The following is a 288,358-nucleotide window of genomic DNA, read 5'->3' as shown; positions in this document are numbered from 1 at the left end:
AAATCAAGCCATTCTCCAATTGATAAATGGTCAAAGGATATGAACAGACAATTTTCAGATGAAGAAATTGAAACTATTACCACTCACATGAAAGAGTGTTCCAAATCACTATTGATCAGAGAAATGTAAATTAAGACAACTCTGAGATATCACTACACACCTGTCAGATTGGCTAAGATGACAGGAAAAAATAATGATGAATGTTGGAGGGCATGCGGGAAAATGGGGACACTGATGCATTGCTGGTGGAGTTGTGAACGAATCCAGCCATTCTGGAGAGCAATCTGGAATTGTGCCCAAAAAGTTATCAAACTGTGCATACCCTTTGATCCAGCAGTGTTTCTATTGGGCTTATACCCCAAAGAGATACTAAAAAAGGGAAAGGGACCTGTATGTGCCAAAATGTTTGTAGCAGCCCTGTTTGTAGTGGCTAGAAACTGGAAAATGAATGGATGCCTATCAATTGGAGAATGGCTGGGTAAATTGTGGTATATGAATGTTATGGAATATTATTGCTCTGTAAGGAATGACCAGCAGGATGAATACAGAGAGGCTTGGAGAGACCTACATGGACTGATGCTAAGTGAGATGAGCAGAACCAGGAGATCATTATACACTTCGACAACGATATTGTATGAGGATGTATTCTGATGGAAGTGGATTTCTCTGACAAAGAGACTTAACTGAGTTTCATTGGATAAATGATGGACAGAAACAGCTACACCCAAAGAAGGAATACTGGGAAATGAATGTGAACTATTTGATTTTTGATTTTCTTCCCGAGTTATTTTTACCTTCTGAATCCAATTCTCCCTGTGCAGCAGGAGAACTGTTCGGTTCTGCAAATATGTATTGTATCTAGGATATACTGCAACATATTTAACATATATAGGACTGCTTGCCATCTTGGGGGGGGGGGAGGAGGGAGGGAGGGGGAAAAACGAAACATAAGTGATTGCAAGGGATAATGTCGTGTAAAAATTATCCTGGCATGGATTCTGTCAATACAAAGTTATTATTAAATAAAATTAAATTAAAAAAAAATGATTATCAGGATGATTTCAGAAAGGCCTGGAGAGACTTACATGAACTGATGCTGAGTGAAACGAGCAGGACCAGGAGATCATTATATACTTCAACAACAATACTATATGATGACCAGTTCTGATGGATGTAGCCATATTCAACAATGAGATGGACCAACTCAGTTCCAATAGAGCATCAATGAATTGAACCAGCTACACCCAGAGAAATAACTCTGGGAGATGACTATGAACTACTACATAGAATTCCCAATCCCTATATTTTTGTCTGCCTGAATTTTTGATTTCCTTCACAGGTTAATTATACACTATTCCAAAGTCTGATTCTTTTTGTACAGCAAAATAACTCTTTAGACATGTATACTTTTATTGTATTTAATTTATGCTTTAATATTTAACATGTCTTGGTCAACCTGCCATCTGGGGGAGGAGGTGGGAGGAAGAAGGGGAAAAATTGGAACAAAAGGTTTGGCAATTGTCAATGCTATAAAATTATCCATGCATATAACTTGTAAATAAAAAGCTATAGCAAAAAAAAAAATAATAAAGATATTAAATAATGAACTTAAAACAAATTACTTGGTTGTGGTTGTTTTGTCAAACTTTCCAATAAAGATGTTTTAATGCCATGATATCATGCAGTAGTAAAACTACTGACTTTGATTTTGTAGAACCTGTGTTTATATATAGTTATGCCACTTGTTACCTGTATAATCTTGGGGAAATCCCTGAACTTTTGGTTAAGGATTTTTGATCTCATAATACTTAACTTCTTTAGTTCATTTCATTTCTGATCCTATTTGTAAAATAAATTTATTCAGTATTCTATTTTCCCAAGTTACATGTAAAAATAATTTTTAACATTTGCTTTTAAATTTTTGATTTTTAAATTCTCTTCTGGACTTCCGCCAAGATGGTGGAGAGGAGGCACATAGCTGTGTAAGCTCCGCATTTTCTCTCACTATCCATTTCATTACAAGCCTCTGAATTAATGCTTGATTGAAAAAAAAAAAAAACCACAAATAGTTACAAAGAGAAGACATCCTTGAGATTTGCCAAGAAAGGTCTGTTTTTGCGTGGGGACGGTTTTAGATCAGGCACAGGCTGCAGGCAGGGAGCTGAAAGCATGGCAGGCAGCTCACAGCCAAGCAGATTGGAGTGAGGTGGGGTGCGATCACAGCAGTCTCTGCAGAGCGAGCTTTGATACAGGATTGGATACTTTGCCCTGGCAGCAAGCCAGCAGCCCAGCAGAGAAGCTAAAAACACCAGGGGGCAGGGGTGTGTGTGTGTGGGGGGTGTGGGTGAAGAATACCACCCCAAACAGCTGGAGTCTCTCGGGACCTGGACACCCCTCCCCCACAGTGTCTCAGCACGCTCTCAGAGTCTCAGAGCGCAGGTGCAACACAGTCCTACTAGTGCCTCTCTGCTGCCCCACACTCTGTAAAGGAAACTCAGTAACACCACCCAGCCCCTCTCCCCAAAAAAACAGAATCCATTTAGGGTTTTTTCTTTTTTTCTTTTTACTAGTTTGTCTTTGATTCTTCTCTGACAAAATGAGCAAAAAATTGAAGAGGACTTTAACCCTTGACAGCTTCTATACAGATAGAGAGCAGACTCTAAACCCTGAGGAGACTAAAAACAGACTGTCCCCAGGTGAATCCCCAAAGGAGGAGATGATTTGTTCCTCAGCACAGATGAACCTCATAGAAGTAAATAAAAAAGGCTCTCACAAGAGAGCTAGAAGAAAAATGGGAAAAGGAGAGGGAGGCTTGGCAAGAGAGTCTGGAGAAGTCATTCCACTCATTTAAAGACAGAGTGGAAAAAGAAATAAAATCTTTGAAAAATAGGATTAGTGAACTAGAAACAGAAAATAGCTCTCTAAAAAACAAAACTGGCGAAATGGAAAAATATCCCATAGAACAAAAGAACTCAATTGGACAATTAGAAAAAGATATTTAAAAAGTGAGTGAAGAAAATACTTCATTGAAAATCAGAATTGAACAATTGGAATTGAATGACTCAAGGAGACAAGAAGAATCAGTCAAGCAAATCCAAAAAAATCAAACAATGGAAAATAATGTGAAATACCTTCTGGGGAAAACAACAGACCTGGAAAACAGATCCAGGAGAGACAATCTGAGAATCATTGGACTCCCAGAAAAGTATGATGAAAAAAAGAGCCTGGACACTATTTTCCAGGAAATTATCAAAGAGAATTGCCCAGAAGTCATAGAAACAGAGGGTAAAATAGACATTGAAAGAATTCATTGATCACCTAATGAATGGGATCCTAAAATCAAAACACCAAGAAATATAGTGGCCAAATGCCAGAACACTCAGATTGAAGGAAAAAATACTGCAAGCGGCTAGAATAACCCAATTCAAGTATCAAGGAGCCACAATAAGGATCACCCAGGATCTAGCAGCATCCACATTAAAGGATCGAAGGGCCTGGAATATGATATTCCGAAAGGCTAAGGAATCTGGTATGCAACCAAAAATAACTTACCCAGCTAGAATGAGCATTTTTTCCAGGGACGAAGATGGACATTCAACAAAGTAAGCAAATTTCACCTATTTTTGATGAAAAAGCCAGAACTTAACAAAAAGTTTGATCTACAAATATAAAACTCAAGAGAAATCTAAAAAGGTAAAGATTAATCTTGGGAACTATATTTCTGACATAAAGATATATAAAGAATACATGTATACCTTGTTCTAGAAACTAGATGTGGAAAGGACATTTTACCAGAAAAAGGGTAAAGTGGGGGTACTACCTTTCATGAAGAGGCAAAGGAAACCTATTATATCCGAGAGAAAGAATGGAGGGGGATGAATATCGTGAGTATCTTACTGCCTTCAGAATTGGCGTTGAGAAAAATTTTTAGACATATTCAATTTATGGTGAAACTTCTCCCACTTCATTGAAAAGTGAGAAGAGAAAAGTGAAAAGGGAAGGAATAAGCTAAGTGGAAGGGAATATGGAAACTGGGAAGGAAAGAAGTAAGATAGGGGGAGGAAATCTAAGGCGGGGGGAGGGATACTAAAAAGGGAGTGCTGTGAGAAGCAAGTGGTGCTCACAAACTTAATACTGGGAAGGGGGGTTAGGGGAAAAGAAGGGAGAAAAGCAAAAACAGGGGTTAACAAGATGGCAAGTAATACAGAAATGGTCATTTTAACCATAAATGTGAACGGGGTAAACTCCCCCATAAAGAGGAAGCAGTTAGCAGAATGGATTAAAAGCCAGAATCCTACAATATGTTGTTTACAGGAAACACACCTGAAGCAGGGAGATACATGCAGGTTAAAGGTAAAAGGTTAGAACAAAATCTACTATGCTTCAGGTGAAGTTAAAAAAGTAGGGGTAGCCATCCTGATCTCAGATCAAGCTAAAGCAAAAATTGATCTAATTAAAAGAGATAAGGAAGGGCACTATATCTTGCTAAAGGGTAGCATGGATAATGAAGCACTATTTATATTAAACATATATGCACCAAGTGGGGTAGCATCTAAATTCTTAAAAGATAAATTAAGAGAGCTGCAAGAAGAAATAGACAGCAAAACTATAATAGTGGGAGATCTTAACCTTGCACTCTCAGAATTAGATAAATCAAACCACAAAATAAATAAGAAAGAAGTCAAAGAGATAAATAGAATACTAGAAAAATTAGATATGATACATCTCTGGAGAAAATGTAATGGAGACAGAAAGGAGTACACTTTCTTTTCAGCAGTTCATGGAACCTATACAAAAATTGACCATATATTAGGACATAAAAACCTCAAACTCAAATGCAATAAGGCAGAAATAGTAAATGCACCCATTTCAGACCACGATGCAATGAAAATTACATTCAACAAAAACCCAAGGGAAAGTAGACCAAAAAATAATTGGAAACTAAATAATCTCATACTAATGAATGATTGGGTGAAACAGCAAATCAGAGATACAATTAATAACTTCACCCAAGAAAACAATAATAATGAGACATCATACCAAAATGTATGGGATGCAGCCAAAGGTGTAATAAGAGGAAATTTCATATCTCTAGAGGCCTATTTGCATAAAATAGAGAAAGAGAAGGTCAATGATTTGGGCTTGCAACTAAAAATGCTAGAAAAGGAACAAATTAAAAAACCCCCAGTCAAATACTAAACTTGAAATTCTAAAAATAAAAGGAGAGATCAATAAAATTGAAAGTAATAAAAAAAAAAAACCTATTGAATTAATTAATTAATTAATAAAACTAAGAGTTGGTTCTATGAAAAAACCAACAAAATAGGCAAACCCTTAGTAAATCTGATTTAAAAAAGGAAAGAGGAAAATCAAATTGTTAGTCTTAAAAACGAAAATGGGAGAACTCGCCAGTAACAAAGAGGAAATTAGAGCAATAATTAGGAGTTACTTTGCCCAAATTTATGCCAATAAATTTGACAACTTAAATGAAATAAAAGAATACCTTAAAAAATATAGCTTCAAAAAAAAAACTAACAAAGGAAGAAGTAAATATCCTAAACAGTCCCATCTCAGAAAAAGAAATAGAACAAACTATCAACCAACTTCCTAAGAAAAAATCCCCAGGACCAGATGGATTTACATGTGAATTCTACCAAACATTTAAAGAACAATTAACTCGAATGCTAATTAAACTATTTGAAAAAATAGGGATTGAAGGAGTCCAACAAACTCCTTTTATCACACAGATATGGTACTGATACCTAAACCAGATAGGTTGAAAACAGAGAAAGAAAATTATAGACCAATCTCCCTAATGAATATTGATGCTAAAATCTTTTTTTTTTTAATATTTTATTTTATAATAACTTTATATTGACAGAATCCATGCCAGGGTAATTTTTTTACAACATTATCCCTTGCACTCGCTTCTGTTCCCGATTTTTCCCCTCCCTCCCTCCACCCACTCCCCTAGATGGCAAGCAGTCCTATATATGTTAGGATGCTAAAATCTTAAATAAAATATTAGCAAAAAGATTACAGAAAATCATCCCCAGGATAATACACTATGACCAAGTAGGATTTATACCAGGAATGCAGGGCTGGTTCAATATTAGGAAAACTATTAGCATAATTGACAATATCAAGAACCAACCAAACAAAAACCATATGATCATCTCAATAGATGCAGAAAAAGCATTGGATAAAATCCAACATCCATTCCTAATAAAAAACATTTGAGAGCAAAGGAATAAATGGACTTTTCCTTAAAATAGTCAGGAGCATATATTTAAAACCATCAGTAGACATCATATGCAATGGGGAAAAACTGGAACCTTTCCCAGTAAGATCTGGAGTGAAGCAAAGTTGCCCCTTATCACCATTATTATTCAATATTGTATTAGAAACACTAGCCTCTGCAATAAGAGTCGAGAAAGAGATTAAAGGAATTAGAGTAGGCAATGAGGAAACCAAACTATCACTCTTTGCAGATGATATGATGGTATACCTAGAGAACCCCAGAGATTCTACTAAAAAGATATTAGAAATAATTCATAATTTTAGCAAAGTAGCTGGCTACAAAATAAATCCCCATAAATGCTCAGCATTTTTATACATCACCAACAAAACCCAACAGCAAGAGATACAAAGAGAAATTCCATTCAGAATAACTGTTGATACCATAAAATATTTGGGAATCTATCTACCAAAGGAAAGTCAGGAATTATATGAGCAAAATTACAAAAAAGTTTCCACACAAATAAAGTCAGATTTAAATAATTGGAAAAATATTAAGTGCTCTTGGATAGGCCGAGAGAATATAATAAAGATGACAGTACTCCCTATACTAATCTATTTATTTAGTGCTATACCAATCAGACTTCCAAGAAAATATTTTAATGATCTAGAAAAAATAACAACAAAATTCATATGGAACAATAAATAGTTGAGAATCTCAAGGGAATTAATGAAAAAAAAAAATCACATGAAGGTGGCCTAGCTGTACCTGATCTAAAATTATATTATAAAGCAGCAGTCACCAAAACCATTTGGTATTGGTTAAGAAATAGATTAGTTGATCAGTGGAAAAGGTTAGGTTCACAAGACAGAATAGTCAACTATAGCAATCTAGTGTTTGACGAAGCCAAAGATCCTAACTTTTGGGATAAGAATTTATTATTTGACAAAAACTGCTGGGATAACTGGAAATTAGTATGGCAGAAATTAGGCATGAACCCACACTTAACACCATATATCAAGATAAGATCAAAATGGGTCCATGACCTAGGCATAAAGAATGAGATTATAAATAAATTAGAGGAACATAGAATAGTTTATCTCTCAGACTTGTGGAGGAGAAAGAAATTTGTGACCAAAGATGAACTAGAGTCCATTACTGATCACAAAATAGAAAATTTTGATTATATCAAATTAAAAAGCCTTTGTACAAACAAAACTAATGCAAACAAGATTAGAAGAGAAGCAACAAATTGGGAAAACATCTTCACAGTTAAAGGTTCTGATAAAGGCCTCATTTCCAAAATATATAGAGAACTGATTCAAATTTATAAGAAATCAAGCCATTCCTCAATTAATAAATGGTCAAAGGATATTAACAGACAATTTTCAGATGATGAAATTGAAACTATTACCATGCATATGAGTGTTCCAAATCATTATTGATCAGAGAAATGCAAATTAAGACAACTCTGAGATACCACTACACACCTGTCAGATTGGCTAAGATGACAGGGAAAAATAATGATGAATATTGGAGGGGATGCAGGGAAACTGGGACACTGATGCATTGTTGGTGGAGTTGTGAACGAATAACAACCATTCTGGAGAGCAATCTGGAATTATGCCCAAAAAGTTATCAAATTGTGCATACCCTTTCATCCAGCAGTGTTTCTATTGGGCTTATATCTCAAAGAAATACTAAAGAAGGGAAAGTGCCCTGTATGTGCCAAAATGTTTGTGGCAGACCTGTTTGTAGTGGCTAGAAACTGGAAATTGAATGGATGCCCATCAATTGGAGAATGGCTGGGTAAATTGTGGCATATGAATGTTATGGAATATTATTTTTCTGTAAGAAATGACCAGCAGGATGAATACACAGAGGCTTGGAGAGATTTGCATGAACTGATGCTAAGTGAAATGAGCAGCACCAGGAGATCATTATACACTTCGACAATGATATTATATGAGGATGTATTCTGATGGAAGTGGACTTCCTTGACAAAGAGACCTAACTGAGTTTCAATTGATATAATGATGGACAGAAGCAGCTACACCCAAAGAAAGAACACTGGGAAATGAATGTGAACTATTTGCATTTTTGTTTTTCTTCCCGGGTTATTTTTACCTTCTGAATCCAATTCTCCCTGTGCTACAAGAGAACTGTTCGGTTCTGCAAACATATATTGTATCTAGGATATACTGCAACATATCTAATATATATAGGACTGCTTGCCATCTAGGGGAGGGGGTGGAGGGAGGGAGGGGAAAAATCGAAACAGAAGCGAGGGCAAGGGATAATGTTGTAAAAAATTACCGTGGCATGGATTCTGTCAATATAAAGTTAATATAAAATAAAATAAAATATTAAATAAATAAATAAATAAAAATTTACTTAAAAAAAGATTCTCTTCTTTCCTTTCTGTCTATCTATCTCCCCTCCTCATTGAGAAGGTAATTCTATTCAGGTTATATATGGATAATAATGCAAAACATTTTCATAATAGTAACACTGTGAAAAGAAACAGACAAAAATATCTCAAAAAAAGCAAAGTAAACAAAAATAGGTTTCAATATGTATTCAGATACCATAATTTATTTTGCTGGGGATGAAAAAGATTTTAGTTCATTATATTTTTGAGAATAGCTACGTCATTCTCAACTGGTTGTCTTACAATATTATTGTACACAGTACAATTCACTTTTATTCAATTCATGTAAATCTTTACAGGTTTTTCTGAGAGCAACCTGCTCTTATTTCTTATTGTACAATAATATTTCATCATAATCACACACCACAATATGTTTGACCATTAGCCATTTAATGGTCATCTCCTCAATATCCAAATCATCTACCCTGAAAAGAATTGGTATAAATATTTCTGTACATAAAGATCCTTTTCATTAAAAAAAATGTCCTTTAGGATACAGAGCTAGTAGGTATAGCATGAAGTTAAAGGGAATGAATCATTATATAGACCTATGGGCATTCTTTCAAATTGCTCTATCGAGGTAGCTAATTGGCACTGTTGATGTAGCACTAGCCTTGAATTTAGGAAGACTGAGTTCAAATTTGGCCTGAGTTCAAATTTTCCCACTTACATTACCTTCTTGTGTGACCCTGGGCAAGTCACTTAATCTTGATTGCCTCAAATACCCACCCAACAAAAAAGAAGGAAAAAAATTGATCTTTGTAGAATGATTGAATTAATTTGCAATTACACCAAAAGTGTTTAAATGTCTCATTTCATCCACATTCCCACCACAATTTGTCTTTTTTTCTGTCCTATTAATCAGACTAATAAGTATGATTTAGTAACTTGGAATTATTTTAATTTCCATTTCTCCAAAATAGCAGGTTAGAAAATTTTCTGATGGAATCCTTACTAACTGCTAACTAATTAGAGTTGATCTAATCTTACAAGAAGATGTTTTGGGCAGAACCTGAAACAAGGTATTAAGTAGAACTAATTAATACAAGGCTTGTGTTCACACCTTTACTCATTGGAGTTCAATGAGTTCATACCTCCCTTGAAAGTCTTTGGGCCAGAGAGCACTATGGGAGAAAACCCATAATCCCTCTCTCTGGAAGGAGCATAAATAGGCCAATGGGCCAGTTGAAGAAGTTCTTCAGAGTGAAGAAGCTACAAGTCGAGATTTCGCCGGAATGACATGAAGAATAGAGCTGGCTGGAGGCTGAAGAAAGCAGAGGCAGAGGCTGAAGGACCAGACCTTTGGATTTAAAGACATTCGGAGAGAGCTCTTGGAACCAAGCAGAGAGATAGGCCTCTAAGCTAACCGGGCTATATTGGAGATAATAAAAGATCTGAACTTTTATCACCTGGCTGCGTTTTGAGAAGAAAAAGATCACCACATTTTGGCGCCCGAACAGGGACAAACAAAATCCTGATTCCAGGGAAGGCACCCAGAGAGAACTTTTATAATTTTTTATAGAGGAACAAAACCCCACATTTGAACTCCAACATTTTGGCGCCCTGAACGTGGGACTGACAGACCCCTCAGTGGATTTCAGTGGAAAAGCTCCGATCCTGATTCCAGTGGAAAAGACTCTTCAACCCAGAAATTAGGGTGAGTGCAACAAAGAAATTTTGTTAGAAGAGTTAAAGTAGAATTTCAGCTAAGATGGGACAGATATTTAGAAAACAGCCTGTTTCTGTTCAAGGAAAATGTTTAGAGAGCATTGTCAAAATTATGGAAAGCCAAGGTTTAATTATAAGTTTACAGCAAATCACTGAACTTTTACAAACTGTAAAGGACATATGTCCTTGTTTCTCTCTTGAAAAGGAATTAGATCTAAATGAATGGAAATTGGTTGGAGAGGATCTTTGTCAATTCTATGATAAAAATGGGCCTAACTCAATAATTAATACATATAATGTAATACAATTGGCTATAAGAAGTTATTTAAGTGATAGAATGATGAAAAGGAAAGTACAGGAGGAAGAAGTGCCAACTTTACTAGGTGAAAAGGAGGATGAATCAGATGAGAATGGAGTTAATTACAATTCTGAGTATGATACTTCACAGCAGGAGGAATTAGGTGAATCCACATCTCATGACCCTTCCCCCGCAATTAACCCTTCATGGGTGGAACAAGGGGGAGGGAGAGAGACAGAAACACAGTCAGCTTCTCCTGTAAAGCAGAATTTGACAAGATTAGAAAAAGCATTAATTAAAGCAAAAAATGAAGGAGCAGATATATCTGATTTTATAAATGCATATCCTGTGATTGAAGAGCTCAACTCCTCAGGTCAAAAAGAGAGAAAATACACTCCTTTTAATTTGGGAAAAATTAAAGATTTGAAAAAGGGTTGCACTCTTTATGGGGCTACATCATCTTATGTGAAGATGTTACTAGATAATTTGTCTTATGAAATCCTAACCCCGAATGATTGGAAATCCATCGCTAAAACATGTCTTGAACCAGGACAAAATTTATTGTGGCTTTCAGAGTTTCATGAATTATGTAGGATTCAAGCCCAACGCAATAGGCAAACAGGAGCTATTGTACAAATTGCTTTTGACCAACTAGCTGGAGAAGGTCAGCATGCAGAGAGTTCAGAACAGATTTATTATCCCATAACAGTGTATGAGCAAATTTCTAAGGCTGCAATAAAAGCTTGGAATTCTCTCCCTGGACAGAAAGATGGAAATAATGCTTTCACAAAAATAGAGCAAGGTCCCAACGAACCTTTTGCAGATTTTGTGGGACGTTTACAAACAGCTGTAATAAGAACCATTGGAGACAATGCAGCAACAGAAATAACGACTAAACATTTGGCTAAGGAAAATGCCAATGAGGTTTGCAAAAGAATTATATGGGGGCTAGACAAAGATGCTCCTTTAGAGGAAATCATAAGACGCTGTGCCACAGTAGGCACAAATGCTTATTATGCCCAGACTATGATGAACATGGAAAGACAAGGTCCTTCTTGGCAGAGGAATTCTAGAGAAACTCGTCGATGTTTTCAGTGCGGAAAAATTGGACATTTGAGAGCTCATTGTAGATATGGAGATAGAGTGAGAAGACAGGGTGAGAGAAAACCCAAAACCCCATGTCCAAAATGTAACCGAGGCTTTCATTGGGCCTCTAAATGTATATTGACCCAGAGGAAGGAGAGGCAAGGCTCAGCTCCAAAGTATCAATCAAAGGACAGGTGGGGCATGATAGCAGCTGAAGTTACATCCAGAGAGACTTTAGAAATTCAGAACTCTGATGTCATCAACCAACAGAAAAGCAATCAGGATTACACTTGGGAAGAATACAGGCTTTTTAAGACAACAAGACAATATCCAATGCAAACAGCTCCAATGTAATTACCAGATGATGAGGAGAAATCCCAAATTTGGTAAATAGAAGGGAATTAGGTTAATTGCTTGGGGAAGAGGATCTGCTTATATTTCCACAGGTGGAAAAGGCTAACAATGAGACTGTCAAAAGAACTTTAAAATCTTCAGCTTTCAGTTCCTGAAAAACCAGCAAGAATCATTGGGTTCCCTGAGATGAAAAATTGTTGATGAGACTTTTTGCAGTACTTCAGAGCTTACAGGAATTATTAGATTCCTGGCACATGAACTAATGGACAATGGATTGCTTATGGACTATTTCTAGGACTTATGGACATGTGTAAATTTTCAGGTTGATTTATGTTGTTACATTACTACTAGCCTGTGTTATATTGCTATGTGCTTATGTAAATTATGTATAATGCCTCCCATATTGATGGATTTATGTATACCATGTATATCGGTTACAAAGTTCTGGCCCATATTGATGGATTTATGTGTACCCTGTCAGAAATCCACTAATCTGATTAGATTTCCTATTTCCTTTGGTGTTTTCATCTAACAAAAGAAAGGGGGAGATGTTGGAATCCTTACTAACTGCTAACTAATTAGAGTTGATCTAATCTTACAAGAAGATGTTTTGGGCAGAACCTGAAACAAGGTACTAAGTAGAACTAATTAATACAAGGCTTGTGTTCACACCTTTACTCATTGGAGTTCAATGAGTTCATACCTCCCTTGAAAATCTTTGGGCCAGAGAGCACTATGGGAGAAAACCCATAATCCCTCTCTCTGGAAGGAGCATAAATAGGCCAATGGGCCAGTCGAAGAAGTTCTTCAGAGGAAGCCGCTACAAGTCGAGATTTCACCAGAATGACATGAAGAGTAGAGCTGGCTGGAGGCTGAAGAAAGCAGAGGCAGAGGCTGAAGGACCAGATCTTTGGATTTAAAGACATTCGGAGAGAGCTCTTGGAACCAAGCAGAGAGATAGGCCTCTAAGCTAACCGGGCTATATTGGAGATAAAAGATCTGAACTTTTATCACCTGGCTGCGTTTTGAGAAGAAAAAGATCACCACATTTTGGCGCCCGAACAGGGACAAACAAAATCCTGATTCCAGGGAAGGCACCCAGAGAGAACTTTTATAATATTTTATAGAAGAACAAGAACCCCACATTTGAACTCCAACAATTTTCCTTATATATATAGAAAGCTTTCATTACTTCATCTGAAAACTGTTCATATAAGCTGATCATTTTTTTTTTCAATTAGGGAATGGCTTGTATTTTTTATAAATTTCACCCAATTCTCTGTATTTTTGAAGAACTTCATCAGAGAAACTTGCTTCAATTTTTTTTTCCACAATTACTATTGCTAACTGCATTTCTTGCATCCTACCTCCCATTTTTAAAATTCCATCTCCTTCTTTTTACTCTATACTTTCTCAAAATATTTTGCTTCTGACTTCTCCCTCTACCAATCTGACTTCTCTTCTATCATCCTTCAACCTGGTCTTTTATCCCCTTCCCCTCCTACTTTCCTCTTAGGTAAGATAGATATGTGTACCAAATTGAGTAAGCATAGTATTCCCTCTTTGAGCCATTATGAAGAGAATAAAGTTCATTCATTAATTCTTATATTTCTTTTCATTACTTCCATCTTATAAGCTTTTTTTTTCCCTTGTCTCTCTCATGTAAGATAAGTTGCTTTATACTATCTCCCCTTTTTCCCTTTCTCCTAGTACATTCATCTCTTACTCCTTAATTTTATTTTTTTAATATCTCTACATATTCAATTCACACTCAGTTTTTCTGGGGAGGTGATTTTTTGTTGTAATACTAGCTATTTTGCCCTCTGGAATAATATATTCTAAGCTTTTATATAATTTAAAACAAAACCTATTAATCTGTGCTATTATGACTGTAGCTCTATCATAATTGAATTGTGTTTTTTCCCCCCTGGCTATTTGTAATATTTTCTCCTTGTTCTGAAAATGCTGGCTTTTGGATGTAATATTCTTGGGAGCTTTTATTTTGGAATCTCATTCAAAAGGCAATTTATAGATTCTTTGCATTTTTATTTTATACCTTGGTTATAGAATATAAAAGCAATAATCCTTGACTTTTTTTGTGTGTTCTTTTCTAGTAAATTTCTTTAATTTTAAAACATTAATTTATGCATCATTTTGGGAGAGAAATCAGAGCAAAAGGAAAAAAATTATGGAAGAGATCAAATAAACAAACAAAAAGGAAGTGAACACAGCATGTATTAATTTATATTCAATCTCCTTAATTCTTTTTTTGTGACTGTAAATGGCATTTTCTATCCACAGTCTATTGGAATTGCTTTGGATTACTGAATCACTGAAAAGAACCAAGTCTTTTATAGTTGATCATTGCACAGTCTTGCTGTTATTGTGTACAGTGTATCCCTGGTTCTCCTTGTTTCCCTCAGCATCAGTTCATGTAAATCTTTCTAGGCTTTTTAAGAATTAACTTGTGCATTTTTAAAGAATAATAGTATTCTATTATTTTTATATACCACAATCTGTTCAGTGATTCCCTGATTGATAGACATATACTCATTTTCCAATTCTTTGCTACTAGAACACATACACACAAAGTGCTATAAACTTATACATATGAGTCCTTTTGTTTGTTTTATGATTTCCTTGGGATACAGACCCAGTAATGGTATTGTTGGGTCAAAGTGTGTGCACAGTTTTATAGCTCTTTAGGAATAACTTGAGATTGCTCTCCAGAATGTTTGTATCATTTCACAACTCATAGAACAATGTATTAGTGTCCCAGTTTTCCAACATCCCTTCCAACATTTATCATAATTTCCTGTCATTTTAGTCAATCTTAGAGGTGTGAGGTGGTACTTCAAAGGTGTTTTAATTTGCATTTCTCTAATCAATAGTTATTTAAAACATTTTTTCATATAACTATAGATGGCTTTAATTTCATAATCTGAGAATTTTCTGTTTATACCAATGATCATTTATCAATTGGGGAATGGCTTGCATTCTTATAAACTTGACATAGTTCTTTATATATTTTAGAAATGAGAACTTTATTAGAAATATTGGCTATAAAGTTTTTTTGCCTAGCTTTGTACTTCCCATTTTAATTTTCTTATTGTTGGTTTTGTTTGTGCAAAACCTTTTTAATTTAATGTAATTGAAGTTGTCCATTTTGCCTTTCCTAATGTTCTCTAATTTTTTGGAAAAAAAACCAAAAAAACAAAAAAACCCTTCACTTTTCTAAAGATCTGATGAGTAAATTACCCCTTGCTCTCCTAATTTTTTAATAATATTATCCTTTATCCCCAAATTGTAATGTCCTGACTAGCTTTCTGGAAGTCTTGGGACCAGCCTTAGTTTCAGTAGAAAAATCACCATGAGAATAGTCAGGAATAAAGTCCAAAGCCTTTATTATCTCCTTCACAGTCTATCTCTTTTGCCTGGGGCTGGGCTAGCTTTCTGGGGGACCTTCAGACAGGCCTTGGTCTCAGTGGAGGAATGGAGACAGGAAAGCCACCATGAGGCTGGTCAAGTCTTCTCTTCTTGTAGATGAGTTTATCTCCAGGTTATATACTCTATTATAATTAAATCAATTAATCACACTGAGTAAAAACCAATCATTATATCACTAAGGAATCATTATTTGTTGTAACTTTAAATCAATAATACTAAACTAGAGATGCTAAACTAGATAGCCACATGGTCTCATCAATTCCACTGAGTTAACACCTTTCCCCAGAGTTCTGGCCCATTACACCAAATTATGTAACCATTTTGATCTTATTCTAGCATGGGGTATGAGATGTAGGTCTATGCCAAACATTCACATGTTTTCTAGTTTTCCCAGCAATTTTTGTCATATAGTGAGTTCTTATTCCAGAAGTTGTATTTTGAGGGTTTATCACATACTAGGGTTGCATAGGACATTATTGTTTTGTCATATGTATCTAATCTATTCCACTGACCCACCACTTTATTTGTTAGCCAGTAACAAATGGTTTTAATGACTACTCTATAATATAGTTTTAAGTTTGGTACTATTAAGCTGTAATTCTTTGTCCTTTTTTTTTTTTTTTAATTCCCTTGATATTCTTGATTTGTGCTTCCAGATAAACTTTGTTATTATTGATGGGTATGGCACTGAACAAGTGAAATAAAGAAATGCTGATGATTTGTGTGGGTTTATTTTATATCCTGCAACTTTGCTAAAGCTGTGAACTGTTTTGCGTAAGTTTTGGGATAATTTTCTAGGATTTTCTAAGTACATCATCATATCACCTTCAATAACTGATAGTTTCATTCCTTCATTGCCTATTGTAATTATTTTAATTTCATTTTCTTTTCTTATTGTTAAAGACAACATTTCTAGTACAATGTTGAATAATAGTTGTGATAACGAATATCCTTTTTTCACTCCTGAATACATTGGAAAGCATTCATCTTCTCTCCATTACAAATAATGCTTGCTGTAGATTTTACATAAATACTGCTTCTTATTTTAAGCTGACTTTATCCCTATGTTCTCTAGGGTTTTTAATAAGAATGGTGCTGTATTTTGTCAAAAGCTTTTTCTGCATCCATTGAGATTATTTTATCTCTGTTGGTATTGTTTTTGATAGGGTCAAATATAGCAATAGTTTTCCTCATATTGAACCAGCCCTACATTCCTGGTATAAATCCTATTTGGTCATAGTGTATTATTCTGCTGATAAATTGCTGTAATCTCTTTGTTCATATTTTATTTAACATTTTTGTCTCAATCTTCATTAGGAAGATTGGTCTGTAATTTTCTCCCACTGTTTTGGCTCTTCCTGGGTTACGTATCAATGCTCTCTCTCTCTATATATATATCATAGAAGGAATTTGTAGTACTAATACTTTTTTTCTGTTTGGTATATTATTTTATATTTACAAGATAAATGCATGGGTAGTTTTTTTGAGCATTGACAATTGCCAAACCTTTTGTTCCCATTTTTCCCCTCCTTCCCCCCACTCCCTCCCCCAGATGGCATATAGACCAATACATGTTAACTATGTTAAAGTATATATTAAATACAATATATGTATACATATCCATATAGTTATTTTGCTGCACAAAAAGAATCGGACTTTGAAATAATGTACAATTAACCTGTGAAGGAAATAAAAAATGCAAGCAGACAAAAACAGAGGGATTGGGAATGCTATGTAGTGGTTCATACTCATTTCCCAGAGTTTTTTTCCACTGGGTATAGCTGGTTTTATTAATTTTTGAACAAATGGAACTGATTTGGTTCATCTTATTGTTGAAGAGAGCTACATCCATCAGAATTGATCATCATATTGTGTTGTTGTTGAAGTATATAATGATATTCTGGTCCTACTCATTTAACTCATTATCAGTTCATGTAAGTGTCTCCAGGAGCCTTTCTGAAATCCTCCTGCTGGTCATTTCTTACAGAACAATAATATTCCATAACATTCATATACCACAATTTATTCAGTCATTCTCCAATTGATGGGCATCCACTCAGTTTCCACTTTTGAGCCACTACAAAGAGTGCTGCCACAAACATTCTTGCACATACAGATCTCTTTCCCTTCTTTAAGATCTCTTTAGGATATAAGCCCAGTATTAACACTGCTGGATCAAAGGGTATGCATAGTTTGGTAGCTTTTTGAGCATAGTCCCAAATAGCTCTTCAGAATGGCTGGATATTTTCACAATTCCACCAACAATGTATAATTGTCACAGTTTTCCCACATCCCCTCCAACATTTAGCATTACCTTTCCCTGTCATGCTAGCCAATCTGACAGGTGTGTAGCAGTATCTCAGAGTTGTCTTAACTTGCATTTCTCTGATTAATAATGATTTGGAGCATCTTTTTATGTGGTTAGAAATAATTTCAATTTTTTCATCTGAAAATTGTCTGTTCATATCCTTTGACCATTTATCAATTGGAGAATGGCTTGATGTAGCAGTAGTTCTTTACCTATTTTTCCAAATAGCTTGCATAGTATTGGAATTAATAGTCCTTTAAATATTTGGTAGAATTCACTTGTGAATCAATTTGAACCCAGGCATTTTTCTTAGGAAGTTCATTAATGACTTGTTCATTGTATTTTTTCTAAAATGGGAATATTTAAGTAATTCACGTTACCTTCTATTAAGCTGGGCAACTTATCTTTTTGTAAATATTCATCCATTTCAGTTAGATTGCCAAATTTGCTGCCATATCATTGGGGAAAAAATATCTCATAATTATTACTTTAATTTCTCTATCATTGATGGTAAGTTTACCCTTTGCATTTTTGATCCTGGTGATTTGGTTTTCTTCTTTATTTTTTTCTGGTTAAATTAAGCAAAAGTTTATATATTTTGTTGGTTGTTTCATGGGCCACTCTTAGTTTTATTTGTTAGTTAAATAGTTTTCTTTGTTTCTATTCTAATAATCTCTCCTTTGGGTTTCAGAATTTCTAATTTGGTATTTAATTGGGAACTTTAAAATCTGTTCTTTTTCTAGCTTTTATTTTTAATTGCATGCCTAATTCTTTGATCTCTTTTTTCTCAATTTTATTTATGTAGCTATTTAGAGATATAAAATTTTCCCTAAGGACAGCTTTGATTGCATCCCATAGGATTGATATATTGTCTCATTATTGCCATTCTCTTGGAGCAAATTATGGGTTATTTCTGTGTTTTGTTTGTTTGTTTGACCCAACGTTCTTTAGAAATATATTATTTAATTTTCAAATAGTTTTCAGTCTATCTTTCCATGGCCCTTTATGGAAATATATATATATATATATATATATATATATATTTGCCTTGTGGTATGAAAAAGTTAGTATTACTTTTGCCATTTTCCATTTGAGTGTGATTTTTTTTTAATGCCTTAATACATGGTCAAATTTTATGTAGGTGCAATGTATTCCCAAGAAAAAGGTGTAGTCCTTTCTGTCCCTATTTAGTTTTCTTCAGAGGTCTACATATTTAGGTTTTCTAGGATTCTATTAACCTCCCTAGTTTCTTTCTTGTGTATTTTATGCTTAGATTTGTCTGATTCTGTGAAAGGAAGTTTGAGGTTTCTCACTAGAACAGTTTTGCTATTTTTTTTTTCATTTCAACCATATACCACAACTTATTCAACCATTCCCCAATTGATGAGTATCTCTTCAATTTTCAATTCTTTGCAAACATAGAAAGAGCTGCTATAAATATTTTTGGATACAAAGAAGCAATTTTCATTTTTTAAAAATCTCTTTGGGATGAGGATCTAGTAGTGGTAATGCTAGGTCAAGATATGTACATTTCATAGGTCTTTTGGCATAGTTCCAAATTGTTCTCCAGAATAATTGAATAAGTTCACAATTTCACCACCAGTGCATTAGGATATCAATTTTCATATATGCCTCCAATATTTATCATTTTCCTTTTCTGTCATATTAGCCTCTGTGAAAAATGGGAAATGATACCTTAGAATTTAAGTTACATTTCTTTAATCAATGGTTATTGAAAGCATTTTTAATGTGACTAAAGATAGTTTTGATTTCTTCTTTTCATATAATTTGACCTTTTATCAATTGAAGGATGACTTCTATTCTTATAGACTTGGTTGAGCTCTCTATAGATTTGAAGAATGAGTTATTTATTATATACTTGCAAGTTTTTTCACCAAGTTTTCTGCATTCTCCTACTTTTGATTGTGTAGGTTTTGTTTATGCAAAAACTTATTTTACTGTATCAAAATTGTCCATTTTATATATAGTAATGTTCTTTATTCCTTTTTGGTCATAAATTCTTCTTTTATCCATAGATTTGATGGATAAACTATTTTATGTTGTAATCCTTATTAACTGCTAACTAATTAGAGTTGATCTAATCTTACAAGAAGATGTTTTGGCCAGAACCTGAAACAAGGTACTAAGTAGAACTAATTAAGACAAGGCTTGTGTTCCCACCTTTACTCATTGGAGTCCACAAGTATGCTAGCTTCACAAAGTACACTTTCTAACTTCAAGGGAGTCCACACCTCCCTTAAAGCTCATTGGGCCAGAGAGCACTATGGGAGAAAACCCATAATCCCATTCTCTCAGAAGAGTCAGATAAAAGGCCAGTGATGAGGGATCTATGGTAGAATACATTTTTTCCACTTGGCTGGCTGGTGGCGGACGAAGAGTTTTCAGAGGATAAAGCTACGAATGGAGAGTTCAGTGGACAACCAGATTCATCTTCATCTCACACCACTGTAGTTGGTGGCTGGGCTCCCCAGAAGGAGTCAAGAGAGACATTCCGTCTCTGTGTTGGTTGGAGACAGAAGAAAGCAGAGGCAGAGGCTGAAGGACAGAACCTTTGGATTTGAGACATCCGAAGGGCTCTAAGCCTCTAAATCGGCTGTGCTTTGAGAAGAACAAGAACTCCAGCATTTGAACTCATAACAATTTTATTCTCTTTAATTTGCTAATGAATTACCTCTCATGTCTAAATCATATTCACATTTTAAACTTTTTTTGATATACAGCATGAGATATTCAGCTGTACCTAGTTTCTGTTAAACACTTTCCTGTTTTCCCAGGAGTTTTTATTTTATTTTATTTTTCAAATACTGAGTTCTGGTCAAAGAATATTAGACTTGGGAGATTATCAAATACTAGATTACTATGATCACTTATTACTCTGTGTTGCATATGTAATCTAGTTTATTGCACTGATAAACTATCCCATTCCTTAGTTAATATTGAATTGTTTGATGATTATTACTTTGTTATTACAGTTTGATATATTGTTTGGCTAATCCAACTTCCTTTACTTTTTTTTTTTCATTTATTCATTTGATATCCTCAAATTTTGATTCTTCCAGATAAATTTTGTTATTTTTTTCTAACTCTATAATGTATTTTCGGTATTTTGTTAAGTATTGTGCAGAAAAAGTAAATTAATTTAGGTAGAATTGTTGTTTTCACTATATTAGCTCAACCTACGTATGAACAGTTAATATTTTTCCTATTTTTTTTTTTTTTAGATAAGCCTTTATATGTGTGAAAGGTGTTTTGTAATTGTGTTCACATAGTTCCTGGGTTTGACTTGGCAGGTAGACTTTCAAATGTTTTATATTGCTTTTGATTATTTAAGTGGAATTTCCCTAACTTGCTGAGAGGCTTTGTTTATCATATATAGAAAAGCTGATGATTTATGGGTGTTTTTATGTCTGTATGTTTGTAAAATTATTATTTCATTGAATCTTTAGTTGATACTCTACTTTTCTTTAAGTATGTCATCATTTAATGTAATATTCTGATTGGTTTTCTGGAGGTCTCTGGACCAGCCTTCCTTTCAGAAGATAAATCACTACAAGAATAACCAGGTATTGAAGTCCAAATTCTTAATTGTCTCCTTGCCTGGGGCCGTGGCTAGCTTGGTCTCAGTGGAGGAAATGCAGTGCTATGAGATGGAGTAAATCAAGTTTGTCCCAGCCTATATGCTCTATTATAATTATATTATCATAAATATGAATCTTGTAGAATAGGCGTCAATCTTGTAGAACTATATGAAATACTAAGTATATGTACTGAACTATGAATCACCATGCTAAACTAGATAACCATTGTCTTATCAATTCCACTGACTTACTACCTTGTAAGAATCCTTGTATCAAGCATAGAGTTCTGGCCCATAACAATTTAATCTTGAAAATGTGATAATTTTGTTTACTCCTTGCCTATTTTAATTTCTTTTCTTCTTTTATTATTATAGGATATAGTTAGAGTACAATATTAAATAAGAAGTGATAAAGGACATCCTTGTCCTAATCTTAGGAAAGTTTCTAGGTTATCCCCCTTACTGATAATGCATGGTGAAGGCTTATATAAATACTTATTATTTTAAGGAAAGCTCCATTCATTTCTATGTTCTCTGGTGTTTTTAAGAGGAATAGTGGGACAGCAGGATGGTACATTCAACAGAGCATCAGCATTGAAGCCAGGAGCTGAGTTCAACTTTGGCCTCAAACAGTTAGCACTTATTAGTTGTGTTACCCCGGAGAAGTCAATTAACTCCACTTGCCTCACAAGCAAATAAAATAAGAGTAATAGCTACTATATTTTGTCAAATTTATTTTTCTGTATCTATTGAAATTGATTTCTTCTGGGTTTGTTATTGATAGGGTCAGTTATGCTGATACTTTCCCCATGATAAATCACCTCTGCATTCCTAGAACAACCCTTTCTCATATTTATAGCATATATTCTCTGTAATACATTATTTTAATTTCTTCATTAGTATTTTCTTTGTATTAATCAGAAAACTATAGTTTTCTGTCTTTTTTTTTTTCTGTTTTAGATAACAATATTACATTTGTGCCATAAAAGTAATTTGATAGGGCTTCTTTGCATTTTCCCCAAATAGTTTGTATAATATTTGAATTAATTGTTCTCTAAATGTTTGGTAAAATCTATTTGTGAGTTCATCTTGTTCTAGGAATTTTTTTTCTTAGTTAATTGCTAGGTTGATAGAGTTATTTATATATTTCCTTTTGTGTTTATTTGGGAATTTAAATTTTTATAAATAATTTATCATTTTCAGTGTGATTGTTAACTGGACATATAATGGGACAAAATTACCTCTAATAATCATGAGTTCACCCTTTTCATTCTTCACATTGGTAATTTGATTTTCTTCTTTCTTCAAATCAAGTTAACCAATACTTTATTTTTTAAATAAAATCAGCTTGTGTTTTTATTAATTCAATGGTTTTCTTACTTTTAATTTTATTAATCTTTCTTTTAATTTTCAGGATTTTCAATTTGGTATTTCATTGGTGATTTCTAATATGTTTTTTCCCCTAGTTCTTCATTTAAAGTTGCCTGCCCAATTCATTGATCTGCTCTTTATATTATTGATATAGATATTTAGAAATATAAATTTTGCTTTAAATGCTGCTTTAATATATCTTATAAATTTGGGCATGTTGTCTTATTGTTGTCATTCTCTTTAATGAAATTATTGATTGCTTCTATGACTTGTTCTTTGACCCACTCATTCTTTAGGATTTGATTATTTGGTTCCCAATTAATTCATTTTGTGTTTCCTTAGCCCATTATTGAATATGTCTTTTATTGCATTACAATCTGAAAATGATGAATTTAATTTTTCTGCATTTGGTTTTGTGGATTTTATCCCTTAAGGCATGATCAGACCTATATATAGGTATATATATATAAGTATAGATACCAAGTAAAAATAAGAAAAAAAAAAAAAAAAACAAACACAAAACAACTTATAGTTGTTTCTGTTTCCATTCAATTTTTATCCAGAAGTCTATCATAGATAGAATTTCCCTAAAATTCTCTTCATCTCCACTCTTCCCCTCTTTATTTTTGGTTAAATTGACATGGACAGTTATGATTACTGTATATTTTGCTTTATCCTACTTTTTTGCTCACTTATCCTCTGTGTCTCTCTCATTGGCTCTGACTGTATTTCTATCTCTCGCTCTCTCTCTCCATATATTCCTTTTGAAAAGTTGTAACTTTAAGTGTTTGAGTTATATTGGTTTATATTGTCATAAATTGAAGTTGGAATATAATTTTATCAATACAGTGTTTACTTAGACATGAAAAGACCCTAAATATGCATTACATATATATAATTTTGTGGTTGTTATACCTTTACTCACTTTTTTTCCATCTTTTCCAAACTGATAAATAAATAATATCTATGGTAGAGGAAAATAAATTAAAATTGGTATGCAAAATAGAGAGGTGAAAACAAATTGATTTGTGAAGTCATATTTAATATTGTTATTATATTTAGAATGAATCAATTCTTTGTCTATGTCATATTCAAAAAAACAAATAATTCCATGATGACATGTTCATAAGTCTAATCAAATTTTATGTTTTCATGTCCAATTTTCTAAGACCATATTAATAATTTTACAAATAGATTTTTTAAAACTTTCCATTAGATTTTGACTGTTAATTATTGATTCTATTCATCATAAGTTAACATTCTAAGAAAGACATTTCATATAAATATAACGAATCTGTGCCTCATTTTGCACTAAAACAAATTCTCGGAAAAAAAGTTATCTATTTTCATGAAATTAATTTACTTTTTACCTTCACTCTTTTTAAAATCTTGGAATCTGATCTCCAAACCTTTCTACAAAGTCATTTAGATTTGTTTTTTTTTAAAATTTTATTCTTTAAATCCTAGATCCCTACAGAATATTTCATCTTCTTACCCTGCTATTTCTTCTGCATTGTAAGATTTTATTATTTCTTTATATCAAACAACCTTTTGGCAGTCTGTAAAATTTGTAAAATTTCTTATTGTCTTGTCTTGTAAATTGTAAAATTGTCTTGTAAAATTTGTGGATTCTTTATTTATTTGTGAATACTTAAAAAAAATCATAAGTGAAGAAAATGCTACTTTCAATTAGAGATTAATGAAATGGGGTGTATTTTTATGCATCTAAGTTACTGCCTATCCCATCCTCCCAAACTAATATATTCATGGTTGTAAAGCTAAGAACCCTTGTTTTAAACCTGCTCTATTTCCTCACCTTCTAGGATACAGCTCAGTAATTTCTTTTAATGCCTGTTTGAATATTTCTTTTTGATTTTTTCCACTGGCTCATAAAAGACAAAAATAATAAACTTTAACTGTTCAAATTACTTAGATAAACTTCAGGCAAGCCTGAAGACAACTCAGAATTAAATCTCCAATATCAACTCAAGTTTTACATCAAAATTTTCAACAGCAGTGCCTTGTGATTCCTGATGCCATTGAAAAATGGCCTCAATCAGAACTACGGAATTTGCATATGCATAATATAATTTGAGTACTAATGCATTTGACCACTGGGGAACTCTTGATATAATTATGTTAATTTTCAATATGCTTCCCAATGTTATTTCTATACCAATGATTGCTTACAGGAAAGTTAATTTATTTCATTTAAAATGAGGTACAAAAAATAAATAGATAAAGCAGGGTATTTGAAACAAGTTGTAGAGTATTAGAAAGCACATCAGCAAAATTCCTTGATGTGACAACTTTTGGAAGAATTAAATCCAATTGTCTATTTTTTTTGGTACAAATGGCTTTCAGAATAAAGTTGTATACCAAGATATGTCTTAAAAAGATATATAGGCTATGTCCACATGTACCAAGTGAACAGATTGCACTTTTTGTGTTCATTACAACCATCTTAACAATTGATGTGATGACTTTCTAATCAATTTGGCTGGAGCAACAGGAATTGATCATGCAGATGGATAAAATGAATGGATTGGCTTTCTACTATCTAGTGTAACTGCCAAGTTTAGTCATGACCATCATTAAACAATTTCTATTCTACTGAGAAATCATTAATAACTAATGATGCAGAGGGAACCTGAGTCTAAGAAAAATAACTAATTTAGAGAACTACACTTTGTAAGTTTCCAAGGTTAAAATACCTAAAATGCTTAAGTGTTTGTGACTGAGATAGCACAGAGATAGTTAAAAGAAAAAAGTATATTGACTCAGAGATTGAATTTTCTTTTCTTTCATAAGGTATAAAGCCTTTTCTTCCATTTCCCATCTGTAGGCTTTTATTGTAGACCTAAATAAAATAACTGGGAGTGGCATCCAGGGTTATAGACTTTTATTATGAACTCAACAAATATGTATAGAGCACTTAAGATAACATCTTAAAGGCACCACACCCACACACCTACCCCTCATGCCCTTCCCCGCCCCCACCCCAGAACAAAAACACTGTGGATATTTCTCTTTTTTTACTGTGTAGGTTTTTCTCTGTACTTTTATGTTGGGGTAGATAGAAAGAATGAGAGAGAATGACAGAAAAAAAGAGAAACAGAGAAACAGTGAGACAGACAGAGACAGAGACAGAGAGATAGAGAAATACATATAGAAATAGAGACATCACATGGAAGGAGCTATAGAAATCAAGAGGAAAAATAGAATATTCTCTTAAAAGAAACTTAAGGAAACTAGCTCTCTGTGTGCTCACACATTTTCGTTCACTCTCTACCTTTCATCTATGATTGTAGATTCAGTCTCATTATTTCCAGATACGATTAGCAAGTAAATGTACTTTATAAATCAATGAATGAATAAATGAGCAAGTGATCATTATGCCTGATATTCTGTGTAATCTTGCAGATAAAATATAAATTTTGACAGAGCTCCAAATACCCACGAGTTTAATAGAACTACAGAGTATATTATTTTCTGAACATTTTTATCATGACCTTGCTTAGCTATATAACACTCATTTTGTACTTTAATCATGCTACAGTAATTCATGCTCTGTTTTTACATATTTGAATAACTCTTAAATGTCCATGATTCAAAGACTAGAGAATAGCTTTTTTTTTTTTTCTAAATTTCCTCTCTAGACACTCTCAGAATAACAAAAGAATGGAAGTGTCAGCATCAGTAATGTTTTGATTTTTCCCCTAATGACCTAATTTTGATAATACATCAATTCAATATCTTTGAAAACATATCAGATTCATTTTCAGATTGGCCCAATTCTGTCAACAAACAGTCTCAGGACTCATCTTTCATTTGATCCCACTCCACTTTAGATTTGTGAATTTCAAGTTGTCACACAATGTCAGCCATCTATTAAAATGACAGCAATAGTATATGGACCTAATTCAGTTAAGCTAAATAATATGCAAAAAGGAGGCATAAAAAGTTAACTTGTGCTCTTAAACTCTGTTTAAACTCTCAAAGGTATCATTGTAAAGTAGAACTTAGTTTAATTATACTGAACACTAAAAATGTCAGTGAAGGGGAGGAGGTACGATAGAAAGCTTTTTGGAATTAGTTTAAAGTATAGATCTACTTAGATGGAACACTTACTCAATATGTACTAAAATGATCATCGAAAAGGTTAGAGTCAATGATACCAAGAGAATGAAGGAAACTTTTTGACTTATTTATTACCACAGAATCAAATAACTGACAAATTTTGTTAAATTCCTACTGTGTTTTAAAAAATTTAATAGATGCTTACAATGCAAATATAATGAATAATCCAAAAATATTAGATTCTAAGAGCAAAGATAATGTGTACATATACATATATGAGAAAAAGAAAGAGTAAAAAGAAAATTGTTAATTATGAATTTATTTGGAAATAAACATCACTAAAAATTGGCTGGGGATGATCAACCTCCAGAAATTGCTTCTAAATCATATATTTATTTAAAAAGTTTTAAAAAAAAAACATAATTGATGCAATCATATAAATGCCATCCTTCATGTATCAAGATTATGGAATTGACTCATTTCTATTAAGATATGCTTTGGATGTTTTGATGGATTAGCATAGATAAAGAGATGGGTAGGTGGACAAATTGATAGACAGATAGATAGATAGATGTTTTAAACTAAACTTCATTGTTTCACCAGTATTTTATTCATTGTCTCACTAATTTTATGCATTAATAAAATAAGATTTTTTAGAATGCAAAATTATAACTATTTTACATTGTCAAGAAATTAAATAGATTATGGAAAGAGAGAAAAACAGATACAGACACAGAGAGAGACAGAAGCAGCACAGAATGCTATTCCAAGGGGTAGCAATGGTTCCTCTGTAATCTCCTTCTTACCAGTTGTTAACAACTTTACTATATGTAGGTTGAAAGCCACAGCTTTAATCTCTAAGACTTGTTGATAGCTTGCTCACTTCAACCTATACTGGACTGACCTGTGCTCTACTGTTACCCCAATGAGACAAATATTTTCTGCTAGGAAATTGTTTCACCCTGGGTTTTTGTTGATTCTACCACTTCATAATTTATTTTGAGGTCTTATTTTAATCTTGTTCACATGGGAATTTGGGAGACTTAGGTGGAAACCTTGCCTTTTTCCTGCCATCATACTTTTCCCTCTCTCCTTGGAATTGATCTTTTCTTTCTTTCTTTCTTTCTTTCTTTCTTTCTTTCTTTCTTTCTTTCTTTCTTTCTTTTCCTTTCTTCCTTCCTTTCTTTCTTTTTTATTTAATTAAATCTTTTTATTTACAAAGCATATACATGGGTCATTTTTTCAACATTGACCTTTGCATAACCTTTTGTTTCAAATTTTCCCCTCCTTCCCCCAACCCCCTTCCCTAGCTGGCAGAAAGTCCAATACATGTTAAACACATTGAAATACATGTTAGATCCAATATATGTATACATATTTATACAGTTACCTTGTTGCAAAAGAAAAATCAGATCAAGAAGGAATAAAAAGAAAAACTGAAAAAGAAAACAAAATGCAAGCAAATAACAACAGAGGGAGTGAGACTGCTATGTTATGATCCATACTCTGTTCCCATGGGTCTCTCTCTGGGTGTAGATGGTTCTCTTCATCACTGAACAATTGAAACTGGTTTGAATCCTCTCATTGTTGAAGAGAGACATGTCCAACAGAATTGATCATCATATAATCTTGATGTTGCCATGTATGGTGATCTCCTGGTTATTTTAATTTCATTTAGCATTAGCTCATGTAGGTCTCTCCAAGCCTCTCTGAAATCATCCTGCTGGTCAGTTCTTACAGAATAATAATATTCCATAGCATTTCATATACCACAATTTATTCAGCCATTCTCCAATTGATGGGCATATACTCAGTTTCCAGTTTTTAGGCACTACGGAGAGGGCTGCTACAAACATTTTTGCACATGTAGGTCCCTTTCCCTCCTTTAGGATCTCTTTGGCATATATTCCTTGTAGAAACACTGCTAGATCAAAGGGCATCAATAATTTGATAACTTTTTGAGCATAGTTCTTAGGATTATTCTAATATATTTTTTTAAATTCTGTGATAATTCTTCTTTATTTATGAAGTTCAATTTAGCCTAATGTTTTGTTTTGCTTTTCATTAATAATCATATAATTTATCTGTTACTAGTTAACTCTTCTGATCAGAATAAAGTTCTTGAAAACAAACAAACAAACAAAAAAAAAAAAGAGTGAAATATGCAGATGTTCCAGCTATAATTATTCCTTCCAGTATTCTTGAACTTCTTTCCTATCCCTTTATTCCATCTGCTACTCATTCTGAAAACACATATCATAATCATAGGTCATAAAGAAAAACAAATAGACCCTGACTACCAAATTCTATTTGCATTTACTATTAAAAGCATACAGAATCAGTTAAATGAGAAATCAAAAAAAGAAATAGTTTTAATATTAGTCAAATTTTTAGCATTTTATTATGAACATATTTAAAAATGCCTTACAAAAGAAGAACCACATTTTTTTTAATTCAAGTATATTAGAAATATTCAAATTCCAAGTTATCATTGATATTTTTCTAAGTAATATGACAGATAAGGGGGGGGTTATTGAAGATTCTTTTCAATGTATTTATTTATTATTATATTCTTATTTCATGCTCTAAATTTCTAAGTTCCTCTTCTGCTTAATATATCTGACAATAAAGCTAAAGATACTATTTACTTTCATAGGAGAAGAGTCTTCTCTGTTTTTAAAACTGTGAATCAAAAATTAACCGAAAAATTATTTACACTTTTTTTGTTTTTTTTTTACTTTTTTTTTTTTTATCAATTCCATATGTGCACATTTAGCAAATTTTTAAACATGCTTTTGTACATATAATTTAAGTTATTACTACTGGAAGATATTTTGAATATTTTTCCCTATGAGCAATTGGTTATTTCTTCTTTATAGTTTATAAAACAGTTCAAAAAAGCAGTTTATAAAAAAGAAACCAAAGTTTTATATGTAAAGCATAACCATTTTCAATCTTAAATTTTAAAAAGCTTCAAGATTTTTGAAGGTGTTTCTGTTTTGTCAGAATTAAAAAAAAAAAAAAAACCCTGTTAAGAATAAAAAGAAAGATGTCCTCTCTTTAGGTTAAAATTCAATTCAATTGGATTTTTTTCTTTTTTTTTTCAAACAGTATGTTCCAGAAATCCATATTTATGCTAATTATTTTATCTTTGAACTTTAAATACAATTTTAGATGCATTTTGAATTATAAAAGTTTGCTTTATATTTCTACTAAATTAAACACTGAATTTTATTCACAAATCTGTGGGAAAATCATTTGCAGAATGTTTATAAGTAGAATTATAGATTTAAGTAAAAAATATATAATTTGTGTTGAAAGAGTATTAGACTAGAAAATAGAAACGAGAAATGACTTCTAGTTTTGGTTTGGTTAATTTTGTGACTTCAGGAAAGTAATTTTACCTGTCCAGTTATTATCAAATCATTCGGAAAAAGGGAAACTTGGAGTCACTTCTCCAAAAGCCTATGAATCTGGGAATTAAATGTAATTCAACAGAACAAATATTATTTCTAATGAAATTTCCAGAAGCATGATGTTAGTTGTGTAATAAATTACAATCATGCTAAAGTACAGTACATTCCAGAGCAAGATATTATTTATTAATAGCAATATGTAAACTGTTACCAAATCAGTCCTACCTCAGCAAATCAGTGACTTGGGCATGATTAATTTATTGGTAAGGATAGAATTACTGGTTAGGCAGGTAGGTGGCACAGTAGATAGAGTGAAGACTCTGGAGTCTGAAATACTTATTTTCTGGATTTCATATCTGGTTTAAGATGATTATGAGTTTTATTACTCTGTCCCAAGAAAATACCAAATGGAGTAATAGAGGCTCATTTATAACAGAAAAACAATGGAACAACAATAAGCAGTGCCCAAGAAATTGGACTGGATTAGTGGCTTTTCTCAAAGATCAAAGACTTATAATAAGGACCTTTGTTTCTTTCTTTCTTTCTTTCTTTCTTTCTTTCTTTCTTTCTTTCTTTCTTTCTTTCTTTCTTTCTTTTTTCTAATTGGCTTGACTATACATCTTTTAGATCTTCCCTTGCTTCATGAAACCCTAGCAGTCTCTAGCAATTTGAGCTAAAACCAAATCAAGACAAAACTCATTCACATTTTCCCTTTTTCTAATTTGGCCTCCTCCTTAGAAACTAAGTCATCTTTAACTTTGAAAGCAAAGACAAAAGGACTCCCTACTGAGGAAGGCCTCGACCAAGCAGGTTCTCTGTTTAAATTTGTAAGCTTGCAGATACCCTGGGGAGTAGAAATGAGCACATTCCTGCTGAGAGATTTTCCTAAGGTTTTTGACAAAATGGGAAAAATGATGGATTACAAAATAATATTAATTACCCAATGACAGCATAAAAAGTAATTTTCTTCTGTTTAAAATGACATTGTTGTAAAATATCAGATTTAAAATGAATTTAGAGTAGTTAATTACTTGAACTTCAATCTAAGGCTTTGTTTGTCTCAAGAATAACCATCTCAACTGAATGCCCACAGTGATAAAAAATTTTGCTTTTATAATGTGAAGTCTGTTGCATTGTTGTTGGACAGAGTTAGTGCACATATTGAACTAAATATTAAGCATTTGGATCAAACTTTTTTTTTTATTTTTAATGCATCTATATATAACAAAGATAAAACATAACAAAATTAATAAATGAATAGTCTTCTGGTGGGTTCCTCATCAGAATCACCAAATAATAAAGTCTCAGAGTTGAAAAGAGCCCCAAAGAAAATTAATAAAATCTGCAGCTGAAAAATTACACACACACTCACACACACACACACACACACACACACACACACATATGTATGTATGTATGTAGTATATGGTTATCTAGACATTGCTTGAAGATATCCAGTGAAGAGATATACTATTATGTAGCTCTAATTGTTAAGAGCTTCCTGACATCAAAAATATGACTCCAGATTAATTTCTAACTTTTTTTCCTGGTTCTATACCGTGGTGCAAAATGGAATAAAGTTGTCTTCCATAGGACAATACTTTAAATAATTGAAGGTTAACTATCTTGTCATTCCTAAATTTCCTTTCCTCTCAATTAAAAATCAAACATTTCTACAGCAACTACTTGTGAAGTTTTTGCATTTTACTCTTCTGGTTATTTTGTATTGAATAATCACCACAAAAGAATGGAGGCAAGATGGTGGAGAGTAGACAGGGCATTATTTGAGCTCTCCCCAGCTTCCCTCATAATCAACACTAGATTAAGGCTTTAAATGAATTTTCGAGTGACAGAACCAAAAATCATTCAGAGTGTAGTAATTTTCCAGTTTGAGACATATTAGGAAGACTTCAGGAAAGGTCTGTCTCAATTGAGTAAGGTGGAACACAGCCCATTGCAGGGGCTATGGGGAAGCCTGGCATGGGGAATCTATCAGAAGGCTTGATAAGGTCTAGATTTAGGGAAACAAAATGAGATTAGGGTTTCTGGTGGTCAGGGAGTTAAATGAAAAGGTCTAGTGGCAGGTTCGAGATTCAGGGAACCAAATGGAGAGGTTTGTCTCCCCTGCATCCCCTTGGGATTCTGTGCAAAGGTAGGGAGTTTTGGGGACTCCTTTGTGGTGGGGCAGAGATTCTCTGTAAAGGAATTTACAAACCCAAAAACCTAGATTGATAAAAGAGGGATTATAGGGATTTGGAAGTAAGGTTAGAAATCCTGACAAGGAGGCATAAAGTCTGGTTAGGGAAATAGATGAGGGTAAAGAGAGGGTGCCATTGGAAAAGAATATTCCAGTGGACAGAGGCCCTTGGCATAGCTGACTGTGTAGAACCTCTTCAAAGAGAGGATTTTAGATTGGTTCTTTTATAATACCGTGTTTCCCTGATAATAAGACCTATCCTGAAAATAAGCCTCCCCTTACTGTGTGAGATTCCTCTAAAATAAGCCCTCCCCCAAAAATAAGCCCTATTGAGATTGCTACTGTAGTGAAGGTGCAAAGCTGCAGCAGTGAGTGCGTCATCCTGTTCTTCCCCAGTGATTTGATTAAAATAAGCCCTCCCCTGAAAATAAGCCCTCTGGTGTTTTTTCTGTCCACAAAAATTAATAAGACAGTGTCTTATTATTGGGGAAACATGGTAGGAGTTTTAGCTACAAGCTGAAGGGAGCTAGTGGGTGGAGTTATACAATCTGGGATTCAGCTTGAGCTGAATTTGAATAGAATTCAATGAGTTTCTTCAATTCTATAGGATTGGAATTTCTTTGCTAGATAACACAATGGAATTGTCTTGTTTGCTTTAACCTCAGGGGCAACTTCTCTCACTGAGGCAGAGTTGAAGGAGATTTTCTCCTTCAAAGATTTTTAGAATTTCAGAGTCCCCTCTTCAGACCAAATATAGAGTAGCATTAGCTACCTTTTCCTGATTCAGAAGGCCAAATCAGCTGTGAGATCTTCCATGCAAGTGTAGAAGGCAAATTGTGAGCCTATGACTCCAGCCTAACATGCAGAACTAAACCAGGCCAATCCAGGGTAGTTGAAAATGCTGCAATACCTCCAGCTCTGATAACTCAATGAGAGGCCCTGTTCCTTGCAAAACAAGCTTGATATAGTCTTCCCTGTACCTAAGGAGCAGACCTCAACCTTTAAAAATTAGCAAAAAAAAAAAAAGAGCTTTGATCATAGAGGGGAAATATCAGAACACAAACCCAGCACAGGACAGCAAAGGTCAAAATGTCTTTAGGCAAAGCCTCAAATGGGGCATATGAACTGATCTCCAAACTCAAAAGGCTCTCTTGGAAGAGTTAAAAAAAGATTTTAAGAGACAGAAAAAAATTGGGAAAAGAAAAGAGAGGCATACAGGAGCACTATGAAATTTTTTGGGAAAAAAAAAGCAGCTTGGAAAAGGAAGCATAGAAATTGACTTTAAGAGAATGACTTCCTAAAAATGGAAACAAATACTAAAGAAAACAACTTAAAAAATTAATTTGTTGAAATGTATAAAGGAAACAACATTTTAAAAAAGTAGAAATTGCCAAATGGAAAAAAAAAATCCATTGTACAAAATAACTCTTTTAAAAGTACAATTGGCCAAATGCAAAAAAAAGTAAAAAAAGCTAACTGAAGAAAATTACTAAAAAATTAAAAATTGGACAAGTGGAAGTGAATGACTCAATGAGACATCAATAATTCAGCAAAAATGAAAAAAAGAATCTCATTGAATAATCACCATTGGATGAGAAAATGCATGAAATTACTAAAAAAAAAAAATGATTTTTTTTTCTGAAAAATAAGCAAAACTAATGTTTACATTGACATGACAATGAATATATGATCTCAAGAATATAGATACTCTATTCTAGTCTATACTCTCTATAGATCCCAATCCATTCATAACTATTGCTCATTTTGTAGCTATTGCCACATGATTTAAAACTATTTAATCTTTCATCATGATGTCTTCTAGTTTTCTTCTCATTTTGTAAACATCAGAGGAATAAATTATTCACTGGTTACATTTTAGGTTTGCTACATGACAAACAGTCTATTTTTATTTTCTGGTCATTCATATATATTTGTGACAAAAAGAAATGAGGATATTTTTAGAACTGAGTGCTGTCAATCAGAGAAAGAATTCCTGAAAAGGATTAATTTGATTTTAATATGCTTTTTTATAAGAGATACATTTTAATTAATTAATAAGTCAAGAAGTGGGTTTTTTTTTTTCATTCTTTCATCTTTCAGAATAGAAAAGGAGAGAGTAGAGTGGGTCAATATGTTGGGAAAAAATTATTTTTAACTCTTTATTTGACTGGTTATTCAAATTCATCCATGTTACTGAATTAGAGGAATACAGAATAGCAAAATTGGTCATTTCAATGTCCCCACAATATATGCATAACTCCCTAATCTTAGAGAATCATGGAATTTTAGACACTGGATAAAGGCAAAGGTCCCCACACATAAAATGTCTTTTTTGTTGGCTGAGATAATCAGCCATATCTACATTACGGCAGTTCAGCAGTTTACTAGTGCTAAGTGTAGGAATCTAATCATAGAGACAAGGAATTTTATGCTTGTGTGTGATTTATCAAAACAAATCCATTTGCTTGTGACAGAGGGCAGCAAGTTGGAAGTAGACAACTCTTTCATCAGAAAGTTTTAAACAAGGGTAATTGTATGAGTTAAACAAGAGAAGAAAGGACTTCCAATATCAGAAGTTGTAATTTAATAATTTGCCGCATGTTAATTACATAGCCACTTTATTTTAATTATAATCTAAGTCTGTACCTACATTCCCCATGTATTTCAGAGAGAATGTGCTCCAGGTTTCTGAGGGGAGTGTTTATATTTTATTATACTATATGTAGTATATGCTATACTATACTATATGTATATAAATTATGCATATACTATATACATATGCATATTTTGTCTATATACTATATACTATACAATATATGTATATATATACATATAGTATATAAATGTATACTATGTATATAAATTGTATATGTATATGTATATAAATGTATATGCATGTATATAAATTATGCATATACTATATACATATACATATTTTGTATATATAATATATACTATATGTTAATTGATTGATGTTTAATGGAAGCACACTAGTGGGAAGTGTGAGTTACATGTTCATATAAACCCATAGATTATCCCTAGAACAAAAATAGGAGTCATTGCTCACTGCATCCAACCCACAAGTATAAATATAACTTATAGGGAGCAGCCCCAGAAAATATGTTGCAACTCAACTGTTATTTCTTTATGAGATTTTTGTTTTATTTTAATTTTATTATGAAAATATATAACCCTAACAGCCAGATATCTTTAAAGGGAGAGGGAATACAGTTTTTTTCACTTTTAGTAGATGAAATAAAAATGTTGCTGTGTTTTAAATCTTCTTATTTTATTTTATTTTATTTTTTTTACAAATGTAAGTACTTTCTTTTTCACTCTTAGCTCATCAGAAACTTAGTCAGGGCCCTACCCAACCACAGAAACCCAACAATGGAGAATATCCTTGTAGCAGAAATCTTCTCCAGATGGCAGTTTCTCTATTAGCAGCAGGAGAGCAAGATTAACCACCCAGCCTGCCTCTGATCCAATACAAAGAAACTCTCAGAGAATATTCAAGTTGAATCATCAATTAGATTCACTCTGAGGGGCTATTAAGATATAATATATTGTCAATTTAGCCAAATTACACTCTAACAAAATTCACCTCATTTTTCTTCTCCTTTTAGCTCCCCCTGTTGGCAATATCATGCTGTGTATGAGCAAGCAGATGGAATGTAATATAGACACCAGGCAAGTAACTCATCATCTGCAAGGTCAAAACTGGTTTTTACTTTTATCCAGATGCTGATGATTTTCAAGCCATTTTATTATTTCTTACAACTGAAATACACAAACAATAAATAAATTAAAACTGACTCACCTCATTTGGCAAGCAGATATAAATTTAGTATCAATGTTCCACATTTTTTAGATCAGTCACTGCATAAATCTTCATGAAACATGTAAACCATATATTTCAGAATGTTAATGGAAAATTGACTTAAAATATCATATTAACAAGTTATTGTTTTGAAGCAAAGTAATTGATACATTCTTCAAAGTTTGAAGAAAAAACAAGTTTGGAGGAATCAATTAAAAGTATTTCTTCATGAATCATTTTTCATCTCTTTACCCTTCTACTAAGTTGACAAATTTGAAATTGAATCAATCCTATGATGAGTTTGGCACATCTCTAGGAAGAAGAAAAAACCATAGAATATTGTCTCTAAACTCCATAATCTGCCAACTAATCAATTATTCCAAGAAAAATAAACATTTTAAATGTTTTTTATGCTTTTAAATGTTTTTAAATACCAGTAGCTTGGACTCCAAATATATTATGGTTCCAGTTTAATAGCTGAATATTTTCACAATTTGAAATAACTTCAAGATACATTGTGCTTATAATTTCACTTGGGAGAACATCTCAGGATGGTGATGTCTTTTCATTGACAAACTTACTTTTGAATACTCATGAGATATATGATAAATGAAAGCAGAGAAACTTATGTTTTAATGATCTGCTTGTTTTTGAGAGAGGGTTCTAAAACAACACAATTTCAAATCTTAAAAAGAAAGAAATATTTTAAAATGTGTTTAGGTTTTTTTTTTTTATTGTTGTTGTATTTTTTTGGAACTGAGTACTGTGTGAATCAGAGAAAGAATTCCTGAAAAGAAGTAATTAGATTTTAATAGGAGACAGGTAGCTAGGGTGATTCACTAAATGATCTTTAAAGGCAGGGGATACTTCATTTTGGACTTTTCATACCCAGTACCACCTCAAAGTAGGCATTTACTAACTACATATCTGTCTCTCAGTATAGAACATCAATTTCATGATGGCATGCTTGTCTGGTTTCTGGACAAGGGACACTATTATCAAGCTTTCCACTCACCAATGGAGGGAAACAAGTTTGTGTGCTTGTTCCTATGCTTTTTAGAATGATATTCCCAGCAAACTCCTTAAATAAGGACAACTATGAAATCAAAGTCAGCTACTGCACTGATGGCAAATTCTTCAACTTGAAAAGGCTACGAACCAAAAATATAGGTTAGAAAGTGTTGGTTTTTAGTTTGCAGATGATTATGAATTCAATTCAGTCTCCAAAGGTGTGATGTGAGAAACTAAAGATTGATTCTTCCCTGCTTGTGCTAATTTTTATCTAACAATTAACACCAGGAAAACATAGATAATCCATCAGCCAATACCACACTATCCATATGTGGAACCATCAGTTACCATAAACGGTGAAGATTTGAATGCTGTGGATAAGCTGAATAAATGCTATCTCTCCCTTTTTATACACTTCTCTATTTTTATATTCAACTCTGAGTTAAATTCCAAGAACTTTTATACTGTCAGTACTCAAGAAGTCCTTAGAATTCATCTATTCTGAACTTAGCAATGAGACATAAAGAAATGAAGAACTAGAGAGGGTCTAGGTTACATTGTTAAGAAGAGCCAAAATTTTTAAACATATCTTCTGACTACAAGAGTAGTTTCTTTTAGCAGCTACACCCAAAGAAAGAACACTGGGAAATGAATATAAACTGTTTGCATGTTTGTTTTTTCTTCCCGGGTTATTTATACCTTCTGAATCCAATTCTCCCTGTGCAACAAGAAAACTGTTCAGCTCTACACACATATATTGTATCTAGGATATACTGTAACCTATTCAACATATAAAGGACTGCTTGCCCTCTGGGGGAGGGGGTGAAGGAAAGGAGGGGAAAAATCGGAACAGAAGTGAGTTCAAGGGATAATGGCATAAAAAGTTACCCTGGCATGGGTTCTGTCAATAAAAAGTTATTAAAAAAAAAAAAAAAAAAAAAAAAAAGAATAGTTTCTTTTGACTATACCATGCTCACTCACTAAATAAAATGATTTATAAATATCTATCTATTCAAAATCTAGTAAAATTCATGGTCCTACCAACCCTTTAATTAGTTTATCGTTTCTGTATCATGAATTCTAACATGATTTTTTCATGTGTTCCCCAAATTACAGTACTTTGAAAGTAAAAAAATATATATGTGTGTGTGTGTGTGTGTGTGTGTGTGTGTGTGTGTGTGTGTGTGTGTATTGTGTTTGAAGAAAAACTATATTATTTATTTTGGTTGAAAAAACATTTTGAATTTGGGGGCGGAGCCAAGATGGTGGAGAAGGCACACATGACTTTCTAAGTTCCTCTCATCCCCTCACAACCAACTATTAAATTCAGCCTCTAAAAGAGCACTTGACTGCTAAAATTCATGAAGATTAGAAGCACTACAACTTATCAGTGGAAGATAATTTGGAAGATCGCCAGAAAAGGTTTGTCCTGAGGGGCCAGGAACAGACCAGCACAGGCAGAGAGACTAGCATCCTGAGTAGACCAGGAGTGGGGGTGATCTCTGTGGCTAGAGAAGTTATGGAGATGACTCTGCTATAGGCTAACTGCTCTGCCATGATTACAAAGTAATAAACAAGCAGAGAAATTAAAGCCTAAAACAGAGGGAACTCTAAAAAACACCAGAACCTAACGAGATCTGGCTATAACCATTCAAACCCGGAAGTGACTCAAGCAGAACTGTAACACAGTCCTGCAATTTGGGGCTTTTGCGGGGTCAAGTACAAATCTGCACTGCAGGGGGACACAGCCCAGGGTAGCATCTAATCTGCACAGTGGTTGGCTCGGCCTGGGGCAATAGAACCTCCCAGTACTACTGTGCTTCAAGGGTAGAGACACTTACAGTCCCTGCAGGGCTCTTCACTGCTCCGCAACTAATATCCACAGCCCCAGGGCAGGATTTGACTTGGGGTAGTGAAACTTTCACTGCTCAGCAGTCTAGCCCCAGGGCAGTCATTATCTCACACAGCTAGGGTTCTTTGCAGGACACTTTCCAAACTTGGCCCTGCAGGCCTGAGTTACTTCCAGGTGGGGAACTCTTTTCCAGAGCACTCCTGTACCTTGCTGCTCTTTGTAGCTGGTTGGCAGGACAGCTACCCATCCATACATTTTTCACTGCTCTGCAGAGGAAGCTGGTAACTTCCTGGCCCTAAAGGCAGACCTTACAGGCTTTAACAAAATGAGTAAAAAAATCAAAAGGATGACCAATAGCTTCTATACAGAAAGAGAACAGCTTTTCAACCTTGAGGAGACTAATAGTAGACAGTCTCCAGACAATTGTTGCTCGCCAACACAAAAGGCTATCTTAGAAAAGACTATTAAAAACCTTAAAAGAGAACTAGAAGAAAAATGGGGAAAGGAAAAAGAAGTTATGAAAGAGACCAACAACTTCCTGAAATGTGAATTTGAAAAGGTAAAAAACTCCCAAGTGCAGGGACACAGAATTTGTGAATTGGAAAAAGAAAATAACTCACCAAAATAATAATAATAATAATAATAATAATGAAATGGAAAAAAAGAATTCCATAGAGCAAAACAACTTATTTAAAAACTTAAAAACTTAATTGGACATATACAAAAAGAAGTAAAAAAAGCTACTGAAGAAAATAACTCACTAAAAATCAGAACTGAACAAATAGAAATGATTGATTCATTGAGACATTAAGTATCAGTCAAGCAAAACCAAAAAAAAAAAAAAAAAAAAAAAAGACAGATTGGAAAAAAAAATGTCAAATATTTACTTGGAAAAACAACAGACCTAGAAAATAAATCTAAGAGAGATAACTTGAGGATCATTGGACTACCTGAAAATTTTGATGAAAAAAAGAACCTAGATACTATTTTACAGGAAATCATGAAACAGAACTGCCCAGAAGTAATAGAACTGGAAGATAAAATAAGTGTTGAAAAATTCATCAAACACCTTCTGAAAAAGACCCAAAAATAAAAACTCCAAGGAATATTGTGGCCAAATTTCAGAATTTTCAGACTAAAGAAAAAAAATATTACAAGCAGCCAGAAAAAAAAATTCAAATACCAAGGTGCCACAATAAAGGTCACTCAAGATCTGGCTGCCTCAACATTAAAGGTCCAAAGGGCCTGGAATCTGATATTCCAAAAGGCAAAAGAACTTGGATAGCAGGCAAGAATAAATTACCCAGCTAAGCTGAGCATTTTTTTTCATGGAAGAAGATGGACATTTAATGAAACAGAGGAATTCCATTTGTTTCTAAGGAAAAAGCCAGATTTAAACAAACAAACAAAAAAAATTGATCTCCAACCACAGGACTCAAGAGAAATAGAAAAAAGGTAAAAGGAACTCTTGAGAACTGTATTTCTCTTGTGGATATACATAAAAACCACATGTGTAATTTGATTTTACTGATATAACATAAAAAAGGGAAATAGAAATGGAAAGGGGACAGTGTCAGAAAATGGGAAAAGGGGAGATAAAAAGAGGGAAACTACATGCAACGATGAGGCAAAGGAAACCTCTCATATCTGGGGGAACTTCGAGAGGGGGAGGAACATTGTGTGAATCCTACTCTCATCAGGGTTGGCTCAAAGAATAAATAATTAACATATTTGTTTTACAGAGAATCTTCTCTTACCTCATTAAAAAAGTGGGAGAGGAAAAGGGAAACAGAAAAAAAATATTAAAAATATCCTTTAAAAAAAATAGGATTGTTTAAGTATTTTATTTCCTCTTCTGTTGATCTGGGTAACTAATATTTTTGTAAATATTCATCCATTTTGCTTATGTTGTCAGACTTGCTGCCATAGTATTTGGGAAAACAATTCTTAATGATTGCTTTAATTTCTTTATCAGTGGTGGAAGTTCACCTCTTTCATTTTTGATTGATTTTTTTTTCTTCTTTCCTTTTTCTGATCAAATTAACCAAAGATTTATCTATTTTGTTAATTTTTTTCTTATAAAACCAACTCTTGTTTTTGTTTAGTAGTTCAATAGTTTTCTCTTTTTTCTATTTTATTAATTTCTCCTTTGAATTTCAAAATATCTAATTTGTTATTTAATTGGGATTTTTTTATTTGTTCTTTTTCTAGCTTTTATGGTTACATGATTAATTCATTGATCTCATCTTTCTCTATTTCATTTATGTAACTATTCAGAAATACAAATTTTCCCCTAAGAACTATTTTGACTACATCCCATAGGTTTTGATATATTTTATCATTATTGTCTTTTTTTAGATGTAATTATAGATCATTTCTATGATTTGTTGTGTTTGACTCACTTTTTCTTTAGAATTAGATTATTTAATTTATAATTGGATTTTATTCTATCTTTCTATGGCCCTTTATTGAATGTAATTTTTGTTGCCTTGTGATTTGAAAAGAAAGCATTTACTACTTCTGCCTTTTTCCATTTAATTGTGAGGTTTTTACGTCTTAATACATGGTCAAGTTTTGTCTAGGTACCAAGTACTGCAGAGAAAAAGATGTATTCCTTTCTCTCCCTATTCAGTTTTCTCCAGAGATCTATCATGTCTACATTTTTTTGGGATCCTATTAATCTCCCTAACGTCTGTCTTGTTTATTTTGGGCTTAAATTTGTCTGATTCCGAGAGAGGAAAGTTGTGGTTCCCCTCTATAATAGTTTCTTCCTGTATTTCTTCCTGTAACTGGTTTAAAATATTCTTTTGAAATTTGCCTGCTCTACCACTTGGTGCAAACACATTTAGTATATAGTGCTTTATTATTTATGGTACTCTTTATCAAGATGTACGTTCCTACCTTATGTCTTTTAATATCTATTTTTACTTTTGCTTCATATGAGATCAGAATCTCTGCCTTTGCTTTTTTTTCTATTTCAGCTGAGGCATAATACTTTTTTGTCTTTTAAAGTATGCTATGAATATTTGCAAGAAACCTCTTTGGACTTGAGGCCATTTCATGTCACTTATTGAAATTTCCTCTGTGGACATTTTGTTATTTTGGTCTGCCCTGTCATCATAATACCTTTCTATGGTATTTTTACCTTTTTCTTGCTCATTTTCTTTCCTTTTCTTTTAGTATTTCATCTTTTATTTACTTTGTAAATTTCTGGTCTTTGCCCAAGATATTAATGTTTAATTTTTCTACATCCTATCTGACAACATCAAACTTACCTCTGTTTTTAGATCTAATATGGTCGAGCTCTACTCCTGTGGTTCTGTCCCAAACTCTTGTCCAGCTCTGAGCCTTGGCTTTGAGCACAGGCACCCCTTGTGTTTGCAAAAAGTAACTTTGCCTTCTCTGTTCAGGAAACTGGCTGGTTTCTCAGAATTTGCCTTCTGAGCTAAGACTGGAGCCTGCCCTAATGATTTGGTCCTCTACTAAGTCAGAATGTCTTTTTTGTTGCTAATTTGCTGTGATTATTACCTTCTTACTTGCTTACCCTGCACCTCTCTGAGCTGAGCTGAGCTGAGCATCCTTTTTACCCCAGAGATACTGACCTTTCTTGAACTTTTTCCAATCTATCTTGAGCTGGAGATTCATTTCATTCCATCAGATTCTATTCAAAGGGTTGGGTTTGTTTTTGTCATTTTTGAGAGAAAATGGGAGAGGTTGAACAGCTTCCTGGCTTTAATCTGCCATCTTGGACACACCCTTGGATGTCCCAAACTTTCCTTAATAAATTTGGACTTATACTAAAAACATATCTTTATTGACTCAAAAAAGAATATATATATATATATATATATATTCATTAAACCAAAATTTCCTTCTATCTTCCACTTTCATTTATAATGAGAATGTTGATTTTTATGATTCAGGTTTTGTAGATGTATGTCTTCTCATTTTTTTCACTGGATGATGACCTCATATTTAGAAAACCAAAAGACAACTTACATCTATAATTGTCCAAAACTCAGAATCTTTTGGTCACTTATGCAATATTTTTCACTGCCACTGTGAAATCAAATGAGGCATGAAATTTTACTCAGAAACACACACACACACACACACACACACACACACACACACGTTGACCCCTCCATTCCTTCATTGGTTGCTATGCCTTTGTAATTCATCAAATTCATAAGCAAATGATTAACCTCCCATAAAAATAGTTTTGATTCCTGTAAATTCAGTCAGTTCTAAGTCATCTTTGACTGCAAATAATATAAGCAATTTGATTTTGATATTAACCATCTGCTGATGTTGATGTGTGGATTCACTTTGTGGTTGGTAGAAAAAAGAGATATGATGGGGGGGGGGAAACAAAACAAAACAAAACAAAACAAAAAAACATGTTTTGCATGAAGAGAGAGGCATTTTGAAAAAAAAAACGTTTTATTCTTTCACTGCCCTGACTCCTTTATTCTCCAGGATTTAATTTGCCTTTTATTTCAATTGTTTTTTTTTGAGTTCCTACTTTAACATTCCATAACCCTATGATAAGTAGGACCTCTTATTCTGGTGTTATTTCTAGGTCTTCACCCAAGATATTAATGTTTAATTTTTCTATCTCCTAGTTGACCACATCAAACTTATCTTGGTTTTTAGATCTAATATGGCAGAGTCCTATGAAATGCTGATTCTCACCAGACACATATAAAGCTGAGCTTAATTTTGATTTTGGCTCAGTTGTATCATTAATACTATAACTATTTGAAGTTGTTCTCTGCTCTTCGCCAGTAGCATGTTGAACACCACCTAACCTTAAGGGCTTATATTTTGGTTTCATGTCTTTTATTATTTTCATTCTGCCTATGGGATTTCCTTGGCAAAGGTACTGGAGAAATTTGCCATTTTTTTCTCCAATGGATCAACTCTGAATTTGGCCCCAATCAATTTTAAAAACATTTCATTCTAATCATCTTTATTCTATGTTCTTGTCAAGCAAGGTGGTTAGTTGTTCCCCATCCAGGTATTTTCCCAACCTTTATAAGCATATGCCATCTTTTTTTGACTAAATTATACTTCCCTCATATTATTCTATTGAAATCTTTCATGTTTTGTAAGTTTACAGAATTCTCTTTTTTTTCCTGTTTTTTTTTTTAATTTCTTTTTTGATTCTCTTCAAATAAAATTAATCCTTCCACGTGTTCTGTATTTCCCTGGCCTATGTCCTTATCATATTTTTACTTATAGTCAATTGCGGATATATCCTACTCCCCTGAACATATAATGTAATAAATGAGTTATTTAGAATAGACATTAAATCATTCATTTATTGATTGCTAAGTTGAATTGATTGCATTGAAGCTTGGCAGTTACCTTTTATTCTTTTCAAGTTAATCACATGATTTTGAGAATTAGAAAAGGGGAATTAGTTATGTTCTACACATGAAAGTGACACCCACTACTGAATACTAACCAAAAAAAAATTTGATTATCCAGTTCTTCTTTATGATCTCTAGGGACCTGAGGTACCACCTCAAACTTCTTAGATTTATTAAGATGATAGGAAAAAATAACAACTATTGGATGGGGATATGGAGAAATTGGGATACATTCATTTTTGGTGCAGTTGTGAAATGATCCAACTATTCTGGAGAGCAATTTGGAACTATTCCTAAAGGGCCAAAAGGCTGTGCAAACTCTTTGACCTAACAGTGCTTCTACTAGGTGTATATCCCAAGAAAATCATAAAGGAGAGAAAAGAATCCACATGTGCACAAATATTTGTATCAGTTCTTTTTGTGGTAGCAAAGAATTGGAAAATGCATAAATGCCTATCAATTGTGGAATGGCTGAATAAATGCTGGGATGAGAAAGTAATAGAATATGATTGTTTTACAAAAAAATTTATTTTTAGAAAGCCCTGGAAAGACTTGCATGAACTGATGCTGAGCAAAACAAACAGAACCAGGAATATGTTGTGCACAGTAACAGCAAGAATGTGTGATGATTAACTATGAAAAACTTGTTTCTTCTCAATGGTTCAGTGATCTATGGAAATCTCAATAAACTTTAGATAGAAAATATCATCTGCATCCAGAAAAAGACTGATGGAGATTAGATGGGTTGATATGACATATTTTCTTTGTGAAAGTAATATGTTGTCGAATTGTACTTTAAAATTGTATATTTATCTCCAGTGAATTTTTTTTCTTAATAAGCTTTATTCAGTGTCGTAGTTTATCAAGATTGTTTTGGAGTCTTTAAAGTGTAATAACTATTCCTCCTTTCATAGTGCCATCAGGACACTTTGATCTTTATACAAGATTGACAAAAATGTAAAACATCACTGGACCAAAAACAGTTCCTTGAGGTCAGATTCAGGAGGTATGGCCCCTGTGCCCTTCTAGCACACAAAAAGCATTTTCTAGGCATTTTTGTGCAATACTAATGCTGAAAAAATGTAATTGCATTTCCCTTTAATTAACACAGCAAAATATTGCGTACATAAAGACTCAAATGTCCAAAATATATTTTGTCTAGACCCTTAATGATTCAGTTCTCTCAGTCATACTTTAAGACATACTACTGTACCTTAAAGAGTATTGAAAATATCTAATTGTGACACAGATGCTGCTGTGGAAATCAAAAGGGATTTTTTGATGAAGGATCCATCTAACTGTCTGAGGAGACTCAGCATGTAAGTAATTTTCAGAATAATGAGATGAAATAATCCAGGAGCTACAACTTCTAATCTACAGCTATGAAATTACAGATCCTAAACAAAACAAAACAAAACAAAACAAAACAAAACAAAAAAACTTTAATGATACAATTTACAAATATCATTCTTATACTCCAATTGAATAAATTCATGATGAAAAATGCTGAATTTGATAATATTTCATGAAGTCTAAGTTAATACATTAAATGACTACTTTCTTCATTGCTCTAGAATTTTTCTCTGCTCTTTATCTCTTTTGTATTCTTGAATCTGCTTTATTTTATGATAGGGAATATATAGGCCTTTGTAGAAAAATAAGGTTTAAATTATATTTTCTGGAATTGGAAAAATTAAAGAACTCCTCCTTTTTAGATTCCAATCAAAGTGGATAACTTCTCTAATAATTGTTAGGGAAACCCATCCATGATATCTTATTCCTCTGCCTGTTCATGTCCTTCTTTTGTCCAATGGCAGACAGTCAATAAAATTTTATTAAATACTTGGCATATATAAATGCTTGGGGAAGGGTAATGTGAGGGCTTCCGAGTCATGTTAAAAACCATTTTCTATCTTTGTATTCAACTACTTATTCAATTCTCACCTCCAGGTTTAAGAAGTTGTAGCATGTGAAGCAGTCACATTCCAATAAATTGTTTTGATAGATGAACTAAATCAAGTTTAGCATAATTAAAGGACCTCAAAGCCATCAGTGAGTTAGGAGGAGAGAAGGGATCTATCCCCAGCATGCAGTGACTTCTCATAGTGATATGTGTAGATGAGAAAAATTTGTTCCAACAACCATGAAATTGACAGAAACATCCTATGGAAGGCTGAAAGCAGAGCTGAGGAACATCCAGTCTGTGGGTTGTATGAGACACAAAAAAATAATTTGCTAAGGCAATTACAGGTGATGATGAGCTGAGGGATAGGTATAACCTCCCACTGATTGAGTTCTATAAGTTCATAATTTTGTATGGCCTGTGAATGCTGTTATAAATATCAAAATGAATTTTGGCAGAAAAAAAAGTTTCCTCAACATGGCTTAGAACTTTTAGACAACAAGGAAGCCAAGATCATCCACTGTACTATAATCTAGCATGAGACATCCTGACTATTATCTTGCCACAGGACTTCAAAGGTTCTGGAAAAGAAAGGCTGACAACTTTGTTCAAATATCTCTTGCATGTTCAATTTATACTTGTCAAAATGACATCAGTCATATCATTTCACTATGTTTACCTATCTCTCAAAGTCCTTTAGCAAGGATAAGCAATGAAGAAGCAAGAGTGAATAATGTGAATTGTAGTCACAACCCTATACCCTCAGGTGGCCCAGAGCATAATGTCTTCTTGATCCAAGCACTGGTTAAGTTCAACAACCCCCTAGGTATGTGAGCAGGCATTTTTTTTTTATGGATTGCATTACTTATTTCCTGATATCAAATGGGTAGAAAATGTGCCCTGAAACTTTGGTCTATCCAACCTATCCCTAACAGAAAGTAGGGATTCTAGCATGTGATCAAAACTCAAAAAACAACAACAACAACAACAACAACAACAACATCATAACTTTCAGAAAAGGAAATATGATGTACTGAGACAATGACAGGATGGTACCTCTCTTAGGCATTGCTGAAAGGATTTTTATTAGCATCCTCCTTACCAGGCAGATCCTTCACTTGAAAGATAGCCATCTATCTGAGAACCAGCATGACTTCAGAAAGGGCTAAGAAATAGTTAATATGAAATTTGCTGCCTAACAATTTCAGAAGAACACCAGGAATAGAACAGAAGTCTGCATGCAAAGTTTCTCAATTTGCCTAAGACCTTTGAGAGTGTCAGTCATGAGGGTATGTGAAAAATCCTGAAAAAATGTGTTTGTGCAGAGAAATTCTTCAGCAATATATGGTAGTTCCATGATGACATACTTCCATTGGTTCTAGATGTTGGATAATGTTCTTATATTTTTCCAGTATACAAGGGATTGAAGCCAAGTTGAGTGCTTACTTTCTTGTTTTTTTTTTTTTTTTTTTTTTTTGCATATTTTCATCCATGTCATAAGATGATTTCAGTGAGAATGAAAATGACTTCAAATACATCTATCACACTGTTGACAAAATATTTAACTTTAAAAGATTACAAGCCAAAAATAAAAGTAAAGAAGAATTAGCACACAAGTTTTGTTTGCATAAGATTGTGCACTCAATGGATTAGTTCTCTGTTGTTTCTGCTAATTTTGGCTAACTCTAAGTTATGGAGTAGATAAATTGTTCTTCTCCACCAGCACCACCTGATTCATATATGGAAGCATTGATTACATTAAATGAGAAATTTTGAATATTGTGAATAAGTTAACTTAAATTGGCCGTATACTGCCTTCACATAAATTTTAAGGTTGCTTTGTTCATTGTTAGAACTGACTCATTGTTTGAGAAACTCTGAAGGAAAGTATGGGAGAGGAGTACTAGGCTGCCTACCCTATTGAAGGTCTACAGAGTTGTTGTTGTTGACATCAGTACAGTATGCCAATTAAACCTGGACAGCATTCTAGTATAAATCGGACACTAGAATTGGCTCCATTTGAATTATCTTAGGATGATTTCAAAGATCACAAAGCAAAATAAGGTAATAGACCTTGAGATATTTTTCCTGAGCTGAAATGTGAAACATTCAAACTCTATTTCAAAAAACACAGCTCTGATGAGGCTACCTATATAGCTGAAATCCCAAACATTTACCTATAGACTATTTTATAGGGAACTTATTAAAAGTATTCTTTAAAACAAAAGTTATTAGAAACATTACAAAGATACTAAAGGTATCTCTGAAGATTTTGGAATCAATTGTGAGACAGGGGAAACACTGTTACAAGAATACCTGTCATAACATGTCAACATCAAAAAAGGTGCTGTGCTCTACAAGCATAGCAGAATTGTAGTAACTCAAAAGAAACATTAGATTCACAAATTTAAAGACATTTCCACTCTAAATGTCCATATAAAGAATTTGTACTTGACTTGAGGTAGAACCTTCTAAGCTTTATTTGTCTGATCATGCACAGTAAGACATACTGATCTTGACTCCAAAATATGATAACATTCTAATCCTCTTCAAGCAGGAAGGCAAAGAACCATTAAGCACATGATATATATCCAGCCCTATGTTGGGGAAGCAAAAAAATGACCCCAAATGCCCATTTTCAATGAGCTCACAATCTGATGAGGGAGACAACATACCCATTAATTATGTATAGACAAGTTATGCATAAGCTAAAAAAGAAATAATAGATGAAAGCATCAAAATAAAGAAGGATTGAAAAAGATTTCCTGAGGAAAGTGGGATTTTAGCTGAAATCTGAAAGAAGGCCAGGAGCTGACCATGAGAAGAGAGAAAATTTTAGGAGGAGAGCTGGTAAAAATGCTCAGAAACAGAAGATGGAAGGTCTTGTGTGAAGAACAGAAAAGAAACTACTGTTATTGAATAGAAGGACAAACAGTGAAATGTAATATGTAATCATAAATGGAGAAGTTAGAGAATGGAGTAGATAAATTGTTGAGCCTGGAATAAGGCAAACCTCAATTCAAATCTAGACCGAAATACTTCCTAGCTGTGTGGCCCTAGGCAGGTTACTTAACACTGTTTGTTCCAGCTTCTTCATCTGTAGAATAAGTTGGAAAAATAAATGACAAACCACTGTAATAGCTTTATCAAGACATACAACAGTTAGTAAAACAGGAAAGATACATGGAGATGAGTTTAATAGGGAATTTTAAATTTGTTTTCTAGATGATAAAAAGTCACTGGGGCTTTTGTATAGAGGGGTAATATGGCCAAACTTGCACTTAAAAATGTGTGTGTGTGTGTGTGTGTGTGTGTGTGTGTGTGTGTATGTAACAATTCAATGGACCTTAGACTAGACTAGCATAATACCACAGTTATAAAACTGGGTGATTACGAGGATTGAAGTGCCTTGAAGTTATAGACAAGATTAGAAAAAGGTTTTGGAGAAAAAGATAATGAATACAGATTTGTACATATTGAATTTAAGATGTTTATAGAACAAGATGGAAGGCAGTTGGAAATGTGAGCCCAGAATTCATTACAGGTTAGTGTTCTAATGCTAAGTATAAACAAAAGAAAACATATACAAATGGCTAATACAGATGTTTTGTGAAAAAAATAAATCATCTCTTTTGCTTGAAGTACTGGATTCAGGTCTACTGAGACTAAAATATAATTATTATGATTTGCTCTGCATAAAATCAGGAAAAATATACACTTTAATTTTGTATAAATATATATACAATATTGAGAAAATGTATTTATAATATGTATAAAATATATATTATTTTCTTTCCATATTTTTCTTTATTTTCATGGTAATGAAGAGTGTGTATATGGATAGATTGAAAAAAAAATTATTTCAGCTTGGAACTTTCTGAAATAAGCTAAGAGGACTTCCGGCCAAGATGGGAGAGGAGGCACACAGCTGTGTAAGCTCTGTGTTTTCTCTCAGAATCCATTTCATGGCAAGCCTCTGAATTAATGCTTGACTGAAAAAAAAAAAAAAAAAAAAACACAAATAGTTACCAAGAGACAACATCCTTGAAATTTGCCAGGAAAGGTCTGTTTTTGCCCGAGGGCGAGGCTGGTTTTAGATTGGGTGCAGGCGGAGGGCAGGCAGCGGCAGTGAGAGCCCAGCAGGCAGCTCACAGCCGAGCAGACCAGATTGGGGTGGGGTGTGATCTCAGCTGTCTCTGCGGGGAGAGATTGCTACAGGATTGGAGACTTTGCCCTGGCAGCAAGTCAGTAGTCCAGCAGAGAAGCTAAAAACACCAGGGGGTGAAGAATATAACCTGGAACAGCTGGAGTCTCTTGGGACCTGGCCACCCCTCCCCCACAGTATCTCAGCACGCTCTCAGAGTCTCAGAGCGCAGGCATAGCATAGCCATCGCTGTCCTGCTAGTGCCTCACTGTTGCCCCCAAAATCTGTAGAAGAAGCTTGGTAACACTACCCAGCCCCTCCGCCAAAACAGTAGATTCCATTTGGGTTTTTTCTTTTTTTCTTTGCTAGTTTGTCTTTGATTCTTCTCTGATAAAATAAGCAAAAAATTGAAAAGAACCTTAACCATTGACAGTGTCTATATGGAAAGAGAGCAGACTCTAAACCCTGAGGAGACTAAAAACAGATCGTTTCCAGGTGAATCCCCAAAGGAGGAGATGATCTGTTCCTCAGCACAGATGAATCTCATAGAAGAAATTAAAAAGGCTCTCACAAGAGAGCTAGAAGAAAAATGGGAAAAGGAGAGGGAGGCTTGGCAAAAGAGTTGGAGAAGTCATCCCACTCATTTAAAGACAGAGTGGATAAAGAAATCATATCCTTGAAAAAATAGGATTAGTGAACTGGAAACAGAAAATAGGTCTCTAAAAAATAAAATTGGCGAAATGGAAAAAAATTCCATAGAACAAAACAACTCAAATGGACAATTAGAAAAAGATATTAAAAAAGTGAGTGAAAAAAATACTTCATTGAAAATCAGAATTGAACAAATGGAATTGAATGACTCGAGGAGACAACAAGAATCAGTCAAGCAAAAAAGAAAATCAAACAATGGAAAAAAATGTGAAATACTTTCTTGGGAAAACAACAGACCTGGAAAATAGGTCCAGGAGAGACAATCTGAGAATTATTGGACTCCCAGAAAAATATAATGAAAAAAAGAGCCTGGACACTCTTTTCCAGGAAATTATCAAAGAGAATTGCCCAGAAGTCACAGAAACAGAGGGTAAAATAAACATTGAAAGAATTCATTGATCATCTACTGAAAGGGATCCTAAAATCAAAACACCAAGAAACATAGTGGCCAAATGCCAGAAACCTCAGACGAAGGAAAAAATACTGCAAGCGGCTAGAAAAACCCAATTCAAATATAGAGGAGCCACAATAAGGATTACACAGGATCTAGCGGCATCCACATTAAAAGATCAAAGGGCCTGGAATATGATATTCCAAAAGGCTAAGGAACTCGGTATGCCACCAAAAATAACTTACCCAGCCAGAATGAGCATCTTTTCCAGGGAGGAAGATGGTCATTCAATGAAATAAGCAAATTTCACCTATTTTTGATGAAAAAAAACAGAACTTAACAGTAAGTTTGAGCTACAAATATAGAACTCAAGAGAAACCTGAAAAGGTAAAAAGAAATCTTGGGAACTATATTTCTGCTATAAAGATGTATAAAGAATACATGTATACCTTGTTCTAGAAACTAGAGGTGGAAAGGACATTGTATCAGAAAAAGGGTAAAGTGGGGATACTACATCTCATGAAGAGGCAAAGGAAACCTATTATATCTGAGAGAAAGAATGGAGGGGGATGAATATAGTGGGTATTTTACTTCAATCAGAATTGGCTTTAAGAGAAAAAAATTTAGACATATTCAATTTATGGTGAAACTTCTCCCACCTCATTGAAAAGTGAGAAGGGAAAAGTGAAAAGGGAAGGAATAAGCTAAACAGAAGGGAATACGGAAACTGGGAGGGAAAGGGATAAGATAGGGGGGGAACTCTAAGGCGGGGGGAGAGACACTAAAAAGGGAGGGCTGTGAGAAGCAAGTGGTGCTCACAAGTTTAATATTGGGGAGGGAGGTAAGGGGGAAAGAAGAGAGAAAAGCATAAACAGGGGTTAGCAAGATGCCAAGTAATACAGAATTGGTAATTTTAACCATAAATGTGAACGGGGTAAACTCCCCCATAAAGAGGAAGCGGTTAGCAGAATGGATTAAAAGCCAGAATCCTACAGTATGTTGGAAACATACCTGAAGCAGGGAGATACATGCAGAGTAAAGGTAAAAGGTTGGAGCAAAATCTACTATGCTTCAGATGAAGTCAAAAAAGCAGGGGTAGCCATCCTGATCTCAGATCAAGCAAAAGCAAAATTTGATCTAATTAAGAGAGATAAGGAAGGAAGGGCACTATATCTTGCTAAAAGATAGCATAGATAAGGAAGCAATATCAATATTAAACATATGTGCACCAAGTGGTGTAGCATCTAAGTTCTTAAAAGAGAAATTAAGAGAGCTGCAAGAAGAAATAGACAGCAAAACTATAATAGTGGGAGATTTCAACCTTGCACTCTCAGAATTAGATAAATCAAACAACAATATAAATAAGAAAGAAGTCAAAGAGATAAATCGAATACTAGAAAAGTTAGATATGATAGTTCTCTGGAGAAAATGTAATGGAGACAGAAAGGAGTATACTTTCTTTTCAGCAGTTCATGGAACCTATACAAAAATTGACCATATATTAGGACATTAAAAACATCAAACTCAAATGCAGTAAAGCAGAAATAGTAAATGCATCCTTTTCAGACCACGATGCAATGAAAATCACATTCAACAAAAAGCTAGGGGAAAGTAGATCAAAAAATAATTGGAAACTAAATAATCTCATACTAAAGAATGATTGGGTGAAACAGCAAATCAGAGACATAATTAATAACTTCACCCAAGAAAATGACAATAATGAGACATCATACCAAAATGTGTTTGATGCAGCCAAAGCGGTAATAAGGGGAAATTTCATATTTCTAGAGGTCTACTTGCATAAAATAGAGAAAGAGAAGGTCAATGAATTGGGCTTGCAACTAAAAATGCTAGAAAAGGAACAAATTAAACTCCCCCCAGTCAAACACTAAACTTGAAATTCTAAAAATAAAAGAAGAGATCAATAAAATTGAAAGTAAAAACACTATTGAATGAATTAATAAAACAAAGAGTTGGTTCTATGAAAAAAGCCACAAAACCTTTAGTTGTAAATCTGATTAAACCCTTAGTAAATCTGATTTAAAAAAGGAAAGAGGAAAATCAAATTGTTAGTCTTAAAAATGAAAAGGGAAAACTTGGCACTAACGAAGAGGAAATTAGAGCAATAATTAGGAATTACTTTGCCCAACTTTATGCCAATAAATTCAACAACTTAAATGAAATGAAGAATACCTTCAAAAATATAGCTTGCCCAGATTAACAGAGGAAGAAATAATTATCCTAAACAGTCCCATCTTAGAAAAAGAAATAGAACAAGTTATTAACCAACTCCTTAAGAAAAAATCCTCAGGACCAGATGGATTTACATGTGAACTCTATCAAACATTTAAAGAATAATTAATTCCAATGCTATATAAACTATTTGAAAAAATAGGGATTGAAGGAGTCCTACCAAACTCCTTTTATGACACAAACATGGTACTGATACCTAAACCAGGTAGGCTGAAAACAGAGAAAGAAAATTATAGAACAATCTCCCTAATGAATATTGATGCTAAAATCTTAAATAAAATATTAGCAAAAAGATTACAGAAAATCATCCCCAGGATAATACACTATGACCAAGTAGGATTTATACCAGGAATGCAGGGCTGATTCAATATTAGGAAAACTATTAGCATAATCGACTATATCAATAACCAAACTAACAAAAATCATATGATCATCTCAATAGATGCAGAAAAAAACTTGATAAAATCCAACATTCATTCTTAATAAAAACACTTGAGAGTATAGGAATAAATGGACTTTTCCTTAAAATAGTCAGGAGCATATATTTAAAACCATCAGTAGGTATCATATGCAATGGGGAAAACCTGGAACCTTTCCCAGTAAGATCTGAAGTGAAGCAAGGTTGCCCACTATCACCATTATCATTCAATGTTGTATTAGAAACACTAGTCTCAACAATAAGAGTTGAAAAAGAGATTAAAGGAATTAGAGTAGGCAATGAGGAAACCAAACTATCACTCTTTGCAGATGATATGATGGTATACTTAGAGAACCCCAGAGATTCTACTGAAATAAGCTAAGAGAAGAAAATTGGAAAGGAAAAAGTAAAAGTAGGAAAATAAAGAAGATAAATGAGTAAGGAAACCTTAAAAGAAAGTGATGCAGAATAAAGTTTTATTACCTGAGTTCACATCTTGTCTCTTTCACAAAAGTTACCTATATCACCATTAGCAAGTCACATAACTTTTATGAGTTCTCTCAAGTGTAAAAAGAAGGTTTGGGAATTATATGGTTTCTGCTATCTTTAGGAAATTTACACCTACTATTTTAATAACAAATATAACTAGAAGCCTAAAGATGAAGAACAGGCAATAGAAGTAAGAAAGTGGCAAAGAAAAAACAATGTAAAAAGAAGAATAAAAGGGAAGGTAAATAATTATTGCCTGAAAACTGAAAACATTGTGAATATATTAACAAGAAAAAGAATAAGCAATCAGGAATGATAATAGAAGAAAAGCAGAATGAAAAATTATATATTGGAATTATGAAATTTGAATAGAAAAGACAACATGAATGAAAGCCACCAAAAAATGGCAAAGAAAGATGTAAGGAATCAATTGCACATGAAATGTAACTATTGTCAGTTATAGTTAGGAAAGATGTTTCATTTTAGACAGAAGGAAGTGAAAGTTTGATAGTATAAACCTGAATGACCCTAGCTAGGGCTTTTAAAAAAGTGAACATTTAAAAAAATGATTTATAATGTTTTTGAAAACATTGCCTTTAATGCTTTTCTAGTGCAATACGTTGAAAACAAATAGTTAATTTCTCAGGTAAATGTCCTGTAATTAAATTGTCTTCCATTTTGATAATTTTTAGAGAATTAATCTTTATTATGTAGCACATTATTTATTATGCTTTTGAATTTCTCATTTCATCTTAAATAAAATTGTTAGGATTCTTACAAGGTGCTAAGTCAGTGGAATTGATGAGATAATAATTCTCTAATTTACATGTACTCAATATTTACTATAATTCCACAAGATTCACACCTTTAAGAGAGCATATATAAGGAGGCTGTCAGGGTCAAGGAGGACAAGCCCACTAAAGAACACTACAGGACAAGCCCACTAGACAGAAGCCCTCTAGAAGCTCAGAGCCTCATCCAGGATTCAGTTGAGGAGATTCATGAGCCAGAGGAGGCAGCTTAAGCTCTTGGAACCAAGATGACAGAAGGCCTCCAGAAAACTAGCTGAGCTCCAAGTGAAGGAGACAAGACTTTAAAGAAGACAATAAAGGATTTACAGCCAGGATTTGAAGTTCAAATCCTTTATTTATAAAACCACTTAACACAGTGCCCAGAACAAAGTAGATTCTATTTAAATGCTTATTCTCCTTCACTTCTCCATTATTTATCACATGTTGATATGATCTAACATTTTTTTCTAGTACTGCGTGTACCACATCATCTGCAGAATGAAAATATGTTTTGAAAATATAGATACATGAATCCCCCCACAAAAGTCCTCCCCTTTCATATCAGTTTTGTCAATGTGAAATATATATATATTGTGTGAGTGTGTAGAGGAAGAGGGATATACCTATAGACATACGTAAATCTATACACATATATATGATGTTGTTTATATGTGTGTATATGTATTTATGTACACATATTGGTATTTAGGGGTAATATATACAGAAAGGAAGAAAGGGGGAGAGAGAGAGACAGAGTGAGGGAAAATGAGGGAAAAAAGGAGATATATACACATTTAATGGAAGTGAACATACAATAAAATCCAGTTTAACAAATAGTTAGTATGCATCTCCTAGGTACCATGATAGGACATATTAAGCAATCATCTTTGTCTAGCAAATGCTTAAGTTTTTCAAAATATCTGCATTCTTGTCTCTGAAAAGGGAAAAAAAAAGGTCTAGTTTATTACCTTGGTATTTTTGTGAAATGCAGAGAAAGCCCAAGAGTCTAAGAAGTCTCCAGATGACAAGTGTTGTACAGATCACAGACAAGAATCTCAACTATCTTGGGATGTTAAAAATGTGGTCATGCAATAAAGGAGTAAGGGATAACGCATTCTCAAATTTTTTCAAGTTATAGAATAACTCAAATTCCGTCATCCTGCAATATAGATATTTATTTTTTCCTATGACCCTCACTAAAATACTAAGGATTTGTTTTTTATATATTCCTACCACTAGATGTTTTCAGCATCAATTCCAATTGCTTGTGTTACCTCTTCTTAGCTCCCTGTATTTTTGTCTCTATTATACAATCAATTACACAAACAGTATATATAAATAAAAAAGAATAATAGCTAGTTTTACTTTTATTTCTTTAATGTTTTTAAAATGCTTTATGAATATTAACTCATTTTATTTTTGTAACAATTCTAGGAAAAGGGTCTATTGTTATTCTCATTGTGCACATAAGGAAACTGAGACTGACAGAGTTAAGTGATTTATTCAAGATTACATAGCTAGTACTTTTCTGACGTCATATTTGAATTCAGGTATTCTTGCCTCCATCCAGAATATGTAAGGACCCAGTATTCTGTCATTGTTTCATTTTTTTTTCTTTAGGATCTATCACAGTTCCTGCCTGAGTAGACAATTACTAAATATTCTCTTTTTTGATTGACTTATGTTATGCTCTCTCCTCTCTAGGGGAAATTGAGAAAAAACTAAAATGTCAAAATATACTTAAGGGCAACTTTGAAACAAAATGAATTTTTTTTTGAGCTATGCTTGAGAAATAGAGAGCTAAACTTCTTTAATGTTCTTTAGAATTCAGTGATAGATTCTATGAAATAATTCTTCATAAATATCCATTGGCTTGTTCATGCATTTTTCTTTTGTTGTCTAAGGGGATTGGGATACCAATAAGTAATTATCATGTAAAAGCAGTAAAAGCATGAAAAAAAAAAAAAACTATTACTATGAAAGACTTCTGCATTTCTAAATGTGGCACAGCATTTGCTAATTGTTTCCTATCTACATCAGTAGTAGATTGAAAGTGGGAGGGTTTGCAAAAATTTCAGGTTGTCTGAGATATAAAAATGTGTGAATTATTGCTTAGTTGTTAAGTTAAAAAATGTGTTTACAACATCCCCCGTAATATGTATATATGCATGAGCACATATTACAAATCCAAGTGCAATGCATAATAATATCTTTTTATTACTTATTTTTGATAACCAGTTGCTTTTTCTCATAAATATGTGAGAAGGGCCTGTATCTTAATCATCTTCATATTCCTCCAAAGTATCTTGTATATAATAGGTAATAAATATTTGTTAAATTAAGTCTTGGAGATTTTTCTGAATTCTCCCATTTATTAACTACCAGTACAGGAATGACCAAAGGAGACCAAAGCTCTGAAAGATTATAGAAAGAAAAAAAAATAACTGTAACCAAGGATGCTTCTAATAACTATGAATTAGCTAGTTTCAAGAAATGCAAAATCTAAATTCTGTTCATTATTTTATTTTTCTCTTCAACCATCATGTTCAATTTTCTCTTTTTTTAAGAGAAAAAGACACCACCAATGTGATTATTCTTACTGCAGCAAAGCAAATCTCCTCTATGTTCTTAATTTGCCTATCTTTATGTATTACAATGCATCACTTCACTTGAGTCACTCCATTTTCTCCATGCATGTTACTTTATCACTGTACATAAACAGATGGGAGCCGCTGTGTGAAATCTGCTCTGTTTTTGAATCAAATCTGTCTATTTGTTTGAAGAATTTGTAATACACATTGGAGTGACCAAATTTTTTGATGAAAAGAAAAGAAAGTCGCATCACTTGAAAAGACCATTCCTGAAATCTTTATAGTCTTTTTTAATCTTTATAGTGGAGAAGAGTTATGAATACATGACCTTCCCTATTACCCTCTATTCTAATTTTTTTCTAGCTTATATGAAAGAGAAAATGAGCATCCACAATGGGTCTGTATTTTTATTGCCATTGGCAGCAAGGAGAGATTCTTTTCAATAGTTTCTTCATACTATCTATGATTCTTTGATGGATCAAAATGGAGATCAGATTATATTTCACATAACCTGGGGCCCATATTCTATTAACCATATTTGAATGCTGCTTCAAAACAAGCTAGCTCTGGATTCTATGTCTCCTGTAGATTGTTGAGACTGCATGGAAGAAATCTGGATATCAGAAATTATTTTTCTAGAGAAGAGATATTATGATTATGGTTGTCTCACTCAATTGCTCATCTTTAGCATCTTGATCATAACCCAAAAACTTATACCTCATTAGTCTCTAGTTTATAGGTGATATAAGTACTTCAAATGCCAAATGTGAACTGATGAGCATGTCAGTTTCATGACTGCTATGAAACAGAATGAGCCAGGAAATACTTGTCACTGATTTTCATCCTGACAGTTTATCATGATTGAAACTAAATGTCTTCAGTTTATGAATTTTGAGCATGGATAAATTGTGTGTCCTTATGTTCTCCTTCAACTGATATTATGTTGCTGACCTCCCAAATTTGCTATCCATCAGAGAGTGAAGCTCCATTAACAAAGTTCATCACATTTGCCTTCACTGCTACATATTTGTCAAAAATGATTCCTTGAAGTCTATTGAGGTGATGTGTGAGTCTTTCTAAAAAGAGTGGCTGGATATATTTAGAACAATAAAGCTTTGTTTATGAAATGGATGCAGCATTGCCAGTACTTCATAGGTTTTATACAGTACATAGATGTAGGATATAGTATATTTATATATAGAAAATCTTGTTAAAATACTAATTTTTTTATCTCCCCCCTCCCCGCCCAGTACTTAAATCTCTTTTATCATGAAGTGGATACTATTTATGGATTTGTGGTCTTGAAAAAGCAAGAATCATTTGTCTTCATTATTCTTTTTTCTTTGGGGACTGTGGTATACCTTAATGAAAATTCATAGGCTAATTTCATCATCATATAAAATCTTATCATTTACATTTCATCAGAGTAATTGTTTACAAGAAAATCCTAGACTATCTGAGGGCAATGAACTATATCCATTGATAGCATCAAGCTATCTTGCATTTCTTCTGAGCTAATTCAATTTAGAGCACAACATCTGGAAGACACTAACCATTTTCTCTTAGAATCCTTAGTTTTTCTAAGGACATCAAGTATTACTTCTTACTGAATATCTTCCCTGTTTTCCATCATTATCAGTACTCTCTTCCTCTTCAAATTATTGCTTAATTGATCCATTATATATTTTATTATACAATAATACAAAATATTGAGAAATGTTAATAAAATCTTATTAATAAAAAATGTTAATAAAATCTAATAAAACTTTAACATATTGGTATGGCATATATTCCATTCTTAATGCTGACATTGACTTTTAATTTCTTAAATTAATTTCTTAACAATGGGACAGATATGCATTTAACCTAACAAGAAATTCAAAGGGTAAAACTTTTCTCTTGAGGGAATCCCACGGATAAGGGGGATGCATGGCTGGTTTTGGGGGAAAAAATCAGTTCAAGTCCCACATCCCACATTGATGCATATTAGCTTTGTAGATTAAGTCAATTGACCTTTCATGGCCACCAATAATGCTAAAGAATCTGAGGTAGATTTAAGTTGCTAGTCTGTATCATCTGTGAAGATAGTTACCATAACCATTATTTCCCTTTTTGCTTAGAATTATACCTTTAGGACAAAACAATGAAACAAACAAAAAAGGTCCTACTTTTTTAAAGAATCTGATTACCACAAGTTAGCCCTCTTTCTGTTAGTCCCAGATTTGATAGGAAACTATCAATTACATTTTTCAGCATTAGCTAAAAGGATGTTAAGAAGGGTTCTGATGACGTCAAAGGCTTCAACCACATCTAACATTTTGTAGTAATATGATACAGTAATCTATTAGATAAAAAACTCTTATTAACCAAGCTAAATAGGATCTATAGCATATTTTGAATAATGTTTTCATTGCAAAAAGAAAGCCAAAAATATCAATTTAGGGGGAAATGAATTTCTCTGCATATTTGTCACATGAAAAAGACTGTTGCTGTCATAAACAAACCTTTACTATCATGTATTGAGGTTTCCTTCTTCCTTGTGATTAGGCTTTTAAGATATGAGTTAGTTGATAACTGATCTGTTATTTTTCATTTTTATGAACATATTTTTAGTCCCTGATATTTTATCCTTGCCTTTTATTCTGTATCAAATATTGATTTTTTTTCTTCCCAAGTAATTTGAAAATGGAACATTTAAGCTTTAAGTAGCATCCCTGCACCTGATAGTGCATCTTCTTTATGAAGGTATTTAATTCCATAGTGCTCTTGTCAGAGCTAGCCTTGGATTGTAAGTCTGTCTGAATATAATACCTAATGAAACATTTTTTTTCTCCAAGTAAAACATTTGATAGTGAAACAAATGTGAGCTCTAGTTAGTAAAGTATTTGTTTTTGTTTTAATTCATTTTCTGTTGGGAAAGAAAATGAATCCCAGAGACTGAGAGATCTATAATAGGACAAACTGCAACACCTGAAAGCTCAGGCTTCCCGGGGTACTTCATTGGATGTCCAGGATAGCCATTGGGCAGTTAGTTGTATATCACCTGATCATAGCTCTATTGGAATTAAAAAAAAAAAAAATGGGAAGAAGCAGCCCTTAAGGTACTGGGTAGAGAAGAGTATTGAAAAAAAAAAAAAAAAACAAACCACTGATTTGGTAAGTAGTCATGAATTTCCATCTTTTCTATAAAAAAAAAAAAAAAAACCCTGAAGAATTTTTCATTTTTAAAAGATAGTAATGTTGCGCCATGGAGACATAACCTGAATATTGCCAGGTCTCTTTTCTTGGAAGCTTCCTTAGATCAAGAACCATAACATTTATTTTCTTGTGGAAAAATCACTACAAGTCAGACAAATATTTCTTATTTAGTAAGAATTTAATAAATTTGCTGATTTTATATTAGTGATAATGGCAACCACATTAAAATAAAATTATGACAAATTGAAAGAAAAACAAAAATCCAGAATATAAAAACAAAATGAATGTTAAGTGGGAGTGAATAGCTAGAGCTAGAATTCTTTATCTAGTATCATGAAGAACAGAGGCACAGTAATAAGGAAAATATTAATTGAAAGACACTGCTGTTTATCAAGGTAACATTAAAAAAGAGATGAAAATGTGTAGGTATATAAAGGTAAAAAAGTGGATTCAGGGAAACAAATCTTTTTGTTTCTTTTTGAAGGTTTGAAAAAGTACATATTGTGATTATGTATTGTTTTGTTTTGTTTTTTGCTACCTCTATATTCTATCCTTCCCATTTTAAATTGGCTCATAAATATTGTGGGAAAATAGTACTAATGACTTGTCTGAGAATTGAAAATCCCCCATTATTGACATAGCTATCATTGAGGATTAAAGCAAATATTCCTGAATTTGAAGATGTTTAAGAATAAATGATACTACTAGAATTTAGTGTTTCTTTCATTTTATAGAAATCAATTGATTGATGTGGCCAGTCTGGACAGTTTTTGTCATATAATCCGTATGGATGACTCACCATCTGGAAATTTCTGCTACCATTACAAGGAGAGACTTGTTTGTCACATAAATCGTTGAAGAGCTTTCTCTGGGAGTGAGAAATTACTTGACTTGCCTGTGATATGAGAGTCAGAATTTGAACCAAATTCATCCTTTTTCAAGTCTGGCTCACTGTCCATAACACAATATTGCTTTTCATATTAATAGAGAACTTTATGGTCTATAAATTACTTAACTTAGGATATAACATTTAATCCTCACAAAAACCTCACAAACTAGGAAACATAAATATTATCCGATTTAGAGATGAGAAAAATGGGGAAGATAAAGACTAAATTATTTACCAATGGCTCCACAGCAAAAATGGGGCTAGAAGTTATATAGTCAAGACAATAAAATCATTGTTCTTTCCCATAGTTACCCCTTTCTGTAAATGATTCTGTGAATATGAATGAAGGAAATTCCTTCAAAACAATGTTAAAAATTCCTATCAGAACATGCTGTTCCTGTCATTTGGGGGATTTATGTGTCCCAGCTCTGGAACAGTGATAATATCATAGACATTTTTAAGTTCCAAATTCTCATTTTAGAAATGTTATGCTGGAGAAGGAAAAAAAAAAACTTACTCCAAGTTTCTTAGATATTTTTAGAATCAATATTCAAACAAATGTTACATAATTCTTGAGAATCTTCATGATAGTGCCTCATTTGAAGGGTATTAATTTCCTGTGAAACATTTTGAAAATGTACATGGCAGTGAAAGCAAAGTACATGGCAGTGAAAGCAGAGATGCATGATCATAGAATGATTTCAAGAATCATAGACCTTTAGAGCCATAGATGTTCTTGTTCATTTCCATTATTTCCTTACAAAAATAGTGGAGGCCAAAAGAAGTCAAATACAATTTTCAAAATTACATAGCAGATTATTGGCAAATTAAGAGTAAGAAGAGGTGACTCTTGACTTCCACCTCAATGTTATTTTCCCACTATACCATGGTGCTTTAATTATAAATAATAATTTGTAACACATTTTTAAATTCAATGAAAGCAATATATTTTCTTCTTAATATCATATAAAGAGGAAAAGAATGAAAATGTCTGAATGAATTAAATAATTCAAAATTATAATGGTATATAATGGATATCCTAACTATTATAAAATTCCACAAAAAGGAAGACACAGAAAAGTTTCGGTTTGGCATACTCTATTAGAAAGAGTTCTATAGGTCCTTGAAAAAACATAATTAAAAAGGAGTATCAATCTTCTTACATTCACTTTGAATCCTAATATGTGATTCCTATATTTCAGAAATATATGAAAAGGACATAAAGGGGAATGTGAGGGAATTATGACTGGGCATTTATAAAAAGCATGATTTCATGTGTCACTAGTCAATAAAAAAGAGGACTGCAGAGGTCAATCAATGTAAATCACTCTGAAAACTAGTATTTTTCATCATTTTCAAGCATGAGTAATTATAATTCAAGACAACCATAAACCGTGTTTTGTCTAATGGAAAAAAAACTCAAGAAAAATTTTATCTACTGCAAGTTCAAATTTATAATGGAATACTGGATAAACAAGGTATTCTTCGAGAAACAACTAACCATAGCTTTTATTTTATTTTTTTCCCTCTTTTTCTCATCTGACATCTTTTGCCAATTTTTTAAAATTAAAGCTTTTTATTTTCAAAACATATGCATGGATAATATTTTAACACTGACCTTTGTAAAACTTTGTGTTTCAAATTTTTTCCCTTCCCCTCATCCTCCCCTAGACAGCAAGTAATCCAATATATGTTAAACATATTAAAATATATGCTAAGTATCTTTTACAAGACAAGTATTTATATAATTATCTTGCTGCACAAGAAAAATCAAATCAAAAAGGGAAAAAATGAGAAAGAAAACAAAATGAAAGTAAACAACAACAAAAAGGTAAAAATGCTATGTTGTGATGAACACTTAAGTTGCCACAGTCCTCTTTCTGGGTGTAGATGGCTCTCCTCATTACAACATCATTGGAAATGACTTCAATCATCTCATTGTTGAAAAGAGCTACGTCCATCAGAAGTGATCATTGTATAATTCTCTTACTACCATGTACAATGAACTCCTGGTTCTACTCATTTCTCTTAGCAAAAATTCATGTAAGTCTCTTCTGGCCCCTCTGAAATCATCCTGCTGATCATTTCTAATACTAAAATAATATTACATACCATTCATATACAATGAATGAAGCTGCCATTCTCCAAATGATGAGAATGACTCAGTTTCCAGTTTCTTGCCATTACAAAAATGGCTGCCACAAACATTTTGCACATATGCATCCTTTTCTGTCCTTTATGTTCTTTTTGAAATAAAAACCCAGTAGAAACATTACTGGATCAAAGAGTATGCACAGTTTGATAAATTTTTTAGCATACTTCCAAATTGCTCTCCAAAATGTCTGGATTAATTCATAGTTCTACCAACTATATATTAGTGTCCCAATTTTCCCACATCCTCTCCAACATTTGTCATCATCTTTTCCTGTCATCTTATCCAATCTGAGAGATGTGAGGTGGTACCTCAGAGTGGTTTTAATTTTCTTTTTTTTCTAAATAATATGATTTAGAGCATCTTTTTATGTGACTAGAAATGGTTTTAATTTCGTCAACTGAAATTGCCTATTCATATCCTTTGACCATTTATCAATTGGAGAATAGCTTGAATTCTTATAAGTTCGAGTAATTTCTCTATGTATTTAGAGAAATGAGGCTTTTATCTGCACCCTTGAATGTAAAAAAAAAAAAAAAACTGTTTTCTCAGTTTATTACTTCCTTTCTAATTTTATCTGCATTAGTTTTGTTTGCATAAAACCTTTTTTAAAAAGATAATCAAAATCATCTATTTTATTGTCAATAATGAACTCTAGTTCTTTGTTGGCCACAAATCTGAGAGGTAAACTTTCCTTTTTTCTTCTAATTTGCTTATTATCATTCTTTATATATAAATCACAAAACCACTTCAGCCTTTTCTTGGTATATGGTGTTAGATGTTGATCAATGCCTAGTCTCTTCCATATTAATTTGCAATTTTCCAGCAGTTTTTGTCAACTAGTAAGGTCTTATCCCACAAGTTTGGGATCTTTGGGTATTTTAAACACAAGAATGTTATACTCACTGATTATTTGTCCTGTGAACCTAACTTATTCCATGATCAACTAGTCTGTTTCTTTCCAAGTATAAATTGGTTTTGATTAACATTGCTTTATAATATAGTTTTAGATTTGGTACAGCTAGACTATCTTCATCTGGATTTTTTTCATTCATTCTCTTGAAATATGTGACCTTTTCTTCTTTCAGATGAACTTGATTATTATTTTTTCTAGATGTGTAAAATAATTTCATGGGAGTTTGTTATAGCACTAATTAAGTAGAATAATTTAGATAGTATTATCAAGTTTAATATGTTTGCTCAGCTTCCCCATGCCATTTTATATTTTTCTAATTGATTGTATTTGTTTTTATTTGTGTGGAAAGTGTTTTGTAGTTGTGTTCATATGGTTCCTGATTTTGTCTTGGCAAAAAACAAAACAAAACAAAACAAAACAAACAACAACAACAAAAAAAAATAAAAAATAAAAAACTTGCAAATATTTTATACTATGTGCAGTTATTTTAAATGGAATTTCTTTGTATCTCTTGATGCTGGACTTTGTTGCTGATATATAATAACGTTGATGATTGATATGGATTTATTTTGTATTCTGAAACTTGCTAAACTTGGAAATTGTTTCTAATTGTTTTTTAATTGATTCTCTAGAGTTTTCTAAGTATATCATCGTATCATCTGCAAAGAGTGATCATTTGTTTTCTTCCTTACCTATTCTAATTCCTTTCATCTCTTTTTCTTCTCTTATTGCCAAAGCTAACATTTATAATACAATAGTGAATTGTAATGATGATAGTGGGCAATCTGGTTTCACCCCAGATCTTACTGGGAATAGTTCTAGTTTATCCCCATTACATATGATGCTGATCATTTTAAGGATAACTGCATTAATGCCTATGCTCTATACTGTTTTTAATAGGAATAGATTTTGGATTTTATCACATACTTTTTTTCTGTATCCATTGAGATAATCATATGATTTTTATTAGTTTAATTATTGATATAGTCAATTATGCTAATAGTTTTCCTAATATTGAACCAGCCCTGCATTGCTGGTATAAATCCTATTTGGTCATGGTATATTTTCAGAGGATGACTTCCTGTAATCTTTTTGCTAATATTTTATATAAGATTTTTACATCAATATTCATTAGGGAAATTTGGTCTATAATTTTCTTTCTCTATTTTCCACCTGCTTTAGAATTCAGTACTATATCTGTGTCATTAAAGGAATTTGGTAGGGCTCCTTCTTTCCCTATTTTTTCAAATCATTTATATTTTTGTTTGTTTGTTTGTTTGTTTGTTTGTTTTAATGTTTGGTAGAATTCACATGTACATTCATATGGCACTGGAAATTTTTTTTCTTTGGGACTATTTAATTTATTTCCTCTTCTGTCAGTCTGGGTAATCTATATTTTTGTAGGCATTCCTCGATGTCACTTAGATTATCAGATTCATTGACATAAAATTGGGCAAATTAACTCCTAATTATTGATTTAATTTCCTTTTCATTGCTGGAAAGTTCTCTCTTCATTTTTGAGACTAACAATTAGTTTTTTTTTTCCTAATCAAATTAATTAAAGGTACCTAATTTTTTTTTTCATAAAACCAACTCAGTTTTATTTATTAATTCAATGGTTTTCTTTGAATTTTATTAATCTCCCTTTTTATTTTCAGAATTTCAAATTTGGTATTTAATTGGGTTTTTAAACTTTTCTTTTTCTAGTTTTTTAGGTATGAGCCCAATTCATTGATCATTTCTTTTTAATCAAGTAAATGTCTAGAGATATAAAATTTCCCCTAATAACTGCTTTGGCTGCATACTACAAATTTTGGTATGTTGTCTCATTATTTTCATTCTCTTGGATGAAATTCTTGATTATGTATAAGATTTGTTGTTTCACCCATTCATTATTTTAGGATTAGATTATTTCATTTCCAATTAATTTTTGGTCTATTTTCTTCTGACCTTTTATTGCATATTACTTTTATTTCATCATAAGCTGATGTACTATTTCTTCCTTTCTGCATTTGATTTTGAGGACTTTATTCCCTAATATATGGTCAATTTTTGTATGGATTCCATGAACTGTGGAGAAAAAAACATATATTCCTTTCTTTCTGCATTCAATTTGTTCCAAAAATCTAGCATACATAACTTTTCTAGGATTCTATTTACCTCCTTAACTTATTTGTTATTTATTTTGTGTTTTTCTTTACCTAGTTCCGAAGGAACAAGGTTGAGATTCCCCACTAGTATAATTTTGCTGTTTAAATTTAGATACCATTTGGTGGATATATATTCACTACTGATATTACTTTGTTATCTATGATACCTTTAAGTAGGATTTAGTTTCTTTAATTATTTCTTTTCATTCAATTTATTTTTACTTTTGCTTGATCTGAGATCAGGATTGCTACCCCTGATTTTTTTTTTTTTAACCTCAACTGAAGCATAATAGATGCTCTAGTCTTTTACCATTAATCTAAATGTATAATTCAGTTTTAAATGCGTTTCTTGTAAATAACAATGTGAAGGAGTTTGGTTTTTAATACAGTCCTGTTATCTGCTTCCATTTTATAAGAGAATTCATCCCATTCACAATGACAGATAAAATTACTAAGTTTGTATTTCCCACCATCTAGTTTCCCCCAAGTAAACTTTTTTCTTCCTTTTCCCCTTTTCTCTCTTCCCTAGTATTTTATTACTGACCAGCCTCTCCCTCAAGCAGTTCTCCCCTTTTGCAGCCCCTCCCACTTTCTTATACCTTCTGTACTTCTACTTCTGTAATTCCTTTTATTAGCTTCCCTCTTTCCTTTCCACTTTCCACTTCTACTTCCCTGTAGGATGACACAAACTTCTGTGTAAATCTAAATATGTCTGATATACTCTCTTTGAGCCAAATGATGAGAGTAATATTCACACAATGATCATCCCCTCCCTTTTCCTCCTCAATTGTAATTGATCTTTTTTGCCTCTTTATGAGATATAATTTATCCCATTTTAACTTCATTTTCTTCTTCTTTCAGTAGAATCTTTTTTTTTCCTTTAGCTTCATTTTTGTATCATCATAATAAAATCAAATTATATCTGCATCCTCTAAGTATACCTATAACAAAGATACAGATCTCAAGAATTAAATATATATTTTCCCAGATATAAGTGATATAAGTTTTTGAACTTCTAAAAGAATTTTTTTCCCTTTTTCCCTTTTTATATTTCTCTTGAGTTCTGTATTTGAAGATCAAATTTTCTATTGAGCTTTGGTCTTTTTATCAGAAATAAATTAAATTCACCTGTGTCATTGAATGTTCATCTTTCCTGAAAGATGATTTTTTTTTTTTTTCTGCTTAGTTGATTGTTGGCTGTAATCCAAGTTCCTTTGCCTTTTGGAATATTAGATTTTATGATCTTCAAGCCTTTAAAGTGGAAGCTGCTAGGTGCTGGAAAATCTTAATTGTGGCTCCTCAATATTTGATTTTTTTTTTCCTTCTGGCTGTTTGCAATATTTTTTCCTTTATTTGATAATTCTGAAATTTAGTTACAATATTCCTCAGAGTTTTCATTTTAGGGTCTCTTTCAGAAGATGATAAGTGAATTCTGTCAATGACTATTTTACCCTCTGGTTCTAGGACATTAGGGAAGTTTTTCTTGATGATTTTCTGAAAGATGATGACTAGACACTTTTTCAATCATGATTTTCAGAAAGCCCAATAATTCTTAGATTGTCTCTCCTACATCTATTTTCCAGATCAATTGTTTTTCCAATGAGGTGTTTTACATTTTCTCCTATTTTTTTTTCATTTTCTTTAGTTTTATTTGACTTATTCTTGAAGGCTCATTAAGTCATTGACTTCCATTTGTCCAATTTTAATTTTTAGTGAGTTAATTTCTTTAGTTAGCTTTTTTTATGTTCTTTTACCTTTGGGCAATTGAACTTTTAAATGAATGTGTTTTGTTCATTGCATTTTTTTTCCATTTCCAAGAGTTTATTTTTCAATGAATTGATTTCTTTCTTATATCTATTTTTAAGGCATTATATGCTTTTCCTATTTCATCAAATTTAATTTTTAAGGCATTTTCTTCAGATTATTTGTTTTGCCTTTTCCAGATCCTCCTGTAAAGTTCTCATTTCCTTTCCCCATTTTTCTTCTAAGATCCTTTTTTTTTTAAATTAAAGCTTTTTTATTTACAAAACATATGCATGAGTAATTTTTCAACATTAACTTTGTAAAACCTTCTTTTCCAAATTTTTTCCTCCTTCTCCTCACCCTCTCCCTTAGATGACAGGTAGTCCAATACATATTAAATATGTTAAAATATAATGTTAAATCTAACATATGTATACAAAGTTATACAGTTATCTTGCTGCACAAGAGAAATGGGATTAAGAAGAAAAAAAACTGAGAAAGAAAACAAAATGCAAGCAAATAGAAAGAGTGAAAATGCTGTGTTGTGGTCCATACTTAGTTTCCATAGTCCTCTCTTCACCATTGAACAATGGGAACTAGTTTGAATCATCTCATTGTTGAAGCCAGCCATGTACATCAGAATTGATCATCGTACAGTCTTGTTGCCATGTATAATGATCTCCTGGTTCTGCTCATTTCATTTAGCATCAGTTCATGTAAGTCTCTCCAGGTCTCTCTGAAATCAACCTGCTGGTCATTTCTTACAGAACAATAATATTCCATAACAGTTATATCATAATTTATTCAGTCATTGTCCAATTAATAGGCATCCATTCACTTTCCAGTTTCTTGCCACTATAAAAAGGGCTGCCACAAACATTTTTGCACATGTGGATCTCTTTCCCTTCTTTAAGATAGATCCTTTGTAAATTCTACCAAGAGAGCCTTGTGAAATGGTGATAAACTTCTATCAACTTTTCGGGCTTCATGTGGAGATGATTTGCCTTTAGGATCCTCAAGATTTGAGATCTGGTCAGAGTTATTTGTTTCATTTTTATTTGCTTATTTTTAAAGATTGAGGTCTATTTGTAAGGTAAAGAGGTGACAACTATTTTAGTTTGCCCTGAGGTCAGTGCTGCTGACTGACTTCTGGTACTGGGTAGGCATGGCCAGGTCTCAAGTTTTTCTGAGGTTCAGAGGCTCACTATTTGCCTTTTGTATTTACTATGGATGTCTCACAGCAAATTTGGTGAACTACTATCTTGTAACCAGGACATAGTAGACTAAGAGCCTCACAGTAGATTCCCTAGTGTAACAAAACAAAAGCATTTCAATTAAAATTAGGATGAGAACAATTCCAAATCTGGAGTTAAAACTTAAAAAAAAAATCCCATTTTCAGATAAATCATTGAAAAGTGAATGAATTACTATGAACAAAAATATATATTGTAACTCCAGCACAGAATTGTTTAAATCACTTTGTATTTAAATATCATTTACAGAGTTGGAAACTTCTAAAAAAATATACAAAAATAGTATTTTGATTCTTTTTTCTTTTTATTCTGTTCAGTGATCTTACTGAATGTTGATATATAATAGGCAATATAAATTGTAATATATGGGGTACTATAAGGCATTGTAATGCGTCATAACATAACAATGTATTGAGTGAGTACATTTCATGCTAAATGCATCTCTAATCATTGTAATGAAAGTTACTTCTTAATATTAACATGGGAAAGCTGTCACTTGAATTATTAAGCCAGATCTACAGACCTGCAATTATCTGACTAACTCAGGGGAAAATGCTTCTTTGGCATTAATTGCTCTGATAATTGAAGTGGAGCTGGTTTTTCATCTGAATTATTCACAAACCTGCCCAAACCTTCATGTTGGGATATGTAGAGAAAGTCTTAATATTTCATAATATAAACATTATAAAGTCTAAGTTGACACAGGTGGAATTCTCTGGATTATTTGAGCCATAAATCTTCTTTGTCTGCAATTTTGTTACAATTAGATAAGTATTTAACTCTTAATTATACTAGAACACAAATTCAAATAATGTAGCATAACAATGAACTTCTGAGGAACAGACTATCCCAGTATACAATGATCAGAAAAGAGGCAGCTATTCTTGGAAGTTTCTTTTATATTACAAGTTTGAGAAGCACTGATGGATAAAAGAATAAAGGACCATATGTTTAAGGAAATTTAGGCTCAAACATAGCAATCAACTTTTATTTCATTACAACCTAATTAATAACAACAATGATGTCAATAAAAAACTTAAATTGTAAATATTCATTTAAAAAATCAAGTACCCTAAAGATTATGTAATTTGTCTTTGCCCTCTTTAACTCTCTATTTACTTAATGTGATTTTTGAACATTCTCACAGAGAAATATCTAAATATGCCTATATATAGGCAACTATCTATTTATAAAGTATGTATTTAAATCTATTATATATATATATGTATGTGTGTATGTGAGTGTATATATATGTATATATGTATATATATATATGTGTGTGTGTGTGTGTGTGTGTGTATATATATATATATGAGTTTTGTTTCATCAAACTTAATCCAAAAATGAAAGAATTCAAGAAGGACAAAAGGATTTTCCTATTAATAGTCCTCAATTCAAAGGCTAAAACCTTGTGGAGCCTTCATATCATGAATTTCTGATTCAGTAAATACATTTTCAACTCCAATTATCTATCCTTTTTCATTTCGTTTTATTATCCTTGCCCTTTAATTATCATTTCTACTTGTTACTTCTATTGTCATTGATGATATTGTTAATTGATTGATTGGTGTGGCACTAAAATACATTTTGACCTCAGAAGATCTTACTTTCTTCTGGGAATATAAATGTTTGTTAATTGAAAACAAATTTACAAATATTTATGCAAATATAGGGGGAGATTAGAAGAACTAATAACTAGCAGCATCTGGAAAGCTTTCTTGAAGTACTTGTAACTTGAACTGAACATTCAAGGGAGCTGGGATTTCAAGAGGTAGAAATGAAGAGAGATTGTTTAAAGCATGGAAACCATCCTATGTAAATAAACAGAGATGGGAAATAGAATATAATTCAAATAAAAAGCAGCAGTTGAGTGTTTTGAGAAGCACTGATTGTATGAGCAGGAATTTGTAATAAGTAAGTACAGAAATAGGAAATGGCTTTATGCTTGACCTAAAAATATGCCTGGTTTATTATTGTATCCTCTCTTAAAGGTGACCCAATATTTTCCAAACCGGTTGTCTTAAGTCAATCAATTACAACAGTATTATGAACATTTCCCCCTCCTTTTGCTTTGTTTGCCATTTGGTAATTATTTTTGTTCTTAGAAAAGAGGGGGTGATGTGCTTTACATCTTCAAAGCTTCTCTGAGGTATTTTGTCTTTTCTATTTACATTTAACAACTGGATGTTGTCAAACTTAAGTGCTTTTTTATTATTATTATAACTGTTTATTGACAGAACCCATGCCTGGGTAATTTTTTTAAACAACATTATGCCTTGTACTCACTTTTGTTCCAACTTTTCCCTTCCTTCCCTTCACCCCCTCCTCCAGATGGCAAGCAGTCCTATACATGTTGAATATGTCACCATATACAATATATGTGTGTAGAACCGAAGTTCTCTTGTTGTACAGGAAGAATTGAATACAGAAAGTAAAAAATAACCTGGGAAGAAAAACAAAAATGCAAACAGTTTACATTCATTTCCTAGTGTTCTTTCTTTGGGTGTAGCTGCTTCTGTCCATCCTTGATCATTGAAATTGAGTTAGATCTCTTTGTTGAAGAAATCCACTTCCATTAGACAACATCTTCATACAGTATCATTGTTAAGGTATATAATGATCTCCTGGTTCTGCTCATTTCACTTAGCATCAGTTCATGTAAGTCTCTCCAAGCCTCTCTGTATTCATCCTGCTGGTCATTTCATACATAACAATAATATTTCATAACATTCATATATCACAATTTACCCAATCATTCTCCAATTAATAGGCATCCATTCGTTTTCCAGTTTCTAGCCACTCTGGGGCTAGACAAACAGGGCTAACACAAACATTTTGGCACATGCAGATCCCTCTCCCTTCTTTAGTATCTCTTTGGAGTATAAGCCCAGTAGAAAACTGCTGGATGAAAGGGTATCCAAATTACTCTCCAGAATGGCTGGATGTGTTCACAATACCACCAACAATGTATCAGTGTCCCAGTTTTCCTACATTCCCTCTAATATTCTGCATTACCTTGCTCTGTCATTCTAGCCAATCCAACAGGTGTGTAATGGTATCTCAGAGTTTGCATTTCTCTGATTAATAATGATTTGGAGCATATTTTCATATGAGTGGTAATAGTTTCAATTTCTTCATCTGAGAATTGTCTGTTCATATCTTTTGATCATTTATCAATTGGAGAATGGCTTGATTTCTTATAAGTTAGAGTCAGTTCTCTCTATATTTTGGAAATGAAGCATTTATCAGAAACTTTGACTATAAAAACGTTTTCCCAGTTTATTGTTTCCCTTCTAACCTTGTCTGCATTAGTTTTGTTTGTACGAAAACTTTTCAATTTGATATAATCAAAATTTTCAACTTTGTAATCAACAATGATCTCTAGTTCTTCTGTGGTCATAAATTTCTTCCTCTTCCACAGATCTGAGAGGTAAACTATGCTATGCTATTCCAATTTATTTATAATCTTTCTTTATGCCTAGGTCATGAACCCATTTTGACCTTATCTTGGTGTATTTTGTTAAGTGTGGGTCAATGCCGAGTTTCTGCCATATTAATTTCCAATTTTCCCAGCAATTTTTTTATCAAATAATGAGTTCTTATCCCAAAAACTGGTGTCTTTGGGTTTGTCAAACACTATAGTACTATAGTTATTGGCTGTTTTGTCCTTTAAACCTAACCTATTCCATTGATCAATTAGTCTATTTCTTAGCCAATAACAGATGGTTTTGGTAACTGCTGATTTATAATATAATTTTAGATCTGATACAGCTAGGCCACCTTCATTTGATTTTTTTTTTCATTAATTCCCTTGAAATTCTTGATCTTTTGTTTTTCCATATGAACTTTGTTGTTATTTTTTCTAGGTCATTAAAATAGTTTTTTTTTGGGGGGGGAGTCTGATTGGTATAGCACTAAATAAATAGATTAGTTTAGGTAGTATTGCCATCTTTATTATATTTGCTTGCAATTCAAGAGCATTTAATATTTTTCCAGTTGGTTAGATCAGACTTAATTTGTGTAGAAAGTGTTTTGTAGTTTTGCTGATAAATTTTCTGATTTTCCATTGGCAGATAGGTTCCTAAATATTTTATACAATAAGTAGTTACTTTAAATGGAATTTCTCTTTGTAACTCTAACTGGTGGGTTTTGTTAGTGATATATAAGAATGCTGATGACTTATCTGGGTTTATTTTGTATCCTGCAACTTTACTTAAGATGTGGATTGTTTCTAATAACTTTTTAGTAGAATCTCTGGGGTTCTCTAAGTATACTATTGTATTATCAGCAAAGAGTGATAATTTGGTTTCCTCATTGCCTATTATTATTCCTTTAATTTCTTTCTCAACTCTTATTGCCAAAGCTAGCATCTCTAATACAATATTAAATAGTAATGGTGATAGTGGGCAATGTTGTTTCATTCCTGATCTTATTGAGAATGGTTGCAGTTTGTCCCCATTGCATAGGATGTTTACTGCTGGTTTTAAAGAGATGCTACTGATTATTTTAAGGAAAAGTCCATTTGTTCCTATACTCTCAAGAGTTTTTAATAGGAATGGATGTTGGATTTTATCAAATTCTTTTTCTGCATCTATTGAAATGATCATATGTTTTTTTGTTAATTTGGTTATTATTATGGTCAATTATACTGATAGTTTTCCTAATATTGAACCAGCCCTGCATTCCTGGTATAAATCCTACTAGATCGTGGTGTATTATCCTGGGGAGGATTTTCTGTAGTCTTTTTGATAATATCTTATTTAAGATTTTAGCATCAATATTCATTAGGGAGATTGGTCTATAATTTTCTTTCTCTGTTTTCAACCTACCTGATTTAGGTATCAGTACTATGTCTGTGTCATAAAAGGAATTTGGTAGGACTCCTTCATTCCATATTTTTTCAAATAGTTTATAAAGCATTGGGGCTAATTGTTCTTTGAATGTTTGGTAGAATTCACATGTAAATCCATCTGATCCTGGGGATTTTTTCTTAGGGAGTTGGTTAATAACTTGTTCTATTTCTTCTTCTGAAATGGGACTATTTAAGCAATTTACTTCCTCCTCTGTTAATCTGGGAAGCCTATATTTTTGGAGTTAGTCATCCATTTCACTTAGGTTATCAAATTTATTATAAACTTGGGCAAAGTAACCCCTTTTTACATCTTTAATTTCCTCTTAATTGGTGGTTAGTTCTCCCTTTTCATTTTTAAGATTATTGATTTGATTTTCCTCTCTCCTTTTTCTAATCAGATTGACCAAAGGTTTATCATTTTTATTGGTTTTTTCACAAAACCAACTCTTAGTTTTATTTATGAGTTCAATAGTTTTTTTTTTTTTACTTTCAATATTATTAATTTCTCTTTTAATTTTAGACGTTTAAGTTTAGTAATTGATTGGGGGTTTTTAATTTGGTCTTTCTCTAGCTTTTTAAGTTGCAAGCCCAATTCATTGATCTTCGCTTTTTCTATTTTATTCAAGTAAGCCTTTAAGATTATAAAATTTCCCCTTATTCCTACTTTTGCTGCATCCCACAAATTTTTCTGTGATGTCTCATCATTGTCATTATCTTGAGTGAAATTATTAATTTTGTCTATAATTTGCTGTTTCACCCAATCATTCTTTAAGATGAGATTATTTAGTTTCCAATTACTTTTTGGTCTATTTAACCCTAACTTTTTGTTGAATGTAGTTTTTATTGCATTGTGACCTGAAAAGAAAGCATTCCCTAGTTCTACCTTCCTGTATTTAATTTTGAGGTCTTTATGTTCTAATATATGGGAAATTTTTGTGTAGGTTCCATGAACTGCTGAGAAGAAAGTATACTCCTTTCTGTCACCATTCAATTTTCTCCAAAGATCTATCATACCTAATTTTTCTAATAGTCTATTTACTTCTTTAATTTCTTTCTTATTTATTTTTTGATTTGATTTGTCTAATTCTGAGAGTGCAAAATTCAGATCTCCCACTATTATAGTTTTACTGTCTATTTCTTCTCGCAACTCTCTTAATTTCTCCTTTAGGAGAAGTATACCACTTGGTGCATAGATGTTTAGTATTGATATTGCTTCATTGTCTATGCTACCCTTTAGCAGGATATAGTTTCCTTCCTTATCTCTTTTAATTAGATCAATCATTGCTTTTGCTTGATCTGAGATAAGGATGGCTACCCCTGCTTTTTTGACTTCACCTGAATCATAATAGATTCTGCTTTAGCCTTTTACCTTTACTCTGTATGTATCTCTCTGTTTTAAATATGTTTCCTGTAAACAACATATTGTAGGGTTCTGACTTTTGATCCAGTCTGCTATCTGCCTCCTCTTTATTGGAGAGTTCATCCCATTCACATTTATGCTTAAAATGACTAATTCTGTATTTCCTGCCATCCTAATATCCCCAGATTATGCTTTTCTTTTACTTACCCTTCTTCCCCCCTTCCCTAGTATTACACTTATTGGCCTCCTTGCATCACGCAGCTCTCCTCGTTAAGATCCCTCCCTCTTCCTTTTCAATCCCTTCCCCTTTCTTGTAGCTTTCCCTTATTATTCTTTTTCCTTTTCCCTTTTTCTTTCCTACTTTTTAATGAGGTGAGAGAAGATTCTCTGTAAAACGCATATGTTAATTGTTTCCTCTTTGAGCCAACTCTGATGAGAGTAGGATTCACACAATGTTCCTCCCCCTCTCTGAGTTCCCTCAGCTATGATAGGTTTCTTTTGCTTCATCATCGCATGTAATTTCCCTCTTTTTATCCCCCCCTTTCCCATTTTTGGACACTATACCCTTTCCATTTCTACTTCCTTTTTTATGTTATATCAGTAAAATCAAATTATACATGCAGTTTTTATGTATATTCACAAGAGAAATACAGTTCTCAAGAGTTCCTTGTACCTTTTTCTACTTCTCTTGAGTCTTGTGGTTGGAGATCAAATTTTTTGTCTAAGTCTGTTTTTTTCATTAGCAACAAATGTAATTCCTCTGTTTCATTAAATGTCCATCTTCTTTGATGGAAAAAATGTTCAGCTTAGCTGGGTAGTTTATTCTTGGCTGCTATCCAAATTCTTTTGCCTTTCAGAATATCAGATTCCAGGCCCTTCAGTCCTTTAATGTTGAGGCAGCCATATCTTATTATTAATTGTTATTATTATTATTATTATTATTATTATTATTATTATCCTTATTATGGCACCTTGGTATTTGAATTTTTTCTTCCTGGCTGTTTGTAATATTTTTTCTTTAGTCTGAAAATTCTGAAATCTGGCCACAATATTCCTCAGAGTCTTTATTTTAGGGTTTTTCAGAAGGTGTAGGATGAATTCTTTCATCTGGTTCTATTACTTCTGGGCAATTCTCTTTGATGATTTCCTGTAAAATAGTATTGAGGCTCTTTTTCTTTCATCATAATTTTTGGGTAGTCCAATGATCCTCAGGTTATCTTTCCTAGATCTATTTTTCAGGTCTCTTGTTTTTCCAAGTAAATATTTGACTTTTTTTTTTTTTTGGCTTGACTGATTCTTGATGTCTCAATGAATCGGTTATTTCTATTTGTTCAGTTCTGATTTTTAGTGAGTTATTTTCTTCATTTGCTTTTTTTACTTATTTTTGTATATGTTCAATTGAGTTTTTATTTATTTATTTAATAATAACTTTTTATTGACAGAACCTATGCCAGGTTAATTTTTACAACATTATCCTTTGCACTCACTTCTGTTCCAATTTTTCCCCTCTCTCCCTCCACCCCCTCTCCTAGATGGCAAGCAGTCCTATATATGTTAAATATGTCACAGTATATCCTAGATACAATACATGTGTGCAGAACCGAACAGATCTCTTGTTGGATAGGGAGAATTGAATTCAGAAGATAGAAATAACCCAGGAAGAAAAACAAAAATGCAAACAGTTCGCATTCATTTCCCAGTGTTCTTTCTTTCAGTATAGCTGCTTCTGTCCATCATTGATCAATTGAAACTGAGTTAGGTCTCTTTGTCAACGAAATCCACCTCCATCAGAATACATCTTCATAGAGTATTGTTGTTGCAGTATATAATGATCTCCTGGTTCTGCTCATTTCACTTAGCATCAGTTCATGTAAGTCTCTCCAAACCTCTCTGTATTCATCCTGATGGTCATTTCTTTTTTTTTTTTTAATTTTTATTTAATAATTACTTTATATTGACACTCGTTTCTGTTCCGATTTTTTTTTTCCTCTCCCTCCCTCCACCCCCTCCCCTAGATGGCAAGCAGTCCTTTATATGTTGGATATGTTGCAGTATATCCTAGTTACAATATATGTTTGCAGAACCGAACAGTTCTCTTGTTGCATAGGGAGAATTGGATTCAGAAGGTATAAATAACCCGGGAAGAAAAACAAAAATGCAGATAGTTCACATTCGTTTCCCAGTGTTCTTTCTTTGGGTGTAGCTGCTTTTGTCCGTCATTTATCAATTGAAACTCAGGTCTCTTTGTCAAAGAAATCCACTTCCATCAAAATATGTCCTCATACAATATCGTTGTCGAAGTGTATAATGATCTCCTGGTTCTGCTCATTTCACTTAGCATCAGTTCATGTAAGTCTCGCCTGTCCTCTCTGTATTCATCCTGCTGGTCATTTCTTACAGAACAATAATATTCCATAACATTCATATACCACAATTTACCCAACCATTCTCCAATTGATGGGCATCCATTCATTTGCCAGTTTCTAGCCACTACAAACAGGGTTGCCACAAACATTTTGGCACACACAGGTCCTTTTCTTTAGTATCTCTTTGCGGTATAAGCCCAGTAGTAGTACTGCTCGATCAAAGGGTATGCACATTTTGATAACTTTTGGTGCATAATTCCGGATTGCCATCCAGAATAGTTGGATTCGTTCACAACTGCACCAACAATGCATCAGTGTCCCAGTGTTCCCGCATCCCCTCCAACATTCATCATTATTTGTTCCTGTCATCTTAGCCAATCTGACAGGTGTGTAGTGGTATCTCAGAGTTGTCTTAATTTGTATTTCTCTGATCAATAGTGATTTGGAACACTCTTTCATATGACTGGTAATAGTTTCAATTTCATTATCTGAAAATTGTCTGTTCATAGCCTTTGACCATTTATCAATTGGAGAATGGCTTGATTTCTTATAATTAGAGTCAATTCTCTGTATATTTTGGAAATGGGGCATTTATCAGAACCTTTAACTATGAAGATGTTTTCCCAGTTTGTTGCTTCCCTTCTAATCTTGTTTGCATTAGTTTTTTTTTTTTTTTTTTTTTTTTTTTTGTACAAAGGCTTTTTAATTTGATGTAATAAAAATTTTATATTTTGTGATCAGTAATGGTCTCTAATTCATTTTTGGTCACAAATTTCTTCCTCCTCCACAAGTCTGAGAGATAAACTATCCTATGTTCCTCTAATTTATTTATAATTTCGTTCTTTATGCCTAAATCATGGATCCATTTTGAACTTATCTTGGTAGACAGTGTTAAGTGTGGGTCCATGCCTAATTTCTGCCACACTAATTTCCAGTTATCCCAGCAGTTTTTGTCAAATAATGAATTCTTATCCCAAAAATTAGGATTTTGGGTTTGTCCAACACTAGATTGCTATAGTTGACTATTTTGTCTTGTGAAACTAACTTATTCCACTGATCAACTAATCTATTTCTTAGCCAATACCAAATGGTTCTGGTGACTGCTGCTTTATAATATAGTTTTAGATCAGGTACAGCTAGACCACCTTCATTTGATTTTTTTTTTCCATTAATTTCCTTGAGATTCTTGACCATTTATTATTCCATATGAATTTTGTTGTTATGTTTTCTAGATCATTAAAATATTTTCTTGGAAGTTTGTTGGTATAGCACTAAAGAAATAGATTAGTTTAAGGAGTATTGTCATATTTTTCCAATTATTTAGGTCTTACTTTATTTGTGTGGAAAGTTTTTTTTTTTTTTTTTTTTTTTTTTTTTTTTTTTTTGTAATTTTGCTCAAATAATTGCTGACTTTCCTTTGTTCGATAGATTTCCAAATATTTTATGCTGTAGACAGTTATTTTGAATGGAATTTCTCTTTGTATCTCTTCCTGTTGGATTTTGTTGGTGATGTATAAAAATGCTGAGGATTTATGGGGATTTATTTTGTACCCTGCAACTTTGCTAAAGTTATGAATTATTTTTAATAGCTTTTTAGTAGAATCTCGGGGGTTCTCTAAGTATGGCATCATATCATCTGCAAAGAGTGATTGTTTAGTTTCCTCATTGCCTACTCTAATTCCTTTAATCTTTTTCTTGACTCTTATTGCTGAGGTTAGTGTTTCTAATACAATATTGAATAATAATGGTGATAGTAGGCAACCTTATTTCACTCCAGATCTTACTGGGAAAAGTTCCAGTTTTTCCTCATTACATATGATGCTTACTGATTGTTTTAAACACATGCTCCTCACAATTTTAAGGAAAAGTCCATTTATTCCTATACTCTCAAGTGTTTTTATTAAGAATGGATGTTGGATTTTATCAAATGCTTTTTCGGCATCTATTGAGATGATCATATGGTTTTTGTTAGTTTGGTTATTGATACAGTTGTTTATGCTAATAGTTTTCCTAATATTGAACCAGCCCTGCATTGGTATAAACCCTACTAGGTCATAGTGCATTATCCTGGGGATGATTTTTTGTAATCTTCTTGCTAATATTTTATTTAAGATTTTAGCATCAATATTCATTAGGGAGATTGTTCTATAATTTTCTTTCTCTGTTTTCAGCCTACCTGGTTTAGGTATCAGTACCATGTTTGTGTCATAAAAGGAGTTTGGTAGGACTTCTTCAATCCCTATTTTTTCAAATAGTTTATTTATCATTGGAGTTAATTGTTCTTTAAATTCACATGTAAATCCATCTGGTACTGGGGATTTTTTCTTAGGGAGTTGGTTAATACCTTGTTCTATTTCTTTTTCTAAGATGGGACTGTTTAGGATACTTACTTCTTCCTCTGTTAATCAGGGCAACCCATATTTTTGAAGGTATTCTTCCATTTCATTTAAGTTGTGGAATTTATTGGCACAAAGTTGGGCAAAGTAATCCCTAATTATTGCTCTAATTTCCTCTTCCTTAGTGGCAAGTTCTCCCTTTTCATTTTTAAGAATAACAATTTGATTTTCCTCTTTCCTTTTTTAAATCAGATTTACTAAAGGTATTTCTATTTTGTTGTTTTGTTCATAGAACCAACTCTTAGTTTTATTAATTAATTCAATAGTTTTTTTTTTTTTTTTTTTACTTTCAATTTTATTCATCTCTCCTTTTATTTTTAGAATTTCAAGTTCAGTTTTTGACTGGGGGGTTTTAATTTGTTTATTTTCTAGCATTTTTAGTTGCAAGCCCAATTCATTGACCTTCCCTTTCTCTATTTTATGCAAGTAGGCCTCAAGAGATATGAAATTTCCCCTTATTACAGCTTTGGCTGCATCCACACATTTTGATATGTCTCATTATTGTTGTTTTCTTGGGTGAAGTTATTAATTGTATCTCTGATTTGCTGTGTCATCCAATCATTCTTTAGTATGAGATTATTTAGTTTCCAATTATTTTTTGGTCTACTTTCCCTTGGCTTATTGTTGAATGCAATTTTCATTGCATTGTGGTCTGAAAAGGATTCATTTACTATCTCTGCCTTACTGCATTTGATTTTGAGGTTTTTATGCTCTAATATATCATCATTTTTTGTATAGGTTCCGTGAACTGCTGAAAAGAAAGTATACTCCTTTCTCTCTACATTTTGTTTTCTACAGAGATCTATCATATCTAAATTTCCTAGTATTCCATTTAGTTCCTTGACTTCTTTCTTGTTTATTTTGTGGTTTGATTTATCTAATTCTGAGAGTGCAAGATTGAGATCTCCCACTACTATAGTTTTGCTGTCTATTTCTTCTTGCAGCTCTCTTAATTTATCTTTTAAGAACTTAGATGCTACACCACTTGGTGCATATATGTTTAATATTGATATTGCTTCATTATCTATGCTACCCTTTAGCAAGATATAGTGCCCTTCCTTATCTCTCTTAATTAGATCAAATTTTGCTTTTGCTTAATCTGAGATCAGGATGGCTACCCCTGCTTTTTTGACTTCATCTGAAGCATAGTAGATTTTGCTCCAGCCTTTTACCTTTACTCTGCATGTATCTCCCTGCTTCAGGTATGTTTCCAACATATTGTAGGATTCTGGCTTTTAATCCATTCTGCTAACCGCTTCCTCTTTATGGGGGAGTTTACCCCATTCACATTTATGGTTAAAATTACCAATTCTGTATTACTTGGCATCTTGTTAACAACTGTTCATGCTTTTCTCTCTTCTTTCCCCATTACTCCCTTCCCCAGTATTAAACTTGTGAGCACCACTTGCTTCTTACAGTCCTCCCTTTTTAGTATCCCTCCCCCCACCTTAGAGTTCCTCCTCCTATCTTAATCCTTTCCCTCACAGTTTCCCTATTCCCTTCCGCTTAGCTTATTCCTTCCCTTTTCACTTTTCCCTTCTCACTTTTCAATGAAGTAGGAGAAGATTTACCATAAATTGTATATGTCTAAATTTTTTCTCTTAAAGCCAATTCTGATGGAAGTAAGATACCCACTACATTCATCTCCTTCCATTCTTTCTCTCAGATATAATAGGTTTCCTTTGCCTCTTCATGAGATGTAGTACCCCCCTTTACCCTTTTTCTACTACAATGTCCTTTCCACCTCTAGTTTCTAGAATAAGGTACACATGTATTTTTTATACATCTTTATAGCAGAAATATAGTTCCCAAGGTTTTAGGATTTTCTTTTTAGGTTTCTCTTGAGTTCTATATTTGTAGATCAAACTTTTTGTTAAAGTTCTGTTTTTTTTTTTTTTTTTTTTCATCAAAAATAGGTGAAATTTGCTTATTTCATTGAATGACCATCTTCCTCCCTGGAAAAAGATGCTCATTCTGGCTGGGTAAGTTATTTTTGGTTGCATACCGAGTTCCTATAGCCTTTTGGAATGTCATATTCCAGGCCCTTCGATCTTTTAATGTGGATGCTGCTAGATCCTGGGTAATCCTTATTGTGCCTCCTCTATATTTGAATTGGGTTTTTCTAGCCACTTGCAGTATTTTTTCCTTCATCTGTGGGTTCCTGCTTTTGGCAACTATATTACTTGGTGTTTTGATTTTAGGATCCCTTTCAGTAGATGATCAATCAATTCTTTCAATGTTTATTTTATCCTCTGTTTCTATGACTTCTGGGCAGTTCTCTTTGATAATTTCCTGGAAAAGAGTGCCCAGGCTCTCTTCTCAGATTGTCTTTCCTGGACCTATTTTCCAGGTCTGTTGTTTTCCCAGGAAGGTATTTCACATTTTTTTCCAATGTTTGATTTTTTTGGTTTTGCTTGACTGATTCTTGTTGTCTCCTCGAGTCATTCAATTCCATTTGTTCAATTCTGATTTTCAATGAAGTATTTTCTTCACTCACTTTTTTTTTCTTTTTCTAATTTTCCCTTTGAGTTGTTTTGTTCTATGGAATTTTTTTCCATTTTGCCAATTTTATTTTTTAGAGAGCTATTTTCTGTTTCCAGTTCACTAACCCTATTTTTAAAAGATTTGATTTCTTTATTCACTCTGTTTTTAAATGAGTGCGATGCCTTCTCCAGACTCTGTTGCCAAGCCTCCCTCTCCTTTTCCCATTTTTCTTCTAGCTCCCTTGTGAGAGCCTTTTTAATTTCTTCTATGAGATTCATCTTTACTGAGGAACAAATCATCTCCTCCTTTGGCGATTCACCTGGAGACACTTTGTTTTTAGTGTCCTCAGGGTTTAGAGTCTGCTCTCTATCCATATAGAAGCTGTCAATGGTTAAGGTCCTTTTCAATTTTTTGCTCATTTTGTCAGAGAAGACTCAAAAAGAAACTAGCAAAGAAAAAAAGAAAAAAAAAAGCAAATGGAATCTACTTTTTTGGGGGAGGGGCTGGGTAGTGTTACTGAGCTTCCTCTACACACTGTGAGGGCAACAGTGAGGCACTAGCAGGACTGTGCTGCGCCTGCGCTCTGAGACTCCGAGAGTGTGCTGAGACACTTCGGGGAGGGGGGGGCAGGTCCCAAGAGACTCCAGCTGTTCCGGGTTATATTCTTCACCGTCACTGTTTTTAGCTTCTCTGCTGGGCTACTGACTTGCTGCCAGGGCAAAGTATCCATTCCTGTAGCAAAGCTCTCCCTGCAGAGATGGCTGAGATCACACCCCACCCTCCTCCGGTCGGCTGGGCTGTGAGCTGCCTCCTGTGCTCTCACTGCTGCCGCCTGCCCTCAGCCTGCACTGGACCTAAAACTGTCCCTGCCCTGGAGGGCAGACTTTTCCTGATGAATTTCAAGGATGTCTTCTCTTGTTAACTGTTTGTAGATTGTTTTTTTTTTTTTTTTTTTTTTCAGTCAAGGATTAATTCAGAGGCTTGTCATGAAATGGATTCTGAGAGAAGACATGGAGCTTACACAGCTCTTTGCCTCCTCTCCACCATTTTGGCAGGAACTCCCCACAATTGAGTTTTTAAATGAGTTGTTTTGCTCTATCGGGTTTTTTCCATTTCACTTTTTTTTTTTTTTTAGTGAGTTATTTTCTTTTTCTGATTCACAAATTCTGTGTCCCTACACTTCTTGGGAGTTTTTTTGCCTTTTCCATTTCACATGTCAGGAAGTTGTTGCTCTCTTGCATAGCTTCTTTTTCCTTTCCTCATTTTTCTTCTAGTTTTCTTTTAAGGTTTCTAATAGTCTCTTCTAGGAGAGTCTTTTGTATTGGGGACCAACAATTGTCTGGAGACTGTCTGCTATTAGTCTCTTCGGGGTTGAAAAGCTGTTCTCTTTCTGTATAGAATCTATCAAGCGTCCTTTTGATTTTTTTTTTTTTTACTCATTTTTTAAAGCCTGTATGGTCTCCTTTCAGGGCTAAGAGGTTACCAAATTCCTCTGCAGAGCACTGATAGGTGTATGACTCAGGCCGAACCTGTGCAGATTAGAGGCATCCCTGGGCTGTGCCCCCCTGCCGTGCAGATTAATAACTACCCCTGCAAAAACCCCGAACTGCAGGATGTGGCTGTAGGACTGCGCTACAGTCTGCCTGAGTCACTTCCAGCTTTAAGGGGTTATAACCAGATCTCATTAGGTTCTGGAGTTTTTTAGAGTATCCTCTGTTTTAGGCTTTAATTTTTCTGCCAGTTTACTGCTTTGTAATCAAGGCAGAGCAGTCAGCCTATAGCAGAGTCGCCTCTCACTGCCTGCACTAGTCTGTTCCTGGCCCCTCAGGACAAATCTTTCCTGGCAATCTTCCAGATTATCTTTGGCTGGTAAGTTGTAGTGCTTCTAATCTTCATGAATTTTAGCAGTGAAGAGCTATTTTTGAGGCTGAATTTAATAGTTGGTTAGGGGATGAGAGAACCTTAGAAAGTCGAGTGTGCCTTCTCCTTCATCTTGGCTTCCCTTAAGTTTGTTTTTAAAATAAGAATAAAATCTTCACTTAAAGATGATTCCTGAAGTGTATTATGATGTTTTTTTTTCCCCTGGGGGTGGTCATGGAGGGCCAAAGATGACCAATAAACCATACAAACAACAAATTCAAACAAACAAACAAAAAATCGATTTATAAGCAATGCTGTGAGCCACAGACATTTTGACATGTCCCTGGGTATAAAGATGTATAAATCAATATACAAATTAAATATTTTCTGATAATAAGTCATAATTTTTCCAATCCTACATTTTTGTTAGGAGATCCCGTATGAGTCATGAACCACAGTATAAGTAGCTGAGATCTAGAGGAGCACTGTGAGAAATGTTATGGAATACAGTAATCCAAACTATATTAGCATTAGTTAAAGGAACAGGAAATGCTTATTCTACCTAAAATAAGAAGTAATTAATGTAGAAGAGTTTTCCTCAAATGTAAAAAACTAGATTCTGCACTATCTGTCCTGAGGAAAAAAACATAGACACAGTGGTTGGAATTTATAAATAGAAAGGTTTAGGTTCAATATATGAAAAATATTATAATAATTAAAACTATCTGAACAATGAAAGTATTGCTTTGAGAGATTTCTCAGATTAAAGAGAAAATTATATTATATGGAGTTTAGAAATTTTTTTTTTTTTATATTAAGTAAGGATTAGAAAAATGCATCCTACAAATTCCTTTCAATGCTGTGATCCCATAAAAAGGAATTGAAATGGAAAGTGTTGCAAACTAGGTAAAAAACTGACCTTAATTCTAAAGAAATTTAACTCAAAGATCATCTTCTGACATATTGATTTTTTAATTCTGGAAGTCATTTAACTTAATGCTTTAAACAAACTCTAAGATCTTAAGTTCCACAGAAGATATCAATGTGCTCTTGTAGAATAAGTTTCCTTAACTGAAAATTTCATATAAGAATTTAATCACAGGAACAGTAAAAATAAATAAATAAATAAAACAACATTAAAAACAAGTCCTTAAATATAAGTACAAATTGAAGTTCACTATCATCTCATCAAGAAAATAAGGTGTCAGTGACATTTTGAAGCCTCTGTCATCTATGATGAACAATTGGCAAATAGAGGTAGAATTGACATTGGAAGTCAGCTATGTAAAATTCCTATGCATTTTAGAAGAGTATATTGAGGATCAATAAGCTGAAAAAACTTCATCAAATTCCAATGCTACTGTTTGCTTGTTGTTTCTCCATTATAAAACACTGTGTAAAAGTTAGAAGATCTTTAAGTACAAGTTCAAAAAGCAACTACACATCTGTCATTTGATGCTCAGTTCAGTTTTTACAAAAATACTCATTAAGAGGAAGTGTACAAATTGGACAAATTAAATCACAATAGTCAACTTCAAGTGAGCATTTTAGTTATAATAAATATTAATTTTACACATACACAAATATATATACACATACATATGTATATATACATAGATGTATGTCTATGTATAAATATGTACATATATTGCAATTCTGTGTATATATATCTGTGTGCATATACACACAGAGAGAATTATAAAGCGATATAGATGTGTAGATATATACATATGTATATATTTGCATATATATGTACATACCTATATATAAAGCTATCCATCTATAACTAAGAAAAACATGGATCTGTAAAGCAATAATATTTATAGGCTAACTTGAAATACTGTTAGAATCCTTACTAACTGCTAACTAATTAGAGTTGATCTAATCTTACAAGAAGATGTTTTGGCCAGAACTTGAAACAAAATACTAAGTAGAACTAATCAATACAAGGCTTGTGTTCACACCTTTACTCATTGGAGTCCACAAGTATGCTAGCTTCACAAAGTACACTTTCTAACTTCAAGGGAGTCCACACCTCCCTTAAAGCTCATTGGGCCAGAGAGCACTATGGGAGAAAACCCAATCCCATTCTCTCAGAAGAGTCAGATAAAAGGCCAGCGATGAGGCATCTATGGCAGAATACATTTTTTCCTCTTGGCTGGCTGATCACGCTGGACTCGAGAGGAGCGACTCTGGTGCAGAGAACACTTTGATGGATTTCAGTAGAGTTACGCCAGAAGCCCTCTCTCCGAGGCAAGGCAGAATATTTTCCACTTGGCTGGCTGGTGGCAGAAGAAGTGTTCTTCAGAGTGAAGAAGCTACAAGTTGGGATTTCAGCAGAATTATGCCAGAAGCCCTCTCTTCAAGGCAAGACAGATTCAACTTGGTACTGGCTCTGGAGGCTGAAGAAAGCAGAGGCAGAAGCAAAGGACAAAGCGGCAAGAGCTCTTGGAACCAAGCAGAGAGATAGGTCTCTAAGCTAACCAGGCTATATTGGAGATAATAAAAGATCTGAACTTTTATCACCTGGCTGCTTTTTGAGAAGAAAAAGCTCACCACATTTTGGCGCCCAATGTGGGGCCGATTCAGATCCATCTGAACTAGATCACAACATTTTGGTGCCCTGAACGTGGGGCAAACAGACCCCTCAGTGGATTTCAGTGGAAAAGCTCTGATCCTGATTCAAGTGGAAAAACCTCTGATCCTGATCCAGTGGAAAAGACTCTTCAACCCAGAAATTAGGGTGAGTGCAACAAAGAAATTTTGTTAGAAGAGTTAAAGTAGAATTTCAGCTAAGATGGGACAGATATTTAGAAAACAGCCTGTTTCTGTTTAAGGAAAATGTTTAGAGAGCATTGTCAAAGTTATGGAAAGCCAAGGTTTAATTATAAGTTTACAGCAAATCACTGAACTTTTACAAACTGTAAAGGACATATGTCCTTGTTTCTCTCTTGATAAGGAATTAGATCTAAATGAATGGAAATTGGTTGGAGAAGATCTTTGTCAATTCTATAATAAAAATGGTCCTAACTCAATAATTAATAAATATAATGTAATACAATTGGCTATAAGAAGTTATTTAAGTGATAGAATGATGAAAAGGAAAGTACAGGCGGAAGAAGTGCCAACTTTACTAGGTGAAAAGGAGAATGAATCAGATGAGAATGGAGTTAATTACAATTCTGAGTGTGATACTTCACAGCAGGAGGAATTAGATGATTCCACATCTCATGACCCTCCCCCTGCAATTAACCCTTCATGTGTGGAACAAGGGGGAGGGAGAGAGACAGAAACACAGTCAGCTTCTCCTGTAAAGCAGAATTTGACAAGATTAGAATTAATTAAATTAATTAATTAAAGCAAAAAATGAAGGAGAAGATATATCTGATTTTATAAATGCATATCCTGTGATTGAAAGGATTGACTCTTCAGGTCAAAAAGAGAGAAGATACACTCCTTTTACTTTGGAAAAAATTAAAGATTTGAAAAAGGGTTGCACTCTTTATGGGGCTACATCATCTTATGTGAAGATGTTACTAGATAATTTGTCTTATGAAATCCTAACCCCGAATGATTGGAAATCCATCGCTAAAACATGTCTTGAACTGGGACAAAATTTATTGTGGCTTTCAGAGTTTCATGAATTATGTAGGATTCAAGCCCAACGCAATAGGCAAACAGGAGCTATTGTACAAGTTGCTTTTGACCAACTAACTGGAGAAGGTCAGTATGCAGAGAGTTCAGAACAGATTTATTATCCCATAACAGTGTATGAGCAAATTTCTAAGGCTGCAATAAAAGCTTGGAATTCTCTCCTGGACAGAAAGATGGAAATAATGCTTTCACAAAAATAGAGCAAGGTCCCAATGAACCTTTTGCAGATTTGCAGGGACGTTTACAAACAGCTGTAATAAGAACCATTGGAGATAATGCAGCAACAGAAATAATGACCAGACATCTGGCTAAGGAAAATGCCAATGAGGTTTGCAAAAGAATTATATGGGGGCTAGACAAAGATGCTCCTTTAGAGGAAATCATAAGACACTGTGCCACAGTGGGCACAAATGCTTATTATGCCCAGACTATGATGAACATGGAAAGACAAGGTCCTTCTTGGCAGAGGAATTCTAGAGAAACTTGTCGATGTTTTCAGTGCGGAAAAATTGGACATTTGAGAGCTCATTGTAGATATGGAGATAGAGTGAGAAGACAGGGTGAGAGAAAACCCAAAACCCCATGTCCAAAATGTAACCGAGGCTTTCACTGGGCCTCTAAATGTATACTGACCCAGAAGAATGAGAGGCAAGGCCCAGCTCCAAAGTATCAATCAAAGGACAGGTGGGGCATGATAGCAGCTGAGGTTACACCCAGAGAGACTTTAGAAATTCAGAACTCTGATGTCATCAACCAACAGAAAAGCAATCAGGATTACAGTTGGGAAGAATACAGGCCTTTTAAGACAACAAGGCAGTATCCAGTGCAAACAGCTCCAATGTAATTACCAGATGATGAGGAGAAATCCCAAACTTGGTAAATAGAAGGGAATTAGATTAACTGCTTGGGGAAGAGGATCTGCTTATATTTCCACAGATGGAGAAAGAATCAAATGGCTGACAAGGAGACTGTTAAAAAAGACTTTTAAAATCTTCAGGAATCATTGGATTTCCTGACACAAGAGGAAACTGTTTTAGTTCTTGAAAAACCAGCAAGAATCATTGGGTTCCCTGAGATGAAAAATTGTTGATGAGACCTTTTGCAGTACTTCAGAGCTTACAGGAATTATTAGATTCCTTGCACATGAACTAATGGACAATGGATTGCTTATGGACTATTTCTAGGACTTATGGACATGTGTAAATCTTCAGGTTGATTCATGTTGTTACATTACTACTAGCCTGTGTTATATTGCTATGTGCTTATGTAAATTATGTATAATGCCTCCCATATTGATGGATTTATGTATACCATGTATATCGGTTACAAAGTTCTGGCCCATAGTGATGGATTTATGTGTACCCCTTCAGAAACCCACTAATCTGATTAGATTTCCTATTTCCTTTGGTGTTTTCATCTAACAAAAGAAAGGGGGAGATATTGGAATCCTTACTAACTGCTAACTAATTAGAGTTGATCTAATCTTACAAGAAGATGTTTTGGGCAGAACCTGAAACAAGGTACTAAGTAGAACTAATTAATACAAGGCTTGTGTTCACACCTTTACTCATTGGAGTTCAATGAGTTCACATCTCCCTTGAAGCTCTTTGGGAGCATAAATAGAGCTTCAATGGGCCAGTCAAGGAAGTTCTTTAGAGTGAAGAAGCTACAAGTCGAGATTTCGCCGGAATGACATGAAGAGTAGAGCTGGCTGGAGGCTGAAGAAAGCAGAGGCAGAGGCTGAAGGACCAGACCTTTGGATTTAAAGACATTCGGAGAGAGCTCTTGGAACCAAGCAGAGAGATAGGCCTCTAAGCTAACCGGGCTATATTGGAGATAATAAAAGATCTGAACTTTTATCACCTGGCTGCTTTTTGAGAAGAAAAAGCTCACCACATTTTGGTGCCCAACGTGGGGCCGATTCAGATCCATCTGAACTAGATCACAACAAAATACAAGCTTGGAGTTATAAATTTGCTCATCTCTGTAAGCAGTGAATAGTGCTTGGATGTGGAGTCAGGAAGCTGAAAATTCAGTTATCCTCTGATCCTTACTAGCTGAGCAATTCACTTACAGTGTGCTTATTGCAGTTTTCTACTCTGTAAAACGAAGATATTATTAGCACCTAACTTTTAGGGTTGCTTCAAAGAACAAAAAATAGAATATTTGAAAATTAATTTGCAAATCTTAAATATGTACATGTATGCCATTATTATTACTGTATTTTTTCTTCCTATAAAAAAGAAAATAATCAAATTTCACAAATCACAAAGACTCAAATGAATTTGGCTTTGCAAATTTGATAAAAATTGATCTCAATTTCCAAAGACACAAATCACAATGAATTCATGCCTGCTCATCTCAAATGATTGTTGTTCAAGTCCAGTCCAAAAAAGACTTTTAAGGATGTCTGTCTAGATTTACAGAGAACTTCCTATAATTTTTATGTCACAATGAGGTATGAAAGGAGCATTCCAGCTATCAGCCCTCACCATCAATATGTGACCAGATCATCTTCTTTTTATATTTTCCACAATCCTGACATCATTCTTTATGTCCTTTCCTCTTCAGTCTTGATTTCTTTAATATTTTGAGAATATACCCTGTTTCAAATGTTTGATTAATATTTGTTTCTGCTGTTGTGTTGTGTTATTTAATTATTTTTTGTTATCTCCGACTGTGTGGCCCCATTTAGGGTTTTCTTGGCAAAGACACTGAAATGGATTACCGGTTCCTCCTCCAGCTTGTTTTACAAATGAGGGAACACACTTACAAAATGACTTGTCATACATCTAGTAAGTATCTGAGACCAGATTTGAACTCAGGAAGTAGAAACTTCTGACTACAGGTCTATACTGTACCCATTGAACAAAGGGGGAGGGGAGAGGCAAATTGGATATTTAAGCAAAGTAAATTTGGTAAGAAAAATTCCTTCCAGTTCATTGATCAGTCTTCATACTTAATAACAGCTATGAAAGAGGTGGGTAAGTTCCTAATTTTCCAAAGAAAGGACAATGCAGAGATTGTTTCTCCCCATCCCCCAGGCAAACGATGTTTAGAATTCTTCCTTTATCCTCTCATTGTTTTTAATCCAAAGCAAAAAGGAGAAGAAAGCTCAAGCTTTCAAAGTTTTTTGTTTTCAAAGTTTATACAGTAAAATAAAATGTATTTAATTAGCACAATAGAGACTATATGCATTCTTTTAAATTCTTCAAATTGGTGAATTATTAAACTATCCTTTCGTTGCTCCTAAAATGAATTTGATATAAATGTTAGCAATTAAAATGTCATCCCATGTAAAGTTTTCTGAAGACTATGTGTAAAAGCCACAGAGTTAGGTTAAGTAGAAATTTATTTTAGCAAAATGGCTGAAAAACTTCTCCAGTAAAGTTTCTGATAAAATGTTAGTCTTTTCAAAGTCACTGCATTAACTTGACAACATAATGACTTACATTGATTATAAGTAATAAGTAGTTTTTGGCAGTCATTAAATAAATTGAAATGTGATTAGCTGTGAAGCCATAGATTCAACTCCTGTAGAATCAACTATTATAAAATTGGAAGGTAGTTTTTAATTTTAAGACCTTGGACTTTCTTTCTTGCACTTAACATGGCATTCAGAAAGAGAAATGGTTTTCCATAAAAGAATAATGGGTTGAATATTATATAGCCAATGAGACATTATATAGTCAGAATATATAGGATGATAGGACAAGACAAAAGTATCAGTTAACTATGACCAGCCCTCTAGGTCTACCTGAAAAGAATATCTATCTATCTATCTACCTATCTATCTATCCCACTCTCCAACTATCTATCTATAACTATCTATATATAATTATAACTAAATAATTATTTATAACTAAATAGATAGACTGACCAATACCAGAATGAAAGCAACATTAGAAATCTTTATTACTGTTACGATTAATTTTGGAATATAAAGACTACAAATAAAATAACATCAATTATATTTGTTTATATGATTTTTTAAATTCCAAAATAATGCATTTTCCTGATATCTCCCTTTTGACACTAAAACATTGTTTAAGAAAGGGTGATTGGTAATATACCTTAATATCAAAAGTAGTAAAAAAAACTATTATTGTATAGCACATAGAGGATTGTCTTTGGAGACTAGAAAACCTGGGTTCAAGTACAATATTTGGCACACTATATTATTGTGAAACTTTGAAAGTTTCCTTCAGTCAGTTCTTTAAGATTGTTTCAAAGATAATGTCTATCTTGAAACAAAGAAAACTAATAGAATTACTTGAAACTAATGAAATTATAAGTTCATTAGAAAAGGAGGATGAGGAAAGAAGAAAGGAAAAAGGAAGAAAATAATTTTTTAAAGGAAGAAGTAAAAGAAGGAAAAATGGAAAAGTGAAAGAAAGGAAAGATGTAAGAAAAATAAAAATGTAGTGATTTTAAAAAAAATATTTTTATTCAAGTCTACACTCTAATATTTACGAGCTTTATGGCAGTGGGAAGATCTTTTGATCTTGGAAAGTTTCAAAGTCATTTTCAGTAAAATAGAAGGAATAATATATGATCAAGTCATATTTTGTAGACTTTACACACATATGAATTAATTATTATTTTTATCATTGTGATCATTCTTGGCATAGCTGACATTCCAATAGTTAAGATGTTCCTTCTATAGATCAGATTCCTGAAATATTTTTGATTCCTACAATGAAATATCACTGTATTGAAGTGAAAATTAAAATTTGAAATATGGTAATTAAGAACATGCTTCCTTTTATTATTTCCTAAGAAAAAGGTTTATTTGCATTTTGTCAAATCTTGGTGTGACAGTGTGCTCTGACATTCATGGTGATTGCTAAGAATTTTTTTTTTTAATGACAACAATAACAACAATAAAAATGATATATATGTGTATATATCTATGTTTGTATGTGTATAAATATATATATATATGTATATATATATATATATATGTATGCATATATATGCAAAAATTTTAAGATTTGTAGAGCTATTTGTAAACATTGTCATATGATCCTCCAAACAATCTGGTATAGTAGATCATTGGAACTGGTCTGAATCACTTCATTGTTGATGAGAGCCATGTCTGTCAGAAGTGATCCTCATACAATCTTGCTGTTGTGTTGTATAATGATCTCATGGTTCTGCTTATTTCACTTAACGTCAGTTCATGTAAGTCTCTCTTGGTCTAGGTGAAATTATTCTGTTGATCATTTTTTATAGAATAATAACATTCCATAATATTCATATTCTATAATTTCTTCAGCTGATGAGAATCCATAAAATTTCTAGTTTCTTGCCACTAAAAAAGCACTGCCATAAATACTTTTGCATTTGTTGGTCCCTTTACATCCTTTATGACTTCTTTAGAAGACAAGCCCAGTAAAAACACTGCTGGATCAAAGGCTTGCACAGTTTGATACACCTTTTGGCATATTTCCAAATTGCTCTGAAGAGTGGTTGAAATAGTTCACAACTCCACCAACAATGTATTTGTGTTTTTTTTTTTTTTCCCCTCCACTTCCCTCCAATATTCAGGGTTTTTTTTTTTTTTTTCCTGTCATTTTAACCAATCTGAAAGGTGTGTAGTCCTACTTCAGAGTTGTTTTAATTTGTATTTCTCTGATCAATCATGATTTAGAGTACCTTTTCACATGACTAAAAAAGGTTTTTAGTTTCTTCATCTGAAAATTGCCTGTTCATATCCTCTGACCACTTATCAATTGGAGAATGCCTTTATTTCTTATAAATTTGAGTCAATTCTCTCTATATTTTAAAAATGAGGTTTTCTATCTGAACCCTTAAATGTAAAACTATCTTCCCAGTTTATTGCTTTTCTTCTAATCTTGTATGCATTAGTTTTGTTTGCATAAAAACTTTTTTTAACAATATAATCACAATCATCTCTTTAGTATTCAATAATAAACTCTAGTTTTTCTTTGGCCATAAATCCCTTCCTTCTCCACAGATCTGAGAGGAAAATTATCCTATGTTCTTCTAATCTGCTTATAAAATTACACTTTATATCTAAATCATGAAGCCAGTTTGATCTTTTCTTCATATATGGTGTTAGGTATGGATCAGTGCCTAGTTTCTTCTGTACTAGTTTCCAATTTTCCCAGCAGTTTTTGTCAATTAGTAAGTTCTTATCCCAAAAGCTGGATTCTTTGGGTTTGTCAAACACTAGATTGCTATAGTCATTGACTATTTTGTCCTGTGATCCTAAAAAATAAGATCCACTGATTGCACTGATCAACTATTGTATTTCTTAGCCAATATCAAATGGTTTTGATAACTGCTGCTTTATAATACAGTTTTAGATCTGACACAATTAGGCCACCTTCATTGGCATTGTTTTCATTAATTCTCTTGAAATTTGAAAATTCCAGATGAACTTTCTTATGATTTTTCTAGTTCTATAAAATAATTTCTTGGGAATTTGACTGGCATGGCACTAAATAAATAGATTAATTTAGGTAGTGTTGTCATTTTTAATATATTTGCTGAGCCTACCCATGAGTACTTGATAGTTTTTCAACTGATTAGATCAGACGTTATTTGGGTGGAAAGTATTTTGTAGTTGTGTTCATATAGTTTCTGACTTTCCCTTGGTAGATAGGTTCCCAAATATTTTATACCATCAACAGTTATTTTGAATGGAATTTCTTTCTGTATCTTGCTGCTGGACATTTTTTGGTAATATATAAAAATGCTGATGATTTATGTGAATTTATTTTGTATCCTGCAATTTTGCTAAAGTTGTGGATTGTTTCTATTACTTTTTTAATTGATTCTCTAGGGTTCTCTAAGTATACCTCTTATCATCTGCAAAGAGTGCTAATTTGATTTCTTCATTACCTACTCTAATTTCTTTAATCTCTTTTTCTTCTCTTATTGTGGAGGCTAACATTTCTAATACAATTAGAAATAGCAATTTCTAATACAAATAATAATGGTGATACTGGGCAACCTTGTTTCACACCTGATCTTATTGGGGATAGTGCTAATTTGTCCTCATTATATATGATGCTTGCTGATGGTTTTAAATCAGTGCTGGAGATCATTTTAAGGGAAAAATTCATTTATTCCTATTCTCCCTCGTATTTTTAATATGAATGGGTGCTGGATTTTTATCAAACACTTTTTTTTCTGCATCCATTGAGATAATCATAAGATTTTTGTTAGTTTGGTTATTGATAAAATCAATTATGCTAATAGTTATCCTAATATTGAACCAGCCCCTCATTGCTGGTTCAATTCTACTTGGTCATAGTGTATTATCCTGGGGATAAATCTGTTATCTTGTTGATAATATTTTATTTAAGATTTTTGCATCAATATTCCTTAAAGAAATTGGTCTATAATTTTCCTTCTCTGTTTTCAGCCTACCTTGTTTAGGTATCAGTACCATGTTTATGTCATAAAAGGAATTTGGTAGAACTCCTTCTTTCCCTTTTTTTTTCAAATACTTTATATAGTATTGGAATTAATTATTCTTTAAATGTTTGGTAGAATTTACATGTAAATCCATCTGACCCTGGAGATTTTTTTTTTCTTAGGGAGTTGATTAATAGCTTGTTCTATTTCTTTTTCACATAGTTTTTAAGGAAACAGAGCTCAAGAAGCTTCTTGACTTTACTCCACCATCTTTGCTCCACCCCATGAAGGCATCATTCTCAAAGTAAGACATACAGACAGACATGAGAAAATAACATTGTGTATTTAGTGCTGCTTAGCTATAGACACAACATGGTTTGAAAAGTTTCTTTAATAAAAGGAAGCCTCAAATGCAAGCTGTTTGATATATTGTATCTAGGATATACTGCAACATATCTGACATATATAGGACTGATTGCCATCTAGGGGAGGAGATGGAGGGAGGGAGGGGAAAAATTGGAACAGAAATGAGTGCAAAGGATAATGTTGTAAAAAAAAAAATTACCCTAGCATGGATTCTGTCAATATAAAGTTATTGTTAAATAAAAATAAAAATAAAATATTAAAAAAAATTCAAGCTGTTTGTTTTCCCTTTTCATTCTGTGTTTCTATTCCTGGATTGTGATGAATGTGAATATGACTCATTGGCATCCATCCGATTCTTTCTCCACCTGTAGAGATACAAGCAAACCATCTCCCCCAAGCAGTTAATCTATCTGGTCCCTTCCATTCACCACTTTCTGGGTCTATCCACATCACCTGGTGATTATTTAAAGATAGTGGAGCCGCTCACACTGGTTCTGAGATCCAGGATACCTTGGAATCTGCTGGAGTCAGGATAAGCAAAAGTACTTAGTCTTTATTCTTGGTCTTTAGGGGTAGAAGTAAACAGGATGAAAGCAGAATCTCCATGACTGCCTTCTTTCTTGTCTACCACAAAAGTGACTCTGGCTAGTCTTACTCCACCCCCTAGTCCCTCCTACAATCCTCTATATACACCAATCATCGAGCCAGCACAGGCTAGTGAGAAGGGCCATTTTCCAAGCATATTCCCATAGAGTATTTCCAATCGGTAGTTAGCCTCGCTCAGCTATCCTGAGATGTCCTGAAACAAGAGTTTCAGTCCTCTCTATCTCCTGCTTTCTTTATTTTAGAATACAGGTGGTCATGCCATCCCTGACTTCTAAGGAAGGTGAGAGCCCCCAAAATGATGTGATCATGCTCTCCCTGAATTCTCAGGAAGGAAGATGAAAAGCACCAAAGGAAAATGGGGATTGCTAGCAGGTTTCTGGGATTTCTGGGTTTCTTATTAGAAACAGGTATGCATAAACCCATCAGCATGGGAGATATAGCACAAGCACATAGCAATAATGCACAGGCTCTTAGTGATGACTCTCCCCACAACCAGCACAGGCTCAATGAGGGTTACATCTATTGAATATTGTGTAGCTATCCTTAAATAAAAATAAATAAAAAGGCTAAAAATCTGGAATTAAAAATAATCATTTACTTTTTCTGGTGTGTTTTGTTAGAAGTCATAAAGCATCCAGTTTGAGGGAAGATAATGTATATTAACCTTTTATACAAATATTAATATTTTAGATTCTTATAAACAGCACAAAAATTTCAATCTTACAAGTCAAAGAGAATAATCTAGATACTTTTAAAAAATGCATCTTTTCCTCATCAGAGAATCTGGCTCAGCTTAGCAGGTGATTTTACTAAAGTAATTAAGCAAATGCATGTGTCCAAATATATTGTTTTGAGTGTGTATACTTTGTTTCTTTCAAGCATTCAAATTCATGTTCTTGGCACTACCAATCTGCATTACACTGGGCAATTAACTCAGATTTCTCATCTGCAAAATGACATCTGGGCTTTACATATATAAGTCTTTGAGGGGATGGTTTTAAAAACAGAATTCAGTGGAATTAATTAGCAAAGAGGGTGAATTGCATTTTCTTTTAATTGGCTAATGAATAGGTTTGGAGAAGATGAAAAAAGATATTTCACATAGAAAAATATTTTAATATGAGTTAGTCCTAAAATATAATGTACTAATTGTAGCAGAAAACTACCAATGTAACTTTCTTTTATGAATCTTAGAAGGAAAATATTTATTTGCTGCTTGAAGTCATATGACATTTGAAAACTTAGCTTCATATAATGCTTTATGCTCTTCAAAATACTGATGGAAAATAATTTGTAACAAACAAATTTTTAAAATCTAACAATGATTGTATGAGTTATGACTAAAGGGAGTTATGAGAAAGGGAGATATAGGTTATTTTATTTTGTTTTTTAGTTTTTGTGGTTGTTTTGTGTTATTATTGTTCTTGTAAGATTACAGTGTTAGATCTGGAAGTGTTTCACAAATTTTAGCATATGTTTCTCTACACAGGCAGCTTGATTCATCTATTTATTCAGAGTTCAAATGGGGAGATTGCATCCCAGAAGATCATTTTTTAAAACTCTACCAGTACTTTTGGGGAAAAACAGATTAATACCAGTTTTTGATCATAAAAATCTTGATAGAATTAGCATCTCTACCACTGTTTAAGTACAAAAGGCAATTGTTTGGAAATTTCACCTATACAGGGCCAGTCTCACACCAATCAAAACCATGGATGTTGTAAATCATGTATATTACAAGTAAGGTAAACAAAAATGCCAAAAATAAGTCATAGAATGCCAAGTTTGGAAAGAACCTCAGATACAATTTACTTCAACCTATACTGTGCTTGGCTACTGAGAACTCTTCTAGCCTTTCTATTATAAATCTATGACATTATGATCTTTGAGTGTCAATTCAGTTTTTGGCATACAATCATTTAATCAGAAACTCACTAACTTTGGAGGCTGTCCATTTCACTTTTGGACAGATGGCAAGATATGAAAATTTTGTTTTGTTTCTTTTAATTTTTTTTTATAAATAGAATTAAAATGTCCGCCTTTGTAAATGCCACACATTGCTCCTACTTTTGCTCTCTTGAGCAAAGCAGTGCATTTTAATCTTCCTTCCATAGATATTTCACATACTTTAAATCAGCTAATGTTCCCAGCTAAGTTTATCCTGAAGGCAGCCTTTATCAAGTTCATTATTTGTAATCTGACATGGTATGGTCTTCCATAGCCTCATCTTTTTTCTGTAGAAGTTTCCCAACTTTAAGTTCTTTCCAAAATCTGGATCGGTTGACTCATTGAAACAAGAATATATGTTTCACTCTATTAAATTTCATCTTTTCCCAATTCATTATCATTCCAATCAGTTGAATATATATTTTTTTGTGGGGAATCTACTTTGTCACTAAATGTAGTACATATCCCTCTTTATTCATGTCATCTACAAATTTTATAAGCATGATAGAAATATCTTCATCCAAGTTATGAGAAAAAATACAAACAGATCTTAAAAAGAATAGCACAGATGTTAAACACCATGCCTAGGTGAAGAGGTAAGTCAATTCTCTGAGAGCCTCCATAGCTGTGAACCATAACACTTGAAAGAGTTGCAAAGCAGCCTTTGCAGATGTTGCTTTTGGATTGGGAATAAAATAAATTGGAGACAAGAGGGAAGAAGAGAGGAGTCGGACAATACAACTGACTCTCAGTCAGGAGGTCAGAGATTACAACTGCCTCTCAATCTCCTTGTGTCATTGTCATCTCTCACATGAAGAGATCCATTCTACAGATCTGAATTAGACCTCCAGCAGCCACTGGCAGGTGATTCCCTTATCACAATGCCCAGAGACTACACAAGTACTTTCTGCCTCCAAGAAGATGTATAAAACAAATCCATGAGCAAACAAGATCATTTTGGGATATTAACTATATCCCCCAATGTCCTTAGCTACTTGCTCTTTGGAATCCATTTAATCATTTGGTTACATCTATAAGAGTGGATTTCTTAAAATTAGCAAAATTCTGGTATCATTAAAGCACACATATGTTTAGAATCAAAAAATACAAGATCACTTTATTTCACTACATTAACTTTATGATTTCCCTTCCAGAAAGCCAAAGGAATTGGTTAAAAAATAAATAATTTTTATTTTTTTTTTCTTGAGTAATTTATATTCATCAGCTCTAGGTATTTAAACAGTAAAGGAACTAATGAAGCACTGGTGACTGAACACCTATTGCTATGTTTCTTATTATTTTTCTTCTTAAGCCTTAATGAGGTGTAATTACAGTTGCTCATATTTAGTCCTGAACATGAATTATTATAACAAAGAGGAGTGACAAGGAACTGTGTCTCACTTCATGAACAGCAAACTTACTGCAAATATGTAAATGAGTAGCTACAAAGCTAGAGAAGAGCCTGGAGATATTAACATCTGTGTGAATGAAGCAGCCATTTCACAACTCAGTGGACCTTAAACAAAGCAGACATTGAAATCTGTTCAGTACATGGGGTGGATTTTTAAATATGTTCAATTACTACTTGTCTCCCAGCTGTCACTTGAGCATGACTTCTGTACCGTTAGAGAGTCTACTATGACACCACCAGCATATAGAAAGCATGTCCTTGATTAATAGCTCTAGGCATGGAAAAAATGGTGATTTTTCACTCCTAAGAATGAATCAGGGTTGTACTATGCCATGATGTCTTTTACTTGAGGATAAGAGTATGCAGTACAGCTGCTAATGGGAAGGCAAAGACAAGGAGGTTGCATGACAAAATCAAATAAGTACAGTTATTCTGGGTTTCATGTTATTACTTGGAAAAGGCATATGGAAAAGTGTACATTTCAAAATGAAAGTTGAATTAATGGTTGATTTCACCTAATGCAGTGAAGCACAATACCATCTTCTTGTGTCTAAATTTATTAATTAATAAAGCTGAAAGAAGTTTTGTAAGACAACTTATCTTTTTTTTTCCTAGTGAGCACCTTCTAATAAATTATCTATATGTTATAGGTGAAAAGGAGGAAGAAAAGAGAGAGAAAAAGAGAAGGAAAAGAGAGAAGATGGAAATTGAAAATGAGTAAGATAGATTGCAAGGAGTGCATTTCCTCATGTCTTCAGGACTAATGAGTGAGTGGAATGATTAAAATGATAAAGAATAGAGAATGGAATTCTCCCCATTATCTCAGAAAACTAACAGCTGTGTAAGTATACACAAAGAGATATTCATAAAACTATGTCTCAAGATATTTCATTTGTCAAGGACACATAATTGATCTGACATATGACTCATACTATGTATAAACGAGACTGCAATTTCAAACTTTGTAAAGAATAGACAAGCTATTGTTAGTCACTACCTCCTTCCCTAGTTTATTTCTAAGAGTATATAACTAAAGTTATATCTACCCAATCTCAAACATTTGTAGCCTTAATCTATGATATCTTGACACTCCGAAAAACAAACAAAACAAATTTTGTCTCAAGTAGAGAGCAATACTTATTTACTATCACTAATTCAGCTCACTTAAATCAAATTTTGGTATTAAAAAAGAACATTGTGAATAACTCACAAGATTATTTATCAAATGAAGAACCAATAAATGTGGGAATGCACCAAAAATGCTAGGATAAATTAATTATTTGAGAACTAGAGAATATTTCAATTCAACTAAGAAAATAGTGAAATAGTGGAAGAAGAATTGCTCTTAACCATCTGTAGCATTGCAAATGTTGAGAATAAAATAATATGTTGGTACCTTATTTCCATACACATGTAACTCCAGGGAAATCTCCTGTACCATAAATACACACACACACACACATACACACACACATATATATTCACTTACAAACTCTCTCAACACACGCTCAAAAGTCCTCCAACCACCTGAATGATTATTCATTATTATATAAACTATATGCAATGTCAAAAGCTAACAGTTCTCTCAGCCAATCAGTAGTCACATCCTCTGACTCATGCCCAGCATGGTCTCAGTACTATTCTTCAGGGCACAATTCAACCTAAGTAGAGAAAAAATGTTCTATTCATATTTTTCAAAAGAGATAATAGAAACAATTATAATCTCTACTCCTTATCTTTTTGTTTTTAATCAATCAACTCATTAAAGTTGACAATTTGAGGAAATGCTATCCTTTCCATATAGCATGTCATCTTTAAACCTTTATGAGGCTATCAGTGTCAAAAATGATCATAAATTTCTACAAAATTCTAAACCCTTGCAATTATGATGGAGTATCACATTAATTAGTCAAGCTTTTAAAATACCAGGTGAACCTTATTTCCAGAAGCATATGAAAGCCTCTAAGAATGATTTTAATTATACCCTAAATTGTTATCTATATATTAGACTATAAATATTTGTGCAATCAATATTTGTAAAAATCTTTCAAATAACTTTAGCTCCACATTTATTTCAATAATTGAAAATTTCCTTAGGCACTGCTTCTTAGGGATGATATTTTCTATGTAAATTTTCAACTTTCTGATTAATCAGATAGTATATCTTTACATACATGCTTGAATATCTACATGTATATGCACACATAACACAGATATATGTACACATATATACCTAAGGGGGAAAAAAAATATATATATATATAAATATATATTTGAACATACATATATGTACATATACACACATGTAGGTGCACTTTTTTCCAAAAGACACCATTTTTTGATGCTATAATACTTTCACTCCTATCCTGCAAAATAATTTCACTACTCCCAAAGCTATCTTATGGTGTCATTTATTGACCTGATATTCTTATTCCGTCCATTGTGAAGCATTTGATACAAAATGCTTTGAAAATTATTGTATTAAGTGAACAGTGAAGTGGTAAATTATTTGGAGATAATTAATTGAGTAAGACTTTGGGAAGGCTCTGTAAGCAACACAGGATTAGGATATTATGTGAATTGTGTTTCTTAAAACTATAGCTGTTCTATGCATTCTATATAATAATAGAGAAGAGGAAGAGATGCTCTTTAATAAATAAAATTGATTACCAACACATTGCAATGCCTTTTGTTGAGAGGAAATAGAATAATTTGGATCATAGCTTAAGAAAAATAGAATGGACATGATTATCAAAGGTCACTTCTTAGAGAACTGATATTGTGAAAATAAACTTTTCTTTCATTTAAAAATCTAAGCATAAGATAATTGTCCCCTTCTTTTTGAAATCTAAAGAAATATACAAACTTAATTATGTCAAGTGTCTTTTTTCCATTGGTTCTTATTGAGAGGAAAAATGCAAATATATTTCATTGAAAATTTCATAATAAATTGATTTTTAAATTTCTGGTGAGGATTAAAATTAAGGCAGTTTTATGGCATGTTGAAAGTAATAATAATGGATAGGGATAAGGACATGTGATTTCTGTGGCATAACTGTTGACATCATATTGTTACCAATGTAGTTCCTCATTTTCTTTTTAACATATATTATAAAAGTGGTATGTAGGTCATTGGGTAATTTAATGACTTGTCCCAGATCACAAAAGCAGTATGTGTCAGCATACTCACTTCTTTCTGGTCCCTAATTCAGCACCTTAAACAGAGTTGTGTGGCATGTTGTTTCAAAAAATTTGGGACCCAATCTAGTAGTTTACTACTGCTAGTAGTTTACTAGTAGTTTAATCTGCTGTCATCTCCCCAAAGTAGATAGTACTCATACAGACATTTGAGATTTTTAGGGAACTTAAGTTCTTTTTTACTAAGTTCTTCATAGTTTGCAATGTACATTTGAGTTTCAATAGGACATGACAATAATATACATTATTATATGTATTATATACTATGCATATTATATAATACATGACATATAATATGCTATATAATACAAATTTTCTGACTTGAATACTTGAATTATTTTTATTTTTAGGTAGTAAGAAGATAAATTTTTATACAAAAGAAGATGGTTTAGCTATAACCAGACCGAATATCATACCATAAAGCAGAACTCATGAAAATCATTTGGTACTGGTGAAGAAACAGAGTGGTGGATCAATGGAATAGGTTAGATACACAAGAAACAATACTCAACAGCTATAGTAATCTATTATTTGAAAAACCCAGACTCCAGTTTCTGGAATAGGAACATAATATTTGACAAAAGTTGCTGGGAAAACTGGAAATATTAAGTTAGAAAGTAGGCACAGACCAACATCTCACACCCTATGCCAAGAAAAGGTTGAAATGGGTTCATGATTTAGACATGAAGTGTATACTATAAGCAAATTAGAAGAACACGGAATAGTTTACCTGTAGGATCTATGAAGAAGGAAAGAATTTATAACCAAACAACGAATAGATGACATTATAAAATACAAAATGTCTAGTTTTGATTACTTTAAATTAAAAAGGATTTGCTCAAACAAAAACATTGCAGTCAAGCTTAGAATGGAAACAGAAACATGGGAAATGATGTTTCTGATAATAAACCTAATTTCTCAATTATATATAGAGAGAACTGAATCAAATGTGTAAGAATACAAGTAATTCCCCAATTGATAAATGTTTGAAGATAATTTGAAGATAAATAAATTAAAGGCATTTATTATCAATTATGGGATGATCTCAGCAACTCACTGATGCAAAAAATGCAATTGACTTGGGATGGAAAATGTCTTCCACTTATAGGGAGAGTACAATGGAGCCTGAATACAAACTGAAGCAAAATATTTTCAACTTTTTTTCTTTGTTTTTTTTTTTTTTTTTTGGTTTTCCCCTTTTGTCTGATTTTTCTTTCACAACATTATTAATATGGAAATATGTTTCAAATGATTGTTTGCATATACATCAGATTGCTTACTGTTTTGGGAAAGGAAGAGATAAGGGAGGGAGAAAAGTCATTGGAACTTAAACACAAAAGGTGACTGTTGAAAACTATATTTGTAATTTTAAAAAAAATTAAAATACTTATTGGGAAAAATAGAATTAAAATGAAGGCATTTTAATAAATTAGAGTCAGGATGATTTGAAAAATCTCATAATTCAGCATGACATCAGTAACTGTTTTGACTTATGTGCATAACATGTATTTTTTCTAAATCAAGGGTAAAGTATGTTAGCCACATTAATTACTATGTTTATATATACTTCTTTGCTCCTTTGTTATATTGCACTTAATCTATATCAGATTCTAGATTCCTTTGAGAAATAGTGTCCTCTTAACATAATTATTGTACTTAATACATTATTTGAAAAAGAAAATTGATTTTACAACTATACAATTTTGTTCCTATTATACAGATAATAAATTGAATCATAAATTAACAGGTTTCATGTTCACAAAATGTACACACACACACACATTTTATTGTTATTGGAAAGACTTCCTGCAACTAAATGGTAGAGTAAGTAGAAATAGAAAACTTGAATTGGAATCTGAGTCTCAGATACTATCTATATGATACTAGAAAAAATCACTTATGTGTTTCTAAATTTCCTTGACTATAAAACATGGGAGTAATACCACCTACATTTCAGGATTGTTCTTAGAATCAAATGACTTATTTGTAAAACAGTTAGTACAGTATTGACACATAGTTAGCATTTAATAAATGGCTGTTTTCTTTTTATTTTCCTTAGTTCATCTTTACATGTAATCTGTTAAAAAGTCTAATTCAAAACTTCTCCTGATTGAGAATGATTGGGAGTGATATAGAAAGCATGAAATTTATGCAAATAGCCTTGGCAAACCTAATGGTATCTTTAAAAGAGGAATGTGACTTTAGAGAACAAAAGTCTCTTTTAGTATATTGTCTATTAAAATGCCTTGTACCCAATGGGAGGAAAATATAAACTTCTTAACTTTACATTTAAAGCCCATAATTATTTGGCAGAAGTCTAATATTCTAGGTCTTACTCTATTTTGTGTTCCTTAGCACTATTTCATTATATGTATTTATTGCTCCATTAGAATTTAAGTTTCTTTGTTAAGTCCAAGCTAGCTCCTTAGAGGCCTTAGAATCAGCCAGAGTCAGGATAAATTAAAGTTCTTGGTCTTTAGAAGGAGGAGTGAAAGAAGCAGGCAAACTGCCAGGAGTTTTACCAAAGATCTCTCCTCAGTTCTGGAGTCCAGACTCTCCATCTTTCTCCTTCTTGTCCTGCTGCCAAGTGAAGTCTGGCTTGTCTCTCCCCTCCCTCTCATGCTTGCCTAAGATTATCTTAACTCCAAACATTGAGCTAGCACCAGTGAGAAGGGATATTTTTCCAAACATAGGCTAATAGAGTCATTGTCTTATATTGAATAGGTATTTAGCCTTAAGTGCTTGGTTGTCTAATTCAAGTATACCTTTTCACAGTTTTAGCCCTTTACATTACTTGAAGACAGGGAGTTTTTATATCTGTTCTCTTCTATGACTGACACAAACACATGTAGCTTAATACATTCTTGCTCATTCATTCTTTCACATATGTAGAGGAATTCCCATCTGCCCATTTTATGATTTATTTATTTTTAACAGCATAAAGAATTTGGCAAGTTTTAATGATAATGAGGCCTTTAAAATATATTTGGTTTTGATTATCAATTTCATCTGCTTCACATTACTAGCAATAATGAAATCTCAGCTCTATAGATAACAGGAAGTCAGAATTTGTCAAAAATAACCACACAAGATATTTGAAAACATGTAAGATTATCCTACAAGTCACTTGACCTTAACCTTAAAAATTACTATCAATCAGTAAGCATTTATTAAAGACCCAGTATGTTTAGAAAGCAAGATGCTTATATATGAAGAAAAGAATGGTTTTAGGAAAATCATTTTCAAGTATTTTAATGGATGTCGCATGAAACCAAATTTAAGCTCTTTGATGAAACAAAAGAAAACTAGAAAGAGAAGGTAGAATTTAAGAGAATTTAGGCTTAATAGTAGAAAGCAGAAAAAACTGATTTGGATTCTCCCATCCTGAAGATATTCTAAGATAGACTTTTTGACAATTTGTCAGGTATATTATAGGGAGGATTCTTTTCAGATATTGACTGGAATAGGATACTGAAGTCATAACAGACACACATATTCTCTGATTCTGTAATTGTTTTCTTTTTCTTAAACTCTTTGAACTTCTGTTTCCTTACCTGTGCAATAGGGACTTTCATTCCTAAGAATAAGCCTCAGAGCTTGAAATAGATTTAGAAAGAAATGCAATGTATAATTTGGTAAAGAAGAGTGATCTGTAAAGAGAGTGTGGCTCCCTCATCCTAGATTCTATAAAATTTACATTATATGCTATTTTAACACAGGTTTCCAAAATAAAAATGCTGCTACACAATTAAACAGTTTTTTTGCTCAGGGGCAGCCTGAAAACCAAGGTAGCTTGTATTAGATATGAGAACTGTTACCAAAGCTGAAACTTGGGGTAGACTCCTCAGGGATTTCTATGTGTGATCACAAAATAAGAATAGCTTAGGTAAATCTGGTGCCTGGAAGAATCAAAAATATCTCATTTCCAGCATTTCTAGAGTTACTGCAACATTCTGGATATTGGCAACTTTTAATCACATAGAATTGAATTTAAATATATAATTATTTTCCCCAAACAATGTAACAAATCATTTTTCTACAAGAAAATAATACCTGTAGCATGTACAAAGGATAGTCATGATACTAATCTTGCAACTATTAGTATTTACTACAGGCATATTTATCCTCAATTTTAAAATGAGGGAATTGTAACTCATATAATTTAAGTGAAAAGACTATTATTACACTTTTTGCAACTGGCAAAGGAAGAATTTAAATATAGCATTTTCTAATTTCATTTCCCATGTGGAAAAATATTTTAGTAAAATCCAAATTAAAATAATACAAAATTAAATAGAAAATACAAAAAGAAAACATTAACTGTATTTTGCTATCACATTGCATTATACTTACATATGAGAAATGGCATAAGTAATATTTAAAAATATCACATTAGAAAATACAGGCTCAATCATATATTAAAAATGAGTTAACAATTGGATAATCAAAGTGATAGCTTCAAGATAGTAAAATAATCAAAAGAATGCTTTTAAAGATTTGATTAGACTTTTTGTGGTGATTGATGGAAAGGTAAATAATGATTTTCCAGAATGATAACATATAACAGTCTTATCTGCTTAGATAGTGAGACTTGACAGATCAATTAAATCTAGAATTTAGGCAAGTACTAACAAAAAGCTTATAATAACCTGCCAATTTAGATATACTTTAGCAAGAAGTAGCATGAATACACTCTTGTTTGATAGAATAAGTATAGCCGCTAATGAATGACCTATGGAGATATCAGAGATAAAGTTCACCTAATATTATTTGGAAATGGATTCCTGTCCCATCCTAATTTATTCATTTAGCAAATTAAGAAGTAGCATGACTGAGCATATGAAAGAGAGTACTTGATGTTGGAAGAATTTGGAGTAAATACTCTCTTAGATACTTAAAAATAGTATGAGCATAAGTGACCTCATTTTTCTCACGCTTTAACTGTAAAATAGGGATAAGCATAATATTTACCATACAGGGTTGTTATTTTGAGGATCAAGCCAGATAATCCTGAAATATGCTTTGTAAGCATTAAAGAGTTATATCAGAGTTTGCTCCTATTGCTTCTTTGATAGCAATTATTTTGTTTTTAAGGTTAAGGTTTTTTTTTTTTTTTTTTACTGGAAATAACATATGTTATTGGCTATTTTGTGATGTTAAGGTTTTTATTCCAAATACTTTTCAAACTTTAAAAATACTTGAGGAATTATAAAAATGAACCAATAACAAGTCCAACTCTTCTTTTTTCTGTTCTTTTTTAAGGGGTTAAAGAATGAGAGTTACTTCCATTCATATCATAAAGTTAATATCTATCTGCACTAAAATAAACATTATATGCCTTTTACTCATATTCAATAATGTTTTCAACCTATTTTTCTGAAATTAATGTTTATTTTGCTTTTGTTTTATGGAATCATTTGTCTTTTTTTTTTTTTTTACCCTTGATGACACATTCACATAACTGCAGCTTTGGAAAATTCATTATTATAAGTGGAAGTTTAGATTTGTGGAATGAATGTGTCAAGATATTAAGAGAAACCTTACTTTCTAAAGCTAAGGAGTAGAAAAAAGATTGGGACATTAAGTTCATAACAGCAATCCATTGTGTTCATCTTCTGGATGATCTCAGCCAGAGCAAAATCTCAGAATCATTTCTGATCACAAAGCCCTGTTGTGAATCAAATTTTTCATATTGTTGGTATTATCCTTCATGAACAGAGCTTCTGTTCTTTGCTTCCATTTTTTACTTGGATTCATCCCATTCAAAATTATGATGACTTATTTTGTCTTAACCTCTATTCTATTCCTTCTATTTATCTCTCTATCTTTTTAACTTGTCCCTCCTCAAAAGTACATTTTGCCTCTGACCACTGTCTCCCTTATGCCTTTTCTTTTAGTATCCCCTGGATTCTCCTGTCTCTTTCCTCTCCCATTTCCCTTTAGGGTATCCCTTTAGGGTAACATAGATTTATATTTCTAGGTATATGAGTATATCAAATTTCTTTCTTCGCATGCATGTTTTATATGAGATAATTTTCCCTATTCTAACTTTCCTCTTTTTACGAGTGAATCCCTCTTTTCTGTCTCTTTAACTGTGTAACACAACAAAATCTGTGCCCTCACATCTGTGCCCTCTGTCTATGTAGACTGATTCTAACTGTGCTAATAATGCTAGGTTTTTAGAAATAACATTCATGGGGCAGTTAGGTGGCAAAGTGGATAGAGCACCAGTCCTGCAGTCAGGAGGACCTGAGTTCAAATCTGGTCTGCCACACTTAACACTTCCTAGCTGTGTGACCCTAGGCAAGACACTTAATCCCAATTGCCTCAGTAAGAAATAAAGAGAGAAAGAATGAGAGAAAGAAAGAAAGAGAGAGAAAAAGAGAGAAAGAGAGAGAGAGAGAGAGAGAGAGAGAGAGAGAAGAGAGAAAGAAAAAGAAAAACAAATACATGCATTATCTTCACTAAAATGATTGTAAAGAATTTACTGGAGGTGGAGCCAAGATGTCAGAGAGAATATTTTTTTCCCTGAGCTCTTCCCATAACCCTCACACTAAAGGCAAATCTAACCTTTAAATTAGTTTTAGATTGACAGAACCCACGAATTTTGGGAGTGTAACAAATTACCTGCAGAAAATAATTTTGAAGATTATCAAAAATATCTGTTTCAGTTTGACATGGAGGAAGGCAGGCCAAGCACAAGCAGGCAAAGCACAGATGCCAAATACAGGCAATGCACAGTTTTTGAGTGTGGGAGAATCTGTCTGGAAGATTTTACAGCAGTGTTGGCTACTCTGCCTTGTTTGCAAGCCAGTAGATCAGCATATTACTTATAAGAAATCCAACACAAATACAGAAGGCAAATAGTGAATGAAAAAAGGGCAAAATTTCCTCCACCAAGCACCAGAAGTCAGTCAGCTCTGACCCAGCATAGCCACTGCTGCTTGTAGAGGAAACTTGGACAATCTCCCCCATGCCCTAAAAGAACTAAACTTTTATTTTATGAGCAAAAAAGCAAAAAGAACTCTGACCATAGATACTTTTTATGGTGAAAGAGAAAAACAGATTTCAAACCCTGAGGTAACTAAAAGCATATCATCTCTAGATGAAACCTCAAAGGGTGATTATAAATTGGCATCCATCTCATAAGGATCTCTTGAAAGAAATTTTAAAAGTATCGTAAAAGAGAGATAGAAGAAAAATGGGCAAAATGAGAACTTTGCAAAAGGGTTTGGAAAAGGAAACAGAAATTATCTGAAGAAAATTCTTTACAAAATAGATTTAGTGAAATGGAAAAAGCATATAACTCCTTACAAATTAGATTTGACAAAATGAAAAGAGAAAACAACTCTCTGACAAAGAGAATTTGTGAAATAGGAAAAAAAATCCACAGAAGACAATAACACATTTAAAAATTCAATTGGCTAAATACAAAAAGAAAAGAAAAGATAACTGGAGAAAATAGTTCACTAAAAATCAGAAGTGAACAAATAGAAAACAATGACTCAATGAAACATCAAGAATCAGTAAAGCAAAACAAACAAACAAAAAAAGAAAATAGAAGAAAATGTGAAATACCTACTTGGAAAAACAACTGATCTGGAAAATAGATCTAGAAGAGACAATCTAAAGATTATTGGTATTCCTGAAAACCATGATGAAAAAAAAAAGAGCCTAGACATTATCATTCAGGAAATCATCAAGAAAAACTGTTTTAATGTCCTAGAATCAAAAGGTAAAATAATCATTGAAAGAATTCACTGATAACATCCTGAAAGAAACCCTAAAATGAAAACTTAAAGGAATATTGTCACTAAATTTCAAAACTATCAGACCAAGTAAAAAATAATGCAAGCAGCAATTTAAATACTGAGGAGTCACAATAAGGATTACCCAAGAACTAATAACTTGCACTTTAAAAGATCAAAGGGCCTGGAATCTAACTTGGAATGCAGCAAAGAATAAACAATCCAGCAAAACTGAACATTTTCTTTCAGGGAAGAAGAAGGACATTCAATGAAACAGTTGAATTTCATTTATTTCTGACAAAAATTTTCATCTCCAAATACAGAACTGGAGAAGTATAAAATGGTAAAAAGAAAAGTATTCTTTAAAATGATATCTCTGATATGGTTATACATAGAGAGTGGAGGTATAATTTGATCTTATTGTTATAATACAACAAAGAAATTAGAGGTGAAAAGGGGATTGCACTATAAAAAGAAGGAAATAAAAGAGGAAAGAGTGAAATTATATCTCATGAAGAGGCAAAGAAAAGCTACTATAATTGACCGAAAAAAGGGAGGAGGATAAACATTGTGTTGAAAAGCTAGAAAAAGAACAAATTTAAAAAAACCTCAGTTAAATACCCAATTTGAATTTCTAAAAATAAAAGAGAGGTTAATAAAATTGAAAGCACAAAACCTATTGAATTAATAAAACTGAGTTGGTTTTATGAAAAAAATAAAAAAACGACAACAAAATAGATAAATCTTTAGTTGATTTGATTAGAAAAGGGAAAGAGAAAAATCAAATTGTTAGTCTCAAGCCATTTTGACCTTATCTTGTGTTAGATGGTAGGTGTTAGATGTGGGTCAAGGCCTCCATTCTTCAATTCTAGTTTTCAATTTTCCCAGCAGTTTTTTTTTAATTTTTATTTAATAATTACTTTATATTGACAGAATCCATGCCAGGGTAATTTTTTTTACATTATCCCTTGCACTCGTTTCTGTTCCGATTTTTCTCCTCCCTCCCTCCACCCCCTCCCCTAGATGGCAAGCAGTCCTATATATGTTAGATATGTTGCAGTATATTCTAGATACAATATATGTTTGCAGAACCTAACAGTTCTCTTGTTGCACAGGGAGAATTGGATTCAGAAGGTATAAATAACCCGGGAAGAAAAACAAAAATGCAGATAGTTCACATTCGTTTCCCAGTGTTCATTCTTTGGGTGTAGCTGCTTCTTTCCCAGCAGTTTTTGTCAAATGGTGAGATCTCATCTCAAAAGCCAGGGTCTTTGAGTTTGTGAAACACTCATTCACCATAGTCATTGACTATTTTGTCCTGTGAACCTAACCTATTCCATTGATCAAATACTCTTTTTTTTCTTAGCCAGTATCAAATGGTTTTGATGACTGCTTTATAATATAGTTTTAGATCTGGTACCAGCTAGCTCACCCTCATGGGCTTTTTTTTTTCATTCATTACCTTGAGATTCTTGACCTTTTATTGCTCCAGATGAATTTTGTTATTATTTTTTCTACATCAGTAAAATAATTTCTTGGGAGTTTGATTGGTATACTACTAAATGAGTAGATTAATTTAGGTAGTATCATTTTTATTATATTAGCTCAGCCTAACCAAAAGCACTTGATATTTGTCCAATTATTTAGATTTGATTTTATTTATGTCAAAAATGTTTTGTAGTTGTGTTTATATATTTCCTGACTTCCCTTAACAGGTAGACTGCCAAATATTTTATATTATCAGCAGTTATTTTAAATGGAATTTCTCTTTTTATCTCTTGCTGATGGACTTTTAAAAAATGCTATATAAAGCATCATATGTATATATATGAACACAGTATAGTTTACCTCTAAGTTCTGTGGAGGAAGAAGAAATTTTTGACCAAAGAAGAACTGGAAATCATTATTGATCACAAAATAGATAATTTTCATTATATTAAGTTAAAATGTTTTTTTTTAAATAAAGCAAAACTAATTCAGACAAGATTAGAAGGGAAGAAATAAAGTGGAAAAACATGTTTTCATTCAAGGGTTCTTATAAAGGCCTCATTTCTAAAATATATAGATATTTGACTCAAATTTATAAGAATTCAAGACATTTTCCAATTGATAGTCAAAGGATATGAACAAACAATTTTCAGATGAAATTGAAACCATTTCTATTCATATGAAAAGGTGCTCCAAATCATTATTGATCAGAGAAATGCAAATTAAGACAACTCTAAAATACCACTACATATCAATCAGTTTAGCTATGATAATTGTAATGCTACATTTACCATTGAACATCTTATCCTGGATAACCTTTCCTCTCCGGGTTTTAGTACACTATTCTGTCATAATTCACCTCTTATCTTTCTGACCATTACTTCTCAGTTTCAGGTTGCCTCATAACCATCCACATGACATATCTTAAACACAAATATTGTGCCAGACTCTGTGGTCAATATTTTCCTTTTATTCTTTGTTCAGGCCAATTCCAATATTGTTGTGATGGAGAGAGCTATCTGCATCCAGAAGGAGCATTATGGGGACTGAATGTGGATCACAACACAGTATTTGCACCTTTTTTGGCTGTTGTTTGCTTGCTTTTATTTTCTTTCTCATTTTTTTTTCCTTTTTGAATTGGTTGTTCTTGTGCAACATGATTAATGTGAAAATATGTATAGAAAAATTGCATATGTTTAACATATACTGAATTGTTTGCTGTCTAAGGGAAAGGGGAGAGAGTGAGAGAAAAATTAGGGTTCAAGATTTTGCAATGTTAATGTTGAAAACTATTTCTGCATGCTTTTTTTTAAAAATTTTATTTAATAATTACTTTATATTGACACTCGTTTCTGTTCCGATTTTTCCCCCCCTCCCCTAGATGGCAAGCAGTCCTTTATATGTTGGATATGTTGCAGTATATCCTAGATACAATATATGTTTGCAGAATCGAACAGTTCTCTTGTTGCATAGGGAGAATTGGATTCAGAAGGTATAAATAACCCGGGAAGAAAAACAAAAATGCAGATAGTTCACATTTGTTTCCCAGTGTTCTTTCTTTGGGTGTAGCTGCTTTTGTCCGTCATTTATCAATTGAAACTCAAGTCTCTTTGTCAAAGAAATCCACTTCCATCAAAATATGTCCTCATACAATATCATTGTCGAAGTGAATAATGATCTCCTGGTTCTGCTCATTTCACTTAGCATCAGTTCATGTAAGTCTCGCCAGTCCTCTCTGTATTCATCCTGCTGGTCATTTCTTACAGAACAATAATATTCCATAACATTCATATACCACAATTTACCCAGCCATTCTCCAATTGACGGGCATCCATTCATTTTCCAGTTTCTAGCCACTACAAACAGGGCTGCTGCAAACATTTTGGCACATACAGGTCCCTTTCCCTTCTTTAGTATTTCTTTGGGATATAAGCCCAATAGAAACACTGCTGGATCAAAGGGTATGCACAATTTGATAATTTTTTGGGCATAATTCCAGATTGCTCTCCAGAATGGTTGGATTCGTTCACAACTCCACCAACAATGCATTAGTGTCCCAGTTTTCCCGCATCCCCTCCAACGTTCATCATTATTTTTTCCTGTCATCTTAGCCAATCTGACAGGTGTGTAGTGGTATCTCAGAGTTGTCTTAATTTGCATTTCTCTGATCAATAATGATTTGGAACACTCTTTCATATGAGTGGTAATAGTTTCAATTTCATCCTCTGAAAATTGTCTGTTCATATCCTTTGACCATTTATCAATTGGAGAATGGCTTGATTTCTTATAAATTTGAGTCAGTTCTCTATATATTTTGGAAATGAGGCCTTTATCAGAACCTTTAACTGTGAAAATGTTTTCCCAGTTTCTTGCTTCCCTTCTAATCTTGTTTGCATTAGGTTGGTTTGTACAAAGGCTTTTTAATTTGATGTAATCAAAATTTTCTATTTTGTGATCAGTAATGGTCTCTAGTTCATCTTTGGTCACAAATTTCTTTCTCCTCCACAAGTCTGAGAGATAAACTATTCTATATTCCTCCAATTTATTTATAATCTCGTTCTTTATGCCTAGGTCATAGACCCATTTTGATCTTATCTTGGTATGTGGTGTTAAGTGTGGGTCCATGCCTAATTTCTGCCATACTAATTTCCAATTATCCCAGCAGTTTTTATCAAATAATGAATTCTTTTCCCAGAAGTTAGGGGCTTTGGGTTTGTCAAACACTAGATTGCTATAGTTGACTATTCTGTCTTGTGAACCTAGCCTTTTCCACTGATCCACTAATCTATTTCTTAGCCAATACCAAATGGTTTTGGTGACTGCTGCTTTATAATATAATTTTAGATCAGGTACAGCTAGGCCACCTTCATTTGATTTTTTTTTTCATTAATTCCCTTGAGATTCTCGACATTTTATTGTTCCATATGAATTTTGTTGTTATTTTTTCTAGATCAATAAAATATTTTCTTGGAAGTCTGATTGGTATAGCACTAAATAAATAGATTAGTTTAGGGAGTATTGTCATCTTTATTATGTTCGCTCGGCCGATCCAAGAGCACTTAATATTTTTCCAATTATTTAAGTCTGACTTTATTTGTGTGGAGACTTTTTTATAATTTTGCTCATATAATTCCTGACTTTCCTTTGGTAGATAGATTCCCAAATATTTTATGGTATCAACAGTTATTCTGAATGGAATTTCTCTTTGTATCTCTTGCTGTTGGGTTTTGTTGGTGATGTATAAAAATGCTGAAGATTTATGGGGATTTATTTTGTAGCCAGCTACTTTGTTAAAATTATGAATTATTTCCAATAGCTTTTTAGCAGAATCTCTGGGGTTCTCTAGGTATACCATCATATCATCTGCAAAGAGTGATAGTTTGGTTTCCTCATTGCCTACTCTAATTCCTTTAATATCTTTCTCGACTCTTATTGTCGAGGCTAGTGTTTCTAATACGATATTAAATAATAATGGTGATAGTGGGCAATCTTGCTTCACTCCAGATGTTACTGGGAAAGGTTCCAGTTTTTCCCCATTGCATATGATGCTTACTAATGGTTTTAAATATATGCTCCTGACTATTTTAAGGAAAAGTCCATTTATTCCTATGCTCTCAAGTGTTTTTATTAGGAATGGATGTTGGATTTTATCAAATGCTTTTTCTGCATCTATTGAGATGATCATATGGTTTTTGTTTGGTTGGTTATTGATATAGTCAATTATGCTAATAGTTTTCCTAATATTGAATCAGCCCTGCATTCCTGGTATAAATCCTACTTGGTCATAGTGTATTATCCTGGTGATGATTTTCTGTATTCTTTTTGCTAATATTTTATTTAAGATTTTAGCATCAATATTCATTAGGGAGATTGGTCTATAATTTTCTTTCTCTGTTTTCAGCCTACCTGGTTTAGGTATCAGTACCATGTCTGTGTCATAAAAGGAGTTTGGTAGGACTCCTTCAATCCCTATTTTTTTCAAATAGTTTATATAACATTGGAGTTAATTGTTCTTTAAATGTTTGGTAGAATTCACATGTAAATCCATCTGGTCCTGGGGATTTTTTCTTAGGGAGTTGATTAATAGTTTGTTCTATTTCTTTTTCTGAGATGGGTCTGTTTAGGATTGTTACTTCTTCCTCTGTTAGTTTGGGCAAGCTATATTTTTGGAGGTATTTTTCTATTTCATTTAAGTTGTCGAATTTATTGGCATAAAGTTGGGCAAAGTAACTCCTAATTATTGCTCTAATTTCCTCTTTGTTAGTGGTGAGTTCTCCCTTTTCATTTTTAAGACTAACAATTTGATTTTCCTCTTTCCTTTTTTTAATCAGATTTACTAAGGGTTTGTCTATTTTGTTGGTTTTTTCATAGAACCAACTCTTAGTTTTATTAATCAATTCAATAGTTTTTTTTTACTTTCAATTTTATTGATCTCACTTTTTATTTTTAGAATTTCAAGTTCAGTGTTTGACTGGGGGTTTTTAATTTGTTCCTTTTCTAGCATTTTTAGTTGCAAACCCAATTCATTGACCTTCTCTTTCTCTATTTTATACAAATAGGCCTCTAGAGATATGAAATTTCCCCTTATTACCGCTTTGGCTGCATCCCATACATTTTGGTATGATGTCTCATTATTATCGTTTTCTTGGATGAAGTTATTAATTATGTCTATGATTTGCTGTTTCACCCAATCATTCTTTAATATGAGATTATTTAGTTTCCAATTATTTTTTGGTCTACTTCCCCCTGCTTTTTTTGTTGAATGTAATTTTCATTGCATTGTGGTCTGAAAAGGATGCATTTACTATTTCTGCCTTACTACATTTGAGTTTGAGGTTTTTATGTCCTACTATATGGTCAATTTTTGTATAGGTTCCATGAACTGCTGAAAAGAAAGTATATTCCTTTCTGTCTCCATTACATTTTCTCCAGAGATCTATCATATCTAACTTTTCTAGTATTCTATTTACCTCTTTGACTTCTTTCTTATTTATTTTGTGGTTTGATTTATCTAATTCTGAGAGTGCAAGGTTAAGATCTCCCACTATTATTGTTTTACTGTCTATTTCTTCTTGCAGCTCTCTTAGTTTCTCTTTTAAGAATTTAGATGCTACCCCACTTGGTGCATATATGTTTAATATAGATAGTGCTTCATTATCCATGCTACCCTTTAGCAAGATATAGTGCCCTTCCTTATCTCTTTTAATTAGATCAATTTTTGCTTTAGCTTGATCTGAGATCAGGATGGCTACCCCTGCTTTTTTGCCTTCACCTGAAGCATAGTAGATTTTGCTCCAACCTTTTACCTTTAACCTGCATGTATCTCCCCGCTTCAGGTGTATTTCCTGTAAACAACATATTGTAGGATTCTGGCTTTTAATCCATTCTGCTAGCCGCTTCCTCTTTATGGGGGAGTTTACCCCGTTCACGTTTATGGTTAGAATGACCAATTCTGTATTACTTGCCATCTTGTTAACCCCGGTTTATGCTTTTCTCCCTTCTTTCCCCTTTCCCCCCCTTCCCAGTATTAAGCTTGTGAGCACCACTTGCTTCTCACAGCCCTCCCTTTTTAGTATCCCTTTCCCCGCCTTAGAGTTCATCCCCCTATCTTACCCCTTTCCCTCCCAATTCCCGTATTCCCTTCCACTTAGCTTATTCCTTCCCTTTTCACTTTTCCCTTCTCACTTTTCAATGAGGTGGGAGAAGTTTCACCATAGATTGAATATGTCTTAAGATTTTTCACTTAAAGCCAATTCTGAAGGCAGTAAGATACCCACTATATTCATCCCCCTCCATTCTTTCTCTCAGATATAATAGGTTTCCTATCCCTCTTCATGAGATGTACTACCCCCACTTTACCTTTTTCTGGTACAATGTCCTTTCCACATCAATTTCTAGAACAAGGTATACCTATATTCTTTATACATCTATATAGTCAAAACATAGTTCCCAAGATTAATCTTTACCTTTTTAGATTTCTCTTGAGTTCTATATTTGTAGATCAAACTTTTTGTTAAGTTCTGGCTTTTTCATCAGAAATAGATGAAATTCGCTTACTTCGTTGAATGTCCATCTTCTTCCCTTGAAAAAGATGCTCATTCTCGCTGGGTAAGTTATTTTTGGTTGCATACCAAGTTCCTTAGCCTTTCGGAATATCATATTCCAGGCCCTTCGATCTTTTAATGTGGATGCTGCCAGTTCCTGGGTGATCCTTATTGTGGCTCCTTGATATTTGAATTGGGTTTTTCTAGCCGCTTGCAATATTTTTTCCTTCGTCTGAAGGTTCTGGCATTTGGCCACTATATTCCTTGGTGTTTTGATTTTAGGATCCCTTTCAGTGGGTGATCGATGAATCCTTTCAATGTTTATTTTTTCCTCTGTTCCTATGACTTCTGGGCAGTTCTCTTTGATAATTTCCTGGAAAATAGTGTCCAGGCTCTTTTTTTCATCATGTTTTTCTGGGAGTCCAATTGTCTCTCCTGGATCTGTTTTCCAGGTCTGTTGTCTTCCCCAGAAGGTATTTCACATTTTTCTCCATTGTTTGATTTTTTTGGATTTGCTTGACTGATTCTTCTTGTCTCCTCGAGTCATTCAATTCCACTTGTTCAATTCTGATTTTCAGTGAAGTATTTTCTTCACTCACTTTTTAAAAATCTTTTTCTAATTGTCCCATTGAGTTCTTTTGTTCTGTGGAATTTTTTTCCATTTCGCCAATTTTGTTTTCCAGTTCACCAATCCTATTTTTCAAGGATTTTACTTCTTTATCCACTCTGTCTTTAACTGACTTCTCCAGGCTCTTTTGCCAAGCCTCCCTCTCCTTTTCCCAAGCTTCTCTCTCCTTTTGCCAAGCCTCACTCTGCTTTCCCCATTTTTCTTCTAGCTCCCTTGTGAGAGCCTTTTTAATCACTTCTATGAGGTTCATCTGTGCTGAGGAACAGATGGTCTCCTCCTTTGGGGAATCACCTGGGGACTGCCTGTTTTTAGTCTCCTCAGGATTTAGAGTCTGCTCTCTATCTGTATAGAAGCTGTCAAGGGTTAAAGTCCTCTTCAGCTTCTTGCTCATTCTGTCTATTAATCAGAGACAAATTACCAAAGAAAAACAGAAAAAACTGGAGTCTTTCTTTGGGGGAGGGGTTGGGTATGTTATCGAGCTTCCTCTACAGACTGCAGGGGGCAGCAGTGAGGCACTAGCAGGACTGTGCTGCGCCTGCGCTCTGAGATCCCAGAGCGTGCTGAGTCACTGTGGGGGGGGGGGGGGAAGGAGGGGGGCGGCCAGGTCCCGAGAGACTCCAGCTGTTTGGGGTTGTATTCTTCAGCCCCGGTGTTTTTAGCTTCTCTGCTGGGCTGCTGACTTGCTGCTGGAGTAAAGTATCCAAACCTGTAGCGAAGCTCTCCCCACAGAGACGGCTGCGATCACTCCCCACCCTCTCTCAGCTCTGCTCCCGTGCTCTCACTGCCGCTGCCCTCAGCCTGCGCCCGATCTAAAACAGTCCCAGCCCTCCAGTAAAGACAGACCTTTCTTGGCGGATCTCAAGGATGGCTTCTCTTGGTAACTATATGTGGGTTTTTTTCAGTCAAGCATTGATTCAGAGGCTTGTAATGAAGTGGATAGTGAGAGAAAGCGCGGAGCTTATGCAACTGTGAGCCTCCTCTCCGCCATCTTAACCGGAAGTCCATAGTAGATTTTTTAAAAAAATATATTTGACTTACAAATATTTTCTTTAAAGTTATTTAAATATATAAAAAAGTTGAGGAAAAAAATCTTCATCAAAAAAGGTACTTATGATTTTGCCATTAAATAAAGAATGTTTTGAATAATTTTTAGCCACTATTTGAATTTTTAGAATTTAATCTACATAAATAACTTTGAAAATCATATATTTGAGAGAAATAATAATTCTGTGCCTAATCCTTAATGCAGGAATGGTGTAAAAGGAAAAAAAGCCATTACCATTCTATTTTTTTAGATCAATGAGAATGTCTCTTCAATTTCAAACTAATTGCATCTTTTAATGTTTGCAAATCTTTTAAAAGAATTAGCATCTTTCATTCTTCATTATTTGTTACCCTAGATCTAATTGTTCTAATGTTTCTTTGTAGGTGGCTCAACTCCTGATTTGATTCCAGATGACTGCCACTGGTCTACTGAAGATTCGGCCTGACCATTGCTTGTAATTAAGTTTCCCAAGTCAATTTGTGTTATTTTTAAAAGAGTCAGAATTTTTGCAAAGGCAAGGACTCTATGCCTTCTTGTCAATCTTGTATCATCTAGATAATCAGAAAACTTATAATTAGACTCTATATTTATGAAAAGACCTACATTTAGCCCATATAAAGTTCTGAGAATCCTAGTACTAATCAGATACAAAAATGAGTCTGATCTGCCAGAAAAAAATCTTTAGGTTTTCCTTATTGTTCACATAAATCATCTAAAATATAATGAGACCTAGATCCCATTTTGGCATATTCTTCCCACACTTTCATATATATATGCTTTTATAAAGGAATTTGCTTTTACTGAGAAAATATCACAAAATCAAAATCACAAACATTTCCATGCTCAGAGTTATTATCTCCACGATAACTAATTAGTTCCTGACAAGTGAACTCAAACTTTAAGTAACACTAGGTCAAAGCTCATTTCTGAATGTGGCATAGATAAGGAAAGAATCGCTATCCTTTCTTTTCTTTTCTTTAATCTGGTCACACAAGTCAATGACTTTTCACTAGAACTGGCTGTTCAGAAAATTTAGCTTTTATACTTCTGGTGACTTTCTCTTTCAATCTTTTGATGCACACAATGTTGTAATCACTTCTTAAATCTTCATCCAAAACAGGAAAGAGATTCAGAGGAAAAGATTAGCAAGTTTTATTGATAACCAACTGTGAGCCTGGGGTGGGAATAGTAAGCAAAAGTGCAACACAGAAATGTATTTTGGACTTTTGAAGCATTCTTAAGTATAGCATATCAGTCAATGGAAAGGATTCCTCTTTACATGGCAAAAAACAATTAGAAAACTTATGCATTATCTGAATCTAGGAGCATGAACATTTCTAATGCATTTTTTTTAAGTTCGTAGAAGTTGTTCGCTTTCTTCCATATGATATATCAACAGGTCATTGTCCTGGGCATTGGTATTCATTTGTTAGCCCCTCTGTTCCATAAGTAAAGTGAGAAAGAAAAAAAAAAAACTCCCAAAACATTTTTTTTTAATTTATTTACCTGAAAACAAGATAAGTATGTATATATATATATATCTCCATAATAATGTGGAAAAATTCCAAATTCATTTTTAAAATCATTCTCTACAGTTGATAAGAAAAGGTAGCAAGAATTGTGAAATAATAATGTCAGACTGTTCACCTGAAAGGAAAAAACATCATCTATCTCAAGATATTTTTATTGGAAGTACCTAAATCCTGGAGTCATTATCCTTCTCATCTTTACCTTATGGTTTTTCCTTGTTCTTTTGGTCCCAGTTAAAAATCCCCTCTTTTACAAGATACCTTTTACAATCTCTCTTAATTCCAGTGCCTTTCTTTTTGTTGATTATCTCCAGTTTATCCTGTATGAATTTTTTTTTGCTACATAATTTTATGTTATCCTTTGTATTATATTACAAACTTGGAGAAAATAGACTTTTTGATTTTTTTTTTTTTTTGGTATTCTCAATACTTAGCATAGTGCCTGACATATAATAGTTGCTTGATAAATGTACATTGATGATTGATTATGCATTACAAGTAACTGGAATGCTAACAAACTGGAATAAGGGTAGGGTAAGCATGCCAGCATTTCAAATATCTAATACTTCTGGTGAAAAAGCATGGATAGGAACTATATACATGCAGTATTTCTGGTTCCTGTGGGCATTTCAAATGGGGAGTGGTCATGGAAAAATCAAGAAATATAAGTTCATAGACTAACAGAAGGAACCACAGAAACTGAAATCACTGAGATTGATATTTAAATTTCTAATATAATTTATATACAAGGATTCACTTTTAGAAATCCATCTAGTATCACCAAGGAAGTAATTTGTGCTTTATGTGCTCAGTGACAGCATAAGAATATAAGGGAAATAATTAGATGACAAGTATGTTTTTCAGTTAAAGGATATGTAGAAACATTAAGGTTTTTTTTTTCTTTCTATGTGTTTTGTATGAAATTATCAAATATTAGAAGCCAGGGCTAACAGCTTCTGAAACTTAAAAGAAAAAAAAACATAATAGTATTGAAAATCTCAGTAATTGGTAAGAGAAAACTTGGGTAGCCCTTTGTAATTTCCAAGATTATCTGGTTTGTTTGGTTTTTCCATAATATTCTTTTAAATATATTTTATTTACATCACTAGGCAAGGAAAGGATTCAGGGAAATGCCAAATCAAGAAGTCATATTTTTAGTTTTTAGTTTTTATTTATTTTTGTAATTATGGTTTCTACTCTTTTCTTGAATACTCATGATAGATAAAATTGGATTTTTTGGGAAAGTAAGTCACATGGGGTAAAAAAAGCAATCATTCCATTCACATTTTTCTTATTCAAGTTTTTATTTTTCCTAATAATTGCATGATGGGCTAAATAAATATACACATCTGCTTTTATATGATATTACTCTAAAGATAGTTTTTAGCTTATATTCCATAAATTTATTCTTTATCTATGCAACCTTCTCATGCATTTCCTATCATTACAATGAATAGCTATGTCCCAATTGGTATGGACAACGAGGCTTCAATTGTGACTGAATTATTTGAATCCATATTATATATTTTCATTGGGTCATAAATATGCTATACAAAAGTACTATTCTATAATAGTGCTAATTTGAATGCATATAGCCAAGTAAGACAATTCAGTTGAGACACAAATGTGAACAATCACTATGGAACTGATGAAATATAATAAAACATATTACTTTAGAAAATTAAGTTCAGATCATACTGTTTAAAGAAATACCAAAAAGGAAAGAATGTAAAAATACTTTGAGAGGACAATAAATGTCTTTTGCAAGATTTTTTGAATCTAGAATATTTGATTTATTGAAAGGGATATGATGGGGGGGACTTCCGGTTAAGATGGCGGAGAGGAGGCTCACAGTTGCATAAGCTCCGCGCTTTCTCTCACTATCCACTTCATTACAAGCCTCTGAATCAATGCTTGACTGAAAAAAACCCACATATAGTTACCAAGAGAAGCCATCCTTGAGATCCGCCAAGAAAGGTCTGTCTTTACTGGAGGGTTGGGGCGGGTTTTAGATCGGGCGCAGGCTGAGGGCAGCGGCAGTGAGAGCACGGGAGCAGACTGGAGAGGGGGTGGGGAGTGATCGTAGCCGTCTCTGCAGGGAGAGCTTCGCTACAGGTTTGGAACCTGCAGCAAATCAGCAGCCCAGCAGAGAAGCTAAAAACACCGGGGCTGAAGAACACAACCGCAAACAGCTGGAGTCTCTCAGGACCTGGCCGCCCCCCCCTTCACCCCCCTCAGTGACTCAGCACGCTCTGGGATCTCAGAGCGCAGGCGCAGCACAGTCCTGCTAGTGCCTCACTGCTGCCCCCTGCAGTCTGTAGAGGAAGCTCGATAACACACCCAGCCCCCCCCCCCAAAGAAAGACTCCAGTTTTTTCTGTTTTTCTTTGGTAGTTTGTCTCTGATTAATAGACAGAATGAGCAAGAAGCTGAAGAGGACTTTAACCCTTGACAGCTTCTACACAGATAGAGAGCAGACTCTAAATCCTGAGGAGACTAAAAACAGGCAGTCCCCAGGTGATTCCCCAAAGGAGGAGATCGTCTGTTCCTCAGCACAGATGAACCTCATAGAAGTGATTAAAAAGGCTCTCACAAGGGAGCTAGAAGAAAAATGAGGAAAGCAGAGTGAGGCTTGGCAAAAGGAGAAGGAAGCTTGGGAAAAGGAGAGGGAGGCTTGGCAAAAGAGCCTGGAGAAAGTTAAAGAGAGAGTGGATAAAGAAGTAAAATCCTTGAAAAATAGGATTGGTGAACTGGAAAACAAAATTGGCGAAATGGAAAAAAATTCCACAGAACAAAAGAACTCAATGGGACAATTAGAGAAAGATTTTTAAAAAAGTGAGTGAAGAGAATACTTCACTGAAAATCAGAATTGAACAAGTGGAATTGAATGACTCGAGGAGACAAGAAGAATCAGTCAAGCAAATCCAAAAAAATCAAACAATGGAGAAAAATGTGAAATACCTTCTGGAAAGACAACAGACCTGGAAAACAGATCCAGGAGAGACAATCTGAGAATCATTGGACTCCCAGAAAAACATGATGAAAAAAAGAGCCTGGACACTGTCTTCCAGGAAATTATCAAAGAGAACTGCCCAGAAGTCATAGGAACAGAGGAAAAATAAACATTGAAAGGATTCATCGATCACCCACTGAAAGGGATCCTAAAATCAAAACACCAAGGAATATAGTGGCCAAATGCCAGAACCCTCAGATGAAAGAAAAAATATTGCAAGCGGCTAGAAAAACCCAATTCAAGTATCAAGGAGCCACAATAAGGATCACCCAGGATCTGGCAGCATCCACATTAAAAGATCGAAGGGCCTGGAATATGATATTCCGAAAGGCTAAGGAACTTGGTATGCAACCAAAAATAACTTACCCAGCGAGAATGAGCATCTTTTTCCAGGGAAGAAGATGGACATTCAACGAAGTAAGCGAATTTCATCTATTTCTGATGAAAAAAACCAGAACTTAACAAAAAGTTTGATCTACAAATATAGAACTCAAGAGAAATCTAAAAAGGTAAGATTAATCTTGGGAACTATATTTTGACTATATAGATGTATAAAGAATACTTGTATACCTTGTTCTAGAAATTGATGTGGAAAGGACATTGTACCAGAAAAAGGGTAAAGTGGGGGTAGTACATCTCATGAAGAGGCATAGGAAACCTATTATATCTGAGAGAAAGAATGGAGGGGGATGAATATAGTGGGTATCTTACTGCCTTCAGAATTGGCTTTAAGTGAAAAATCTTAAGACATATACAATTTATGGTGAAACTTCTCCCATCTCATTGAAAAGTGAGAAGGGAAAAGTGGAAAGGGAAGGAATAAGCTAAGGGGAAGGGAATACGGGAACTGGGAGGGAAGGGGTAAGATAGGGGGAGGAACTCTAAGGCGGGGGGAGGGACACTAAAAAGGGAGGGCTGTGAGAAGCAAGGGGTGCTCACAAGCTTAATACTTGGAAGGGGGGGAAAGGGGAAAGAAGGGAGGAAAGCATAAACCGGGGTTAACAAGATGGCAAGTAATACAGAATTGGTCATTCTAACCATAAACGTGAACGGGGTAAACTCCCCATAAAGAGGAAGCGGTTAGCAGAATGGATTAAAAGCCAGAATCCTACAATATGTTGTTTACAGGAAACACACCTGAAGCGGGGAGATACATGCAGTTAAAGGTAAAAGGTTGGAGCAAAATCTACTATGCTTCAGGTGAAGTCAAAAAAGCAGGGGTAGCCATCCTGATCTCAGATCAAGCTAAAGCAAAAATTGACCTAATTAAAAGAGATAAGGAAGGACACTATATCTTGCTAAAGGGTAGCATGGATAATGAAGCACTATCTATATTAAACATATATGCACCAAGTGGGGTAGCATCTAAATTCTTAAAAGAGAAACTAAGAGAGCTGCAAGAAGAAATAGACAGTAAAACTATAATAGTGGGAGATCTTAACCTTGCACTCTCAGAATTAGATAAATCAAACCAGAAAATAAATAAGAAAGAAGTCAAAGAGGTAAACAGAATACTAGAAAAGCTAGATATGATAGATCTCTGGAGAAAATGTAATGGAGACAGAAAGGAATACACTTTCTTTTCAGCAGTTCATGGAACCTATACAAAAATTGACCATATATTAGGACATAAAAACCTCAAACTCAAATGTAGTAAGGCAGAAATAGTAAATGCATCCTTTTCAGACCACGATGCAATGAAAATTACATTCAACAAAAAAGCAGGGGGAAGTAGACCAAAAATAATTGGAAACTAAATAATCTCATACTAAAGAATGATTGGGTGAAACAGCAAATCATAGACATAATTAATAACTTCACCCAAGAAAACGATAATAATGAGACATCATACCAAAATGTATGGGATGCAGCCAAAGCGGTAATAAGGGGAAATTTCATATCTCTAGAGGCCTATTTGTATAAAATAGAGAAGAGAAGGTCAATGAATTGGGTTTGCAATTAAAAATGCTAGAAAAGGAACAAATTAAAAACCCGCAGTCAAACACTAAACTTGAAATTCTAAAAGTAAAAGGTGAGATCAATAAAATTGAAAGTAAAAAAACTATTGAATTGATTAATAAAACTAAGAGTTGGTTCTATGAAAAAACCAACAAAATAGACAAACCCTTAGTAAATCTGATTAAAAAAAGGAAAGAGGAAAATCAAATTGTTAGTCTAAAAAATGAAAAGGGAGAACTCACCAGTAACGAAGAGGAAATTAGAGCAATAATTAGGAGTTACTTTGCCCAACTTTATGCCAATAAATTCGACAACTTAAATGAAATAGAAAAAACCTCCAAAAATACAGCTTGCCCAAACTAACAGAGGAAGAAGTAAATATCCTAAACAGTCCCATCTCAGAAAAAGAAATAGAACAAACTATCAATCAACTCCCTAAGAAAAAATCCCCAGGACCAGATGGATTTACATGTGAATTCTACCAAACATTTAAAGAACAATTAACTCCAATGTTATATAAACTATTTGAAAAAATAGGGATTGAAGGAGTCCTACCAAACTCCTTTTATGACACAGATATGGTACTGATACCTAAACCAGGTAGGCTGAAAACAGAGAAAGAAAATTATAGACCAATCTCCCTAATGAATATTGATGCTAAAATCTTAAATAGAATATTAGCAAAAAGATTACAGAAAATTGTCACCAGGATAATACACTATGACCAAGTAGGATTTATACCAGGAATGCAGGGCTGGTTCAATATTAGGAAAACTATTAGCATAATTGACTATATCAATAACCAAACAAACAAAAACCACATGATCATCTCAATAGATGCAGAAAAAGCATTTGATAAAATCCAACATCCATTCCTAATAAAAACACTTGAGAGCATAGGAATAAATGGACTTTTCCTTAAAATAGTCAGGAGCATATATTTAAAACCATCAGTAAGCATCATATGCAATGGGGGAAAACTGGAACCTTTCCCAGTAAGATCTGGAGTGAAGCAAGGTTGCCCACTATCACCATTATTATTTAATATCGTATTAGAAACACTAGCCTCGGCAATAAGAGTCGAGAAAGATATAAAAGGAATTAGAGTAGGCAATGAGGAACCAAACTATCACTCTTTGCAGATGATATGATGGTATACCTAGAGAACCCCAGAGATTCTACCAAAAAGCTATTGGAAATAATTCATAATTTTAGCAAAGTAGCTGGCTACAAAATAAATCCCCATAAATCCTCAGCATTTTTATACATCACCAACAAAACCCAACAGCAAGAGATACAAAGAGAAATTCCATTCAGAATAACTGTTGATACCATAAAATATTTGGGAATCTATCTACCAAAGGAAAGTCAGGAATTATATGAGCAAAATTATAAAAAAGTCTCCACACAAATAAAGTCAGACTTAAATAATTGGAAAAATATTAAGTGCTCTTGGATTGGCCGAGCGAACATAATAAAGATGACAATACTCCCTAAACTAATCTATTTATTTAGTGCTATACCAATCAGACTTCCAAGAAAATATTTTATGGATCTAGAAAAAATAACAACAAAATTCATATGGAACAATAAAAAGTCGAGAATCTCAAGGGAACTAATGAAAAAAAAATCAAATGAAGGTGCCTAGCTGTACCTGATCTAAAATTATATTATAAAGCAGCAGTCACCAAAACCATTTGGTATTGGCTAAGAAATAGATTAGTGGATCAGTGGAAAAGGCTAGGCTCACAAGACAGAATAGTCAATTATAGCAATCTAGTGTTTGACAAACCAAAAGCCCCTAACTTCTGGGAAAAGAATTCATTATTTGATAAAAACTGCTGGGATAATTGGAAATTAGTATGGCAGAAATTAGGCATGGACCCACACTTAACACCATATACCAAGATAAGATCAAAATGGGTCTATGACCTAGGCATAAAGAACGAGATTATAAATAAATTAGAGGAACATAGAATAGTTTATCTCTCAGACTTGTGGAGGAGAAAGAAATTTGTGACCAAAGATGAACTAGAGACCATTACTGATCACAGAATAGAAAATTTCGATTACATCAAATTAAAAAGCCTTTGTACAAATAAAACTAATGCAAACAAGATGAGAAGGGAAGCAACAAACTGGGAAAACATTTTCACAGTTAAAGGTTCTGATAAAGGCCTCATTTCCAAAATATATAGAGAACTGACTCAAATTTATAAGAAATCAAGCCAGTCTCCAATTGATAAATGGTCAAAGGATATGAACAGACAATTTTCAGAGGATGAGATTGAAACTATTACCACTCATATGAAAGAGTGTTCCAAATCATTATTGATCAGAGAAATGCAAATTAAGACAACTCTGAGATACCACTACACACCTGTCAGATTGGCTAAGATGACAGGAAAAAATAATGATGAATGTTGGAGGATGCGGGAAAACTGGGACACTAATACATTGTTGGTGGAGTTGTGAACGAATCCAACCATTCTGGAGAGCAATCTGGAATTATGCCCAAAAAATTATCAAAATGTGCATATCCTTTGATCCAGCAGTGTTTCTATTGGGCTTATATCCCAAAGAAATACTAAAGAAGGAAAGGGACCTGTATGTGCCAAAATGTTTGTGGCAGCCCTGTTTGTAGTGGCTAGAAACTGGAAAATGAATGGATGCCTATCAATTGGAGAATGGCTGGGTAAATTGTGGTATATGAATGTTATGGAATATTATTGTTCTGTAAGAAATGACCAGCAGGATGAATACAGAGAGGCTTGGAGAGACCTACATGAACTGATGCTAAGTGAAATGAGCAGAACCAGGAGATCATTATACACTTCGACAACGATATTGTATGAGGACATATTTTGATGGAAGTGGATTTCTTTGACAAAGAGACCTGAGTTTCATTTGATAAATGACGGACAAAAGCAGCTACACCCAAAGAAAGAACACTGGGAAACGAATGTGAACTATCTGCATTTTTGTTTTTCTTCCCGGATTATTTATACCTTCTGAATCCAATTCTCCCTACGCAACAAGAGAACTGTTCGGTTCTGCAAACATATATTGTATCTAGGATATACTGCAACATATCCAACATATAAAGGACTGCTTGCCATCTAGGGAGGGGGTGGAGGGAGGGAGGGGAAAAAAAAAATCGGAACAGAAATGAGTGTCAATATAATGTAATTATTAAATAAAAAATTTAAAACAAAAAAAAAAAAAAAGAAAGGGATATGATGGGGCAGAGCCAAGATCAAAGAGGGAAACCAGAAAATTCCTTAAGCTCTTTCATGTTTCCCTTGGGAACAATATTAAATCAAGCCTTTAAATGGATTCTGAAGAGGCAGAACCCACAAAAAGATGGGTGCCAATAAGAGGCTCATACCATACCATACCATCAATAACTAAGGCCCCATAATTACAATGTAGTAGGCCAGTGGAAGAATATGCTAGTTGTGAGATGTCTAGCCCCTATGAAGAAGACAAAATATGAGCCCCAGAACCACAGCACAACATGTATGACTGAGGAAAATAAATATGACTTATGTGGGAGAATTATGTAAAAAAAAAAAAGTCAAAAGCTTGGGAAATTGAATGAAGACAAGTCATTAAAAATCCATTAAAAATCCCTTATAAAATAGAATTGCCCAAATCAAAAATAAAGTACAAAAGTTTACAGATGAAAAGAATTACTTAAAAATTAGAACTAGGCAAGTGGAACTAATGACTCTTTGAGACATCAAGAATCAAAATCAATAGAATAAAAAAAAATAGGAGAAAATACAAAATACCTCATTAGAAAAACAAGCGATCTGGAAAATAAATACAGGGGAAAAACTTTAGAATTATTGGGTTACTTAAAACCCATGATAAAAGATCCCAAACATCATTTTTGAGAAATTTTTGAGGGAAAAAACCTAATGAGGGAACCAGAGCATAAAATAGTCATTGAAAGAATCCACAGGTCACTTCCTGAAAGAAATTCTAAAATGAAAACCCCAAGAAATGTAGTAACCAAATTGCAGGATTATAACATCTATTAGAAAACACTAGTAGCATCCAGAATAAAACAATTCAAATATCAAGGAGGCCCAGTCAGAATTACTCAGGATTTAGCACTTACTACATTAAAAGATTAGAAGGCTTAGAATGTGATATATTAAAAGGCAAAGGAGTTTGGATTACAATTAACAATCAATTATCCAGCAAAATTGAGCATAAGCTTTAAGAGGAAAAGATGGACATTCAGTGAAATAAGGGACTTACCCTGATGAAAAGACCAAAGCTAAACAGGAAAAGTTTTTAAATACTAGACTCAAAAGAAGCATTTAAAAATGTAAGTAGGAAAGGTAAAATATTATTCAATAAGAGTAAACTATTTGGATCTACCTCTTAAAAAAAGATTTTTAAAAAATAATACATGTAACTCTTGATAATTGTATTTCTATTATAACACTTGAACGGAATATACATAGATGGAAGGTGTGATGTGATGAAAAAAAAAATAAGAAGTGATAAAAAGAATTGTATTGGGAGATTGGGAGAAGAGGAAAGGGAGAGACATCAAATGGTAAATTACATCACATAAAAAAGTCCAAGTGAACTATTACAGTAGAGAAAAGGAAGGGAAAGGGTGAGTATTATTTGAATCTTAGTCTCATCTGATTGAACTCAAAGAGGGAAAGCCTTACACAATCAGTCAGATATAGAAAATCTTACATTATATAAAATAAGAGGGAAAGGAGAAAGAAGAGGGAAAGGAGAAAGATAAGGGAAGTGGGGATATAGAAAAAAAAGCAGAATGAGGGAAATGGTAGCCAGAAGCAAAATACTGGTGAAGAGGGACAAGATGAAAAATGAGAGAAATTTATCAATAGGGAGAAACTAGAATGGAAGGAAATATGGTTGGTAATCATAATGTGAATATGAAAGGGATCAACTTTCCGGTAAGGGAGAAGCATGTAGTAGACTAGACTAAAAACCAAAATCCTACAATGTCATTTACAATAAACATAATTGAGGAAAAGAGATAAAGAAGAAAAAAATACAGGTAAAGCTTGGAGCAGAATATATTATACTTCAGCTGAAACAATAACTGGGAAAAGCAAAATGGTATTATTAAACAGAGAGCAAAAGCAAAAATAGACCTAATTAAAAACAAAAAAAGAAAGAAACTATATTTTCCTAAAACTTATAATAGACAATGACAAGCTTTTATGCACCAGTTGATATAGCATACAGATTCTTAGAGGAGAAATTAAGTGAGTTTCAGGAAAAAATACATAGCAAAAGTAAAGTAACAGGGGACTGAAACTTTTCTTTGTGTTTCAGTGATCCAAAGCAATCCCAAAACACTTTGGACAGAAAATGCCATCTGCATCCAGAAAAAGATCTAAGAAGATAGAATGTAAATCAACACATACTATGTTCACTTCTTTTTGGTGTTTTTAATCTCTCCCATGGTTTTTCCCTTTTGCTCTGATTTTTCTCTCCCAGAATGATTCATAAAGCAATGTGTATTAAAAATGCTTAGTACAATAAAAAGGTAATAATGAATAAGAGGATTGCAAGGGGGAAAAAATTGGAAGCATTTATATGAACCAAAGCTGAGTAAAGTGAACAGAAGCAGGAGAAAATTGTTCATAGCAATTAAAATATTACATAACCATCAGTTATGCTACTTAGCTTCTCATTATTACAATGATCCAGGAAAATTACAAAAGACTTATAATAAAAAATCCTATTCACATCTAAACTAAAAAGAACTATGGAATCAATGCAGATGATAGCATGCTATATTCATTTTTTTTTGCTTCTTTTTCCTTTTTCTATGGTTTTCTGTTTTGTTTTTATTCTTCTTTCACAACATGAGTAATGTCAAAATATGTTTAACATAATTGTACACATATGATCTGTATCAGATTACTTGCTGTCTTCTGGAGGCAAAAGGAAGGATAAAGAAACATTTGGAACTCAAAATCTTACAAAAATAAATGTTGAAAATTATCTTTACATGTAATTGGAAAGAAATTACATATTATTAAGAGAAAAGCAAGAGATATCTTAATAAATACAAAACATATCTCATTATGGCTGTGAAAATTTGCCAATTAAATAATTGAATCCAACATTTTAAAACTGGAAAATGTGATGTTTTTTTCCATCCAGAAGAGATTAAGAAACAAAGGATAGTAAATTCACAGATTCCCCCAAACATCATTTGAAGAACTTCAAAAATCCTTGTTTTTGTAATAAAACAAAACAAACTCCTCTGCTCTCTCTCCACCCTCAAATATACACATAAAAAATGAAATCAGACTTTTAAAACTCTATTTAAAGAATTATGTAATATTTCTATCTCTGTGAGAATGAATGGTGGCTAGAGTATGTGAACAGACTTTAAGTTATTGCCACATTGTCAGTAATAATTTTCATATAGTTCATATAAGGTGTTTTTTTTTTCATGATTCAGGGGAAAGGGGAATTTTATGACATGGGAAGAAGTTTCATAATTTTCAGATTGTGGTTATGACTATTTCTAGGAATTTACATTTCAGAGAGTAAAATACATTGATCTGGGCGCAGGTCTTGGTTTCTAAAAAAAATCAGAGTCCCACTGTGAGCTGTTTTAACTAAGTGTACTGTTTGATCCAATGTATCAAAGTCTTATAAATAATTTTCAGACAAAATGGTTCACTGGCGTTGAATATGAATATTTGAAGTGGAGCATGATAGCAGGACCCTATGTATTCCATCATTGCAATATGATTTTTAGGCCAGCTTGGATCATCATTACAAACAAAATATATATATATAAACAATACTCTGTATATTGACAATATAACCAATAAATTCAGCCAAAATATGAGAATTTAATGAGAATAACAAAAAAAACACAGAATTCTGACATATGTACTGATGTCTCTTTAAAGAACAAATTGTCAAGGGAACAACTTTTTTATTTTTTTTATTTTTAAGTTTAATCTATAAATAATTCTATCATTGTACAGCTCTTTTTAAACTATAAAGCATAAGCTCCTTGTAGGCAGGGACTGTTTTTTGCTTGTGTATTTGTTTTTTCTATCATGTAGTAAGTATATTCTTAATAGACACTGGTAACATAACAGAATGAATTACCTCTTGGGGTTGCTCAATTAATCAGCCTACCCAATTTTTCTTCACCCTGCCTTGGCAAGGATATAGAATTGGTTTGCCAATTATTTCTCCAGTGAAATAAAGTACACAGAGATTATGTGATTTGTTCAGGAAATGTTTAAGGAAGGATTTAGTTCAGGAGGCTAGAATTGAACTCAGATTTTCCTTACTCCAGGCCTAGCCTTCTATTAACTGCATTATTTTAATACCTTTAATAACTTCCTAATCTGCTAAAATAAAGTATGAAGTCTTTAGATTGATATTTAATGCTGTTCAGAATCTGAAATTATCTATCTATCTATCTATCTATATCTGTCTATATATTTGTGTTTATACATAAAGATAGATATAATTGTGTTTATATATGTATATATAAACACATCACAGGCTTATTCTTATTACTTTTTAATCTCCATCTAAAATGACTACTCTTTAAATTTGGATTTCTGTCATTCGTCACTGTCTTTACTATGATTTTCCTTCTTACCTGAAATTATTCCTTCCTAACTTCAACCTCTTAGAATCCTTAGCTTTCTTTTTTGCCTGGATACATTTTCAAAGATTATCCTGATACTTGTAGATGTGAAAATCCCTATCAAATTATTATATACAAATTATTTAAATGCTCTGTCCCAATCTTATCTCCCCTACCTCCTCAGAATATAAGCTTCTCAAAAATAGTGGTAATTTTTTTTTAATTTTGTCTTTTCTGTCAAATTTTTATATGCTGCACATAGGAGTCATGAAATTATATTTTTGTCTGATCAGACATCTAGTAAGCAAAACATCTAGCGGTTGATTGAATTTTTCATTTTTCTTCTGGCTATTTTAGCAGTGGGTAAACTGACTGCTTGGTTAAATCAATTATCTCAAAGTATATGTAACAGAGTTGCAAAACTGGAAGAATGAGAACAAATTAACATTGTTCTTCACTTTAAATTTTTTCAGGCTGAACATTTGATAGTTACCTCCACTTCCTTTTTTATCAGCAGATGATAGCTATTAATAACTTTTAGATTGATTCTGACTTGCATTCTGGCTTTATATTTCTTATTTCTCAAATTAAAGGGAACCTAAAACTTTAAGAAGGCCATGGAGTATATTGGATTTAACTCATACTGGTTCTTGAGGGCAAAAAATTATATTTTCAGTGTGAACATTCACACTCATCAAATGCTACATATCAGACTTTGAATATTAATTTGCTGATTTCTAGATGTAAAAAAACGATAGAGGGAATGATAATATTGTAGATTAATGTAAAAATATGTTAAAAGTTGTTCCCTCCTACCTCTTCATGAGAGCTTTTATGAAACATTTACCAGCACACCCCTAGGGTGGCTGGATGTATTCAGGTTTTAATAAAGTTCTTGTAGTAACTAGAGAAACATGCAAGAATGCTTGCTTGATATAGTCTGTTGCACTCTCATTCTCTTTGTAAAGCAGGAGAATAGACATAAGGAGAAACATTTTGCTCACAGAAAAGAATATTCTAAACTTTGAAAAAAAATTGGGGAAAAGGTTTTCTGCTAATTACCCCACAATGTTTCTCTAGATAGCAGTGTAAAGACTCATAGATTTTATCTTAAAAGTCATTGATTCATTTTATATGTGATAGTTTATTCAACGACTCATTGTCCCCTACTTTACAGAAGATTTTATGCCATGCATGGTTTGGGATCCAATATTATGTAGTTAATTGTTAGTGTTTTCTCTTTCACATTGAAAATTCCACCCAACAAGGCCTTCCTGAACTAGTTGGGATTTGCACATGTTCTCTATAACTGAAACTCAGGGAAATCTATTTAGCATATTTGGGACTTTCAGCAAGTTTTCCTGAGATAGTGAAAATACCAGTTGGGCACAAAAACTAAACCTAGAATTTTTCTTGCCTTGCACATATCTAACCCTTCTCTTTGCCCTTCTTTTTATCCTCCTTATTCCCTTCATCCTCCTTGTCCTTCTCTTCCTCCTTCTCCCCTCTTTCCTCCTCCTCCTTCCACTCTTCCTTCTTTTCCTCCTTTCTTTTCTTCCTTCTCTTCCTCCTCCTCCTCATTTTCCTTCTAGTATCATTTATACGATTAGTGCTATACAATTCTTTCTTACTAATATATTGCAGTCTACTCCTGCCCAACAATGGGGATAAAAAGTTATATAAAATAAGATCACAATTTCACAGGGCTATGTATACTACCTTTTTTCTTCAGGATAATTTCAAAAAATATCTATGAATTATGATCATAAATCTCAAAAGGCAAATCTAAACTTTTTAATGTAAATAGTATTATATTAAACCTACCATTCCATTCAAACTATTAACAACCAGTCTGTAGGATTATTAAGTAAAATGAGAAATCATTCTAACAGCAAGACCTGAAAGTTAAATCACATACATAAACAGAATAATGTGCTTAGAATAAAATTCCTCTTCTAAAGAGTACACAAATACTAAGAACTACTAGAAATCAACTAAAAGAAAAAACATAATTGGTTGTTCTCACTTTATAATCTCCAAAGTTATTATATCCCACCTGGACAAAATATGACTAACTATTGAATAAACTCTATCCTGGTAAAGAAAACAAAGATATTTTCCCCAAAGAAAAGAAATTAGTCTCATATTTATTGAAATCATATTGAGAATAGTAAGAACTATCACATCAAGGAATTACTATTGGGGAATATATTACTCACATCTATAAGAAAACCTTTCAATGATGAAAAAACTCTGGAAATTAACTTGATTCACAATAAATGTGTGACCTGAGACATGACTATGGCAATAAGTTAAATTAATAATATAGGGGACGTCCGGTTAAGATGGCGGAGAGGAGGCTCACAGCTGCATAAGCTCCACACTTTCTCTCACTTTCCATTTCATTACAAGCCTCTGAATCAATGCTTGACTGAAAAAAACCCACAAATAGTTACCAAGAGAAGCCATCCTTGAGATCCGCCAAGAAAGGTCTGTCTTTACTGGAGGGCTGGGGCAGTTTTAGATCGGGCGCAGGCGGCGGGCAGCGGCAGTGAGGGCACAGGAGCAGACTGGAGAGGGGGTGGAGAGTGATCGTAGCCGTCTCTGCGGGGAGAGCTTCGCTACAGGTTTGGATACTTTGCTCCGGCAGCAAGTCAACAGCCCAGCAGAGAAGCTAAAAACACCGGGGCTGAAGAATACAACCCCAAACAGCTGGAGTCTCTCAGGACCTGGCCGCCCCCCCCCCCCCCTTCGCCCCCCTCAGTGACTCAGCACGCTTTGGGATCTCAGAGCGCAGGCGTAGCACAGTCCTGCTAGTGCCTCACTGCTGCCCCCTGCAGTCTGTAGAGGAAGCTCGATAACACACCCAGCCCCCCCCAAAGAAAGACTCCAGTTTTTTCTGTTTTTCTTTGGTAGTTTGTCTCTGATTAATAGACAGAATGAGCAAGAAGCTGAAGAGGACTTTAACCCTTGACAGCTTCTATACAGATAGAGAGCAGACTCTAAATCCTGAGGAGACTAAAAACAGGCAGTCCCCAGGTGAATCCCCAAAGGAGGAGATCGTCTGTTCCTCAGCACAGATGAACCTCATAGAAGTGATTAAAAAGGCTCTCACAAGGGAGCTAGAAGAAAAATGGGAAAAGAGCCTGGAGAAGTCAGTTAAAGAGAGAGTGGATAAAGAAGTAAAATCCTTGAAAAATAGGATTAGTGAACTGGAAACAGAAAACAGCTCTCTAAAAAACAAAATTGGCGAAATGGAAAAAAATTCCACAGAACAAAAGAACTCAATTGGACAATTAGAAAAATATTTTAAAAAAGTGAGTGAAGAGAATACTTCACTGAAAATCAGAATTGAACAAGTGGAATTGAATGACTCGAGGAGACAAGAAGAATCAGTCAAGCAAATCCAAAAAAATCAAACAATGGAGAAAAATGTGAAATACCTTCTGGGGAAGACAACAGACCTGGAAAACAGATCCAGGAGAGACAATCTGAGAATCATTGGACTCCCAGAAAAACATGATGAAAAAAAGAGCCTGGACACTGTCTTCCAGGAAATTATCAAAGAGAACTGCCCAGAAGTCATAGGAACAGAGGAAAAAATAAACATTGAAAGGATTCATCGATCACCCACTGAAAGGGATCCTTAAATCAAAACACCAAGGAATATAGTGGCCAAATGCCAGAACCCTCAGATGAAAGAAAAAATATTGCAAGTGGCTAGAAAAACCCAATTCAAGTATCAAGGAGAGACAATAAGGATCACCCAGGATCTGGCAGCATCCACATTAAAAGATCGAAGGGCCTGGAATATGATATTCCGAAAGGCTAAGGAACTTGGTATGCAACCAAAAATAACTTACCCAGCGAGAATGAGCATCTTTTTCCAGGGAAGAAGATGGACATTCAACGAAGTAAGCGAATTTCATCTATTTCTGATGAAAAAACCAGAACTTAACAAAAAGTTTGATCTACAAATATAGAACTCAAGAGAAATCTAAAAAGGTAAAGATTAATCTTGGGAACTATATTTTGACTATATAGATGTATAAAGAATACATGTATACCTTGTTCTAGAAATTGATGTGGAAAGGACATTGTACCAGAAAAAGGGTAAAGTGGGGGTAGTACATCTCATGAAGAGGCATAGGAAACCTATTATATCTGAGAGAAAGAATGGAGGGGGATGAATATAGTGGGTATCTTACTGCCTTCAGAATTGGCTTTAAGTGAAAAATCTTAAGACATATTCAATCTATGGTGAAACTTCTCCCATCTCATTGAAAAGTGAGAAGGGAAAAGTGGAAAGGGAAGGAATAAGCTAAGCAGAAGGGAATACGGGAACTGGGAGGGAAAGGGGTAAGATAGGGGGAGGAACTCTAAGGCGGGGGGAGGGATACTAAAAAGGGAGGGCTGTGAGAAGCAAGGGGTGCTCACAAGCTTAATACTTGGAAGGGGGGGAAAGGGGAAAGAAGGGAGGAAAGCATAAACCGGGGTTAACAAGATGGCAAGTAATACAGAATTGGTCATTCTAACCATAAACGTGAACGGGGTAAACTCCCCCATAAAGAGGAAGCGGTTAGCAGAATGGATTAAAAGCCAGAATCCTACAATATGTTGTTTACAGGAAACACACCTGAAGCGGGGAGATACATGCAGGTTAAAGGTAAAAGGTTGGAGCAAAATCTACTATGCTTCAGGTGAAGTCAAAAAAGCAGGGGTAGCCATCCTGATCTCAGATCAAGCTAAAGCAAAAATTGACCTAATTAAAAGAGATAAGGAAGGACACTATATCTTGCTAAAGGGTAGCATGGATAATGAAGCACTATCTATATTAAACATATATGCACCAAGTGGGGTAGCATCTAAATTCTTAAAAGAGAAACTAAGAGAGCTGCAAGAAGAAATAGACAGTAAAACTATAATAGTGGGAGATCTTAACCTTGCACTCTCAGAATTAGATAAATCAAACCAGAAAATAAATAAGAAAGAAGTCAAAGAGGTAAACAGAATACTAGAAAAGCTAGATATGATAGATCTCTGGAGAAAATGTAATGGAGACAGAAAGGAATACACTTTCTTTTCAGCAGTTCATGGAACCTATACAAAAATTGACCATATATTAGGACATAAAAACCTCAAACTCAAATGTAGTAAGGCAGAAATAGTAAATGCATCCTTTTCAGACCACGATGCAATGAAAATTACATTCAACAAAAAAGCAGGGGGAAGTAGACCAAAAAATAATTGGAAACTAAATAATCTCATACTAAAGAATGATTGGGTGAAACAGCAAATCATAGACATAATTAATAACTTCACCCAAGAAAACGATAATAATGAGACATCATACCAAAATGTATGGGATGCAGCCAAAGCGGTAATAAGGGGAAATTTCATATCTCTAGAGGCCTATTTGTATAAAATAGAGAAAGAGAAGGTCAATGAATTGGGTTTGCAATTAAAAATGCTAGAAAAGGAACAAATTAAAAACCCCCAGTCAAACACTAAACTTGAAATTCTAAAAGTAAAAGGTGAGATCAATAAAATTGAAAGTAAAAAAACTATTGAATTGATTAATAAAACTAAGAGTTGGTTCTATGAAAAAACCAACAAAATAGACAAACCCTTAGTAAATCTGATTAAAAAAAGGAAAGAGGAAAATCAAATTGTTAGTCTTAAAAATGAAAAGGGAGAACTCACCACTAACGAAGAGGAAATTAGAGCAATAATTAGGAGTTACTTTGCCCAACTTTATGCCAATAAATTCGACAACTTAAATGAAATAGAAAAATACCTCCAAAAATACAGCTTGCCCAAACTAACAGAGGAAGAAGTAAATATCCTAAACAGTCCCATCTCAGAAAAAGAAATAGAACAAACTATCAATCAACTCCCTAAGAAAAAATCCCCAGGACCAGATGGATTTACATGTGAATTCTACCAAACATTTAAAGAACAATTAACTCCAATGTTATATAAACTATTTGAAAAAATAGGGATTGAAGGAGTCCTACCAAACTCCTTTTATGACACAGATATGGTACTGATACCTAAACCAGGTAGGCTGAAAACAGAGAAAGAAAATTATAGACCAATCTCCCTAATGAATATTGATGCTAAAATCTTAAATAAAATATTAGCAAAAAGATTACAGAAAATCATCACCAGGATAATACACTATGACCAAGTAGGATTTATACCAGGAATGCAGGGCTGGTTCAATATTAGGAAAACTATTAGCATAATTGACTATATCAATAACCAAACAAACAAAAACCACATGATCATCTCAATAGATGCAGAAAAAGCATTTGATAAAATCCAACATCCATTCCTAATAAAAACACTTGAGAGCATAGGAATAAATGGACTTTTCCTTAAAATAGTCAGGAGCATATATTTAAAACCATCAGTAAGCATCATATGCAATGGGGGAAAACTGGAACCTTTCCCAGTAAGATCTGGAGTGAAGCAAGGTTGCCCACTATCACCATTATTATTTAATATCGTATTAGAAACACTAGCCTCGGCAATAAGAGTCGAGAAAGATATAAAAGGAATTAGAGTAGGCAATGAGGAAACCAAACTATCACTCTTTGCAGATGATATGATGGTATACCTAGAGAACCCCAGAGATTCTACCAAAAAGCTATTGGAAATAATTCATAATTTTAGCAAAGTAGCTGGCTACAAAATAAATCCCCATAAATCCTCAGCATTTTTATACATCACCAACAAAACCCAACAGCAAGAGATACAAAGAGAAATCCCATTCAGAATAACTGTTGATACCATAAAATATTTGGGAATCTATCTACCAAAGGAAAGTCAGGAATTATATGAGCAAAATTATAAAAAAGTCTCCACACAAATAAAGTCAGACTTAAATAATTGGAAAAATATTAAGTGCTCTTGGATCGGCCGAGCGAACATAATAAAGATGACAATACTCCCTAAACTAATCTATTTATTTAGTGCTATACCAATCAGACTTCCAAGAAAATATTTTATTGATCTAGAAAAAATAACAACAAAATTCATATGGAACAATAAAAAGTCGAGAATCTCAAGGGAATTAATGAAAAAAAAATCAAATGAAGGTAGCCTAGCTGTACCTGATCTAAAATTATATTATAAAGCAGCAGTCACCAAAACCATTTGGTATTGGCTAAGAAATAGATTAGTGGATCAGTGGAAAAGGCTAGGCTCACAAGACAGAGTAGTCAATTATAGCAATCTAGTGTTTGACAAACCCAAAGCCCCTAACTTCTGGGAAAAGAATTCATTATTTGATAAAAACTGCTGGGATAATTGGAAATTAGTATGGCAGAAATTAGGCATGGACCCACACTTAACACCATATACCAAGATAAGATCAAAATGGGTCTATGACCTAGGCATAAAGAACGAGATTATAAATAAATTAGAGGAACATAGAATAGTTTATCTCTCAGACTTGTGGAGGAGAAAGAAATTTGTGACCAAAGATGAACTAGAGACCATTACTGATCACAGAATAGAAAATTTCGATTACATCAAATTAAAAAGCCTTTGTACAAATAAAACTAATGCAAACAAGATTAGAAGGGAAGCAACAAACTGGGAAAACATTTTCACAGTTAAAGGTTCTGATAAAGGCCTCATTTCCAAAATATATAGAGAACTGACTCAAATTTATAAGAAATCAAGCCATTCTCCAATTGATAAATGGTCAAAGGATATGAACAGACAATTTTCAGAGGATGAGATTGAAACTATTACCACTCATATGAAAGAGTGTTCCAAATCATTATTGATCAGAGAAATGCAAATTAAGACAACTCTGAGATACCACTACACACCTGTCAGATTGGCTAAGATGACAGGAAAAAATAATGATGAATGTTGGAAGGGATGCGGGAAAACTGGGACACTATTGCATTGTTGGTGGAGTTGTGAACGAATCCAACCATTCTGGAGAGCAATCTGGAATTATGCCCAAAAAATTATCAAATTGTGCATACCCTTTGATCCAGCAGTGTTTCTATTGGGTTTATATCCCAAAGAAATACTAAAGAAGGGAAAGGGACCTGTATGTGCCAAAATGTTTGTAGCAGCCCTGTTTGTAGTGGCTAGAAACTGGAAAATGAATGGATGCCCATCAATTGGAGAATGGCTGGGTAAATTGTGGTATATGAATGTTATGGAATATTATTGTTCTGTAAGAAATGACCAGCAGGATGAATACAGAGAGGACTGGCGAGACTTACATGAACTGATGCTAAGTGAAATGAGCAGAACCAGGAGATCATTATACACTTCGACAACGATGTTGTATGAGGACATACTTTGATGGAAGTGGATTTCTTTGACAAAGAGACCTGAGTTTCAATTGATAAATGACAGACAAAAGCAGCTACACCCAAAGAAAGAACACTGGGAAACGAATGTAAACTATCTGCATTTTTGTTTTTCTTCCCGGATTATTTATACCTTCTGAATCCAATTCTCCCTACGCAACAAGAGAACTGTTCGGTTCTGCAAACATATATTGTATCTAGGATATACTGCAACATATCCAACATATAAAGGACTGCTTGCCATCTAGGGGAGGGGGTGGAGGGAGGGAGGGGAAAAAAAAATCGGAACAGAAACGAGTGTCAATATAATGTAATTATTAAATAAAAAAATAAAAAAAATTAAAAAAAATAATATAAAATATTATATCAAATTAGAGACTCTATCATTCATTAATATCAAAGCAAAAGCTGTAATGATAGTTACTTTAAAAGATAACAATAAATATAAAGTTAAGTTTTTTCTTAAAACAATTGATGGATTTTTCATTAAACTAATTAACTAAGAGATATTTTGATATTGTAATTTGATATTGTGGAAAAAGGACTAGCAGCACACTCAAGAAAACATGAGTTCAAATCCTGCCTCTAAAAAATCCTGACTATGCGTCCCCTGGACAAGTCATATAAACTCTTTGTGCCTCAGACATAGACCTGATATTTCCCTTCAAATATAAGCTTTTTATTCACAAGGTTTTATGAATGTATAGCAGAGGTCATTGAAAATTGTAGTCCCTGAAACAGAATTGATTGATTCATTTCTTGAAAAACAGTTTTCCTTTATCATTAGTAAATTTTCCTTAGGATTAATGGCTCATCAGAATCTTCCATCTCTTATGAAATCATTGGTTTAACCAAAAACAAACAATTCCATTTATTGGGAGACCAAATATTGTGTTGCTCTAATAATGAAAATTTAGACTATGATTATGTATTTATATAAATGGAAGAGAACATTAAAGACAATTTATTTTTCATTAATGGTTTTCTAAGTGTTGATAAGAAATATATATTTTTACAATACTCTAAGATGTTGATGGTAAAGAAAGAGCAAAGAAACTAGAAGAAATACTTATATAGAAGTATGTTCACTATATTCACCCTCTATTATCTGTGAAAATATAATATCTTACTAAAATGAATACTTTTGAATTTCTCAGAATTTTGTCAATTATCTCCTATAGACAAAGGAATTGGTTAGGTCTTTTTTGTATTCTAGGATTCCATATTTGGTTAATTTCTACTTCAATTATGAAGAAGTACAAAATAGTGTAAAGAGTATTAGATTTTGATGAATAATATTTGCATTCAAATCCTGTTTTTTTCATTTGGTTCACTGAACTATCATGAATAGCTTTACCTCAAAGAATTTCATTTCTCACATCAGCAAAATAAGAATGATACTATTTGAATTTTTATTTCAGAAATTTGATGTGAGGAACATGTCTATAAATAATAAAGCATTTTCTAAATTTCTATCATACTCAGTCAGAATAAGTCTTCTGTTCCTCTTTAAAAAGTGTGCTCATTCCCAATTTTGCAATTGAACTCATGGAATTTTCACTTCAAGCCATGCCTGCCCACTTTGTCTGCAAAATCACATTTTAGGTTCTAAAATCCTGTAGTTAAAAAAATTTCTCTAAGAAGTCTTTCCAGACTTGCCTTATTGTATTAGTCAATGTCTTTGATTTATGCTCCTCAGAATCTGTGTATAATATGTATGTGTTCAAATTTAATCAGTTTTTTTTTTTTTAGCTCTTTTGGATGCTTGCAAAATTCATTATGTGGAAAAGATCTATGTTTTGTTTTCTATTAAAGACAAAACAAAACCTTCCTTTTAACAAACTTCTGTCATCATTCCCAAAGATGATGTGTGAAGTGACTACCTACTATATTACACTTAAACAAATAATTAGGGAAGAAGTGAATGAAAAAAAAATCTGTTTTTTGGAACATTTATAACAAAATTATAAAAATTACTTAGGTAGATATGCATGAAAATCAGGCTTATTTTTAATAAAATGTATTTTACTAAAGGTTAGTGTTACTAAAAGAGAAATATGTATTGGGATGAAATGATTTTACTGTTTCTTATTATACAAAATAGTTTTTTAATAGAATTAAATGGAGTTATAGAAAATTGAGGCTTTGTTTCTTTTAATTTATTAAGTAGGAGAATCATTAGTGTGAAAATTATAGTATCTGTAACAAGGTGCTCTAAATAGAACACTGTCTGACTATGCATTGATTTGTCAGATAACTTTTACCAATTTTCTAAGAAACCCATTAGTGGTTCCTAATGTACCCACCGGGGAATAATTATCCTGACTGACAGTCCTCATGGTATCTGTTAATGCTCTTAGCAGTTATCTTCAGAAATTCTTTTGGAGATAAAATTGACCTATATAATGTCTGGCCCTATCTATATACATATATATGTATATATCTTTTCCTTAATCTAAATGATCAATTAATTCAATAAAATAGCCAGCAAGTTTAGTTATGTAAATTACTTGGGAAATTCTTGTTTGTTTCTTTTGTTTTTCTCTCCTGAATTACTTAAACCTATTAGTAAGAACACTGACTGTAGCAGCTGAATGGACATGTATGATAGCTGTTGGGATGCCCTATTAGATAAGAATTTTGAGGAGTTGTTCTGATAAACAATCTTATTCAAAAGGAAATTTAGTATCATAAAGAGGATAGATACATGAAAAAGCAACCAAAGTTGAAAAATTAATTTTAGTTTATACCATTGCTTTGGGTGTGGGGGACTCCTCCTTGAAAGATATATATTTTATGCTTGGAACTTGATTATTTTGCATGAAGACAAAATACAGTCTAACAAGAAATTCTAAAAAAGAAATTCTAATAATACTGCAATGAATAATCTTAATGAGACAACAGGGAAGACAAAAGGAAAAGACTACTGTGACTCCAATGAATTTTCTTATTATATTAGTTTTTAAATTCAGTTTTAAATAAGATGCCATGAGAAACACATGTTGAAGAATGAACACATAAAATTTGTCAGTAAAATATGGTAAGGAGAAGTAAAGGTTGCAAATAACTGAGGCTTTTCAAAAAAAAATGCCAATGGAGAGCAAAATAAAGTTTTGAGTTTTTGTCTGAATAAAGAAAAATGAACAATCAATACATAAATGTTAATGCAATGTTATAGGAAGCAGGACAATAATAAAACTCTTCCATTTTTTACTTGTCTTTCAGACATCAGTTATCATTAAGTAGAATGAGCATAGTGGAAAAATGCAAAACATGCTAGAAAATGTAAAGGGGAAAAAAGATAATTGATGTCTAGTCTGAGTCAAAAGATATTTTAAGAGCACTAGCATGTTTATATGACCTGATAATTCAAACTGTACAAAAGTTTGAGGGGAAAATTACATTAAGAATTATGAAGGCTATATTTTCTATAAAATTATTTAGATAAAAATAATCATGATTCAATAGTTCAAAGATCCGTAACTTGGTGGTTTTGGTATCCCTCCATCAATGCAGAACACAATTTCTTTATGACTCAGTAAATGAACTTTTAGAGTTTAGATGACAAATTTATTATCTTGGGATCAACTTAGTGATGAATTTCTCTGAAATTACCACAAAGATATTCAGATTTGTGCCATGTCCAAACCCTAAGTCAGTCTATCTGAGCTTGAAACCTGTGAACAATAAATTTGAGATCTCAGGGCCACCTTCTTGATGAAAAAAGTCATAGCAGTTCTTTGGGAAAATCACCATTTAAAGTAAAAAAAAAATGAAAATTATTAATGATAGCACTTCAAAGTTTTGATATTTAGGTAGGAGTTTTGTCAAATCCAGTACTACAATGAATGTGCGTTGATTCTAAATCAAAGCCATTAATACTACAGTTGATCTTTGATTTCTGGGTCAGGGAAGCAGCTTCATATAGAGGGAAAATGGTGAGAACTGGATGTCAGGAAGTCTGGTCTTAAATTGTGCTTTCTATACTTATTTATCCATATGATCATGAACTAAATACAAATTATTAAAGTTCATTTTTTTCATTCCCAAAATTCAAATAATAAAATTTGCACTATTTTTGTCATAAGACTAATGGGATGAAAATATTTTTGTATTAAAATGAATTATTATTCCATTCAGATTTCCTTTTGTAATTCAAATACTTCAAGGCTGATTAGTATTTTCAATGGTATAAAGTATTCCAATGCAGGGCTCAGCCTTTCTACATCTTATTATATTTTTAGGGATTACTACTACTGGAGTCAGATGTGCTGCCGGTTGCGCCACAAGGTCCTCCTGGATTATTACTACTGAAAAAAGATAATTATCACCTGTTAGCTTCCCATCTGATGATGAGGCACTATGAACTTAAGTAGGTTCTAAATCTATAGTAATGTTATTATTGTTGCTTTTGATAGTGATTGATGAAGCTAGTCTTTTATTTAAGACTACCATCACCTAAAAATATCTATAGAATACAATAAAAATGAGAGTCCTTTCCTAGCTGTAATGAGATGTAAAGGAGAATTGCAAAAACAAAGAGTAAAGAGCAGAATTTAAGAATAGAAATGATCTCATGCATGAAATGAAGCCTTACCATAATACACCTGATAAAATCATGTGGGCTGACCAAGGATACTGGTATATTATTTTTTAATCAGTATTTTGATGAAGATAGAACTTTGAAAAACTTTACTGAGAATTTATATCACAATGGGAATTACTTATTTAAATAGATCATGGTGTTGCAATTAAAAATATTCTGTTTTCCCCTGTTTTATATATTAGTGGAGCTATGATATCATATGTGGGTACTTTTTCTAAAACTATAGATCCCAACCCTGTACTTTTCTTGGCATTCAATGCGACTCTTAATGATTTCAGTATCATTTTATGACATACTCTTCAAAATTGATTCACTCAATATCTTTACCTATGTCTTTTGCCATTTCATGGATACCAATAGAACTATCAATATTTTATCCTTTGTTCTTTTTAAAAAATATATTTATTTTTTGCTGAGGCAGTTGGGGTTAAATGATTTGCCCAGGATCACACAGCTAGGAAGCATTAAGTATCTGAAACCAGAATTGAATTCAGGTCCTCCTGACTTCAGGGTTGATGCTCTATACACTACGTCATCTAGCTGCCCCATTCTTCATTCTTTCTACATGCCTGGATTACCTTACTTTACTATAATATACCACTAATTAGAAAATTAAATATTTTATTTACATCATTCATTTGCCAACAGAAATTTAAGTAAAATCTATCACTAAATAACATTAACAAAGAAAAAATTTATCTATTATTAAGTTAAATGGACAAAGAGAGATGCATTGAAAATACTGCTATATTACATTTACTCGAACTGAAATACACAGTACACAGCAAATTAAAATGAAACAATAATGTTTTGAGAACATTTAGAATGTTTAAAATAAATACTTAAAGCACTGAATATGAATATTTCTTTTGATGAGTAGCATTTATCTGTTGAAAACCAAATTCTGTCTGTAGGGTAAAATCAGTTCCAGGCCATTGTTTTCTTGTATTTTTTTTTTTTTTTTGGCAAGTGCATTCTTCCAGACAGAGCTCTTCATTTGAGAGCTTCACATTGAAAACCATAAGCATACAGCTGACCCTTCTCTGGATCTAGCGTTCTGCTTCTCTAATAAGTAGTGAAGGAGACTAAAGATTTCATTTCATGACAAAAGACTGTGGAATGTGAAGGCTGCCAAACTATAGAACATAAAGATAAAAAAAAAAAAAAGCAGACAGATTAAAAGTTCTATACATTCTTCTTTCCCCTTGGAGGAAAAAAATGCTAAGATGACATAAAACAAGGATAAAACTAAACTGGGAAGAAAAAGGAATCTACATTTTCATGAATTTTTTTTTTGACAATATCTATCTTTTTTCCTCCTCCTCCTTACACTTTGACAACAAATCTAATGGATCTATGAATCGCTGTCTCCAGTCTTTTCCTGGTTGAAAGATCTACCTATTGGCTTGGACCAATATGCAAGTTCTATTTTGATTACATATGTGGTTATATTTTTGTTATCATTTTCATTATTAATCTAAACATTTATAACAATTTTTTGAAATATAAGGCTAAATTGTAATATTTGTATGTACATTTAAGTCAAACTTCCCATTACTGTGTCATTTCACAATATTTCTATCAAATGAATGAATGAAAAATATTTTGTTAAGAATATGCTATGTGCTAACAGCAGGCAGCTAGGTGGCTCAGTGGATAAAGCACTGGGCCTGGAACGGAATTGAAATCTGGACTCAGATACTATCTGTGACTCTAACCAAGTTACTTAACTTTTGTTTGTTTTAATCCACTAAAGAGGAAAACCCTGCATTAGCTTTGCCAAGAAATCCCCTTATGGTTTCATAAAGAGTCACATAGGACTGAATAACTCAATAATAACAATGTGCTAACAACTGAGTAAAGTTGATAGAACTTCAAGAAACAAATATTATAAATTAATATCCATGCATATATACATACATATATGTGTGTAGGGTATATATACACAGATACCATATTTTTACTGACTTGATTAGAAGTGATCATCTTAATTTATGTGACTTCTACAATTGAAAACATTAAATTCATACTCAATCTTACTCAAAGCCAGCACTAGCTATGGGCCTTTAGGAAATATACTTGATTACTTTCTTCAGAAGGACTGATCAATGATATGCAACACTTCTGCCATAAGAATTACAACATATTTAACTTGAAAGTTTATATATAATACTAATTTGATGCACAAATGTAAGAACTTTAGATGTTGCCTTGGGAAAAAATTTGTACAACTTAGCTTTTAAAAGCTTAGATAAGAGTTAGAAAATCATATGATGGTTTTTCTAAATGTGTTGATTGTGTAAATGTGTTGACTCAGTAAAGAAGTAGGTAGTTAAAGTAGTTAAAAAAAAAAAGCTTCAGCTACAAAGTCAGTAATCTGCGTTCAACTATGACTCCAGATACTTACTAGTTGTGTGATTCTGGAAAAGTCACTTATTCTGCTTGTTCTAATTTCTTCAAATGTAAAGAGTAATAATAAATCTAAACCTAAACTTCTCATGAGGATCAAATGACATAAGATCTATAAAACTCTTAGCATAATTTTAATCTAGCAAATAGTAAACACTCTTTTAATGTTAAGCTATCATATTAATATAGTTATTATCATTTTTCTTACATGCTGACCCAATATTAAACAGTTCTTCAGTAAATAAACAATTTGGATAATGGTAGATTTTTTTTTTTTTCTTATCACTGGTCATCCTAAGGTATAATCTTAGCAGTATAATCTATAGGTCAAAAGGTATTTTCAGTTTATTTTAATAATTGCAAATTGTTTTTCAACATAATTATACTGATTTTATAACTCTATCATCAATTTTACCAGGATTTACCAATATTACCAGGATAACTAAGTTGTGACAATATTTTCATATTATGCTCTTAAGAAATATTTTCTAAACTGAAGGAAAACTTGATTTTTTTCAATACATGATTTTTTCAAATATATTTTTCATGACTTAAGGTTTATGTTGTAATCTTTACAAACTGGTAAATCATTAGATAGAGACAATAATTATCTAATTTAGCATGATTCAGTATCATTGATCTAATCCTACAAGGAGATGTTTTGGACTAGAACCTGAAACAAGGTACTAAGTAGAACTAATTGATACAATGCTTGTGTTCACACCAGTACTCATTGGAGTTCACAAGTATGGGAGATTCACAAAGTAAACTTTGTAACTTCATGAATTCACACCTCCCTTAGGTGTGCCTCCAGAAGGAGGAGTCAACCTTTAGGAGATCATATATAAAGAGGCTCTTAGCTTCAGGTTAGTTAGTTACTTTGGGTTAGAGAAAGTTCTGCTGAATTTAGATTGAAAGGGGAGCATCAAGTGAGTTCGGCCAGAAGCCCTCTCTGAGTGAGGAGTTTTACTTCGGAACATTGACTGGGGTCGGAGAGGAGGACTCTGGGAGATTGAGAACCAGAAGCCCTCTCTCAGAGGCAAGACAGATTCAACTTGGTACTGGCTCTGGAGGCTGAAGAAAGCAGAGGCAGAAGCAAAGGACAAAACTCAAGAGCTCTTGGAACCAAGCAGAGAGATAGACCTCTAAGCTAACTGGGCTACATTGGAGACAATAAAAGATCCGAACTTTTATCACCTGGATGCATTTGGGGTAATTACTGATCTGAACTGATACTAAGGCTGCCTCCAGAAAACCTCCCCGAGAAACCTGCTTTCTCCCAGAGAGAACCATCATACTATATTTTTAAAAAAAACAAAAACACCATAGATTTACATTATAAAGATCTGTACTATTTACCACATTAATGAGACCCCTTTCCAATACTAAGAAACTACTACTTTTTGTGATTGCAAGGGGTATATTATTCTCCTTGTGCTACTTAATAATATAACTATTCTTCATCACATTACCATCTATATCAATCTTTCACATCATTTTAGTTTTTTAATTTTAAAAAAATTACATTTTATTAGGAATAGAACCTATATTTTCCTTTTTTAAAAAATATTTTTGGCAAGACAATTGGGGTTAAGTGACTTATCCAGAATCACATAATTAGGAAGTTTTAAGTATCTGAGGCCAATTTGAACTCAGTTTCTCCTGACTCTAATGCTAGTGCTCTATTCACTGAGCCCATATTATCATTTTAAAATAAATATAGTGTGTAAATCTTCTATCATTCCTTCATTATTTCCCTTCTTCTCCTTTCTTCCTCTATTCCTACTTTCTTTTTCTTTCTTTTCTTTCTCTTCTTTTTTCCTTACTTTCTTATCTTCCTTCCTTTCCTCCTTCTGTCCTTATTATCTCATTCCCTCCATTTTTCCTTCCATTTGAAATTTGCTTTAACTACCAAAAATGATTTGTATTGCAACAGAGTGGGTGCACTCTAAATTTGAATTTTAAAAATTACCTATCTTAGTTACTGACTAGAGAATAAAAAAATGGTAGCTAAATCTCAGAAGTATAGGTTTGATTTTCCAGACTGCTGCTTATAAAAAGAGCTATATTTGTCAACTTGCAAACTCCATGTAGAGTTCCTAATAGGAAAGGGCTAATAGTCAAGTGGTCACAATAGGTCAGGGTTAGCTTCACTTAAATTCCTATATTAGCCACAGATGTTTTAGTTTCTATAATCTTCAGCAAAACCAAAGCATATATTTTATTACTGGCATTTCTCACGTACCTGAATCTTTTTCAAGGTATGGAATATGATCGGTCTGCAGTAGAAATATATATATATATATATATATATATATATATATATATATATATATATATATATATATATAAAGCAATTATTTTTAGTTATTTATTTTATTCTATTCTGTGTAAATAACAGCAGGTTATTTAGTTATCTGTTTTTAATTTATTTCCTCTATGAATAGTTACCTGTTCTAGTAAATACAAATAATTAAAATTATTTCTTCTGAGATATACTGAATACAGTGTTATATTGCTTACTATAATTATGTCAATAAGTTATAGGACACTTCGTTTAGGAAGAATGAGACTTTAACTTTTGACACTTAACACACATGAGTGATTACACTTAGAAATACAGTCACAACAGGAAGGCATTGATCAAAATGCTTGCCCAGATTATATTTAAATTAAAAAGGATATATATTTTGTTAGTATTTCTATTGTTTGTATCCTCAAAGTTAAAGCAGAACACTTTAATATTATTATAAGGAACAATACCAACTTCATAATATGAATATTAAGTTATATATTTCATGACAAATTCACTAATTAATTTTCAATAACTATTTTATTCTTTTAAAGGTTTCAAAATTTCCTTGAAATAACTAGTCAGTATATATAAATGTGTTTGTATCATCCATGGGAACAATGTACGCCTTTTGCTTGTTTACTGATTGCAATAAAATTTAATGTTGACAGTTATGGTCCAAATGCTTGCAAATATACATAAAGATTTCAAATTTCCAAGTTTTAGAAAGGGAACTATAAAATGGAAATATATTGGGCTCTCCTGGGTTTAGTTTGTTTTGTTTTGTTTTGTTTTGTTTTTACATTTATATTGTAGTTGCAAATCACCTGCTATAAAAAAAAAAAAAAATCTATAGCTTCATTGTCTCACAAAATACACAGTAACATCTTCTGTGTTCTTAGTTATGGAGTATAAATTAGAGGATCTTGGAGGAGTAAGATTTTAAGATTCTCTTAAGTTTGAATAAAATAAAACTCTTTATTGATGGAGAAAATAATGCTTTGTGTTGTCTGCGGATAGGAAGGCTTTTAATTTTTCTTCTTTGATGTTCTTCCCCTGTCAAATCAAGCATTGATATATATATATTTTTTTCTAATTGAATCATCAAAAATCATCAAAATATAAATTATATCAGTAGGTGAATACAATAAATAAGCATTGTAAGTTTTTTGGGTATTTTCTTTTTGTGTTGTGAACATTTAACATTTTTCCATTTAGTGAGAAAAATAAAATAGCTAATTAAAAATAATACTATGACCTCACCTTAAGGTATGTGCATTTATTTATTTATTTTATTTTTAAAAAATTATTTATTTAAAAAATATATTTTTGCTCCACTATCAACCTCCTGAAAGAAAAAAAAAGAAAGAAAAAACAATTTCCACATAACAAATATCCATTATCAAACAAAACAGATTGTATGACTGTAAATTAAAATACATATTTTCATTCTGCATCCTAACTTAATTTTCTTTTTGTAATGGATAGCATGCTTCATCCCTGATCATCTAGAATTATGAATGGTCATTATATTGATCATATTTTTTAGACATTTCAGTTCTTTTTATATGGTTGTTATTGTAAAATTGTTCTCCTAGCTGTAATTTTCCAGATTATGCATTTTTAACATTATTCATCAATTTAATAATATTGATGTAAATTATTCTTCTGGTTCTATTTACTTCTCTCTGCATCAATTTATATATTTTGAAATATATTTATATATTTATTTTGAAATTATCAATTTTATCATTTCTTATGGCTCAATAGAACTGAAACATATAGGCATAACACAAAGACATTCCCCAAGTGATGGGCATCCTATTAAAATTTTTGCCACCCCAAAAAGAATTTAAATAGTTTTCATACATATAGATTCATTTCCTCTTTTTATGCATCTCTTTCATTTGTAAGTATAGCTTCTATATAGTAGGGTCAAGGGGCCTGATTTGTTACAGATTTCCAAATAGATTATCATAATTGTTAGATATTAAAAACCACACACATTTTTATATTAATGGAATATTTAATAAGGAATTTAAAAAATAATTTCAGTTGTTTCAGAGGAAGATATTGAACAAATCATAATAAAATTTCAAATAAATATGCTTGCTTAACTAATTTCAGTTCTCAGAATATCTAAAAGATGGAAGCAACCACCCCTATTACTTACATTCAGCCTATACTTGACCAGAAATATCTTCTACTACTCTTAACAAATCTGCATCTTACTTAAATATCTGCAATAGAAGAAGTTACTATCTCCCAATATTGTCCATTCTACTTTTGTAGCATGTTAGTTAGCAACTTTTCTTCCCTTTTGTCAAGTTCAATGCTTCCCTGAAATTCCAAATAACTGTTGCTCTCAAAAGTAAATTCAAGGGGCAGCTAGATGGAGCAATGAATAGAAGACTGGCTCTGCAATAAGGAGAACCTGAGTTCAAATTCAGTCTAAGACATTTAATACTTATTAGCCATACAATTTTGGGCTTAACTTCAATTGCCTTATTAAGAAAAAAAGCAAATTCATTTTTTCTTCTGCATGCAGCCTTTAAATATTTGAAGGCAATTGCCATCCCCTCCAACAAGATTTTTTTTTTCTTGTTGTTGTTGTTTTTTTTCCCTTAAGCTGTGTATCTTGATTTTCATCAAACTGTCTTTATATCACATATAGTGTATGTGTACCTCATGTTATGCTAGCAATTCCCTTCTGAATTATTTCTGATGACTTGACTAAATGAAGTATCTAGACTGAAAAGAGAAATATATCTGTTGCCCAATGAAGATGACCTGTTGCAGAATTATCACCTCTCTCTTGATTTAGTTCTAGTCTTAAAATCTGAAATCATATTATTTTACTTAGCTGCTGATCTATTTAATCAAAATTCCAGCTTTTGCTAAACAGCTTTCTAGCTTTGTCATTCCTTCATCCTTTTATACTTTTATTTTTAAAAGCAAGTATTTCCTTTTATAATTTGTTCTTTGGTTTACTCCATTATGCTAGCCTGCCAAGTTTCCCTTGAATCTTAATTCTGTTTTCATAAGAAACTTATTTGCTTTCTAGTGCTATCATTCAAAATTTTATAAGCCTGATATTCATGTCTTAATCCAAATAATTGATAAATTGAAAATATCAAAGACCAAGGCAGAGCCCTTAGGCATTTAGAAACCATAAGCTAGTATATATGAAAGATAGATTATTTAATCACTATTCTTTTGACTCCTTATTCAAAATAACTCTGACTTTGCTGAATGCTACGATTATATAACCAATATATATATCTCCTTTATCTAAAAGTACTTAGTAAGAGATTTTCTAAAATGCTACATTAAAATCCAAATATGTTATAATTATGATTTTTTTTCCCTTCAATTTATGGGTTAGTTTTATTGAACAGCTGTTTTTCTTCTTCTTTTTTTAAATCTGTGTCTTTTATGTTAAATATGGAAGAAATATATGTTAAATCCAATATATGCATACATATGTATACCATTATCTTGCTGCATAAGAAAACTCAAGTCAGACTGGAAAAATGAGAAAGAAAACAAAATGCAAGCAAATGGCAACAAAAAGAGTGAAACTGCTATGTTGTGAACCACACTCATTTCCCACAGTCCTCTCTCTGGGTATAGATGGCTCTCTTCATCATAAGATGATTGAACTGGTCTGAATCATCTCATTGTTGAAGAGAGTCACACACATCAGAATTGATCATATGATGTTTATTTAACTTTAATTTTACTACTTCAATAAATTACAGAATCTCTATAATTTAGCAAATGAGCTTTGAAACATTTGTTAACAACAATAATATTGATAGCAATAAAATAACAACAATAAATCCCCAAAGCAGCAACATCATAACAATTATGAAAGAAGGTAAAGGGTAAGAATATCTAAGTTAATTATGGAAATAAATTTTAAAAAAAGAGAGAAATAAAAAAGCATGAAAAAGAAAAGAACTTTCCTGTAAGTTCTCAAAATTTCCAATAAGTTATTAATCATCAAATATTTTCAATACTTTTTAAAATAGGAAAGTAGATAACCTCAAGAAATTAATAATTATGATTAAGCTCCAAAGTAGAATAACATTTGATAAATTACATGACCAAAACACTAGGGAAAAAATTCAGTCTTCAATTTTTAAATGCTGAAGGCGATGTGGGAAAATTGAGATACTGATACTGTTTGTTTGCTGTCTACAGGAGGGTGTGGGGAAAGGAAGAAGAAAAACTTGGAACACAAAGTTTTGCAAAGGTAAATGCTGAAAACTACATTTAAATATATTTTGAAAATAAAAGGCTAATTATTTTTAAAAATCAAATGAAAGAGTTGGAGGAAAAACTAAAAAAAATTCAGGGCCAAGATGGTGGAGAGGAGACACACACCTGTGTAACCTCCATGTTTTTCTCTCATTATCCATTTCATTACAAGCCTCTGAATTAATGCTCCACTGGAAAAAAAAAAAAAAAAAACCTACAATTAGTTACCAAGAGCAGCCATCCTTGAGACTCTTCAAGAAAGGTCTGTTTTTGATCGAGGGCGGGGATGGGTTTAGATTGGAAGCAGGCTGCAGGCAGACAGGCAGCGGCAGCGAGAGCACGGAAGCCGGCTCAGAGCCGAGCAGAGCGGAGAGGGGGTGGGGCATCATCACAGCCGTCTCTGCGGAGAGAGCTTTGCTACAGGACTGGATACTTTGCTCCGGCAGCAAGCCAGAAGCCCATCAGAGAAGCTAAAAACACCGGGGGTGAAGAATACAAACCCAAACAGCTGGAGTCTCTCAGGACCTGGCCACCCCTCCCCTACAGTGACTCAGCACGCTCTCTGATCTCAGAGCGCAGGCGCAGCACAGCCATCGCTGTCCTGTTAGGGCCTCACTGCTGCCCCGCAGTCTGTAGAGGAAGCTCGGTAACATCAGCCGGCCACTCCCCCCTCCCAAAAAGAGCAGCCTCCATTCAAGGGTTTCTTCTTCTGTTTCTTTACTAGTTTGTCTTTGATTATTAGACAGAATGAGCAAGAAACTGAAGAGGACTTTAACCCTTGACAGTTTCTATACAGATAGAGAGCAGACTCTAAATCCTGAGGAGACTAAAAACAGACAGTCTCCAGGTGAATCCCCAAAGGAGGAGATCATCTGTTCCTCAGCACAGATGAATCTCATAGAAGAAATTAAAAAGACTCTCACAAGAGAGCTGGAAGAAAAATGGGAAAAGGAGAGGGAAGCTTGGCAAAAGAGTCTGGAGAAGTCATCCCACTCAGTTAAAGAGAGAGTGGATAAAGAAATCAAATCCTTGAAAAATAGGATTAGTGAACTGGAAATAGAAAATAGCTCTCTAAAAAACAAAATTGGCGAAATGGAAAAAAATTCCACAGAACAAAAGAACTCAATTGGACAATTAGAAAAAGAATTTTAAAAAGTGAGTGAAGAAAATACTTCACTGAAAATCAGGGTTGAACAATTGGAATTGAATGACTCGAGGAGACAAGAAGAATCAGTCAAGCAAATCCAAAAAAATCAAACAATGGAAAAGAATGTGAAATACCTTCTGGGGAAGACAACAGACCTGGAAAACAGATCCAGGAGAGACAATCTGAGAATCATCAGACTCCCAGAAAAGCATGATGAAAAAAAGACCCTGGACACTATTTTCCAGGAAATTATCAAAGAGAACTGCCCAGAAGTCATAGAAACAGAGGGTAAAATAGATATTGAAAGAATTCATCGATCACCTAATGAAAGGGATCCTAAAATCAAAACACCAAGGAAGATAGTGGCCAAATGCCAGAACCCTCAGACGAAGGAAAAAATACTTCAAGCAGCTAGAAAAACCCAATTCAAGTATCGAGGAGCCACAATAAGGATCACCCAGGATCTGGCAGCATCCACATTAAAGGATCAAAGGGCCTGGAATATGATATTCCAAAAGGCTAAGGAACTTGGTATGCAACCAAAAATAACTTACCCAGCTAGAATGAGCATCTTTTTCCAGGGAAGAAGATGGACATTCAATGAAGTAAGCAAATTTCACCTATTTTTGATGAAAAAGCCAGAACTTCACAAAAAGTTTGATCTACAAATACAGAACTCAAGAGAAATCTAAAAAGGTAAAGATTAATCTTGGGAACTATATTTCGACTATATAGATGTATAAAGAATACATGTATACCTTGTTCTAGAAACTAGATGTGGAAAGGACATTGTACCAGAAAAAGGGGAAAGTGGGGGTACTACATCTCATGAAGAGGCATAAGAAACCTATTATATCTGAGAGAAAGAATGGAGGGGGATGAATATAGTGAGTATTTTACTGCATTCAGAATTGGCTTTAAGAGAAAAATTTTAGACATATTCAATCTATGGTGAAACTTCTCCCACCTCATTGAAAAGTGAGAAGGGAAAAGTGAAAAGGCAAGGAATAAACTAAGTGGAAGGGAATACAGTAACTGGGAGAGAAAGGGGTAAGATAGGGGGAGGAACTCTAAGGGGGGGAGGGATACTAAAAAGGGAGTGCTGTGAGAAGCAAGTGGTGCTCACAAGCTTAATACTGGAAAGAGAGGTAAGGGGGTAAGAAGGGAGAAAAGCATAAACAGGGGTTAACAAGATGGCAAGTAATACAGAATTGGTCATTTTAACCATAAATGTAAATGGGGTAAACTCCCCCATAAAGAGGAAGCAGCTAGCAGAATGGATTAAAAGCCAGAATCCTACAATATGTTGTCTACAGGAAACACACCTGAAGCGGGGAGATACATGCAGGATAAAGGTAAAAGGTTGGAGCAAAATCTACTATGCTTCAGGCGAAGTCAAAAAAAGCAGGGGTAGCCATCCTGATCTCAGATCAAACTAAAGTAAAAATTGATCTAATCAAAAGAGATAAGGAAGGGCACTATATCTTGCTAAAGGGTAGAATGAATAATGAAGCAGTATCTATATTAAACATATATGCACCAAGTGGTATAGCATCTAAATTCTTAAAAGAGAAATTAAGAGAGCTGCAAGAAGAAATAGACAGCAAAATTATAATAGTGGGAGATCTCAACTTGCACTCTCAGAATTAGATAAATTAAACCACAAAATAAATAAGAAAGAAGTCAAAGAGATAAATAGAATACTAGAAAAATTAGATATGATAGATCTCTGGAGAAAATGTAATGGGGACAAAAAGGAGTACACCTTCTTTTCAGCAGTTCATGGAACTTATACAAAAATTGACCATATATTAGGACATAAAAACCTCAAACTCAAATGCAGTAAGGCAGAAATAGTAAATGCATCCTTTTCAGACCACGATGCATTGAAAATTACATTCAACAAAAAGCCAGGGGAAAGTAGACCAAAAAATATTTGGAAACTAAATAATCTCATACTAAAGAATGATTGGGTGAAACAGCAAATTATAGACATAATTAATAACTTCACCCAAGAAAATGATAATAATGAGACATCATACCAAAATGTATGGGATGCAGCCAAAGCAGTAATAAGGAGAAATCTCATATCTCTAGAGGCCTATTTATGTAAAATAGAGAAAGAGAAGGTCAGTGAATTGGGCTTGCAACTAAAAATGCTAGAAAAGGAACAAATTAAAAACCCCAGTCAAACACTAAACTTGAAATTCTAAAAATAAAAGGAGAGATTAATAAAATTGAAAGTAAAAAAAAAACTATTGAATTAATAAAACTAAGAGTTGGTTCTATGAAAAAAACAACAAAATAGACAAACCCTTAGTAAATCTGATTAAAAAAAGGAAAGAGGAAAATCAAATTGTTAGTCTTAAAAATGAAAAGGGAGAACTCACCACTAACGAAGAGGAAATTAGAGCAATAATTAGGAGTTACTTTGCCCAACTTTATGCCAATAAATTCGACAACTTAAATTAAATAGAAGAATACCTCCAAAAATATACCTTGCCAAAACTAACAGAGGAAGAAGTAAATATCCGAAACACTCCTATCTCAGAAAAAGAAATAGAACAAACTATCAATCAACTCCCTAAGAAAAAATCCCCAGGACCAGATGGATATACATCTGAATTCTAACAAACATTTAAAGATCAATTAACTCCAATGCTAAATAAACTATTTGAAAAAATAGGGATTGAAGGAGTCCTACCAAACTCCTTTTATGACACAGACATGGTACTGATACCTAAACCAGGTAGGCTGAAAACAGAGAAAGAAAATTATAGACCAATCTCCCTAATGAATATTGATGCTAAAATCTTAAATAAAATATTAGCAAAAAGATTACAGAAAATCATCCCCAGGATAATAAACTATGACCAAGTAGGATTTATACCAGGAATGCAGGGCTGGTTCAATATTAGGAAAACTATTAGCATAATTGACTATATTAATAATCAAACAAACAAAAACCATATTATCATCTCAATAGATGCAGAAAAAGCATTTGATAAAATACAACAGCCATTCCTAATAAAAACACTTGAGAGCATAGGAATAAAAGGAATTTTCCTTAAAATAGTCAGGAGCATATATTTAAAACCATCAGTAAGCATCATATGCAATGGGGAAAAACTGGAACCTTTCCCAGTAAAATCTGGAGTGAAGCAAGGTTGACCACTATCACCATTATTATTCAATATCATATTAGAGACACTAGCCTCTGCAATAAGAGTCAAGAAAGAGATTAAAGGAATTAGAGTAGGCAATGAGGAAACCAAACTATCACACTTTGCAGATGATATGATGGTATACCTAGAGAATCCCAGAGATTCTACTTAAAAGCTATTAGAAATAATTCATAATTTTAGCAATGTAGCAGGATACAAAATAAATCCCCATAAATCCTCAGCATTTTTATACACCACCAACAAAATCCAAGAGCAAGAGATACAAAGAGAAATTCCATTCAAAATAACTGTTGATAGCATAAAATATTTGGGAATCTACCTACCAAAGGAAAGTCAGTAATTATTTGAGCAAAATTACAAAAAAAGTTTCCACACAAATAAAGTCAGACTTAAATAATTGGAAAAATATTAAGTGCTCTTGGATCGGCCGAGCGAACATAATAAAGATGACAATACTCCCTAAACTAATCTATTTATTTAGTGCTATACCAATCAGACTTCCAAGAAAATATTTTAATGATCTAGAAAAAATAACAACAAAATTCATATGGAACAATAAAAAGTCGAGAATCTCAAGAGAATTAATGAAAAAAAAAATCAAATGAAGGTGATCTAGCTGTACCTGATCTAAAATTATATTATAAAGCAGCAGTCACCAAAACCATTTGGTATTGGCTAAAAAATAGATTAGTGGATCAGTGGAAAAGGTTAGGTTCACAAGACAGAATAGTCAACTATAGCAATCTAGTGTTTGACAAACCCAAAGATTCTAACTTTTGCGATAAGAATTCATTATTTGATAAAAACTGCTGGGATAACTGGAAATTAGTATGGCAGAAATTAGGCAAGGACCCCCACTTAACACCAAATACCAAGATAAGATCAAAATGGGTCTATGACCTAGGCATAAAGAACGAGATTATAAATAAATTAGAGGAACATAGGTTAGTTTATCTCTCAGACTTGTGGAGGAGAAAGAAATTTGTGACCAAAGATGAACTAGAGACCATTACTGATCACAAAATAGAAAATTTTGATTAAATCAAATTAAAAAGCCTTTTTTACAAACAGAACAAAAGCAAATAAGATTAGAAGGGAACCAACAAACTGGGAAAACATCTTTACAGTTAATGTATCTGATAAAGGGCTCATTTCCAAAATATATAGAGAAATGACCCTAATTTATAAGAAACCAAGCCATTCTCCAATTGATAAATGGTCAAAGGATATGAACAGACAATTTTCAGATGATGAAATTGAAACTATTACCACTCATATGAAAGAGTGTTCCAAATCACTATTGATCAGAGAAATGCAAATTAAGACAACTCTGACATACCACTACACACCTGTCGGATTGGCTAAGATGACAGGAAAAAATAATGATGAATGTTGGAGGGGATGCGGGAAAACTGGGACACTGATGCATTGTTGGTGGAGTTGTGAACGAACCCCACCATTCTGGAGAGCAATCTGGAATTATGCCCAAAAAGTTATCAAAATGTGCATACCCTTTGATCCAGCAGTATTTCTATTGGGCTTACAACCCAAAGAGATACTAAAACAGGGAAAGGGACCTGTATGTGCCAAAATGTTTGTGGCAGCCCTGTTTGTAGTGGTTAGAAACTCGAAAATGAATGGATGCCCATCAATTGGAGAATGGCTGGGTAAATTGTGGTATATGAATGTTATGGAATATTATTGCTCTGTAAGGAATGACCAGCAGGATGAATACAGAGAGGCTTGGAGAGACCTACATGAACTGATGCTAAGTGAAATGAACAGAACCAGGAGATCATTATACACTTCGACAACGATATTGTATGAGGATGTATACTGATGGAAGTGGATTTCTTTGACAAAGTGACCTAACTGAGTTTCAATGGATAAATGATGGACAGAAACAGCTACACCCAAAGAAAGAACACTGGGAAACAAATATGAACATTTTTGATTTTCTTCCCGAGTTATTTTTACCTTCTGAATCCAATTCTCCCTTTGCCACAAGAGAACTGTTCGGTTCTGCAAACACATATTGTATCTAGGATATACTGCAACATATCTAACATATATAGGACTGCTTGCCATCTTGGGGAGGGGGTGGAGGGAGGGAGGGGAAAAAACGAAACATAAGCGAGTGCAAGGGATAATGTTGTAAAAAATTACCCTGGCATGGATTCTGTCAATATAAAGTTATTATTAAATAAAATACAATTTTAAAAAATTCAAAAGAAAAATCAGAAGATTATGAAAAGAAATTCAAACTACTCGGAAAGGAGATCCACAGTCTTTGCTAATTTTTTTTTTTTAATTTCTTTCGGTGAGCTTTTTTACCTTTTTTTCTCATTAGCCAATTTTGCCTTTTAAGTTATTCTCTCTTTTTTTTTTATTTCTCTTTGCACCATTCTCAATTCTTTCCCTAATTTTTCCTCTATGTCTCTAACTTGATTTTCAAAGTTCCTTTTGAACTGTTCCATGGCCTGAGCCCAATTCTTTTTTTTTTTTCTTGGAGGCTTTATATGTACAAAACTTTGATTTTGTTAACATCATCTGACTCTGTGTTTTGTTCTTCCTTGTCATCATAATAACTTTGTATAGTCAGAAACATTTTTGCTATCTGCTCATTTTCCTAGCCTATCATTTGGCTTTTAACTTTTTGTTAAAGTAAGGCTTTGTTTCTAGGTTGGAGGCTGTACTATCCCAAATTATTATCAGAGATCTTTTTAAGGGCCACAAGCTCTCATTTTTGTCCTGGCTGCCACTGGGGCCAGAACTTGCAACAGGCTTGGGTTGTGCTGAAGTGGTCTGTATCAGGATTATGCACACTAGGCTCTTATCCTATTTTAAAGACCTTCTCTGCTGATTTTACAAGTAGTATTTGTTGTCACTGTGATCAGAGGCCCAGAAACTGCCAATATTGATCTTGATTCAGAAGTCTCTAGATCCATTCATAATTTACTGGCATGGGACCTGGTTTGACGCTGGGACTTGTTGGTATTTCCTGAACTAAGACTGCTCACTGGGCTCCCACTCTAGTTCCACAGATATTTTCTGTTGATCTTCAAAGTTGTCTTTGACAGGAAAGTGTTCTCCTTCATCTTTTTTTGCATGTTCTGAGATTCTAAAAAAAATTTAGAGACATTATTTAGAGGAATTTGAAGTGGTTTGCTGGAGAGGTTGGTCTAGTTACTGCTTTGACTTCACTGCCTTGAGATCTAGAATCTTAAGAAAATAACTCTGAAAATTAGAATTGGTCAAGAACATGGAAGTTATGAGTCCAAAAAAATATTAAAAAATCAGCAATGAAAATAAAAGAATGTGTTTAATGTTTGTTGAAAACAAAACATATACACACAAGAAACAAGAACTCTAGAGAAAAATAAGAATAATTAAAGTAGCCAAAAGTTAAATAAAAAATGAAATCTTGATAAAATAATTCAAGAAATAAAGAAAATTGTCGTGAAGTATTAGAACAAAAGGGAAAAGTAGAAATTAAAACAAATTCACTGATCACCACCTGAAAGAGATCCTACAATAAAGGCCTCTAGGAACAACATTGCTAAATTGTACAATCAATAGAACAAAGAGAAAATTTTACAAACTACAGCAGCAACAAGAAAACAAGAAAATACTAATAATTTAAATATGCTGAAGTCACAATTAAAACCATACAAGATCTATCAATGACTACAATAAAAATTGTAAGTATTGTAATACTATATGTCAAAGATCAAAAGAACTAGGGCTGTAGCCAAAAATATCATATTCAGTAAAATTAACCATAACCTTGTATGAAAAATTAATGGAAATTCAATGAATTTTCAGACTTTCAAGAATGCATTGCAAAAAAAAAAGAAAAAAAAAAGAAAAAACCTGAATTGAATAGAAAATTTGACATAGAGGAAAATAAGTTAAATATCAAAGGTTAAGTTCAAAGGACTCTTAAGAGTGAAAAACTTAATGTTTACTATGTGGAAAAGTAAACTATATGTCTAAGGTTGCATTAATAATTAGATATTTCACAAGAAAGAGTGAAGTAAAGTTGATTATGATGATGTGATTCTTAAAAAATAGGAAAGTACAAAAATATAAGTAAATATAAATGTGTTATATGAACAAGGTGCAAGAGCAAGAACTGACACAGAATTTAGAAGGGGAGGAAAGCTGGTAGTTCTGAAATCTTGATTGCATCCAGAATAGACTGAAAATCAAACAGTACACACACACACACACACACACACACACACACACACACCACACAAACACACATAGATAAAGATGTAGATATAGATATAAAACTCTTCTAAATTTATTAAGAAATAAGAGGATTAAATAGGGTATAGAAGGGTATATAGAACAGAAATGAGATAAAGTGTGCAGGTTATTGGAAATGGGATAAAAAGAAAGGAAAAGGGTAAAGGAACAGGATAAGAGAGGAATCTTTGTGGAGATCTGGGGAGAGGTTAAGTAATTGCAAAGCAAATTTGGGATAGAAATAACATAGAAGATTCTGCAGGGATAGGACCAAAGGATACATGTAAACACAATAATAATGATCAGGAGTATAATTTAATAAGGAAAAAAGACTCAATCAAAAGAGAAAAGATGAATACTATAGTATGTTAGTCATATTAAAATTGTTTAAAACAACTAAATAATATAGAGTTGGAATATGCCTATGGCATGAGAAAGTTAGACCTAGGGGGAAAAAATATGGAAAGACTGGAGCCTAAAAAGGATAATATTATTTACCTTCAAAAAAAAAAAAAAAAAAAAAGAAAGAAAGAAAGGACAAACAAGCATAGCACGACCTTACATAGATTTATAAGACTATATATGTGTATATTGGGGTGTGTTTATGCCTACCTACCTAAATATACATATGTGTGTATGTATATATACATATATATGTGTGTGTTTGTATGTATGTACATATACTATATATATATATATATATATATATATATGTGTGTGTGTGTGTGTGTGTGTGTGTGTGTGTGTAAGTTTATATATGTTTGTACATACATTTAATCATAAATATATCCATGCTTAACTGTAGCCTGGTTGTAGGAGGTGAAGGGTAAATGAGAAAAGAGGGAAAACAAGAATTAAGTAAAAAGTACACAGTGGAAAACAAACACAAACCCTACAAGGAAGCAAAGAAAAGATGGACAATTTTGAATTTAATGTGTTCTATTATTATATACATTTTCTTAAAGTTTAAATTTATTGTTACATATTTGGAATCCTGTTTTCTGTTCTACTGAGAACATATGACATTTTTTTTTTCATAACTACACATGTATAATCCATGCCAAATTCCTTGATTTTTCAGGGATAGGAGAAAGAATGGGGAAGAAGAGAGAAGTTTGGAACTCTACATTTGAAAAAAAAAAGATAACATTGTTTAAATGTCATTGGGGAAATAAAATATTAAATAAGAAAAATTATAATAAGCGATAAGTATATATGGGAAGGCATTTGATTTTTTTCTATATAAATATTACTTTTGAAATTATAGGCATATCTTACCTAATATCATTAAATGAGCTACCAAAAATACAGATTAAAAACTGTATTACAGGAAAAAGTTGATTCTATATAAAAATATTATAAATATCTCATCAGTGAAGATAAGTCATAAGTCTGTGTTTTAGCATTTGGCATTGAGTCTGATAGGGGAGTTGTGGTCAGTGTTTACTGATCATACTACTTACAATAGAGAGTAGCTAGCTGATACAGTGTAGAATAATAATAGCAGAAATGTCCAATATTTCTCAAAACTCAAACTCCAAGAATAAAACTTTTAACAGAAGTAGCTATATGCAAATGCAAGAAGTATTCATAATAAATGAAATGAAATAGTTCTTAAGGAAGGGAAAATAGGTTTTACCTCATATGAATCTCTGATATTTAAAACACAGAATTTATAGTGCTAGAATTCCATATTGTATTAAAAAAAGGACCAAATAGAAAGAAGTCAGTATCATACCATACATTCAAAAGAAGTAATGACATGAAGAAATACATGACTGGCAAGTTGAGGCAAGGAGGATGGCAGAGATAATTTGGATAAAGATAAGTCAAAGAAGAAAAAGAAGAAATATTGTGATCATATATAAATGAGCCATGGTTTAGGAGGGAAATAAAAACAGTAAACAAGAAGTTCAAGAACTTAAAACAATAGAAAAATGCACATTATATACACATCTAAAGAGATTCCTCTCTTCCAAAAGCAGAAAAGTTCATCAATTACAAAATTTACTAAATGGAAGGAAAAATATTTCTCCTCTTATAAGCTTCCATACCAAGTTTATTCTCAAGCAGCCCCTTTTCCCATTAGTATTCTCTCCACTAATTAGAAGAGCACAAAATTTCAGGATTTTCTGGAAATCTATTTTACAATTAATATCAAATTACATTTTGATTTTGTTTAAAGGGTTTTCTAATAGTTATCCTAAAAATTTTTCTACTTCTTTATAGTAATAAATGTTAGTGGGAAAGCTATAATACTTTCCATGCCCAGTTTTCCAAAAAATTTACCATGTTTGTTACAATATATGATGACTAGCCTATTTGAACCAAGCATAAGAAGAGTAATGTCACTAGAAAAGACTAATAATACTTTTTGTTCACTTTTTATATTAAAATCAAATGTACTACCATATCAATGATGATTATTACATAACTCCATTAGTATTTAGTGCGTATGATGTTTCTTTGAAGATCTAATCTATAATGACCTTCCATTCCCGACAGTTCTCTAGGCTTCTGATTTTCTTTTCATATTCATTTTTCTCCCCTCAGTTAGACTTTTACTAATATGCACAAATAGAAAGTTAAGCTTTAGTCTTACTTAATACATCTGGGTCTTAATTTCTTTTCTTTTCTTTTTTTCTTTTTTTTTTTTGCTGCCATTAAAAGAAGGATATTACTTCTCTATGTTCACATTTATGAACTTGTATATTATGTCCAAATATCAAATTCCATAATAAAGTCCCTTTATAAATGTAAGAATTCATCAGAAATCATGACTGGTTACAGACATTTGATACAGGCACATTACACTTCTTTTTTCTTGCCTAGATTCAGGTAGAACTAGAAATGATCAAATGACTGGAAGGAAGATCAGTGATCAATGACTTGACTTCAACTTGGAGAAGAACAGTTTGTGAGATATCCCTGGGGAATTCAACCTTGATCCTTTTCAGTTCAACATTTTCAACATGAAAGTTTAAATGGTAAAGTGACCCAATTTTCAGATGACACAATACCATGAGATATTTATTTTATTAGATAAGAGAGGCAATGTCCAAGAAAAATTGCAGAGTTCTAGAAATATAGGTTAGATATAATTAAAAAATAATAACTATAAAATTTTACTTGAATTAAAAAATCAACTTTAAATATGTACAGTGTTGATTGCAAAATGGTCAGAACACATTCACATTCTATTTCTTCCTTACTAATAAATATTCCCTCCATGGTCAGAATATTCCAAAAAGTTACCTTGTTTGTTACAATATATGATAGCCAAAATTCATTTACAATGATGACTATATACCTTATTATCCCTACTTTATGCTTTACAAACAAATGTTTTAATTTGTGAAAAAGTGAAGATTTTTGTTATAGATTTAATTACAATTAATAACATGATAGAACAACAAATGTAAATTAGAGCTATATTGAGAGGTACAGTGTCCAAGACTAAGCAGGTGACATTTCCATTATACTTTGGGACTAAATCACTTGTGGAATAACATAATCAATCATGAGTATGATGATTCAATACAGAAGGACAAAGTAGAGAATATTCAGAGAAGAGTAAATAAAACAGGAAAATTAAATGAGATCATGGCAGAGGAAATTCCATTGAAATAATTGTAAAATTTTAACCTAGAGAAGGTCAAATCCTTCAAAGGCTATCATTTGGAAGAGTAAACAAAGAGAAAAAAGAGACTTGTATCACTTGACCCTAGATCTAGGATCAAAGAATATGTGTTTTAGAGAGAAGGAAGATTTTCACTGATTAAATAAAACTACAACTTGATTTCAAAAGGATGTTTCAAGTCAGATAAATATCTATAAAAATGAAAGAAAAATTAACACTTAGAAAATAGTCCATATCCCACTATTGTTGCAAAGATGACTCAGAAAATATAGAAATCATTAACCCAAATGTTTCTCCTCCTTAAATTAATATGAAAATAGTACACATGTATAAAAGACACCTTTTATAAAGTTATGAGAAGGATAGCTTTGAATAAATATCAACTTACATCTTTGCATATAAATTATTAAATGAAAGCTTCAAGAAATATAGGCTTCAAATATGACAACTTTTGATTATGAAAATATATTTACTCTGTAGTGCAAAATATTGCTTTAAAAGCTTATATTCAACATGGTGATTCCCAAATAAAATAACATTCTTTAAATGATGTAACAAGAGAGAGCTTTGTTCATTAATTTTCTGTTTTTTAACACAAATCAAGGTATAAAATAGGGAGACATAAGCTTCAAAAAGGAGTTTTCCATAGTCATCGATAATATTTAACATGGAATAGAAATTGGAGATTAATACTCAATAACTATTAAGGTCCTATGTTGTCTTTGCAACATACAAATAGCAATAAAATTTAAAATGTTGCAAACCATGGTAAAATTATAATTGCAAAAGAATTTGATTTAAGAAAAGATGAGAAATTATTAACATAATGATCAACAATTGAATAGACAACCCACAAAACTGGTCCAATTTTAAACATATCTTTGATGGATAATGAATAGACCTACTACAGTAAATATCAAGCATTTGTTAATCATATACTACATCTTAGCCATTTGGCATAAAAGAAAAAAAAACAGTCCTTGCTTTAATGAAACTAAAAACATATTATGGAAGACACATTCACAGTGTCTTTGAACATATTTACATATATGCATGGATGTTTAGGTATATTTATATTAATATACATCCATGCATATACACACAGAGAGGCTAAAACAAAATAAGTTCAAATTACAATGGAAGGAAGTGAGAGTAACAACAAAGTCTTCCTGTGAAATGTGACAACATATCATATAGGAATTGAGAAATACTGTAAAGCAAGTGTAAAAAGAGGGGGATGGTTCATTCTATATGTGGGACATAGATATTGCAAAGTCAGAGAGAAGACAGATGGAGTATTATATACAATAGAGAAAAAACTACCCTATTTGAACAAAGCATAAGAAGAGTAATGTCAAGTTAAGGTGAAAAGATATTCCAATGCTAACTTGTTAATGGGCTTTAAAACTCAGACACAGGAGTTTATATTTCATCATCGATAGAATTGGGAACCAAAGGTACTCACTGAGTAAGAATGTGATAAGATCATATCTATGCTTCATGAAAATCACTCTGGGCAAATGTGTACAAATTTTAATTGACCCAGAATTCAATAGGAAGAAAGCAGGGTGAACTACATGTCTTTATTTCCACCCTCTACACAAACACATATTAAGATTCTCTTTGAAATAACGATTTAACTTCATAATTTTGATCATTATTTCACATAGATAGAAATTACTGGATGGCTGTATGTCACAGAATTCTATACAAGATTAAAGTTACGTTAGAAGGACATATGTAGATGACAATACCATATTATTAAAGGAAAGTACAAGAAAAATTTGTGAAGAATATTAGGGAAACATATGACAAAAAATGAAATGGGAAATGGATAATATCAGAGTTTTTTCTTAAAGAAAATCTGTGAATGAAAGAGTTAATAGTTCCATAAAAGGTCAAGAGTTCTATAAGAAGACTCCAAGCATGTAGGGTGAAAATTCTCTTAAATATTTAAAGGAAAAGGTACACAGTATTCCCACAGGATGTGATGGTATAGATGTTCAGTGTTAAAAGTAGTACTCACAACAAAAAATTCATAGGTCCATTGAAGAATAAAGAAAAGGGAAAAAAAAAAGAATAATTGGAGTGCCTTAAATTTTGTATGATTCCTTCAGAAAGTAAGGGGTTTCTTCAAGTTTGATCTTTTTAAGGAAATGTATGATGATTTCTTGAGTACGTGCAGGGAATTTTCATTCTATTATGAATTGGCCTGGATAACCTGCCCAGCTCCTTCTAAATATGAGACTGAAATTTTATTGTATATTTTCATTTAAGAAAAATTTGTTGATTTAATTTGTTTTGTTTTATGTGATGAAAATCTCAATCTCAGAAAAGGCTAACAAGTATACTATTTGCTTAGTACTTTCATTTCCCAAAATATAATGTAGATTGCAAATTATAAATACACAAACTAACAGGGATTTGATGATATTTCTTTTGAAAAAAGTATTGTATATTATTTTGCTGGTTTTGTATTAAATTTTAAAAATGCAATAAAGTAGAGAAATAATTGAGGTATTTGTTGCTCTGAAGGGTGCATTAATGGTGCCTGTTACAAAAAGGAAAAGGTTTTTTTTTTTTTTTTTTTTACTGTGATAAGCTCAAAATCAAGAGTGTCTGGACTTAAAATGAAAAGCTAGAAACACAGGGGATTCTAGTGGAAATTTATTTAGACAGATTAATTAATGTTTAGAATGTAGTGCCAAAGGCTGAAGTAGATAAATGTTGTCAAATAAGAGATAGGCAAGCACACAGAAGGGAAAACAAAAGAGCAAAGCTTGCAGATAAATAGTGCCAGAGTTACTCAAGAGACATTGATTGTTTATGGGTTCCATCATCATTGGTCAGAATCTATAGAGAAATAGTGTTAGAAATAAATAATTTCTTATTTTACAATTATGCTCACTCATATATCTTTAGGTTATAAGAGTGGTGTCAATCACTGATATTAATTTCCAAATAAATGTAATATCAATCTGTAGTCTTTTGAAATTGTGATTATGTTTTTCCTTCAAAAATGATATAAAAAGTCTTCTTTGTGAATAGTTAAATATTGTAAAACAAGCACATTTGTTTGGATATCATCTTGTCCTTTGCACTGCCAAGAATTTTCCCCAAAGCCAAGAAAACTGAGTTCATAATATGCTACAATAATGATACAATAATATAGATTAGGGGAGGCGGAGGCAAGATGGCAGAGAAGGCAAAAGTGACTTTCTAAGCTCCTTTCATACCCTCATGACCAATTATTAAATTCAGCCTCAAACATAGCATTTGGCTGGTAAAATTCATGAAGATTAGAAGCACAACAACTTATTAGCCAAAGATAATATGGAAGATCACCAGAAAAGGTTTGTTCTGAGTGGTTAGAGCAGATCAGCGCAAGCAGGGAAAGAACCAGAGGCTAAGGTCCTGAGAAGACCAGGGGCAGGGGTGGCTCTATGGTGAGAAAAGTTATAGAGACGACTTTGCAAGTCGTCAACAAGACAAGTTGCAAGAAGAAATAGACAGCCAAACTGTAATAGTGGGAAATCTCAACCTTGCACTACTAGACACCTGTCAGACTGGCTAGAATGACAGGGAAAGATAATGCAGAATGTTGAAGGGGAAAACAGGGACACTGATACATTGTTGATGGAATTGTGAACACATCCAGCCATTCTGGAGAGCAATTTGGAAATATGCTCAAAAAGTTATCAAACTGTTCAGACCCTTTGATCCAACAGTGTTTCTACTGGGCTTATATCCCAAAGAGATCTTAAAAAAGGGAAAGGGACTTGTATGTGCAAGAATGTTTGTGGCAGGTCTCTTTGTAGTGGCCAGAAACTGGAAACTGAGTGGATGCCCATCAATTGGAGAATGGCTGAATAAATTGTGGTTTGTAATATTATGAAATATTATTGTTCTGTAAGAAATGACCAACAGGATGATTTCAGAAAGGCCTGGAGAGACTTACATGAACTGATGCTGAGTGAAATGAGCAGGAGCAGGAGATCATTATATACTTCAACAACAATACTATAATGATGATAAATTCTGATGGAAGTGTCCATCTTCAACAATGAGATGAACCGAATCAGTTCCAATAGAGCAGTAATGAACTGAACCAGCTACACCCAGGGAAAGAACTCTGGGAGATGACTATGAACCACTACATAGAATTCCCAATCCCTCTATTTTTGTCCACCTACATTTTTTATTTCTTTCACAGGCTAATTGTATACTAGTTTAATATCTAACTCTTTTTGTACAGCAAAATAACTGTTTATGTATACATATATTGTATTTAACTTATACTTTAACATATTTAACATGTATTGGTCAACCTGCCATCTGGGGGAGAGGGAAGAGAAAAGAGGGGAAAATTGGAACAAAATGTTTGGCAATTTTCAATGCTGTAAAATTACCCATGCATATAAGTTGTAAATAAAAAGCTATAATAAAAATTAAAAAAAAATAAAAACTCAATGAGACTTCAAGAATTAGTCAAACAAAACCAAACAAAACAATCACCATAAAAACAAAACAAAACAAAACAAAAAAGATGTGGAACAAAGATCTAGGAGAGACAATCTAAGGATTATTGGACTTTCTGAAAACAATAATGAAAAAAAAAAGAGCCTAGAAATTATCTTTCTGGAAATCATATTGTATTTAACTTATTTTTTAACATATTTAGCATGTATTGGTCAACCTCACATCTGGGGGAAGGGGTGGGGGGGAAGAAGGGAAAAAGTAGGAACAAAAGCTTTTGCAATTGTCAATGCTGAAAAATTACCCATGCATATATCTTGTAAATAAAAAGCTATAATAATAAAATCAACAATATGGGTTATTAAATTATTATTGCTATTGAAATGTAGCTTTTTGAAAAATCTTTGAATAGGAGGTATGGATGATATATAAGATTAAAGACAGGAGTAGAAAGACTCTCTATATTCTGAATCCAATAGAAATCAACCAAAATCTACCCTCAAAGAAATACCAAATGAAAGTTTAATCTCTTATTTACATGCTAGCCTTTCAAATACCACAAGATAGTCATGAATATTCCACAATCAGCCATAACAAAGAATTTAAAGTTATATATGGATGTGCTTTTTATGTGCCTATATGTACATATACACATATATTTTGCTGGAGATTCTTTATTATACAACTTAAGTAGTAACTATATAAGTCAAATTGAAATCTTGTTTCATCCAACTAAGCTCCTTCTTTTTTCACTAAAATGACAAGATTTTTCTAAACTTGTATACTTCTCCTGCATGCCAAATTGGTGAAGAGGAAATTAATCCCCAAACCCATTAACTTTTTGAATGCCAGCAATACAACTCACCATATGCTTTGCAATATTTTCAATACACTCTTTTGGGTATTTGGTCTAATGTTACTGAACAGATGGGTGAGGAAGTGCCATACAAACTTCTAGTGAGTGGACAGATTGAAAAGGAATTAAAGACCATGGGTCAAGGTTGTTTCAATAGAAGTCAATGAATTTCCTTTGCTATGTGAAAGTTTACTGGCCAGTGCAGAAATAGATAAAGTATTGTCCTATATTATATCCCAGCCTCTAGCACGATGCTATAAATGCAGTAGGAATTAAACACACAATATATAGACATGTATATGTATATACACATGGATATCATAACTAGATCCCATCTGTAGTTTCAATATATTGTTCAATAAACTGAAATCATTTGTTGCCTGATAGCATACAAACATTGTCAGCAATGAAAAATGAATTTTTCATAACTAAATATGACCAAATATTAAATTTCAAAATATTTACTACATTATAAATAATTTGCCATATATGTACTGACAATAAATATATATAGAAAAAGATAAGAAAAACTAGTCTGAGCTATATTATTGGAGATAAGAGAGACAAAATTCACCAGCCTTTTCAGCTTTCTCTAGGCAGGCAAGTTATCAAGTTATTGCTACTTTTATAGAAAAGAAGTTTATTTATGTGGTAGAGGGTGTGTGTGTGTGTGTGTGTGTGTGTGTGAGAGAGAGAGAGAGAGAGAGAGAGAGAGAGAGAGAGAGAGAGAAGAGAAAGAGAGAGAGAGAGAGAGACAGAGAGAGACAGAGAGAGAGAAAGAGAGAGAGAGAAAGAACAGCTTTTTCTCTATGATATCATTCAACTCTTTTCTGGGGGGGAATGAGGGCCCTGATCAGATGAGAATGTTAAGGTCTAAGAACTAAAATATGTTTCTGTACATAAATTAGGTAACAATTAAATTGAGAATCTCATCAAATATAGTAGATGCCAAAGATTTTTACAGAAGGGTTCAGTACTTAGAAAAGCAAAATAGAATAATTCTAAGATGTGCTAAAAAAACAAAAAGCTAATTTGCTGTTATGTTAATTTGTTTTATCTTCTGATAGTTTTGTGTATTTTTTTTCTATCTACTGGGTTAAGTAGTTATGCGTGAAGAGAAGAGAACTGAAAAGACCTGCATAGACTTTTTGCTGATAAAGATAGTTATAGAAAATTTAAGCCCTCTTCTATAGAGGAAAGGTTTACTAATCCTAACAACCAATAGTTGAAAGACAGAGTACCAAAGGGCTGGGGATCATAGTAAAGGTGCATTAAGAGATTAAAAAGTAGGCCACAAATAGTTGCAGTCTTTATTACATAGCATCCCTATTTTTCAGATGACCTTGAAGAAAGATGAGAAACTGAAAACCAGATGGAGAAGAGGGAGACATCCAGCAGGGAGCAGCTGTGAGTTCAATGGATATGGGCATTAAGGACTGTTGTAACACAAACAATCCTTGAGAAGGATCAGAAATAGCATCAAGCATTGTAAGAATACCACCAACATATGTTTGTAGTGCCAGAGGCATGATATGCCCTTTTATCTATCTATCTATCTATCTATCTAATGTATGTATTTGACCACACATATTCCCTGATTGTTAATTCCTTATGAATGCTTTTAAGTCCCTAATTCTGCTCACAGAATTTGTATATATCAGTGAGTGAATGAGTTTTAGATTTTTGTTGGGGGAGGGGGGTTTGAGGGGATAGCTTTCCTCTTGCATTTTGTTATATTTCTATAATAATACTATGGGACATATCTTTGAATTAATTGTGATATTTACTAGGATAATAAAAGGAAAAAAAAAACATTGCTAAGGGTTTGAGAATTATGATTTATAGTGGATCCTAACTCTCAAAGAACATTGGAAATGGTGTAGCTATCTGGAGGATCACAAATAGAAGAGAGAGAGGCTATACCAATAAGGAAAATATAAAACTGGCAATGAATAAGTAAAGATAAAATTATTTGGAGGAGAAAAATTCTCTAAGGGAATAAAAAGGGTTTGGGGGTAAGAAACAGCAAGTTTGATCCTTAAGAAAAAGTTTATTTTAAGAAATCAAGGTGAGGAGGTAGTGATTTTTAGACCTGGGGAACAACTCATACAAGGTATAGAGGAATAAATTGGAATTCTTAGTTTAAGAAATAGCAAGTCTAATAAATAGGATGGAACATTAAGATACACTATTATTAAAAGAGGTATATGTAAACACATACATATATGATTTAGTCAATATATATTTGTCTGATTCATGAATTATTTTTTTAAATGGCAAGAAAAAAACAAAGCAGGAAAAGGGAAATTGACCTTCAGAGAAAAATTATTATAATATAGAATATCATATCCCTAATATTGAATACATGAAAATTAGGGTTTTAATATTGATTCATGTTTCTGAATGAATGTTTTTAGGTCCTTTCTAAGTATAAATTAGAATTCATATTCATTCTTGATTGTGTCATTCCTAATCATAATGAAAGTTCAGATATATTAAATAACACAACTGGTGATTTTACATCTTTCTCCATTTGTCTTCATAAAATGTGTCCATTTGATGCTTACATTTTTAATGCTATGAGAGCCAATGTTTTCTTCAGTGATTTATTTTGAGATTGTCATCATGAATCGTCTTAGTCTTTCCATATGATGGACTCCATTATATCTACTATATGTTGTGGGCCTATTTTAAAAATGTTATTGAATCTGTCTTGCTCTTCCTCTTTCCCTCCCTCCATCTCCCTCTTTCCTTTCTTGCTCCCCCCTCTCTCTTTTTCTCTTTCTTTCTCTCTCTCTTTCTTTCTCTCTCTCTCTCTCTCTCTCTCTCTGTGTCTCTCTTATGTGCACTCTCACTCTGTATCTGTTTTGCTCTCTCATTCTCTCTGAGCCTCTTTGACTCTGTCTCTCTGTCTCTGTTTCCCATTGTTACATATACCAAAAAAATTATAATTATGGTAAAATTGTTGGAATACATATAATAATAGAAAAAACACTCAAATTCAATATAGAAAACTGGAATTATCTTCTGTCATAAAAAGAGTTTTCAAGAGAAAACTACTTTTAAGAGGATTTTTTAAAAGTTCTGAAAAATTTAGTTACCTTTATTTTTATTTTTGGAGGAAATGTCAAGGAAAGTTGATGACTTCATAGAACTGAGAAAGAATTTTATCAACAGAAACTAGTCATTGTAGAGAGTGGGAGAAGTATATTTGAAACAAAGATACGACAAAGTGTTAACTCAGTGTGATTGATGAGATAATAGTTCTTTAGTATTTATATACTTAGTACTTAGTATGGTGATGGTTCTCCAGTTCATACATATATAGTGTGGTGTAATGATGTAATTATACCAAGGTATTTAAGGGCTGAGAGGACTGGAAATGAGACATTCTATCTTTGGCCATCCTCCTGGTGGCTCTCCTGCCTCCTGCACTCCTCCACTAAGATCAAGACTGGGTCAGTCTATGACAAGACTGTGAAAGAGATTGATTGTGAAGGAGACAATAAAGACTCTAGACTCTATTCTTGACTATCCTCCTGGTGTCTATCTGGCTGAGACCAAGGCCCATCCGGAGGACCTCCAGAAAGCTAGCCTGAACATTACATATTATGAATGCAATTTTATGTTGTGTCCTTACAGTCTCTGAGTTTGAGGTTAGAGTAGACCATACTCTCAATACCATGTATTTGTACGTCTATAGCGTTGCCTTTGACTCAATTTGGGAAAAGCAGTAGGACAAGGTATTGGGTTCTTTCTGGTTTCTAGAGGCCCCTGTGAGATGATAGCAATAGGGAGTGATGATGAAGAAGTCCATCTCATTTTGTATTTTAACATGTAACTGAATAAAAACTTTAACTCCTTGAGATTTTGGGAAGATAAGAGTAAGTTTCTTGTTGGAGATCAGCTTGCAGGATTTGTATGCTGGTTTGTAGCAGTTATTTATAAAGCGCTCATTTGTTAGTACTCCCGTTTTTAATATTGTTCATATCATGACATGCTAGTTCTTTTTTTCTTAATATTTCTCAACTTATCATATCTTTTAGGTCAAAACTTTGATTGTAGATCAATGTGGATAGCATTGAGAAGAAAGACAATTCTACTTAGTGTTCATGGTCATTTCCCTGAATAAATATTATATGTGTATGTATATATATAATATTTATATAAAATAAAAATGTAAATATATAATAAATAAATAAATGAATAAGAAAAATTATTAATTCCCTGAATACACACACACACACACACACACACACATACACACACAGAAAGAGAGAATTTTAGATACCATATCTAATCCCCTTATTTTATAAAGGGGAAAATAGAATCAGAAATTTAAAAAAACAAAATATTTAATTTACACATTGCTAATAGGAATAAGGCCAGAACACAAGTGTGTTATAAAAGATCTAAATGAATTATAATTTATATTGCATAGAATATACAAACATATTTATATGTATATGTATTTGCTGGCAGTTATTAGAACCACTAATAATTTGGAGTGAATAGTCTAAGAGAAAAAAATGCATGTGGGAAATTAGTATATTCATATAAAGAAATAAGGTCTAAAATTTCCCTTAAAAGTCTGTACTTGGAAAGCAATGCAAATAGTTTTGATAGCTAGAGTTTAAATGAACAAATATGCATTGAGGATGATATTAAATTGTGACATACTTTATATTTAAGTGCATCAATATCTATTTTATCATGTATAATAAAAGTTTACTGTAATAAATTAGTACTAGTGTATTATTATTATTTTTATATCAAAGCTTACTTTCTATAACTAACATTTTAAACAAAAGGTCATTAAATTAAACAAACAAACATTACCAGCTGTATGATCCATCTGCCAACTAGCACATAAAGTTCAATTTTGTTTCCTTGTTAGTTTTTTTTTAATCTAACTCCATTTGTCTCATAATTTATTTTTGCCTTTTACTGTGGAAGTCTCATGATTTTTCATGTTTATATGGAAATCTACAGTGTGATAAATTCCCATTGACATTCCATATTCACTCTCAGTAAATGTATAGAGGATTTTTTTTCCATGACAGTTCATAAAAGGCTGCCTGTGACTTTGAATTAAATTTACTCCTCATTTGTACATTATGTTACTATTGATATCTTAGGGAATAGCACTTAAGGGTGAATTACAATGCAGGGTAGCAGTTTTAGTCTCATAATTATTATCTACAGCTGTGTCAATCTGTTCTAAGCACAGGCTTAATGTGAGTAAGTGATTCCTAATTCATCTTCAAGGTATTTACTGAGTGTGGAGTAAACTTTAAAGAACTCTTAAACTTCACTACTGGGAAGGTTCTGTCTGATAGTAAAGAGAACAAATTGGAATACTTACAAAATTTAAAAACATTTGCCAGTGGGGGAGTCCGCATCATCCAGCTTTTCCCAAAATCAGCAAATTCAACTTGTTGAATTTGTTTTGTAATATGAGTAAGAAATTCTTAATTTACTTTGTCTTTCCAAGGAATTATAGACTTTACTGTTTTAAGTTGCACATCTTTGAAATAACAATTTTATCATTTTTTAAAAGTTTTCTCTTTTGCTTAGCAAAAACAACAAAACAAAGAGTATATCGCCAATCAAATTAAGAATATGAAGGCATGGCAAAAAATCAAAAGTCTCTGGTAGATAATTGGAAAAGCCTTCTCCCTATTTGTCCTGCCTCTAGCTCCTTTTAAAATCACTCTTAAAATAGCCTTTCTATTGTTGAACAATCTAGTGTACATAATATTGTTCTACTCTAAATCTTGTCTTGGCTTTACATTACCTATGAAAGGAAATGAAAACTTCTTAATCTGGATTATATAACATTGTGCAATTGACTCCAGTATCACAGATGAAGTTCTGGTGGTCTTAGGCTAAATGAGCCTGGAGAATTTGAGGGGTGAATGTGGCATATGCATGGGAAAGAGTGTGATTATAAAACAAATACTTGGTAGGGCTCACTCTCCAATAGAAAGAAATAAGAACCTAAACATAACTATTTAATTATGCAATTATATATTAGAGGCTGGAGGAAGAGAGGAAACATGTGCCAATTATGTGCCACAAAATGTTCTAAGTGATTTACAAATATTTTCTTGTTTGGTTCTCACAATAACTCTGGGGTAAATGGCATTATTATTCATATGTTTGAGATAAACTCAGGTTATGTGATTTGCCCAGGAGCCCACAAGTAATAAATATCTGAGGCTAAATTTGACCTTATTTCTTCTTGACTATAGGACTATCATTCCAAACACTGTGACACCTAGTTTGTTTTTTGGAGGGGGAATTTTGCACACTAAATCCCTACCTAATGGAATTCTCATTCCAGATTTTCAAATATGTAAGTTTCTTACTTACAATGAATAAATTATTTTATCTGGATAGTCTATGCCTTTTGGCAGCATAACATAGTGATTGGAATGACATGAAGTCAGTAAAGGTAGTATTCAGATTCTGAATCAGATAGTAACTAGCTGCATGGCCTTAACCGAGCCACTGAGCTTTACTTTCCTCAAATGTAAATTAATGAGATTAGATGCCTTAACCTTTGAGATTCCTTTCAGCTCTAAATCTATTATCCCATTAGCCATTTCCCCCATCTTATCCTGCTTCCAGCTTACCTGAATTTGAAGGTAGATCTCAGAAGACATGCTAGAGATATAGAGTAAGGAGGATGACCTGAGATTGTGGAAAGCAACAAAGCCAAGGGATGCTTCATTATGTGGTGTAGAAAGTTACTTTATCCTGAATGTCAGCACCGTGAGATAATACTTCATCTTCACAACTCAGTTATTGATATAATCTACTCCCTTTCAAATTATCAAGTGTAGGTCTTATACAACGTTTAAACCAAGTTCATTCATTAGGTGTGAAATGAGGCATTCAAATAATGGGACAGTTGATAAAAGATTCTACTGCTAGTACAGCAAAAATATGCAACAAGAATAAAATAACATTTAGTTTTGGTAGTTTGGCTTATCTTTATATAGAAAGCCATCTTCGGGTCAGGACAGGGTGAGTCGAGTTGTAAGGTTTTCACATAGTTATAATTTTATAGGCTTACAGATTCTAGTGTGAGGGGATCTATAATGTTCTTAAGTGACAGTGAAATCTTCTTCAATATAGCTCACAGCCACCAGATAGCTGGAAACTTGTCTGCTTTCCTAACTCATTAAGCCCTGGTTTGGTCACCTTTTGTTGAGAATAGAGGTGCTTTTTTTCAACTTTTTAATTTCAGTCTCTATCAATAACTTGTTCATGGTAGGCATTTAATGAATTTTTGTTCAATGTGTGAATCATATTCTGTTTTAAGAGTGACTGGCATTTCAATTTTAAATTTCTTCATTGTATTGCAAGAAGAAACAATGAAATCAAAGATCTTATGTAATGCTTATAGTAATTTCATGTAGTTTTTCTTAAGATTTTGATTCTCAATTTCAAGTTAATTTGCTTTCTTTTCATAATTTTCTTGATTGTCTTGAATTGCTCTTTCCCTACCCTATAATTTTTTTCTTCAATCTCTCTGATTTTTAATGTTAAGGAATCCTGCATTTGGGACCATTTGACATTTATCATTGAAAAGGAAATGGTATTTTATCTTCATTATCTTCCTCTAAATGTGAATCCAGATCTTTTCTCTCTCCACAATAGCCATCAGTTGTTGAGTTCTTTCTCCTTTGCTTACTTATTTTTATTTATTTATTTTGTTTTTATTACACTTGTAACAGCTATTAATGTAATCCAGTTCCAGGCCTGAGGTATGGGAATGCTGTCTCAAGCCTCAGGTCCTTCTTACAATTATTTTCTGAACCTCAATTTTGGGCTCTCCTCTCCATACCTAAGCTATTCACTTCTGTCCTTCTTGTGACTGCAAACTACAACTGTCCTTGCTACCCTGGAATTGAAATCAGGGATTCTGCTTTCCTGCAAGTGTCCACAGACAGTAAGTTCCTAACCTGAGACACTGTACTCACCTAATGTGCACTGCTTCCTTCTTCCTGGCAGTAGCAACCCATTCTGGATAGATCTGGTCAGGTTAACTGTGCTTGACATCCCTCAGCCGTGGAAAGTTCTTGGCTCTTCTCCAAATCAGCCATCAGATCCCTACACTGCCTTTGAGATGAAAATTTCTTAGACAGAGGTAGTTTCCTAACCCCAGCTGCCCTGAGGGCTTGTTTTTTTGTGGATTCCAAAGAGTTGGCCTGAAGGTGTTTGCTCTGTATTTAGCCAAATCTCTGCCCTTCTGGTCCTGGAAGTAAGATCTTTCCAGTTGTCTTTTTAATTTATCTTTGGAGAACTCAGGTACCTTGGATTTTTGTTTATTATTGCTGTTCTACATTCCCTTTGAGGAAATGTTCCAGATTTTTTGTTTTTGTTGTTTGTTCGTTTTTGGGGGAAGAAATTTAGAGTCAAAAATTTTCTCACCTACTTCATAATCTTCCCAGAATCTACTTTCAAGCTGCTTATTTCTATTACAGGCACATATACCATAAACACACATGTACACAATACATATAGACAAATACACAAATATACTCACCCACACATGTATATGTATGGGGATATTTATATCACAAATATATACATATATATACATACATATTTTAGAGATTATTCTCAACAATGTGTTAAGGTTCTCATGCACATGTATAAAGAGAATACATTTTTTCCTCCAAGGGATTGTTTTTATCAAGATTTATGAAAGTTTACTCCAAAAGCTAAGAATATTATGTAGCATACATTTTATTAGAGCCTTAAAAAATGGACAAAACTAGTTACAGGCCTGAGTTACATCATATAAAGAAAAAGTAGGACCCTGAGGGTTCTTCTCTAAGAAATGAATTGAGTAAATTAAGCAGGGAAGTTTGTGTTTTATAAAATAGTGACTAACAAGTACTACAGAAAAACAGAGGATTCCCCATGAGAATATTGGAGGTATGATTTCATTATTCATAAAGCTTAGAACAATGAAGTAAAAAAGACAACAGCCTGGTCATTCTCCCATAGGCATTCCTCCTCTACTTAGCATACAATATCTCAAGAGGAATTCATTTGTAATACAAATGCATTATAATTTTATAATCTTTTCATGATATTCTCAAAACTTTATAACTGTGGAAATTATTTAAAAACCTAAGGATTTGAAATAAGAACATGTTTTAAGTTTTACTTCTAATTCCCAAAATGTTGTCATTTTTCTTTAATCATTATACAGTTCTATATTATTTAATTCTCAAATGCTAAACATGGCCTAACACAAAGCCTTAAGATTATATAGTTGACTAATAACAATAAGAAAAAGTTAAAGAAACAGATTATCAATCCCAATGAAGAGAAGCTTGAAATACATAGCCTCATGTAGATGTTAAGAAATCACTATGTTTTACAATGCCAAATCAGAAAGTATTTAATTAGCATCTGTATATCAGTTTGGATAGTTGATATAATAGAGTTCTGAATTTAAGAGTCCCTGGACCCCAAATCAGAACTTAGCTGTGTAACCAAGTCATTTTAAGCCTCTAGGCCTCAGTATTGAAGTTGTGCTTGGGGAGAAAAAGATAGTCAATATAATACAGAATTCTAAAACTTTTGACTTTTCTATTATTTTCCAGTGTCTGAATCATCATGGAGATACAACTGAATGGCCTACAGATGAGTTCTGAGAGATTAAACAAAAACTTCCTCTCTCTACCCAACACACTTAGGCTGAAATTCTTTGTAAGCTGGTGAGCCTCATATAAAGATTAATAGCCTAAATCTTCCTAGAGACTGTAACACAACGCTATAGAAATGTGTGTTGTGCTCCCCTGGTGTTCCCCACTATATATATATGTGTGTGTGTGTGTGTGTGTGTGTGTGTGTGTGTGTGCGCGCGCACCCATGTGTATGTGTGTGTGTATTGATTTTATTGATCTAGTTATTAATCTTATCTCTATAATACAATTCTCACATGAATAAAACTACTTTATTTGTTTGCATATGCATACATCCATATCTATGTATTATATGTGTGTGTGTTCGTGTATATGTATATACGTATATATAACTGGAATTGAGATGAAAGTCAATAGGAATGAGACTAATGAGAGTAAGCAGGGTAAATGAGCTCCATAAAGAGTGAACTTTCAGAAAAGGATCACGTAAAACACAGATGGAAGATAAAGGGTTTCAGACAACCCTTTAGTTCTTTTCTGTCATGGGCTATATGGGTTGGGCACACTTCTCTAGCTCTAAGAAGACTTAGTTTCAGGTCAAAGGGAGCAAAATGTCTACACCATCCACCAAAAGGGAGAGGTAAGCTTTTTTTTTTTTTTTTTTTTTTTTTTTTTTTTTTAAGTCAAAGGTATATCCAAATATCAAGTCTAAAGAAATGCCCAGATGTGGCTTCTGGGAACCCCTCTTTTAGTGATCCACTCTGCCCTGATAAAGAGCCTCCTGACTCCCCATTCTGAATGTGCCTGATATAATTCCTCATTTTTTCCTTGTTCTTCATATAAGCTTCTTAAGATATTTTGGTGTTAAATTCAGATTTTCCCCCTTGCCTGTGAAAAGAAGCTCAGTATAGATAAAATAGGTGTGTGTATATGTATGTTTGCATATAATATATGTGATTATATGCATATGTGTATCTCTATGTATGTGTGCGTATATATGAATATAGATATATGTAGAGATTCAAATATATGTAAAACATGTGCATTCACAATGCATGTAGGTGCATATATGCATATATATTATATACACACATATGTATATGAAACTATCAATATGTGTATTTAAACATACACATAATGGGAGGGAAGGATATGGATTAAAATTTTGATTCTTCCATTTTTGTACATCCCTAACAAAATCCAAGAACAAGAGATACAAAAAGAAATTTCATTTAAAACAACTGTTGGTAGTATAAAATATTTGGAAATCTATCTGCCAAGGTAAAGTCAGGAACTATATGAGCAAAAATATTTTTGTTTATATGTGTTTGTATAAGTGTTTTTCCACACAAATAAAGTCAGATCTAAACAATTGAAAAAATATCAAGCGCACTTGGATAGATCAAGCGAATATAACGAAGATGACAATACTACTTTTTTTTTTTCTGAAGAAATTTTTTTAAATAACTTTTTATTGATAGAACCCATGCCAGGGTAATTTTTTTTTTTTACAGCATTATCCCTTGCATTCACTTCTATTCTGATTTTTCCCCTCCCTCCCTCCCCCTCCCCTAGATGACAAGCAATCCTTTACATGTTGAATAGGTTATAGTATATCCTAGATACAATATATGTGTGCAGAGCTGAACAGTTTTCTTGTTGCACAGGGAGAATTGAATTCAGAAGGTAGAAATAACCCGGGAAGAAAAACAAAAATGCAAGTAGTTTATATTCATTTCCCAGTGTTCTTTCTTTGGGTGTAGCTGCTTCTGTCCATCTTTGATCTGAATTAATTCTCTATATCGAAGAGATCTACTTCCATCAGAATATATTCTCAAACGGTATCGTTGTTGAGATATATAATGATCTCCTGGTTCTGCTCGTTTCACTTAGCATCAGTTCATGTAAGTCTCACCAGTCCTCTCTGTATTCATCCCGCTGGTCATTCCTTACAGAAAAATAATATTCCATAACATTCACATACCACAATTTACTCAACCATTCTCCAAGTAATGGGCATCCATTCAATTTCCAGCTTCTAGCCACTACAAACAGGGATGCCACAAACATTTTGGCACATATAGGTCCCTTTCCTTTCTTTAGTATCTCTTTGGGGTATAAGCCCAGTAGAAACACTGCTGGATCAAAGGGTATGCACAGTTTGATAACTTTTTGAGCATAGTTCCAAATTGCTCTCCAGAATGGCTGGATGTGTTCACAATTCCACCAACAATGTATCAGTGTCCCTGTTTTCCCACATCCCCTCCAATATTCCACATTATCTTTCCCTGGATGACAATACTACTTAAAATAATCTATATATTTAGTGCTATACCAGTCAAACTCTGAAGAAATTATTTTACTGACTTAGAAAAAATAACAACAAAATTCATCTGGAAGAACACAAGGGTGGTGATTTTCTTCTTTTAAATAATATAATATGATGGTTCTCTCTGGGAGCAAGCAGGTTTCTTGGGGAAGTTTTCCTGGAGGCAGCCTTAGTATCAGTTCAGATTAATAATTTCCCCAAATGCAGCCAGGTGATAAAAGTTCAGATCTTTTATTGTCTCCAATATAGCTGGGTTAGCTTAGAGGTCTATCTCTCTGCTTGGTTCTAAGTACTTTTGCAGCTTTGTCCTTTGCTTCTGCCTCTGCTTTCTTCAGCTTCCAATTCAGCTCCAAGATGAATCTGTCTTGCCTCTGAGAGAGGGCTTCTGGCTCTCAATCTCCCAGAGTCCTCCTCTCCGACCCCAGTCAATGTTCCAAAGTAAAACTCCTCACTCAGAGAGAACTTCTGGCTGAACTCACTTGATGCTCCCCTCTCAATCTAAATTCAGCTCCACTCTCGACCCATAGCTTCTTCACTCTGAAGAGAGTTCAGTTGAATTCTCTTAACTGGGCCTCTGCTTTCTTCTTATATATCAGAGAGTAGGATCATGGGTTTTTTCCCATAGTGCTCTCTGGCCCTAAGAGCTTCAAGGAAGGTGTGAATTCACAAAGTTACATAGTTTACTTTGTGAATCTCTCATACTTGTGAACTCCATTGAGTAAAGGTGTGAACACAAGCATTGTATCAATTAGTTCTACTTAGTACCTTGTTTCAGGTCTTGGCCCAAAACATCTCCTTGTAAGATCAGATCAATAATCTATCAAGTCTAATGAGGTAGCAGTTTGTAAAGATTCCAACACAAAAGGTCAAGAATTTGAAGGTAACTAATAAAAAACAAATCAAATTAAGGTGGCCTAGCTGCTGTACCAGATCTAAAACTATATCATAAAATAGCAGTCACCCAAACTATTTGGTATTGGCTAAGAAATAGATTAGTTGACCAGTGGAATAGGTTGGGTTCACAGTACAAAATAGTCAAAAACTATGGCAATCTAGTGTTTCACAAACCCAAAGACCCCAGCTTTTGGGATAAGAATTCACTATTTGACAAAAACTTCTGGGAAAATTGAAGAGTAGTATCACAGAAACTAGGCATTCACTCACACCTCATACCATTATATAAAGATAATAAATGGGTTCATGATCTAGACATAAAGAATGATATTATAAACAAATTATAAGAGCATAGGATAGTTTACCTCTCAGATCTGTGGAGGAGGAAAGAATTTCTGGTCAAAGAAGTACTAGAGATTATTATTGATCACAAAATATATCATTTTGAATATCTTAAGTTAAAAAGGTTTTGTATAAACAAAATTAATGCAGACAAGATTAGAAGGTAAGAAATAAGCTGGGAAAACCATTTTTACATACAAATATCCTGATAAAGGCCTCATTTCTAAATATATAACTCAAATTTATAAGAATTCAAGCCATTCTCCAATTGATAAATGGTCAAAAGATATGAAAAATTTTCAGATGAAGAAATTGAAGCTATTTCTAGTCATATGAAAAGGTGCTCTAAATCATTATTGATCACAGAAATACAAATTAAGACAACTCTGAGATACCACTACACAATTATCAGATTGTCTAAGATGACAGGAAAAGATAATGACAAATATTGGAGAGGATGTGGGAAAACTGGGACATTAATATATTGTTGGTGGAACTGTGAATGGAGCCAACCATTCTGGAGAGCAATCTGGAATTATCCTCAAAAATTTATCAAACTGTGCATACCTTTTAATCCAGAAGTGTTTCTACTGGGCTTCTATCCCAAAGAGATCTTAAAGGAGGGAAAGGGACCCGGATGTGCAAAATTGTTTATGGCAGCCCTTTTTGTAGTGGCTAGAAACTGGAAAATGAATGGATGCCATCAATTGGAGAATGGCTGAGTAAATTATAGTATATGAATGCTATGGAATACTATTGTTCTCTAAGAAACAATCAGCAGGATGATTTCAGAAAGGCCTGGAGAGTCTTACATGAACTGATGCAAAGTGAAATGAGCAGAAACAGGAGATCATTATACATGGCAACAAGAAGACTGCACAATGATCAATTCTGATAGATGTGGATCTCTTCAACAATGAGATGATTCAAACCAGTCCCCATTGTTCAGGGATGAAGAGAACCATATTCACCCAGATAGAGGACTGTGGGAACTGAATGTGGAACACAACATAGCAACTTCAAGCTTTCTTTTGATGTTTGCTTGCATTTTGTTTTCCTTCTCAAATTTTTTCCCCCTACATCTGATTTTTCATGTGCACCTAGATAACTGCATAAATATGTATACATATATTGGATTTAACGTATTTATCATATATTTGACTACTTGCCATCTAGAGGAGAGGGTGGGGGGAGGAGGGAAACATTTGGAACAAATTTTGAAATTTGAAAAGTTTTGCAAGAGTTACTGTTGAATAATTACTCATTCATATGTTTTGTAAATAAAAAAAGCTTTGATAAAAATAATGAAAAAGAAAGAAAAATTAAAAAATAATAAATTGCCTTGTATTATTTCACATGTTGTAGTCAATTATGAAAGAATACCTGGAGATACCTAACTTAACCATTCCTCAATTCCACCTCCAGGCCATGAAATTAGCATATTGCTAATATCCTTGAACTAATGAGCAACAATGAAATGCCTAACTTGACCACCCTCATTCAATTCTATCTCTAAGACCAGGGATATAAAGCAACTGGTTCACTTTTCCTATAAAAAGGTTTTATTTGTTCCCCCACTTATATACTAACTCCTTTTTGGAACTCAGTCCACTATCAATGATGTTATAACTGGTCTAGAATCCCCAATATTTTAGAGCATTGATGTCCCTAAGCCCCACAAATGTGACACATCTCTAAATCTATCACTTCTACCAAAAATTACATCAGACGTTCTTAATCTGTAGGTAGAAGAGTCCATATATTTTTTTAATTTGATAACTGCATATAATGTTTCCTTGTCATCCTACATTTTTAAGCGATTTTCTTTTATTTTAACCTTAAATACAAAGTGAGAAAAAATCACATAACTGAGGTTTCAATATAAACAATAAATTCTCATTTCAAACAAAACTTATATAATTCCAAAGGACAACGCTGTTATGCCATCTGCTCCTAGAGTATCTATGAATTAAAAATGTTTTTCACATTTTTAAATGATTGAAAAGAAAACAAAAGATGAATATTTCATGGCACATGAAAATTATATGAAAATCAAATTTCAATGTCCACAAATAAAATTTTATCTGAACATTAGATAAAGAAGTAGATAAATCAATAAATACTATGCATTATTGTCAAAACATTTCAGTTTTTCTTTGCTTCCTTGTAGGTTTCCTTTTTTTCCTCCTATGAAATTTTTACTTTATTTCTCCCCTTTGTAATGGGCTGAGGCTTGAGTTGATGCACTGAGGTCCCAAGCACATGAGGCTAAATAGTAATTGGAGCATACTCTATTAATATATAAGCTTGGAGAAAGAATAGCCCCCACCCACTCTTTGTGCAAGTCCTGATGTGTTGTATAGGAAATGACGATTTTGGTGGGTGGAGGCAGGGGAGTGGAAAAGGAAGGGGAGGAGAGACTTTTGGGATTTACGATTGCCACGGTTGGCTCGGCTTGCGTCTCTCTCTCTTAGCTGGCTTCCTGTCGCAGCTGCCCATATTTGCTATTGCAATCTTTATTCACCTCTTCACTTCAATAAATATTGAAGATTTTTCCCTTAACCTGAATTCCTGACTCCGGCTGATTTTAAATACGCGGTCATTACACCCTTTCCATGCCAATTACCCCCCACAAAAAAAAAAAAAAAATATATATATATATATATATATATATATATATATATAGCAACAATATTTGACTAGGAAGTTTGCATAAAAGGTCTCATACCAATTATCCATATCATCAGGACACCCATATGGCCTGAACAATGCATACTTTCTTCCAAGTAAAACTACTTGTTTCCTCTAATTACATTATTCTGATTACTTCTATTTCTCTTTGCTGGTCAACTTCTAGAAAGCCTCTATTTGACAAGGTCAGGCTGAACATCTTTTGCTATATCATAGCAAAGACTCAGAGACACCACTTTGCAACAGGAGCTTCCTATTTCTTCATTTTGAAGAGAAGCTACACTTAAAGCTACACTTTTAGAAAATGATTCATGAGTTTCTAGGATTAGAAGTAGAATAGTATAATGAAATGGAGTTTTAAAAATGGAAAAGTATGGGCCTATAGGGGATCCTGTCTTCATCTTTCATCTTTAATAAATCAAGGACATAATGAAATAAAAAATGTTCTTGGTACTATATAGGTCCTGTGATCCTTATAGAAACAGTCAAGGTTCTGGAATTCATTTAGTTCAATCCGTTGTCTGATATTTTGGTGAATCTGAAATCATAAGTGAATCATTTATTCTTCCTGATTCTCAGTTTTCTCACCTGTAAAATTATGCGTTTGGACTCACTGGGTTGTGAACTCCCTTCCATTCCATAATATTAGGATTTTTAAATTTTTAAACACTGAAATTTCAAGGAGGCAATACAGAATAAACACCACATCATTATAGAAATATCCATGAAGTTAGCTTCAGAAAGTATATTCTCTGTCTCTTGTCTACTTTAAAGCTTTCAAGTTACTTGTTCTATCTGTGCTTCACATTTTTCATATGTAAAATTACAAATATTTTATATTAACCTTCATTAAAATAAATATCTATGCATAACACTTTTTTTTTTAGATATTAGGGATAGAAATGCAAAAAACAAAAAGAAAAAAAAATTCCCTTGAAAGAAATTATATTCCAATGCAGGGTCAAGGCAGGTACATAAGTAAGCCTAGTTTAAGGAAATTTTAGGGAGAATGGAACAATGCACAAATGGTAGGTCTTAGTAGAGCACAGGAAATGGCACTGGATCTGACTCTTTAAGAGGTAGAAATGAAGAGATAGTGGATTGTTTGTTTGTTTGTTTTTTTCTAACAGGAAGGATGATGTGTGAAGGCAAAGAGATGGAGGTGGAATCTAAAAAATGCTGCCTCATTAATTGACTAGATTATATGATATATGAGTAGTATGAAATAAGGCTGCTAAAAAAGATATGCAATATATTTAAGATGTCCTTAAATCCCAAGCGAAATAGTTTTCATTATACCCTAGATATAAAAGAGAAGAAAGGGAATTCATAATAATTTTCTCAGTTTTCTTATTAAAGCAGGAAAAAAAAAAAAAAAAAAACATTTCCTGAAAGAGAAGCAATACAAGCTTTTAGGATTGAGGAGAAAATAAAAATGTGGAAAAGGGTGGGGGGAAAGGTGTATTTTGTTTTCCTCACTATGAGTAGTGAGTGATATATAATTAAAAATGCAACAAGTAGGGGCAGCTACATGGTGTAGTGAATTGAGCACCAGCCTGAAGTCAGGAGGACCTGAGTTCAAATAGGGTCTTAGACATTTAACAATTACTAGTTGTGTAACCTTGGGCAAGTCCTGTAACTCCAGTTGCCTCAGGCAAAAAAAAAAAAAAAAAAGGACAACAAGTGCTAGAAAGGTAAACAAAGACTTTTTCTCTTCAGGATGGAGCTAATTGGTAATTGCTAAAAGATGGAAAGATCAGGGGAAAAAAAAGTATTTTAATATTAAAATAAATTAGTTAATTATTGGGTACATATTGCAGAGAATCTAAAGTAAGGGCTGGGTAGAAATGTTGAAGGGATCATATTAAGAAGTTTGGGAGTGAGCTCACATATAAAGGAAGACTTTGAGTTAATAAAATGGTAATGTGATTCTTAGTTACTGGCTTGGGTAGAGTGTAATGGGTTGAGAATATATTAACCCTTGAACAATGAATTCAAGCATATTACTATCTCTAAGGAGTCAGCTAACCAATATGGAGCTGAAATAAACCTGAGAGTAATTAGGAAATAGTGGTGAAGCAAGTCAGAGGCTAAACTAGTTGCAGGTAGTGAACTTATAATAAATAATAAACAGTATGGGCCATCTCACAATAGTGATGATTAATGATTTCTTATACTATGTGAATTTGTCCACGTTTCTTTTCATAACTTTTCTATACAACTGAGTGAAGATATTTTTCCTCTGTGTGTTTTGGTAGATTCAAATGCAAAACTCAGTCTGTCCTGTTATCACCTACTTTTACTAAATAACTGGCTGATCTTCTTGTACATGGCATGTCCAGCCAAACTAATCTTTTTGTTAAACACTCTGCTAAGGTTAGATAACCCAAATTTAAAGGGAACAATCATCATAGTCTATCCATAATTTTCAAAATTTTTATAAAATATCCCAGGACTATATAAATGGTCATATTAGGATAATTCAGGGTTGAAAACTGAATATATGTCTGGCATTAATAAATTATAAAAAGATAGTGTGAAGTAGCAGATAGTATACATCAAAATGATTAACTAAAAGGTTATAAATATTTGAAAATAAGAAAGTGTGGTTAGAATAAGAGATTAAGTGGGAAGAACAGGGATAGAGAGAGTAGAAATTATGCTTAGAATAAATAATAACTATAGGAAAAAGGAGGGTGAAGAAAATAAGTTGTCAAGACCTTATTATTAAAGAAGTGAATTTCAAATTTCAAAATGATTGAAACAGTTGCAGGTGATATTGATTTTTTAGATATAATCCTTAACCTAGATGGGAAGTGTGGAATGAAGTTATAAGTTATGAGGTTTGATAAACTGAGAGGATAAGGAAATACCAGTGTGTATATGGTAGTTCTGAAGTATGAGCATAGGGTCTAGTTTGGGGAAGATTTGAATTAAGAAGCCACTTCCTTTAGAGAGTAGAGAAAGTGACTTGGAGTCTATTAGATTAAAAGAACCAAGCTATCTCCGGGATTATATAGATAATGCAGTGACCCTCAAAGAACAAAAACTCACTGAGTAATGGGTAACAGAAGGAATATCCTGAAATACTAGTAAAGGAGATACTACCTTCTCCTCTCCTATCTTAGTGTTAGGGAAAGGAAGAAAAGTGAGCAGGAGGAGGGTATAAATGAGCATGTAAATAGGGGATCTGAAATGTAGAGAATAACTCAGGATTTAGTATTCTCCAAAGAATCAAGTTTCTTGAGTAGGATAAAAAGAATATGAAATTGAGAAATTAAGGATGGAGGAGAGCTGGTTAACAATTGAGGTAACAAGAAGAAGAGAAAACATCAGAAATGGGAATGGGTAAGCTCACTGAATATGAGGCTAAGAGGAGAAGCAACAGAGGAAGGGAATTTTACCTCTAGAAGACCCAACTTTAAATCTCTAGAATTAGGAGATCAAGAGATTCAAAATTTGCTAGATATAAGTACTAGTTATGGGGATCTACTTTTTTTCTCCCTTGGGTTATATGATGAAGGAAAATAGTTTTATATGGATGGTGCCTTTTTAAATATTGTAAAATTGAGTTGAGACAGAAATCATGCTAAAATCCCAGGCCCTCCATGTCTATACTGACTTCATATGCTAATTCAACTCCTTAATTATATTTCAACAAGGTGTGGAAAAGGCAGGTGTGCACACACACATGGACACTGATTCATTTATGTATCATTCACTTAGTTGCACATCGAAACTGGAGCTCCTCTTCTTTTTGAAACCACAGTCAAAAGTGATTATATATATATATATATATATATATATATATATATATATATATATATATAATATATATATATATATATATATATATATATATATATATAAAATTCCAAATGAAATAAAGGGAGTAAACCTAAATTCAGGAATGTACATTTGCATTTCAAAAAGAAAAAATAAAACAAAGATAAAATACAGAACGATTTATTTTACTAAAAGCTTGTCATTTGAACTATTAACTTTTGAATGCTAAATATATCAAGGTAATAGCCATTCTAAAAGGATTTTGAGGAATGGAGAAAATCATTGAGGTGGACTATATACTCAAATAAAGTGTATATAAAATGAGAACCATGGATTATAATTAAGGAAAGAGGATTACTGTCAATTTAGCCTTTGTGGCAGTAGAAGTAGAGGGAAATCATCTATATATTTATGGTATTGTTTTTATTGTATCCTAATCATCCTTTCTTTATTTTTCTCTTTCTCTTCTACTCTGAGTCACCAAAGAGTGACTTTTATCAGTCTTTAGAAGCAATAAGGGATGAGGGTAGGATTGAAAATAAAGTTACAAAGGAATTTTAAATTTTTAAAAATAAAATATTTTAAATAGTATTTTTTTTCCAATTGCACATCAAGATGTTTTTAACATTAGTTTTTACAATTTGAATTCTAATGTTTTTCACTCCATCCCTTGCCTTCTCCCTAAAATTGTAGGTAATTTGATATCTTGTAAATTATATTTCTACATTATTTATAATTGTGAAAGAAGAAACAGATCAAAAGGGAGAAAACAAAAAAAAAAAAGAATAAAGTAACTGAAAAAAATATGCTTTGATCTGAATTCACAGTTCATCAGTTCTTGATGGGAATAACATTTTTCTTCATGAGTCCTTTTTATTTGTCTTGGTCATTGTATTTCTGAAAGGATATGAGGCATTCAAAGTTAATAATCACATAATGTTGCTGATACTGGGCACTGATGTTTTCCCAGTACTACTCATTACACATTGCATAAGTTCATACATATCTTTCCAGGTTTTTCTGAAATCTGACTTTATCACTTCTTATTGCACAATAGTATTCCATTATATTTATATACAAGAACTTGTCCAGCCATTCTCCAATTAATTAACATCTCCTCAACATCCAATATTGTTTCACCACAAGATGGGTTATTAGAAATATTTTTGCATGTATATTCCCTTTTCCCTTTTTATAATTATCTCCTTGGGATATAGATCTAATAGTGACATTTCTGGATCAAAATATGCATTGCTTGTCTGCCCTTTGGGCACAGTTCTAAATTGTCTCAGAATGGTTGTTAGCTCACAACTCTACCAACAGTGCATTAGTATCCCTTTTTTTCCAACAGCTTCTCCAATATTTATCATTTTTTCTCTTTGTTTTCTTATATTAGTTAATCTGATAAGTGTAATTTGGAATCTTTGAATTGTTTAATTTTGCATTTCTTTGATCAAGAATGAGAGTAATTCTTACATGTCTACAGATAACTTTGGTTTCTTCATCTGAAAACTGCCCATTCATATCCTTTGACCATTTTTTAATTGGGTAATGGCTTTTATTCTTATAAATTTGATTCAATTCTCTATAGATATGAGAAATGAGACCATTATCAAAGACAAATGCTGTAAAACTTGTTTCCATCTTTCTTCTTTCCTTCTAATCTTGAGTGCATTGGTTTTGATCATGCAAAAGTCTTTTATTTAATATTATCAAAATTATCTTTTATGTTTCATAAGGCTTTTTTATCTCTTGCTTAGTCATGAACTCTTAACTTCTCTATACATCTGACAGATAGAGTGTTCCTTGCTCTTCTAATTTGCTTATGGCATTACATTTTATGTCTAAATTATTTCCCCATTTTAATCTTTTCTTGATATATGATGTGAGGCATTGATTTATACTTAATTTGTGTCCTGCTATTTTCCAGTTTTCCCAGAAGGTTTTGTCAAATTCTTATCTCCAAAGCTGGGATTTTTGGATTTATCAAATACTAAGTTACAACGGTCTCTTACCTCTGCTGTTGATTTCTTCTTATAACTCATTTAACTCATTTTAAGAATTTAATGTCATACCACTTGATTCATATATGTTAACTTGATATATTTCATTGTCTATGATATCTTTTAGCATGATGTAGTTTCCTTTCTTATCTTTTTAAATTAGATCTATTTTTGTTTTTGCTTGGTCTGAGATGAGGATTACTTCTCTTGCTTTTTTGTTTGTTTGTTTGTTTACTTTAAATGAAGAATAGTAAATTCTATCATAGCCCCTTATCATTTATCTGTTTGTACCTATATTTTTGTATTTCTTGTAATCAGTGTATTGGAGAATTCTATTATTTTGATTCACTCTGTTATCCACTACAATTTTATGTGAGAGTTCATCATATACACATCCAGTTATGGATACTAACTGTATTTCCCTTCATCCTCTTTTTCCTCCTTTTTGACCTCTCTTTCCTTTCACCTTTTACCTTCTCCATAGTGGTTTGATTCTGTCCATCATATCCCTTGATCTGCTCTCTTTTCCAGAAGTCAGTCCACCCCCATTTACTTAATCTTCTTCCCTCCTACTTTCCTGCTAGATAAGATAGATTTCTGTATTGAATTCATTATGTATTTTATTCTCCCTGAGCCAATATAGATGAGAGTAAGATTCAAGGTATGCACAAGGCCTAAACTCTCATCATTCCTTTTACTATATTAGGTCTTTTGAACCATTTTATACCCTCCATCTATGCATATTTCTTCTAGCTGTAGTATAAGTGATGTGTTTTTTAAGAATTACAAGTATCGTCTTTCCACATAGGAATATAAACAGTTCAGTTTCATCAAATCGCTCATGTTTTCTTTTACCTTTTTTACATTTTTAGGCTTCTCTTGTTTCTTAATGTAGGAGATCAGATTTTTTAATTTCTTTTTTATTCAACCCTGTTCTCCTTATGAAAACTTGAAGTCTGTTTCATTGGAAGACTACTTTCACTTCCTAGAATATTATATTTAATCTAACTGAAGTGATTCTTTATTCAAGTCATGTCTGTTTTGCCCTTCATTATATTATGTCCCATGATGTCTAATCCTTTAATGTTGTAGCTCCTAAGTCCTGTACAATTTTGATTGTGATATTTGAATTGTTTCTTTCTGGCCACTTGCAATATTTTTTCCTTGACCTGATAGTTCTGAAATTTGTCTATAATATTTTTGGATTTATTATTTTTATTAGTCATTATTATTATTTTGGAATCTCTTTCCTGTGGTGATGTATGGATTCTTTTTTTTTTTTTTTCTTTTTTTGTCTTCTGGTTCCAGGATGTCAGGGCAGTTTTTCTTGAACATTTCTTGAAAGATGCTATACAGGTTAGCCTTTTTGTTTATGGATTTCAAACAGTTCAATGATTCTGACATTGTCTTTTTGGGATCTATTTCTCAGCTCACTTTTTTTTTCTAATGAGTATTTTATATTTTCTTCTATTTTTTCCATTCTTTTAAATTTCTTTGGTTGATTTTTGATATCTTCTAGGATCATTTGCTTTCACTCATTCAATTCTAAATTTTAAGGAGCTTTTTTCCTCAGTCAGCCTTTATACTTCCTTTTCCATTTTGTCAATTGTACTTTTTAAAGAGTCTTTTTCTTCAGTAGATTTCTTTTTTAACATTTCAATATTATACTTTCAGCAGTTTTTCTCCCTACTGTGCTTTGTTCATAGTTCTTTTGCATCACTCTTTAAACGCTTTTTTTTTTTTTTTTTGGCGCTCTTATCATTAATTTTTTTTTGGCTTGGGACCACTTTCTTCTTTTCTTTGAGGTTTTGGCCACAGGTGTTATGATATTATTGTTATTCTCTGAATTTGTGTCTTAATCTTTCCTGTCACTACAATAATTTCGTTAGTTAGACTTTTTTGTCGATTTTGTTTTTGCTCATCTTTGGGGGGCTTTTAAATTTTAAATTGGAGTTCTCCTGGGATAGAAGGTACATTGTCTCAGGCTTCTCATGCTAGGATCTTCAGGCCCTGACTTTTTGCTTGGTGCTGCACTGATGTTGTCCTTAGACTCATGACAGACCCTTATATCTGGTGTTGTGCTGAGGCTTTGGGGTTGGGGTTAAATTACTGTAAGTGTCTGACAGCTTACCTGGTGCTGAACCAGGGTCATATTTCTGGTGTCTTATGTGAGCTGAGCCCCAAAGGGATGTTCTTGTTTTTCTCTGGATCTTAACTGAAGCATGCGGTGTCTGGATGCTGGAGACTGTCCAGTTGTCCAGCGATATGCTGAAGCAAGTGGTACAGGCCCAAAGCTAGCTGTTCACTTAGATACCCTTAGAGTTAGTGGTTACCTATTTGCCCTGGAATTTGCTAAAGAGCATGGAATTCTAACCACTTGAAGTTCTCTGTGCCCATCCATAGAGCTGAATCCTGCCAATTCCTCTTATAATGCTTACAATTCTTTTTACACTTTACATGTACTGACATGTGACTAGTCCATTTAGGGTTCAGAATCATCCCTGGTCTGCCTAAGTGATGCTTGCTTCTGGATTGCTGGGCTGCATTGTGTCCTTGACTTTGTTCCCCTTTTACTTTAGTGAGACAGACTTTTCCTGCCAATTTTCCCCAGTTCTTGGACTCAAAGATTGTTTCACCCAAACTTTTTATGAGTCTGCTGTGGTGTGCTTTCCAGAACCCTCAAGTTGGGGTGACAAAACATACCATTGCTTTCTAGAGCTCCCATTCTGGGGGTGCCAAAATATACCATAAAGACTAGCTTTCTGTAGGACCTCTGTTTTAGCTCTGGTCCTTGGTCTTAGTGGAGGAATGAAAGAGGCAGGAGATCACAAGTATGGTTAAAGATGGATTCCTTTTATTTCAAGTCCTCTCAGCCCTTAAATACCTTAGTACGATTACATCACTACAGCACACTGAGCATGTGGCAACTATAGAACCACTACATCATCACAGCACACTGCACAAGTGCTAACTAGGGTAGCATTACATCATCACAGCACACTGTGCATGTGTAGACTATAAGCACCCTGCTATTGATATGTAAATTCTTCTTACTTTAAGTATCCCTTGCTTCAAGTAGAGCAGTGATCATACTCTTCCTGACTTCTCAGGAAGGCTGAGAGCCCTTCGGGAGAGATGGGGAGCCAAACCAGACATTGTTAGCAGGTTCCCTCTGGGCTGAAGGGTCTTATATTTTACCCAGAGTTCCCCAACTATCTGTGGCCTTCTTACAGTCTGCTATTCCAGGATTTGTTTGGAGGCTCTATTTTTATGCTTGTTTGGAGGGTAACATTGGAGAATTATGGAGATTTACTCCTTACTCATCTAGATTCCCAGAATACTACATTTTTTTTTAATTTAAAACCCTCCCAACTTTTGGGGTACAAAGGCTTAATGCAAAATTTCTCCTATCCAAAATACATTTCCATTATTTTGACTCTATACAGAGAAATAGGGAAACCACATATACTAATATGCCCACATAGATTAGGAACTGATAATTATAACATAGTTTTAGAAATAAAATGTCATTTAACATTTCTGAAAATGCATGGCATTAAAATTGTTTCATGGCCCCTCCCCTTCTTTAACTGGCAATATATTAATTTTGGTCAAAAAGTATTTGAAGTGTGGTTCATTCTAAATACAATTAAGCTTTTTGTGGAAATTGTTTAAATGACCAAGACTTCCTGGCTGTAGAAAAAAACATGTGGAAAGATGTGAGCTGCTATTAATCAAAAGCAATGTTCAGATCTCTTTGCTATCTATTCCAATTACCTCAACTATAAATATACATATACTGTTTTGATAGGTTTATCTTTCACAGAAACACTTGGTTAAGAAATATTCAATTATGTATGGATTCAAAGGATATGAAAAGATAATTTTCAGATGACAAAATTAAAGCTATCTGTAGTCATATGAAAAAATATTCAAAATCACTATTCATTAGAGAAATAAAAACTAAAATTACTCTCAAGTATCACCTCATACCTCTCAGATTGCCTAAGATCATAGGAAAAGATAATGATAAATGTTGGAAGGAATGTGGGAAAACTACAACACTAATGTATCAGTGGAGTTGTGAAATGATCCAACATACTGAAGAGCAATTTGGAACTATGCCCAAAGGACTCTAAAACTGTGCATACCCTTTGACTCAGAAGCGCCACTACTAGATCTGTATTCTAAGGAAATCATAATGTAGGGAAAAGCACGCCCATGTACAAACATGTTTGTACCAGCTCTTTTTATGGGAGCAAAGAATTGGAAAATGAGTAGATGCCCATCATTTGGGGAATGGTTGAATAAGTTGTGGCATATGAAAATAATGGCATATTATTATTCTATAAAAATGATGAATAAAAATGCCTGGAAAGATTTATACAAACTGATACTGATTGAAACAAGCAGAACCAGTAATACATTGTACACAACAACAGCAAGAATGTGAGATGATCAATTATGAAAGACTTGGTTGTACTTAGTGCTTCAGTGATACAAAGTAATCTCAAAAGACTCTGGATAGAAAATGCTACCTGCTTCCAGAAAAAGAAGAATGGAGATTGAATGCAAATGGATACATGCTATGTTTGTTCACATCTTTATTCTATTTTTATACCTCCCACAATTTTTCCCTTTTGTTATGATTTTTCTCTCCCAACATGATTCATAAAGCAATGCATATTTAAATAAATGATTGCCCCCCCAAAACATTATGTATGCAATGCACATGCAATGGGATAGCACAAACCTAATCCTTCACTTTATTTTCAATTTATATAAAAGCTTAATACACATATATGTGTGTACACACACATACAAACCATATATGTGTATATGTATATGAATATGTAAGCATATATACTAAGAATTTTGTTGCATTAAAATTATTAATATAAAATGATGACGTATTAAATAAAACATTTAATGTTCAACACAGATGAGGCAGCAACCAAAATACCAGAGTCTTAACATAGAGAAATTAATTTACAAATATATAATGATCACCAAATATAGAAATCTGTGAATTTTTATTACACAATAGGCATACAACAAAGATCCATTTATGGGCCATTAGAATGGAGTTAAACACTGTACTGATCTCTCTCAGGTTGTCTGATTCAAGCACACCTTTTCATAGTTTTAACCCTTTACATTATAGGAGCAATATACAAATGTTTCTGTATAATTTCTTTATACTATATCAAAAATACCTATAATCTCACATAAAACAGTTTACAAAACAAGAATATTGTATTTTAATCACATCACTATGTGATTTTGATTTGTATTGTTGGAGAGTAGGGAATTATTCCTATTACAAATATAATACATTACCTGTTGTTTTTAAAACAACTAATTGATAGATTTAAATCACTGCTATTTTTATTTCTTTGAATTTTTTGTAGTAGTTAATATACATAGAATACAATTATATGACAAATGAGTTTGCAAACAAAAGCAGAAAAGATTCCTTACCAAAGATTGTCAACATATACTTGACAGATTTCTCCTATCTCAAAAAGTTGAATAAAATTTTACAGAATCTAGGAACTGGAAACCTCAAACTATAATGAACTAGAAATACTCTGTGTAACATCTTTGACAAGTGATCATCAAGTTTTGCATTCTTTTAAAAATTGCTTCTCTCTACATACTCTGAGATTTAGCTATTACAGTCTTGTTTAAGTTCTACAGTTCCCTTGTCTGTCATTGGACTTCCAGTTCCCTTGTCTGTCATTGCACTGGCACATTTATCAACTGGTCAACATTTAATAAATGCTTATTGATTGATTGTGGCTATTTTAAGATTTTATGTAATAGGGAATTTATTTTCTTCTTGGACCTTTGCGTGGCTATTTATTTTCAAGTTTTCCTCAGAGCAAGACCACATTTGCCTCGTTACAACTTTAAAACAATTACTTTTATTTCTTTCTTCTGAGGCCAAATGGGAAACATTTTTTCCCTTCTTCAAATGACAACTTTACATTTACTTGAAAAAATAGTTTTACTCCTTCTTTCTCATGTTCTCAACCTATTTTTCCATCTTAAATATACTTTTGTGCAATTAAGTAAAGGAGAGAGATGGTGTCAGACTCAAGACATTCTAGATTTGTCATATTCTTAAAATAGACTGATGAGATGAAATTGTAGGTAAAACCAAGATGACAAAATTAAGTCAAGAAGCTGCTTGATTTCTCCTATTTTCTCTTGCAAACCACATTAAACTAAGCCTCTGAACAGAGTCTGATGGAATGAAACCATTCTACAATTCAAGATAGATTGGAAAAACTTCAAGAAAGGTCAGTTTCATTGGAGTGAAAAGGGTGTTCAGCCCAGCTCAGACAGACTCGGGAAAACCCAGTGAGAAGGGCTTAATCACAGCAAATCAGCAAGTGAAATCCTCAGTACTGCCTCTGTAGAGGAGCAGATAAATGAGGCAGCCTCCAATCCTACCTCAGAAGGCAAACTCTGGGAAACAAGGCTAAGAGAAGCAGAAAAAGCTATCACTTGCAAACACAAGGGGCCCCTGTGCTCAAAGCCAAGGTTCAGAGCTGCACAGGAAACTTGGGACAAAGGCAGATTTATCCCAGGAGCAAAACTCAATTTTAAAGGTTAAAAAAAAAAAAAGAAAAAAGAAAAGGAAAAAAAAAATTCAAAATTAAAGGAAAGAAAATGAGCAAGAAAGAGAAAAGAATGTTGACCACAGAAAGCTATTATGGTGACAGGGAAGATCAAAATACTGTCAGATGAGGACAAAATATCCACAGAGGAAATCTCAAATAGTGATATGAACTGGTTTCATGTCCAAAGATGCTTCTTGAAAGTGCTCATAAAAGAATTTAAAAAGCAAATAATAGAGGTAGAAGAAAAATAAGAAAAAAAAGAGAGAGAGAGAGAGAGAGAGAGAGAGAGAGAGAGAGAGAGAGAGAGAGAGGTATGCAAGAGAGTTAACAGCATGGAAAACATAGGCAATTCTTTAAAAGAAATACAATTGGCCAAAGGCAAAAAAAAAAAAAATCCTCTAAATTAAACACCACTGCTATAAGTAGAGTTAACCAAATGTAAATAAATACACAAAAGCTAACTTAAGAAAATTACTCATTAAAAACCATAATGGGGCAAATAGAAGATAATAATTTTAAGAGGCATGAAGAATCAGTCAAAGAAAGGAAGAAGAATAAAAAAAATAGAAGAAAACGTGAACTGCTTCATTAGAAAATCATTTTTGGCTCTAAGAGGGAATAATAATCATTCAGCTGAGTATAGAAATTTATATAATCCTATAAAGAAATAGGAGACAAAAGAGGGGAAAAAAGGAAAGGGCAGGATAGAAGGGAGGGCTGAAATACTAGGGGTAAAAAAGTTAAAGAAGTGGGATGGGTGATAGAAGATAAGGTAGTGGGTCCTATGGGTTAAAAAAAAAAAAACTACTAAGAAAAGGGGAGGGTAACAGGAAATAAAGTAGTGGTCAGGGTGGGTAAAAAAAAAAAAAAACACTAAGTACAGGGTAGAGAGAACAAAAGCATATATAGGAAATAAAATAGGATATAGGGAAATACAGAGCTGTTAATCATAACTGTGAATGTGAATGGGATGAACTCTCCCGTAAAACAGAAGTGAATAACAGAGGGTATTGAAAAAATAGAATTGCACAATATATTGTTTACAAGAAACACATTTGACACAGAGGGAAAACATAGAGTAAAAGGCTGGAACAGAATTTATTATGCTTCAGCTGAAGTAAAAAAACAAACAAACAAACAAACAAACAAAAAAAAAAAAAACAGGGGTAGCTATTCTGATCTCAGATAAAACAAAAGCAAAAATATATCTAATTAAAACAGCTAAGGAAAGAAAGTAAATCTTGATAAAGGGTAATATATACAATGAAATAATAATTATATTAATTATATGTGCAACAACTGGTAGAGCATACAATTACCTAGAGAAGATATTAAGCCAGTTACAGGAAGAAATAGATAGAAAAACTTAGCAGGGTGCTATGGCCCAGAACTCTGAAACAAGGATTCTTACAAGGTGTTAAGTCAGTGGAACTGATGATACAATGGTTATCTAGTTTAGCAGACTGCTTAATAGTTCTCTAAGTTCAGTATGATTGATTTAATCTTACAACAAATAATGGTTTCTTAGTGATATAATGATTGGTTTATACTCATTGTAGAACATATACTGAATCCTGAGCCAGAGAAGACAAGTGAACTGGAGGAGGGAGCTCAAGTTCTTGGAGCCAAGGAGAGACAGATTCATTCCATCTTCAGTCAGGCTCCTGATGGCTCTACCAAGAGACTCAGAGACAGATTCATTCACTCCATCTCACACCATGGAGGTGGCAGACATGACCTACTTACCTTCTCCATTGAAACCAAGCCTGTGAAAGGCCTTTAAGAATGCTAGCCTGGGCCCCAGGCAAAGAAACTAGACGGTGAAAGAGATAATAAAGTATTTGGATTTTAACACCTGGCTATTCTCCTGGTGATTACTGTGCTGAAAGGAAGGCTGTTCCCAAGACCTCCAGAAAACCAACCAAGAACATTATAGCAAGGAACCTCAAATTTCCCCTCCCAGAATTAGAGAAATCTAACCATAAAATAAACAAAAAGAAACTAAAGAGGCTAAAAGGATCCTAGAAAACCTAGTTATGAAAGACTCTTGGAGAAAACTGAATAGGGACAGATAGGAATACTGCTCCTTCTCAGCAATACGTGACAACTACACAAAACTTGATCAAGTATTAGGGCAAAATTATGGGACAACTAAATGCAGGAATAGTAAATGGTTCTTTTTCATACCACAATGCAATAAAAATTATTTTCAGTAAGGGGATAGGGAAAGATAGAATAAAAAACAATTTGAAATTAAATTCTTTAATTCTGAAAAATGAATGGGTCAAACAACAAATCACATAAGCAATTCATAATTTCATCCAAAAACATAACAAGAATGAGACAACATCCCTATGGGATGCAGCCAAAGCATATGAATAAAATAAAAAGAGATCAATGATTTGAGAAAGCAACTAAAAAAGTTGAAAAAAGAAAAAATTAAAAGCCAATAATTAAATACCAAAATAAAAATTTTGAAACTCAAAGGAGAAATTAATAAATTAATACAAAGAAAACTAATTGGATTTTTAAAAAAGAAAGAAAAAACAACAAATCACCAGTTTCAAAAATAAAAAAAAGGATGAACTTGCCACTAATGAAAAAGAAATTAAAGCAATGATTAGGAACTACTTTGCTCAATTGTATGGTAAAGAATATGACAATCTAACTGAAATGGATGAATATTTACAAAAATATAAATTGCCCAGATTAATAGAAAAGAAAATAAATTTCTTAAATAGTCTCATTTTAGAAAAAGAAATTGAATAATCTTTAATGAACTTCCAAATACCAATTGCTCATGGGTAGGCCAAACATATAATAAAAATGACAATTCTGCCTTAATTACTCTACTTGTTCAGTGCCATACTAATCAAACTGCCAAAAAATTTATAATATTAGAAAAAATAATGAGTAATTTCTTCTGGAAGAATGAAAAGTCAAGAATATCAAGGAAATTAGAGTAAACAAAACAAAACAAAACAAAAAAAAGGATGCTGACTTAGTAGTACCAAATCTAAAACTCTAATATAAAACAGTAGTCATCAAAATCATTTGGTACTGGCTAAGGAATTAAATGGTGGATCATTGGAATAGATTGGATACACATGACACAATAATCTAGGTCTATAGTAAGCTAGTATTTGATAAATACCCAAACTCTACATTCTGGAAAAAAGAACTCATTATTTGACAAAAATTGTGGAGGAATCTGGAAAATAATGTCAGAAATTCTGCATAGACCTATATCTCATATATATGACAAATAAGGTCGAAATGGGTAAATAATTTGGACATAAAATATGATATCATAAATAAATTAGAAGAGCAAGGGATAATTTGTTATCAGATTTTTGGAGAAGGGAGGAATTTTTGATCAAAGAAGAATTAGAGAACATTATGAAAGGCAAAATAGACAATTTGATTACATTAAATTATAAAGTTTTTGTACAAATAAAACCAACAGAAACAAAATTTAAAGGGAACACAAAGCTGAGAATAAATCTTTATAGCCAGTGCTTCAGATAAAGGTCTGATTTCTAAAATATATAAAGAACTGTGTCAAATTTATAATACAAGTCATTCCCCAATTGACAATTAGTCAAAGTATTTGAACAATTTTCAGATGATGAAATAAAGCCAAATTTTATATATATAAATGCTCGCAATCACTGTTAATGATTAGAGAAATGCAAATTAAAACAACTCTGAGGGATCATTTCACACCTCTCAGATTGGCTAAGATGACAAGAAAAGATAATGACAAATGTTGCAGGCGATATGGGAAAACTGGGACACTAATGCAATACTGGAGTAGTTGTAAAATAATCCAACCATTCCAGCAACCTGGAACTATGCTCAAAAGTCTTTTGTCCCAGAATTGCCATTACTTGGTCTGTATCCCAAGGAAATCATAAAGGAGGGAACAGTACCCACATGTGCAGAAAATATTTGTAGCGACTTTTTTTGTGTGGTAACAAAGAATTGGAACCTGAGTGTACACTTATCAATTGGGGCATGGTTGAATAAGTTGTTGTATTTGAAAGTAATGACATTATTTTTCTATTAAAAATGATGAACAATCTGATTTTAGAAAGGCTTGGAAAGATTTACACAAACAGATGCTGAATGAAACAATCAGAATCAGGAATACATTGTATACAAAGACAGCAGGAATGTACGAGGATCATCAGTAAAATATTCATCTCTTCTCAGTGGTTCATTGCTCCAAAACAATCCCAATAGAGTTTGGACAGAACATGCCATCTGTATCCAAAAAAAGACCAGTGGAGATTGAATGTAAATCAATGCATTCTATGTTTACCTTTTTTTTTCCTCTCCCATGATTTTTTTCCTTTTGTTCTGCTTTTTCCCCCCTCTCATCATGATACATAAAGCAATGTGTATTAAAACAATTAAATTAATAATAAAAAAAGAATTACACTGGCTCTCAAATCTACATCAAATACTTAACTAAACAAATCTCTAAGATTAAGGTCCAAATCTGTCGTACTTTTATCCTGAATTACAAAAAAGGTGCCATTTCTCTAAATAAAAAATGTTTTGTCAGTGGGAATTCTCTAAAGCAATGGAATCATAAGACTAAAACCAAGCCAATAGAAAGTATCTCTTGTAACTGAAATCAGTCTTCATAAGACAGTTTCTTATTTCTTCAGCATCCTTATTGCTCTCTTTCAGACATTTTCTAGCTTGATATTTGGTACACAGATTCCCAGAGTTAAAGGAAAGACATTATCATCTTTACAAAAAAGGAAGATTATACATTGTCCATTTATATAGTACCTTCTCTAGTAATCTGGCCCTATTCCTATTCAATCATGGATATATTTCATTTATTTCTATTGGGTTGAAAGAAACTTTTAATACAGGAAATTTATACGTTGCATCACATACACACAATTCATTTTCACTTAAGTTTCAATCTTCCTCAAGCCGTTCATAAAAAAAGAAAAAATTAACAAGTACAATAATCTCACTTGAATGATTTATGTTTTACTGCCTCTTCTTTTCTCTGTTTATCCTTTCAGAGTACATGCCAACAAACTGAAGAAATTTTTAAAAACTGAAGTGATAAAAAATGTGATGTGTAGTGTCACGCCCACAGTGGGTATTCAAAAATGTTAATTGTTGCTACTGAGAAGCAAACAATTTTAAATTTCTCTTTCAAATACTTGACTTTTTAATGCATAATATTATAATCTATGCTTTAAAGAATAAATCAATATGATGAGGTTATGATAAGAAAGCAAAGCCTTTAATATTGAGTAATACAAAAAAGCCTTTTACCTCATGGGGAAGGGTAAAGGACACAGCAAAGATTTAAAATCACTATAACTTAGAAAAATGGAATGATTTTAAAGTATTAATGTGGAAAATTCTTTTAATTAATAGCAATGTGAAAAAGTTGAAAGTGAAAGTTTATTTAAAAGAAATATTATACATTTATTCCTACTTTATGTCAAACAGAATTTCACTCAAAAAGTTTAATGGAGAAGACAGTAACATTCAGTTTATTTTGTAGGAACAAAATCCAGAATATTTACTTGAAAAAAAATTCTGAGGTATACTCAGTTATTTCATTTTGGCTCCAGCCCATTCCAGATGACATAAAACTATTAGTACTGAATTTTAGAACCTTAATGTAACTGTACAGTTTGCAAACAACTGATATCATTACGTGCCGCAAACTTAAAATAAATATACTTGCTGTGATAAAGGCAAATAGAACCTAGACCTCAAAAAATTTAGAATAAGTTATGTGTATAAAAATGTTGTATCAATAATTTCTTAGCTTCTACCAAATGATACAAGATGACTGCAATATTCATTAATGTGTTGATGATCTGGAACTTTCATGCATATTTTTTACTCCATCTTAACAACCTGCAAAACCAGAAGGGAAACTCAAAGTTTGATTTTACTGTTTGTGTGATTAAATGTAACAGATCATTTTTTTCTTCTTCTTTGGGAGCACAGGGCAAGTATTATCAGGAACTCTCAGCCATTGATATAAGAAGTAACACTTTCCAGAGCAATAAATAATTGAAATATGCTGTGATTGAGCTAAGTTTCCAAATATTTTAGCCAAGCAATCAAGAATGTAAATTTGCTGCTTTCATGGAAAAATATAGAATTTTGGCATAATTTCTCTGATTAAACAAAAGCAATGTAGTAAGAAATTTGAATTATTACATGGAATCCATGATACAACTTCAGATAACAATTTGTCTTGGCAATTGATAGAAAAAGTTGTTCCTATGTGAATCACTGAAAAGGATACATTTTTAACAAGTAAAACTACAACAGAATGAAATCCAGGAACTAGAATCTCTAAAATACCATAATAGTCATTCACATTTACAAGAGAACTAAAATAAATTTTGTTATTAGTGACATGAAATGGAGAAAAGCAGCCTCAACAATTTTAAAGCAATTTAAGTTTGTCACAGTGACCTAGATGAACAAAAGATACAGTCCATTAACATTTATGTTTACCTAAATCTGTAGTAAAACCTAAATTTTATCTTCTGATAAAAGAATCATAGCAATATAGAACATTAGAAGAAACCTCAGAGATCATCCAATTCAATTCTAAACTAACTAATAAATAAATGATTTACAGCAATTCAAAATTTTTTTAAAGAACTCTGGTAATGGAGAACTGTCAAATCCACAAAGCACATTCTACAATTATAAAGCTTTTTAGAAGAGAAATAAGAGTCCTGGAAATGGGAAGTAAAGACCTTTAAATAAGAACTGAATGATTTGCTATGTCTTACTGGAAATATTATTAAATAAGGTTTGTTATTTTTATAAGGATTGCAGTAGGATTATAGATACTAGTTGTAATGGACTACAGAGATCATCTAGGTGAACTGACTCATTTTATAGATAAATAATTAAGGACTAATAAAGTTAAGTGATTTTCCCCCCAAGCTTACACAGGTAGTAAGTATCAAGACAGAATTTATATTCAGATCTTCTGAAAACAGTTAATGCTCTTACTTTCTGCTAACAGATGGTTACTAAGATTTCTTACAACTTTATAAAAGAAAGTTTTTTTTTTTTATCAATAATAGGGGGTTGAGGGAAATTTAGACAGTGGAACAAGGCTGAACACAATTAGCACAAAGAGGGGCGTTCAAACTGACAAGATGTGATAGCCATCTTGATAGCAGGGGCGATGAGGGGTGTTAAGGAGTCAGCAAAACAAAAGTAAAGTAAAACCAAGGATAACATATTAAAGGGTAGGAAATATTAATTCAATTTCTGTAAAGATAAAAATAATATTCTGGCAAATTTTTATAGCATTAATAATAATTGAATCATGGGGCTTAATAATATTAATAATAGCTATCATTTATATAGTGCTTTAAGTTTTGCAATTTAAATGGAGGTGTTATCTCCATTTTACAGATAGAAAAACTATGATGCTGAGAAGGTAAGTAACTTTAATGAGTTCATACAGCTAATAAGTATATAATGAAAGGCTCAAACATGTTTTTTCTTATTCCAAAACCCACCGAATCATATAACTGTTCTTAGAACTTATTACTATTCTTTTAGAGTTTTAAAATCAAATCAAATCAATATTATTGATTTTCCAATGACATATAAGGTATGAAGGACTTCCATTAAGATAGATAGATATAGTGTTTTACTTATAACACATAAGTATCTGACTGTGAAGCATGATGAGACAGAGCAAATTCATTGTTTTATACTTGGTCACCAATATGACTTTTGATCTCCTATGGTATTGCTTTGGGTTAGAATTTCCTTCTTTTTCATGTGCCTCTTGCTTACAGCTCCAAATACTTTGAATCCAAATTCAAATTTCACCTTAATTTTGTAGTAATAATTCCTAAAACTGACCCATATTTTGCCACATTATCATAAGATATTATGAAAGAAGGATACCTATATCTGAATCTCTACTCCTTTTGGAATGGGTGGCATAGAAAATTTAGAACTTTATTCCTCATAATATAGCTTGTTGAAAATCATAGTATGAACACCAACTTTTGGACTTCTGATTGCTCTTTTCACTTATTGAAGTTCATGGAATCTTAGCCATTTCCAAAGCCCTTCATCTAAAAGTGAGAAAGATTAGACAAAAGGAAGAATAGTGGGAATGAAAGACAGAAGGAAAAAAAAATATATTGTACATTCTTGATTTCAAGCCAGTTCTGGGTGAGAGAGGGTCCTGAGGTTTCACTTACAGCTAGGAAGTTTGTCTTCCTTCCATTCCAGGCAGGGTAGAAAAATCCAGAGGCAAGACACTTAACCTGGCTTGCTAGCAGTAGTATTCAAATAAATTTTTAATGGCAACTCTCTTTAATGAAAAAAAAAAAAAATATATATATATATATAGATATATATGTGTGTGTGTGTGTGTGTGTGTGTGTGTGTGTGTGTGTGTATAGATGACTAGTATATTATATCTAAATTTAATCTTTATTAATATTTTCTCCATTATTTGCCAAAGTTTAAGTAAATTGACATTTAAATAAATGATAAATCAAGCTATAGTTTGTAGAATTTTCTGAGATGTGCAGTATTTAAAATATTTGATAGTCATAATTATGAGTAATTAGTCATTTTTTTCATAGTTCCAGCATTTTAACTAAAGAAAAAAGGTCAGTGTCACTTTTGAAAGGCAAAATGTGGCAGACTCAGTTTACATATGATAACATGCATTGTCAGAGAGGGCAATTGACATCTCAAACACCATCCTATATTAGGAACCAGAATCCAACATTCTTGAATCGTAATTCAATTTCCCTCCTACTAAAACATAGTATGCCCCAAAGTAAATTTCCCCTCTTTAGTTCAATATATCTTTATTACTGTTTTAAATATGTTAAGTATTTAATTGCATTGTTTGTAATCCTTATTCCCTTCTTCCTCTTTCCTATAATCCGTATTGAAAAAGATACAAATATAAGTTAAATACATTCCCTACTTTCTTAGAAACATTCAAGAGAAATATGCTTCAAAATACTCATTTAGAAATTACAGATCACCATTCTCAAGTAACCATCAAAGAAGTAGACTTATGGCTTAGATAAATGATGGAGATTTATCTTATCTTATCTTCCCTTTTAGTATTTCTTTTCAGTTTCTGCTATACTGCACTAACTGGTACAAATAAAATTGCAGGACTTATAAGTGCATTGCAGAGTAATTTATGTTCACATAAGCATTAATCACTGAATCTGAAAGACTGAGATAATCTTTTGCACTTTGAACATAAAGCAAACATCAGTGGACTTTGCCTATGTCAGAGAGAACTCCCCATCTGCCAACATGTAGGCAATGAGTAGAGACTAATTCTCCTAAATCCCAGGTATCCTATTAATAGAGGATGCTTTCAGTTCTGTCCTGACAAGACTTAAATCCTGTCTTCAACTAAATCCATTGTGTGAAAGTATTGTCAAGGGCTTCAAAGCATGAATGATTTAACACATCTTACATGCTACAGTACCTGGGCACAATGAGGAGAGTTAAGTATAGAACTGCAACCTTAACTTCAATTTTGTTGCTTTTATGTATTTAAGCCTGACCGTTAATGCACTTTTGCTGATTTAATTTCCTCCACAATCATACTTAATTGCTTGCCATGTAGTATAATGTTCAATAAAGCAAAGCAATGAAGCAAAAAATAGCAAGACCTCTTACAAAGGTTAAAATGAAACCCTTATTAGGACAAAAGTGAATAACACCTCCATGCTAATTATCAAGGTATAGCTGCAGCTCATAAACAGTGAAAAATCCCATTAAGCTCTATTAAAAAGTAAGCTTACAATTTATCTGGTCAGGTAAATGAATAAAAAATTAGTAGTTATATTATCTCTTAATGATTGCCTCTCCTACTCACAGTTTATATGCAATAGATTTTCCTTGGTAACACATGGATGTGATAACATCTATTTATCCTTTTAAAAATCTGTTGAAAGAGTCTTGACTTATTGGTCTTTGACCCTAATTTGAAAAAATAAGGAAAGAAAAGAAGTTTTAAAAATAGCCTTTGGCTTGAAGCAAAAGCTTTGGTAATTTTGATGTAACTTCTTAAAAGAGGGCAACTAGGTGGTACAATGGCTAAAGCATTGGGCTTGGAGTCAGGAATACCAGAATTCAAATGTGGCCCCAAACATTTACTAGATATGTGACACCAGGTAAGTCACTTAACCCTATTTGTTTCAGTTTCCTAATGTATTAAAATGAGTTGGAAAAGAAAATGACAAATCACTCCAGAATCTTTCCCAAGAAAATCCCAAGAAAATCTGACATTAAATGTCAGATACAAATGAAATCACACAGCAACAACAACTTAAAAGAAAATTTTTCACTTATCTATGCATGAAAGAATAACAAGGAAATAAAATCTGCATTAAATAGATTGATAAAATATCTACTTTGTGCAAAACTGCATTAAAAGGGAAGTTATAGTTTATGTGAGATAAAGATGGTTTCTTTCCTATTGTAACTCACAATGTAAATGGGGATTGGAGGGGGAAGAAACATATTTTATAATAATAATTCAGTTTTAATTTTTTCATATTAATCCTCCAAAGATGATAGTAATTTTTTTTTGTTTTTACATACAAATAATTAGGAAATGGCAAAGCCATAATGATTCATATCTAGGTTTTTTGAGATCAAATCCAGTAGTCTTCTTATTCTTACATTTCCATGAAAAATATAATCTTGTTTTCATATCCTTCCTTAAAAAAATTATTATAATGGACAATTAATCTACTATTTTTTAGTAGATTAGAAAACATGAAATAGCTTAAAATAAATAGAAGAGATAAAGTGCCTTGGGTCAAAAGCAATCTGAAGTCCATTCCATCACAAGAGTTCAGTGACAATAGGAAACAATAAGAACTGAGATAATTTAAACACTCTTCTAGCCAAATTTATAGATTTTCACACTATTATTCTTTTGAACTATATTTGAAATGGCTGAGATCTTGCCCTTTTTCAGTAACTTTCTTTGATTTATATAATTCTACTCAAAGGTTTTCTCAAGGGATTATTGGTGATGTTATTTTAGTTTTTGTTGTTGTTATTGTTTTTGATATTTGATTGTTTTCTTTGCCAGTTTCTCCTCTTACTCCCATCTCACTCCTATAACTGTGAGTACTTAATAATAGTAATAAGCTTTTAGACTTTATTAACTTTTCAACATTTTCTTCTTCCTTAGGGGAAAAGAAGAGATGGAAGTCTTTGAAATGGGAAAAACACACACTCACACACACACACAAACACACACACACAACTAGATTTTTCCTTAGAAGATCTGGCTTCAATTCCAACCTCACATATTGTTGCCCTTGGCTGCAGCTACTGTTAATGCTACTACCACTATTACTATCATTATTTCTATTACCAGATAATAATTATATAACTGAAGTTTACAAATATCTCATTTTTTTTTTCACAAAAGCTTTGGAAAATATATGTTATTATTGTTCCCATTTAACAGATAAGGAAAATGAAGTATAGAGCAGTTCAGTGACTTGTCCAGCATTATAGAATTAGAGAAACTATTTGAGACAGGTTTTAAGTTCAGTTATTCCAGACTCTAGACCCAGCATTTTTTTTTTTTACTACATCACCTAGCAGGTTGCATGACTTTGTTGTTGTTGAGGCATTTTCAGATCTGTCCCACTCTTTCTGACCTCTTTTGGAGTTTTGTTGGCAAAGATACTAGAGTGGTTTGTAATTTCTTCTCTAGTTCATGTTGCAAATGAAGAAATTAATACAAGGAGAGTGAAGTGACTTGACCAGGGTCACACAGCTGTTTAAGTGTCTGAGTCCCAATTTTAACTCAGAAAGATGAGTCTTCTTGAATACAAGCTGGGCACACTCTATTTATTGTGTTACTTACCTGCCCTTATAGCATGACTAGGCAAATCATAACCCATTATAGCCTCGATATCTCATATCTAAAGTGAAAATAAAAATTCTTGCACTACATAATTTATAAAATTATTTTGAGAAAAGTATTTTTTTTAATCTTAAGAAGTTAAAAAATGTGAGCAATAAGAACAGGAGAAAGTGTATTAGATTTGAAAATATAGGACCTGTAACTAATTACCTGTGTGACCCTAAACTGATTTTATGATCATAGAAATTTTATGTTAATATGTTTTCCACTATATCCTCTCTGGGATTAAAAAAAAAGTAATTTGAAAAATAATTAGGACAAAGTAGTTTTATAGACCTGGAGCATACAAATGAAAACTAACAAACAATGACATAGAAAGACTAATGAAGAAGGCAATTGTCTTTCAGGGACCAGCATAGCAGGAAACCAGTAATAAGAGAAAGACCATCTCAATTTCATAAAGCCCTTGTTATTAATATTTTAGTTATTCTTTTTTCCTGTTTTTTTTTCTTATATTGAGAAAAAAATCTGCCTCTCTATGACATCTCTCCATTGATCTTAGTTATATCTGCTTTGATCAATTGCAAAAATACTTTACTCTTGTACTGTGATACCTTATCAAATTCTCGAAGGCAATTATCAAAATACATTTTTCTAAGTCTTTACACTAGGCCAAAATAACCCATTTCCTTCATCATATGTCATGGTTTCTAAACTTGTCCCTATCTTTATCACATACCACTTGATAACATTTCATTTATCTATGTCCTCCATAAATCATTGACATATTTTATAAGAAAAGATTAGAATGCAAGCCAAAAAACACAAAAATGCAGAATAATTTTGAAAATTATATGTTGAATGCATTATTTATTTAAAGGGATAATATGTTGTATGTTGTGAAAAGTCACACTTTTTTGTTAAAAAATAATCTTTTTAAAAAGATAAGTACTCAGAACTGAATGTGATTCTTCTAACTCATATCACAAGGTACAGTACAACTGTTTCACCTCTTGTATTCTGAATACTGTGCCTCAATTCATGAAGGTCAAAGTCAAATTTAACTTTTGACTTTATCAAAATAAAATAAATATTTTTATTGTAAAATAAATAATTTTTCATATAAAAATTTAAAAAGTGCATGTCCAAATAAAAGTGCATGACTTTGCATTTGACCCAGTATTTTCAGCTTTGAGGTTCTCTTTGCATCATTATTCTTTTATCTAATGTCTTAACCAATTTTCCTAACTTTATGTCATCTCCAAATTCGATAAGTTTACATTCTATGTCTTCATTCAAGTCATTTCTAATAAAAATCGTAAGGAGACAGGGGAAGAAAGAGACAGGCAGAGAAAGAGAACAAGATGGGGAAAGACAAACAAAAAGATAGAGGTAGAAAACCAGAGAGAGAAAAAGACTTTTCCTGTTACCAATCAGTCCAATTGGAGAAAGAACTGCTGGCTGGTAGACTGCTCATCAAGAAGGGGAAAGAGAGAACAAGGTCAGAAGCCCAATGTATCTTTAAGCTTCATTTTATGTGTGCCTTATAATATATATATATATATATATATATATATATATATATATATATATATATATATATATATATATATATATATATATATATATATATATCTGCATTGTGGAAAATAGAGGGAGCTTCATTTAAACTACATTAAGACAATATTGAAATATAATTATTCCTTTTCTTCCCCCCTCTCTTCATATTTGTTCTTTTTTTCATTGTTGGGAGTAACCTTGATCAATTGAAGCCCCCAAAAACTCGACAGAATTTTTTCTGATAGGCCTATTTTTCATTTGAAAGGATATTACATTTGCAAGGAATTACATTTATAGTTGCTCCTTTAAATATGAAATGATCTAGAAATTCATCTGCAGCTTGATAGAGATAAAAAAGGGAACTTCCAGCTGTGGATTGTCTCAGTATATTTTTTTTCTTTTTTTTCTATTTATATGGGCAAATTGGGAGTTTTTACATGGATGGATAGACACTGGAGAGTTAATGCAGATGAGAGACTACTATGGAGGAAAAATTTAAATTGATAGGATCCTTTGGTATTTGGATACTTCACCTGTGATTTTTATAGAGTGCATCTGGGGAGTGATGGGTTATTTCTTCACCCAAACAAAATAAAACAGAATAAGACAAAACCCAACAGTACCAATGGCTTCAACAGAAGAACACAGTCTTTAGAAACCAGTATTTGTCTATATGCTGAAATGAGGCAAATCTATTTTTTCGGACCCTGACTTAAGTGTAGGGAGTTGGACTTGCACCTGTGTCAATGATCCTGCATCTCAGAGAAGGCAAGCCTTACAATAAAAACTCCTGGGAAGTAGAGCTGAGGAGGTTTCCCCCCACTCCTGGCCATAGAGTTAAGATATGCTCTTTTGTAAAGTTTCCAACAATTCCCTAAACAAGGATTGCAGTGACACCATAAATTGGAGTCAGTTGAGACTATAAGGTCCCCAAGAGAAAGCCAGATCAGTGAGTTCAGCTGAGTAATATACCAACCTGAGTTGGTCAAGACAACCTTACTATCAAGAAGCAGTGTGGGGGACATTATAAGAAAATATCAGTGATCTAATTGTTTCAGTTGTATGAATTGCCATTACATGTATCTATATGTATTTCCTACCTGTGAGCCTTTCAAGAATGATAATTATACTTGCTTCTCCTTTTGAGTGGATATATAATTGTATTTATTAGACACTGTGATATAGATTTATCCAATGTAAATCCTCTATAAACTAGTGAACTGTTAAAACTCACATATGAAGGAAGTCATAAGTTAGTTACATTTTTAGAAATATGAACTTAGGGTAATTTTTCTTTAGGAAACCCAGAATGGGATGAGAGTTGGAGTAAGGTTATCTAAAGGAAGGAAATGAGAAAAGAAGAGTGAATAGGAAGCCTGTATTCTATTCAGGAAAAGTGGACATGCAATGTAAAATGTGATTTTACATTATTTACTGTATTCATATTATTATTACTACTATTTAGTGTTGTAGTTATATTTTGATAGTAATATTTAATATATTAACACTTCACATTTTATATAAAGTGTTTTGCAAATGTTAGAGTACTTTATAAATAATAGTTCTTGTTTTATTGTTACTATTATTGTTTTTTTTTTTTTTATTTCTCCCTAACAGAAAATTTACTTAAAAGAAAAGTCTGCTGTGTTTTTATCTTTATATTATCTATGCCTGGATTAGTGCTTTGCACATGATAGTCAATTAAGAAATGTTTATTAAATGTAGTTCAATTGAATTTTATTTTACTTTTTATGTTCCACTATCAACACAAGACTAGGGATAAAGACTAGGTCTGTGCTTTATTATTCTAAAGAACCAAAGAAGGTCATTCATTTTACCAAAAGGGGTAACCATTTTTCCTGCAAACTTAGAATCTTATAGAATTACCTATATCATGATTTAGATATAAAATGTGTCATTATAAGCAACTTAGGAATACAAGGGTTAGTTTACCTGTCAGATTATTGGAGAAGGAAGGAATTTATAACCAAAGAAGAGCTAGAGGACATTGTAAAATGGAAAAGGAATAATTTAGATTATATTAGATTAAAAAATTTTGCATAAAAAAAATCAATGCAGCCAGGATTAGGAGGAAAGCAGAAAGCTGGGTAATAATAATAAATAAGACAGGGTTTCATATGAAAGCCTCATTACTAAATATATATAGGGTACTGAGTCAAATTTATAAGCATAGAAGTTATTCCCTAATTGATAAATGATCAAAGTATGTGAACAATTTCCACATAAAGAAATTAAAGTCATTTATATTTAAATGAAAAAATGCTCCAAATCACTATTAATTAGAGAAATGCAAATTGAAACAACTCTTAAGTATTACTTTATATTTATCAGATTGTCTAAGATGAAAGGAAAGGTTAATGACAAATGCTGGAAGGAATGTAGAAAAACTGGGACACTAATGCATTGATGGTGGAATTGTAAAATGATCTAACCATTCTAAAAAGCAGTTTGGGACTATGCCCAAAGAACTATAAAACTGTGCATACCCTTTGACCCAGCAGTGCCTTTACTGGGTTTTATTTCAAGGAAATCATAAAGAGGGAAAAGGACCCACATGTGCAAAAATGTTTGTAGCAGTTGTATGCAATAGAATATTATAATTCTATAAAAAAATGTTGAACAAGCTGATTTTAGAAAGGCCTGGAAAGATTTATATGAACTGATGCTGAGCAAAAAAAAAAAAAAAAAAAAAAAAAAACAGATACAATAAAGCAAAAATGTGTTATGATCAACTATGAAAGATTTGGTTCTTCTTAGTGGTTTAGTGATTTAAAGCAATTCCAGTAGACTTTGGACAGAAAATGCCATATACATCCAGAAAAAGAATTAAAGAGACTGTATGTAAATCAACCTATGTTATGCTCACTTTTTTTTCTGTTTTCTTTTTTCAATCTCTCCCATGTTTTTTTTTTTTTCCCTTTTGCTCTTATTTTTCTCTCCCAACATGATTCATAAAGCAATGTGTGTTAAAAAAAAAAAAAGAAAGAAAGAAAAGAAAGAAAGAAGAAAGTTCCTTTGAGAGATGAGTTAATGTGTACACCAAGAAATTCTTGCTTATGTAAAAAAAATAATAATAATAACTTGTTGATTTATGAAAAAATGTTTATAAAATAAAACAATACTGATTTTGAATTTGTATCTTATAATTGATAGGCAATAAGCACAAAAAGGACATATTTTTCTGGTATATCTTGTCAGAGTTATCCAATTATAATAGAGCAAGTTTGCTCTATGGAAACTATTATGGTTGAGACATATACTGGTTAATTGAAAGTAATGACACATCATATATAGGTGATTTCATGTTAATTAATAGCATAAAATATACTCTAGGCATAATTACTGAACATAATTTTAATTTGTTTTCTGACAGTTCAGAAATCATTTTTCAGTATTTTGAAATACCATTTAAATTGGTGAATCACAAAAGTTCCATTCTTTATTGAATATTGACTTTTTCAGTGTTTACCTTCTTCCTAAATCATACTTTAATATACTTTTTTTTAAAGTGTTTTTGTTTACATATTTTAATTTGTCTTCTAGGAAGTTATAAGATGCTATGAAATATTTTTATTTAATAATTTATTTCCTTGGACCTCACAGATTGGCTGGGGCAAGTTAAAGAAATGTTTCCTATTACCTTTCAAATTAAAGAGTAAAACTTGAGAGTGATTTTTTTTCCATCTTTCTCTATGTCTCATCAAATCATGTCTGATTATGGCTGGATTCCCTGGTATTTAACTATTATTGAATGCAGTAATGAAAGAAGCCATGGAGATACTTAATTATCTACACAGTAGGTGGCCAATGGAGAAGCTTCTTTCTAACCTTTTCCTCTGCAATAAGATAATTACTGTCTGGTGCAATTGCTACTAATATAAATATTCACTGATTGCAAACTGTGGCCTAAAGGCTGTTACTGATAAAAGGCTTCTTTGTGACCCTGTAGGGGTGCCATTGCTCATTTCTAAACAAATAAGGCCTCATCAACCAAAGAGCCATCAGTATTTCTGTATGGAAGGGGGGAGGGGATAGTAAAATTATAAGATCATTTTTTGTGTTAAAGCATTTTTAATGCAATTGAATAAATTATATATTCAGCTACATATTTCTTACTTATTATTTAAAATTATACTAAATGATCATCTGTAAGATTGTGGCACTGAGAATATGCTTTTGTACTGGGGATAATTAGCTTGCTGTAGTTCTAAAAATGATTTTGAAGACAAGAATAAAATTCTCACCTGGGATTACTCTTTATCATTTATGTCCATTAAATATAACACATTTTTATTATATGGAAGTGCTAAATTGACCGGGTTGGAATCAATATAAAAATGATGTCAACCAAAATCATATTAACAGAACATCTGAATAAAATGGGACTTTTGTGATTCCCAAATTTAAATGATATTTCAAAATACAGAAAAGTGACTTCAGAACCATCAGAAAACAAATGAAATTATGTTCAGTATAATTTTAGTGCTCCAGAGTATATTTTATGCTATTAACATGAAGCGCCTTATATATGATATGTCATTACTCTCAATTAACCAGTGTATGCCTCAACCATAATAGTTGCAGTAGAGAAAACTTGCTCTAATATAACTTGATAGCTCCAACAAGATATACCAGAAAATATGCTCTCATTCTGCTCATTGCCTATCAAATATAAGACATAAATTCAAAGAGAACACAATTGGGGTTTCTTCTCACTTTGGGTTGCTTGACAGGTAAATTTTATTCTTCAGTAGAGGATGGGAGGGGAAAAACTCAGTGAGAAAAGTGGAATTAATATAAGATATTTAATCTAGAATGTGCTAAAGTCAAAATTGTCAATGATAGATGGAGGTTAAAGGGCAGGGGCAAGTTTTATCAACATAAGTGATGACATAAATACGAATTGGGGGTACAATGGAAAGAGTATTAGAAATAAGAAACAGGATTCAGGTTCTAATCCTATTTCATATGTGATCTTAGGCAAGTTGAATTGAAGGAAAAAATTATAGCAAATTGAGGCTTTGTTAAGTCAGTCATGAATTCTGATCAGTTTGCTTCAAGATCTCTTCAATATGTAAAAATACATTTTTTTGTTAAATAATACATTATGTTTTCCAATTACACCTAAAAATAAAGATAGTTTTCAATATTATTTTTTGTAACATTCTGAATTTCAAAAATTTTTCCTTCCTTTTTATCCTCCTGAAAATAACAATCAATCTGATATAGGTTACACATATGCAATAATGGAAACATTTTCACATTTGTGATGTTGTTAAAAAAAGAAACAGAACAAAAGGGGAAACATCACAAGAAATGGGGGAAAAATATGAAAATAGTATGCTTCAATCTGCATTCAATCTCTATTGTTCTTTCTTTGGATATGTTCAACATTTTCCATCATGAGTTCCTTGGACTTGTCCTGGATCTTTGTATTGCTGAGAAGAGCTAAGTCAATCATACAATATTACTATTATTATGTGCAAAGTTATCTTGGTTCTGCTCCACTGCAGTTTCATAGCATGTAAATCTTCCAGGTTTTTTATGAAATCTGCCTGCTCATCATTTCTCATATCACAATAATATTCCCTTACATTCACATACCATAACTTTTCTAGCCAATTCTTAAGTGATGGGCATTCCTCAATTTTCACTTCTTTTCCATCACACACACACACACACACACACACACACACACACACACACACAAAGCAACTTTAAATATTTTGTATATTCAGGTGTTTTTCCTTTGTATGTTCTCTTTGGAATACAGACCTGGTAGTGATCTTGTTGTATCAAAAAGTATGGACAGTTTGATTGCCCTTTGGGGCATATTTCCAAGTTGCTAGGCAGAATGTTTGAATCAGTGCACAACTCCACCAACAATGCATTAATGTTTTAATTTTTCCACATCTTCTCCAACATTGATCATTTTTTCTCTTCTGTCATTAGCTAATCTGATAGGTATGAGGTGGTACCTCAGACTTGTTTCAATTCATTTTTCTCTAATCAGTAGTGATTTAGCGTTATTTTGAGGAAATCCATTTTTAAGAGCAAGATTAAGTACTGAAACTGTGAAACATTTTCCCCGCAAAGATGAAAATGATTATAAATTTTAAATGGTAAGTCCCCACAACTATCTTATATATTCCTTTTGCCTGCTTTACTTTTAGATGTTGAGGGTGGGATGGGGATGAGGATGGCTGGAAAATGGAATTATATTTCCTTTTTAACTATATATTTACTTCAGATACATGATTGTAAAATTTTTCTTTTGCACTACAATTCTTGCACGCTCTTTACCTGCTCTATACTTCAAACATAAAGCAATAAATGTTAAACTAGAAAAAAAGATAGATAGATAGAAATAGATAGATATAGATATAGAATTATTGAATCATTTATCTAAGGTGGGAAGGACTTACACAGAAAAAAAATAGGCCATAGAGTATAACTGTCACCTCTTTTTATAAATGAAGAAATTGAGATCAAAGGAGCTAAAATGACCTGGTTAAGGTGTCACATAGGTAGAAGGTACATAAATATGCATACATAGACACAATACTTGTGAGTATGTGTATATGTTTGCATATTTATACATACACAAACACTCATAATGTGAATGTGTTTGTGTGAGAATACATGTCTGTGTTTATCTGTATATATTTAAATACTTGCATGTTTGTGTATTGGAAAATGGTTCTTGGTGAGAAAAATTAATATCATACTATAATATAATTGCTAATTACTCATTTTTGTTTTTCACTTGCTATTAAAATCCAACTACTGAAAAGGTCAGCTAATCTCTAAAATGCATAGCAGAGTGATTGCTCCTAGCCATCAAGGAACATACTTGTTAATTAGATTAGGCAGGAACCCACTCAAATGAGAGACTGGATTTTTGTGTATAGTATAAACAAAATCCGGGTCTGGGTGAGTCTTTGCTAGGGGAAGAATCCTTTTTTCTTGATCCTTTTCATTAGGTTTTAGGACCACCCAGCTCATAAAAGACTAGCTGGACAGTTACTCATAGAAATACCTTTCCCTGCCCAGATGTCTAGAGGTTTCTGAGTCTAACAAGCGAATCACCTCCTCAGCATGAGGAATTCAAGACTTTTAAACCAACTCCTTCATAAGTATTCACCAATCACAAGTGTTGATTTTCACTTGTCAAAAGTTCGCTTTTAGAAGGGATAAAAGACATTTCATGATCTTCCTTGGCATCTTTAGTTACCTAAAGAAACCACTGACCATCAATTTATGGATCACCAAACAGGCTAATTAATAATTTGATTACAGTTTTCCAGAAACTCTGTCTTTTAGCGTTTTCATTCATCATATTGCCAAATATTCTTGTTGATATAGTCATTATATTTCTGAGCAAGGGATAATGGATGAATATATCTCAGGCTAGAAATATAAGTCTTCTTGGATAAATTGCTCTAGCCTTACAGGATTTTATTAAAGTTTCTTTTCTTTCTTTCTTTCTTTCTTTTTTTTTTTTGATGTGATATTGTTTTATTATTTATATTTACTTTATCTATTCATGTATTGGTCTACATTTATTTCAAATAAGGCATCTAATAGATGCTTTCTTTCTCAGATTTTGCTATATTTTTTGTAGAATTAGAATTATTTTTTATTAAAATTTTGATGTAGTTATCTTGTAAATCTTCCCCCTTGGTAGTTTTTGTTTTATTTTTGGTTTGTTTTTTTACAGATAGATAGTTCACTTTTTAAGAGTTTTTATTATTCAGTATTATTCAGTATAACAGTATCTTCTGTTAGTTTAGATATTTTGTATTTTTGAAGGTATTCTTCTCTCCCTTTTGTTTTTAACTTCATTAGTGTATAACTTTGCATAATAATGTCTTTCTTTGTTTCTTCTCCTTCTCTTTGTCTATCACCACCTCCTCCTCCTCTCTTTCTCTTCATTCTTCTCTTCCTAATCCTATTTTGGAGATATCATCTATAGTTGTAGTTCAACTGAAGGGTACTGTTCAGGTTTTAGAAATTTCAGTTATATCTTTACTTGAGAAATATGTAATGTGCTGATATCTTCACTTATTGATTTTATTTTCTCTTCTGTGCTTTCAGTGATGATTATCTCTAGTTAATGGTCCCAACCATTTCAGCATAGTTAATATTTTTCTTAAGTGAAGCTCCTTTGAATTAGAGCAATGAACTTTCTATGGGGAGGTGAGATATCATTGGAGTGTGCTAAACAGACTTTTTAATGTAAATAACATTTCAAAGGTTTTTTTTTTTTTTTACAACTTGTTTTTTCATAATTTTAGTACATAATTTTATTTATTATTTTTGCATTTTGCAACCATCAGCATAAATTAATAATTAAATAAGCAGAGAATGTTAATGTACTTCATATTTCATAAAATCTGTACTGGCATCTGGGGACTCAAATATATATTGTATGTATACCTATCTATAGCTATACCTAGCTATAGTTCTATCTATCTATCTATATTTATCTCTCTATTTAGAGAAAAAAAGAGAGAAAGGGAGGAAGAGAGAGAGAAAGAGAGAGAGAGACAGAGAGAAGAGAAAGAGAGAAACAGAAAGAGGAGAGAAAGAGAGAGAGAGTCTTTTTTTTTTTTTAATTTAAATTTTGTTTTATTTAATAATAACTTTGTATTGACAGAATCCATGCCAGGATAATTTTTTTACAACATTATCCCTTGCACTCGCTTATGTTTTGTTTTTTCCCCTCCCTCCCTCCACCCCCACCCAAGATGGCAAGCAGTCCTATATATGTTAAATATGTTGCAGTATATCCTAGATACAATACATATTTGCAGAACCGAACAGTTCTCCCTCTGCACAGGGAGAATTGGATTCAGAAGATAAAAATAACTCGGGAAGAAAATCAAAAATGCAAATAATTCACATTCATTTCCCACATTCATTTCCTTCTTTGGGTGTAGCTGTTTCTGTCCATCATTTATCAATTGAAATTGAGTCTTTGTCAAAGAAATCCACTTCCATCAGAATACATCCTCATACAATATCGTTGTCGAAATGTAAAGTGATCTCCTGGTTCTGCTCATTTCACTGAGCATGAGTTCATGTAAGTCTCTCCAAGCCTCTCTGTATTCATCCTGCTGGTCATTCCTTACAGAGCAATAATATTCCATAACATTCATATACCACAATTTACCCAGCCATTCTCCAATTGATGGGCATCCATTCATTTTCCAGTTTCTAGCCACTACAAACAGGACTGCTACAAACATTTTGGCACATACAGGTCCCTTTCCCTTTTTTAGTATTTCTTTGGGATATAAGCCTAATAGAAACACTGCTGGATCAAAGAGTATGCACAGTTTGATAACTTTTTGGGCATAATTCCAAATTGCTCTCCAGAATGGCTGGATTCGTTCACAACACCAACAATGCATCAGTGTCCCTGTTTTCCCGCATCCCCTCCAACATTCATCATTATTTTTTCCCTGTCATCTTAGCCAATCTGACAGGTGTGTAGTGATATCTCAGAGTTGTCTTAATTTGCATTTCTCTGATCAATAGTGATTTAGAACACTCTTTCATGTGAGTGGTAATAGTTTCAATTTCTTCATCTGAAAATTATCTGTTCATATCCTTTGACTATTTATCAATTGGAGAATGGCTTGATTTTTTATAAATTTGAGTCAGTTCTCTATATATTTTGGAAATGAGGCCTTTATCAGAAATTTTAACTGTAAAGATGTTTTCCCAGTTTGTTGCTTCCCTACTAATCTTGTTTGCATTCGTTCTGTTTGTACAAAGGCTTTTTAATTTGATATAATCAAAATTTTCTATTTTGTGATCGGTAATGGTGTCTAGTTCATCTTTGGTCATAAATTTCTTTCTCCTCCACAAGTCTGAGAGATAAACTATCCTATGTCCCTCTAATTTATTTATAATCTCATTCTTTATGCCTAGGTCATGGACCCATTTTGATCTTATCTTGGTATATGGTGTTAAGTGTGGGTCCACGCCTAATTTCTGCCATACTAATATCCAGTTATCCCAGCAGTTTTTATCAAATAATGAAATCTTATCCAAAAAGTTAGAATCTTTGGGTTTGTCAAACACTAGATTGCTATAGTTGACTATTCTGTCTTGTAAACCTAACCTTTTCCACTGATCCACTAATCTATTTCTTAGCCAATACCAAATGGTTTTGGTGACTGCTGCTTTATAATATAACTTTAGATCAGGTACAGCTAGGCCACCTTCATTTGATTTTTTTTTTTCATTAAATCCCTTGAGATTCTCGACTTTTTATTGTTCCATATGAATTTTGTTGTTATTTTTTCTAAATCATTAAAATATTTTCTTGGAAGTCTGATTGGTATAGCACTAAATAAATAGATTAGTTTAGGGAGTATTGTCATCTTTATTATATTCGCTCGGCCTATCCAAGAGCACTTAATATTTTTCCAATTATTTAAGTCTGACTTTATTTGTGTGGAAACTTTTTTTGTAATTTTGCTCAAATAATTCCTGACTTTCCTTTGGTAGGTAGATTCCCAAATATTTTATGCTATCAACAGTTATTTTGAGTGGAATTTCTCTTTGTATCTCTTGCTCTTGGATTTTGTTGGTGGTGTATAAGAATGCTGAGGATTTATGGGGATTTATTTTGTATCCTGCTACTTTGCTGAAATTATGAATTATTTCTAATAGCTTTTTAGTAGAATCTCTGGCGTTTTCTAGGTATACCATCATATCATCTGCAAAGAGTGATAGTTTGGTTTCCTCATTGCCTACTCTAATTCCTTTAATCTCTTTCTCGACTTATTGCAGAGGCTAGTGTTTCTAATACAATATTGAAAAATAATGGTGATAGTGGGCAACCTTGCTTCACTCCAGATCTTACTTGGAAAGGTTCCAGTTTTTCCCCATTGCATATGATGCTTACTGAAGGTTTTAAATATATGCTCCTAACTATTTTAAGGAAAAGTCCTTTTATTCCTATGCTCTCAAGTGTTTTTATTAGGAATGGCTGTTGGATTTTATCAAATGCTTTTTTCTGCATCTATTGAGATGATCATATGGTTTTTGTTTGGTTGGTTATTGATATAGTCAATTATGTTAATAGTTTTCCTAATATTGAACCAGCCCTGCATTCCTGGTATAAATCCTACTTGGTCATAGTGTATTATCCTGGGGACGATTTTCTGTAATCTTTTTGCTAATATTTTATTTAAGATTTTAGCATCAATATTCATTAGGGAGATTGGTCTATAATTTTCTTTTTCTGTTTTCAGCCTACCTGGTTTAGGTATCAGTACCATATCTGTGTCATAAAAGGAGTTTGGTAGGACTCCTTCAATCCCTACTTTTTCAAATAGTTTATTTAGCATTGGAATTAATTGTTCTTTAAATGTTTGGTAGAATTCACATGTAAATCCATCTGGTCCTGGGGATTTTTTCTTAGGGAGTTGATTGATAGTTTGTTCTATTTCTTTTTCTGAGATGGGACTGTTTAGGATATTTACTTCTTCCTCTGTTAGTTTAGGCAAGCTATATTTTTGGAGGTATTCTTCTATTTCATTTAAGTTGTCAAATTTATTGGCATAAACTTGGGCAAAGTAACTCCTAATTATTGCTCTAATTTCCTCTTCGTTAGTGGCGAGTTCTCCCTTTTCATTTTTAAGACTAACAATTTGATTTTCCTCTTTCCTTTCCTTAATCAGATTTACTAAGGGTTTGTCTATTTTGTTGGTTTTTTCATAGAACCAACTCTTAGTTTTATTAATTAATTCAATAGGTTTTTTACTTTCAATTTTATTGATCTCTCCTTTTATTTTTAGAATTTCAAGTTTAGTGTTTGACTGGGGGTTTTAATTTGTTCCTTTTCTAGCATTTTTAGTTGCAAACCCAATTCATTGACCTTCTCTTTCTCTATTTTATACAAATAGGCCTCTAGAGATATGAAATTTCCCCTTATTACCGCTTTGGCTGCATCCCATACATTTTGGTATGATGTCTCATTATTATTGTTTTCTTGGGTGAAGTTATTAATTATGTCTATGATTTGCTGTTTTACCCAATCATTCTTTAGTATGAGATTATTTAGTTTCCAATTATTTTTTGGTCTACTTTCCCATGGCTTTTTATTGAATGTAATTTTCAATGCATCATGGTCTGAAAAGGATGCATTCACTATTTCTCCCTTACTGCATTTGAGTTTGAGGTTTTTATGTCCTAATATATGGTCAATTTTTGTATAGGTTCCATGAACTGCTGAAAAGAAGGTGTACTCCTTTCTGTCCCCATTACATTTTCTCCAGTGATCTATCATATCTAATTTTTCTAGTATTCTATTTATCTCTTTGACTTCTTTCTTATTTATTTTGTGGTTTGATTTATCTAATTCTGAGAGTGCAAGGTTGAGATCTCCCACTATTATAGTTTTACTGTCTATTTCTTCTTGCAGCTCTCTCAATTTCTCTTTTAAGAATTTAGATGCTACACTACTTGGTGCATATATGTTTAATATAGATACTGCTTCATTATTCATTCTACCCTTTAGCAAGATATTGTGCCCTTCCTTATCTCTTTTGATTAGATCAATTTTTGCTTTAGCTTGATCTGAGATCAAGATGGCTACCCCCGCTTTTTTGACTTCACCTGAAGCATAGTAGATTTTGCTCCAACCTTTTACCTTTAACCTGCATGTATCACCCCGCTTTAGGTGTGTTTCCTGTAAACAACATATTTTAGGATTCTGGCTTTTAATCCATTCTTCTTACTGCTTCCTCTTTATAGAGGAGTTTGCCCCGTTCACATTTATGGTTAAAATGACCAATTCTGTATTACTTGCCATCTTGTTAACCTCGGTTTATGCTTTTCTCCCTTCTTACTCCCTTATCCCCCTTCCCAGTATTAAGCTTGTGAGCACCACTTGCTTATCACAGCCCTCCCTTTTTTAGTATCCCCCCCTTAGAGTTCCTCCCCCTAACTTACCCCTTTCCCTCCCACTTACCGTATTCCCTTCCACTTAGGTTATTCCTTCCCTTTTCACTTTTCCCTTCTCACTTTTCCATGAGGTGGGAGAAGTTTCACTATAGATTGAATATGTCTAAAATTTTTCTCTTAATGCCAATTCTGAAAGCAGTAAAATACTCACTATATTCATCCCTCTCCATTCTTTCTCTCAGATATAATAGGTTTTCTTTGCCTCTTCATGAAATGTAGTACCCCCACTTTCCCCTTTTTCTGGTACAATGTCCTTTCCACATCTAGTTTCTAGAACAAGGTATACATGTATTCTTTATACATCTTTATAGCCAAAATATAGTTCCCAAGATTAATCTTTACCTTTTTAGATTTCTCTTGAGTTCTGTACTTGTAGATCAAGTTTTTTGTGAAGTTCTGGCTTTTTCATCAAAAATAGGTGAAATCCGCTTACTTCATTGAATGTCCATCTTCTTCCCTGGAAAAAGATGCTCATTCTGCCTGGGTAAGTTATTTTTGGTTGCATCCCAAGTTCCTTAGCCTTTCGGAATATCATATTCCAGGCCCTTCGATCTTTTAGTGTGGATGCTGCTAGATCCTGGGTGATCCTTATTGAATTGGGTTTTTCTAGCTGCTTGCAGTATTTTTTCCTTGGTCTGAGGGTTCTGGCATTTGGCCACTATATTTCTTGGTGTTTTGATTTTAGGATCCCTTTCAGTAGGGGATCGATGAATTCTTTCAATGTCTATTTTACCCTCTGTTTCTATGACTTCTGGGCAGTTCTCTTTGATAATTTCCTGGAAAATAGTGTCCAGGCTCTTTTTTTCATCATGCTTTTCTGGAAGTCCAATGATTCTCAGATTGTCTCTCCTGGATCTGTTTTCCAGGTCTGTTGTCTTCCCCAGAAGGTATTTCACATTCTTTTCCATTGTTTGAGTTTTTTGGATTTGCTTGACTGATTCTTCTTGTCTCCTCGACTCATTCAATTCCAATTGTTCGACCCTGATTTTCAGTGAAGTATTTTCTTCACTCACTTTTTTAAGATCTTTTTCTAATTGTCCAATTGAGTTCTTTTGTTCTGTGGAATTTTTTTCCATTTCGCCAATTTTGTTTTTTAGAGAGCTATTTTCTGTTTCCAGTTCACCAATCCTATTTTTCAAGGATTTGATTTCTTTATCCACTCTCTCTTTAACTGAGTGGGATGACTTCTCCAGACTCTTTTGCCAAGTCTCCCTCTCCTTTTGCCAAGTCTCCCTCTCCTTTTAAAAAGCCTCCCTCTCCTTTTCCCATTTTTCTTCTAGCTCCCTTGTGAGAGCCTTTTTAATTTCCTCCATGAGATTCATCTGTGCTGAGGAACAGATGATCTCCTCCTTTGGGGATTCACCTGGGGACTGTTTGTTTTTAGTCTCCTTAGAATTTGGAGTCTGCTCTTTATCTGTATGGAAGCTGTCAAGGGTTAAAGTCTTTTTCAGTTTCTTGCTCATTCTGTCTAATAATCAAAGACAAAATATCAAAGAAACAGAAGAAAAAAAAAACCCTTGAATGGAGGCTGCCTTCTTTGGGGGAGGGGCTGGGTGGTGTTACGGAGCTTTTTCTACAGACTGCGGGGGGCAGTAGTGAGGCCCTAACAGGACAGCAATGGCTGTGCTGCTCCTGCACTCTGAGATCCGAGAGCGTACTGAGACACTGTGGGGGAGGGGTGGCCAGATCCCAAGAGACTCCAGCTGTTTTGGGTTATATTCTTCACCCCCGGTGTTTTTAGCTTCTCTGCTGGGCTGCTGACTTGCTGCCGGAGCAAAGTATCTAATCCTGTAGCAAAGCTCTCCCCTCAGAGACGGCTGCGATCACGCTCCACCCCCTCTCCGCTCTGCTCGGCTCTGAGCTGCTTTCTGTGCTCTCACTGCAGCTGCTGCCCGCAGACTGCTTCCGATCTAATAACCGTCCCCGCCCTCGCACAAAAACAGACCTTTCTTGATGAGTCTCAAGGATGGCTTCTCTTGGTAAGTAATTGTATGTTTTTTTTTTCAGTCGAGCATTAATTCAGAGGCATGAAATGAAATGGATAGTGAGAGAAAAACGCGGAGGTTACACAGCAGTGCGTCTCCTCTCCGCCATCTTGGCCCGAAAATCCATCCGAGAGAGAGAGTCTTAATAAAGATCCCTACAAGTTTCAATTTTGTTGATTTCATTTGGACACTTTCAAAAAAATTGATATTTCTCTAATTTTCATTAATTTAGAATCCCATTGATATTTACCTTTTATTTACTATTGTTTTTTTCCCCTGCATTTAATGTCAATTAGCTAGATTTTTTACTGTATTTTACAGTTCTCTTATGTGCTAGTACAGAAAATATATACATATAGAGATACATATTCATATTATATATGTGTGTGTGTGTGTATGTGTGTGTACACTTAAAGATACACAAAGTTATAAAAATAATTATAGTATAAATCAATACATGGTATAAACTGTTTTAAACAATTTTCTAGTTGCACATCACTTCAATTATGCATTTTTTAAAAGTATTTCATATTTCTCAAGCTCTGTACTGGGATCTGGGGACACAAATACATATATACATACAAACATATTAAAAAATAGAAAGATACAAAGAAAGAGAGTGAATGAGTTCAGGTTAATACAGAAGTCATATGCAACTTGAAAGTTGTTCAAAACATTTTGTAACATACTCAGTTTTCTTCTTGCATGATATATTTCTGTACTTTGTAGATAGATTGAATATTTATTGACTCAAGTAGTTTACAGGCTTCTCTATTATCTTTACTTAAGTGACTGGACCAACAAACCTTAAATTCTTTGGTAATTTCTATAATGTCTGTTCTCTATTGTCTTATATCTGTTTATTTATGGGCACTAAAATACTTTGTTTTTTAGAATTCTTTGATAGCAGGTACTGTACTTCTTCATCCTAGGGAATTTAAATGAATTAGTTTTGCTTGTTATAAGAAACATTATGATCCCATGGATAGAGCATTGCTCATGGCTCCTACATTCAAATTTCTCCTCTGGAGCCCACTAGCTGGAACCATGTCACCTCCCCTCATAAACACAACAAAAATAAGAATAGTTTTCTTTATAAAGTAGGAAAGCTATACCACAAAGGTTACAGAATCCTCCAAAATCTATAAAGAGATAAGGTGGGAGGAATAGATGGACCTGGAAGCAAAAGGTGTGAGAAGAAGACAATAGAGGGATCCATTGATGGGGGAGGTTAAGTAATATCAAGGCAAGTTAAGAGCAGAATTAAAGCAGTCAGCAGAGATAGGAAAGATATGTGGGGGAGATGGAAAGTGTGTATGTGTACGTGTATGTACATATATACATATGTATATATAAATATATAATTTCTTAACTATATAACTATATTGTGAAGCAACTAACCATCAAATAAATGTGAATGTGGTCGGCAGGATTTTGGCAAATATTTAATAAATTTTTTCTACTTCACTAGGTGTGACAAATGTTGATACATAAGCTACAATTATACTTCTGGCATTTGGACCCATCACGAGCACTGTGATATCAGGCAGTCAAGAATCAATAAGCACATCATAAAGAAGGGAAAGGGATCTGTATGTGCACGAATGTTTGTGGCAGCCCTCTTTATAGTGGAGAGAAACTGGAAACTGAGTAGATACCCATCAACTAGAGAATGGCAGAATAAATTGTGGTATATGAATATTATGGAATATTATTGTTTGGTAAGAAATGACCAATAGGATGATTTCAGAAAGGCCTGGAGAGACTTACATGAACTGATGCTGGGTGAAAAGAGCAAGGCCAGAAGAAAAAAAAAAAAAAAAGAAAAGAGCAAGGCCAGGAGATCATTATATACTTCAACAACAATATTATATGATGATCAATTCTGATGGACCTGGCCATCCTCAGCAATGAGATGAGCTAAATCAATTCCAATGGAGCAGTAATGAACTGAACCAGCTACGGCCAGGGAAAGAACTCTGGGAGATGACTAAGAACCATTACATTGAATTCCCAATCCCTATATTTTTGCCTGCCTTCATTTTGGATTTCCTTCACAGGCTAATTGTACAATATTTCAGAGTCTGATTCTTTTTGTACAGCAAAATAACGGTTTGGTTATGTATACTTATTGTGTATCTAATTTATACTTTAAAATATTTAACATCTACTGGTCATCCTGCTATCTAGGGGAGTGGGTGGGGGGAAGGAGGGGAAAAATTGGAACAAAAAGTTTGGTGATTGTCAATGCTGTAAAATTACCCATAAATGTAACTTGTAAAAAAAAAAACTATTAAAAAAATAAAAAAACAACAACAAAAAAAGAATCAACAAGCACTCTTATAAAGTGTTTATTAAGTATTAGGTACTATGTAAAGTGCTAAGGATGAAAAGAAAGATGAAAATAGACTTTACTCTGAAGGACTTTGTAAAAAAAAATATATATATATATATACAGAGAGAGAGAGAGAGAGAGAGAGAGAGAGAGAGAGAGAGAGAGAGAGAGAGAGAAGATGTATACAGTGAAAAATGGAAGGGAATTTTAGAGGAAGCATTGTTAGGGTGGGGGGTGGGGCAGGTGAGAGAATAGAGTAGACCTCTTGTATAGGAAAAAATGAGAGCTGTTTTGAAGCCAGAGAAGCCATAGGTAGAGATGTAGTTAGAGTAGAGACATAGAGGACAGACACTTAAAAGACACAGAATCAGGTAATGGAATGATATGTTTGAAGAACAGTGAGAGGGCCAGTATTGCTATATTATAAGATTGAAAGAAGTAATGGAGAATAAATTTGAAATTGTATTTGTAACTGCCATATCAACTCTCTTAACTCATTTATTTGTCTTTTCACACAGATTGAAAGAGCTATCACATCAAAGTATTTCAACATTGGATATCTTCTAAATGATATATTTTGATATCATTTAGATCTGACTTAATATTTTTTAATAATTCATTCAGTACATCAGTAGTATTATGAATTTATTGGGTGTTAGACAAAACTCACATTTATGATACTAACATAAATTAATGATTAAAAATAATCTAAAAATATGTCATTCAGCATTTTCTGTATTCTTTTCTAACTCTACTAATATGTAGAAGAAACTACACAGGAGTGAAGAGGTTGTTCTATTTTCCCTTATTTGTTGTTTACCAAGAATGTTTTACTTGTGTCAAGTACAAAAGATAATAAGCCCACTTTTATAAGTGATCCTCAGGTGATAAATATTCTTTTCTGTTTTTGTGCATCAAACTTGACATTTTGGTGGAATATTCCGGAAATCTCCAGATCAACAACTATTAAAAGACTGGCATTTTCTCCATCCAACTATGAAATATAGAAGCAGGGTGTTTGAATAAAAATTAAAGAAATAAATTTCAATCTAAGCACATTTATCCTTTAAGGAAATAGAATTCCATGATTAATGAATAATAAAACCACTTAATTTGCTCATAACATTTTAACACATTACTTTGTAAGATATAGAATAATTATATCATTTAATTGAATTCATGTTACTTTAATTTGCTTCTTTGAATATGTAGTATGATAACCACATAATAATGTAACCACTGAATTTGTGTACAAGTTTTTCAAGAGTTTTTCTTTCCCCCTTAAAAAAACCCGACTTGCCAGTTATCTATCTCTATACAGTTATCTTTCTAGATATCTCTATTTTTATATTTATATTTATGCAAATAATCTTAAATTTGTGTGAGTGTATGTAGTAATTTTTAAGTGAAAATTGGAGCATTTGTATATTTTGGTTCTTGAGAAACTCTGGAACAGACAAATCTTGGCATTGGCAAAGGGAATACAATCATACTTTAATATTGTATACAGAATATGAGTACAGAAAGTCCATAATGGCAATGAGAAAGGGGAAAAGAGATACAGAGTTAGATGGTGTGACAGGGCATAAAGAATGAGATGTAAAGAAAAGCAGGAAATCTAAGAAGAATTTGAGAAAGGAGAGAAGCAGAGCATATCATTCATGTAATGATGGATCACAGTTGGGAGTACTACACAGCCTAACCTGTTGGAGATAGAAGAGGGCTGGGGCAGGGACAGAAGTGTGAGGTTTCATTTTTATAGAGATTTTGGGGGAAAGAAAATAATTCCTATCTGCATCATTTGGGAGTTAGTTCAATAACAGGTCTAAATTATCTCAAAGTCATCATACCAAAATATCACCAAGATTTTTGATATTCTGCTAGTATAGAACATGGAAATTTGGATTTTGTATGGAATTTACACATCACAGGAACAAAGCCACTGATAACAGCACCTAGATGGTTTTTGATATTACATCCTATATTGCCAAGACATTATTTTTTGCTAAAATATGTACACTTTATAAATTATGGTCCTTTGATTTTTAAGATGGTTAGTATATGACCCCCCAGTCTCCCCATTGCAATGTTGTTTCCTATTATTACTTCTTTCATTGGCTACTTATGTTTATCTACTCTACTAATTAGAAAGGTAGTGTGACTGTGGGTACCTAACAATATATACATACATACATTACATACATACACACATACACACACACACACACACACATACACATCAGTAGAGACATCTATACCTGTATCAATATATCCATGATGAGTATTATCCAATTTATTGCAGCTTAAAGCACAGAATGAGATATGGCTATTTATTTCTATCTTTTTTTTTTATTTTCTATTTTAACACAAGCAAGTAATTATATTTAGATATTTGTAGCTACCCTTAGGACTGATCAATTTTTTTTCTGATTTTGCTTAAAGATAATGACTTTTGTTGTCTTCACTTTACCCATACCTATCTTGCTGGTACATGTTTGTTTTTAAGTTGTATCTTTTTCAATTCCTTTACAGTTTTTTTAATCGACTAATTGATTGACATATTAATATAGAGGTTACCTTGGGTTTTTGAAAAATATTCCACTGAAATACATTCTCTCAAAAGTATTTTTGAGCATAAACCCATAGATATCTATATATGTGCTTGATTGATAGAGAATTTAACTTGGAGAAACTTTTGAATCAAAGGTTGGTACTAGTGTTTTGACCACAAAAATTCAAAAGGCACAGTCCCATCTCAGAAAAAGAAATAGAACAAACTATCAACCAACTCCCTAAGAAAAAATCCCCAGGACCAGATGGATTTACATGTGAATTCTACCTAACATTTAAAGAACAATTAACTCCAATGCTAAATAAACTATTTGAAAAAATAGGGATTGAAGGAGTCCTACCAAACTCCTTTTATGACACAGACATGGTACTGATACCTAAACCAGGTAGGTTGAAAACAGAGAAAGAAAATTATAGACCAATCTCCCTAATGAATATTGATGCTAAAATCTTAAATAAAATATTAGCAAAAAGATTACAGAAAATCATCCCCAGGATAATACACTATGACCAAGTAGGATTTATACCAGGAATGCAGGGCTGGTTCAATATTAGGAAAACTATTAGCATAATTGACTATATCAATAACCAACCAAAGAAAAACCATATGATCATCTCAATAGATGCAGAAAAAGCATTTGATAAAATTCAACATCCATTCCTAATAAAAACACTTGAGAGCATAGGAATAAATGGACTTTTCCTTAAAATAGTCAGGAGCATATATTTAAAACCATCAGTAAGCATCATATGCAATGGGGAAAAACTGGAATCCTTCCCAGTAAGATCTGGAGTGAAGCAAGGTTGCCCACTATCACCATTATTATTCAATATCGTATTAGAAACACTAGCCTCGGCAATAAGAGTCGAGAAAGAGATTAAAGGAATTAGAGTAGGCAATGAGGAAACCAAACTATCACTCTTTGCAGATGATATGATGGTATACCTAGAGAACCCCAGAGATTCTACTAAAAAGCTACTAGAAATAATTCACAATTTTAGCAAAGTACCTGGATACAAAATAAATCCCCATAAATCCTCAGCATTTTTATACATCACCAACAAAATCCAAGAGCAAGAGATACAAAGAGAAATTCCATTCAGAATAACTGTTGATACCATAAAATATTTGGGAATCTATCTACCAAAGGAAAGTCAGGAATTATATGAACAAAATTACAAGAAAGTTTCCACACAAATAAAGTGAGACTTAAATAATTGGAAAAATATTAAGTGCTCTTGGATAGGCCGAGCAAATATAATAAAGATGACGATACTCCCTAAACTAATCTATTTATTTAGTGCTATACCAATCAGACTTCCAAGAAAATATTTTAATGATCTAGAAAAAATGACAACAAAATTCATATGGAACAATAAAAAGTCGAGACTCTCAAGGGAATTAATGAAAAAAAAAAATCAAATGAAGGTGGCCTAGCTGTACCTGATCTAAAATTATATTATAAAGCAGCAGTCACCAAAACCATTTGGTATTGGCTAAGAAATAAATTAGTGGATCACTGGAAAAGGTTAGGTTCACAAGACAGAATAGTCAACTATAGCTATCTAGTGTTTGACAAACCCAAAGATCCTAACTTTTGGGATAAGAATTCATTATTCGATAAAAACTGCTGGGATAACTGGAAATTAGTATGGTAGAAATTAGGCGTGGACCCACACTTAACACCATATACCAAGATAAGATCGAAATGGGTCCATGACTTAGGCATAAAGAACGAGATTATAAATAAATTGGAGGAACATAGGATAGTTTATCTCTCAGACTTGTGGAGGAGAAAGAAATTTGTGACCAAAGATGAACTAGAGACTATTACTGATCACAAAATAGAAAATTTTGATTATATCAAATTAAAAAGCCTTTGTACAAACAAAACTAATGCAAACAAGATTAGAAGGGAAGCAACAAACTGGGAAAACATCTTCACAGTTAAAGGTTCTGATAAAGGCCTCATTTCCAAAATATATAGAGATCTGACTCAAATTTATAAGAAATCAAGCCATTCTCCAATTGATAAATGGTCAAAGGATATGAACAGACAATTTTCAGAGGATGAAATTGAAACTATTACCACTCATATGAAAGAGTGTTCCAAATCATTATTGATCAGAGAATTGCAAATTAAGACAACTTTGATATACCACTACACACCTGTCAGATTGGCTAAGATGACAGGGAAAAAATAATGATGAATGTTGGAGGGGATGCGGGAAAACGGGGACACTGATGCATTGTTGGTGGAACTGTGAAAGACTCCAACCATTCTGGAGAGCAATCTGGAATTATGCCCAAAAAGTTACCAAATTGTGCATACCCTTTGATCCAGCAGTGTTTCTATTGGGCTTATATCCCAAAGAAATACTAAAGAAGGGAAAGGGACCTGTATATGCTAAAATGTTTGTAGCAGCCCTGTTTGTAGTGGCTAGAAACTGGAAATTGAATGGATGCCCATCAATTGGAGAATGGCTGGGTAAATTGTGGCATATGAAGGTTATGGAATATTATTGTTCTGTAAGAAATGACCAGCAGGATGAATACAGAGAGGCTTGGAGAGACTTACATGAACTCATGCTCAGTGAAATGAGCAGAACCAGGAGATCACTTTACATTTCGACAACGATATTGTATGAGGATGTATTCTGATGGAAGTGGATTTCTTTGACAAAGACTCAATTTCAATTGATAAATGATGGACAGAAGCAGCTACACCCAAAAAAAGAACACTGGGAAAAGAATGTGAACTATTTGCATTTTTGTTTTTCTTTCCGAGTTGTTTTTACCTTCTGAATCCAATTCTCCCTGTGCAACAAGAGAACTGCTCGGTTCTGCACACATATATTGTATCTAGGATATACTGCAACATATTTAACATATATAGGACTGCTTGCCGTCTAGGGGAGGGGGTGGAGGGAGGGAGGGGAAAAATCGGAACAGAAGTGAGTGCAAGGGATAATGTTGTTAAAAAATTATCCTGGCAAGGATTGACATGGATACCATGTCAATATAAAGTTATTATAAAATAAAATTAAAAAAAAAAAACTCAAAAGGCACAACTCCTCAAGTATGATAAGTGATGCAAACTACATTTATAGAGGTGATACCTGTAGTTATGGAATAATAGAAGTCTCTGTTTGTAGGTGCACATGAATTTGCACATACATATGATGATATTCTTACTATCTGCATGCATAAATTTATGTTTATATTAAGATCTCATATAATAAAATTATAAAATAATGAATTTGTAAATAGAGTTCAGTAAATTATAATAAACTTAAATATAGACAAACTGTCAGAAAAACACAAAAGGGCTCCCCCCAATTTCTAATACATCTATAAAGTATAACATTTAGCAGGAAACTAATGTTGAGTTAATCAATGCATAGCAAACTATGAATCCAATCAGTGAAGAATAATTCAAATACTATGTGTTACCTTAATTGAAAAGATTCTATAGGGATGCCTAAAAGCTATGTGAATCATTAGATTTTGTTGCTGGTTTTGTTTTTAGATGCATAAATAAAGATATTCAGTTCTGAAATGATGAAAATAACTTTTCTATATTTGATATTTAAGAGAGGAAAATAAATAGAAAATAGATATAATCTGTCTAACATTTTAATAGAATCATATTATGGGAAATTTTATCTTTGTTGGATAGCTGATACTCACTCAGAGAATTTATCTAGAAAAAGTCAAAACCAAATGCTCTGGGTTTTTCCAGACAATAATCAGAGAATAGATAGAAGGATAGATATGTGCATATATATAATAATTTCAGAGCCTTGAAGACAGGTCCAGAAATAATAATTAAACTTTCCCAGGTATAGAAGGAAAATAAGTAATATCTATTTTTAAAAGCTAATATCAATAAAAATCCCAAGCCAGATTATTTTGCTTTCAGGAGTTATTTTCCTTCTTTCTTTGTGGCCTAGTAATTCATGATACAAAATTTACCTATTTAATTGAAATGTCAGTTTTGGGACATGTGATTTCATCAGTTTGGGGACCTGTCAACATGGCAACTCCCTTCAGTGATATGCACTTTTTATATTATTTATGATTAGAACTATGTGGAATAAATGGAAATTTTATTGAATTGATCAGGATAACCAAGACAGTATCTAGTCACAAGAAAGATTTGAAGTCATGGCTTCATAAATACAAGTCTAATCATTTACCCTCTATAGTATGTTGATTCTCAATGAATAATACAAAGAAATTATTTGCATTTATTGTTACTTTTTCTTTTAGAATTGTTTTTTTCCCCTCTAAACATTGATGGTCTAAGAATAAAGCAAAAGTATGATCATGTTATTTTCCCTTTACTAGGAGAATAGAAACAAATATCTCTTCAAGCCAAATGCTTTTTTAGGATTTAATCTCACTTGAATAAAAACATGTATATATATATATATATATATATATATATACATATATATATATTTAAAGTTTTAATTTATATTCTTTTGAGTACATATATACATACATGCATGCACACAAATAAATTTAATATTTTACAAATTTTCAGCTGAATTCACACAATTTTTTCTACTTTATAGTAAATATGCAATTTTGCAAATGTAGCTCTAAAAAATCTCATGTTTTTAAATATGCTCCATCGTCCATTATTTTGCTAATTATGTGTGAAAGAAATATTTTCCTATCCTGCTTTATATGACTCAAAATTAAAACATCTCACTGTGTAGGTCAGAAAAGATCCTAAGAAAGGATAAGGTCATGTAGATTCAAATCATCTATAAAACAAACATTTATTTCTTCTTCCTTTAAACATCATACTATTAAAAATGGCCCAAATCTTCACAAAAATGAATTTCTATATCTGCAGCAAAATATAATTTTGTCTTTCAAATACTATGGGGAGGAGGAGTTAGAAGTTTTAATTACTATCCTGGATATTAATGAATAATTCAATGAATAACTGAATAAAAAAAAAAAAAAACACCACCAAAGATAGGCAAAGCAGTGTTCTAAATGTTGAGGATATAAATACAAATTGTATGACAGCTGCCCTTGTTCCCAAAAAGCACATATCTTATTAAGGAGAGTAGTTAGATAATAGGTGGGTAAGTAGATAGGTACATTGTTAGATTGATAGTCTTTAGCTGTCAATCAAATTAAATAGTCCCATGGTAACATGGTCCTTAATTACATGGTCCTTTGGATACATAGGAAAAGGAAATGGTAACACATCTTTTTGAATGCCCGTTTTACTTATGAAATCATATTTGTTTCTATTGTTAGAATATTTCACAATTCAAAGGTATTAGAGCTACAAAAAAAAATTAATGATCATCACAGTAAATTGTTTCATTTTATAGAATGATGTAGATAGGATGATGTATTTAGAATCAAAAGAATTTGAGTTCGATTGTGGCCATAGATACTTAACAACTATATAAAAAGAAACAAATAGTTGAACTCTCTTTGCCTCAGTTTCTGTAAAATTAACATAGTCATAACATTTTATCAAAATTAGCAGAATCAAATTAAACATTTGTAAAATAATTAGCAAAGTTCCTGACATCTACTAAGTCCAAGATAAATGCTAATCATTATTGTTGTTGTTTTTTATTGTTGCTTTTGATTTTGATGATTATGATGTGATTTGTGTCATTATACAGTGGTGCATTTACAAAGGAATTCATTTTATTCAAAATTATGTAATCCAGAGTTTAATGCTCTCTCCTCTCTTTTTCTGTGGCTTCCATTGGGGCTACAATCAGGCTGCAGCTATGCCCAATCACTAGAGCCACAAAGTTACCATAAATGTTTCAAACCTGTGACACTGCCACCTGCCATAGGTACTTAACCAAACACATTAAGTTTGTGAGACAGAAAGGTGGGTTTGCTACTTATGAGTGGTAGATCATGGAATTGTTAAAAGTCTCCCAGGATAAGTGAGCCATTAAATTTGTTTTAAAAAATGTGGGGACTCACATCTGGAAAAATAGGAAGAGAAAAGAGCTAAGGAAGGCTGTTGCCAAGAAAGACTAAAGTGGACTTTCCTTACCTTCACTCCCTTACCTAATAAAGATTTGATAAGAAAAAAAAGCACACTTACAGTTCCAAGTCCAAAACCTACCTAATACTTAGGTCCTAGGTCCATTGTTTTCTCAAAGCAGTTGAGATTGAAATACCTCATTTAAAATCCCAGCTCCAAAATCACCATGGAGACCACTAATAATTTACCTTTGACACATGAAACTGAGAAAACAAAACAAAACAAAACAAAACAACAACAATAAAAACAACTCAACAAAAAATAAGCAGATTCAGAGGAATTTCTCAATCTGGAATAAAAGAGATATAATGTTGGAATCTTTACAAACTGTTAAGTCATTAGAGTTGATAGAGACAATAATTATCTAATTTAGCATGGTTCAGTATCCTTGATCTAATCTTACAAGGAGATGTTTTGGGCCAGAACCTGAAACGAGGTACTAAATAGAACTAATTGATACAATGCTTGTGTTCACACCTTTACTCACTGGAGTTCACATGTTTGGGAGATTTCAGGGTTTAGTATGAGATAACTGAATTCACACCTCCTTGAAGCTCATAGGGCCAGAGAGCACTATGAGAGAAAACCCATAATCCCACTCTCTGATATATAAGAAGAAAGCAGAGGCCCAGTTAAGGAAGTTCAGCTGAATTAGATTGAGAGGGGAGCATCAAGTGAGTTCAGCCAGAAGCCCTCTCTTGGAAGAGAGTTACTTCGGGTTAGAGTTACTTCAGAACGTTGACTGGGGTCGGAGAGGAGCACCCTGGGAGGAAGCCCACAAGCCCTCTCTCCGAGGCAAGAGAGATCCATTCCATTTTCCACTTGGCTGGCTGGAGGCTGAAGGACAAACCTTTGGATTTGAAGACATTTGGAGGGACTCTTGGAACCAAGCAGAGAGATAGGCCTCTAAGCTAACTGGGCTATACTGGATGCAATAAAAGATCTGAACTTTTAGCACCTGGCTGCATTTGGGTGATTATTTACTTTTAACTGATACTAAAACTTCCTCCAGAAAACCTCCCTGAGAAACCTGCTTTCTTCCAGAGAGAATTCTTATCTTAAAGAAGAAAAATACCACAATATAAGTAAGAAAAGATAAGTGTTTCTCTTCTGACTAGTTCCATTCATGCTATCCATACAAAAACAGAATATGTGATTGTTGTTGTGGATGAAGTTTACCCTAGGTTCTCAAAGAGACCAATGCCATCACAAACATAATGTCTTGTGGAGAAGGAGAGAGGAAGTATACAAAGAAGAAAGGAATAAAGACCACTGAGGGCAGGGATGGTGTAGGGGCCCATGGTAGTATTGTGCACCAAGGAATCTACCAGGAGACTCTTGACAAAGCTACAGCAACATTGGCTATTCTGTCCTGGTTGCAGGCCAGTGAGTCAGCAAATTGATTGTAGGACATCTAACACAAATGCAAAAGGCAAATATTGAGACTTTGAACCTCAGAATAATGCAGAATCTGGCCAATGCAGAAATCCAGCACCAGAAGGAACTGCTTCAATGGCCCAGGACAGCCTAAAACTACTGTCACCTGTAGAGGAAGTTTGGGACAATCTTTCCTTTGCCCTAAGAGCACACCTCAACCTTAAAAAGAATGAGCAAAAAGAGCTCTGACAATAGATAGCTTTTATCAAGAAAGAAAACGGATCATAAACCCTGAGGATCCTAAAAGTAAATCATGTCCAGATGAAGCCCCAAAGGGTGATATGAGATGGTCTTCATTTCACAAGCTTCTCTTGGATTCTGAAAGTGAGAAGAATATGAGGAAAGGAAATTTAAACTTTAAAAGAGAGTTTGGAAATGGAAACACAGAATTTATTGGAAGAAAATTCCTTAAAATAGATTTAGTGAAAAGGAAAATTCATATAATTCCTTAAAAAATAATTTTACAAAAGGGAAAACAGAAATAATCCTTTACAAAATATATTTGATGAAATGGAGAAAGCAAATAATTCCTTAGAAAATAGATTTGAAAAATAAATCAATTCACTGAAAAACAAAATTTATGAAGTGGGAAAAAAATCCAACTTAAAAAAAATCTAATTTAAAAGTTCAATTGGAACAATACAAGAAGAGTTATAAAAGATAACTGATGAAAATATTTAACTAAAAATCTGAATCGATCAAATGGAAGTGAATAACTAAAGAAGACATCAAGAATCAGTCAAACAAACCCCTTTAAATTTTTTTAAAAAAAGAAGAAAATGTTAAATATCACATCGAAAAAACGACTGACAATCAAAGAACCATTAGACTTCCTGCAAAACATGATGAAAAAAAAAAAAAAGAGCCTAGACATCCTCTTTCAGGAAATCATCAAGAAAAACTGCCCTGATGCCCTAGAACCAGTGCATAAAATATCCATTAAAAGAATTTACCAGTCACCTCCTGAAAGAGATCCCCAAATGGAAATGCCAAGGAACATCTTAGGTAAATTTCAGAATTATCAAACCAAGGAGAAAATATTGCAAGAAGCCTGAAAGAAACAATTCAATATTGAGGAGGCACAATCAGGATTATGCAAGGTATAGCAGCTTCTGTCTGAAAGGATCAAAGGACATGGAATCTGATATTTCAAAAGGCAAAGGAACTTGGATTGCAGTTTAGAATCAACTACCCAGCAAAATTAAACACTGTCTTTCAGGGGAAAAGATGGACATTCAATGAAACAGATGAATTTCATTTATTCATTTATTTCATATATAAACATAAGTGCTATAGCATCCAAATTCCTAGAGGAGTAGATAAGGATCTACAAAAAGAAAAAGACAGCAAAAAAGAAGAAGAAGAAGAAGAAGAAGAAGAAGAAGAAGAAGAAGAAGAAGAAGAAGAAGAAGAAGAAGAAGAAGAAGAAGAAGAAGAAGAAGAAGAAGAAGAAGACAGTAGTGGGGAATCTTAACCTTGCTCTCTGAGTTAGATAAATTGAACCACAAAATAAATAAGAAAAACATTAAGGAGGTAAACAGAATTTTTTTTTTTTTTAAAGTTAGGTATGATAGCTCTTTGGAGAAAATTGAGTGGAAACAGAAAGGAGTATACGTTTTCCAGAAAGGAGTATACATTTTTCTCAACAGTTCATGGAACCTATACAAAAATTGACAAAAATTGAATAATTCATAATTATGACATAAATACGTAAAATCAAATGCAGAAAGGCAGAAATAGTAAATGCATTTTGTTTTTAGATCATAATGCCATAAAAAATCACATGCAATAAAAGGCCAGAGGAAAATGGACCAAAAATTCATGGAAAACTAAACAATTTAATCCTAAAGAATGAATGGATGTAACAGTAAATCATAGACACAATCAATAGCTTCATCCAAGAGAATGATAATAAGGAGACAACATACCAAAACTTGTGGGTTGTAGCTAAAGGGATTATAATAGGAAAATTTGTATCTCTAGAATCAAACTTGCATAAAATAGAGAAAGAGAAGATCAATGAATTGAGCTTACAACTAAAAAAAGCTAGAAAAAGAACAAATTAAAAATCCTCAATTTAATACTAAATTTGAAATTCTGAAAAAAAAGGGAAGATTAATAATGTTAAATTGAAAGTAAGAAAACTATTGAATAAATAAATAAAACTAAAAGTTGATTTTATAAAAAAAAACAAAATTAGTAAAACTTTAGTTAGTTTCATTAGAAAAAGGAAAGAAAAAAATCAAATTGTTAGACTCAAAAATGAAAAGTGAGCACTTTCCCTCCAATGAAGAGGAAATCAGAGCAATAATTAGGAGTTATTTTGCCCAACTATATGTCAATAAATTTGATAATCTAAATGAAATGGAAGAATATCTATAAAAAATACAGATTGCCCATATTAACCGAGGAGGAAACAAATGACTTAAATAGTCCTATTTTAGAAAAAGAAATAGAACAAGCTATTAATTGTTGTGAGTTCAAATGTTGAAGTTCTTGTTTTTCTCAATACACAGCCAGTTTAGCTTAGAGCCCTCCGAATGTCTCCTTTTGGTTTTGTCCTTTAGCCTCCAACCAGCACAGACATGGAATGAATCTCTTGTCTCCTTCACTTGGGGCTCGGCTAGCTTTCTGGTGAGTCTTTCAGACCAGCTTGGTCTCAGTGGGGGAAGTGCAGGAGCCCAGCCACCAACTACAGTGGTGTGAGATGAAGATGAATCTGGTTGTCCACTGAACTCTCCACTCGTAGCTTTATCCTCTGAAAACTCTTCGTCTGCCACCAGCCAGCCAAGTGAAATATATTCTGCCTTGCCTTGGAGAGAGGGCTTCTGGCGTAATTCCGCTGAAATCTGTCAAAGTGCTCTCTGTCTGCACCAGAGTCGCTCCTCTCCAGTCCAGCTGAACTCTCCTCTGCGACCAGCCAGCCAAGTGGAAAATGTATTCTGGAATAGCTCCCTCTCCTCATTGGCCTTATATGTGAATCTTCTGAGAGAATGGGATTATGGGTTTTCTCCCATAGTGCTCTCTGGCCCAAAGAGCTTTTAAGGGAGGTGTGAACACAAAGGTGTAAACACAAGCATTGTACTAATTAGTTCTACTTAGTACCTTGTTTCAGGTTCTGGCCAAAATCTTCTTGTAAGATTAGATCAACTCTAATTAGTTAGCAGTTTGTAAGGATTCCAACAATTAATCAGCTCCCTAAGAAAAAAAATTTCTGGGACAAGATTGATTTACATGTGAATTCTACCAAACATTTAAAGAACAACTAATTCCAATATTCAATAAACTATTTGAAAAAAATAAGGAAATAAGAACTCCTACCAAATTATTTTTATGACCAGATAGAGTGAAAACAGAAAGAAAATTATAGACCAATTTCCCTAATGAATATTGATGCAAAAATCTTAAGTAAAATATTAACAAAGACACCAAGTAGGATTCATACCAGGAATGCAGGGCTGGTTCAATATGAGGAAATGAGGAAAGTTATTAGCATAATTGACTATATTGATAACCAAACGAATAAAAACCATATAATTATCTCAATAGATGCAGAAAAAGCATTTGATAAAATCCAATACCCATTCCTAAAACAAAAAACAAAAAACAAAAAACTAGAGAGTATAGGAATAAATGCACTTTTCCATAAAATGATAAGTAGTATCTATTTAAAACCATCAGCAAGCACCATATGTAATAGGGACAAACTAAAACCATTCCCACTGAAATCAAGAGTGACACAAGGTTGCTTACTATCACCATTATTATTCAATATTATTAGAAATGTTAGCTTTGGCAATAAAAGAAGAAAAAGCAATTAAAGAAATTAAAACAGGTAATGAGTAAACCAAATTATAGAGGGCCACAGATCGTGGAGAACCCTATGTGAGGTATAAGACCTTTTAGTTCAGTAAAAGGAACCCTGCTGTCAGTGTCTGGTTTGGTTCCCCATGTCCCTCTAAGGCTCTCAGCCTTACTGAGAAGTCAGCTGGTGGTAATAATCTGTGTTATAATTAAAGCAGAGTGATACCAAGTGGCAAAGAGTCATCTACACACAATTGCAAGTTGTTTATGTGGTCTTGCATGCACAATATGTAATTAGTGCTAGTGCCAGGTGATATATTTATGTAAGGGTATTAGGGTATGTAAGGCTGAAAGAATTTGGAATAAATGGACTCCATGATTGACCATCCAAATGAGTCCCCTCCCTTCACTCCTAAGATCAAGAACTTGAATTGGTGCCAAGATCCTCTAGAGAACTAGTCTGGACATTACACCAAATTATCACTCTTTGCAGACGATATAAAGATATACTTAGAGAACCTTAGAGAATCAAGCAAAAAACTACTAGAAATAATCCACAACATTGTAAAGTCAAAGGATACAAAATCAATTCACAATAATCATCAGCATTTTTATATGTTACCAACAAAGTCCATCAGTAAGAGATATAAAGAGAAATTTCATTTAAAATAATTGTAGATAATATAAAATATTTGTGAGTCAATCTGCCAATGGAAAGTCAGAAACTATATGAAGACAATTACAAAACACTTTCTACCCAAATAGAGTCAAATCTAAACAAATGGAAAAATATCAAGTGCTCATGAGTAGGCCAAGCAAATATAATAAAAATGACAATACTACCTAAATTAATCTACTTATTTAGTGCCAAACCAATCAAGCTCCCATGAAATTATTTTACTAATTTTAAAAAAAATAACAAAATTCATCTGCAAATACAAATGGTCAAGAAATTCAAGGGAATTAATGGGAAAAAAAATTCCAATGAAGATGGCCTATCTGTACTAGAACTAAAACTATATAATAAAATGGCAGTCATCAAAACCATTTGGTACTGGCTAAGAAATAGAACAGTCATTCAGTGGAATAGATTAAGTTTACAAGACGAAATAGTCAATAACTATAGCAATCTAGTGTTTGACAAACCCAAAGACTCCAGTTTTTGGGATAAAAACACACTTTTTGACAAAAACTGCTGGAAAAATTGGAAACTAGTATGGCAGAAACTAGGCATTGACCTATATCTAACACTATATACCAAAATAAGGTCAAGCAGGTCTATGTTTTAGACATAAAGAGTAATATTATAAGCAAATTAGAAGTATATAGAACATAACCTCTCAGTTATGTGGACAAGGAAGGAATTTGTGACCAAAGAAGAAGTCACTTTAGATGGGCAAATAGATAATTTTGCTCATATTAAGTTGAAAACAAAACTAATGCAGACAAAATCAAAAGGGAAACAATAAATTGAGAAAACATTTTTTACATTTAAAGGTTCTGATAAAGGCCTTATTTCTAAAATATATAGAGAATTGACACATTTATAAGAATTCAAGTCATCTTCCAACTGATAAATGATCAAAGGATATGAACAGGCAATTTTCAGTTGAAGAAATTAAAACCATTTCCATTCATGAAAAGATGCTCTAAATCACTATTGATGAGATAAATGCAAATTAAGACAACTTTAAGATACTATTACACACCTCTCAGATTGGCTAAGATGACAGAAAAAGATAAGGACAAATGTGGAGGGGATGTGAGAAAACTGAGACACTGTTACATTGTTGGTGGAACTGTGAACGGATCCAGACATTCTGGAGAGCAACTTGGAATTATGCTCAAAAAGTTATCAAACTGTGCATATTCTTTGATCTAGCAGTGTTTTTACTGGGTTTATATCCCAGAGAGATCTTAATAGAGGGAAAAGGACATACATTTGCAAAAATATCTGAAGCAGCCCTTTTTATGCTGGCAAAAAAAGTGGAAACTGAGTGGATGCCCATAAGTTGGAGAATGGCTGAATAAGTTATGGTATATGAATATTATGGAATATTATTGTTCTATAAGAAATGAACAGCAGGATGATTTTAGAGAGGTCTGGGGAAACTTACAAGAACTAATGCCAAATGAAATGAGCAGAACCAGATCATTGTACATAGCAACAGCAATATTATACAATGATCATCTCTGATGAACATGACTCTTTCCAACAATGAGATGATCTAGATCAGTTCCAATAATCTTGTGATTAAAAGAAACATCATCATCCAGACAGAAATCTCTGGGAACTGAATGAGGACCACAATACAGCATTTTTAATTTTTTCTGTTGTTGTTTGCTTGCATTTTGTTTTCTTTCTCAGTTTTCTTTCCTTCTTGATCTGATTTTTCTTGTGCAGAAAGATTACTATATAAATATGTATGCATATATTGTATTTAAAATATTTTAACATGTACTGGATTACCTGCCATCTAGAGGAGGAGGTGGGGGGAAGGAGAGGAAAATTTGGGACACAAAGGTTTGCAAGAGTCAATGTTCTGACATTGGAAAAGTGAGATTACCTAAGATCAAAGTTCCTCTAGATCAATGGCTCTTAAACTTTTGTTCTTAGTATTTTTATACGATTAAAAAAAAAAAAAACTACTGAGGATCTACCAAAATAATTATTTTATGTGGATTTTATTTATATATATTTGCCCATTTTAGAATTAAAAATTAATTTTAAATATTTAGACCCTCTGAAAGGATTTCAGAGCCCACTCCTCCTTCCATATTTTAAACCACATTTTGAGAATCACTGCTTTATATAACACCTTTGTTCATCTAGAAAGTTCTTACCTATCCTCTGTTATGAGGGGCAAAGCTATTAGTGAAGAGGTTATAGAGGAACTGGCTAAAGAAGAGTGAGACACAAGATAGTTACTTTATTTTTTTAATTCATTTTATAATAAAGATTTTGTGAAGTAATTTATTAGTTGAATATAACAATTTAAATAATTGCCATTAATTGTCAGAGGGATGTTTGAGTCTAGGCCAACCAAGGTGAGATACAGAGAAAGAGAGAGAGAGAGAGAGAGAGAGAGAGAGAGAGAGACAGAGAGAGAGAGACAGAGAGAGAGAGAGAGAGGAAGAGAGATAGAGATAGAGACAAAGACAAAGAGAGAAAGACAGAGACAGACAGTGACAGAGACAGAGAATGATGAGAGATAAAGAAAGAGAAAGACTGTGTATAGCAAGTCCAGATGCAAATCAAGTAGATTCTTTTTATATCATTACCTGAGAAATCTCCAGAAAGATAAATTCAGGTGTTCCTGTTATGTAGTCCTAAAATAAGCCTTTGGAAAGGAAAGACAAATAAGTCTGAGTGTTTTCTTATTGGCTCAGATTTTATACCATGTGTCCTAGATTCTTATATTAAGTGTTTTTGTTTGTTTGTTTGTTTGTTTTTGTTTTTGTTTTTTTGTTTGTTTGTTTGTTTTTGTTTTTTCTCTGGGGCCAGATCAAGAAAATTGATAAATTTTCATTGTGAGCATTTGTACCTCAGAAATTAGCAAACATCACAATTCAGGGATTTCTTTTGTTGATTGTCAAAATTTAAAAAAAGTGATAGGGAAAATTTTTTTTTCATTTTTTTGTCTTGTGTATTTTTTTTTAATTTTTATTTAATAATTACTTTATATTGACACTCGTTTCTGTTCTGATTTTTTTTTCCCTCCCTCCCTCCACCCCCTCCCCTAGATGGCAAGCAGTCCTTTATATGTTGGATATGTTGCATTATATCCTAGATACAATATATGTTTGCAGAACCGAACAGTTCTCTTGTTGCATAGGGAGAATTGGATTCAGAAGGTATAAATAACCCGAGAAGAAAAACAAAAATGTAGATAGTTCACATTCGTTTCCCATTGTTCTTTCTGTGGGTGTGGCTGCTTTTGTCCATCGTTTATCAATTGAAACTCAGGTCTCTTTGTCAAAGAAATCCACTTCCATCAAAATATGTCGTCATACAATATCGTTGTTGAAGTGTATAATGATCTCCTGGTTCTGCTCATTTCACTTAGCATCAGTTCATGTAAGTCTCGCCAGTCCTCTCTGTATCCATCCTGCTGGTCATTTCTTACAGAACAATAATATTCCATAACATTCATATACCACAATTTACCCAGCCATTCTCCAATTGATGGGCATCCATTCATTTTCCAGTTTCTAGCCACTACAAACAGGGCTGCTACAAATATTTTGGCACATACAGGTCCCTTTCCCTTCTTTAGTATTTCTTTGGGATATAAGCCCAATAGAAACACTGCTGGATCAAAGGGTATGCACAATTTGATAATTTTGGGGGCATAATTCCAGATTGCTCTCCAGAATGGTTGGATTCGTTCACAGCTCCACCAACAATGCATTAGTGTCTCAGTTTTCCCGCATCCCCTCCAACATTCATCATTATTTTTTCCTGTCATCTTAGCCAATCTGACAGGTGTGTAGTGGTATCTCAGAGTTGTCTTAATTTGCATTTCTCTGATCAATAATGATTTGGAACACTCTTTCATATGAGTGGTAATAGTTTCAATTTCATCCTCTGAAAATTGTCTGTTCATATCCTTTGACCATTTATCAATTGGAGAATGGCTTGATTTCTTATAAATTTGAATCAGTTCTCGATATATTTTGGAAATGAGGCCTTTATCAGAACCTTTAACTGTGAAGATGTTTTCCCAGTGTGTTGCTTCCCTTCTAATCTTGTTTGCATTAGTTTTATTTGTACAAAGGCTTTTTAATTTGATGTAATCAAAATTTTCTATTTTGTGATCAGTAATAGCCTCTAGTTCATCTTTGGTCACAAAATTCTTTCTCCTCCACAAGTCTGAGAGATAAACTATTCTATGTTCCTCTAATTTATTTATAATCTCGTTCTTTATGCCTAAGTCATGGACCCATTTGGATCTTATCTTGGTATATGGTGTTAAGTGTGGGTCCATGCCTAATTTCTGCCATACTAATTTCCAGTTATCCCAGCAGTTTTTATCAAATAATGAATTCTTTTCCCAGAAGTTAGGGGCTTTGGGTTTGTCAAACACTAGATTGCTATAGTTGACTATTCTGTCTTTTGAACCTAGCCTTTTCCACTGATCCACTAATCTATTTCTTAGCCAATACCAAATGGTTTTGGTGACTGCTGCTTTATAATATAATTTTAGATCAGGTACAGCTAGGCCACCTTCATTTGATTTTTTTTTTCATTAATTCCCTTGAGATTCTCAACTTTTTATTGTTCCATATGAATTTTGTTGTTATTTTTTCTAGATCATTAAAATATTTTCTTGGAAGTCTGATTGGTATAGCACTAAATAAGTAGATTAGTTTAGGGAGTATTGTCATCTTTATTATGTTCGCTCGGCCGATCCAAGAGCACTTAATATTTTTCCAATTATTTAAGTCTGACTTTATTTGTGTGGAGACTTTTTTATAATTTTGCTCATATAATTCCTGACTTTCCTTTGGTAGATAGATTCCCAAATATTTTATGGTATCAACAGTTATTCTGAATGGGATTTCTCTTTGTATCTCTTGCTGTTGGGTTTTGTTGGTGATGTATAAAAATGCTGAGGATTTATTGGGATTTATTTTGTAGCCAGCTACTTTGCTAAAATTATGAATTATTTCCAATAGCTTTTTAGTAGAATCTCTGGGGTTCTCTAGGTATACCATCATATCATCTGCAAAGAGTGATAGTTTGGTTTCCTCATTGCCTACTCTAATTCCTTTAATCTCTTTCTCGACTCTTATTGCCGGGGCTAGTGTTTCTAATATGATATTAAATAATAATGGTGATAGTGGGCAACCTTGCTTCACTCCAGATCTTACTGGGAAAGGTTCCAGTTTTTCCCCATTGCATATGATGCTTACTGATGGTTTTAAATATATGCTCCTGACTATTTTAAGGAAAAGTCCATTTATTCCTATGCTCTCAAGTGTTTTTATTAGGAATGGATGTTGGATTTTATCAAATGCTTTTTCTGCATCTATTGAGATGATCATGTGGTTTTTGTTTGTTTGGTTATTGATATAGTCAATTATGCTAATAGTTTTCCTAATATTGAACCATCCCTGCATTCCTGGTATAAATCCTACTTGGTCATAGTGTATTATCCTGGTGACGATTTTCTGTAATCTTTTTGCTAATATTTTGTTTAAGATTTTAGCATCAATATTCATTAGGGAGATTGGTCTATAATTTTCTTTCTCTGTTTTCAACCTACCTGGTTTAGGTATCAGTACCATGTCTGTGTCATAAAAGGAGTTTGGTAGGACTCCTTCAATCCCTATTTTTTCAAATAGTTTATATAACATTGGAGTTAATTGTTCTTTAAATGTTTGGTAGAATTCACATGTAAATCCATCTGGTCCTGGGGATTTATTCTTAGGGAGTTGATTGATGGTTTGTTCTATTTCTTTTTCTGAGATGGGAGTGTTTAGGATATGTACTTCTTCCTCTGTTAGTTTGGGCAAGCTATATTTTTGGAGGTATTTTTCTATTTCATTTAAGTTGTCGAATTTATTGGCATAAAGTTGGGCAAAGTAACTCCTAATTATTGCTCTAATTTCCTCTTCGTTAGTGGTGAGTTCTCCCTTTTCATTTTTAAGACTAACAATTTGATTTTCCTCTTTCCTTTCCTTAATCAGATTTACTAAGGGTTTGTCTATTTTGTTGGTTTTTTCATAGAACCAACTCTTAGTTTTATTAATTAATTCAATAGTTTTTTTACTTTCAATTTTATTGATCTCTCCTTTTATTTTTAGAATTTCAAGTTTAGTGTTTGACTGGGGGGTTTTAATTTGTTCCTTTTCTAGCATTTTTAGTTGCAAACCCAATTCATTGACCTTCTCTTTCTCTATTTTATACTAATAGGCCTCTAGAGATATGAAATTTCCCCTTATTACTGCTTTGGCTGCATCCCATACATTTTGGTATGATGTCTCATTATTATTGTTTTCTTGGGTGAAGTTATTAATTATGTCTATGATTTGCTGTTTCACCCAATCATTCTTTAGTATGAGATTATTTAATTTCCAATTATTTTTTGGTCTATTTCCCCCTGGTTTTTTGTTGAATGTAATTTTCATTGCATCATGGTATGAAAAGGATGCATTTACTATTTCTGCCTTACTGCATTTGAGTTTGAGGTTTTTATGTCCTAATATATGGTCAATTTTTGTGTAGGTTCCATGAACTGCTGAAAAGAAAGTGTATTCCTTTCTGTCTCCATTACATTTTCTCCAGAGATCTATCATATCTAACTTTTCTAATATTCTATTTACCTCTTTGACTTCTTTCTTATTTATTTTGTGGTTTGATTTATCTAATTCTGAGAGTGCAAGGTTAAGATCACCCACTATTATAGTTTTACTGTCTATTTCTTCTTGCAGCTCTCTTAATTTCTCTTTTAAGAATTTAGATGCTATCCCACTTGGTGCATATATGTTTAATATAGATAGTGCTTCATTATCCATGCTACCCTTTAGCAAGATATAGTGCCCTTCCTTATGTCTTTTAATTAGATCAATTTTTGCTTTAGCTTGACCTGAGATCAGGATGGTTACCCCTGCTTTTTTGACTTTACCTGAAGCATAGTAGATTTTGCTCCAACCTTTTACCTTTAACCTGCATGTATCTCCCCTCTTCAGGTGTGTTTCCTGTAAACAAAATATTGTAGGATTCTGGCTTTTAATCCATTCTGCTAACCGCTTCCTCTTTATGGGGGAGTTTACCCCATTCACATTTATGGTTAGAATGACCAATTCTGTATTACTTGCCATCTTGTTAACCCCGGTTTACACTTTTCTCCCATCTTTCCCCTTTCCCCCCTTCCCAGTATTAAGCTTGTGAGCACCACTTGCTTCTCACAGCTCTCCCTTTTTAGTATCCCTCCCCCTGCCTTAGAGTTCCTCCCCCTATCTTACTCCTTTCCCTCCCAGTTTCCGTATTCCCTTCCGCTTAGCTTATTCCTCCCCTTTTCACTTTTCCCTTCTCACTTTTCAATGAGGTGGGAGAAGTTTCACCATAGATTGAATATGTCTTAAGATTTTTCACTTAAAGCCAATTCTGAAGGTAGTAAGATACCCACTATATTCATCCCCCTCCATTCTTTCTCTCAGATATAATAGGTTTCCTATGCCTCTTCATGAGATGTACTACCCCCACTTTACCCTTTTTCTGGTACAATGTCCTTTCCACATCAATTTCTAGAACAAGGTATACCTGTATTCTTTATACATCTATATAGTCAAAACATAGTTCCCAAGATTAATCTTTACCTTTTTAGATTTCTCTTGAGTTCTATATTTGTAGATCAAACTTTTTGTTAAGTTCTGGCTTTTTCATCAGAAATAGATGAAATTCGCTTACTTTGTTGAATGTCCATCTTCTTCCCTGGAAAAAGATGCTCATTCTCGCTGGGTAAGTTATTTTTGGTTGCATACCAAGTTCCTTAGCCTTTCGGAATATCATATTCCAGGCCCTTCGATCTTTTAATGTGGATGCTGCCAGATCCTGGGTGATCCTTATTGTGGCTCCTTTATACTTGAATTGGGTTTTTCTAGCCGCTTGCAATATTTTTTCCTTCGTCTGAAGGTTCTGGCATTTGGCCACTATATTCCTTGGTGTTTTGATTTTAGGATCCCTTTCAGTGGGTGATCGATGAATCTTTTCAATGTTTATTTTTTCCTCTGTTCCTATGACTTCTGGGCAGTTCTCTTTGATAATTTCCTGGAAAATAGTGTCCAGGCTCTTTTTTTCATCATGTTTTTCTGGAAGTCCAATGATTCTCAGATTGTCTCTCCTGGATCTGTTTTCCAGGTCTGTTGTCTTCCTCAGAAGGTATTTCACATTCTTTTCCATTGTTTGATTTTTTTGGATTTGCTTGACTGATTCTTCTTGTCTCCTCGAGTCATTCAATTCCACTTCTTCAATTCTGATTTTCAGTGAAGTATTTTCTTCACTCACTTTTTAAAAATGTTTTTCTAATTGTCCCATTGAGTTCTTTTGTTCTGTGGAATTTTTTTCCATTTCGCCAATTTTGTTTTCCAGTTCACCAATCCTATTTTTCAAGGATTTTACTTCTTTATCCACTCTCTCTTTAACTGACTCTCCAGGCTCTTTTGCCAAGTCTCCCTCTCCTTTTCCCAAGCTTCCCTCTCCTTTTGCCAAGCTTCACTCTGCTTCCCCCATTTTTCTTCTAGCTCCCTTGTGAGAGCCTTTTTAATCACTTCTATGAGGTTCATCTGTGCTGAGGAACAGATGATCTCCTCCTTTGGGGATTCACCTGGGGACTGTCTGTTTTTAGTCTCCTCAGGATTTAGAGTCTGCTCTCTATCTGTATAGAAGCTGTCAAGGGTTAAAGTCCTCTTCAGTTTTTTGCTTATTCTGTCTAATAATCAAAGACAAACTACCAAAAAAAAAAAAAAAAAAACATAAAAAAACTGGAGTCTTTCTTTGGGGGAGGGGCTGGGTATGTTACCAAGCTTCCTCTCCAGACTGCGGGGGGCAGCAGTGAGGCACTAGCAGGACTGTGTTGTGCCTGCGCTTTGAGATCCCAGAGCGTGCTGAGTCACTGTGGGGGGAGAGGAGGGGACGGCCAGGTCCCGGGAGACTCCAGCTGTTTGGTGTTGTATTCTTCAGCCTCGGTGTTTTTAGCTTCTCTGGTGGGCTGCTGACTTGCTGCCGGAGCAAAGTATCCAAACCTGTAGCGAAACTCTCCCCGCAGAGATGGCTGCGATCACTTCCCACCCCCTCTCCAGTCTGCTCCCGTGCTCTCACTGCCGCTGCCCTCAGCCTGCACCCGATCTAAAACCGTCCCAGCCCTCCAGTAAAGACAGACCTTTCTTGGCGAATCTCAAGGATGGCTTCTCTTGGTAACTATTTGTGGGGTTTTTTTTTCAGTCAAGCATTAATTCAGAGGCTTGTAATGAAATAGATAGTGAGAGAAAGCGTGGAGCTTATGCAGCTGTGTGCCTCCTCTCCTCCATCTTAACCGGAAGTCCGGGAAAAATTAATAATATAGATTTAAAAATGGCATAGATTAAAATGAGAGTCTCATGAATATTTTTTCTTCATTGAACTGTTGTTATACATTTATCACTATATTACTGACAATATCTTCTGAAGATTATTAGCAAAAGTATAGTACACAGTACTGTAGTCTGAAAGAATGTTCATTGTGCCTATGGAATCTGAGGATTCTTAAGGTTAATTCAAGTGGGAAAAAAATAGTGGAGTCATAATCAGAAGATCTGACATTGAATGTAAGTTTTGTTTCTTCCTGTATGATTTTAAACAATCATAGCCTTAATTTCCTAGCTTCAAAATGAGGAGCAGGTGCTATAAGGTTCCATCCAGGTGTAAAATCCCATGACTCCTAGGGAAGCAGTTTTGATTAGTACATATAAAAATAACTCAATACATTATTCTCTCTCTCTGTCTCTCTCTCTGTCTCTCTATCTCTCTGTATATAATTATATATAAAGTTAGCTGTAAATAGTCCATAGCTGATAGTATTGCTGAATGAGGTAAATGCATTTCTTTACCATTACACTTATTCAGACAATGTTTTTACCATATAAGTTTTGGAATCACAATTGTAATTTGTCAATTGTATTAGGGTTATATGAATTATAAAGCTTTGTAATATTTTTTTAAAAAATCAACAAAAGTGTGTATTATATTATAATTTAGAACAATATTTTCGAAGTACTTTCTAATGAACTATTTCATTTTCAAAAAGCAATGCATTACCCTTTGATCATACTGATACTGTAATAATGTGGTAAAATGTCAATAATTAAATCATATTGCCTGGAAAATCTGGTAGATTCATTCATAACACTTGGCTAGAGACATTTAACATCTTTTTAAATTGTCTAGGTAATAAAAGAAGGTGCCAATTTCATAAACTGATTCCATATCTCCTGTAATAATAGTTTCCAGAAGTAAAATTGCAAATAACAGAAGATAGGACATATTATCTGATTCTTATGTAGAGAAGAGGAGAAGAGGGGAAAGAAAGGAATAGAGGAAAGAGGGGAGGGAAGAGAAGGAAGAAGAGACAAGTGGAGAGCACTTCCATTATTCAGTCACTCAAATTGAAAATCATGGGATTATCCTTGAATCCTGACTCTACTATTTTCTATGTCTAATACATTTCCCAAGTCCTATTGTTTTATTTGTTGTTGTTTGTTTGTTTTACCACTACTCAATATCTGTAGAGGTAGGTATATGGGGTATTGGATAGAGTGTTCAATCTTCTCAGAAGACTCTTCATCCTCACACCCTTACTATCTATGTAACCCTAGACAAGTCACTCAACTCTGTTTGCTACAGTTCTTCATATATAAAATGAACTGGAGAAAGAAATGTCAATCCACTCTGGTATTTTTGCCAAGAATACCCAAAGGGGGTAACAGAGACATAACTAAAACAATTCAACAAGAACATACACAATTTATTTTGAAAACTAATTGGCACAGTGAATAGAGTAGTGGACTAGTCAGAAAGATGAGTTCAATTCTGACCTCAGATACTTAATAGCTATGTGACTCTGGGCAAGTCACTTTATCCTCTTTGCTTCAGTTTCCTTATCTGTATAAATGAATTGGAGAAATTAATGGAGAAACACTTCAGTGTGTTTTCCAAGAAAATTCCAAAACAAGTTGTGAAGAATGGGACACAACTGAATTAACTAAAGAATAACAACAAAATCTCTCCAATGTGTCATTCATTCTCCATTTGTAAAGAAATAACCTTTACTCCTTTTTCATATAACTCTGGTCTAGAATATTACAACAACTTAATAAATGCTATCCTTCCTTAAATCTCCTTTCTCTATTCCATCCTCAGCACAACTGCAAAACTAATATTTCTGTAAACAAAGGAGTTGATATATTACTTCCTACTTAATAAACTTCACTGTATAACTATCAGTTGCAGAATTAAGTACAAACCCTCTGTAGAACATTTAAAAACCTTATTTTCCATTTTCCTCTGTTATGTCCTTTACAATTCAGTCAAATTGACCAACTTACTGTTCTTTGCACGTGGTATTGCGTTTTCTAACTGTGTGCCATTGTAATCTACCTATATCTAGAAAGTAGTCTCTCCTGATTTAGGCTTCTTAGTATAATTTTTGTGGTAATTCAGTTATTTCATTCATGTACAGTTCTTTGTGAACCAATTTGGGGATTTCGTGGAAAATATATTAGAGGTATTTGCCAATTACTTTTCCACCTAATTTTTACAGAATGAGCAACTTTGTACAGACAGGATTAAGGGATTTGGCCAGGATGACATGGCTGTCCTACATTCTCAAAGAAGACCAAAGTGACATCACTATGTTAGAGTCATCTTATAGTGTGTCCAACTATGACTGACCAGATCAGAAGGAGCTAGAGAATGTTCTACCATAGGTCAGGCACAAATAGTCCATATGAACAATTGGAGTAGATTCTCTAAATTTGCATATCTCACTTAGAGCTACTTCAATTCTGTTTTATTCATATAGTAGAAAATCATCGCTGATTAGAGATTGGCATGCATGCTGATCCTGTATCAGTGTCTCCCATGTCATGCAATCAGCTTCAAAGTTCTTAAGACAGATATTGAGAGTGTTCTTGTATAAACTTTTCTGACAACCATGTTCTGTGAGAATTGGGTATTATATAGTCTTTTAGTCAAACATACATCTGGCATTCAATGTGACCAACCTGTAGCTGTGTTCTCTATAGTAGAGTTTGAATGCTTGACAGTTTAATTTGAGAAAGACCTCACTGTCTGGTATGTTATCCTACCAGGTGAACATCAGAATCTTTTTCAACCAATTCAATTGGAGTTGATTCAGTTTCCTGGCATGGTGCTAGTACACTATCCAGGTTTCACGGGTATATAATAAGCAGACAATTCTGTAAACATTCAGTTTGGTAGTCAGTTTAATATCTCTTCTCTCCCACACTTTCCTTTGGAGCTTCCCAAACATTGAATTAGCTCTGACAAGGAGGCATCGAATGTACATTTCTGGAAAATCTACTGAAAAGGAAAGTGAACTTGTTTTTTTTTAGATGTTAAATATATTAAAGTATAAATTAGATACACAATAAGTATACATGACCAAACTGTTATTTTGTTGTACAAAAAGAATCGGACTCTGAAATATTGTACAATTAGCCTGTGAAGGAAATCCAAAATGCAGGCAGACAAAAATATAGGGATTGGGAAGTCAATGTATTGGCTTTTATATTCATCCCATTGCTGAGGATGGCCAGGTCCATCAGAATTGGTCATCATATAGTATTGTTGTTGAAGTATATAATGATCTCCTGGCCCTGCTTGTTTCACTCAGCATCAGTTCATGTAAGTCTCTCCAGGCCTTAAGGAAAATGAACTTGCCCACAGCATTCAAAACTTATCCATTTGCTGTAATCAGTGTTTACAGATGTATGGTATGGTACTGTATTAAGAAAGCATCTGCATTTATTTTGGTGTTGTTAGCACAAACAATAGAAAACTGGTCCTACTTTTTGCTTATAAACTAACACTCCACTTTGATTTTGGCTTGTAGCCTTTGAAGTTAAAGAGTTTACCTTCAGTGAGGTTCTTTATATGGTATTTATCTTCATTGAAGACATTTGACAACATGGCCAAAAACTCCATACTAAAAATCATGAGAGCAAGCACACATCCTTCTTTCCCTCCATTGATGACTGGGGCAGTGTGGGAGCATCATCTATTATCCAGAATGTGTGTAGGCAAGTATCATGAATTTTTCCAGGCAGTCAAATTTAAACATAATTTTCCATAAGGCCCTGAAAATGGCAATAACAAAGGCTTTGGCCATATCTACAAACATTATGTACAGATCTCTGTTCTGCTCTTGGCATTTCTCCTGGAGTTGTCATGCAGCAAACATTATATTCAATATTCCTCAGTCCTTACTGAAGTCACACTGGCATTCAGGTAGATGAACATCTTCCAAATGCAGAATCAGCATACTGAGCAGGAATCTGATAAGAATCTTTCTGTCAGTGATTAAATCACTAAAAAAAGTGATTTTTTCCACTCCCTATCCCATGATTGCCACAGGAAAATCTATTTTCTTTACCTTTTTAAAGATGGATAGTGGAAGTGTGCTTGAACTCCTGAGGAATGACCTCTTTTTATCATATAACCCCCCAAATTTCAGTTTTTGTATGAGCAATAGATCCCCCAACTTGTAAATCTCAGTTCAAATAGAATCAACACCACCTGCTTTGCCATAGGAGAGGACTCTATTGGCATTCAAAGCCTCTTCTTCAGTTGGAAATTTATATAAAGAAGATTGACTTTAACCTTGGGCAAATGTTCAATGACTTGAGTAGTGATTGATGACTGTTCTGTTGAGAACATTATGAAAATGTTCAGCCCATCTCTCCAGGATCATGTCCTTATCACTACGGCTTCATCAGCACTGAGTAAATTCAAATTCACCATATGCCTTTGACCTGTAAATAGCCTTTAGTATATCATAAAAACACTTTCAATTGTTACTATTATCATAAAACTGAATTTACCCTGACTGCTTATTGAGCCAATAATCTTATACCTCTCTAAACTTCAAATATACTTTACTTTTTATGGAGTTAAATATTGTTTTCTTAGAGATGGACAAACTATTTTGCTGGCAACTGCTATTAAGTTCTTGTTTTTTTTTTTTTTATTTAGCAGCATCTGGATTTTGCCTTCATTTTTATCAAAATTATCAAAAAAGGATGTTTGTGAGTTTTCAGACCCAGATGAACCAATGTAGTGATGCACACCAAATCTCTGAAAGCTGCCCACTCTTTTTCTGCTCCACTCTTGCCCACCATGTGTTGGCTCAACTTTTCTTCTGAATTAGTAACAAACTATTCTTGCTCAGAGAAGTGCTAAAATTTCTTGATATTAATTCTTCGGGTAATCATTTTGTCTTGGGGTCATCACTTCTTTTGAATGCAAACATTTAACCAGTCTTTCACTCTGAGCCACAAATTATCTTTGTCATTCTCACCTCCTGTGTGTTTCTTCTATTTAAAATCATATAATCTATTAAATGGTAATATTTGCTTCAAGATCGTATCCATGAAGCATTATTTCATTTAGGTAAATAGAAAACCATTTTGGTGAACAAAAGGTCAGGAGATGAACAAGTCTTGAATAGTAAGTGATTATTACTATTGCTATTTTCAACTTCATTCCTCCTAAGGACTCCATGCCATATTTAGTAGTCTGAGCCTACACTTGCATTAAAGTCACTCAGATTTTTAAGGTTGTTCTCTTTTGACATATTGATAATAAGACTCTAAGTTTTCATAATTTTTTTTGCTTCATCAGATTTCATCACAATGGGAACATATGCACCAATGGGAGTGTCATGGCATTTTCCTGCAAGTGGTAATCATGTTGTTCCTTTTGGTGACTAGATGATTTTTTGTTTGTTTTTGGTTAGACAATTGGAGTTAAATGACTTGCCCAATGTCATATAGCTAGTAAAAGTTAAGAGTCTGAGGCAAGATTTGAACTCAAGTCCTCTGGACTCCAGAAATGATACTCTATTCACTGTGCCATCTACCTGTCCTGACTAGCTTTGATTATGAAATTTGCTCCATCTTCATGGTACTCCCCTTTACTGTGATCACTCCAGAAAACATGTATCCTACTCCAACTTCAGTGAGCTAGCCTTCATCTGTCATTTTTTTCACTCAGGATTACTATTATAATATGATACATGTTAAATTGTCTCATAACAAGAACTTTCAGATATACTGGATTTTGTGTTGCCCATAAATTCATGCATATTTATTTACCAATGATGAGTAGAATGCGTTTTTGAAGTTTTTGTACATTTTTATGTATTTCAGCTTCAGGGTATGATTTCCCCACTTGCCAACCAAGGTTGGGCAAGTATATAATTTTTAGGGTGAAAAGTTTATTTTTAGCCCCCTTCCTTATATCAGGAGGTAAGCAGTGTGGTCCTTAAGAGGCTGCTCAGCCACCCAGGGCACTGCCAAATCCCACTGCTGTTTCCATTGAGAAGATGACTCTATGACCTAGGCTGCTTGTATGGGGGGGTTGACAACAATAGGATAACTGCACTTGCTGCTTTGTCACTTTCCTTTTACCACAGGACTTTGAGATAGGTAAAAATGATAAAATGGTATGGGTGATGTCTTTGGATTCATACACTAATTGTATTTAAAGGAAGTAGATTTGCATAAAGCCATAAATATCTTCAAAAGTTGTCACCATCCAGTGGCAAAATAGATGACTATTGATGATTCAAAATTCAGTGGATCACCTTAGCATCCTTCAGTGTCTAACCAAGTTCTAATTGCTTTAGCACCTGCTTCATCTGCTTTCATGGCTATTGGAACAAATTATTCTTATATGCTCATTCTCCTAGGGGGTATCTTCACATGCTTGGAGTAAACACCCTCTAAGTCACTGATTGGTTTGAGACCCCTTATTTAAGCTGCATCTAGTTTAATCTATCTGAAAAAAAAAAGTTTATCAGTGTGGCTACTGCCCATGCTATAAAAGCTTGGAGTCACATATGAGAATTGGGTGAATTATGTATAAAACAAAGGTGGAAAGTAGTCATAAAAAGTCTCAGCAGCCTTTACACCAGAGGTACTGGTATGTGGTGAGCTTTTTCTTCTCAAAATCGCAGCCAGGTAATAAAAGTTCAGATCTTTTATTATCTCCAATATAGCCCGGTTAGCTTAGAGGCCTATCTCTCTGCTTGGTTCCAAGAGCTCCCTCCGAATGTCGCCAAATCCAAAGGTTTTGTCCTTCAGCCTCTGCCTCTGCTTTCTTCAGCCTCCAGCCAGCTCCACTCTTCATGTCATTCCAGAGAAATCTCTCAAAATGCTCTGTGTCTGTTTCTTTTATACAAGAGGGAGGAATTGTGGGATACGAGAGAGAGGTATTATGGGTTTTCTCCCATAGTGCTCTCTGGCCCTAAGAGCTTTAAGGGAGGTGTGAATTCCCAAAATTACAAAGTTTACTTTGTGAAGCTGGCATACTTGTGAACTCCAATGAGTGAAGGTGTGAATACAAGCCTTGTATTAATTTGTTCTACTTAGTACCTTGTTTCAGGTTCTGCCCAAAACATCTTCTTGTAAGATTAGATCAACTCTAATTAGTTAGCAGTTTGTAAGGATTCCAACACTGGTATTCTCTAAATACAACTTATATTCATAGGGACATATTCCTTATAAGTTTTAAAAACCATATTTAAATTTGGGAAGATGAGTTTTCTTGACTTCATATAAGTCAGTCTTCCTGACTCTACCTGGCACTCTGTCCATTATGCCACTTAGCTGTCCTATGATGCCATTTGGTTTTTATTAGAAAAAATACTACAGAAGGAAAAACTATTTTCTTCTCTAACTCATTTGAGAGATGGTGAAACTGAGGAAAACAGACTTAAATATGTTGCCTTCACACAGCTAGTAAATTTCTATTTCCAGATTTGTCCAGATTAGTTCAAATCTGGACTAACATCTTTGTAATTACAGCTCTGGTGTTCTTTCCCCTTTGTCATTTAGTTGCATCATTAGAGTATCTTACATTCCTTTAAAACACATCTACAAAACCATTAATTGATGTGATACAATGAGGCATAAATCACAAACTTATTTTAAGAATTTATCTCACTAATTAAGTTAAAAATCTGCCATACCTCCTTCCCCAATGAAAATAGGATAAAAAGAACTATGCAACTTGGTATATACTCTGCTAATTTCTTTATTTCTCTCAAATTCCAGTTTCGGCATATTGTCCTTTGAAGTATATAAGATACATGCACAAATAAAATAGTTCTATTCATTTTTCAATATAGCTCCATTTTGTTATCTAAAACTCATGGCCTAAAAACTGCCAAGGACCTACAATACTTTTGAGCACAAATAAAACCTGATGAAAATATAATTAAAAGTATTTAACAAAAGAAATGAAAATATAATAAAACATAGTTGATGTTACAATTTAAAACCAAGTCTAGATGCATGCAGGGAGAAGCCTTATGTAAGAATCAGTGGTTCCCATTTCTATTTGAGTGTAATATCACAAATCTAAGCAATAAAGTTGGAAATCACTTGCTTATTTGCTCGATTTTCCTGTGTTGATAGACCAAACTCTTTTTAGAGGTTATATATTTGACATGGGAAATCCTGAGAGATTCTGCTTGATGAAAGCAGCAAAATATTATCCAGAGATGGAAATTATGATCCTGTATAGTGATCTGGATTTTGTCATTTTGATAGAAATTAGTTTGAAAGTATATAAGTATTTATATCTCTCAAGAAATCACATATAATTTTCATATATATATATATATAATTTTCAGAGATTTCTTCTTGGAGAAGAGCCTGTAAGAGTCTTTTGCTCTACTAACATTTTTTGATATTCATTAAAAAGAAGCATAATAATATTTACTTTTTCCTCTATCCATCAGTCAATTGTAGTACCACAAAAATGCTTCATGCTACAGAATATTGTTTGCAAAAGTCTGCTCATTCTCTTTTCATAACTTCATTAAGAATGTCCTATATGCAGTGTTAATTATTTGCATAAAAATTTGATAGTGAAATGAAAGAGAAAGATATACATAAGAGTTGGCATTAATATTAACTTGGCCATTTTTTTTTGTTGTTGTTAAAAATAAAGTCTCTGATTTTTTTATGGTAAGGATGTAATGCTGGGATCTGAAAGGTTGTATAGAAAAAGAGTAATTCATTCTCAAATGAAAAATCAGAAATGTCTCCAAGCAGAACAGACTACTACTAATCATTAATAAAGATGCATGGAAATGAAAATAACTCTGTTTTTACCTTATGTCCACCAATTTGGTAAATATAATAAAAGATGGAAATAGTTATTATACTGTTCTTAATTATGAATTGAACTAAATAGCTTGGAAACTTTAGAATTATATGAAAAGTGACCAAAATAATGACAATTTTGATGCCAGAATTTCACTGCTAGCCACATATTCAAAAACAGAAATAAAGGCCTCATGAATATTAAAAGCAGCAAAGACCTAAGGAAAGACGTGCATCGATTGATTGATTGAGGAATGTACTAAGAAAATCATACTACAGGGATGTCAAATATCATAAAAACTATAAAGTCAAGAATTCAGAAAAAATGTGGGAAGAGTTTTGTGAACTGATACATAATAAAATGTCTATAAGCAGGAAAGGAATGACTTATAAAAGTAAACAAAAACAACAGCAAAGAAAAATAAAAATTAAAAATTAAAAAAAAAACCTGAATGCTTTGTAATTGTAATATCAAGTTTGACTCTGCCTCCCTTCTTTTATGTAAGAAATGAAAGAATAGGAGAGGAAAGGACAGAATATGATCTATATGCTATATAGGTGAGCTTTTTGAAGACAGAGAATATTTTTGTGTTATATGTAGGGGATGTGTGTGTATGTGTGTCATTATTCTTATGTGCATTTCTTTGTATCTTCAGTACTTAGCACAGCACAGAATAAAGATTTAAAACAAGACTTATTGGGACAGCTAAATGATGTAGCAATAGAAATACCTAACTTAATTGCTAGCTATATAAGCCTGGACAAATCATTTAATCTGAGAAAACCCTATTGTCTTCATCTATGCAATGAGAATAACAATAGTAATTACCTCCCAAATGTGTGGTGATTATCAGTGAAATAAAGTATGCATGGTACTTTTCAAACCTTAATATATATTGTTTTGGGAACTTAATTTTTTTCTTAAATCTTTCTTAAAATAAAAGTACATGGAAGTAAGAATTATATTTTTAAAAGAATATGGTATAAAAATTATCAATGAAATAAAATAGTTGTAGTCAAATTCTTTTTGATTCACAAGAAGTTAGCCAGTTGATAAACAGGCATTAATAAGTCAAAAGGGGAGATAACACAATTTTCAGCTCTCTTCAGATTGTTGATTAAGTATGCATCTATATGATGTTCATGCTGTTATTTTGAATTATTGCAAAACTAATTTTCTTAACATTCATGTCTATACCTCAAACTTTTATAAGGCATATATAATCATATACATACACCTACATCTACATATTTACACATACCTTTTGAATGAGCAGTCTGTAACAATACTATATTTAAAAACAAACACATACATTATTCCTTCAAGAAATTAGATGTTCTGAGTTTCAAAACAAATCATGTACCAACTCCTTTCTAGAGTAAGAAGGTTTGTGTGTGTGAGTGTGTGTGTAGGGGGGGCGGGAGGTGTGTTTGTGTGTGATCATGCATGTAACATTAAAAAAAGAAAAAAGTTGATAGGATTTTAAGAATGCTTTCATTTACAACCCTAGGGCTCTTATTTTTAATCGTATTACATTTTGGAGAGTACTAAAGTTGGGCAACTTTTATTATTCTTAAGGCTATAATATCAGTGAACCCTGGAATTGAATTAAATACCATAACCTTTTATATATGTGATTTTCCAAAACGACTGTCTTTTATATGCATCTTTAAAATCCTTTGAGGAAACTTTTTAACTACAAAAAAGGATTATTTTATGTTTCAAATAGTTTTAGTGTTCAATGTAGTTTAGAAAACATGCTACTATTTGAAAATTAATAATCCATGCATGGGAGCTTTCTATTAACCAGAAGAACAGTAACTAAATCTGAATAATATCATGAGAGTGGGTTTTCTATTACTGTTTCTTCTTTCTAAGTTTTCTATGGAGATAACAAGTGAAGGCATTTTGATATACAGCATAATGAATTAATTTTACATCATTCTGTAACATCTTTTTAATCATCTTTTTGACTAATTGTATGGCAAGTTAGCCAGTGATCTGATTTAAATATCGTCAGTCAAAACAGTTGGATATATAATATTGTTCAAATTTTTTAATACATATATTGCTTAATAGTCACAAAGCTTTCTAGTCTATATGATCTAGTCTATATGAATGCACGATAATTAGTAATTTTGTAATTAAGATATGCATTACTATCATCATTGAGTAGAATTTCATTCATGCTGTCACTTTTGGTTTCAAATTTCATATATATATATATATATATATATATATATATATATATATATATATATATATACACACACACACACATACATACATACACACACACACACACACACACACACACACACACACACATATATCCAGAATCCTTATAGTCCATCTATTTTTGAAAAATAATCTGCTTTATAAATTCCATACAGCTATACTTGTAGGAACCACTAGTTGATGACTTGTTTTTACTCTCAAGGAATAACATTTCCCCTTGGAGACATTTAGCTAAATTAAACTGCAAAAAAAAAAAAAAATGTAGAGATTTGATTTTTTTTTCAAATGAAGAGATGCAAGAAATGTCTTGAAATCTGGTTCTATAATTATTCTTTGATAATCTTGTTATTTTAAAATGTTCACAGGATTAAAAGTTTTATACACAATTAGAGTTATTAAATTAAAGTTTTAGATTAAAAATATTAAATCTACTTCTACAATGTGAGGGATTTGGGATAAGATGTGTATTTGACAAGAGACTCAGAATATAATTTCTGCATTAGAAAGAATGTAAGAAGAAAGATTGGAAATAGACAAAAAGGACCGAGTAATTCAGTGTAAAGAGAAAAAAAGGAGATACAGTGAAATAATAGGCAGCTAGTGAATGGAGAAAGCAAATATTGGTTTAGTCTGAGTTTCTCATTTCAGAAGGAATCCATTCCACTCCTTATATATACTTCTAGGTGGTTAAATTTCATGTGTTTGCATTTGTGTCTATCACCATTCCTGAAATGTTACAATACTCAAGAGATAGTAAGGATATTTGTCAAGCAGGTCTACCCCTAGGCAAAACTGCAAAACAGATGAAATTTATCTTCAACCCTCTACCCTCATTTTATAGCAACCTGCACCTTTAGCTGCCCATCATACTCTAACAAACTCTAAAGCTTAGCCACATGAGGGTTATAGCAACCATGTTCAGCATCAGTATACATAATCCTAACTGTTAACTCAAGAGAAAAATGTAACTCCCAAAGGTTGATTTGGTTAAATTTGGTTAATTTGAAAGTATAATTCAGTCATATAGTTGCACCTTTTTTCTTGATAATTTGTATTATATTTACAAATAACTTTGTTTTGGTTTTATAATACAAGAGTAACTGAATGGTGGGATTTTTCATTGATTTTATAGGAGGCAAGATGTTATAGAGTAGGCAATAGTTGATATTTATATAGACTTAGTGACTGTTGGCTTCTAAAATATCTATTTCTTTTTTTTTGTCAGTCCAGAATGCCCTGCTTTTTTTTTTTTCTGGATTTCTTTCAGTTTTTGACTTTAATTGTTATTCCTTTCTTTCCTTTAATTTGAAACCCAGAGACTCCTAGATATTATTTTTTCTCTGAATCTGCTTAGTTCTCTGAATTCAGGGGTTTGGTGCACCTTAGCCTTAATTACCTGTTCCTCCTACTTTACCACTTCCACAATATTTATATGCTATTTATAGGGTTACATTTTCCTCTTTGGATTTTGTGTGTCATACAGACCTCTGTTAGCTTCTCATTTTTAAATAAAAGAAGCTTTATCTTCCCAGTGGGAACAAGATTTTAGCATACAGGGAAATATAGGGAGATATCTAGTAACCCACACTAAAAATCTTTTTGGATATTTGGGCAAATCACTTAAAATTTTTGTGCCAGTGAAAACTCCCTGAGACAAGCTATTTAGCACCTTTATGAGTCAAACTTGTTTCCAGGATGACAGCTGCTGTGGCTGAACAAGAAACAGTGCCAATGAGGAAAGTGACATGGGATCATTTTCTGGTACTTGTTTATTAAGTTACAAATGGATTACAGTTGATATTTGCAAAGGAATTTCTCACCTGGGGAGCTTCCTTGGCTGAGTAAATAATATATCTTTTTCCTTCCCATTTGAAAGAGAAGAGTTAACAACTGTGAGGATCAAGACAGGTTACTGGAAGACAAAAGTTTGGGAGCTAAGCCTTGGAGAAATATAGAAATTATATAGAGTGGCATTGTGGAAGGAGTACATCTCAGAAATGGGAAACTAGCTTGTCCAAATGCTTGTAAACAGGAAATGGAATCATAGAATGTCATCAATGATGTTTGGCTAAAAAATTGATTAATGTGATACTATATTGGAAATGAAAGTTGAGACCAGATCACATAGGACTTTATTATGTAGACTGAAACATTCATATTTAATCTAGAGGCAAAAGGAATTTTTAGGAAGGAGAAAAATCTATTATTACTATGCTACCTCCTCTGGACATAATCAGACTTGTGCCTTAGGAAAATTATTTTGATAGTTGTGTGAGAGATAGATTGGAGAGGGAAGCTATAAGAAATCTGGGATCAATTAGGAGTAATTATTTCAATAAAGAATAAAAAGGGGCTAGAAGTCTGAACTAAGCTGCAAACACCTTATCTGTATCTGTAAAGGAGAGAAGTTGAATTGGGAAAAAATGTGTTTCACAGTAATTATCTGTAATAATTTACCTACAGAGTTCCAAAAGAGAAGAAAAAAAGGACAATCAAGTATGAATGGAATAAAGAACTGTGCAGTGACCTTTAGCTTGTGTTATATGTGTGTGTGTGTATGTGTGTGTGTGTATAATTTATTTACACTACATGTGTGTATTCATACACATATACGCACAGGGTGTGGTGATCTTCTTCCCAAATGCAGCCAGGTGATAAAAGTTCAGATCTTTTATTATCTCCAATATAGCCCGGTTAGCTTAGAGGTCTATCTCTCTGCTTGGTTCCAAGAGCTCCCTCCGAATGTCGCCAAATCCAAAGGTTTTGTCCTTCAACCTCTGCCTCTGCTTTCTTCAGCCTCCAGCCAGCTCCACTCTTCATGTCATTCCTGTGAAATCTCTCAAAGTGCTCTGTGAATGCACCAGAGTGCTCCTCTCCAATGCAGCTGAACTCTCTTCTGCGACCAGCCAGCCAAATGGAAAATATTGTGCAATAGCTCTCTCTTCACTGGCTTAATATCTAAGTCTTCTGAGAGAATGGGATTATGGATTTTCTCCCATAGTGCTCTCTGGCCCAAAGAGCTTCAAGGGAGGTGTGAACTCACAAAGTTACAATGTTTACTTTGTGAAGCTGGCATACTTGTGAACTCCAATGAGTAAAGGTGCAAACACAAGCATTGTACTAATTAGTTCTACTTAGTACCTTCTTTCAGGTTCTGGCCAAAACATCTTCTTGTAAGATTAGATCAACTCTAATTAGTTAGCAGTTTGTAAAGATTCCAACAACAGGGTTCCAGTTAGTCTTTGTTCTTCAAGTAAAAGCAAAAAACTGTAAATGATTTTATCTCTGTTCTTACTTTGAAACCTCTATCACAAATCCTCTGTTATCAGGGAGAGGAGCAAAGTGGGATTCCATATAGCATCAAGAGATATATATATAGAATGAAGTGAAGGAAGAAAATTGAACAGCCTATTTGTTATCTGCTGCTCTTGTGGTTTCCAGAAAACAGACACCAGTACCTGGAATTGTTAACTCTTCTTGTGAGTGGATGATGATGATGATGATGATAAAGTTGATACAAGGAGACTGAGAGGTAGTTGCTGTTCTCTGACTTCCCTACTGATAGACTGTTCTATGACCTCTCTCCTCTTCCCTCTGCCTCCAATTTATTTCATTCCTAGTCCCCAAGTAACACCTGTGATAGTAAAGGCTTCCCCACAACTCCCTCAAGTGTCACAGTCCACAGCTGTGGAGGGTCTCAGAGAATTGATCTGCTCTTTCACCCAGGCATGGTCCTTAACATCTATTGTTGTTTGTTTTAAGTGTGAAGCAATTGGGATTAAGGTAACTTGCCCAGGTTCACATATCTAATAAATATTAAGTGTATGAGACCAGATTTGAACTCAGGTCCTCCTAACTGCAGTCAGTGATTATCCACTGTGCCATGTAGCTGCCCCTAGCATTGAATATATGGAACTAAGTGATAGGTATGAGTCTTTTCATGAAGCCTGGAAGAATAGACTATTTCAAGAAAACAAGTAAAACTTATTTTTTTTTTTGGTACTGCTTGTATTATGCACATCACTCTGATGAGCTAATGAAAATCAAGCCTTCTATGATTTTTTAGGAGTCGGGGATCTTTATTCTTCATCTCTACTTCTCTGTAGCACAGGCCATTTCTTATATCCTTATCATGAGGACTGAATTTGCAGATTTACCCAAAAAAAGCAGATCTCAAACCCTTAATTTTCTGTTAAATCCTAGGTTTTTCTAAACCATGCTCAATTTCATAAAACTATTCACAGGACCATGAAGTATAAAACTATGCTGAATTGACACACAAATTAATAGTATATAATAAAAAGAAAATGCATAATAAAAATCTAAGCAGCTGCATATTCCTGGAATCCACAAGTCTAAACATAGGAACAGTTTGAATCCAAGAGATCTTGAAAATGCATAACTTGAGTTAATTTAGTTCCTCCTCCCCCTTCTTCCACTGTGAACAGAAAAAAAAAAAGAATAATTATTTTGATCTTTGACTTTATATTTGCAATTGGTTTGGGCATCACAGGACATGTTAGAAACACTGGAGGGCTTGATAGAACAAAGTTAGACACCCACATAGACTTTTAGTTCTAGGCTCAAGGGAAGAAAGATGCTTCTTATCTTCTCAATCTTGTTCCATTTGTCACTAATGAAGTAAAGGCAGAGGTGAAATCAATGATCAGTTATAATAAATAGAACCTCCCACTACCATTGCTAACCATAATTCCTTCTTAGATCTTTCGGACAACATCCTTTTGTTGTGGCTGGATCACATAAATTCCTGGGTTCACTTTTTTTCTTATTTCCTCCACATTTCTCTGTCACACAGAAATAGTAATTATAGACTCAATTATCCTACAACTATATAGCCTTACTATTTATTTCTTATCTTTGGGATACCTGACATTCTTAGTCTGCTGATGTAGTTTCCATATTTTGGTTAAAGAAAAATAAGTGATGAATAATGCCTTTTGTTGATTCTCTGTTTGGAGCAAATGATATTTATTTACCTGCTATCAATAAGGGAAGTTTGAGGTCATCTGGGAGCATTGTGGTTTGTTACAGAAAATAATCTGATTTTTATCTTTCTTCCTTAGTGATCTCATCAATTTCCCTATGTATAATTAAACAGCAAGGTAGAAAATTAAATAGCATGCTGGATTTTGAAAGAGGAAGACCTGAGTTCATATTGAGTCTTAGACACAGCTCATCTAGTTTTTCTATGACTCAGTTTCTTCATCTCTAAAATGGGCATAATAATTGCACCAATCCCCCCAAGATGATTGCGAGGGCAAAATAAGATAATATTTGTAAAGAATGTTGTAAATTTTAATGAAGTATATAAATGTGTTCTTTCCCTCTCTCCCTCCCTTTCTTCCTTATTCCTTCCTTCCTTCCTTCCTTCTTTTCTTAGAGAGATCTGTTTGAGATTAAAATTAAGGCCAGTTTAATTGAGTCTTAGTTCATGAGGTACCTTAAGTGAGGTAATGAAATGCTTTAAATGGCAAATAGAATAATTTATATTTGATCTGGAATCTATCAACTGAAAAGATGACATCAGAACAGCACTTTAGGAATATCACTTTGACAGCTGTATAGAGGATGAATTTGGAAAGGGGAGAAGTGGGTCAAGGAGTTAAATTGTCAGTAAAATGTCAATAATTGAAGTAAGACTGAACTAATGTAGTATCTATGAATAGAAAGAATAGGATATATGCAAGTTATGTTTTGGAGCTGGAATCAATAAGACTTGGCAGCTGACTAGATATTTGAGTGAGAGTGAGGAAGCAAAAATAATTCTGAGGTTGCAAACCTGGGTGATTGAAAGGATATTTGTACCTTCATTATTTGACACAAAGAAGGCAATGAATAAATGCTTGCTAATTGATTGAGTGATTTTCAAGTCTGACTTCTTTAAAGCATTTCTAGTGATTCATATTGGGGGGCAAAAAAACCCTATACCAAAAAAAAAAAAAAAGAAAGAAAGAAAAGAAACTTAAAAAAATAACTAAGGATTAATGAAATCCTTGGTAAAGACAAAAATGCTAAATTCTTTGAACACTTTTCATATGTGCTTGTTTAACTACCTTTCAGTGATGAAAGATGAGAAATTCAAAGTTGTGTCTGGGCCCTCTTTTCAAAGGCCTTCTTGCTAAATGTCTTTTTAATCACATCCCCTCTCTTGGAAACCTATTAGTTTCTAGAGGTAAATCAATCATCTCTCTTCATTTACTACATATATATATATATATATACACACACACACACACACACACACACACACATATACCTTCAGTACTAGAATGTCCCCTAAGCTTCAGTCCCAAATTATTTGATGCCTAATATATATCTAATTGTATATCTCATAAACAGTTCCTACTGAACATAGTCAGAAATGAAATTCTTTCCCTCCATACCCTTCATTCTTCCAAATGTCCCTATTTCTGTGAAATGTTCTATAATTCTCCTAGTCTCCTGGGTGAATAACTTCAGTATTATCTTTTTCACCCCACTCTTACTAACACCACAAGTCCACTCACTTGCTAGTACTTTCCATTTTACTTTCACAATATCATTTAGATCCAGTATCTTCTCTCTATTTAAGTAATTACTACTATGCTTAAGATCAGGGTCTTATCACATGTCTTCTCAAAGGCACTAGTCTCTTAATCAGTTCCCTTGCCATGGGTTTATCATTTCAACAGCTCATCCTACTTACAGCTTCTAAAGTGATTTTCTTTTAGCTCAGATATGAAATTGTGACTCTACCACTAAATTAATTTCATTGATTTCCTATGCCTTCTGAGAATAATATTAATACCTCTGCTTAAATTTTTAGATACATTCACAACCTTTCCCCAAACTCTCTTTCTCTTCTCATTAAACTTTATTTCTTCTCTCACATTCTCTAATCTACGCAAATTGTTCTATTTTTCAACATATAAATTCCAAGTCCCATCTCCTTATATTTGTACTAATTGACCCAAAACCTGGAATGGATTTTCTCCTATCTTTATGTCACCCTCCCTTCCTTTTATAGTGAGCTTAAAAATAATTTTTTTTTTTTGCAATTGAATTTTTTTTTTCTTTTCTTTTTTTTAAATTTTTATTTAATAATTACTTTATATTGACACTCGTTTCTGTTCCAATTTTTTTTCCCTCCCTCCCTCCACCCCCTCCCCTAGATGGCAAGCAGTCCTTTATATGTTGGATATGTTGCAGTATATCCTAGATACAATATATGTTTACAGAACTGAACAGTTCTCTTGTTGCATAGGGAGAATTGGATTCAGAAGGTATAAATAACCCGGGAAGAAAAACAAAAATGCAGATAGTTCACATTCTTTCCCAGTGTTCTTTCTTTGGGTGTAGCTGCTTTTGTCCGTCATTTATCAATTGAAACTCAGGTCTCTTTGTCAAAGAAATCCATCAAAATATGTCCTCATACAATATCGTTGTCGAAGTGTATAATGATCTCCTGGTTCTGCTCATTTCACTTAGCATCAGTTCATGTAAGTCTCGCCAGTCCTCTCTGTATTCATCCTGCTGGTCATTGCTTACAGAGCAATAATATTCCATAACATTCATATACCACAATTTACCCAGCCATTCTCCAATTGATGGGCATCCATTCATTTTCCAGTTTCTAGCCACTACAAACAGGGCTGCTACAAACATTTTGGCACATACAGGTCCCTTTCCCTTCTTTAGTATTTCTTTGGGATATAAGCCCAATAGAAACACTGCTGGATCAAAGGGTATGCACAATTTGATAATTTTTTGGGCATAATTCCAGATTGCTCTCCAGAATGGTTGGATTCGTTCACAACTCCACCAACAATGCAATAGTGTCCCAGTTTTCCCGCATCCCCTCCAACATTCATCATTATTTTTTCCTGTCATCTTAGCCAATCTGACAGGTGTGTAGTGGTATCTCAGAGTTGTCTTAATTTGCATTTCTCTGATCAATAATGATTTGGAACACTCTTTCATATGAGTGGTAATAGTTTCAATTTCATCCTCTGAAAATTGTCTGTTCATATCCTTTGACCATTTATCAATTGGAGAATGGCTTGATTTCTTATAAATTTGAGTCAGTTCTCTATATATTTTGGAAATGAGGCCTTTATCAGAACCTTTAACTGTGAAAATGTTTTCCCAGTTTCTTGCTTCCCTTCTAATCTTGTTTGCATTAGTTTTATTTGTACAAAGGCTTTTTAATTTGATGTAATCGAAATTTTCTATTTTGTGATCAGTAATGGTCTCTAGTTCATCTTTGGTCACAAATTTCTTTCTCCTCCACAAGTCTGAGAGATTAACTATTCTATGTTCCTCTAATTTATTTATAATCTCGTTCTTTATGCCTAGGTCATATACCCATTTTGATCTTATCTTGGTATATGGTGTTAAGTGTGGGTCCATGCCTAATTTCTGCCATACTAATTTCCAATTATCCCAGCAGTTTTTATCAAATAATGAATTCTTTTCCCAGAAGTTAGGGGCTTTGGGTTTGTCAAACACTAGATTGCTATAATTGACTATTCTGTCTTGTGAACCTAGCCTTTTTCACTGATCCACTAATCTATTTCTTAGCCAATACCAAATGGTTTTGGTGATTGCTGCTTTATGATATAATTTTAGATCGGGTACAGCTAGGCCACCTTCATTTGATTTTTTTTTTTTTCATTAATTCCCTTGAGATTCTCGACTTTTTATTGTTCCATATGAATTTTGTTGTTATTTTTTCTAGATCAATAAAATATTTTCTTGGAAGTCTGATTGGTAAAGCACTAAATAAATAGATTAGTTTAGGGAGTATTGTCATCTTTATTATGTTCGCTCGGCCGATCCAAGAGCACTTAATATTTTTCCACTTATTTAAGTCTGACTTTATTTGTGTGGAGACTTTTTTATAATTTTGCTCATATAATTCCTGACTTTCCTTTGGTAGATAGATTCCCAAATATTTTATGGTATCAACAGTTATTCTGAATGGAATTTCTCTTTGTATCTCTTGCTGTTGGGTTTTGTTGGTGATGTATAAAAATGCTGAGGATTTATGGGGATTTATTTTGTAGCCAGCTACTTTGCTAAAATTATGAATTATTTCCAATAGCTTTTTAGTAGAATCTCTGGGGTTCTCTAGGTATACCATCATATCATCTGCAAAGAGTGATAGTTTGGTTTCCTCATTGCCTACTCTAATTCCTTTAATTTCTTTCTCGACTCTTATTGCCGAGGCTAGTGTTTCTAATACGATATTAAATAATAATGGTGATAGTGGGCAACCTTGCTTCACTCCAGATCTTACTGGGAAAGGTTCCAGTTTTTCCCCATTGCATATGATGCTTACTGATGGTTTTAAATATATGCTCCTGGCTATTTTAAGGAAAAGTCCATTTATTCCTATGCTCTCAAGTGTTTTTATTAGGAAAGGATGTTGGATTTTATCAAATGCTTTTTCTGCATCTATTGAGATGATCATATGGTTTTTGTTTGTTTGGTTATTGATATAGTCAATTATGCTAATAGTTTTCCTAATATTGAACCAGCCCTGCATTCCTGGTATAAATCCTACTTGGTCGTAGTGTATTATCCTGGTGATGATTTTCTGTAATCTTTTTGCTAATATTTTATTTAAGATTTTAGCATCAATATTCATTAGGGAGATTGGTCTATAATTTTCTTTCTCTGTTTTCAGCCTACCTGGTTTAGGTATCAGTACCATGTCTGTGTCATAAAAGGAGTTTGGTAGGACTCCTTCAATCCCTATTTTTTCAAATAGTTTATATAATATTGGAGTTAATTGTTCTTTAAATGTTTGGTAGAATTCACATGTAAATCCATCTGGTCCTGGGGATTTTTTCTTAGGGAGTTGATTGATAGTTTGTTCTATTTCTTTTTCTGAGATGGGACTGTTTAGGATATTTACTTCTTCCTCTGTTAGTTTGGGCAAGCTATATTTTTGGAGGTATTTTTCTATTTCATTTAAGTTGTCGAATTTATTGGCATAAAGTTGGGCAAAGTAACTCCTAATTATTGCTCTAATTTCCTCTTCGTTAGTGGCGAGTTCTCCCTTTTCATTTTTAAGACTAACAATTTGATTTTCCTCTTTCCTTTTTTTAATCAGATTTACTAAAGGTTTGTCTATTTTGTTGGTTTTTTCATAGAACCAACTCTTAGTTTTATTAATCAATTCAATAGTTTTTTTACTTTCAATTTTATTGATCTCACCTTTTATTTTTAGAATTTCAAGTTTAGTGTTTGACTGGGGGTTTTTAATTTGTTCCTTTTCTAGCATTTTTAATTGCAAACCCAATTCATTGATCTTCTCTTTCTCTATTTTATACAAATAGGCCTCTAGAGATATGAAATTTCCCCTTATTACCGCTTTGGCTGCATCCCATACATTTTGGTATGATGTCTCATTATTATCGATTTCTTGGGTGAAGTTATTAATTATGTCTACGATTTGCTGTTTCACCCAATCATTCTTTAGTATGAGATTATTTAGTTTCCAATTATTTTTTGGTTTACTTCCCCCTGGTTTTTTGTTGAATGTAATTTTCATTGCATCGTGGTCTGAGAAGGATGCATTTACTATTTCTGCCTTACTGCATTTGAGTTTGAGGTTTTTATGTCCTAATATATGGTCAATTTTTGTATAGGTTCCATGAACTGCTGAAAAGAAAGTGTATTCCTTTCTGTCTCCATTACATTTTCTCCAGAGATCTATCATATCTAACTTTTCTAGTATTCTATTTACCTCTTTGACTTCTTTCTTATTTATTTTGTGGTTTGATTTATCTAATTCTGAGAGTGCAAGGTTGAGATCTCCCACTATTATAGTTTTACTGTCTATTTCTTCTTGCAGTTCTCTTAGTTTCTCTTTTAAGAATTTAGATGCTACCCCACTTGGTGCATATATGTTTACTATAGATAGTGCTTCATTATCCATGCTACCCTTTAGCAAGATATAGTGTCCTTCCTTATCTCTTTTAATTAGGTCAATTTTTGCTTTAGCTTGATCTGAGATCAGGATGGCTACCCCTGCTTTTTTGACTTCACCTGAAGCATAGTAGATTTTGCTCCAACCTTTTACCTTTAATCTGCATGTATCTCCCCGCTTCAGGTGTGTTTCCTGTAAACAACATATTGTAGGATTCTGGCTTTTAATCCATTCTGCTAACCGCTTCCTCTTTATGGGGGAGTTTACCCCATTCACATTTATGGTTAGAATGACCAATTCTGTATTACTTGCCATCTTGTTAACCCCGGTTTATGCTTTTCTCCCTTCTTTCCCCTTCCCTCCCTTCCCAGTATTAAGCTTGTGAGCACCACTTGCTTCTCACAGCCCTCCCTTTTTAGTGTCCCTTTTTAGTGTCCCTCCCCCCGCCTTAGAGTTCCTCCCCCTATCTTACCCCTTTCCCTCCCAGTTCCCGTATTCCCTTCCGCTTAGCTTATTCCTTCCCTTTCCACTTTTCTCTTCTCACTTTTCAATGAGATGGGAGAAGTTTAACCATAGATTGAATATGTCTTAAGATTTTTCACTTAAAGCCAATTCTGAAGGCAGTAAGATACCCACTATATTCATCCCCCTCCATTCTTTCTCTCAGATATAATAGGTTTCCTATGCCTCTTCATGAGATGTACTACCCCCACTTTACCCTTTTTCTGGTACAATGTCCTTTCCACATCAATTTCTAGAACAAGGTGTACATGTATTCTTTATACATCTATATAGTCGAAATATAGTTCCCAAGATTAATCTTTACCTTTTTAGATTTCTCTTGAGTTCTATATTTGTAGATCAAACTTTTTGTTAAGTTCTGGCTTTTTCATCAGAAATAGATGAAATTTGCTTACTTCGTTGAATGTCCATCTTCTTCCCTGGAAAAAGATGCTCATTCTCGCTGGGTAAGTTATTTTTGGTTGCATACCAAGTTCCTTAGCCTTTCGGAATATCATATTCCAGGCCCTTCGATCTTTTAATGTGGATGCTGCCAGATCCTGGGTGATCCTTATTGTGGCTCCTTGATACTTGAATTGGGTTTTTCTAGCCGCTTGCAATATTTTTTCTTTCATCTGAGGGTTCTGGCATTTGGCCACTATATTCCTTGGTGTTTTGATTTTAGGATCCCTTTCAGTGGGTGATCGATGAATCCTTTCAATGTTTATTTTTTCCTCTGTTCCTATGACTTCTGGGCAGTTCTCTTTGATAATTTCCTGGAAGACAGTGTCCAGGCTCTTTTTTTCATCATGTTTTTCTGGGTGTCCAATGATTCTCAGATTGTCTCTTCTGGATCTGTTTTCCAGGTCTGTTGTCTTCCCCAGAAGGTATTTCACATTTTTCTCCATTGTTTGATTTTTTTGGATTTGCTTGACTGATTCTTCTTGTCTCCTCGAGTCATTCAATTCCACTTGTTCAATTCTGATTTTCAGTGAAGTATTCTCTTCACTCACTTTTTTAAAATCTTTCTCTAATTGTCCAATTGAGTTCTTTTGTTCTGTGGAATTTTTTTCCATTTCACCAATTTTGTTTTTTAGAGAGCTGTTTTCTGTTTCCAGTTCACTAATCCTATTTTTCAAGGATTTTACTTCTTTATCCACTCTCTCTTTAACTTTCTCCAGGCTCTTTTGCCAAGCCTCCCTCTCCTTTTCCCAAGCCTCACTCTGCTTTCCCCATTTTTCTTCTAGCTCCCTTGTGAGAGCCTTTTTAATCACTTCTATGAGGTTCATCTGTGCTGAGGAACAGACAATCTCCTCCTTTGGGGATTCACCTGGGGACTGCCTATTTTTAGTCTCCTCAGGATTTAGAGTCTGCTCTCTATCTGTGTAGAAGCTGTCAAGGGTTAAAGTCCTCTTCAGCTTCTTGCTCATTCTGTCTATTAATCAGAGACAAACTACCAAAGAAAACCAGAAAAAACTGGAGTCTTTCTTTGGGGGGGGGGGGGGGCTGGGTGTGTTATCGAGCTTCCTCTACAGACTGCAGGGGGCAGCAGTGAGGCACTAGCAGGACTGTGCTGCGCCTGCGGTCTGAGATCCCAAAGCGTGCTGAGTCACTGCGGGGGGCAAGGGGGGGGGCCAGGTCCTGAGAGACTCCAGCTGTTTGGGGTTGTATTCTTCAGCCCCGGTGTTTTTAGCTTCTCTGCTGGGCTGTTGACTTGCTGCCGGAGGAAAGTATCCAAACCTGTAGCGAAGCTCTCCCCGCAGAAACGGCTACGATCACTCTCCACCCCCTCTCCAGTCTGCTCCTGTGCCCTCACTGCCGCTGCCCGCCGCCTGCGCCCGATCTAAAACCGCCCCAGCCCTCCAGTAAAGACAGACCTTTCTTGGCGGATCTCAAGGATGGCTTCTCTTGGTAACTATTTGTGGGTTTTTTTCAGTCAAGCATTGATTCAGAGGCTTGTAATGAAATGGATAGTGAGAGAAAGCGTGGAGCTTATGCAGCTGTGAGCCTCCTCTCCGCCATCCAATCCCCTTAGTTGTAAAACTCCTCCTCTGGTCCATTATGACTGAGGACTATTTGTTCTAAGGTCATAAATTGTCAATGTAAGACTCAAAATAAGGGGGAGATCAGACTTCCTGACTCCTAACTCCTTTTGCCTTCAAGAATTTATGACACTACTCCTCTAAAATCTTCCAAAAGATAAGACTATCCCTGATACCTCATTGCCATCTTTACTTATGTTTATTCAGACATCCTGACTCTGTCTTTTAGTAAGAATTTATAGTCCCCACCCCCCCAATCCTGACAGAACCAAATGGGTCTGTGAAAAAGTTTTCTGCTTCTTTCCCCTTCTTTGTTTGTAAAAGATATATAAGGATTTGGGATTCTCCCATTCATTGCTGGATACTTTGAGATGAGAGTCCTGTGTAGTCAATTATGCTCTCCAGTTAATAAAATATTGAAAACGCTCTAATCTCTATCCTGCCTCAGTTTCTCAAGCATTAAAATCAGTCCTTACTGTTGACTATTCTCAACAAGTAGCAGTGATTTTTCTTAAGTGCAAAGCTTACTATATTTACTCTAATTCCCAACATATTCTAATACCTTCCATGGGAACTCTCAGGTTGGTTTTTAAAGCCCTTTTCAATTTTTGCCTAACCTATTTTTCAAGCTTCATTTTATATACATATTTACATTTATATTTATATATATTTAATTTATATGTATAACATATATACATATAAATAAAATATATATGAAATATAAATACATATAAATTTAGCTTTTTTGCTCTTCTTTGCATATAGAATTCTATCTTTTGTCTCCATGCATTCTGAGAAATGTATTTCTTTCTCACCTCCACATAAAAGAATCCCATTTCCTTTAAAATTCAGCTACACGAATTCCATGAATTGCTAGTGACCACACTTCCTCCAAACTACCTTATATTTACTTTTATTATTCTACATGTGCTTATATATGTATATGTTGTCTCTATCAATAGAATTTAAGTTCCTTGAGAAAAGAATCTATTTCAGTTTTTTTTTTTTTAATCATCAGCAACCGAACAATGCCTGACACAATAAATGCCTGTTGATTGATTGATACCAAAATACATAGCATGTATCATACAAGTAGAGTATCATGTCAAGTTATTTACAAAAAACAAACCAACAAACAAACAAACAAAAAAAAAAAAAAACAAATTAAAGATAAGAGTCACCAATAAAACCTCATCTATGATTTTAGATGTCTATAAACATAGAAGGGAAGAGGTACAGGGAAAATAATCTAGAGAATCACAGGCAATTTGAAAAGTTTTCAAAATAACATGATGAAATTTCAGGACTTGAAGCATTGTCTGGTGAGCAATGAAAGACACTTTTTGTAGAATGTGAATATGTCCACTATTTCTATCTTCAGTTTTCAGGGAATATGATGGGCTAGAGGGGGAGTGCTCTTAATGTTTGGTTGACTGAGAGAATAAAAGTTAAACAGGATTAATTAGGAATCCTAATAATTTAATGACAACTATTTGATATTATAGACATTATTAAGACTTGATATAACAAAAATCATTATGCAATATCTTTGGAAATGTATAACTTGTTTAAAAAAAAAAATCATAGGTAGAGTAATGCCATGGGATAAATATGACCTAAGGTTCTTGAAGCCTATGCCAGAAGTAAACAAGATGCCTACCTTGCTGGTAGGCATGTTTCCAACAACATATTATATTTGACTTTATGGGATAAATTTTAATAAACAGGGAAAGAATCATTACTGACAAGTTGATCCAGTGGGTGATAGTTTTTGGCCATGACAATCCATGAAAAAAGACAGATATATCATGGTTCTTAGTCTAGATGATTTGTATTTACTTTTCATTTTGATCCCCCTCTTGATTTTTTTGTCCTTAATTCTTACAGAGAAGCAATGCCATCACGACATTGCATTGCAATTCATTGCAAATGAATTGGATTTCAGTGAGGGAGAACTGTGCCAATTCATCAGACTCACTCTTCTCCCATATTCAGAATCCAGTGGTAAGAATTAGGTCAGGATAACTGGGGATGACCTAGATTATAGTGGAAAACCTTAACCTTTTAAAGCCATGATTTTTACCAAGTCTCAGTTTGTCTCAGCCAACAGTGATTAAGGGATAGATAAGAATTGAGACAAAAGATAGACTAAGTTTGCCTTCTCAGATAATCATTATGGGAGGGGAAGTGAGGTTTGGATTGGAACCTATTATTGGCCAATCAGTAGCCCAAGTGGCAGAAGACATAAGAAGTATTTGATGTTATAAAAGTATACTGATATGAAACAATTCAAGGAGCCTGCATAGTGTGTAACATATGGATGAGGATCAATGGAGGAATAATCATAAACAATATTATTCTGAGTTTATGCTATAAACCAATTGGACAGAAATGTATTTTAGTTCTATTATTTTCAAAATACATATCAAAGACTTGGATAAAGTCATAGAACAAATACTTGCCAAATATGCAAAGATATAAAGCTAGGAGACATGGCAAATGTTGCATGATCAGGAATCTAAGAAATCATGAATAGTGAGGATAATGAGCTTAAAAAGACATTTTAAAGAAATAAATATGTGTAGGTTCTCTCCTTAATTTAAAATGTCTCTCTCTCTCTCTTTGTGTGTGTGTCTGTGTGTGTGTATGTGTGTATGTGTGTAGTATTTGATTTTTCTTTGGTTATAAGCTGTATTTCAAAGTAGCATTAACTAAATTAGAGGCATATTTCATAAACCGTTTATTGGGAAAATGGCAACTCTGTATTTGCAGTGTGTGTATATACACATATGTTTATACATGTGTATGTATATATGTATACATACATATCTACATGTATCAATATAATTTACAAATATAAGATATATAACCTCAGTTTGATAGCTGTTTCTGAGAAAAAAAAATAGAAATGTTTAGTGGACCAAAAGCTTCATATATATTAACAATGTGTTAAGACAGCCAAATAAAAGAGGATGTTTAACTAAGCTTTATTGAAAAGCATAATGTCCAGAAAAGAGGGAAGATTGAGGGGATAGTTCTGATTTTAATTTGCTTTTGTGAAAGTCACAATTAAAATGATGTATTTAGTTATAATTATGACATGATATTTGTTTATTTATTACTTTTTTGTGTCATAGACAAACTGGAATGTCTGTGTAAGGACTATTAAGATGATGAGAATTAAACACTATCTCATATTGACTTAAGAATTCATTGTGTATATTTATAGTATAGTATAGTGTAGAATACATAAAAGATTTAGGGCAGCCTTGATAGCATTTTCCTAGTCAAATCAAGGATGTCACATGGAAAAAATTTTTTACTTATTTTAACTGACCAAAGGGACAAAGCTAGAAAAAATCTGTGGAACTTCTGTAAAGGTTGATATATATAAGTGAAAATTTCCTAAATAGGCATTCAAAAGTCAAATGATTTGACTTTGGAGACAGTAGTTTCCTCCACATTAATGTTGTTCAAATAAAACTTCTGTAACTCCTGAGTAACATTATTGGAGAACAGAGTCAATTACAGGATAGTCTAGGTATCCTCTGAGATTCTTTTCAACTCAGATTCTGTGATGTAGGAAATATCTAAAAAAGGCAAACAGCATTTTTTTTCAGTAACCTATTTCCTTTTTTAACCATTCTCATTATTACAAAAGAAATCATTATAATAAGTTTTCATGTTTCAATCCCTCCACCCCACCCCACCCCCACTTCTTTTTGCCCCTCTTTAGCATGAAAATGTTCAGCACAAAGATTTGCATATCCTTTATAACACTAAAATTCAAACCTCACCTGAGTCCCCAAGGGTTAATATTGTTTACTCCTGACTTCAATTAGGTAAATTAGGGGAAAAAAAAGAAAATGATTAAAAAATAGGCCAGGATACAACCATATATTTGATTTCTCTTTGGTTATAAGCTCTATTTTAAAATACCATTAGCTAAATTAGAGGCATATTCCATAAACCATTTCTCCTGGGAAAATGGCAACTCTGCATTTGCAGTGATTGTCACTGTATAATTTTATTAGTTTGTCATTTAAAAAAAAAATAAATGTAATTGTACAACCATACAGCAGGGAAAATGAAGCCATTCAACTATATCCTACTACCTTACAGATAGTCACATGAATATTATATATTTTTCTACTCAGTGGTTGTGGGCATAATGAGATTACACCTATCCCTAGTTGCACTTAGGATAATAAGAAGCTACTGTACAAGATCATTTTCAAAGTCATTGAAAAATAGAAAATGACTATAGCATTCTAATAATGAGTGCACAAATAAAATTGCTATTAAATTCTTTCACAATATACCAACAAACTGTATGAGAAACAGTGGAGAGATGCCCATTAAATTATCTTATTTAGCTAACAAGAAAATGCATGGAAAAGAAATTTTAATGGCAAATTTCAGCCAAAATAATTGTTATATTCTTTCCAGGAAATACTTTATGATACTAAGGTAAAATAAAGGATATCTTGCTATTTTGAATAATAAGCCAAGATCAGGTGGAGAATTCAGCAATATTATATGATTTTAAGTTTAGAAAATAATAACTTTAATAAATAATAATGTTACCAATCTATGTATGCCCATCAATAACTAGACCTAAATTGAAATGCTGATTTAACAAGGACAATGTCAAAAAAAAAAAAGTGCTATTGTCAGATATTGCTTTCTACCCCATCTCTGCCTTCACTTTATTATTACTTCTTTGTCGATGTAAAAAGCTATAAAGTAGTTACATATTTACTAAGATTTCTAACTCTGGCACCATCTAATCAGGATGGTTGATTGTCGACCCTGTCTCTTTCCAAGTTTGTTCTTTCTATGAGCTTTTCAATCCAGGAAGTCTCATACCTCCTGATTCTTTGCCTAACTTCTGAATATCATTGGTCATGTGATTATTTGATTCTGTGTTCTCAGATCTTGTATTTAGGCACTCTATCCCATGCACCTTTATCTGACCCATGTCCAAGAGTGTGATATTAAGTTTATATCATCTTGTGAAAATCAATTATTAATTATTTTGTGTGAGCATTTAAATCTTTGAAACCAGCAAAGAATACAAATTGAGTATTGATTATTGATTGTTTAGAATGAAGAAACAGATGGAAACACTTTTAATCATGCAATTTAAAACTTAAAATGTTCCCTACATAGATCACACCCTCCCAGACAGAGCCAGTTGTTAAATATTTATTTACCAACATACCTCATGCCATCTTTATTGACCTAATTTCTTGTGTGTATCTGAGCTCATTCTAAACAATCTTTCACATTCTTACTTTTTGGCTTGACTCTAGACAGCCCTTCCAGTATTTCCCACTTAGTGTGAAGCATAACAAAGTCAGAATTCTAGTTTTCTTTTTATTATAGCTTTTTATTTACAAGTTATATGCATGGGTGATTTTATAGCATTGACAATTGTTAAACCTTTTGTTCCAATTTTTCCCCTCTTTCCCCCCACTCTCTCCCCCAGATGGGAGGTTGACCATGTTACATGTTAAATACGTTAAAGTATAAATTAAATACAATATTAGTATACATGTCCTAACATGTAACAGATTTTGCTGTACCAAAAAATCGGACTTTGAAATAGTATACAATTAGCCTGTGAAGGAAATCAAAAATGCAGGCAGGCAAAAATAGAGGGATTGGGAATTCTATGTAGTGGTTTATAGTCATCTCCCAGAATTCTTTCGCTGGGTATATAGCTGGTTCAATTCATTACTGCTCTATTGGA

This window comes from Antechinus flavipes, chromosome 3, assembly GCF_016432865.1.
Source record: "Antechinus flavipes isolate AdamAnt ecotype Samford, QLD, Australia chromosome 3, AdamAnt_v2, whole genome shotgun sequence".
In the NCBI taxonomy this organism is placed as follows: Eukaryota; Metazoa; Chordata; class Mammalia; order Dasyuromorphia; family Dasyuridae; genus Antechinus; species Antechinus flavipes.
Note: the sequence above shows the minus strand (reverse complement) of the source record.